Consider the following 288,358-nt stretch of genomic DNA (forward strand, 5'->3'; position numbering starts at 1 on the left):
ATGACCTTGTTCTTGTGTGCTGTCCTGTTCCTGCTTCCTGGAACAGTCTTCAGTCTCTAGTCTGGTTCCCTCCTATGAGTCAGATTCTCTAGTCAATTCCCTTCTGGTTCCATCCCTCTCTAGTTCATCATCTGAATTTACCGTCTCAGTAGCATTGGTCACTGTTGAAATTACCTTGCTATTCACTGATTCATCTGCCTTTTCTCACAAAATGACAGCCTTGCCTATTTTATTGTCCCAAATAGTCCTGACACCTGACACTTATGAGGAGCTCGATCGTGTTTGATAAAGGAATGAATGGAGTTTAGATAAGGAAGCAGAACTACAGAAGGGAAACATTGGTACAGAGCATGACGTTGTCACTCCTATTTAATAATAAACAACCATGGGAATTACACTTATGGAACAAAGGGTGACAATTTTAAAGAGAATGCACAGCTGACAAATATGGGAGGTGAAGTGAAGGGAAATGGGGAAGTGTGCTAATGTCACTGCAGAGAGGGGCCTGCTGTTCAAAATGAAGGGATGGGGCTGGCAGAGTGGCTCAGTGGTACAGTGCCTGCCTGGCAAAACGTGAGGTTCTGAGTTCAAAACCTAGAACCACAAAAAAAAATTTTTAAAAGTAAATAATCATATGTGCTCCAGAGACTTGAGTCAAAATAAATAAAAATAAACAACACCTCCAAATTTCAAATATACAAAAAAAAAAAGTAAAAAGTAAATAAAATGAAGATGTTGGAAGAAAACACCATGACTATAGTTTTCTTGTTTCTCATCATCTTTTTTCTGAACATTTGTAAGATTATTTAGGAAACAATGTATCTCAAGTGGAAAAGACATTTAAATTTTCACAATTACTTTAGCTTCATGGTAGCTTACTTTTCCTCTACAAAAACAAAATTAAGGGATGAAGTATGGCTTAAGTGGTAGAGCACTTGTCTAGCAAGTGTGAGGCCCTGGGTTCAAACATGAGTAACACATACACACACACACACACAAAGACAATTTAAAAATAGCAACTCTGAGGTATCAATACTGTAAAATAAATTAATTTTTTCTATTTACCTCTCTTAATCTGTCAATCCTGCATCCACTCATTTATCTATATCAATATCTATGTTTAAAAAGATGTCTAGGATTTGTTAATATTCATGAAAATTGCTTCTGGCTAATAAAATTTATTTTTCTGCATTTAAAATTTTTTTTTTTTTTTACAATGCATGTATACTGCATCATTTTTGCAAGGAGAAAAGTGACTTAAAAATGGCAGCAGATACACTTGAATGTTCTGGATAGCAGGGATATTAAAATACTTTCCTCTGTGAACTTTAGCTAAAAAATATTTTTAAAGTCTGAAAAACGAACTTTAAAAAGGTAAAAAAAAAAAAAAAAAGAAATCTAAGGATCAGCAGCACAGTTAGAAACCCAGCAGAGACAATGGGAGTCCAGGTCAAACCTGAACGCACCTGGGTGAAGGGTCTTTTCAGCCCCGACAGCTAAGCGGCAGGACCAGGACCAGGCAGCGACTGTAGGGACACGACCCAGAAAGGCGGAGAGACTGCCACTGGGAGCCGGGAGGTGGGCCTCTTGCGGCTCACGGGTCCTCGGGTAGGACGGCTTCCCAAGGTGGAGGCGGTTGGCTCCTGGGAAAGTATTTAAACTGTAGGACTAAGTCCTCATAGTTCCTACGGCACCCTATGTAGACGCAGTTTGTGATCATCTTCTCTCCCTATATTAAAAGTAGATGACGGGTAGGCGTGGTGGTGCACGCCTGTAATTCCACTACGTGGGTGGCTGAGGCAGGAGGATCGTGAGTTTGAGAGCAGAGCTGGCCTACATAGTGACATCCTGGCTAAAAAAAACAAAAACAAAAATCAAACAAAACAACAATAAAAAACGTAGACAACCTTAGACTAGATACACGAGACCTGTCCAGCCCTTGGCAGGAGGCAGAAATAAAGCAGATGCTCCGGGATTACAAACAAATAGATCAGCTGGAGGTAGTTTTTCTTTCTTTAAAGAGAACTAACTATTCGTGTTGTGAAGAAACCACCGAAAGCGAAGAAATCGAACAGAGAGAGGACACCCTGGAGGGTCCGAAATGGTAGGGGTGCGGTGTGCCGGCTGCAGAAGAGGGGGTCGCTTTCCCTTCCCTAGTCCTGAAATCACCTAGCTGTGCGTCCAACGTTTCACAGGACTGTGCTTAGCTCATCTGTCACAACTCTTCCCCATCATAGCAGGGTGCCTGGCTCCCCGTCGGTGCTCAATAAATGCTGAACTGTACCGAGGTAGCTTCTTGCTTCTGTTCAATCCCGGACTTATGGAGAGAAAACAAGATACACACAAGCCACGCAGAGGCCAGCGTCCGTCTTTGCGAGGGGCTTGTGCACATTTGAGGGGGCTAACTTAGTACCGTGTGGGTCAACTCTGCCTCGAGTGGAAGGAGCTGCGCAGACAGGTGACCCCGGGGACAGCTGTACATAGCCAAGGAGGTGAGAAGGTGCGTGCTCCCCTCTCGAGGCCCGCGGATGCTGGGTGGTACCCAGGAGGCGCTCAGATCGTGGGAGGATGGGGCGTGTCAGGGGTCGTCTACCGGAACTGACTATTCTCTGAGCATCGTGGTCCTTCTAGTGCACTGAACTCGCCCTTCCTATCTGGAAAGTGGGAAGACTCCGGCCTCTATCTAGACGCTGGGGGATGGGCGTAGAGAGGGACTGTGGGCCTCGCAGTGCACACGCGAGCTGGCATCGCCCTGGCGTGCCGGCAGGCTCCGTGGGGTGTCCGCGCGAGTGTACCCAGGACTCCCAGCCCAGTGCGGAGCGCGCTCTCTCCCGCGCCATCAGGGCCCGTGGCAGCCACAGTGGCCCAGGCCTGCCCTGTCTCCGCACGCGGCCCTCCCCGGCTTGGTGCCCATCAGCGGGCAGAGGATCGCGTGGGACCCCGGGCCGGGGCCGACAGACACGCGAGGACCCGGGACGCAGGCGGCAGACCTGGCGGCGCGCACTGCCCCCCCTCTTCCCCCGCGGCCCGGAGCGCGAGCCGCCTTGACGTCACGGGCCACCCGCCAGCCCCGCGCTCTGCCGGGCAGAGCGCGTGCGGCAGCCGAGCACATGGGCCCGCGGGCCTGGCGGGCTCGGGGCGGCGGGGACTAAGAGGAGCCGCGAGCGACGATGAGATCTCGCAGGTCCCGGAACCCTCCGAGTGGATTTTCATGCAAAAAGGATGATGGGGGCCTCCGTGACCTGTAAGACCCGGCTGGACCCACCCTCCAGTAAGTTCCAATTTTGTCCTCTGCGTTTCTGGAAACTCTGGAGTCTTGGCCTTGCGGGTAGGGATGCGCAATGAGTAGTTGGATCGAGGAAAGGGGCTTTCGGATTGTGATGTGTGAGTATTAACCATGCACTTTCCGCATCATCAGACTCAAGAATGGCAGCGAGTTTGGGCGTTGGGGGGAGGGGAGAGGAGAGGTGACACCGAATAGCCCGTTCATAGAGGTGATTCTGGATTTATATGCACTTGATCAAAGAATGTTACCTAATGTCTAAAAATAAGACCCTCCTCCAATCAGCGCAGATTTGGGGCCGCCGATGCGGTTTGGAGGCCCCATTTGCGAAACTAGAAGTCTGTAACCCATATGATGCTCCCTCCATCCTTTGACCAGCCCCACCCCTCCCCCCTTGTAAACCTCTCCCTTCCCCTCCCCCCAGGTCTGGGTGAAGGTGATTTCCCAAAACTCAGTAGCTCTGTGTTTTGAAACTTTCTCTGCTTTCGCATTGCGTTCCGTGTTGCTGGGTGCCCCCATATCCTCATCACAGTAATTCTTTTTGGATGGGTTGTTGATTTAATTCGATTTGCCTTTCCTTGGCTAATGTGCTCTTATTTATTCCAGTGTCTGTGGTCTGTGTGCAGACTTTCAGGAAGCGCTACCATGAAGTGGCATGTGTTCCGTGTGTTGACACATCTTGAATTCTCCTGATAGTTTAGATTGCAGGCATGGAATATTCTATTCTTTTGAGCTCCTGACTTCAGGCCATTCTAAAAGATTAGGAAAGAAAAGAAATCACTTGAGAGGGGGTAGGGGCAAGAGAGTGAGGTTTCTGTGTTTCCCTTCTGCTGTTCTGTTTCCAGACAGAGGCTGGCAGTCCCTTCTCGCCCACTCTGCTCCTGTCAGTCCGGCCAGAGGAAATGATGGAGAAGTGTGTTTGTGTGTGATGGGGGTGGGGGCTGAGGACACAGGGACTGTGTCTGCTGAACTGTGTGCTATAGGATGTTGCAGGCCTGTTTTGCATATGGGCAGTGACATGTTGAGGCTTGTTCATTTGCCATCGTCCTGTGGTCATAGCCAGTCTTTCTAAAACTCTAAGGAGCAGAAAAGGGGTTGTTGCTTGGATCCCTGGAATCCTGTATGGAACTTCCTGATTTATTAGGAGAAAAACCTTCAGGAAAGCAGAAGGACAAACAGAATCCACTACTAGGGAAAAAAACCCTCCTGGCCTGCTCTCTGCTGTGGGAAATGAGTTACATCTTGGAGGTGAGTACGTGCCTCATGGTCTGAGGCGTTGGCACGAGGCTCAGTGAATTCCAGTTAGGGGTCTGGTGACAGAAAGGCTGGAAGGGTCCATTGTCAGCTCTAATGCTGGACGGGCTGAGCGACCAGAGGCAACTTGTTATGTGGTTGCACTGTTGTTTTGGACTACTTTTGTTGCTTTGCTTATCTTGAGGGCAGTGTTTTGCCTAAACCTGCTTCTCTTGAAAAGTAGAAGGAATCAGTTTCTTTTTTCTGATTGATTTTCCTTTTCCTATTTATTTATTGGCTATATTTCAGATGGGGTCTCACTGTATAGCCTAGGCTAGTGAACTCATGATCCTCCTGACATAGCCTCCCAGGTGCTAGGGTTAGAGTTGTGCCACCACACCTGGCTCCTTTTCTTCTCTCTTAACAGACCCCTCCGTACACCTCCCACTCCTCCTGGCCTGATTCTGTGGCCGGACCTTTGTAGGGAAGAAGAATATGCTGGTTCTGATATATCTGAGCCCGGTTGGATTAAGTGATTGCTGGTCTAAACACCCAATGCATTCTCACTGTCTGCACAGAATCAACCCTTGGTCTTTAGTGTTGTCCCCTCCTCCCCGCGCCCCCTGCACATGGCAGGCTGGTTGGCTTCAGGAGCCGGTATTTACTGTGCCCAGTGCCTCTGCCTGCCCAAGATGGACACCGTCCTAGATCAGCTCTGCTGAAGAGCGTCCTGGACCACAGACACCCTTTCTTTCTTCCTCTTTGTGTGAGTAGCCCTGAATTTGCACTGACCAAAGCAAGTCAGCTTTTTCCTAGAGAGTCTTAGGACCTTCCTTAGTTGCTGGTACCTGTTCCTTAGAGAGTTAACTGAGGTCCTGCTACTGGCTACTACACTTCACTGTGCTTTAGATGTCTTGTGCACTTTTGGGTATTCCGGCTTTTTATTTTGTATTTCCTTCCCTCATTGGTTGTAGACATGACATTGTACATTACCCCTCTCCCCGTTCCTGTCTCCCCCCCAACCCCCATGCTAGTTTGCAATGTCATTAAGAGAACAGGTAGTCCATTTATGTACCTAGTATCTGTGCTGTGGTGGGATGCTGACCCAAGAAGGGAACAACCTGGAGTAAGTTTAGCCATTTGGTGAGCCCTGGGGACAATCACATCTACATCTTCCCTAGAAAATCTCAGAAACTCCAGCCTTAAAGAACACTGTCAAAATGAGCCCTTTCTCTGGTACTAGGTAATTAAGGGACAATAACAGTAATCTAAGAGTTAATAATAATAACTACAATTATAGTCGTCTAGGCGTAACTTTCACACCTATGCTCCCCACGACTCTATGAAGCATTCAGAATAAAATAATGGAGTTCTTGTCATGGGCCAGGCTTGCTTCTAGATATATTATCTCATTTAATCTCCCAGCAATCCTGTACGATAAGATTATCATTATTATTTTATAGATGAGGAACACATTGCTCTGAGATTAAAAATATCACCCCAGGTCACATAGCTAAACAGTAGGATTTAGACCAGGGCCACTTGTCTGGCTTACTCGATGAAGTCAGAGGATGGTGAAATTAAGAACAAGTAAAAGATGCTTTTTTGGCTTTGAGCAGGACTGAGGGTGTCCCTACCCTTCCCACCCAGCTCAGACACAAATAGAAACCCTGACATCTTGCAAGAAGGTATCGCGTGCTCTGACTCCCAGCCTTTGCCACCACAGTGGAGCAGGCTGAAACAGACAGAGGGGTTGAGAGAACTTGGATACTGGAAGACTTCTGGGCTGTGGACTGGGGTCTTCTGGGGCTTGATCGGGAGCTTGGGTAGAGAGAGGTTAGAAGTCTTGGTCTTTGTGCAAACCTATGATCATTTGCAAAAGGCCACATCCAGGCATCCTGCTTGGCTTCCTGATTAAAATCATTCTGGAACTGTGTCCAGAATTTAATTATTATCAACTTGACAGCAGATGGTGATACAGACACTTTTTCATGATCCCACAGTTCTGAGAGTTCCTACTGAGATCTCCGTGGTGTTTAGGTCTTATAGAGACCCTCAGTGTACAAAGATTGTGGTGGCTCTCTCTACCTTGTCATGAAGAAAAAAACAATAGTTCTTCAGTGTTGGGCAACATGCAGACACCTTCTCAAAAAACAAAACAATAAAAACGCAACAAAAATGTTGGGCTGTAAAGCATAAGACTTAAATACATGGTACTGAAATAATCTCTTTCCCTTCCTCCCTTGCTCCCTCCCCCTCCTCTCTTCCTTCCTTCTCTTCCTTCACTTCCTTCTTTTCTGTCCTTCCTTCCTCTTCCTCTTCCCCTCTCCTGTTCCGTTTCTTTCTGTTTTTTTTTTCTTTTTTTGCTGGGGATTGAAACATATGCCAAAGCTATACTCCCAGCCTATGGTCCCATTTATTTTTTCATTGCAGAATTCTGAATTGGATGGTTTTTGTTTTGTTATGTTTTGTGGTGCTGAGATGGAACCTAGCCCTTGTGCATGCTAGGTAGGTGCTCTACCACTGAGCTACACCCCAAGCCCTTTCCTGCTCTTTTTCTTTAGGAAGGGGTCTAGGCTGTTGTTTTGTTTGCATTCCCCTTTCTCATCATTGACCTTGAACTTGGTTTTGTTTTTTTTTTGTGGGACTGGGGTTTGAACTCAGTGTTTCACACTTGCAAAGCAGGCACTCTACCACCTGAGCCATGTCTCCAGTCCATTTTGCTCTGGTTATTTTGGAGAGGGGGTCTTGCCAACTATTTTCTTAGGCTGACCTCAAACCTTGATCCTCTGGATCTCAGCTACCCAAGTAGCTAGGATTACAGGCATGAGCCACTGGTGCTCAGCTCACTGTGAACTTCTTCAGGGTGGGTCGCTTAGTGTCTACACAGCCCTGGTGGTTTATTGATTCAGGTAGTTGTCAAGAATGTCTTTGTCTTCAGGGAAATTAGCAGCTGTCATTGTCATTTTAGATATGAAACGGCTTGATATGGTGGAAAATGGGAGGGCTTGCCTGCAATGAAAGGATACTAAAGAAAAAGGGAGGCCACAGAGCTGCAGGAGGCATTACTTTTGATCGAGTTATTTCACCTCCGTTTCCTTGTCTGTAAAATGGGTGACAAAGTGCCAAGCTCGTGGCTGCTGTGAGGAGGAAGTAAGTGATGAACTGAGGTGTTTGGCAGAAGGCCTGGAATGGTAGCAAACAAACATTACTGTCACAATTATAGAGTTTAATTAGTTCCTGTGGCTGCAGAAAGCAGTGATTTCTGAATACATTTTAATGTGTAAAGTTAGCATTTTGGTTGCATAAACCATGAGATAACTGTGACTTCACTACCGTTCTTTTCAAGCATCAGGGAGAAAATTTTGACTAATAGGAGTTAGAACAAGAGAAGAGAGTGATTGAGTTTCAGGAGCCAGGCTCAGGAAGGACGGGAATTGAAGGGTGCACCTTTCACATGTCAAACTGTGCAGGTCGCTGAAGCTCACTGGGCTCCGTTTCTTCTGCTGTAGAAAATGGAAGACAAAGTTTCCCTCTCCCGGAGATGGTGCCCAGTTCTTAGCACACAGGAAGTAAGACATAAAACCCATGGCATTGTTTACTAGTTCTTAGGACTCTGTTTTCCTGGTGAATCAGCCTCAGCATCTGCTCCTCTGCTCCAGATGGATGGCACAACTCATTCATTTACAGAGCACTTGCTGTGTGCCAGCCACAGTTCCAGCAGCTGGAGGTCCAGCAAGAGCAAAGAGACAAAAATGCCTGTTCTCCTGTAGCTTCTGTTCTGACCGAGGCCACACAGTGGGGACTGGGTGGGTCTCAGAGAGGGAGAGTCAAGGACAGATGGAGGCAGTGCAGGCAAAAACTGCACCAACGCTGCCAATGCCACGTGGGCCTGGCTACCTTGTGTTAATAGAGGTCAGGTATTAGCACCGGCCTGGCACATGGTGGTTACCAGGAAAGTGGTGGTTGCTGTGTTTATTGTTGCTATTCTTTTCCTTTGGTGGCTGCCTCATAAAATGTCAAGCTTCCTTGCTCTCAATTCCCTCTCTCAGTTTACTCTTCCCCATAGTACCTGTCTTCTGGTAGACCCTTTATCTGTCTGTCTTTTTCCATTAAGTGGTAGGCTCTGTGAGGCTGAAGCCTAACAACCATTCATTCATTCCCTCATTCTCATGCATTTGGGAAATATTTATTGCACACCTATTCTCCTCCCTGGGTACTAGGGATTGAACCCAGGGCCTCATGCACGCTGGGAAAATACTCTACCACTTAAACTATGCCCCCAGCCCTTTTGTTTTTATTTTGTTTTTGATTTAGTATCTCAAACCCTTGCTCTTCCTGCCTCTACTTTTAAGTCTCTGGGATTACAGGTGTGTACCACCACATCCAGTTTTTGCACGTCTAGTCTGTGCCACCATCATTCTAGGTGTCGTGGATGCAGAAAGGAACTTGTATTGGGGTTAGGCAGATGAGTAGTGGCAATAATGAATAGAGATGTCTGTGATGTGTAGTGGTCAGTAACTGCACAGGCGCTAGCAGAGCAGCAAGGGTGCCTCAAAGGCTGAGTTAGGCTTTGAGCTAAGGTTGGCTGGTCAGGACAGCTCCAGGGAGAAGTTGACCCCCGGGGGTTCCTGAGGATTGGATGGAGCTAGTCAGGGGCTAGGTGTTTGAGGACCTGGGGAGAGGCCTGGGTAAGAGCAGGCTTGGAGACTGAGACCAGCCAGAAGAGTGAGAAGTGCCTGGAGTGAGTCAATTGCCAGCAGAAGAAGAGCCAGTGCCACGGTGCCTCTTTGCACTTACCTTACCTATTACATGGTGGAATGGGGGTCCACTGAAGGGTTTTTTTGGTAGTACTGGGGTTTGAACTCAGTGCCTTATTCTTGCTAGGCAGGTGCTGTACCCCTTGAGCCATTCCACCAGCCCTTTTTTTGTGTTGGATATTTTCAAGATGGGGTCTCGGGAGCTATTTACCTGGGCTGGACTTGAACCTCCATCCTCCTGATCTCTGCCTCCTGAATTAGGATTATAGGTGTGAGCCACTGGCACCCAGGGACTGAAGGTTTTAAGCAGAAAAGTGATTCCATCTGTCTCAGCTTTGGAAGACATCAATCTGTCCTCTGTGTTGAGAAGAAACTAAATCTGGTAGGAAGCCAGAGCTCCAGGGGCCAACATGCAGGTGCTGGCAGTGGTGTCGGTGTCTAGAATCAGGGGATTCTGGATTGTTCCCTGTGGAATCCCAGCATTAAAACTCTGTCCAGTACGGTAGCCACTAGCCCTATGTGGCCAGTGAGCACGTGGAATAAACTTGGGGTGTGCTGCTCCACTCGGGATGTGGAAGACAGTACAAAAGGATGTGAAATGCATCTTAAAATGTTGATTATACAAGTACTAATGTTTTGGGTATCTTGGGTTAAATACTGTATGTTTTTAAAGCTTATTTCACCTGTTTCTGTTAACTTTGTTGATTGTGTCCACTGGAGAATCTACTATTACATGTCTCTAGAGCTGGAGGAGTGGCTCAAGGGGTAAGAGTGCCTGCCTAGCTAGTGTGAGGCCCTGAGTTCGAACCGCAGTGCTGCCAAAATCTAAATGTAATAAAATTACCTATCCTTTGAATGTTACATGCATGGGACAGCTCTGCTCTGAAACCAAGCCTGGGACAAACGTTCAGTGGACTGCATGAGTGCCAGGCACAGGGATTCTGCAGTGACTAAGAAACCATTCCTGCTTCAGGAAGCTTCCGGGGTGGGAGAGGGGCAGATGGCCAATGATGCCTGCTGTGAGAGAGGGAATGTGTGTGAAACAGGACCACAGCCATCACTACTGGGTCTGCCAAGGCTCGTCCAGGACAGGGATAGGATACAGTGTCCCAGGCCTCAGCAAAGACCTAGCTAACGGCAAGAGCAGTGGGCTGGCAGTGAACAGTCAGACCCTTGTGTCCTGGAAGGTCAAGTGGAGGTGCGTTGGTGAGGTGGGCAGGGTGGGGTACCTCCAGGGACCCTGTGACCAGGTTCATTCTACTGGGTCCTATAGACTGGGCACTTTTGAAGGTCTCTAATTGACAAGCACCTACCTAGGCTAGGTTTTTTTTGGTGGCACTGGGATTTGAACTCAGGGTTTCACACTTGCTAAGCTGGCATTCTTACCACTCGAGCCTCTTCGCCAGTCCTTTTTCGTGAAGATTTTTGTCAAGATAAGGTCTCTCAAACTGTTTTCCTGGGGCTGGCTTCAAACCATGATCCTCCTGAGTAGCTAGGATTGCAGGTGTGAGCCACCAGTGCCTGGCTTAGGTTTATATTTAGAAAGACCGTGAGGCACAGGGAGGTGAATTTCAGGAGGAAGATACCTAACTTGGGAACTCCAGGTCCTTGGTGAGCACAACAGTATTTAGGGCAATTGAAGTTATCTTTGCTCACAGGAATGAAGCATGAGGTTATCTTTAAAAATCTGGAGGGGAAATCTCATGAAGTATTATTTCTGGAGCTAAGGAGTACAGCTTATCGACAGAGTGTGTACTTAGCATGTGTAAGGCCCTGTGTTTGAACCCTAGCACCACAAAAAAAGAAAAAGCAAATAATAAATGTTCTTGAGTTGAATGCAATCGGTATAATCACTGTTTTGTCTTTTTATTGTGGCTTTTTTTCTTTTTTTTTTTTGCAGTACTATAGTTTGAACTCAGGGCCTCATGCTTGCAAGGCAGGCGCTCTACCACTTTAGCCACTCTGCCAGCTAAATATATTAATCTAATCTTTTGAGGCATATTCATTTTGGGGATGTGGGATGGGACTGAGGCAGCTTGAACTCAGGGCTTCGCATTTGCTGTTTTTTTTGGGTTTTTTTGGTGGTGCTGGGATTTGAACTCAGAGCCTATATACCTTGAGCCACTTCACCAGCCTTTTTTTTGTGAAGGGTTTTTTTGAGATAGGGTTTCATGAACTATTTGCCCAAACTGCCTTTGAACTTCAATCCTCCTGATCTCTGCCTCCTGAGTAACTAGGATTACAGGCCTGAGTGCCCAGCAGGGTTTCACACTTTACTGCTTGAGCTGCACCTCCAATCAAGACAATGTTTTATCTTTTTCTTTTTTCATTGGTACCGTGTGTTTGAACTCATGGCCTCACACTTGCTAGGCAGGCGCTCCTACCACTTGAGCCACTCTGTCTGCCCCTGATTTTTTAAATAGCTGCAATCTGGTGTATAATTTTATTATCCTGCTATTTCTCTTTGTTACTGTTAGGTCATGTGCACTCCTGAAAATCACCATAAGCCTGCCTTATTGTGGATTTTTCACATTCAGTTTTAGCCAAGTGTAGTTAAAAAAATAAATAAATAAAGATAAATCAAGCACGGCACCAATGACTCATGTCCATAATCCTAGCTACTCAGGAGGCAGAGCCCAGGAGGATCACAGTTTGAGGCCACCCAGGGCAAATAGTTGACAAGCCTCTATCTCAATACAAATACAATACAAAAAACAGCTGACAGAGTGGTTCAAGTGGTAGAGCATCTGCCTAGCAAGCATGAGGCCCTGAGTTCAAACCCCAATACCGCCAAAAAATAATAATAAAAAAAAAATCCAAACAAGTTTCAAGAGTTTTAAATTCCTGTACTCGAATTGCACAGCTCTCAGTCAGTCCTGCGTTATCATTAGTGGTGTTTAAATAGTTGAGTGATCTGCTGTGTGTTTCTCTGTCCTCAATTTTGTGAAAATGCAATACGCCTCCCAGAAAACAAATGGTGCCCAACCAGCAAGGTCAAAGTTATGGTAATTCTCCCAAGCCAAATGTGCTTAATTGAAGTGATAAAGCGACAATTTGAGATTTGTTGAAAGGTGGCAAGTCTGTAGTCGAAGCTGGGCTGCATTGTAGGAAAAATGAAGCATCTACAGAGCAGCCACCTTTGTCTCCTGGGGCCACACACCAGCGATACTGAGGGTCTGCTGTATATGGACTTTGTTTATGCCATTTTATTGGGTAAATAGTATTTCTGTTCAGGGATTGTTTGTTGTTGACTTAGTCATTCTTTTGAGTTGGATGCCTGTCTTCATAATAGGTTAATTGTCTAGGTGAGGTTTTCTATTTTTCAGTTAACTAAAAAAATGTATAAGTCTCCAGCCCTAGAATTTTTGTATCAGAGCATCTCAACATTTTTAAAGTTTTGGAGAAACAACGGTTACCAGGTTTGCCCAGCCCAGTGGACTGTTTTCTGGTGAGACATGATGTGACTGGCTGTTAACATGCACAGCGTGTTACATGCTAGCCATAGGCTCTTCTCCATCACGTGTAGGCGTGTTGGAGTTTTCTTCTTTTTTTGTGTGTGTGTGCGGTACGGAGGTTTGAACTCGGGGCCTCCAACTTGAGCCGCTCCACCAGTGGAGGGTTTGCCCCAGATAGGATCTTGTGAACTATTTGCTCAGGCTGGCTTTGAACCTCGATCCTCCTGATCTCTGATTCCTGAGCAGCTAGGATTACAGGTGTGAGCCACCAGCACTCACCCACTTTTTAAACTTCTTACCACATTGGCTTTCTGATAAGACTTTGTGATTTTTACTTACTTATTTTTGGGTGGTACTGGCATTTGAACTCAGGGCCTCACTCTTACTAGGCTGTTGCTCTACCACCCTTTTTTGCTTTAGTTAGTTTTTTCAGAACCTCTATCCTCTGGATCTCTGCCTCCTGAGTACCTGGGATTACAGGTGTGAGTCACTTTACCTGGCTTCTTATTTTTTAATTTTTGAGACAGAGTCTCCCTATGTAGTGCAAACTGGCCTCCAACTTGAGATCTTCCTGCCTCAGCTCCTGAGTGCTGGGATTATAGGCCTGCACCACCATGCCCTGTTTGTAATGGATTTTTGTTTATCCTCATTTGTTCAGCAGGTGTTTGGAGACCCCCTGTTGGGTGGCAAATGCTGTGTATTCAAAGGTGTCCAAAGAAAGTGTATGGGCTTCTTGTTAGTGAGGAGAGAAACAAAGAAGCAAATTCCCTCACAGAAATGTTCTTGAAAAAAATATCAAATAATATTGAGGGGATGACTAACATGAGGTAATGACATTGACGCTGAAGTCCTGTCTGAGGCGCTGACATGAGACAGGAGGACTTGGGAGAAGTTAACCGGAGAGGCAAAGCACAAAGGGAAGCACGAGATTGACAAACACATGTGCGTGGAACGATAAAAACACACCTAAGCAACAAAACCTAGAAAGATAAGAAAGGCTGACTACAAGACTTAGAAGATATTTGTAATGTATGTAACTTATTACCAAACATATTGACACCTATAATGTCTAAAGACCTCCCCCAGGTCAATAAGGAAACGATAAACAGCCTCATATCAAGGTGAGTGATAACAACATCAGGTTTATTGTAATATGCTTTCTAAAAGGGAAAATTCATCATTTGTTTATGTATTATGAGTTTGTTTGGTTTTTCTTTTGAGGCATGGTCTTACTATATGGCCCAGGCTGGCTTCGAACTTTTCCTGTCACCCAGACTGGCCTTGAATTCAAGATCCCTGCTATCTCAGTCTTCAAGTGAATACAGGCATGCACCACCAACGTCCAGCAAAAAATTCGCCCCTCTCCTCTCTCTTTTTAATGCACTGTTATGCTTTGATAAATGCAGATGGCTATGTGACAGTCGTGTACCATCACTATCAAGGTAACAGGACACTTTCATCGTCCCTCAAGTTTCCTCCTGTCCCATTGTAGTTAGTCTCTTCCCTCCTCTCAACTTCTACCCACCACTCGTTTCTTTCTGACTGTGCAGCGGTGCCCTTTTCAGACTGTCAGATGAACAGAGCCAGGCAGCACATGGTCTTTTGAGTTGGGTTGCCCGGATGTGGCCCAAGGCCTCTGGGATCCTTCCATTTGTTGCCTCTGTCCATGGCTTGGCAGTTTGCACTGGAGGAGTTCCTTGTACTATGTGCATATGCAGCGTTTGTCCAGCCTCCAGCTGAAGAGCATTTGGGTTGTTTCCATGGGCTATGTGTTTCGTGCTTCAGATGTGCCAGAAATAGGAAGTGTGACTCAGTGTTGGCGCGCCTATGTGAGTGTGTGAGGTCGCTTTAGAGACCAACTTGGCAGTGTGTCATAAAATTGGAAACACATGTGCAGCCCCCACTGCAAGGTAAGTTTGAAGAGTTCCAGTGTGCATTACTTAGGGATGCCTATGGATCTGTGTGAAAGGTTAAAAATGCCCTGAAGGATCCAAATCAAGCCACTGTCACATCTTGGGAGGAAGAGCAGGTAGAGCTGGTGTGAGGATCCAAGCCTACTTTATACTAGTTTTTTTGGGTTTTTTTTTTGGCAGTACTGGAGTTTTGAGCTCAGGGCTTCCCATTTGCAAGGCAGCCACTCTGCCAGACCTTTTTTGTGTTGAGTATTTTCGAGATAAGATCTCACAAACTATTTCTCTGAGCTGGGCTCAAACTTTGATCCTCCTGATCTCTGCCTCCAGAGTAGCTAGGATTATAGGTGTGAGCCACCTGCACTTGGGTCTTTAATGCTTTTCTTTTTTTTTTTAATTAAAAAAAAGCACTTTACAGAGTCTTACCGTGTGGCTGAGACTGGCCTTGAACTTGAGATCCTTCTACCTCAACCTCCCAAGTGCTGGGATTACAGATGTGCACCACCACACACCTGGCTGCAAAATCCGATTTTTATTTATTTATTTATGTATTTATTTATTTTTATTAGGATTTGTTCGTTATACAGAGGGGATTACTAGTGACAATTCCGATTAGGTTTATTGTACATTAGTTAGATCACCACCCCTCCCCCCCGCAAAATCCTATTTTTTTAGTTGACAGAAATTATTTACAGGGTACCTTGTGATACTTCAACGTGTGTGTGTGTGCGTGTGTGTGTGTGTGTGTTGTGTAATGTTAGAATCATGGTGAGCATACCTTTTTCCTCAAACATTGATCATTTCTTTGTGACAAAAACATTCAAAATCCTTTTTTGTAGCTTTTTTGAAATATATAGTACATTATTTTATCATCACCCTACTGTGCAATGGCACACCAGAGCTGCTTTCTCCTATCTAACTAACTCAGTACCTGATGACCAACCTCTCCCCACTTTTTGCTCTCCTTGCATCTGGTAATCACCACTCATTTTAAAATTTTATTTTATTTTATTTTTCCAGTACTGGGGTTTGAACTCAGGGCCTCACAGTTGCTAGGCAGGCACTCTACACCTGCAACCACTCTACCAGCCCTTTTTTGTGTTGGGTATTTTCGAAATAAAGTCTGGAGTGCTATTTGCTCAGGCTGGCTTTGAACCTCGATCCCCCTGGTCTCTGCCTCCCTAGTAGCTAGGATTACAGGTGTGAGCCTCTGGCTTCCTGCGGTAACCACCATTCTACTCTCAACTTCTATGAGGCCAGCTTTTTTAGTTTCCACATATGAGTGAAGTCATTTGTCACTTGTTTTTCTGTGCCTGTCTCTTTTCACTTAACATAATGTCTCCTTTAATGTTGCTTGAAAGAATATAGATACTTTCCTATATCACACATTTTGAAAATACACAGAAAGGGAAAAAAAGATGGGGAGCGTGCATGACAAGTCCATGGTTGTCAACTCTAGGTTCTTTAAAACCACAGTTTTCGTGTGTAAAAGCCCTGAGAGGCAGGAAAAATGTGTAGGTGTTGTAGAGTGAGCACCCAGGGTCCAGGGTGGGCAGGAACCAGATCCTGGGGGGGGCCTTAAGTGCACCTCCAGGTCTTGGAAGGCTACTAAAGGGGGGAGGCTGATGTGACTGATCCTTCTGCTGGGTTGACAAAGGATTGGCCTATTGACAATGGAACCTCGGCCAGTTTGGAGGCTGTATTGCAACACTCAGGGAGAGAGAGCTGGGCCCTGGCTGTGGCAGTAGACAGGGAAAGAGGACAGATTCTTTGTGCGTTCGGCAGTAGAAAGGACTTCTGCTTGGAGGGCAAAGTTTGAGACGTTCCGAGTGGGACTGGAGAGGTCTCTAGGAGCCTTTCAAAACCCGCTGAGGCTCTTGGACTTTATCCTGCGGGCAACAGGGAGCTATGGCAGGTTTTGAGCCAGGGCAGGGATGAGATTAGAGTGGAATGTCAGCTCTGTCTCCCTGTGGTGACTCCAGCCTGGAGCTTCCAAAGAACATGCTAGCTAATGTGGCTGGGAGTGTCTCGGTTACCCTCTTTGTTGGATCATTGACTTTTCCCATTTTCAAGAGCAAATAGTGAAAGGAAAAGGCCCTTTATGTGGAAAGTCCCTGGAAGTGTGGCAGGCAGAGGCCCCTTCCGGCATTGATTGTGACTGGGTTTGTTCCATAGCCCGGTCCCACTTAAGTCATGACTCATGGAACTGGGGCGGGCAGCAGCTGTAGGACCAGTCAGTGGGTCGGCATCAATCAGGCTTCCCATTTAGAGATTTCAAAAAGAGAACGCTCCTGTCTAGGCAAAGCATTTGATTGCATTAGCTCCATTAAAAAACCCATGAGGCTAAGGCTGGAGTGCCCTAGCTGACCAGACTGGCCTGTAGCCAGAGCAGCCCAAGGGCCTGCTGCCCCTCCCCCGCAGTGCTGCCTTCCCAGAAGTGCACTGCACTGGCCTGGGGCAGCCAGGGCCTGGGGGTTTGGCAACTGTCGCCTTGCCTTCTCTCTGTACAGACCTTCTGGCTGGCCTGAGCTGTCTTCTGTCCTTGCGGGCAGAGCCCAAGGCAGTATCTCTTCCCTATTGTGATTGGGCATTCCACACGTGCCTTCTTCATTAGAAAGATATTCCCTGCATGCTTAGGCCCTGTACAAGGAAAAGCAAAGGGTTTTTAAAAATCCAGGAGTGCAGACGGAATGGGAGGGCAGCACTTCACAATCATGCCTTATGGGCACTGGCTTAGCAGCTGCTACGTAAGAAAAGGCTTTAGTTTATCCCTGAGGGCTTCCTGACAACCTTGATCTTAACTCGGCAGCTATGCCCATCTAGTCCAGCAGTGAGTACTGTATGGCGGGCTCCAGAGTCCTTCTTCCTGTGGTGGGCCTGCCAGGAACAGCCTACTATATCCCTGCCCCCCTCCAGCTCTTCTTCTCCTGGCTTGTGCTTTTCCAATGGCAGACTGGATCCTGAAACTCAAGCACTTAAAAGCATTTAATGGCTTGTCATTATTTTTTGAGGACCTGCTGCATAATAGGCTCACAGAGAGTATTTATTCAATTGTCTAATGGGATGCAACCCAGCTCTTGCCCGTCCTCGAGTGCTTTTGCCTGGCGGATGCTGTTGGCTTGGGTCAGAAGTAAGGTTTTGCACATTAAAGGCAGCTGACCCATATGGGTGGAATAATTTTGAAGGTTTGGGAAGATTGGATTCTTCTAGAGCGTTTGTGTCTCTTCATTCTTTTGTAAGATTCATGCTCACATGGTGAGATAATCAGCCAGCCAGGGATATGGGGCCCCTGTATAGGGGTCACCTTCTCTAGGAAGTGTTTCTTCTTTAACCCAAGAGGCTTCTGAGTGGCGTCTTTCCAAGCACCCGTGTTTGAGTTAGGGCAGCTAGTGCCCCTTGAATCATGTTGCTAGTGGGTCCTGGCAGGGTTGCAAACTCAGCTGTTCAGGGGAAACAGATTGTACATAAATATCCAGGCTCACTCATCATAGCATACAGTCCAGTAGGAAATGGGTCACAGCGAGTCCCTCCTCTCCTCCCCATGCCAAAAACCACATCCAGTGTTGTCAGAACTTCCATTTTTAAAAGAGAAGCCTGGAGCCAGGTGAGATGGTAAACACCTGTAATCCAGGCTGAGGATCATGAGTTCCAGGCCAGCCTGGGCTACATGGAGAGATTCTGTCTTAAAAACAAACAAGCAAGCAAACAAATAAATGAACAACAAAAAGATGCAAACAACAACAACAACAAAAGAGAAGCTGGGCTTGGGGTATAGCTCAGTGATTGAGACTTGCCTAGGATACTCCAGGCATTTCAATTCAAATCTTTGAGGAAAACTCGTAAGTCAAACAAAGCACTAGTGAGCCATGTGAGGTGAGGGGCTGTGGCTTGTAAACCCTCCTGGCTGTACCTTCTGCTCCCATCAGCCACCAACCAGTCTTCTATTTCTGTGTTATTGACTCCTGATGTCATTTTTTAGCTCTAGATATCCCTGCTCTTCCCTTCCCTCTCTCCTCTCCATCCCCTCAATATATATTGGCATTTTTTTTTTTTTTTTTGAGGAAGCCAGCTCTTTTGTATCCTGCTGATTAACACATGGCTACCTGATGTGTGGGTCCCTGTTCCTAAGCAGTCCCTCCCGGCTGGTTAGCCATTATGAATTTCATCTGGGAAAGAGACACCATTTTCAGATTTCTCTTCATTGACAATAAGTGCTCTCTGCAAAAATGCATAAAGACTCAAATCAGTCAGCTACTGTGGCAAAAACAAGCTTCCCTGCTTGCTACAGCTTTTGCCATCTGGTGATCTTTCTGATCTGGGGAAGAGCCAATAAGGCCACAGTGGGGAAAGATAGGAGCTGACTCTGTGTGTGCCTGGAGGCATGGGAGACTCCAAGCAAACTCTGGGCTGTGTGCAAGGAAGGTCCAGTGTTTGCATTTGAGAAAGGCAGAGAAAAAGAGGATAATCTTGATCAAATGTGTTACAGTCCAATGTGATGCTGTTTAGCATCTAGATAGAGAGCCCTGAATGTTGGCCAGTGTGAATGATAAATATGAGTGGAGTAGCCCTTATCAAAAATGCTTAGAGCCCAAGGTGTTCTGGATTTTAGATTCTTTCAGATTTTGGACTTTCATATATGAATAATGAGCAACCTTGGGCATTGATTTATGTTTCATGTACATCTCATAACACAGCCAGAAGGTAATTCTGTACAATATTTTCAATAATTGTGTGCACCAAAGTTGCATGGTGTGGAATTTTCACTTGTACTGTCATGTCTGCTCAATAGGTTTACAGTTCTGGAGTATTTCAGGTTTTGGATTTTTGGATTAGGGATACTCAACTTGTATTAAGTCATTACAAAATTCACCAGTGCACAGTTGAATTCAGTTGCCCACCATTTACTAAGCTTCTCGTGTGCAGGGCTTTGTGAGGCTTGTGGCTGAGCTGATGAGACCGTGGAGATCCCTCTGAGCCTAGTGCAGGGACACCTGTGTATGATTTTGCACGTGGCTTCTGTAGCGATCGAGGTAGTGGCCCTCAGAGAGATGAGACAACTGATGACAGGGAAGGCTTCAGAGAGGAGATGAGGTAGGGCCATTTATTCAGGGACCGGGACGGGGGATGGTGCGATGAGATGACTAAGGTTCTGGTGGTCTGGGGGCTGCTTCTGGTGGGAGGTGAGCCTAAGACAGGGCTGATAGGGCTGGTGGATGGGTGCAGGAGAACATGTGTTTACCTGCTTCAGAGGTGCAGAAAGCCCACATTGATGGGGATCGTGTCAGGGGTTTCACTTGAATTACTTCCCTTACTGCCCAGTACTACCCTGGGAGGTAAGAATCATTCTCGGCCCCATTTTCCAGAAGGGACAAACTGCGACTCCAACAGGTTACTTGACCTGCTCAAGCTCACGCAGGATAAAATGGTAGATGTAAACCAGGTCAGACAGCAAAGACTGAGTCTCAAACTTCACAGCTATCCAGGCAATGTGGTCCTCTCAAATTTTCCTTTTTTCTCCCCTTTCCCCTTCTGCACTCCAAAAACGCCAGGACAGTTTTGACTTTGGCTGCAGATTTCAGATGTCACAGCTCCAAATCTTTGGTTCTGAATTAGACAATATTTGGTTAGAGATTGAGAAAAAGAAAAATTAAAGCAGTAGCGTGTGAGGTGCTGTGAGTTTGGATAAAGGGCTCTCAGGATCTTGTTTTTTGCTGTGTTATTAACTTTGCAAAATTATAATTAGAAATCCAGTCTGTGACAGTGAGCAAGACTTGGGGTGGTGATGAGCAGATCGGCTGTATGAGTTGGCGTTTGGTCTCTGGCCCATTCCTCCTACACCATTTCTCCTTCCCTGTGCTCTGTCTCCTCTGTAAGATGGGACTGATGACTGCCCTCCTGCTCTAGAGACATTGAGAGAATGAAATGAGCAAATACACAACAAGCCACGTCTTCAGTGCCACTTTCCTGAACAAGTCACAGCGTGCACCTGCCTCTGCCCAGGTTCACCCTGCAGCGTCAGTCTGTGTTTTTCATGGGAGGCAGAGAGTTACAGGTGGCCTTGGATGACTCTGTATTGTCATTATGCTCTCATAAAGCAGGAGCATCCTGATAAAGACCAGGTCCCACTGAGTCACATCTGCCTACAACCTCCTGGGATTCCAGTCTCCGTCACAATCCCACATTTGCTGTGCTCCTCATGGTCCCTCTGCTCTGACCATTACTTCGCCGTTCCATCTCAATTTGCCCCCTTGTCTGCTCAGGTTCCCTTTCCTAGGGAGGCTTCACTGACTGTCTGCCCCATTCCTTCTGGCCCTCTTGGTCGCTTTGTTTTCCTGCTTAGGACTGGTGGCTGTCTGACTTCCTGTTTAGTTGTTTATCCTTCCCCGAACCCCCAGGAGGAAATCAGCCCCTTCAGGCAGGGGCTTTTGTCTGCCTTGTGTGCCCAGTGCTGGCGCACAATTCATTTGCTGAGTGAACGAGTGAGAATCATCCCGCAAACCTGTCAGTTAGGTAAGGGAGTGTTTTCTCCACTTGATGAAGGAGGAGGGAGCCAGATAAACAACCTGAGGGTGTGTCTGTCCCCTCCTGGGCCTTGTTAGGGGTCCTGGGCACTCCCAGCCTCTTCCAGAGCTGTTTGTGGAGCTGTTGCAAAGCACCAGGGCCCCACTTCTACAGGCCTGCTGCACACTGCACCCCCTGCACCACCACTGAGCCTTAGCCAAACATAAACAGGTGATGAGGGCAGCCCCTGTCACTCGTCCTGGATTGGCTGGCACTCTGTCACTTGCCCTGGGAGTGGAGAGGGAGCCCCTGTGGATAAGGCCTCCACCCCCCCCCACCCCCCCACCCACCCCGCTTGGCACCTGCTTCCCCACTGTTCCCAAGAAGACTATTTCAAAAGGCTCAGATAAGACACCAGGGACACCTCAGGACCACCGTGGAGTCCACAGGTCAGCCTGGGATGGAGGGTTTCTGCTCTGAACGGTCATTGAGAGGAAGCCTAAGCTGGCCATCACTGTGTCCTTGGCTATTCCTCCAGAGTTGAGTGCCTGTACTCCCTCCCTCACTGTCATTTATTTAGCTCCTGCTGTATGCTGAACATCACTCTAACTGCTCTGTGGGATTTGACTGAATTATTTATTTTTTGGTGGTACCAGGTCTTGAACTCAGGGCCTACAACTCGAGCTACTCCTCCAGCCCTTTTTGTGTCAGGTATTTTGGAAATAGGGCTGACTTTGAACCTTGATCCTCTTGATCTCTGCCTCCTGAGTAGCTAGGATTATAAGTGTGAGCAACTGGCACCTGGCTAAAATTTTTTTTATTGTAAAATTTATGTGACAGAAAATGTTATTTTAACTGCTTCTAAGTGTACAATTCAGTTGCATCGAGGTATTGTTGCTCACCCCCACTAAACATCATAAATGTCACCAGAACTTTTTCATCTTTCCAAACTGAAACTACCTGTGAAACACCAGGTCCCTGTTTCCCCTGGAAGCCCCATTCCTCTTTGTGTCTGTGAACCTGACTTCAGTAGTTGTAGCCGACCTTTTGAGATTGGTTCAGCTCCCCTAGCTTAGTGTTTTCCATTTTACAGCTATGTGGCACGTGTACACTGCTACATTCTTTTTGAAGGCGGCCTTATTTTATTGTGTGTGTAGTACATTTTGTATGCCCATTCATCTGCTGATGATGGGTGTTTGCAGTTGTCCCACTGTTGACTGTTGTTACTGTAGTGCAGCTATGAACCTGGATGTACGAGCATTGCTGGATCATATGCTAATTGTATGTTTAATTCTGGAGAATAGTCACAGCCATTCTGTTTTCCATGGCCCCATTCTACATTCCTACTGGCAACATACAAGGATTCCATTTCCCTGCGTTTTCTCCAATGCTTGTTATCTTCTTTCCTTCTTTCTGCCTTCTTCCCTTTCTCCCTCCCTTTCTTTCTACAGGGTCTCACCATGTAGTCCAGGTTGGCATTGAACTCAAGATTTTCCAGTCTCCCTCTCTCCACTGCTGGGATTACAGGCGTGTACCACTGTTCCTGGTGGAACTGTGGCTTTCTAGATAGAGAGACGGATGCTCAGCTCCTCTTGCCATTTGATAGCTTGTACTGCCCTGGGATTCTGCTGAGATTCCTAGCAAGAAGAATTCACCAGGTGTGGCTGCCCGAACTTGAACTTCCAGCTTTTAGAACCAAGAGCCAAATAATCCTTTTTTCTTTATAAATTAACTCAGTGTGAGGTAATCAGTTATGACAATAGACAATGGAATGAGACAGCAAACATTTTTAGTGTCACCTAATTGGTGTGGATTTCGTGTAACTTGACCCTTTAGTCCAGTATATACTGTTGACATTTATTAAACAACAGATGGCCAATCATGAGGCCTTCTGTCCTGTTGAGGAACCAGAGCACAACCCCAAGGGATGGTGGGAGCCAGAAGTGTTGAAGTCTCCCCAGTTCTCCCCTCCGGAGGTGACCATGACCCTGAATTGTGATGTTTATTTTGTTGTTAGGGATGGAAAGCTTTCCTGTATTTCCTATTGAGGCAAGTTTTCCTGACTGCCGTGCTGCTTCCTTTGGAGCTTTATGGCAATTCCGCGCTGTGTTCAGCTCGCCTAGCCACACAAGGCCACGTTAATAGGTCTGTGTGCCGTGGCTTGTTTTTCCACTGTGGTACTCTCTTTCATTGTGTGAACAGACTGCAGTTTGTTTATCTGTTTTCTAAGGATATGGAAGTTGTTGGAAGGTTTGGGGTTTTTTGTGGCCACACAGACAATGGCTGCAATGCCAGCAGTGTTCTTGTATGCCTGGCCAATTTCTGGTGTATCTGACTGGGAGCCAAGGGTGCTTCTGGATTTTCCTGGGATCATAGACTGCCCTAGTTGGAAGAGACTTCTTTGATCAAGTTGGTTATTCTTGTGGATAATCTAGAAGAGTCTGGTGTGACGATTAAGAAACAGTTCTGGAATTGAGGGCCACAAAGTCACCCCTGTGGGTCCCTCATTCACTTACTTAGCTCATTTTCTTGCAACATTAACTTGCCTCTGCCTCGGTTTCCTCAACTGCAAATTGAGGATAGAATTTAGAACTTCCTTGTTATCTAGAGTTAAATGAGATAAACCCTGAAAAGTGGTTAATCCTGGACCCAGAGACAAACACGGAAGGCTTCCTTTCTGCTATTTAAGGTCACTTACACCAGCCCCAAACTAAAGCAGAGGTAGAATGGAGGCCCAGAAGAGGGGCAGCGGCTCCCAGAGAGTCTGACTGAGACAGTCTAGTCATTTAATTTCTCCTAAAGTATACCCAAGACACCAGGCAGCATCACAGTCCAGCCAGACCCTCCCTCTCTGCCAGATGACCTTGACCTGCCTATGTGGGATTTTTCTGTCTCTTCTCCTTGGTGCTTCCCATTTTATGCAGGGAATGTAGGACTGTGGGGTGCCTCCTGGAGGTGGGGGGCTGTATTTGCTTACCCCTGAGCTTGGATATCCCTGCTGAGATGGCTAAACCTTTTGGAAACAGACCACCTACCTGCAGCTGAATGGATCAGTCTCCAGGAGGCCCCATCCCCTTGGCTACCTCCCCTGGACTAAATCACTGCTCAGTTCCTGGGCAGTCGCCTGCCTAACATTCCACACTTGGGGCCCAAATTACAGGAAGATGGAGGGAGCCTATCCCTCTTCCAGTCAAGGACCCACCTGGACTATCGGCAAGATTTTTTCATTTCTTTATTGCATTGGGCTTTTTACAACCTGGGGCTCTGCCTAGAGATTCGGATCTCTTGATTGGTGAAAGAGACAATCAGAATCCATACATAATTGTCCACTTGCATTAGAAGGCCATAAAGCATGATGGGAAAGGAGCTGGTTTCCAGTCCCCTCCGGGTTGATCTGAGTTCTCCCTCTGCCACTTCCAAACTGCTCAGCCAAGGTACTTACCCTCTGGGTCTCCGTTTCCTCAACTGTAAAACCAGAAAATAAATGGTTCTTACTTGACACTTGCTCTGTTGAAGGGATTGAGTGAGATTGAATGAGATTCTGTGCAGCTCCAGCCAGCTAGTCACTGTCATTCACTCTGCCCTGAATCCCAGAATGGGTGCACTGGTACTGAGGGTGGCATTATCTGTGTTTAATTAATCTGTGTCCAACCAGTCAGGGTATTCAATGCGCCACTGTTTGCAAAGTGCATTTATTTACATCGATTCTGCTTTTCCATTTCTTGCTCTGCAGTCTGGGAGCCAGGCTTGAGCCCTGTCTGCAGAACTTTGAGGTCAATCGCTTTCCTCTTGGACCTCCTATTAATGCACAGGGAAGTGGCTTTGCCTGCCACTAGCCTCCATTCTGAGCACCTTGCCTCTCTATTTAATCCCTACCACAGTCCCCATTTTACAGATGGGGAAAGGGCGACACAGCACTAAGTAATTTCGCAACGGGAGCTGCTAATCAGTAGCAGGACCAGAACCAGCATTTGAAGCCAGATCCCTAATTTTAGGGCTCTTGTCTCTTTACTGGTATGCTGTCCTGCCTGGAGGCAGCCTCTCCCTCCAGGGTCCCTGTGGATGGGTTGAAGTGAGTGATGAGGAAGAGCTCTGGGTACTGGAGAAGTTTATCCTGGTCCCTGGAGCAGGAGCCAGAGCGAGCACCCTGCGGTCTAATTCTTCCCAACAGGTGAGCTGAGGCAGGGGGTGGGATTGGAAGGCACTTGTCCCTTTGTCCTCACATCACAGGTCATATCTGGTGCCATCTGGCAGTCTGGAGGATCACCCACATTCCTTTATCCACTGGAAGGACACTGGATTGAGTATGGCTCTAAGCATGTAGATGATATCGGGAGTTTGGAACCCTTGGCCTTGGATAAAGGTGTTCATGGCAGGGTTGCTATGGTATCTTTCCTGGGCTCCTTGTTCAGCCTGCTTGGGAATGGGTCACTGCAGGTGGTGCCTTCCCATTGGGAAGGACACCCCTTCTCCCCTTCTCCTGATGAGGAAAGACTTTACTCAGCTGGAGTGGACTGGTAGCAGGCTCATTGCATTTACACTTCATAGGTAAAGACACACACCCTCTCAGCCACAAAAGTAATAGCTGCCAAGTTGCATCCTCCCCCTCACCAACGGCACCGTTTTGATTGTTGGAGCAATAAATTATGCTTTTTAAGGATGAGGCTGTTGCCCAGCTGTTGAGTGGTTTAAACTTCCAGATGTTCCTCTGCCCAGGCAGCAGAGTGCATGATGGGATCTCTCTAAAAGCTGATGCACATGACGGTTCATTAAATTTCAATGACTTGCCTACTTCTACCATCCCCAGGGGAGGTGCGGCATCTCCCTGTAGGGAAGGAGGCAGCCCTTTGCTAGGGTGTCTGGGTGAAGAATCAGCAGGCAGAAAGTGAAGACAAAAGAAATGGATTTGCAGGCAGCATGACTGAGCTCTGGTCCCTGCTTGCTGTGTGACTCTGAGCTGATTTCTCTGAGCCTTGGGTTTCTGAAATTTTCTACTAAGGGCGTCTTGGAGAACTTGAAGAAGCATTGTTGCCTAGTGTCACCTGGAAGGAGCTTTGTAGATGTTTGCCCTGAACACCAATGCGAAGAGGTTGAGCTGAACCCCATAGTGGAACAAGACCAAATCTACCATCATTTCAGTGTGAGGACGACACTGATGTCTATGCCATCGGCTCATGTGACTGGGGAGCACTTAAGATGTGGGAAAATCTGAACTGAGATGTATTGTGTACATAAAATGCACTATATTTTACAGATTTAGGTAATAAAAAAGAGAGAATATAAAATATCTTAATTGTTTTTTGGATTGATTACCTGCTGAAGTAAGATTTGGATGTACTAGGCTAAGTGAAATATGTCATTGTTGATCAATTTTACCTGTTTCTTTTTATTTATTTATTTTTTTATGTGGCTACTAGAAAATTTAAAATTTCTTCTGTGGTTTGCATTATAATTCCATTGGATACTTCCAAGCTGGACTGTAACACCAGTGTTGAGGGTCAGAGTTGTGCAGTAAACAACTTTCACAATATTAGGACGAGACGGACCTGGTTTGAGTCTTGGCTCTAATAATAATCAGCTGCGTGGTATTGGTTCAGTTGTTTGACTGAACTTTAACTGTGCTACCTGTAAAATGACTATTGTTGCAGCACTTTGCTTCATAGACTTGTAAAGATTAAATGAAATACTGCATCTAAAGCGCTTAGCAGAGTGTCCGGCACATCTTTCCAGCTCTGTGAGTCTCGGTTGTTGTGGTTGCTGTTGAAGTGGTTGTTGTTTTCAGAACCTGAAGACATTTTTTTTTAATGACTCGAGTTTGAACTCAGGGCTTTGTGCTTGCAAAGCAGGCACTCTACTACTTGAGTCACACCTTCAGTCTGTTTAGCTCTGGTTATTTTGGAGATGGGGGGGGTCTTATGAACTATTTGCCTCTGCTGGCCTTGAACCCTGATCCTCTTGATTTTAGCCTCCCTAGTAGTTAGGGTTACAGATGTGAGCCACCAGCACCCAACCACAACCAACTTCTAATGCCTTTTTTAAGAGAATTCGGTTTCTAATCCAAATGCCACATGCATCAAGTGAAGGCTCATGGGAAAGCTGGAGGCCCTGGGCCCTGCCTGCCTCTCCTTATCCTGTCCTTAGAGAGAAGCAGGGGCAGGTCAGCGTTTCTAAATCCCAGACACATGCTCTCCCTCTTGACTGATTACTCCTGTGCAACTGGGCCCATCATCAGAGTCCTGTGACTCACCCTTGGTGAGGCAGGGAGATCAGCGTGCCTGTCCTTGCTGCCTGTGTCTCCTATTCTCTGGCCTGTGTATTTCCACATTGGCAAAGTATGTGACATTTATAGTCTCCCCATAGTTAAGACTTCTGTGTTTTATCTGCAAGATTCATTTAAAAGTTGAAAAATTTGCAAACAGTCTCCACATTATTAGGCCTGTCACTGGTACACCTAAAGTTTTATTAGACTGGTCATTTGCCCATTCAGACCAGCTCTCTCTTGCCTGGGGCTTTCTAATAGCCTGCCCTCTCTGAACTATCTGGCTTTATCCTAAGAGTCTAATAATCCCCTCCTTATTGGAGGTTTTGCTTTCTGTGGTTTTGAGTTACTTGCAGTCAACTGCAGTCCCAAAATCTTAAATGGAGAATTCTAGAAATAAGCGATTCGTAAGTCTTAAATAGAAATGTGATGAAATTTTGTACCATTCTGCTCTGACCTGCTAAGGTCACGAGCCATCCCTTTGTATAGTGTATTCACACTGTGTCAGCTACCCACCTGTTAGTCACTTGGTCTGTAAGTCAACTGCCCTATCACAGTGCTTGTGTTCAATTAATCCTTTGTTTACTTAAGAATGGCGGTGAAGTACAGAGTAACGATGCTGGCAATTCAGCTATGCTAAAGGTTAGCCAGAAAGTGCTTCCTTTAAGGGAAAAGGTGAAAATTTTAGACTTGAGGAAATTAAAGAAAAAAAAAGTGTGCTGCGACAGCTAAGATCTAGCATAAATTATTGTTAATCTCCTTCTGTGTCTAATTTACACATGAAGCGCTTTCAGTAATGTATGTAAACATAGAACGTACAGGTTCACTTCTGTCTGAGTTTCAGGCGTGTGCTTGGGGCCTTGGAACAGATCCCCGAGGAGACTCTAGTTGCTTTCTGATCTCTCAGTAGTTCCATCCATGCCTTGGACCTGTTTCTCAGGTCACTCCCTGAGGGTCATGGAGGCCCTTGCTCTGCAGTGCTCTGGTGGCCACAGACCTGCCCCAGGGTGCACCACTCTCCTAGGCTGGAGCCATTCCTTATTGTGCCCTCCAGCAATCTCTTCCCAGTCTCACTAGTTTTGCAGAATCCTGTAACTTGTTAGGAGCAAGGCAAGCCAAGTAAATTCTTGATCTCAAATTTTACCTGTTGTTCATTTTATTCAAGGGCACGGGCTATTAGTTTTTCAAATAATGCTTATATTTATAAGGATAATATTGGTAGAAAATGTAATGTTAAGAGTGTAAGGAAAAGCCAGGAGCCCTTGGCTCATGCCTGTAATCCTATCTATTCAAGAGGCAGAGATCAGGAGGATTCCAGTTTGAAGCCAGCCTGTGGCAAATAGTTCCAGAGACCCTATCTCAAAAAAATCCACCATAAAAAGGCTGGTGGAGTGGCTCAAAAGGTAAGAGTGACTACCTAGCAAGCACAAGGCCCTGAGTTCAAACCCCAGTGCCGCCAAGAAAAAAAAAAGAAAGATGTTTTGCTTGTGTGTCAACCTAATTCTGTGTCTGAGATTACTTTGAGATAAGTTTCTGGAAGTGAAATGGTCAAGTCAAAGGTTTCAGGGCTGAGGGTATGGCTCAGGTTGTAGAGCACCTGCCTAGAAAGAGCAAGACCCTAAGTTCAAATCCTGGTTACCGCACATGCACATACAAAAAACCCCAAAAAGTTTACGAGTTTTGAGGCTCTCAGTGCATATTGTTTCATTGTTTTTCCATACCTTTGTGTCAAGTTTACATCAAACATTCTCGTCCTGGAGTTTGTTTCTTTCGAAGTTGAGTGTCTGAGGCTAGGGAGTCTGGGTCTTGCTGAGGAGACAGACTCTTCATTATTTGTCACTACTTCTCACTATGATTTTGGGTTTTGAGCATAGTTCAAGGGACCACAAAAGTTTGGGTCCTGAGGTTTGCTGTGGCTGGCTAAGTGGAAAGAATCCTGGCCTGGGCAGACCAATCCCAGCGTGTGTATCACCCAAGGGGATTTTGGGAAGCCTCTAAGCTTCCATTCTCCTTGTTTTCTATGGGAAGAGTAGACGACAATCCTACTTGAGGGTAGCTGGAGGGTGAAGTGAAATGATGTAATTCCTCCTGCAAAGTAGGGCAGTACTATATTCCATTTCAGATGTGTCAGTGGAAATCAAAAGCATGGATTTTTGATGCAAAAACCCAAGTACTTAAATTCTGCCTCCTCTGCTTTTTTTTTTAACTGGGTGTTTGTGTTAGTGAGCTTACTATACTACAACAAAATACTCCATAATCTACTTAAGAAGAGAAAAGCTTTATGAGCCAGGTGTAGTGGCACACACCTGTAATCCCAGCTACTCAAGAGACTGGGACAGGAGACTCACACATTTGAAGCCAGACTGGGCTACAATGTGAGTTCAAGACCGACTTTGTAACATTGGAGACCCTGTCTCAAAAAACTATATATATATATATATATATATATATAAAAGAAAGACTAGAGAAAGGGTTTATTTTGTTTTATGATTTCAAAGGTTTCAACCTACGGTTGGTTGGCCTTATTTCTTTGGGGTCAGTGGCGAGACAGCACATCATGGCAGGGAATGGGGGGGCGAGAAAATTTGCTCACCTTATGGTGGTCAGGAAGCACATGTGGGGGAAAGGAGAAAGAGAGCGCATGCCCCTAGTGACCTTCTGTCTCCCACTAAGCCCAACTCTTAAAGGTTCCTCAGCCTTCCCAGAGCACTAACCTGAGGGCCAAGCTTTTAACACATGGACCTTTGGGGAACATTCCAGATCCTAACTATAGCAATGGTTCTTGCAGAGGGGGCTCTCTCGGTCTTGCTGGGGATATATGCATATGGCTTGCACGTCTTGTCCTCTATGTGCCTGTCCCCAAAATGATGGACATGAGAAGAATTCATCTGCCTCCTATTGACCCACCCCTTACCAGCTATGTGACCTTGGACAAAATGCTTCTCCTCTTGGATCTTAGTTTTGTTTTCTGTAAACTAGAAATAAACACAAGAGCCACTGATTCCTCAGCTGACGGTGGGTTGAACAAGGTGGTACCTCTGGGTCACATGGCTCAGTGTCTGAGCTGAGGAGTTCAGTTGCCACCAGTGGGCCTCAGCAGACCTGATGAGTCCCCCACGTGGAGTCCACCAGCCTGCATTTTAGCTTCTCAGTCTGCTTGCTTCTGGCTTTTGGCTGGATCTGTTCATACTTTGGAATCTTCAGAGTGAGAAGGGACCTATCCAAGCTTGTCATTCAATGGATGACAAAGTAAAGCACCAGATGGTGAGTGGCTATTTGGGAATTTCTTAACTGCTCCCATTTGTGTGTGAAAGAGGGTCACACACACACACACACACACACACACACACACACAACCATGTATGCACATACTAGATAGGGAAGGGTGCACAGAGATAATTCTACTAGTCTGCTGCTCAGGAGGCCCACTAGGGCCTTTAGGGACAGAATGGAAACTTTCTCCACCTTTATTGTGTGACTTTTCATCAGGCTGGACAATCTTACAATGTGTGTCTCTTAGTTCTTCATCTATAAGAAACAAGTTCTTAAAAATCCACCAGGCAGAAGAGGATCTTTGAATGCCCTTCTTTTTCCTAAAGCAGTCATAGATGTGAACTAAGAGAATTTAGCAATCTGTCAGCTTTGTGCTGTCTATCCATTGTGTTCCCCAGGCTCCCAGGACAGACAGCTTGCCAACCTCACCTGGCTGCCCCCAGAATCTGCCAGCCTCACTCCCGATTGTCCACCTCGTGCTCCCCAAGCAGCTGACCGCCCTCTGTTCCACAGCTCTGCCATGGCCTTGGTGGTGGAGCGTGGCCTTGACCTCTCCTTCACCAGCCAGAGGGAAGGCCTCCAGCACAGAAGGAAGGCCTGTGCAGCCTCTTTCCTAGCTTCTTTTGAATGGGTACCTGTTCCAAGACCACCAGGGTCGCTCCATGTGCAGTTCCACGGGGAATTGTTCCCCAGGTCCCTCATGCTGGGTTCAACTCCCAGGAAACATGTCTTTCTGGCATATAGAGGGGATTTCCTGCCTGGCACCCAACCATGAGGGGAGCTCATTCGAGTTGAGTACTGCAGGAGATTCATGTTTGGTGGCCCCTGCAAGGACAGGGGCAGAACCCTGAAGCCCTCTCTTCCTTTCCTGAAGCCTTTGATCTTCATCCCCGTTCCCTCAGGCCCATTGTCACATCTGGTGAACCCAGCTGTTAGGGCTGAGTTACTGAGGCCATCTAGTTCAATAGTGAGTAGCTTTTTTCTGCCCAGTGACCAATTCAGGAAACAAATGTGTTTATGGGTCCCCTTTCTGTTACTCCATTCAGAATGGAAAGAGCTGTATTGAGCCCAAAGGGGTGTGTTTTGGGGGGGTTGTGTCCCCTCAGACCCTGCACTTTGTTGGACAGAAGGTCCTTCTGAAGCCATCTCTCTCTCTCTCTCTCTCTCTCTCTCTCTCTCTCTCTCTCTCTCTCTCTGTCTCTTCATTCTCAAAGTAGACCTCAGACCAAGGGCTTCTTGGCTCTTTATCTAGTTTCTCTTTACACAGATGAGGGAAACTGAGGCCCAGAGTGGATATGATATCTCTGAGGGAGAGGCTCTGTACAGTTCTGGGTGAGTAAAAACATTATTATCTGAAAACAACAACAAAAACACAGACAACAGTAAGTAGTTGTAATAATAATTGTGGAAATAAAGCTGCTACAAAGTGTGGGTGTTTTGCTTTTCACCTGGGATGGGGAAGTTTGGTGTGACTCCTCCTGTCCTCCCAGCAGCACAAGCCCTGTGGTGTTTGTATTTCTCTTTGCCAGAGACATATTTTGAATTTTCAGTGGTACAGCACACAAGCCCTGTGTTCATGGAAGTTTTAGAAAACTTGCATGAAACCTCTCTTCAGTGGTTGGGAGCCAAGATAGGCCAAGTTTTCCTTTAGACACAGGGAAAGGGGGACGGTGAGGACCGTCCATCCGCAGAGAGTGAATAGTCCATTCATCTGGATTAAGCTCTGTGAATTAGCGAGGGGCGATGCACAGACCCCAGACTTGCTCTTTACATGTGTGCCTGTGGCCGGTTGGTCTCTACTTGAAATGGAAAGCTGACAAGATGGGCTATTTTTTCCTGTTAAAAATAATTACACACCAAGTGCCGTTCCAAGTTCCACGCCTCAACCAGTTAATGATTTTTGGATCTTTTGCCCAGAACGTCTGTTCACAAGGTAAACTTGTTAGCATCAGAGCTGAGCGTAATAATGATTCAGGTGAGGGACCACAAAGGACTCTGTGATGAGCAAAAACTAATTATTGAATATTGCCTATAATAAAACCTTTAATATATGGTTAAATACATATTTATATACATATATATGTCAATGGGTGGTCCTAGAACCAAAAAATGTATATTACAGCTACAGTACCAAAGCTCCATTGCCCTGAAATTTGTTCTATTAGCATATATTAATTGCACAAACAGATTTCATGGTGATATTTCCATACGTGCATATAACGTGCTTTGATTAAATTTACCCCCTCTATGACTCTTTCTGTCCTTCCCCCTTTCTAAGCAATTTTAACAGGTTTCATTGTTATATTTTCCTGCATGCCTGTGAAGTACTTCATCATATTCCCCTTGCTCCTCACCCCCAACACACCTCTCCTTTCACCTTCCTCCCTCTGAGTTTGCTGCAAAGTGGTTGGTAGCCAGTTCTTTCCCTGGTGATCAGTTTTCCAGAAATCCTTCGACAGAAGCCTGTCAAGCAAGCAAAGCTTTCAGGTGTTGCTTCTGCCACCTCCTTTTTCTACATCCACTTGGTCTGTGAGGGTGAGCCTGAGTCAAGGCCTTCTAAGCGAATTGGTTTTTCTATGGCCTTTGCACATGGAGTCCTGGCTTGGCTACCTGCTGGTCGCACATAATCCCTTGGGCCTTACTGAGCCCAAGGGAATGAATGGATAGTGTGTGTGGTGGTGGGGGGGGGGTTGTTGAGGGATTCAGTTAGATTCCACAGGTCAGTTTTGGTCAACAGCAGGCATTCCGTAATCCTTCTCCCGCTCTGCCCCCAGGACTCTGAGGCATTGTCTACATTCTTATCATGGAACACAAAGGTGGCCATCAGGACAGGGACTGCAAGCTGCTCCTCCCTTTGCCATCCACTTCCCTACACTGCACTCCACCCCTAGCCCTAGCTCTCTTCTTGCTAGCCCAGCCCCTCCCATCTTCTCTGGCCTGGCCTGCCCTGGGCCCAGCTGGAGTAAGTGGATGTTGACCCCAAGGCAAAATTCTTTTCTGACACCAGCTCGTGGATCTTGATCTTGGCTAGAGGGGTTTGGCTCTGCCTGTCCCTACAGGGATGTGAGGCCAGTCCCCGAGTATATAGTTATCAGTTGTCCAGTCAAGTGATTCTCAAATTTAGCAGACATTGGCGTCACCTGGAGGGCTTTGTTAAAACCCAGAAGCTGGGCCCTACTTCTAGAGGCTTAAGGTGAGGCCAGAGGACTGGGTGTGTAACAAGCTCACAGGTGACCCTAAAGTTAAAGGCCATGTACCTCATGATAAGTCTAATCTAGTTCACTCTCCCTCAAATGATCCACCTCTGTTTCCACACTAATTGTCTGTCACTGCCCGTATGTAACATCTGCCTATCCAGTGCATCTGCTACCACTGGGGCCCCCTTACAACCCAGTGCAAACACTAGCCAGCAGAGTCCTTTCAGTCTCCTTAAAGCCCTCCCACTCTTCCCATTGTAGCTCCCAGTCTTCTGAGTCCCTGAGAAACCGGCCTTGTCTGTGTCCCAGCCTCATCTAATTGCCCCCTTGAAAAGTCCAGTCTAATAGGCCATTTCCCAACCTCCATATTTTGTCACTGTATGCTGTTGATTTCCAGGTGGTTTTTGACACAAACCAGTGTGTAAAAAACAAAATGAACTCATTTTGCTTCTTGTTTTGGTGTGACTCCTTCAGTAGAATGTAGGAGCTGTTACTCAGTCTTTCTTGTTCTCTGAGCTAATTGCTCATGGGTGGTTAATAAGTATTCCCGAATGAGTGAGACATGATCAAATGCTTGCCTGCAGGCCACACAGGGTCAAGGGAAGGAAGGGGCTAAAGTCCCTTCATTGTGGAAGAAAATGGAGCATTTCTTTTGGAGCTGACCAGAAGTAGACAGGCCTAGAGGCCAGAAATGATGGTCACAGTGCTAATTGCCAATAATGAAATCATAAGAACCTCCCAAGTGCTTGCAGTATGCTCTGGGCTCTGCTTTATGGCATTAGATCATTTAATCACCCACTGTTGTCTCCATCCTACAAAAGAGGAATCAGACAGAGAGGATGAGAAGCCCACTCCACAGTGAGCATGGGAGCCTCCATGTATCCACAGGTCCCAGGGCTTCAGAGTCTACACAGTTAAATGAACACTGCCCTGTCCTGAGGGAGGCTGCCTGCCTACATTGTTCTACTTGCTTTCCATTCCACACAGAGCTTCTACCACAGGAGGTATGACCCAGTCCTCCAGGTGGATGGCAATAGACATGGGTCGTTCTGGTTGACCCCATAGCAATGGCCTGTTCCACACTGGAGAACAAGAACTCAAGCTTCTGGGGCCAGAAGTCAGGACTCCTGAAGTGAGTTGTTTGCTTGGCAAACACCAAAGCTCTCTTGAGTCTTATTCCATTTCACAATTGATAAACACCTTCCTTCTCTCCAGCCATGGCCCATAGTGGGACCATGGGTAAACAGTGGCCATGATGTTTGGATCTCTGGGTGGGATCACCGAGTGGGAGAGAAGAGGTTGTTGGTTTACCTTCCACCCAGCCCAAGCCTTGCCCATCACAGCTACAACCCTTAAAGTGGGGGAGAAAGATTAGGGGTGGGCCTCGGCCATTGCTACTGTCATTTTAACATTTAAAAATATATTCTTTTGGATCTGGGAAATTAAGGGGAACTTTAGACACTTTGTAATGATTTCTTGAGCCATTGCTTTTGGGAATATATTTAATTTCTTTGTGTGTGTGCTGGATTGAACCTGGGGTCTCCTGCATGCCAAACACGAGCTCTATCACTGAGCCCCCCAGCCCTGGAAAATGTACTTTTTGAAAAATTCCTTTGATGTAGTCCCTTTTTTGTTGGAGGCTGTTGATAACTTTACTGTACATTGTTCTGCATTAATTTCCTGGGTTTTCCATGCAATTATTTTGTCTTATTAAAAGACGGAACTACAAAACAACTGGCCCAGGAAGGGAACTTGCCCCAGCTCATTGCTAGGACTCAAACTGTGTCCCATTGTTCATGACTTTGGTGCTGCCTTCTTGGCTTTATTTTGTATCAGGTCCTGAATATTGGGTGTAGTTCTAAAGGGGTGTGACTGTTTATCAATTCAGAAATACAAACGTGTACTAATACATGTGTCCGTCACAATTTGCACACAAAGTGCGGCCCTTGCCTAGGCACAAGTCTGGGGAGGGGGTCTGTGGACCATAGCAGTGTGTGATTGTGACCCTGCCACATGGGAATGTGTAGTTTGAAGATTTGTCATTTGAAGGACTATAGAGGAGCTGGTGTGACTGACACAGCTAAAACCACATGGGGACAAAAACAGTGACGATAGTAGAAACAGCAGCTCCTGCTTATTGCCTTGCAGTGGGCCCACCTGCTGTTCTACGTGCTTCTCCAGCTAACTCATTTATCCTCATAATGACCTTGTATTTAACCACACCGTTTTATAGATGAAAAGTCTGCGGCACCGAGCAGAGAAGTTGAATAACTTGGCCCAAGGTGATGACCCAGTTAATAAAAGGCAGAAGAGAGATTTGAACCCAGATAACAAGACACAAGGAAAACACCCACACCAGTCATGAGGAAGTGGCTCAGTCAGGGTCCCAATGGCTCAGCTGAGGAGGGACCTGCACAGAGGTGCCGGAAGTCCAAGAAGCCACCGTGGGTCAAAGTGAAGGTGCAGTATGGCCAAATCTAGGGAGGACAGGCTGCTTGTCAGGGCTGACATGTGGAGGGAACCCCAAATTGCTACCCTAAACTCTTCTTCTGTCTTGCCCCTAACCTCCTGCTGGTGCCTCCTATTGGCTGAACTCTTAGCTTGTGATGGTCTGATGGAACCTTGGGTGTCTGCTTCATGGGTACAGAGCAGACAGTGGGCTGGAGTTAGGGGATGGGCAGCTGGGGAGGGAGCAGTGTGAGGTGGGGTTCACAGACTGCAGAGAAGTGAGTAGGAAAGGAATAGGGGAGGGGGGAGTCAGAGACGGGGGATCATACCACTTGGTGCCTCTGGCTTTATTTGGAGTAGGGCTGGGCAATCAGTGGAGGGCTTGAGCAGACCTGGGTAGATGTCCAGGGCACTACCATCAGGAGAACATGTCTCTGGAGGATGTGGGCTAAGACTCCACAACCTCCCATTCTTAGGATGAATTCTGGGATGGAAAGAGGACTTGGAGAGGAAAAGGACCTTTTGCTCCAGCCCTAGATGGGCCTTCTGCCTGGCCAACACGTGCCTGCCCGCCAGTCCGTAATTGACAGGAAAGAGAAAGGAGCGCTCTGCTTCAAAAGAGGATATTCTGGAAGGCTTGATAATCAGAACCCATTGTAAAGTTATGTTTTGAGTTATTCCAGTGGAAAACTTTTGTAGGCTGTCCCCAGTGATCAGCGAATCCTGTTTGCATTTCTGAAAGTCTTAAAATAGCAGGATGCTAGGAGACAGGCTCTGAGGGGTGGGAACATGGGCTAGTCACTCTGGGCACACCTTGGGGTGTGAGGACTCTGCTGCTCTCATTCCTGTGCTTCTGCGGTGTGTTACACACAAACCCTCTTGTCTGGTTGGGTTCTCCCAGGAGAATGGTACCCAACAGGCTCTGCCTATGTGAATGGCTGCTCCAGCCCAGCCAGGGAATGAAATACTGGCTTGCTGGCTCTTCTCAGGGACAAAACTGAGAACCAGCCCTCGTGGTGAGCTGGTTCCCATGATGTGATAGAGGAGGGAAGGCCAGAGACAGAAGTGGGGCTGAATGAGGCAGAGGCGGGGCTCAAACAGCAAGCATCCTGTTTCCTGGTTCTGCTGCTGGAACCCAATCACCAAGTGTCTGGGAAGCCCCTTGCAGACAGCAGTCAGTCCTCTTCCTCATCTCTGCATGCCCCCCAGCTTGGGGTGCAGTGCTTGCTGTCTTTGAGTCTAATCTTCTCCATCCCTGTAATATGGGGACAATGTACAAGCAGTCCTAACTTACCGTGGTTGGTTTTAGGATTTTTAAATTTTATGATAATGTGAAAACAATATGCATTCAGCAGACACTGGTGGCTCACTCCTGTAATCCTAGCTACTCAGGAGGCAGAGCTGGGGAGGATCACAGTTCAAGGCCAGCCTGGTGCCTTGTGATCTTATCTCGGAAACATCCAACACAAAAAAATGCTGGCAGAGTGGCTCAAGTAATAGAGTGCCTGCCTAGCAAGTGTGAGGCCCTAAGTTCAAACCCCATCACCATTAAAAAAAAAAAAAATGTGTCTGGGTTGTTTTCACTTCTCCTTTTCTCTCTCTCTCTCTCTCTCTCTCAGCAGTGAGCTTCAGCTCTCAGTTAGCCCTGCTATCAGGAGGAAAAACAGCCAGCACACTACAGTGTACCTCCAGGAGGTTGGGATGAGGTGGCCGTTAGGCATCTGCCTGATTCTGCTCTTGACTTTATAGAATTCCCTTGAGGATAAAGAAGCATAGGAGTAGAAGTTCAGGTCACAATCCTCTCTGGGTCTTTCTGAATGTGTGCCAGATGGAATAAGTCTCCCTGGAGCCAAGAGCCCCAGTTTCCTAGACTATCGGGGGGACCGGCAAGATGGTACCCACCACACAGGGCTAGTGTAGGATGAACTCAGGGGATGTGGTCAGAAGAGGTTTGTCACAGGCTTGGTTTTCTCAAAGTAAACAACTCTTTATGTGTTTTTCTCTTTCCTCTCCTCTCCTCTCCTCCCTTCCCTTCCCCTTCTCTCCCCTCCCCTCCCCTCCCTTCCCTTCCCTTTCCCCTCCCCTCCCCTCAAACAGAGTCTTGCTGTGTAACTCTGGCTGGCTGTGAACTCTCAATCCTCCTGCCTCAGCCTCCAGAGTACCAGGATTACAGGCATGCACCACCGTGCTTGGCAATGACTTGAACAACTCTTGAGAGGTGCTTGCTCTTTTATGCAAGGTCTGTCATCTTCCTGGGCAGACTAGCTGTGATGTGTATGTGTACATGGGTCTTTGTTCAGGTTCCCTGAGAGAAGCCTGATCTTTCCAGAGAGCTGCTGCTGGATCCACGCCCTGGGAAGCTGCTGCATCCCATGGCTGGGAATTCTCTGTCTTCCTTGTTTCTCTGGGGAACCTCCTGACCCTGGACTATGGATGTACATCTACTGTAATTAAAAAGCTCTTTTGATGTTACTTCGTTGGGCTTGTTGCTCCCATGCATGAGAAAGCTGCCCAGTGAAGACTGTTCTGATTGCAGTTTCATAATGGGTCAGAGGTGACACTATTAAGTGTCCCTATTAAGGTCATGCAGTGTGCAAGCCAGTAACAGACTTTGGAAAGCAGACTTGGTCTTAAAACATAGCCCAGAAGGGCCTTGAGCTCGAAATCCTCCTGCTTCAGCCTCCCAAATGCTGGTATCACCATGGATATGGTGGTAAAAGCAGACCATTTTATATGTATCTTGCTGGTGACGATGCCAGTGGGTCCTTTGGGAAGGTGCTTTGGCTTTTTCTTTTTTCTTTCTTTTTTTTTTATTCATTTATTCACATGTGCATACATTGTTTGGGTCATTTCTGCCCCATCCCCCACCCTCCCCCCCACCTGTCTTTTTCTATCCAAAGTACAAATGCATGTGTCCTTTGACCTAACAACCTCACCCTCCTCCCCCATGCCTGCACATATTTGCACAAAATAAACTGGGCCCAGGGTGATTCATGGCAACATTTTTATAATAGCAAAAGATTGGGAGCAAGTGAAATGATTGTGAATTAAGATGGACTCAGTGAACCAGATGTGGAGTGCTGTGTGCACATATGAGCAGACCTCAGGAGAATGGTGGAAATAAAAACAAGGTGCAGCCAGGTGCTCGTGGCTTGTTCCTGTAATTCTTAGCTACTTGGGAGGCCAAGAAAGGGAGGATTGCTATTTGAGGCCGACTTGGGCAAATAGTTCATGAGACCCATATCTCCAAAATAATCAATCAGAGCAAAATTGGATTGGAGGTGTGGCTTAAGTGGTAGAGAGTGCCTGCTTTGCAAGGGTGAAACTGAGTTCAAACCTCAGTCTCACCAAAAAAAAAAAAGGCAAAGGGTAAAAGCATGCTAACTTTGCGTGTGTGGAGGATGGATGTAAAATCTGTATTTCGTAGCTACACAAGAAGTACACACAATGATGACCTGGGCGTCTAGGGTGAGGGGACATCATGGGTGGGATAGGTGGTGGGTGTAAGAAGGGAAAGGGGTTTGGGGAGGAGAAGCACAGAGGCCCAGTGCCATTTCTTATTAGATCATACAAGCGGACATCAACCCCCAGTGGAATATCCCTACAGAATGCTTGATCAGCTGTCTTCAAAACTGACTGGAGTGGGGCTCTGAACAACCCCACCTGGGGCTCTGCTAAGCGCCCGGGAAGCAGGTGTGAGGGTGGAGGAGTTGTTGGCACAGACTGGCAGAGGACAGAGCACAGAGGGCCTGTGGGCATAGAAGGAGATGGAAATTCCAGGCTTAGGAAGGAGTGAAGCCTTTGCCTAGAGTGTGGACTCGGGCCACCCATCAGCTCCCAGGGGCCCTTGGTTGCTGGAAAGGGGATGGAAAAGATTCTCATTTTCTGATTGGCTGGGCAGCTGCTGTGAGTCCTGCTGAGCCCTGGCTCATAGCAGTCAGTGGGCATTTAGTGAACTGGCTAAGGGCATGGGGGTGGGGAAAGCAGGTGGCAGTAACTGTTGAGATGCTGGGTGGCTTTTAGCATGGCAGAGCCATGCTGTGGTTGCAATCATGCTGTCTTTTTCTTCTTTTTTTTCTTGGCCCCCTCAAAGACCTTTCTCTCTTCAGTGCCTGCACAGTGGGCCCAGGGCAGTTTGGGGAGGGAATGGAAGGAAACAATGGGTGAAGAATGGCTCCTAGGCTTCCAATTGTTGGGGATAAGGCAGAACTTGAAGCCAGAACTTTCAGAACAAGGTGTTCCCAGGTGGTGGAAAGACTGGTTTTCAGTCAGATAAAGACTGGAAACTTGTAGGGCCCTGTCAGCTGTCATTACCCTACTGGGTATGCCATGGAGGTAAAGGGGCTGGAAGAACAAACGGGGCAGTTAGTAAAACAGGAAAAGGACTGTGTGTGCCTGTGCCCGAGTGCTCAAATGCAGGTGCACAGCCGGTGCGAGTGGGCATCTGGGCAGGGGTCAGGGAGGGACCAGGGATTGGAAACAAGTTCAGGGACAGAGTGCTGCCCTCTTTGCCACATGCCCCAAGGGTGTGGTTTACAAAATAGGTAACTGGGGAGCTGTGCTTTGATGTGGAAAAGGAACTTTATTTTGTAGAAGATGGTTAGTCACGGGGCTTCCCTGACAGAACACTGGAAACTTGGCTCCAGGCACCTATTCTCTTTGTGCTTTTGGTTATGATGGCACGGTCCTGTGTTCAGGGACCCGAAAAAGGATAGCTAATAATAAAAACAACTCATGTTCTTGTGAGTTTCAGAGCTCTGTGATTTGTCCACTAACACCCAGCAATTGCGAGGACCCGGGTAGAGCCAACTTGGCAGATCATATATGTTTATTTTTTGTCGCAGAGTCTCACTGTGTTACCCAGCTGATCTTGAACTCTTGGTGCCAAGTGATCCTCTGACCTCAGCTTCCTGAGTAGCTGGGTCTACATGTGTATGCCATCATGCTGTGCTTTAGCTTTGCAGATATTAAGAATGGGACATTTTGCCTGATTTTTTTTTTCAAAAGAAATACTTAATTGTTCTGATTATTTAATAAATAAGCAGCCTCAGTATTTATATTCTAACAAGTTAGTTGCAGTTTAGACATAAATGAAAGACAAATAAAATGAAAACCAGTGAATCCATGATTTAATTCTTAAGTAACTACAACTGCCTACCTGGAGGATGTCTGAGTCTTGTAACTTTGCCTGATCTTTGTGGAATACACAGCACTCTTCAGAGCACAGTTAGTGACGAGGCATGGCATTAAAGATGTTAGACTGATATTGGGGCTTTGTTCTTTGGTCTCTTGTGTGTACTTATTGGTGAGCAACCTTAGAAATAGTTAGTCATGCTGACTGTCTTAAATTAAGAAAGTGGTGCCACCAAAACAGTTCTAAGCATTTTATAGTAAAAGAAGAATGCAGAAGGAGTCAAAAGCAAACCACAAACTCATAAGTGGGAGGAAACGCTTTTAATTTAATATATAAACATGTCAGGTGTGCGCAGGAGAATGAAGGCGTTGTGAATAACTTTGCTGGCTTATTGGTGGCAGTGCCCTCCAGTAAGCATTGCTTTAGTTAGCACGTTGCAGGTGAGACTCTTCTGAGACTCCTGTTTTCACCTTTCTTTGGGGTGCACCAAGGCTATATGGGGAGAGAGAGTCTGTGGAGTTAGATAAGCCAGAGTTTCCAATCCACACTCAGTCCTGAGCTGTGTGAGGACCCTCCAGTGGTCCTGGTCCTTGTCTTACATTGGAGAGGACACAGTGGTGTGCACCTTGTGGACTCTTGGTAAGAATTAGATGAGAAAAGGAATGAAACCTCCAGAACCTGGTGTCCAATTGGCATCCCATCCCTGGTGCTTTAACTCAGTGATCCTCTGGACATGCCTTCTACTGCCTCCATTGAAAAGGCACATGATGGAGAGGGGGGTAAGAGCTCCCCCAGCAGATGGCCTTGGCCTGGACGCTCCACTGCAGGACTGGAACCAGTTAAAAGGAGAGTGGTAGAAGTTTGCAGGGGCAGAGATTTCCTTCCTTCCTTCCTTCCTTCCTTCCTTCCTTCCTTCCTTCCTTCCTTCCATCCATCAGAATCCCACAAGTCTTGGGATCATGGCTTTCCATGCAGAAGTGAGGACCGGAAAAAGGGCTTTCCTGGCTCTTTGTGCTCTGTCCCCGATGCTTCTGTAGACTGGCTTTGATAGAGAGTTCTCCAGACTGTACATCCTAGGCTGGGCTCAGACTCTACTCTTGTGTCCTGGATGTCCTGTGGGCTTCCCTCTCTGTGGTGTTAGCACCCAGTCCAGCTAATGTCTAGGTGGTACTCAGTAAACAATGAGCATGTGTGACTTTGGCTGGTATAGTGGTTGCTGGGAGAACAAGCAAGGTTTTTGCTCACAAGGCCCAGGTTTCAGGTCAGGAAAAGTCAACTGATTTAAGGTTGTGGAGCATCTCCCATGGGCCAGATGGACCCCAAGTACAGGGTAGAAGGAGAGTGAGTGTGCCAGGGTCTGGGATCCAAAGAACTAATATGGGGGAGGAGGAAAGGAGCTGAGGCCCAGTGAGGTTTACAAGATCCCAGGAAGGCTGCATGAGCTGCATATGGTTTTCAGAGAAGAAATTTAAGGGAGCAGGCTCTGCTGGTTGAAGGGCTTACTCCAGAGGGCCCTCCAGAGGAGAAGGTAGAGGAAGGGAGGGAAGGAAGGGGGGTGTAAGATGCTCTTTGAGTCAGTGAACAACATAAGGAATCATTTACACTGGGGCTTCCACTGTCTCACTGGGGCTCAAGCTCCAATCTGCCCTTTTTCTGTCTTGCTTGTCTCTTCTGGGCTTCTCTCCTCTAGCCCCAGAAGCCAGTCTACCCCAGCCTGGCAGGGAGTCCTGTGGCATCTGGGTCATTTCCTGCCCTGAGGGGGTGCCCCCCCCTGTTTTCTCGCCCTCCAAAGGCATGACCTCACCGCCGCCGGGAAGCAGGGCTCCTGTTTCCCGCCTGTTTATCCTGGCACAGTGACAGATCTGTCACGTGGCGCCCATCAGGATGCCAGGCGCGTGAGTAGTCGGCAGTGGGCACAGGCAGGCTGGCGGGTGGGGGGCATTCCTCCGGGCTGAGTTGTGCCCCGGCATCCTGGCATGGGAACCCTTGCTTCTGGGCTGCTACCCCGCTATGCTGAGTCATCCATGAGTCACCTTACAGCCCTGTCCTCAATAACCAGTCCTTTGTAGAGCCCTGCTGGGCCTTCCTGCTTCTTGGAGCACTTAAAGGGGGCTCAGACTGACATTTGACCCTCTGCTGCTGCTCATCCTCGAGGTCTCTTGCACCCTGATCCCATTTCAGGCTCACGTCTGAGTGCCAGGGACTCACTCATGCCTTCACCTCAGTCTGCCGGGTAGTATCCAGAATCCTGAAGTTCAGCCTCTGGGTGAGAGGAAAGAAGCCAAGGCAGTGATTCAGCAAGCTGGGGCTGGAATGAGCCAAGCCAGATCTCCAGAGGAAGGGGCAGGTTCTTGGGTCCTGGGAGGGCCACAGGACGAGCATACACATCGTCTGGGTCTTGCATATTTTGTGAGCATCCTGAGAACCAGCTCTGCTGCCAGGAGAGAGCAGGTACAAGAATATCATCTCTATAGCAGCACCTTGCAACCCACTTAAAGCGCTTTGATGCTGCCAGTTCCTGTCCCAACTCAAGGACCCACTGTCCTTATATTCATTTCATGGTTGAAGAAACTGAGGGTCTGGTAGAAAATACTGGCTCCCAGTCACAGAGCTAGAAAGAAGAAAACAAGATGTCTGGAATTTGATGCTCAGACCTGCCTGATTGAGTTTACTATTTTAAACTAATTCCTTCCTTATTTCCTTCCTTCCTCCCTCCCTCCTTCCTTCTTCACTCCCTCTTTCCCTCCCTTCCTTTCTCTCTCTCTCCGCTTTTCCCTTCCCCCTCCCTGCCCCCCCTCCTTTCTTTCCCCTGGCTGTTGGAATCTTCTCCAGGAGGGTAGCTGCGGGCAGTGCAGGAAGCTGACTATTTAGGCGAGACAAAAGTGTCATAGGAGTCCTGCTGTCACTGTGGATTGAGCCTGCTTGCTGAGCCCTGAGGCTGTCTCTGGTGGTGGAGGGCTTCCGCAGGAAAGAGGAGAGCAGCCAGGCGCTTGGCAGTGAGGACCCCCAAGGGGAGTGGGAATAGGTTTGGGGGAAGTTATTGCTGAGGTGTTTGGTGTTCATAGCCGATCTTGGGCCAGAGAAACCCTCCAGGGCTCAGGTTCCAGATGGACCACTCTACTCAGATGGCTTGGGGTATCTCTTTGGCTGGCTTGGACTGTCTCTTCTGTAAAGAGAAGAGGTCGGATTAGACGGCATTTCTAAAGCCCAGCCCCTTCCTGGTGGGAGGGCGTCTGCATAGGCAGAGGCAGGAATCTGCATCTGTAATGGTCTCTGCAGGTGAGGCTGGTGAGCCCCTAGTCCACTCTGAGTGGTAAGGCTTCCCAGTCTCCTCAGTGGGCCCAGTGGGAGCAGGTCACTGAGGGCTGACTGGGGCTGACCTGGTGTGTTTGTAAACACTAATCCATTGAATTCACCTCTAACCTCAAGCTTGTTACCAATGAAGTCTGGCTTAATGGGACTTTTATTTTTATTTTTTTAATCTATCTATCTAATTTACTTATTGCAGAGGGTTTGAACTCAGGGCTTCCCACTTGCTAGGCAGACACTCTACCACTTGAGCCACTCCACCAGCCCTATTTTGTGTTGGGTATTTTCAAGATAGAGTCTCGAGATCTATTTGCTCGGGCTGGCTTTGAACCATGATCTTCCTGATCTCTGTCTCCTGAGTAGCTAGGATCACAGGCGTGAGCAACCAGGCCCTGGCTTAATGGCACTTTTAAATGGAAGAAACCCTATTGTGCTTGTTGTAGTTGGCTGCCTCAGTGTGGACAATTTCAGACAACAGCTTGGCTGCTCAACTCAAGGACAATATGATTGTGTCCTTATAGCACACAGAGCAAGTAAGTATGGCATTTTTACCTTGTTAGGCAGGAGAAGAATGAATGGGGACCAGTGCTGTCTGGGTGTACCCTTCAGGCCAGGCACATTAAGAATTGGAAAACAGTGTTCAGGTGAAGCAGCTTTTACATGGTCACACAGTGGCAGAGGCAGAGTGTGAATTCTGCTCGTTGTCCTCCTGCTCCCTTGGACTGGTTCTCCTAAGTGTAAGAAGCTGTGAGGTTCAGACAGAGACCCCATTGCTGGCCTGTGGATTCTTCCCACGAGTCTGCTTGCCCACTGGGATCTTGGCTGGCCTACTTTTGTTTGAAGGCTGTGTGCTGTCTTTCCAGGCTGAGTGGGCCCGGATTAATGTGGAATTTGGAAGAATCCGTGGAACAGTGAGATCTGGGCTTTAGAGTCACCTGGGGGTGAATCCTTGGCCTCCATTTAGTTAATGTGCCCTAGCCTCAATTTCCTTGTCTATAAAATGAGGATGATACCATCTAAGTCAAAGGTAGCAGAAAGCCATTGTCAGGCATGACATGCCTGGTACCCAGGAGGCATTTAGCGATCACTTCTTTCTTTGTCCTTACAAGTAGTGAGACTGAGTCACAAGTCCTGAGGGAAATGGCTTTCTTTTCCCTCCTTAAATGTGTCATCTCGCCCTCCTTGAGCTTGTATTATCTGGGTGTGGTACAGTAAGCCCTAGGAATAATGCTATTATTCTACTAGCAGATTCGTGGCATAAATCCTGTGAACAGCTCCTTTGACGCTGGGCCCCATGACTGACTGGAGGCTGCCACTGGTTATGGGAACTTGGGGTGCTCCAGGGCCATGTGCCATCTGAGCAGGGCCACTTCTGCGAACCTCTACGTCACCTGGCACCTGGGTGAGCCTGTGGAGTTGAGAAGCAGGCTTGGCAGATATGGTACTGTCACCAGTGGGTCTCTTCCTGGCAGAAGCAGTTTCTAGTCGTGGGCGCTGGGGTGCGGCATGGGACTGGGAACAGCTGCTCCCTTGCCAGCGGCTGGCATGATGGTGCTTGCATATAACCCCAGTACTCAAAAGGCTGAGACAGGAGGATCAGGAGTTCAAGGCCAGCCTGAGCTACGTAGCAAGACGAAACACTGTCTTAAAAAAACAAAAAGAAGTCTCCCTGAAGAAATCTTCAGAAAACAGGGAGAGGACTGAGAATTCCATGTTGGCCCATTTAGGCAAAGGGTTTCTGGGAACCTCAGAGCTGGGCAAGTACTTTGGGAGTCTGAGCAGGTTGATGCTGCTGACAGGCAGTCTTTCAGAGAAAGAGGTCAACAGCCATGAACTCTCAGCCCCCACCCTCTTGGTCACCTTGCCAGATGACCTTTTCTCCCCTCCTGTGTGACCTTCTCAAGGGCAGGGAGTCCATTGCAGAGTGTCATTTATATTAAAACATGCTCCAGATGGCTGTTGATGCCCACAGTCACGATGTGAATGTTGGGATGTCACTGTAATGGGCAGCTTCCCTTCTCCTTGGTCTGCTGTTGTCCTGTTGCTCAGGAAACTCTTAACTCTTCTTGATGATTTCCCCTCGGTCCGCCATTTCTCCTGGGGTTCCGTCTGTTCTTCCACCTCTCCTTCTGTGCTTCCTTGCACACAGGCAGGCTTCTTTCCTTCCAGCTGTCATCATTTCACCAGCTACCCTCAATCCAAGTCACCCTTCAATTGAGCTATCCTTTTACCTAGACATCTGATAGTGTCGACCACTGTCCACTGTGGCATGGTTCTAGGCTCTGGTGACGCACAGGATAAAAAGAGGCAACAGGTCCCTTCTCTGATTGAGCTATTCCTCCAGTGGAGCCAAGCATAAAACTGGGTAATCATTGCACAGTCTGGTATGTGCCATGATCGATGTATTAACAGGAGGGAAGTGAGGGTTCTGCTTGGGTGTCTAAGGACAGTTTCCCTGGATAATTGCTTGAATTGAGCCTTGGAGGATGAATTGTTTTTGGGGGTCAATGGAAGCCAGGACAGGAGGCAAGGGTGGCATGTGGTTCCTAAGACCTTGAGTTATATTAACAAAACTGTGAGGAATTGATGGGCTCTGGTTAGAGGCTCACCTGCAGATATTTGTGAAATCATTGTCTCCTTGTCAAGCCATAGTGGGTTCTGGGTAATTCTTACTCTACCTCCTACTGTCCTTTCCAGAACTGAGTTCCTTTTGGTTCTATGCCCACATCCACAGTCCTAGTCATGATGAGGGAGGACATAGCTGCTCTCAGACTATTGTGACAAGTGGTGATGGTGGCCATGTTCTGGCAGGTAGTTAGGCCACCATCACTCAGGCCATTCACACAACTGAGAAAACCTTCACAGGCGGCTACCGCTCTCTTCTGAGCAGGCTTATTCCCAGAAGCAGAAAATACAGACCACCCATAACCCTAGCACTCCATGATAACCACTCTTGCGTCTAGGTGGTTTCCTATTTTGACTTTTTACACTTAACATTATATCATGACCCCATCTCCTGATATCATTCAAAGTCATAAAATTGTGTTTTGAGTATTTTTACCAGCACGCTCTCAGGCACCTGTAATAGGAAAGAAGCTTCATAAGTAGTTTTTCCTCTTCTGTGAATGAGAAGAATAAGAATTTCTCCTGCAGGGGGCTGCTGAGAGGAGCAGGTGAAGAGGCCCACAGCAGGTGCTGGCAGTATTGTTACTGTCGTTATCATCAGCCATGTCAATACCATTAGGCATGCAGACTTCCTTCTGTTTTTGCTGCATCTAACATACCACCCTCTTCCTGCATCTCTGGTTATTTTCTTGGTAGAGCCACCCATACCGCCAATATTAGAAACTTTCTTGAGTCGTGCTTCACACTGGCCAATGTCTTTGGAGGGTGTCTCACCAGTAGGCACTCCACACACAGTCTGCAGCATTGTAAGTTAGCAAGACACCACACACACACAAACAAATAAGCAACCACTGGTATCTTGTTATAAAGTTGCATTTCTGTGGCTACAGTGCTCTTAACCAGTTTTTCCTGTTTATCATCTATTTGTGTTTTGTAGACTGGTCATTTCCTTTAGGGGTGTTAGCAGTTTTTTTCTCATTCATTTGTAAGATCCCTCTTGATTAACTTTTGAATTTTGCAGATGTGGGCAACTGGGGAGTTCCCCAGTCTTCTTTGTTAAGCATGCTGTTCCAAGAACAGATGCCTCCATTTCTATGGGGGATATTTCTTTACATTCTGCATCTGACTGTAGCAGCAAAACGGTGCTTTGCAAGTGAATGTGAGGACCTGCCCCACCCACCCAAGCAGAATTTCAAGTATTCTCGGATGAGTGACATTTACCAAGACACCCACCTTCACTCTTCCCTTCTGTCTTCATTGATAGGAAGTCCCACTCCCTTTCCTTTGTCAGGGTGAAAATCTTCAGCGAGCCCCGCCTCAAGCCCCTGACTTAGCTTGGGGGTGGGGGTGGGGGGTGCAGACTTTTTCACAGCTCCAGTTGCACTTTCTCAGGTAGAGGAACATCGGTGTGGACATTTGTGTGTTGCCCACTTCTCTGCTTAGACTCCATTTAGGGCAAACATTCCGTCTCTTCTATAGCGAGGAATGTGTAGCTCTAACCCCTAGCTCAGTGCCTGCTTGGATGGTGACCCCTAGAGTGGGGAAGTGACTTCCTTGAGGTCACTTGACCAGGCATCTGGGCTCACCTTTGACCTCTGTCCCCTAGAACCCTTTTCACCTGTGCTCAGGGCTTAGCTCTGGTGTCTGGGAGAGTGGGGAGAAAAGGGGGCAGGGATAGCAGGCTTTGCTCCTCTGGCCTCCAGGTGAGAGCTTAGTGACAGCCATTGTGCATGACTGCCTGTGAAGGAAAAAAGACACTTCCTTTACCGTAGTCTGAATCCAACTGAAAGCTCTGCTGCCACTGCTCCAGGCCCTGTACTGCTGGCAGAAGATGCTGCAGGTGGGGACTGGGTGGGAGAGAAGGTCTGCAGGTAACAGGCTGGAGGCTTAGTTCTGGGTGGGCAGGAATGGAGGAGGCATGTTGGAGGGAGATAGCCTACTAGCTGAATAGGGCACTGACTCCCCAGCTGCATGAGTTTGGGCATGCCACCCATCTCTTGGATTCTCAGCTTCCTGTCTGCCAAATGGAACTGATGAGGCCTGCTCTCATCGGTGTGCAAAATTCAATATGGTTGGTGGGCAAAATTCAATGGCAGGATGCCCCTTCGTGGCCTTTACCTGTGTCCCATGGGTGCTGATTGCTTTTCACGCTTCTCTTATAATTATCCCATGTAGTATGTGGTACAGTGTTGCTATCATTGGGAAATTCTCAATCGAGGCAGTGAGAACCAAGATGTAAGTTCTCCAGCCCCCTAGAGCTCCAGGTGTGGTGGCAGAGGCACCCCTGTGCTGGGAAGGACCCCACTAAGAGGCTCAATGCAATGGCCAGTCCAAACTGAGTCCTAGGGGTCCACTCAGGGTGGTGAGCCTGCTGATTTTGAAGACCAGGCTCCAATCCCATATTCACTCCATAGACATCTGTGACCCCCAGCCTTATCCCAAAGTGGATATTGGGTCATTGTTCCTCAGTGCAAGTGAGAGTCCTCAGGATGGGGAGTGGGTGGAGTCCTCTAATGTCCCTCTGGGATCAAGGTGGGTCTGGCTTTTCCGGGGGAGGGAAGCTGGTAGATGCCAATTTGAAGGCTTTTCAGATGTTGAGCAGCACAGGGGGGCCTGGAATAAATGTGGGAGGGGCTGACCATCACATTTTTTGCTTTGTAATTCCTGGAAGCTGTGAATATTATTATGTTATGGGGCAAAGGAGAATTCAGGTGGCAGATGGGTTTAAGACTGACCTTGAATAGGGGACTCATTTTGGATTACCCAGTGGGCCAGGGTAATCATAGGGATCCTTAAACGTGGACAAAGGAGACAGGAGGACACATTGTTGTGATGTGACCAGTAGCTCAAGCAGCCTTTAGAAGCTGGAAAAGACAGAGAAACAGGAATTGCCCTATAGCCTCCAGAAAGGAGTACAGCTCTTGCACACTTGATGGGATCCAGTTTAGACTTTTTACCTCTAGAAGTGTGTGATAATAATAAATTGAGTGGATTTAAGCCACTATGTCTGTGGTCACATGTTCAGGTAGCTCTAGAAAAATAAGAGGATAAAGCATCTGGTGGCCACCCTGGTATCCAGCCCACAGGGTGTGGAAACTGAGGGCACTTGGATGGAAGGGCCCTTCTGGTGTGGCAGTGACAGGTGGTGCCTTATTTGGGTGTGGTCATTGGTCCACCGAAACTAGCCTGGGCAGGTGATTTGGATACGTGAGATAAAAGGTCCTGTGTAAATGTCCTGCTCTAACAGCCCAGCCCTCACCTGGGGTGCCTGGCAGAGATGACATCAGGCAATAGTGCTAGAGGTGTTGGGCCCTCTGCCTGAGCTCTTTTAATTGTTGATCTGTTGTAGTTTGACTTTTTTGGGGTGTGTGTGTGTGTGTGTGTATTTTGCTCTGTAACCCAGGCTGGCCTAGAACTCTATGTAATCCAGGCTGCCTCCTACTCTTATTTGAGTGAGATTGAACTCTGGGCTTTGTGCTTGCAAAGCAGGCACTCGACCACTTGATCCACGTCTCTAGTAGTCTTATCCTCCTGCCTCTGCCTCTTGGTGCAGGGATTACAGACATTGCCAACATGCCCAGATGGAGTTTGATGTTTTTAAGAACATTTTAGGTACGCCTGACAGGTGCATGTTAGCCCTGAGTGATGAGCTTGTCTATCCCCTTCCTAGTCTTCCCCAGATGCATATTGCAGCTGCGACTGTTGGGGCCCTCCCGAGAAGCCTGAGTAGTGATGTGGCTGCTATGTAACCTCTTGACCCACAGGCTAGAACATTAGGGTAGCAATGGGGGCACCGAAGGGAAGCCTTCCATCCGTGAGTTCCAGGTCTGTTGGGAGAGCAGTGTGGGAAGAGCTGTAGACGCCAGCTTGTGTTGGCAGCTCGGTGGGTTGTTAGTGAATGCTGGCCTCCTGGAGGACACCCTGCAGTTCTCTACCCCACACACCCATGTCCTTACAGTGAAGCATCTCACTCTGGTACACTCAGCCTGCACGCCGTGCTGGATCCACATGCCTTGATGGGGCTTGAGTCACTTGAGAATGAGACTTGGATTCACTGTATAGGCTGACATTAAACACCTCTTTAAACCCAAGCCAGGACAGCCCACTTGTCATCAGCAGGCCCCGTCCTGTACCCAGGCCACATGTGTGTGCGCTGCTCACCTGATGGAGAGGCTCAGCGGCCTCAGATGCCCTTCTCAGTCCTTAGGGCTGCCCGCGGCCTTCCTCGGAATTGCTCACTCAGAATGCTAGGAGTGGCTCGATGCTGCCTGGGCTTGTGTTTGGCCTCAGCCAAGGTCAAGTTGTCTGGGAGGATGAATGGGAGGGGCGCCCTGGCCTAGGAGGTGGGAGGAGGAGGGGGTTTAGCCTATGTAGCCTTTTCTGTGCAAGCTTGACCCATCAACTCCTTTGCCTGGAACCACCCCCCCCTCCTGCAATAGGAAACCGAGTAGGGTGCCAATCATTTTGTGGGGGGGCCTTACCTCTGATCTGATGCACACATTCCTCTGCAGTATCCTGGGGTTGCTGGCCTGGTGACACCTGGCTGGAATAACAATGAGCTGATGCTCTGAGTCCTGCCTCCTCAGCACTCCTGGAGGATGCTCTGCCTGAGGGGGGAGGGCTCTGCTGAGCCAGCACTTCCTCCCAGACTTTCCAGCCTGGCTCTCCTACCTCTGACAAAGGCTGGGCTATTGGGATGGTAATGTCCTCTGGATTGGCCTTGGCTCTAGGTGAAAAATGAACCTTGGGGACCTTGCTTGAGGCAGTCTCATTTTTTATGCAGATGTGTGTGTTTGGTGGGGAGTGCAGAGACATGGTTCAGGCAAGGGAGAAAGGCACTAAGTAGTCCTAAAACCTGAAGCTAAGATCCTTGGAGATGTCACCTTTTACTGGACATCTCTTTTGATGTAAATGTTCCAGAGGCCCTAGGTCAGCTGCTAATAACATTACTGGGGTGCTGCTTCCTGCTGAATCTCAGCTGTGCCCTGGCTGAGGAGAGGAGTCCACCCTAAACCATTGTAAAAGGATAATGTAAGAGGAGGGCAGCACACAGCTCTGGTGGCTGCCTTCTGTTGGACCCTCTGGATCTCCTCTGTCCTTGATGGGGGAAGCAGAGATAGGAGTGATACAGTTATAGGTCAAGGAACACCAAGGACTGTGGGAGCCACTAGAAACTAGGAAGAGGCAGGGAAGGGTTTCTCCTTAGAGCTTCAGAAAGAGCACTGACCACTGACCCTGTGACTTGGACTTCTAGCCTGCAGAACCTTGAGGGAATGTAAGGCACAGTCTTCCCCCACCCCCACTTTTGCAGCATTTTGTTACGGTGGCCCCAGGAAACTCAGGCAACAACCAAATTCCCTTGGTGGTGGGAAGTCAGAGAGTAAGAAAATAGGCAGCTCCCCCTTCCCTACCCCCCTGACCTTATGAGTCCACCCTTAATAAAGATTTGTGGATGAAGGAAAGACAAACTTGTCATTTCATCCCTTATTCGCTGCCGGAGTTCAGGGGACTCTATATTGTGTACAGCATCCTCTTCAGCTAGAGGAAGCTCCTTCTCCCACTTACTAACTGTGGAATCTTGGGTAGATGGTAGGAAGGTTTGCTTGTAAAGTGCAGCGTTGTCTGGGTCGTGGGGATGATTAAATGTGACGATGGGTTTGCAGCCCTAGCACATAACCTGAGAAGGTTAGCCAAAGGTGAACAAAGGTTGCCAAAGAGTTCACAGTATGGAGGCTGAGGAGGCCGAGAGCACAGCCCTAGCGTCTGTGCTGTATCTAACGAAGGTCTTCCTGCTGCAGTCCAACATGGTGGAAGGCATCACCCGGCAAGACGGCAAGTGTGCTAGCTCTCCTTATAAAAATCACTAATGACATCATGGGACCCCACCCTCATGACCTCATCTAATTCTAATTACTTCCCAAAGGCCCCACCTCCAGATATTTCACATGTATTTGTGGACAAAGTTTTTAGTACACTAACTTTTCAGGGACACACTCATATCATAGTAATATGAAAACTTTTTAGTCAAGTAGACATCAGGTTGAAGACAGAGACATCCCACCTCCCCTACCACATACATTTCCAGTGTTTTTACCACTCTGGCTTGGGTCTGTTTTACTAGTCTGAGCCCTCTTGGAGGAAGAGCCTTGGGGAGCAGTGAACACAAGTTCCCTCCATCTGAACAACACCCTGCTGTCCAGATTAGAAAATCTCGTCTCAGATCTCTCTGGTCTCAGAGAGATGATTTTGCTTCCATTGACATTTTCCAAATGGGAAAACACACGTTCTCTCTTCTTCCCTATGTTTTATTTTTGCTGTACTGGGGTTTGAACTCAGGACCTTGCACTTGCTAGGTAAGTACTCTACTTGAGCCACACACCCAGCCCCTCTTACCCTGTTCCCCCCACTACCCCTGGCTCAACACTACAGGTACAGTATAGGTACATGGCGGGAGGTTCAGATAGATTCAGGTGACATGGTGTGGTGACCACCACCAGGGATGGCTGACTGGGTATGTGTTTGTGAGTCTTGTTGCTAGGGCTGGACAAGACAGCTGGTGGTTGGGACCCCACACTCACCTGTCAGAGCCTGTCAGGATCAGGTGGAGTGTGACTGCTTCTCTGTGTGGGCAGGACATCTGTCATAAAGAGACATGATTAGGATACAACTCTTGGGTGTTTTTTTGACTGACAGCCAGGAACTGTTCTCACTTCCAGAGAATATCTGCAAATTCTAGTGCCAGATGCTGATGGGAAAACAAAATTGACCATGGCATCTGTAGTTTCTTTTCTGATTGTCTTCAAAATACATGCCTATCACAGATCCCTTCAAACGTGACAGAAACGTTGAAAGTAGAAGTCACCTTTCCATATGCCATTGCTATCCAGTGATGGTGGATAACTTCAAGGGAGGGAGTTAGAACATCTTAGCTTAGGACTATCTCACTTTCTTCAGGTGTCCCAAGGAGGAAAAGTCTTGTCACCATAAAAGACAGAACAGAATTATGGGAGAGGTTCTGTGAATTGGTGCCTTTTGTGGGCTCAATGCCCATTCTGTATCTCCACTGCTGTTCCTGGCTTGGAGCTCTAGGAATGAGCATGGAGGAGGGCAAAAGGAGTCGAAGAGCCCTGCCTTTCACCTGGCAGCTGCTGGTGCTCCCCATTCCCTGCAGCTCCTCCTCTTCCCTGTCCTTACCCTTGCTAGTGTTGGCCTGCTGTCCTCTTGCCTGCTTGAGTAGGTGAGGACATGGAGCAGCAGGTGGCCAGCCTGTGCCAGGATCGGGACTTGCCTTTAGTTTTGGAGGGCTTCCGAGAAAGTCTGGCAGCTCAGACCGAATGTAAAGTCTTCTTTGTGGATGTCCAGAAATTCACACACATGATTTACCTTCAGCTGGCTTTCCTGTTCAGCAGGCACTAGGCTGGCCCCTTGGATTATTTGAAGGATGACACTGTCTTATCTTTACCTTACTGGAAAGTGAACAGAGAAGCGACTCTGGAGGCACAGGGAGTGTGTGTCCCCTACAGTGCAGCTGGGCTGCTGAGAAACCATTGTAGACATGCCTGCTGGCTACATGTGACAGTGTATGCTTTCACACACATCCAGCTGCTTGCAGGATGGTAGTGGTAAGAGCTAATACTCACTGAGCATTTGCTATGTGGGCAGGACCTGCTGTGCACTCTTTATGGGTTATCTCACCCCATTTCTCAGCAGCCCCATGAACTGCAGTTACCTCTTCTTCTTATCTGTAGAGGCTGCCTTTCAAGACATTTGCTGGATGCTCAGTGAGGTACTGAACTCTACAGATGCTATGTTTTTCCTGTACATACATACCTCAGAAAAAGCTTAACTTATAAGTTAAGAAAGAGATTAACAAGAATAATAAAATAGGACAATCTTAGCAGTATACTATATGAATAGTTGTTTAAAACTTATAAATTGTTTTTAACTTATTTTATAGACTTTTGAGGTGCTGGTGGCTGAATTCAGGGCCTGTGCAAGTAAGTGCTGTACCACTTGAGCACACCAGGGTCCATAAGACTTTTAATTGCTTAGTTCTAGAATTTTCCATTTAGTATTTTTAGAGTGTGGTTGACCCTGGGTAACTGAAATCTTGGAAAGTGAAACTGTGGGTTAGTGGCGAGGACTGCAGGGGTAGTTGTCAGTTTCTGAGGAAGAAGGTAAAGCTTAGAAATGCTCACTAACCTCCTGGTGTGCACAGGTAGCAGTGGTGAGCAGTGGCAGAGAGATGCGAATTGCAGAGCCTGGCTCATAGGGGACGTGCATCCATGGAGTCTGCCACATTTCTCTACTTCCCTCCTCCACAAAGCAATGATGGAGTACTGTCCACTTTTCCTTTGGGGTCTTTTGCCATCTTGTCACTAAAAATGATCCCTGTTGCTCTGGCCAAGCACAGTGGCTGACACATGGTAGGTCTGCAGTAATGTCCACTGCATGACTGCCCAGTGTGACGTTAACTGATCACGGAGTAGCTGCCAAGAAGCAGCTTACCTGGGAGGTGTGGAGTCTAAGGTCATGTAGTTGGCCGTGGTGTCAGAATGGAGGGGGCTCAGGGTACCTATAGAAAATTCAGCGTCGGGATCAGGATGTGAGAAAATAAGGCTTGTGTGTTTCAGAGCATCCCAGTTTTGCATATTGTGATAGTCCCAGAACCAGTGGGCCAGAGATGACAGCAGGCATGGGGTTTAAAATAAATGACACCATCTTGCTATGGGAGCCCTGGGAAGGAGCAGCAATGGACAGCAATGAGCATATGTAGGGTCACTAGGATGATGAGAAGATTGGTGACGGCTGCACAGGGAGGAGAAAGACTTTGCAGGATGAGTAGAAGTTCACTACAGGGGTAACCAGGCCCAGAAGAGGGCTAGTGCCTGGTATGTGCATTGTGGCCAGAGTGCAGGGCTGGTTGTAGCTGAAATGGCACGTTGAAGAGCTTGGATGTGGAGGGGGGGGGTGGTTCATTTTACCACCTGTGTGACTGTCGTTGGGATTTTGTCACCTGTGACTTGGGGATGGGACCAAGGGTGTGAGGAGATGGAGCTGTGCTCAACTTTTGCTGTGCAAAACCTCTGGTCCACAGGGTGCTCTGTGAATGAGGACTGAGGGCATCACTGGTGGGCCTCATTGTAAAGCAGGTTGGAGACCAAAGTGAGGCTATCAGAGGTGTCCCTTGACCCGATCTTCCCAGAAGGAAGGTCCTCAATCTCCTCACTGCATATCAGCCCCTTCTCTCTTCTTTCACATTTCCTGTGGTCCCTCTGCAGGCTGCAGGTAGCTGACTGCTGTCTTTCTGCTCCCTGGGGCCCTGCTCTTCATGGCCCAGGAATCTTGCTCCTCCCCAGGCGTGGGTGTGGCTCCCAGGCTGGGTTGTAGCTGCAGCCTTCTGCCTGTGCATTTTTTTGGGTACCTGGTCTCCATTTCTAGTGGAGGGAGGAGGTACCCACGAGAAGCATCATGTTACTGGTGCACAGTTTTCTGTGATGGGTGTTGGGTTTGGTCTCAACTCTTTCACCAACTTACCCGGTGGCAGTGAGAAGTTGCAGTCATCCATCCAGGTGCTTCGCCAGTTCCTTGATTCCTCTCCCAGCGTTGAGATTCTTTGTTGGGCCCCTGCCCCTGTTTCTTCCCTGTCGCCAGAGGGAGGAAAGTCTGATTCCTGACCCTCCCTCTCCCTCTCACACTTTTTTGTTTTCTAATTACAAGAGTCTCACTGTATTCATCAGGCACTGTTCAGCGTGGTCCTCTATTTCCTCATAGTAAAGAGGGCATAGCAAGGGCTGAAGGATGAAGACACCTGACCAGGTGTGGCAAGCAATGTATGCTCAGTCATTTATTTGCCTTTTCTGTTTTCTTCCTCTCTAAACCACTTTGGTGTACATTCCTTTTCTTCCAGACAAATGGAAGTCAGACCACTGCTCCTTCCTAGTTAGTGACCTCAATGAGGTACCCTGGGGAACTTCCAAGGATGGCTGGGGGAAAAAGGAGCCCTTGAGTGTTGGGTGTCAGGCCCATGCTCAGGAAAGAATGGCACTCAGTTGGGGCCCTCACTGCCCTCAGCACTCCACTTACAAAGGAGCAGTCCTTTCCCTAGACATTGTATGCCAGGCCACCTGTCAACTGATGCTTGCTACTTACTCCACATCTGCAGGTCTCAGCTAGGTGACCTTGGGCAAGTCACTTTGCTTCTCTGGGCCTTGCTTCTCAGCTGTTCAGTGAGGAAATTGGACCCAACTATTTCTAAGGTTTGATGCTTGCTGACATGTTTGGCCCCTTCATGTCCAGTGTGGTATGCCTCCCCTTCTCTTCCTCAGCTCTGGCCAGCCTGACATGGCAACCTGGGCATCACTATGTGTTCTCATTGGTAGACATGCACTGTCTGTGTGTTTGCTTCTCTGCAGTTAGGCAGGATTGTGTGTTTCTTGTTTGATGTTATTTCTGGGTTTTGACACCATGACTGACATCTTGAGTGCTTAATATGTAGCTGTAATCACTCACCATATTGCAGTCATCACGTGCAGAGCTCCTGTTCGGTCTCAAACTCTAGTCAGGACATTCATGGGCTTCTGGAGGATGGCAACCCGGAATGTCAGTTGTTTCACAGAATGAGTTTAAGCAATGTACCTTGCAGAGCAGGAAGCAGGTTCCATTATTCAGTGCAGGGGAAGGTGCCTGACACTGCGTTTGTGTTGGCCACCATGCTGCCTCCTTTGTAAGTTCAGAGTCTGGCAGAGGGCAGAGGAAATCAAACCTCTTGTGTTTGACAGTTTTATTGTCTCTGTGACCAACCTGAGAAAAGCAACTTAAGGGAGCAAGGAGCAAGGATATATTTTGACTCATGGTTTTTCTCATGGTGGTGAGGAAGGGGAGGAGGAAAGAGAAAAAGGGAGAGAGAGAGAGAAGAGAGAGAAAAGAGAAGAGAGAGAGAGAGAGAGAGAGCGAGCATGAGCGAGCTTGCTTGCTTTGTTTTTACTGGCTTCTTCTTCCTCCTTCCTCCTTTTATTCCATTCAGGTCTGTAAAATGTGCCACCCACATTTACATGGGTCTTCCCCCTTAGTCCTCTCTGGAAACACCCTTATAGATACATTCAGAGCTAGGAATGTCACCAACTATCCAGGGTGACAGTCACTCTGCTTGGGTTCAAAGCACACGGTGTGCTGAGCACTTGATCTGTCCGTTGTGTCATCTGCAGATGATCCCAGAGGACATAGGTTCTTGTTTTTATTAAGCAGATGAAGAAATACTTTTAAAGAGCTTAAGAGATGTACTAAGCATGGAGATCTGCACTCCGACTTACCGTCCCTCAAGCCCCACCTCATCCGATCTCCTGAGTGTGAGGGGAGCCTTCACCGGAAGGCCAACTAGGCCAGTCCATGACATCCCAGCACATGGTAGGGAGGAAAGGAAACAAAACAGAGTCTGACAGCAGGGGAGTGGCTGCTGCTGTCTGGGAGCAGGTCTCCTGGCTTTGTCCCCAGCAATAGGCAAGCCCTGCTCTTGGGTGCAAAGAAATAGCACACACACGGATGAGACTGCTAACCTGCCTCTGCCCTCTGCAGAGGAGACACCTCCTTTGTGGTGTGGATTTTGAGAAAAGTCTTACCTCGCCCATCTGAGAGAGAGGCAGGGCAAACTAGGCCTGTGAGGACTCCAGTGACTTGGTGCTTACCTTGCAGAATGGCCCTTCTGTCCAGGACCTCTGTCCCTTGGCTTCGTGTCACAAGTGTTACAGCAGCATTTGCTGACTATGGCTGGTACTAAAATGGACTCAGAAGGAGAGAAAGAAACACACCACACACACACACATACACACACACCACACACAGAGTCAAGGCAGAAAGAGGATGGCACAGAGCCACACACACTGGGAGATGGTGTGCAGCTCCCACCATAAGCTGTGCTCCTCCCAGGGTCAGCTACACTTCATACCCCACTTACTATTGTTGTATGCCAACCCCGGAGACCTTGGGTGCTCTGAACCCAAGCAGAGTCACTGTCACCCTGGATGGTTGGTGGTCCTTTGAGTTAGACTTGGGAGATGTAAACTAAACCCAATCCATTTCTTCAGTTCCCAAGGCATCCACCATTCTGGGGGAATTGTGTTGAGTAGGAAATAGAAGCAGTCTGTTTTTTGCTTTTCTTCATGTGTCTGCCACAGGGGGTCAGCTGGTGGGAATACCTGGGAGGGAGGGTCAAGAAGGAAGTGACACATTTGGGCCTGACAGTGTGGGAGGCAGAGAGGAAAGAGACTCAGCCAGGAGAATGGGCCTGGGGCCATGTTTTCTTGTGGGGCAATTCTGTGTCACCTGGCCAGAGCATGCTTCTTTGTGATGACTTCCCCTGGGTGCCTTCTGGGCAGGGGACAGCTGACTTCAGTGGGCTGTGTGAACACCATGGGGCAGGAAATCCCCGGAAGCTGCTGATTTCCAAGATGAATGGTTGTGTTTCATATTTCCATAAACATCCACTTTCACAGGAGAAACTTACAAAGTGTGAACCAACTTTTTACAGAGGTAAAGTGCTTGGGAAAAATGTGGGCGTGTCATACATGACACGTAATAAACGTCCACAAACTGAGCTTGCATGTGCAGCCAGTGCCTGGAAGAGTACAATGTCCCCAGCATTTCAGAAGCCCCCTCCCCACCCTTCCAGTCACTCACTCAGTATAACCTTGTTCTGATTTCTAACGGCCCACAGAAGTTTAACCTATTCACATGCTTAATATAAATAACAGCAGACCGCCTTCTCCCCTCCAACTGTGTCTGTGAGACCTGTGGCAGATGTTGCAGGCATTTGTAGACCATTCTCACTGCTACTTAGATTGTGTGCCTGCTTTGGAAATCCATCCCACTGCCCATGGGCGTTGGAGGAGATTCTTATGTTTGGCTGTTCAGAATAGCAATGCCATGAGTGTCTCAGACTTGTCTTTGCGTGGTCATTCACACATATTTCTGTGCATGTATCCTGAGGACTGGAGCCTCTGGGCCATAGGAGATGCATCTATTCCACATTTGTGGAAAGTACCTGCAGTGTCCTAGAGTGGCTGTTAGCCCTTCAGAATGCCTGTCCACCAGCATGTGTTGAGTTCCAGTTCCACGTGGAAGCTGATCCTTGAAATTGTTCATTTTCTTGATTTTAGTTAATCTATTACAGAAAGAGCAGGTAACTGGAAAGGAACATGATGACAACAAGCAGCAGCTGAAATGAAAATGCTCCCTGCAAGAGAAGTTTCTGGTACTCTCTTCTTTTTATTAGCATATATTAAACAAATGGGTTTCATTGTGATATTTCCATGCATGCATATTATGTCCTTTGACTAAATTCATGTCTTCTATTACACTTTCTTATCCCCACTCTACCCAGTGTCTGGGTTTGATGACATCACAAGTCCTGGTACAGCATGCTGTGGGTAGTGTCCCCTTGCAGGTGAGAGCCGCCTTCTTGCACGAGCATCGTGTGTCCTACCTTGGTCAGGGACCCCCACTTGGCTGCAGTAATACTCAACAGACCATGCGATAATTCTTCCTTAGGTGACAGAGCTTTAATGGACCCAACTCAACAAAATAAACTTGGCTTCAGACTTGCCTGTGGGCCTCAGTAAATATTTAACAGTGTGTCCCCTCCATGCTCTCCCCTGCTGTTAAACCCAGCCTGTGCCATCAATCACAGCTCCCCTTCCTGCCGTAAGCAGCCCCTCCCAGCTGACCCCACACCAGTCCTGATGTTCTGCAGCACAGCCTCTCCTGGCTGCTGCCCTGGGCTGGGCACATCTTTAGGAGCTAAGGAGTGAAGAGGAGCGAGTGTGAGCAGTCCTGGGTGACTGCCTTGACTTGGGGAACTTCCATTTGATGTGAGAGTGACAGCTCTTAGTGTACCCAGCCATCTGTCAGATGCCTAACATTGATTATTTCATGTCATCTAGTCTTAGTCCTCTTGGGCAGCTATGACAAAATACAGACAACAAAAATTTATTTCTCATGGTTGTGGAGGCTAGGAAATGCAAGATAGAGGATCAAGCAGATTTGGTGTCTGATGAAGACCTGTTTCCTGGTTCATAGGTCATGCCTTTTTGCTGTGTCTTCACATAGTAGAAGGAGCAAATAGGGTCTCTTGGGTCCCTTTCATAAGTACAATCATAATGGCCCCACCCTCCTGACCTAATCAGATCTCAAAGGCCTTTTTCCCTAATACTGTCACGTTGGGGATTAGGATTTCAACATAGGAATTTTGGGAACACACAAATGTTCAGAACATAGCACAACATCACTGTAGTACTATGAAATAAATAAGTATTGTTTACTGCCATTTTTCCAGATGAAGAAAGGAAGAGCTTAAAACATTTCACCAACACAGGTGACACTGCTGTAGTCCCAGCACTCAGGAGGTTGAGGCAGGGCAATGGTAATTAGAGGCCAGCTTGTGCTACTACATAGTCAAACCTTGTCTCAAAAACCAAAACAGCCCCTCCAAACCAAGCAAGTGAAAAACAATCAAACGAACAAAACCCCAAAACCAAATTAAAACAAAACAAAAAACCTTTCCCCAGAATGACATAACTGATAAACTTGGTAATCTAACTTCAAACCATGGGTGGTGGTGGTGGTGGTTTTTGTTTTTTATGTGGCGCTGGGGTTTGAACTGGAGGCTTTGTGTTTGCTAGGCAGGTGCTCTGCCTCTTGAGCCCCAGCCCTAGCCCTCCAGCCATGTCTAACTGCTGTTCTATACTTGCTCTTGGGTTGTAGGGTTCATACTTAGACACTTGAGTTTCTTCCAGCCAATCTTTGTCTTGGGTCTGAAAGCTGTCAGGTGGCTTTCAAGGGGACACAGGATATCACCTGCAGAGCACACACTGGGTGCGTGCAGGATTCTCTGTTCTTTCTGTCTGGCTCCTGTCATGACTTTTTTTAGTCACTGGTTTCCAGCAGTTTGTCCATGATATGCCTTACTGTGGTGTGTTTTTTTTTTTTTTTAATGTTTCTTGTATGGAATTGACTAGATTCTTAAAAGTGTAAATTGATATCGTTCATAAAATTTAGGATGCTTTTTTTTTCCCGTTATCTATTATTAACCTTACTCTAGTCTCTTTCTTTCCTTTTGGAACTAAATTAACATCTGTTTTAGACCTTTTTGCTTTAATTATTTTCCAGATAGAGTCTTATGTTTTGGACAGTGATCTTCCTACCTCCTCCTCCTGAATATCTGGGATTATAGCATGAACCACCATGCCTAGTTTATGAATGCCTTTTTAAGAAGAAAATCTGACTTAATGTTTCCTTTGTGCTTTCTTTATTGGCTTCTGTATGCTGGTGTGTGTTGGGGAGGTGAGTGGAAATTGTGATTTGCTATAGACAGTGGAATAATGGCCCCTCAAATGATCTGGGGCAAGAGGGACTTTGCAGGTGTGATCAAGGCTGGGGACCCTGAGATGGACAGATGATCATCTGAGTATCTCCACTGTAGTCACAGGGGCTATGATGAGTGGAATGGAAGGCAGGAGATTGGTTAGAGAAAGTAGGGGCACAGAGATACTATATGCTGGGTCAGAAGATTGAGGAAGGGATCCATGAGCTGATGTGTACAAGCAACTTCTAGAAGCTAGAAAAAGTGAGGCAGGGGATTCCAAGAAGAAATACAGCCCCACTATCACCCTGGTGAGAACTATATCAGCCACCTGACCTCCAGAACGATAAGATAATAATTATGTGTTGTGTTAAACTACTAAGTTTGTGAAAATTTGTTTTGGTGGCAAACGTTGTAATTGATAGAAGTTGGTACAGTGATCAAGCTCATGAGTGTTGAGCCAGGGTGCCTGCTTTCAAGACTTTATTGTATTTTTTTTTTTTAAGCTGTGTGACCTTGAGAAATTTGTTTAACCTCTCTGGGTCCAAATTTCTCATCTCTAAAGTAGAATCATAATAGTTTGTAACTCATAGTCTTTTTGTGTGAAGATGAAATGAGATTCTACATATGAAATGCCTGGAGGTTTTCAGCTTTAGCCATTTTGGTAGGTACTCCTCTTCACAATTTAATTCAGAGCGATGAGTCAGGGCTTACCCTTGGGAGACAGACTGCCTAGCTCACATTCAAGCTACTCTCTTACTAGTTTGAAGCAAAGACACTCTTGGTTCCCCCAAAATCTTTACTTGGAGGCTAAGTCAGGAGTCCCACATGACAAGGAATTCCTGGGATGGGGAGGCTGGGGATTTTTGTGTGGTGAAGGGTTATTGCTCTCATTCTGTAGCTGGGCAATGACAGGTTTCAAGGTCAAGGGGCCATGGCCAACCTGTTCTTCACTTACCTCTGGGACTGGGTTGAGGAGTCAAAGATGTCCTCTGTAGCTGGAATGGTACTTGGTGTCTAGCAGAGGCCCAGGAATTGCTGAATGAATAAGAATCAGGCTCTGGTCCTGTCCTGGATGGGCTCACTTTGCGGTTGTCTTTAAAAAAACAAATCAAAGAATAACTTCAAGTGGCTGACCCTAAACTCCTGCTGGGATCTTTCAGCCCTGCAGGGCAGCTGGGCAGGTGCCAGGCCGGCTGGGCCCCTGTCAGAGCCAGGCCAGCCACATAACTCTCTTTGTCTTCATTGTGGGTGTCCCTTGATGGCTTCCCTCCTGGTGGCTCTAGGAGCTCTCAGTGGAGAGGTTTCTGTATGGATGTTCCCAGTGCCTGGGGAGCAGCACTCACCCTAAGGCCTCGCTGGACTCCTGCTCACCTGTATGTGGGCACCAGTGTCCCATGGAATTATTTTTATTGAGTTCTTCTGTGAGTGTGTTAGGGTCAAATATAATAAGGGAAGGTGACTGCTGCTCTGTATGTGTGATTGTGACAAGATTGTTTCCCTTCTTTCCTGTCCCAGGCCTGGCCTTTGATCAGAAGGAGATAAAAAGATGTCTGTCTGTCAGCCGTGCCTGCTGGTTGACTGGAATACAGATCGGGGATTTTCTGAGCTCAGTGGATTTACAGTGAGATTCGGCTGCCTGTGGAGGAACGCTGCTGGACACCTGACCTGCAATCACCTGTCCCTGGCAAGGTCAGGATGCTGCAAGTGATTTTAGGGAAGGCCCTGGCCCAGGGTTTTGTAGAATCTTGCAGCCTGATGCCCACCAGGGAGAGAGGACCAAAGCGACCGTGAGAGCAGGATCTCAGCCCTTGTCTAGGACAGGAGTGTTTGTCGTGTCTCTGCAGCACCCTGGGGCTCCTCTGACATGTAAGTCCTGTCTTCTCCCTCTGCATTATGTCTTCCATGTTCCACCCAGAGCACTGCAGGCTTCCAGCCAGGCTGCTGATGGAGGGTTTGCTCTGATGTGGCTGGCATTTCCTGAGCTGGTGTGGTACTGGGTGCCCTGGGAGACAGATTGGAATGGCAAGGTCCTTTCTGGGAGCCATCCCTCTTCCTTACTGTTGTGTGCTGCCCTGCCTGCCCCTCTCCAATTCTCACTGGTTATGTGTAAGGGCCTGGGAGGCCACGGCTTGTGGAGCTCGCCTGTGTCTAAGACATGGTGGGTGCCTGGCACAGGGTCTCGGGCTGCAGATAGGGTGAATGAAGACATGAGTGGTGAAGGAATTAAGGCCTTGGAGGCGCCATACTGAAGATATGAAAGGGGAATTATTTCTGTCTCCGTGCTTAGAGCTAAGAACAACACGAGACACGGGGTTGGTTCTGTGAGGGGTGTGGGTCAGCAAATGGCTGTCCTGGGTTTGCATCTTAACACACACCCATGTGGCTCTAGGCAAGGGAGGGCTGGGTTCCTTTCCTTTCTTTTTTCAGTAGAGGTGACATAAATATTGTCCTAACTTAAAGTGTTGGTGTTGAAGGACACAAAATAGGTACTGATGTGTGTCACATCTGGCAGGCACTCAGCACATGGCGAGGACAGTGTTGGCTTTGAGAGAGGGTATGTGTGGCTTGGTCCCAGAAAAGCTGAGCAGAGCCAGGAAGGCAGCACGAGACTTCGCACTGGGCACTGCTGGCCAGTGTGGACAGCTGCCTAAGGGTCGCAGTCCTGGGGCCCATAGGAAGGCTGAGTGGCAGGTCAACGGTAGGTGCCAGCTGGAGGAAGGGAGCAGCAGACCTGCCAGCAGAGGCTTGTGTTGGTCTCTCAGGGCAGGTTTTGGTGGCTTAGGAGGCTAGGCTCAGATAGATGTTTGCCTTAGCTCTGGGCTGTGTGAAGGAAAGTGGCAGCCATAATAGCGAGAGGCATGAGTTTTCTGGTCACATGGGGTGTTTGGTTACCATGACTTCCCATAGAGCAGGTCCTTGATCTGAATGTGTTTGGGCTCCTAGTTCCATCATGCCCCTGCCACTTCTTGGACAAGCCTTTCTGACCTCCTAAGGCAAAAAAGTCCTGGGTGTGGTGTGCTGTTCCCATCCATGGCTGCTAAGTGTGCTCTAGATTTATTTATATTCTTCTGTGCAGGTGCTTGGATTTGAGTCCATGTCCCACGCTGGGGAGTAACCTGAGGACAGGAAGCGCAGTTGTCTCCCTCACAGGCCGGGCACATAGTTGATACTTTGCCTGCTGCATCAGAGTTGGTCTGTGAGATGCTGACTCTGTGGTTTTCTCTCAGCTCTGTGGAAGAGATCAGAAAGGCCAGGTTGTGATACACATCTGTCTGTAATCCCTGCTACTTGGGAGGTGGAGGCAGGAGGATCCAGAGTTCTAGACCAGCCTTGGCAAAGTTAGTGAGACCCTATTTCAGAAACAAAAAGCAAACAAAAGGGCTGGGAGCATGGCTCAAGTGGTAAAGAGCTTACCTAGCATTTGCAAGGAAGGCCCTGGTTCATTCCCCAGTACCTCAAAAAGACAAGCAGACAGAGAGACAGACAGATGGACAGGAAAGTCAGAAAGAAGTAACTCTCTTTGAACATCTGTATAACTTAGCCCAACAACCCTACCAGTGGGCAATGGTGTGTCCACTTTACAGATGAGAACATTGAGGTTCTAGAGCCATGTAGCTTGCCCAGGGTTATTTGCTAAGGAGACAGCAGAATAAGAAACAAGGACTGCCTAGTGTTTTATGCCAAACCAGCCACTGCAGCTGAAGGGTGACAATTTTTCTTTGTAGCCTTCAGGAGCATGTAAGCAACGAGAACTTCTGCCGTGGACCCTTAGCCCTAAGGGTCTCGTCTCCAGAAGAGACAGCTTTTGGGGTTCCCCCGGGTCTCTAGGAAGCAGGCACCAGTGCTGAGCGTGAGAATGGAGGAGGGTCACTATGGGAGACCAGCTCTCAGGTCTCATTGTCTGGAGGAGCCCACCCTGTGCGTGAGGGGGGCCAAGCAGGAGCAGGGGGAGGAGTCATTTTAGGGAGGGGTCTGCCGAGGCTCTTGGTGACTTATAGGACTGAGGCTGACCAGGGATGCAGGGCCTTGGGTGAGAAAGTAAGTATGGGAGCAGAGGCACAGCATGAGTCCCCCTTACTCCCCAGCCTCCCCTTGGAACCCCTTCATTCCCTCTGCCCCCACCCTCCTTTGGTGGTAGCTGCACCTCAGCTCTGTTTTCCCTCTTTTATCCACTCCTCCCTAGAATGACCTGTTGTGGCAGTCTGAGTTATCTCCCGCTCCTCTCAGATGGTGCACCGAGAATGGTTTGGGGAAAAATAAGACTCTGACCTGTGGCTGCCAGGAGGTTGCAGCCTGAGGACATGGATGTAGCAATAATCAGAATTTATGAAGCCAGGCTCTGTGCAGGGCGTGTGGGAAGCATTGCTCCATGTGAACCTCCGGGCAGAGCTGTGGGGCAGGCACTGCCTTTGTGGTCGGTTTTCCTGCTGGAGTAAATGGAGCTCAGGGAGGCAAGCTGAGAGAGCCCAGAGAACGCAGTTCTGCCCATCCCAGAGTCATGGACCACAGTGCCTGGAGCTGAGAGACACAACTTCTACTCCCCTCCTCCCCCTCTCTTTTTCTAAAGGTGCTTGGGTTGGAACTCAGGGCGTCATGTTTGCTAGGCAGGCACTCCACCGCTTGAGCCACCCAACCAGCCCTGTTCACTTTGGTTATTTCTGAGATAGGGTCTTGCATTTATGCCCAGTTGGCTGGACCTCAATCCTCCTAATTCCTTTGTAGCTGGGATGACAGGTACCCTGCTCAGCTTTTTTTGGTTGCAGTGGGTTCTTGCTAACCACAGTTCTTGGGATCGCCACCTCCAAATTAGCTAGAATTATAGTTGTGAGCCCCTCATCTAGCTCTACTCCCTTCTTGTCCCCTCATGGCCTGCCCCCTACCCCTAGTCCCCTGTGACTGTGGTCATAGACAGAATATCCCTCATCTCCTCTTCTCTGGACGTGGACCTCCATTGGTAGGGTCTGTGTAATTTTTCCTCCTAGCTGGGATGCTTGGGAGAGAAAGGGGTACTGTGACACTTACTGTGGGATGAGTGGTGCCAGACAGGAGGAGATCAGCACATGGCTGCCAGGACCAGCAGCCCCAGCACCAGTGGCCCCAGGACTCACCTGATAGATGATAGCTGGAGCTGGGGCTGCAGCTTCCTGGGGCCCATGCCAACTCTCCTCCCACACTCCCCATTCCCCCAGTTTCCCCTTGTTGGTTGCAGGAGCAGTGTGCAGAGCTTGTGGACCTGATCTCGCCTCTCCAGTCAGCCCTCAGTGGCCTGGCAGGATGCATTTCTGGTGGAATCCTGTTGTCTTTTTCCTTGATGGGTACCTGTGGTGATTGACAATGCATGCTGTAGTCTAGGGGCTGCCCTCCTGCCCATACAGACCCTTCAGTTGCTGTTGTTCCTGGAGATGGCACAGCACCCTGTCCTGTTCCTTAAAGGTGGACTCCTACATTCTCCCATGCACAGCGTGGGGCTGTGTAAGAGCTACTGTTTACAGGCCTGGCAGGAGCCCACCTGAATCTTCCATTCAGGAGAGGTGGGTGTGGCTCTCCGGCTGCCATTTGAAGAAACTGAGGTTCAGAGAGATCCAGAAAGCGGCCACTTTGGTCCTTGGAGAGTGCACCTGGACGTAGCAGCCTCCACACCCCATTCCTGCTTGACCAGCATTTCTCAGCGTGTGCTGATGAGGGCTGAAGATGATTTTAGGCTATAAACAGACAAGCTAGCTTTAAACAAAATAAATGTTTTATGAGTCCTGTAACAAATTTGGAAAAAACCCTTAACTGGTGCATGAGGCCGTTGATTTTACCACTTGATATTAACTGCTTAGGATGTACATATTTCAGTAAATAGAAGGCAAACTTTGTGGAAATATGCAGGCGGTAACAAGCTGAAGGAGTCCCGGTTTGAATTGCAGGTCCTTGTTTGGATTTGTGGTGCCGTTGTTGTGTGGCCCCTGCCGTGTCATGGGAGCTGGGTGTCTGAGCTTGTGGTGTAGGTAACTGTCCTGATGCATGTCTGCTAAGACTTAAATCCACTGAGATTGTCTCTAAATCCAGAAGATTCCTGATGAAGTGACCGTGCACCTTGCTCTGGAACCAGATTGGAAATAAAAAGAATCCCAGAGCAGGTAGCACCTTATGGTCCTGTAATTCTGCTGAAATTGACTATGGCTACCAATCTCAGGTCTGCCAACTCTTCTGGCACCCAAAGTTTTCCAATCAACCCCTGTGTTACTTGCTGAGATGGAATTACAACACCGTGCAATCACTTGATGACTTCCTCATTCATTCTTTCATTCCTTTCACCTCAAGAAATGGGGGATGATTTCAAGGATTTAATTCAGGGTCTGGCATGTAATAAGTACTCAGGGAATAGTAACTATTGGTAACTAAAATGTTAAAGTCTAATTAGAAGATCAAAACATATAGATACAGGCTGAGCTTGGTGGTCAGCCTTTAATCCCAGCACTAGGAAGGTGGAGGCAGGAGGCTCACGAGTTTGGGGCTGTCATATATCCCAAGATATATCCCAGGATATATATACATATATAGTGTGTGTATACACTCAGAGAGAGAAAAGAGAACACTGAAAATGAGCTATGAAAATTTAATGTTAAATTTAGCTCTGAGCTTCCTAGTTCACACAACATGCTGGGTAGGTTATATTTTATATTTGTGTCTAAATTAGGGATTTGCAAACTTTCCCTACCCTGGGCTAGACAGTAAATATTTTCAGCTTTGGGAGCTCTTCAGTTCCTTACCATTTATCCCATCTGCCTTTGCATCTGGAAAGCCGCCATAGGCAATATGTAAATGAATGGGCATGACCATGTGCCAATAAAACTTTATTTTTAAGAGTTGGCATGGGTTTATAAGCTGTAGTTTGTCCTTGGCCTGTTTGTCTTTGAAAGGTGGAAACTTCTAGATTATAAACACTGAAGAACGTTTTGTTATAAGGTGTAAATTTTATGAGGCTTGTTCAGAAGCATATGGACAGCGCTTTTGTTTGTTTTTTACAGAAAATATAGAAGGCGGCCTTCACCCACTAGTTCATGTCCAGATGTTTGTCGATGGTCTACTGATTCTAGACTGTGATGCTGATGAGTAATGAAGCCTAAAGGCATGTGCGGCTTGGCAGGGGTGATTTTGGTGCCTGTTTAGGAAGGTCACTTAGCATGATTTCAGTGTTGGGTGACCTGACCAAACCCTGAATGTCACCTAGTCTCAACACTCATTTGAGTGGCTTTTGATGGGCAGACCGGGACTCAGGCATCAGTGTCCTCTCTCCAAGAGTGGCTGTGTCAAAGAGGTCCTTGCCATCTTTGATTGACTGCTGCAATTATTGGAAGACTGTGGTCTTTGGAGCAAAAGCAACCAGGTTTTGAGGCTTTGATGTTTCATAGCTGTGTGGCCTTACTCAATTTCCTTAACCTCTCTGAGCTTTACTTTATCTGCAAACCATAACTAACACCTTGGAATCTCTAGTTCTTACCCCAGCCAGTATTTGCTCTCTAAATGTTAGTTTCTCCCCATGGGGGGCCAGGAGAACAGCCCACAGATCTGTGTCCTTGGCTGTTGGAGCCAGACCATGTGGGTGTGAGGATCCCACCCCCCTCTTCCCAGTGACTATTTAGTGAAAGAAGCCTTGGGAAAACACTGGCCTGTGGAATTCCAAAGTTAATGAAGGGCACAGATTCCAGGAGGGTCTCTGTTTGACCTCCCACCCCTTCCCCAAGCTTTTGTTACCCCTGAGTGAGTTTGGAGTCCAGTGAGGGGTTATAGCCAATGCATGGAAGGTTTCCCATGGGTGGATGGTGGGGAGGAGAGCAGGACCATGGCCTTGGCCCCTGGAAGTTTGCGCCAGTCTGGATGGGTTTGGGCCTCTTTGGGAATTATGTGCCAGGCTCACTTGAGTGAGGCTTGGCAATCAGGACAGATGAGGCAGGTTCTGTGGGGAAATAATCCTCAGCTGTCCACAGCAAGGGCAGAGTAAAGAACTGTGTGAGAAGCTTGAAAACTAACCCAGGCTGGGTGTGGGGATGCCCACGTGTGATCTGTTGAGACTAGAACTGGCTGTAACTGATGGGCCTCTGTGGATTGCATTCATTTTGGGCCTGTCCCTGCAACGTTGGGGTCTGAGGTGGCTGTGATGAACCTGCCTGGAGTCTGGTAGCTGTGGCAGTGAGCCACAGTTGCCCTGATGGGCTGCTCACCTCTCACCTTGCCAGGCTGTGGTTATTATTTCCTGTGGTGAAGACTGAGGGGTGGGCTAAGGGCTCTTCTCCCTCTCTTTGATTTGCAGCCTTGCACTTGCAGCCACTTGCCGGGGTGGGGGTTATCATCTATCTCTGCTGGGGGATCTGGCAGCTCCACCTGGTTACCAGGGAAGTTCATCTTCCCATTTGTTCCAGAAAGGAGCAGCTGCTGGGGGTGAGGGCTTCGAGTCATTCAGAAGTTCCACAGTTTGGTGATGACATAACCAAATAAACATACCCTGCTACAACTTCCCAGCTTTCTGCTCACCCAGGCCCCAGAAACTCCTTGTTGCATTTTTAGGAAATGTGAGGAACTGCATAATAAAAATAATTTTCCTGATGAAGAAATGCTCTGGAGAAAAACTTGTTGGGATATTGGAAAACCGGGGACTGAGTAAGTGTGACCTTGGGGATATCACTTGGCCTCTCTGAGCCATTATTTCTTCACCCCACCCCTGGAAGCTGGTTATTGTGAAAGTTAGACAACCTCAGGTGAGAAACCTGGCCAACTGTCCCCTGCCTCCAAACATGGTCCATAGTAAACCCGGAATCCATTTCCAAACGGGAGTCTCACTTCTGTGAGTCTCCTGTTTCCCAGTGTTGAGTCAGCTCAGGCAGTTCCCAGGATTTCTGTGAGGCTCTTGCTCCTCATTTCTCAGTGGGGATCCGGCCAGGTCTTGTGACCTGAGCACATGCTGAGAGGACAAATGAATCACCCCTGAGAAAGTGCCTGAGAGCTGGCCTGTGCTCTGACCCTGGAGCGAGTCAGAAGGGAGCCTTGCAAGTGGTAGCTAATCCTGAGTCCTTGGAAGAAACCTTGAGCGGCAGAGGTGAGCCGAGCACCTTCCTTTCAGGGCCAGCAGCACTTGCCATGGTCAAGATGGAGCCACTTACTCAAGACGGTCAGGACCAGGAGCCTTGTCTTGCTATTGTGACCAGAGCTGGGGCTGCTGGGAGTATTCCCCACTCTCTGGTTCCCTCCACCTTCTGCTGTCTTTTAGGAAGTCTTTTGGATTCTAGAGTTTGCTGTGGTATTTTGGGGCAACTTCTCTATTATAATATGAGTTGTTTAGGTCCGAACAGAAAATGAGATGCCATCAAGGGCCATTTAACCAATGACCCCCCCCCGTTCTCACTCCCAAGATTAACACGTGCTCAGCAAGTAGCTTATTTGCCTTGGATGATTGCCTTTGAGCAAATAAAAAAAACAAATAAAAAGTAGAGATAAAGTAGGAAGTCTGTGACCCCTGTTCTCCTTCTCCTATAGCAGTACCTCTCCTGAACTTGGAATATAATAGGTCACATTCTTATGTTTCAATTTCAAATCTGAATGGAGGCCACATGTGGCATCACGGCATGCTTAGGCAGGTGGCACAGAGCCAGTGGCGTCCAGAGTTCTTTTGACTTAGTAGCTTTGTGCTTGGGCAATGATGCTATAGTTTGTTCATTCATTTCCACGTGTGGGTTTGCTGGTTGTTTGCAGAGTCTGCTGTGGTCACAACAGAGCACCCAGATGCATGGTGGGGTGTGTCCCCAGGAGTCCATGCAGTGCACTATGAAGCCCTCCCAGTGGTGGCCACCTGGCTTTCCACTTGGAATGGTTGACTTTCTGGATTTCTTCCCCAGGGTCTGGGAACTTGTCAGTCTGGGACTGGGCAGTGCTCACCTCTAGGTCCTTGTGCTGGTCCCTGGTGCTCAGTGCTGGCTACTCGCTCAGGACATGATGGAATATGGTGAGTTCTGGAAGGAGGTGAGCCAAGCACTGGGGAAGGGTCCATCAGAGTGTGCAAGGAGCACCTCATGGGGTCCCTCTGTTGAAGTGGCACTCATTCAGCAGAGAGGAGAGAAGAGATAGGGCAGGGCTGTCATGGGTTCTGAAAGAACATCTGTGAAAGGGATGTCAGAACCTGGCTGATGTCACCAGGCCCAGGCACGAATGTGGCAGGCACCATTGTTGGGGTTTGAGGAGCTGGACATACAGGTGTGCTGAGCTGAGGACCTTGGGCTTGCTGAGGAGGGGACTCTGGATGGAGTCTGGCCCCTACTTATACTCACTGGACAGAGGATCATTGTGACCATGTTGGGAGCCATCTCAGCCAGACACTGGGACTTCCAGCAAAGCCCACAGCTCAGCAACAGTTGAGGAAAGGTGTGGCCAAGCAGGACACCCTGATCTCAACAGCGCTGACCTTCCAGAGAAGGTCAGGGAAATTGCTGGAACCAGCTTGCCCTGGTTCAGATTGCCCAGGACAATGCTGGTTTTAGCACTGAAGATGCTAGGCAAGCTGGTGATTGCTCATTCTCTCTGTGGTTAAGAGTTACTGCTGAGGCTCCAGCATTTGACAGCTCACAAAGTATCCCGCAGAGCGGTTCTTGTGTTCACATGATTTAGAGCTCAGTGCTGGGCAGGAGGCTCCCTGAGTCTTGGCAAAATTCTCTCTCATGATTGGACAGCAGGGAGTGAGGTTGGTTTTGCTTGGGGAGGTGGGCTATCCGGTTATGGGAGCTGGTATCCGGAGAGAATCTGCCTTGCTGCAGCTCCCGAGGCCAGTGCTGTATTTCACAGAGAAGATAATGAGGATATTAGCACCCAGCATTTCCAAGGTATGTGTTTACCTCTAGTCTTCTTGGGCGCTCAAGATACCCAGGTGGCAGCCAGTTGCTGAGTTAGTGGCTCCATTTGGCAGGCATTAAACCGAGGCATTCAGCAGTTGGGAGATGCAGGGCCTAGCCAGCTTTGGCAAGTCTGAGGCAGGTGTTATGCCCACATTTTACTGTTGAGAGATCGAGGCTTTGAGGATAGGTGGCTGGCCCTGTTGGCTCATCTGGGGATAGGCAGGACCAGCTATAGAATGTGTGAGGCTCAGTGTAAACAGTGAAGGCCCCTTGTTCAAAAATGATGAAGGGTTTCTGGATGCTGACAGCAAAGCGGTAACTCAAGCTTGGCCCTTCTGAACTTTGGCCAGTATGCCAGCACATGGAGCACATTCTGGAAGCCAGCCTGAGGTAGGACTGGGGGACAGGCCTCTTCCCTGGCCCAAGCATCCCATGGCCAGGCTGTGTTCCATGGATCTGCAGATGCCTAGTGATAGGCAGCTGGGTCCCTGAGTTCTCACAGGCTCCCGGCTTCCCTGGGGAAGACTTTCTCTGCCCTTGCCTTCCCTAGACTCACATGCACAGGTGCTCAGATGGGTGTCTAGGAGTCAGCCTGGACCAGCTTTGCTGTGTGGCTTCATGACTTTGTGCTGCTTTGGGGTGTAGGGCTGGGGGTGGTACTGATGCATGCCCCTGCTCAGGCCCTCTCACCTGCTCTTTTGTGTATTGAGTTTCGTTGTCCCTGCTGGGAGTTGATCGATTTCAGGAGTACAGCCCACCTGGGTGGTGTCCTTGGGTTCTGTTCAGAATGAACCCCACCTGGAGGAGAGAATTTTCCCCAAGGTCTGCATTTCCTGTGTGTTCCTTGAGGTCTGGCAGTTCTTATTTGTGGCATCATTTTGTTACCAGTCAACGTTTTTTTTTTTTTTTTTTTTTTTTTTTTTTTTTGGTGGTACTGGGGTTTGAACTCATAGCTCTGTACTTGCAAAGCAGGCTCTCTGCTGCTTGAACCATGCCCCCAGGCCATCAACCCAGCTCAGTCTTAGCTTCTGGTGCTCAATCCAACACGGAAATCACGAAGAGGGAAGCAAATCCATTCAGATGAGGCTTTATTCTTAGTTTTATTTTTTTGGCAGCACTGGGTTTGAACTAAGGGCCTCATGCTTGCTAGGCAGCTGTTCTACCGCTTGAGCCACTCTGCTAGTCCCAGATGAGGCTTTATTGAGGCTTATGTTTGAGCACAAGGGAGACAGCCCATGGCCAGGGTCCCCAGGCTGCTCTCCAGAGAAGCAGAGGTTAATGCTATAAAGTCTGAGGTGCTCACTATCGCCATCCCAGGAGCGGCCAGAGCCCAGAGGGGGGAGGCAGCAAGCTTTGAATGTAACATATGGCATAAATAGGTCCATCCTAGGGTGCAAAATCCTGCTTCTCGTTAATGATGGAAAACACGATTGGGAAATAAGGCCTTTCTTATTCTGTCTCAATTAATCCTGTAAAGTTTGTACATTCATTGGCTTTCTCTCCATCCAGCTAATGTTTTTTGAGCACCTACTCAGTGCAGGATAGTGCATTGAGAAATCACTTCATGGGTTCCACTGAGTTCATGTATGTGCTCTCTTCTGGTGTTTTACATGGCTTCATTTCTTTTGATTGCTCTAGGAGTCCTGTGAGGTTGTTTCTGACATCCCCATTTTACAGGTGAGGAAATCAAGGTTTGGCCAATCTCCACTCTGCATTTACATAACATCACAGTCTGAGTCTTTTCTGTCATATGCAACTAAGGGCACCTGGTCTTAATAAGCAAGTTATTTAATGTCTCTTGGTCTCTGTTTCCCCATCTGTAAAATGGGGACATAATAGTGTCTGTGTGGGAAGGTTTTGAAGTTAAATGAGATCTACAAAGCACAATGCCCAATACAAACTAAGTCTTCAATGAAGCCTGGTCACTGTTGAGGCCACCACCTTATAAATGACCTCACAGAGGTTCAGAGAGGATCAGGAGCTTGCAGACAGTCACATGGTCAGTTGTGGCAACTCTTGGAAAGAACTGGGACAGTCTCCTCCAAATGTGAGTTCCTTTCCCACTCTGCTTTCATGAACATACCCCAAAAACCACCTGGGACTTCTTCCCACAGGTTCCTTTGTCCTCATTGATAACCTGAGGGAACCATGAGTAAGACAAGGAAAAAAAAAAATGGCTGGCTGCTGCTTGTGGCGTTAATTAAGCCTTTCCTGGGGCTTCATCTGCTCTCTATTTAGCACGGAAATAAATCCTCCAAATGCTCTGACAGCGCGTTTTGAATTCAGATGGCGCTAGCAATTTGCATCTTCCTGAGGATGATAAATGTTTACATAGCAGCACACGTCAGAAGAACAGGGGAAACTGGGGGAAGTTTGGGCTTAGTGAGCAGATTGGGTCCCTTTGGTGTGATGGGTGGGTGAGAAATGGCTTAAAGGATGGTGTGCTCTCTCCCAGGTGTTGGGATCAGAGGGCCCAAGGTGGTGGGGTCTGTTTTGTTGTCTGCAGAAGCCCATGCTTTTGTGGTCTGTCAGTCAAGTGTGAAATTTATGAGCCTGATGGTTAAGGGCATTGATGTGCAGCTACCGATGGCCAGGCTCTTACCGTTTATTGAACACCTTCTATGTGCCAGGGTTGAAATAATTCTTCCAACAAGTTTATGAGGTAAGGCCCTATCATGCTGCAGGGGTGAAAGCAGGTTTAGGGGCGTTTGAGACAAGCTAGCAAGGAGTAAGGCGGCCCTAGATCCTTCCTCAGGACTCACTCCCATGCTGCCCCTGTCCTACCCCAGGAATGTCGGCATAAGTGGGGGACTCTGGTTCCAGTTGGACAGCAGGGACTCTCAGAAGGCACTCCAGCCTACAGCAGGCTGGGTTCTTCCTCCTGATGGAAGGGACATGAGCCTGCTACATTTATAGTCAGTCCCCCTTGTCCTACAGAGTCTCCAGAAGTCAAAACCTTTTGCCAGTCAGCATTCTGGAGGATGACAGACAGTTACACTGAAGCTCTGCTGGCCTGCTGAGGGACATGGGGCGTGGCAGGCAGGGCCAGTGGAAATGAGAACGCCTACTGCAAACAGTCCAGAGGGTCTTGTCCGTGAACTCCTGGCTTACTGCACCATGCCTCAGAAGAGCAGATTTGGGTCAGGAAGCCTGAGCTGCAGGAAGTTCCCCTCAAATCTTTGTCTTTTTTCACCAAGTCCTCACCATGTTAAAGGACTGTTTTCTAAGCTGTCACCCTGGTGATTATGGATTGGGGTTTTCTAAGTCATGATTTTTTGGAGGTTATGAGGAGGAGGCTCTTGGGCAGGATGGGGGAAGGTGGTAGCTGAAAAAAAGGAAATGTGCACATTCCACACCCACTGTCTTCCTGGAACTGCGAACAAGGGGCCGACTGACGTGGCTCCAGAGGCCTCTCTGTTGTGGAGCTGAGGCCCTGTGCCTTCCAGGGACTAAGGAGGAAATCCCATTTCAATTATACTGCAGCTGTGCAGCGTTCATGGCCTTCTCTGTTTCAATTTTATGACTGTTTCATCTTTTTGGAACTCAACTTTTTTTCCTTTTCTTTATTTAGGCAACAGGTTGAGGTGAATATGTGGTAGGATTCTACAAAACACACCCCGATTTCTTCAATACACAGCCTCTTTGGGTGCCCTGGACTGCCTGTTTTAAAATGCTTGGCTATCAGGGGCATTGAACCTCACTATGTGTGCACGTGTTGGCATTATTCATTCTTTTCCTGTCCGCTTCTTATTGGAATTTGTGCTTAAAAGCCCTTGTGTGCACCCTGAGATCGGATGTGTACAGACTGGCAGTGAAAGAGCTGCCTGCAGCACGTGGACTAGTGAAACAGTAGGGCCCTTGCCCCAGAGATGAGGCAGCCACACCACCGGAAGGAAAAGCTAGTGTCCCTTCTCAGTCTCCACTTAATCTTGGCTTTGAACCCAGTTGTGGGGTCTGCAAAGCCCCCTTGTGACTTCCCTAGCAGAGTTGCTACTCTGACGTCTTAGCTCATGGACGCCTTGCCTTTTCTCTCAGGTGGCTTCTGTCATTGTGGGTCTGTCTCTCCCAAGAGCCCGTGAGCACTTCCTGGTAGAAGCAACATGTTTTGGTCCAGTATATATTTCAAAACCTTCAATCTGGGGTCAGTTCGTGCTTGCTGAAGATGGACAAAGTCTCAAGAGACCTGGTCAAAATCTTTAGAAGCTAAATGGGACAGGATCACGCAGGCCACTCCTCACTCTGGCAATTTGGCTGCTGTCTGCTTCTCAGAGCATCAGTGATGGTGAGTGGCTGCCTGCTGTGTTCCCAGGGTCTTTACTGGAAAGACCTCTCGCTTCTCAATTGGGCGAAACAATGGGAAAACAGTGTGAGAGAGTGTTTAAAGTGACACATTTCAGAGACTACCTGAATTCATAGCCTCGTGACTTATTAGCATGTGAGCCTAGATGTGTTATTTCTCTAGGCCTCAGTTTCCCCAGCTGCAAAATGGAAATGGCAGTAGAGCTCACCTCAGGGAATTGTGAGGACCATGGAGATGGTGTCTGCATGCAGTACGGTATGTGCAAGGAACTCTGGGAGGGTGGCCCACAGGCACCCTCAGTGGAACTGGGCACCAGTGGCTCATGCCTATAATCCTAGCTACTCAGGAGGCAGAGATCAGAAGGATCATGGTTTGAAGCCAGCCCTGACAAATAGTTCTTGAGACCCTATCTTAAAAGAACCAATCACAAAAAAGGGCTGGTGGTGTAGCTCAAGGTGTAAGCCCTTAGTTCAAACCCCAGTACTGCAAAAAAAAACAAACCCCAAAAACCAGACAAACAAAAACAAACACCTCACTGTGTGGATTTCCCCGCAGCTGCTCTGTGGGTGGAGGTCTGGCAAGGCAGTGGGATAGTACAGGGTGGGGTGTGGGTGGGCCTGGAGTGGGGAGGTCCGTATGTCAGAAAGGGGCAGGGACAGCCCCTGTAGGGGCACTGAAGGACAAAGAAGAAACCGTGATCCCCTCTCAGGAGGCAGTGACCATGCAACTGGAGGATATGTTCACAAAGAGACTATTCCACAAGGGCTGGGGGCATGGCTCAAGTGGTAGAGCTCCTGCCTAGCAAGTGTGAGGCCTGAATTCAAATCCCAGTGCCACCAAAAATAAATACATTAAACAAACAAATGAATAAAAGATTTGGTCAAAGATTTTGGAGCCAGATAGAAGCAGAGTAGCTAGTGCTATTTTTATTGTAGGACTCTTTCAGAGTGTGCCCAGCACCAGAAAGGGAGAGGGATTTTCTATGAATGAGGTGGAGTCTGTGTGTGGGACAGCCCCAAGGTACCAGTGGGGTGCAGGGGAGCGTCTCCACACACCATGTCCAGCCTCCCTGTGGTGGGTCAGCTCTCCTCAGCTGTGCAGGAAGAGAAGATAGGGGGTTCTGAAGCAGGGTCTCTAGGCTGTGCTGAGGAGTGAAGGGGCCTGGCAGGAGGATGAGGAGTGATAGAGGTGGGAGCAGGAGTGTATGAAAGGGATGGGGTCGTGGAAGCATGTGCCAGGTGGGGCACTTGGGAAGATTACTTTACGTTCCTTAATAAATGCACTGACTTTGGAACACAGCACTTGGCCTGTTTGAGTTTTGGGCTTCTTATCTGTAGACTGGGTCTGCAAATAGGGGTCATTGTAAAATCCTGACTTAACATGACAGACAAAGAATGCTAATTTCCTTCCTGCTTTTTTTTTTTTTCTTTCGGTGCTAGGGATCAAACCAGTGCCTTATGCATATGAGGCAAGTCCTCTGCCACTAAGTGACATTCCAGCTCTTGGTTTTTTGAGGCAGGGTCTCACGATGTATATGTAGCCCAGGCTGGCCTAGAACTTGGGATTCTTCTGCTTTTGACTCTGGAGTGCTGGAATCACAGGCATGGACCACTAAGCTTTGGCTTCCTGCTTTTCTAATGGCCTCTCTCTTTTTTTTTTTTTTCCCTGTGTTTTGCTGGTAAACCTCTTTTTGATGATACATGAAGCCCCTGTCAGTCAGATCAGTTAAATTAAATGGTTTCCAGGTAATGATAATTAGATTAGTAACAAGTCATCATAACTGGCATTATCTAGTGTTTGCTAACTGCTGGGCAATCAAAATTACTTATGTAATTTAATTCCTGTATTAATCCTAAGGGATAGAATGCTATTAATTAGGCCCATTTTACAAATGAGAAAAATGGAGGATCAGAGAAGCTAAATGTAGTGTCTGAGGTCACACAGTTAAAAGTGGTTGAGCTGATATTCCAGCACCAGCATCTAGCTCTGGAGCTTGTGCAGTTAACCTCTGTACGAGGCTGCCAGAGTAGGGGGTGGAGATGCAGACGTTGATTGATTGATTGACATTTGTGTGTGGCAAAGGGCATTCCTGTACTAGATTGTCCATGTGCCATGCTGGTAGTTCTCGGAGGAGATGGGGATATGCTCTTTTCTCTTCCCCCACAGTTTGTCGATCCTAGAGCCTGTGCCCAGAGTCTGGACCCCTGGTCACCCTGCTCTTCTTTCACCTGCTTTGACCATCTAGGATCACAAGACGAGGCCAGGAGGCCAACAGTTTGCAGCCTCTTTCCACTCTACTCAATGACTTCTCACTCAGAGCGTGTCCTTTAGTTTGGACATTGCTCTCCTGGTCCCTGTCAGAGGCGTGGATCCCAGCAGTGTCTGTGTTGGGACTCCCTCTGGAGTTGCCAAGGATGGCACTGCTCCTGAGTGCATGGCAGACTAGCCACTGGCACCAGCTCCCAGCTGCTAACCTGGCTGGCTTCTCAAAGGTTCCACAGGACCCAGCCATGGCCTGAGAATAGTAGAAACTGACCACTGTAGCCACCACGAAGGGACTTGGAGGTCCTGAGGAGACATAGCACAGGGACGAGCTGCTGTGCCAGCCACTGCAGAGGGTCCTTCATTTCTTCCTCTCTGTTCCTCAATGGCATCCCTGTTTGCAGATGAGGAAACTGAGACCTAAGGAGGGTGAGGAGCTGGTCAAAGCCCCAACCACGGGTAGAACTGAACACTAATGGTGTGGGACAGCCCCTGTCATCCTGCTGTTTGCTTCTTGGTGCTGGTTAGGAGAGTTGAGAGCCTCTGTCGTGACCAGGGGTGGGTGCCGGTGGGGGGGCGGGGGGCATCTAGCTCCTTTTGGCCTCAGACACCTCTTATCTCAGGCAAGGGGAGGACAGAAAGGCAGCTTTATGTTCCAGAAACTGTTTCAACTGAACCCAGCCACAGGGTTACGGGTAGGGCTTGGTTAACATGGATAAAGAGTGGGTGTGACTCGGTGTGGGATGGGAGGGGGTGATCGGCTTTTGGAGGAGCCCAAGTTAGTTGGGCCTTTGGGCCCCTCCATTCACTTCTTTAGGGGGCATTAATCTCCCATATACCACATATTTTGAAAGTCTGGGATCCTGTGTCTTTAGTGATTGCACTTGGCCTTCGGCTCACAGCAGAAATATGGACCAGACACAGGCCATGTAGGGAGAAGTGCTGACTGCTTTGCTGAAAGTTATGGAATAATAGCTGGGAAAAAAATTTCAGCCCTTCTCTGACATCTTCTAAGTGCTTTCTGTGTTAATTTATATAATTCACACAACCTCCCTACAGTATTGGTGCTGCTGTCACCACTCCCATTTTATAAATGGGGAAACTGAGTTCAGAGTTGAGTAATCCACCTGAGTGACTGAGGTGAGGCCTAAACCCATGGTGAGGCCACAGAGTGCAGGCCTGAAAGTGCTCTGTGCTTTACCAAGGGCAGGTGAGACCTTCTGTGGGCTGCCTGGTCCTTGCTAACCTGAGAGGAAAGACAAGTTCTGAGCTGTTTAGGAATTTGCTAGAAGTTATCAATGGTGGCATTGGGATTGAACCCTAAATATGAACTCATTTTTATATCCTTTCTTGCTAAGTTGAGGGTCATGTTTCTTTGTCCTTTAGCCTTCCTGTCCAGGTGGTCCCATGGGGCCTGTGCCTTAGGTTGGTTTGTTGTGAGTGGTTCCCCAGTGTCCTTGTCAGCTGTGTACTCCTAAGTGTCCTCTTTGTGTCTGCCCTCAGAACCTGGCCATCAAGCCAGGTGCTGCCTGACCTGCTGTGCTAGGCAGATGGTATGCCTTGAATGGCGGATCACATGGGAGACCACTTGTGACTATGACAAGTCTCTATTGCTTTGGTGAAGAAGGTGTTTTGATGGAGAGGAGGCAGCTAAGCCTGAGACCCTGTGGGAACACTGCAGCTTGGGCAGGTCCAAGGTGCCCCACGGGGTGGTGGTGGTGCTGTGCATTTGGTGTGTGCCAGGAATTGCAGTCCTTGCCAGGGAGCTTCTTTCTGGTTGAACTGGCTCCCTGTTGTGTGCCTTTCCTCCTCTGCACAGATGGGACTGGAGTGCACGGTGGTCATTGCTAAATGTTCTCTCCTCAAGCGAGTTCATACTGTTGCATATTCTGCAGCGAGCAGTCCCAAACTTCAAAATAGAGTCCTATGGTCTGCAGTCACTGCTTGATAGTGGTTTGTTGCATAAGCAGGTGGATGAGTGAGTAGTGGGCAGCCAGTGATCTAACTTGAGGGGATGGCCAGACATGGAGACTTGACTTTGGGTGAGCTCAGCCCAGCACCGAGTGCACAGTCAGGAAGCAGTTGTAGATAGGACTTGTATCCTCCATAGCCAAGGGGAGAGGGGTGATTTCATTCAGGTCTCTAGATGTTGGCAGCTTTTTGTCTCATTTAGCAAGACTTATTGCAGGAAGTGAGGCTAGAGAAGGTCCAAGACTCACCTTTCTGGTGAGATGTGTGTGTGACCCAGGACAGAAGTAGCAGGAACGGGCATTCTTGGTGGGAAGTCACCTTAAGAAGGCCTAAAGACAGGAGACCTGCCCTCCTTCCTCTCTGTGCCTTCTTCCTCTGGACTCCATCATGTTTTTGGAGCCCCTAGAGGATGCCTTGTGGCTTGCAGGTGAGAGGCAGTGCTCCCCTGTGCACAAGCTGGGGGTGTGTAAGGCTCACTTTTGTTGCACTGTCATTTATCCTTTCTGACAGTTACTGTGGGTTCTCTCACCTCTAATCATTGCTGCAGACAAGCAGTTCATGATGGAGCCTTACAAAATAAGGAGTGGAGCTGAGACTTAGAGGACTTCCCATGCTCTTTTGCACTCAAGAGTATCATGATTCTAGAGAAGACATGCTTAACAGCTCCTAATTGCAATCATCTATCTCTTTTTTTTTCCTTTTCTGCCTGTACCTATATTCATCTGTATACCTATCTAGCTATCTACTCACCCTTAGATTCACCTTCTATCTATCCACTCACCCATCCATCCCTCCTTCCATACCTCCATGCAGCCACCCACACACTCATTCATCCTTCCATCACCCACATCCTATCCATCCATGCACCCCCACTTACTCACCCATCCATCCTCCCACCCATCCATGCACCCATCCATCCACTTAGCCCCCCATACTTTCGTGTATCCACCCACCAACGTTCACCAACTGTCCCTCTGCACTGGGCCTTAAGCTCAGCCCTGGAGATGCAGAGGAGACTACAGCAGACCTTGGTATTAAGGGCTCACCGTCACAAGTGGGAAATAAGATACTGGACTAGGAGAGGAAAATCAAACACACTGAGTGCTGTGATTCAGAAAGGTGCAAGCTGCTCTGGTGGCCACAGAGGAGGCTGGCAACCTCTTGATTTCCCTTTAATGAGGATAAGGCCTGTCTTCTGCAAGGACTCCAGGACAGGCTTTTCTCCCTGCAGGGGAACAGCGCCGATGACCTCAGGAGGCCCCTTTGAGCCACAGGAATCTGTGATGTGGAGTTCTCAATTGCTGGCTTTGCTGGAGAATGAGAGAGAGGAAAGAAGGAAGAAACAGAGAGGCTGGTCAGCCCTCCTGTACATTTAGCTTGTGGTCCCAAACCTTGGTTTCCAAGAGCAGTGGGATATGTGTGGGAGGTGCAGTGGTGCTCCTGCAGCCGGACTTGGGGAAGGCGTCTGCTGGCAGAGCTGCTTTATGCAGTGGTGGCAGCTGGCCCGGACAGCCCTTCTCTATGTCCCGTTAGTCAGCATCCGGTGGCCAAGGGCAGAGTGGAGCCTGTGTTCCCACCACCCTGCAGAGTGAGGCAGCTCACTGATTTCTGAGGGTGATGCTGGCATGGACTCCTCAACCCCATCCTCCGCAAGGGAGATCATGGACAAAGCAATATTTCTAATAAGCAGCCTCTGCTTGCCCCATAGCAGATGAAAGGCCATGTGCAAGAGTGGGTAATTTGGGGTTTTCCTGATGAAAGCGTTGACATTTGTGCTCAGACCTCATGCCCACTGCAGTGCCGCCTTTCATCTCTGCTCCCAAAGCCTAGAGTCTTTGGTGTGCCTGGAGCAGCTGGTACCCCAGGATTGTTTTGAGCCAATGGTTAGAGAGGAAGTGGTAGAATGACCTGGAGCTGGTGGATGCAGGGTGGAGACAGCTGAGGCAAGTTCTGGCTTCCTGATGAGGGGATTCCCATTGGCTTGGGACTGTGTGTCTCTGAGTCCATACGCCTATGAAGCTGGAGTTGGCTGCGTGCTCATGCTGGCTTCTCCACCAACTCACTGCGGGAACCCAGGGACTCACTTCCCCTCTGTTCTGTATCTTCCTTTATCAGTGGGAATAAAAGATAACATTATCACCAATCCCTGTGGCCTTCAGGAGTTGCCTTGTGCATGATCTGACACCAGTGGGTCCCCAGAAGTGTTCTTTGGCTTCTATTGTAATTGATGATCTTGATCTGATATGCCACAGGTACTAGAGGACAGAGGCTGCAGACTTGCGTTATTCATCTGGGCTCCCCATACCATGCCCGCATGTAGCCGGCCTACCATAAATGGCTGGTAGATCGCCCGAGGGAGAAAAGATGGGTGACTTGTGCCAACCACACAGTCTCTCCAGCTTGCAGAGACCGCACGTGTGTGAAGGAATGCACAATGAGGTTGGGTTGGAGTCTCTAAACAGGCTCTTGGGTGCGTGTGTAATGCAATGGGCAAGCGTAGAGGATTGGATTCATTGCCTGAACCCTGTTGCACTCTCCTATAACCAGCCACACAATAAAATGGAACCTGTGCTTGTAGTAATGTGGCCATCACTCTGTCCAGCCAGCCCTGCAACACCAGCACTGAACATTGCAAGTTGGCCTCCCTCCCTACCTGGACTTGCATGAGGGCCAGATCCAGTCAGCCGCTCTGCTGTGTTAGACAGAGGCAGGGAAGTCAAAGGTGGCTTTTGGGCTATTGTGGCGTGTGTACATCCAGTGCAATGCCTTGGCACGGGCTGAGGGGGTGCGAGCCCTGTGTTCCTCTTTGATGTTGATTTTTCAAGAAGCAGGAGATGACTTCTCCCGCGTGGACGGGGTTTAGAAAACAGTACTTCCTTTTGTCAACCCTCTTGTCTGGAAAGTTCTTTCTTCAGCAACACAGCATCAGTTTGGGCTTCAGGAGGAGGGTTTCAGAGACTGGGTGTCTCTCCCGTCCTTTTGAAATTGTGTGCACCATTTCACCCCCTCCTCTGAGCAGTTGTCCCCTTCCCGGGCTCTGTTGGCCACCATGGCTGGGGTAGCAGAAAGGACACCGGGCCCAGAATCTAGAGCTCAGAGAGAGAGAGAGCATCTCATTTCCATTTCCCTGTGAAGAACTGCCTGGCTTCTTTTCAGGTTCCCCCTCTGTCTCATGACCCCTTTCCTGCCCACCACTCAACATTGTGGGCTTCCTGAGGGCTCAGGGTGATAGAAGTGGAAGGAACGGTTTGGAACCTTCACCTGCGGCCCACCTCCCATTGTCAGTTTCTCTCCTGTCCTCCCACTCTGCACCAGCGGTGTGGGGATTCCCCTAGTTGTCTCCCATCTTCCAGGAGGCACCAGCAGGCTGGCAGTGCCGCTGGCCTGTCCTGAGCAGGAGCTGCAGGTACAAGTGGGGTGAGGTAGAACCCCGTGGTCTGACTCATGTGGCCCATGGCTCTTTCTCCCAACAGCAGTTCAGGTTCCTGTCACGCAGAAATTCAGGGGCTCCTGTCTGTAGCCATTAATTACACAGTGAAGCAAAAGTGCTGGTCACATGCAAATATGTTCTCATGAACTCATTGCTAACGTCCAGCCCACCCACATCCGACCGTAATCAGTCATTTACTGATTGCCAGACGCTGTAAACATCTGTCACTTTGCTGCAGGAATAGCAGAACCTCCTAACTGACCTCCATTTGGCTCACTCACTGGATTAACTGATGCTGCAAATTCCCTTTGTAAAGCAAACTGAGTGAACCCTCCCTCCCTTTCCCCTGGCTCACTGGAGGCTCTGGGCCAGTAGGCTACTCAGAAGTCTGATTTCCAGATTCAAAGTTTTGCTCTGCTTCTTACTGTGTGAGCTTGGGCAAGTTTATGAACCTCTCTGTGTCTGTATGCTACTAATACTGGTAAGCGCTTTCTAGAGTGACTAAGAGCATTAAAAGAGTTAATAGAACAATGTTTCCTGGCATATGGTGAGCACTCATTAAATGTTAACTATTGATACTAGTGTGCCTGGAAGGCTTGTTATCACGGGTTGATCTGTATGCTTGGCAAAAGTTAGTTGTGTTGGTAATTAAATATTATGTACATTGATGAAAACTGAGTTTATTAAAATAGAGTTGTTTTATGAAAAGCAAGTTTAGTACTTTGGAAAGAATGGATAATATTAATTTGCACAAAAATTGTCTGTGTTCCGTATGCTTTTCAGGCAGTTAAGATTTGCACTATTGTAAAATAAAACTGAAATCAGTCAGGCACAGTGGCTCACAACTGTAATCCCAGCTACTCAAGATGCAGAGATGGAAAGGATTTTGGTTCAAGGCCAGCCCAGGGCAAAAAGTTAGTGAGACCCCAGCTCAACAAATAAGCACACCTTTAGTGGTCCTGGGTATGTTGGAGGCTGTAAGTAGGTAGATCTCACTCCAGGTTGACCTGGGCAAAAATATCAGACCCTTTTTTAAAGTAACCTAAAAGCAAAAAGGACTGGGGCGCAGCTCAACTTGGAAGAGCCTTACCTAGCAAGTGTGAGGCCCGGAGCCCAAACGCCAGTACTGGGAAAAAGAAAAAGAGAGATTCTGAAGTCAGACATTGTAGTGTCGACATGTGAGTGTTTTTTTCAAGAAAGGCAATTTGCACCTGCAGTCAGTGGACCAAAGAAAGCTCTGACACTTGGAGTGGTGAGCCAGGTGCAGCTGTAATAGAATGTTGGGTGTCCAGCTCACTCGAGTTGTGTAGTGACCGCGGTGAAGCTGGGTAAAAGGACTTGTTCTCTTCGAGGCAAATCAAATCAACTGGCAGAAATGGCCCATGCTGCACAGACAGCTCCATTTCCTAGGGTGGGCAGAGGGCTGCAGAGACCCCTGTGACAGTGCCCCTGAGGATACAGTGAGGGACAGAGTAGCCACTGATCTCTGCCTGGGGGAACCACGTGTCCTACAGTGGGGAGGGGGTGCAGGACAAGTGGTAGAAATGTGCACCGTGGTGTAATCATTCTTCTGGCAGAGACAAGCAGGAAAAGACCCTGAAGACATATAGCGGGAGACCTGAGGGGCCCTGCAGAGTTCCAGGTAACAGTGAAGAGGACAGAGGAAAAACCACAGCTCTAGACAGAGCAAAAGAATGCTTTAAAAATCATCCAAATTGGCTGGGCACAGCGGATTACACCTGTAATCCTAGCTACTTGGGAAGTAGAGATAGGGCGGCGGGGATGGGAGGCAGTTTGAGGCCAGTCCAGGCAAAAAGTTCTCAGTCAGTAGCTGAGTTCTCAACCATGGGACTGTCATCCCAGCTATGTGAGGAGGCACAAATATGGGGATTGCAGTCCAGGCCAGCCTGGTCATGAAGCAAGACCCTATCTCAAAAATAACCAAAGCAGAAAGGGCTGGCGGAGTGACTCAAGTGGTAGAGCACCTGCTAAGCAAGTGTGACGCCTTGAGTTCAAACCCCAATACTCCCTTTCCCTGTCCCCCGCAAAATCACCAAAATTAAGAGTAGTCTTGGGAGAAATAGTGAACCCCTGAGAAGTCTGTTGGAAAATGATCTTTTTAATGACAGAGGAGGGAAGGACATTTCTGTCCTGTAAGAAAAGGTGCTGAGCAGAGCCTGGTGTGAGAGTCATTCTTTGCCCGGTCTGACAAGTAGAGCGTGTTTCACAATGAGAACTAAAAAGTTCAGTTGTAAGATATTTCATAATTTATATATGTATTTAATATAATTAATTATTACTTTGTAAATATAAAGATAACATGCTTTGTAATTCTATCTTTTTTCAAGATGAAGGCCCCAGAATGTTGGTGATTTGATTTGTTTTTTTCAATATCAGCTGTCTTCCCCGCCAATGACACACATATGCCCTAGTCATTCTAAATACCTGGGCCCTATTTTAAGTGGCTTCACTTCTAGTGGTGCTTTTCCTAGGGTGACAAGGTGATCTTCCACCTCAAGTTTTCCATCCCTGCCACCAAGTTTCTGTCCCCAGGTTTTGGATCCTGCTGGTTACTCTGCCTTGAGTGGCACCACTCAGAGCCATGCCCTTCCCTGTCACTGCCCTCATGGGGGTTTTTCTTTGTGTCTGCCAACTCCTTGAGGATGGAGGCCTTCTGTGTCACCTGTGTCCCCTGGGCGTGGCAGGTACAGGAGAAATCCTAGCGCTGGGGCAGGGCTTCCCTCTGCCTGCTGGACCAGCTTGGTGCAAACAGGCCAGGTGGGGATCCCTAGAATGAACCGGGAATGGTTTGGAGATTCTGATGCAGCTGAGGATATGATCCCTGTGTGTTCACCACGTTCAGAGATCAGCAGGCCCCAACAGGAGTCATGAAGTCACAGAGCTATCACAGAAACATCAGCTGCTGACTCCGCCTAGTTCTTTTCCTGAAACCGGAACAACCCCTGGCCGATGTTTCTGGCAGTGCTTTGTGGTTCAAAGAGAGCACTTCCTCACTCTGCCTATCAGATTTTGTCATTTGCAGCCCTGTCTGTATTATTCTCACTTAGTGATTAGGACAAGTGACTGGAATCGCCTAAGGTCACAGCCAAGCTCAGTTTAGAATGAGACTCACCTTTGTCATCATTTTAAAAGCTGTGTGATAAGCACCATCCGATTTAATGCCCTCAAGCAACTCTGAATGGTAGCTGGACCACGCAGTTGTGTTTTATATGGGAGGAAACTGAGTCAGAGCAGGTTAATGTCACAGCTGGTAAATGACAAAGGTGGGTGTGAGGTTGTGAGTTGGATTCCAACAAAGCAGTGTCCTCTTTGGGGCCTGGTTCAGGATGTACGCGGGCAAAGATGAAAAGAGCAATTGGTGGTGTGGGGGGGAATTTGGGAGCATGTTCCTGGTCTTTGTGCACCTCTTGCATCTCCTTTCTGAGATCTGCAGTTGGCGTAGATGCGTGGTGGGGTCCGTGAAGGAGGATGTCACCCCACGCGCTCCCCAAGTCTCAGGAACTGCTTCCAGCACATCCAGAGCAAGAAGACCCTGCGGCTTTTGGTGACAAGGGCTGTTTTGTCTCCGTCCAGGGGAGCTGGGGAGCGGAGACTAAGCACAGGCGCCTCCGCCCGGCCCAGGGGCACAGTGTGGAGGAGGAAGGTGGCCAGCCGGAAGCGCAAGGAGAAGAGGCCGACCGTCCTGGTAACTGTCAGGCACCCGTGCGCCCTGCTTGCTTCTCCGTGTTGTATAATCAGCTGTCACTTTAGTGTTTCTCTGCATCAGGCTTTCCCAAGTACAGATTGAACATTAAACAAACAGTGACTGCTTTATAAATATTTAACTCCCACTGTTTAGGAATTGCTCGGGGCAGGAGACAAAATAAGAGTTCCTGGCTGGCTGTTGCATGGCCCCTCTGTTATGCGTTGGACAGCGAGGGTCAGAGCTTGTGGGGCGCAGGCAGCAGCCCGTCTTCCCCTTTTGGGGAAATGTGCTTGGGGACTCGTGTCTGTGTGTTCACGGAGTTGTTCAGACCTGTTCTAGAGCCACCAACACACTGGGCTGGGATCCGTCATTGCTGGAGTGACTGTTAACTGTCATTCATTCACAGGATTGTGAATCTCTCCCTTTCTTCTCCTTTTTAAAAAGTATGGCAGCTTTAAGATATAATTCTCATCTCCTACAATTCATGCATTGAAAGTACAATTTCCTATGTTTTTTGTGGGACTGGGGCTTAAGCACACTACCAATTCAGTCCCAGCCCTAGGCCTTTTTTGCTTTAGTTATTTTTCTGATAAGTTCTCGAAAGTTTGCCCAGGGCTAGCCTTGGACCACGATCCTCCTACCTATACCTCCTGAGTAGAGGTTGGATCATAGGTGTTTGCTCCAGCCCCTAGCTTTTTGATTGAGGTGGGGCATCATTAACTTCTTTCCCTAGGCTGGCCTGAAACTGATGTCCTCCCAAGTAGCTGGGATTAAAGATGTGTGACATTGTGCTCTGCTAATTTGATATTTTTAATAGCATTCATGGAGTTCTGAAACCATCACCCCAGAAGGAAATCCTGTATCCATCAACAGTCACTTAATTATCCTCTCCCCATCCCCGTCACTCCCAGGCTGAGGAAATCACTAATCTACTTTCTATCACCATGGATCTGTCTGTTCTGGAGATTTCATATAAATGGAGTCATGATATGTCGTATTTTTAGATGCCTTCTTTCACTTCAAGGTGAAATCTTGACATCTTCAAGGTTCATCATGTAGCATTTGTCAGTCCCTAACTCATCTTTAAGAATGTCCACGTGTGGTCATACCACATGTTGTTGACACATTCGTCTGCTGATGGACATTTGGGAACTGCAGATCTCCAGCTGAGAAATCAAGACATGGTTGGTCCAGGATCATGTAAGGAAGGCAAAACTCCCATCCACAAAAGAGATTCAGGGAAAGTTCATGTGGTGGGCACATGAAGTTTGCTCAGTTAACGAACCATTATTGAGTTTTATTGAGCAGTAACTGTGTGCTAGGCACTGTGTAGGCCCATCAGCTAATTGATGGACAATACGTGATTATATAATCTCGGGAAAGGTTTCTCTTAGGCTCGCCTGTGAATTAGCCTTTCTTGGGTAGGAGATGGGAGAATGAGTTTGTGTTCTCAGCTGGTCTGTTCATTTTCAGCTATTGACTCTAGGACAGGAGTGGGGAAGACGTGGGAATCCTGAGGTGCACTTCTTGTTCTTGCCAGCTCTTGCTGGCTGCCTGGCTCTCTGGCTGTCTTCTCCCTGTACTTGTCCTGTCCTGGTGTCCTTCTGAGTACAGGTGGTCCCAGTACTTGTGGAGAGGCTCATTCAGCCCAGGCAGGATCTTAGGTTGGGCTAGCCAAATCTGCAGGAAAGGTCAGAAGCCGGGGGCTGGTGCTATGGTGATCACCTCACAGTCATTTTGCTGTGACTCAGTGCTGGCCTCAGATCCCTATTGCTGCACTGGTACACTCACCCCTGCGCTGCCTAAAGTTCACAGTGTCCTTCTCTGGAAAAAAGCCATTCAGGAAGATGCTCAGCACCTCTCCAGCCCCAGAGGACTCAGGGACACAAAAGCTACCCCCTTGTTCATGCTCCACGGCTCCCTGAGGGGTCAGGTCAGTCCTTGCCCAGCCCAGCCCCTTGTTTGTCTCTGTCCACAATTCCTTTCTCTCACAGATGCTCTCCAGTACATCTCACATCTCAGGGTCTGTCTGTGGGCTGCCAGCCTCAGACACTCCATGCTGACAGATCCTCCTTCCTGGGTCCCCTCTGATGATGTGTCTGTCCTGGACATGCTTGCCCACTTGTGCTCTTTCTACTTTTGTTCAGAGAATAGTTGCTTCCTGGGTTGGCCTGTTGAATGTTTCATTTTGTTCCTTTTGATTTCCAAGTGTTTTCAGGCTAATCGGACCCTAGTCAGGTCTGCACTGAATCACCATCCTGGCACTGCTCCCCTTGCATTCCCCTTGTGCATCGTTTCCTGTACCGGCAGTGACCTCAGCAGAAGAATAAAAGGATCTTAGGAAGGCAGCATGGGAAGCTCACTGGCTATGGTACCAAACAGCCTGGGTGCAAGCACAGCGTTGCCACTCAGTAGCCAGGAACTGACTAGTAGTGATTTTTACCTTGGACTTCCCATTTAAAAACTGGAGCACTGATCTCTCCTTCTTGGCACTGTTGTGAGGATCAGGAACAGCTTGGTTGGTGAGGCAGCGCCGTGACCAGCACAGAGCCTGTGCTGAGCACACAGAGGCCGTCCAAAAGAACTCTTGGACTCCCCTACCCCCTTAGGCCTTCACTGTCATCAGCCAGTTGCTGTCATCAGCCAGTTGCTGTCATCTATCCAGGCCTTTTCTGGTCTCATTTGTCCACCTTGTACTTTCTTCCTTGATTGGCGCTCTTCCTTTTCTCTCTGACCTGTCAAAAGCCCCCTGAAGGAAGGGTTCAAATGCTACCTCCTCCATGAAGCCCTCTCAGGTAGGATGACTGCTCCCCAGCAGAGGAAGTGGTAGAGAATCTGTGGGGCCTGTCTTGTCTACACTGCTAACCTCATGTGTAGTGGTGGTGTGCAGAGGTGTGATGAAATAGGACAGTGTGCCCTGGAGTCAGGCAGGTCATCATTGGAGTCTGGCCCTATCCCTCATTTGCTAGATGGCTTTAGACAGTGATTTAACTACCCTAGATGTCATGGTTAAGCTGTGTAGCCATCTTCTGTGGACCCTGGTCATGTCACAGGTTCTCTGTCACAGGTTTTTGACTACTTGGTATCTGTGAATCAGCCAGAGGTTTGAAGAGGAAGCAAATACAGAACCAGCATGTGGCTTGAATAAGTGCAGAGATGTTTAAGTTAACACCCAGCTAAGCGTTAAATACCTTCTGAGGATTTTGTATGTGGGTTGTGGGTGAGGGGTACTGCCAATCTCCTTAGTTGTCTTGTAGAGGGGTTCAGGGCTATCTCCTGCTAGTGACTTGTAGAGATTCTTTACTTGACCAAGGTTTAGTCAGGCTCGGGAACCTTCTTCTAGGCCCATCTGTGCGCTTCCTTGTAGAATCCAATTTTGGCAAAGAACCCTGTCAAATCAGTTTGGCAGAGCTCCCCTCCCCCATCTGATCACTCTCAATATCTGATCTGCTTTCTCATCCTCCACCATCCACCAGGTGATACCTCATCCCCTGACCTGTCTTCTAGAAGGATCCTATTAGGTGAATTAGGTCAGAACCTTCCTTACCCATGAAATTTCCTTGTAGGAATTTTCTGTGCCATGACTCCATCCTGTTCTCGGCTATCCGTCCCCTTTCCCATGTGTATTACAAGTGGAGACCAGTCTCTCCCTGTGACGGCTGATCATGTCGACTTGACTGGATTGTCAACTTGATTGATTGAGAAGCACCTTGCAGGCAAGGAGGATTAATTTAGGAGGAAGTCTGTCCTCCACATGGGCAGCACCATCACTTAGGTTACGGGCCTGAATGGAACAAAAGGAGAAAAAGAAGAAAAACATCAAGCAAAGGCTCGCTCTCTCTCTCTTTCTCTGTCTCTGAGGAGAAACTTGCATACTCTCCCAAATGCAAAGTCTCATCGTGATGGTCCTCAATGAATTCTTCCTTCAGTAAGTTCACTGAATAATTTTTTTCTTTAATGCTACCATCCATCTCTTCCTGCTGGAGCTTGGGGTCCAGGGAGCTTCGTTATGAGAGGGACAAAAAGGACTATTATGTTCATGAAAATTGGGACCTAGGCTCAGTTCTGAGATTCAGTCACAGCATAGAGTTCCTTGTGTTAACCACCATCGTCCCACCCAGAGGGAGGGCACTAGTCACTTCCAACCTTCCATCTCTCGCTGGCCTTGCCTCTGTGTCTGGTGGACCTCCTCTGCCCTTTGAAGGGACACAGTGCTGCTCACAGCCTGGCCTGCTGTGGTGGCTGCGGAGAAGGGCCGAGAATAAGCTCGTGTCCGAGGCAGCCCTCCAAACACAGCAGGGCTGGGCTGACCTTTAAATAGATGGGCTCTGGGCCACTCAGTTCCTGGAAGTTTGAAGAAAGTCTGCCTTTCAAGTGATGCGACTTCCAACCTCAGGAAAGATCTCTGTGTTTGCGAAGGCCGTAATTTACGGCTGCTTTTGCAATTCATGATATGTGGCTGTGCAGCCGCTGGGAGCCAGCATGCCAAGGTTAGGAGGGGAAAATCCTCAAGTATGTTAATATACCCCTACTTGAAGCAAGATAAACATATGTATTGTACTTTGCGACAGAGGCGATGGTGGGGGAAAGGGAGAGGCCTGGCATGGCATGAAAGGGCTTTTTAAGCTGAACTCTAAGGGTTTTCTTTCTTCTTTTTTATTTGTAAGCAAAACTGGCACGCATGAATGATGCCAGGATCCACTCGGCTGTGTAGAAACTGTAGCCATTCCCCAGACAGGCAGGCTGCTTGATCCTTTCCTAAGCCATAAACAACCCCCCACCATCTTGCATCTCCATTAAAAATGAAGTGAAAATTGCCATCACCTTTGACTTAGACAGCTCACTTTCTTCCAGGAAACCCTCTGCCCCCCACTCTTGCTTTGCAATTATGCAAAAGGAAAAGAAAGTTAATAAAGATACATGACATGAATCTAGTCTTGAGGAAATATCTGACAAAGTCAAATTCTGGGACATGCTTCAAAATAACTGCCCCATCAGCTTCAGAAGTGTCAAGGTCAAGAGTTAAGGAAAGGTACAGTGTTCCTCACAGAAGGAGACTGTGAAGACCTGAGCAATGAGTGTGACGCTTGGGCATGGGCAGCTGTCACAGCTTGAGTCAGATGTTAGTTACCCATCATGGTTGGCTCCTGGAGTTTACTGTGGAGTTGGTCCTAAGAGGACCCCGTTCTTGCTTTAGGAAGTCCACACAAAAGTATTCTGGGGTGATGAGGCATCAGGTCAGCCACTGCTCCCACATGGTGGAGGGAAAAAGGATTTGTCCTGTAATCCCAGCTTTTCTTGAAGTTTGTGGGTATTTCACAAATTAAAAAAAATATGTATAAAAATTCAACCAACCAAGAGCAGAATCCCTTTGGTGGAGAGTAAAGCAAATGTTGGTTTGAATTCTAACACTTTAAACTTAATGAAGGTTTGACTTTAGACAGAGAACTTAATCTTTCTGTGCCTCGGTTTTCTCTTTTTTCAAAAAGTGTGTGTGCATGTGAAAAGATCTTTCTCAATGAGTGATTAAGATATCACACAGTGGCTGCAGGGGCTCCATCAGGATACCCGAAGTGCCAGTTCCAGGACGTTCAGGGTTTTCCCTTCCTTTGTACCTACCAGCTGCCACGTCCCAGGTCTGTACCAAAGAGATGTCCTGAGACGCCGCAAAGCCTCCTTTCCATATTCTGTACTTTCATCATGGTGCCATGGGAGTTGACCATGGGAGTTGATGGGAATGAATTTTAAGGTTTTCTTCAACTTGGCTAGTATCTTCCGAAGTCTCCAGCAAGAATTTCGTGGTGCTTATTTCCTGGCCTCTTGCTTCTGCTAGTTGCCTGCTGGAGGGTCCTGGTCCATTTTCATTCCAGGTTGTCTGGGGGACCTAACCACTCCGCTTCTCTTTCTCCACTCTGCCTTCTGACTTTGTGCAAACTCTGCTGCCGCACCAGGACCAGGTGTTTTACTGATTATCTAGTTACCTGTCTTTAGGGCAGGGGTGGCATGGCGCTTCTCTCTAGAAACCTGGCTGGCACATTTTTGAAGGCTTATTGTGTGGGAAGCATTCTTCCCAGCACTGTATACGAATGGTTCATTCACCCTCAGTATCCCTAGCTAGTGTTTCTTCTCATAGATGAGACACAAAGCTGATGAACCATCTTGCTCAAGTTACACACCTGGAACGTGCGGGGACTGGATTCTGGATGATACTGGCAGCCCATCCCCAGAGCCTAACCACTGAGTGGCAGTGCCACCCAATGGATGGGAGGGCATGTGAGGGGATTTCGCACCGAGCACCAAGCCAAACAGAACTCCCATCCACAGCTCTTTCCATTGAGCCAGTGGCTCATCTGATGTTTTTGCCAATCCCCAAATACGGCCATGGTCAGAAAGAGAGAGGGTGCCTGTTATGTAAGGCCTTGTGTTGGTCCCCAGACAATGCCACTTCCTTGCCTGGCCATGTGTGACTGCATAACATCGGGTGACTCATTTCCTCTGGAAAACTTGGCAAGGCTGCTGTGCCCTGTTTCCTGCTCCCACCACACAGATTCCCTGCAACAGCACTGTGGAGGATCAGGGACTTTGGCTGTGGCCAGTCTGTGGCAGGGACATTCAGAGCAGGGCCTGTATCTTTGTTGGGAATGGCATACACTCCTGCCTACCTGCCCAAATGCCAGCGCTCAGGCTCATTGTGTCCAATGGCTGGCAAAAGGAGACTCCAGGTGAAGTTGGTCCTGAGCAGGCAGGTCATCCACATTTCTGCCTCTCTCCATTGCTGACCTTGCATGCCAAAGACCTGCTTTAGGCCTGACCTCCTTCCTCTCTGCCTGTGTCCCAGCAGAGGGGTGAATGCCAGCCAGCCTTTGCTGGGACAGTTGGCAAGAACAGTGTAAGGGTCTTAGTCTTTTTTTTGAACTCCTATGACAAAATACCTGAGACAGGGTAATTCATAAAGATCAGAGAGTTATTTTTTACAGATCTAGAGCCTGGGAAGTTTAAGGTCGATGGGCCTTACCTGGTGAGGGCCTTCTTGCTGTGTCTTAACATGGAGAGCATCACATACCAAAAGGCTGAGATGGCAGAGGACCAAACTCAATTTTGTAGCAGACCCATTCCCAGTAATGAACATACTCCCAAGACAGCAAATAACTCTCTTCAATGAGGGCAGAGCCCTCATGACTCAGTCACTTCCTAGAGGTGCCCCCTTTCAGCACTGTTGCATTAGGATTCAATTTCCAACACAGGAACTTTGGGGGACACAACCAAACCATGGCACAGGGCCTGCAAGAACTGCTGCTGAGTGTCTCTGTTCTGTCCTCTGTGCAAGACTTGGAAGGTGGAACCCAACAGGATTCACTCTATTTTACTCCTCTCACAACCCAATTTCCTCTGAGTCCCCCAATGCATGACTGGGTGGCAGCCTTCCATGGGCACAGCTTTGCCTTCCCAATTCATTCTGTGCAGACCAGTTATTTGTGGGCACTGTCTCTGAAGAACAGCAAGCTACAGCCTCGCCATTCATACCCAAGCTGCCTGCTCCCACTGCTAATTAAAAAAAAGTCACACGTATACATTTCTAATCAATGAGTAGACTTAGAGATGCACATTCACAAATCCATCCATCTCTGTGCGCGCGCACACACACACACACACACACAGTACACTCCCAATGCATGTGGGGTATCCTGGTAGGTTATCTCTGCATTTATTTTTTTCTGTTATTTATCAACCATAATGGTTGTCAAGAATTAGCAATTTTTCTATAGCAACTGGGAAATTAATTAGTAGTTCTGTTCATGAGTTATCTTATTTTGTGCTTCCAGCAACCCCAGAGATTGGTGATATTATTCCCCTCTTACAGATGGGAGAAAATACCTTTAAAATGACTCTTGTGTGTGGCATTACCACATCCATGGTTTGGCAAGAGTATCTGTCCCAGACAGAGACAGACCCATGGGGATAGTTCTTGTGAGGAGTACGTTGGAGACTGAAGCCCATGTGTGGTATACACAGGCAAGAAACAGCAAGACCCTGGAGGAGGGGCTGCCTGTATGTCACAAGGGGCCAGATATGGTCCCCCTGGGTTTGCTGTGTATGTGTGGAGAGTGACCTCAAAGACATTTGTTTAGTGTGTGGTCACCAGGAGGTAGAAGGCGACCTGCTTCAGTGGGGCTGGCCACTGCTTCCAGTGCAACTTAAGAACCTGAGCCTGAACCAGGCAGAGCAGGGTACTGAACCTGCCCCGATTGCCCCATGATCATTGGCACATTTGCTTAGTTCTTCACCCGTGGAATGGGAATGACTGACTGAATCTGTTGAAGCCCCTAGCAACTTGAAATGACATGTGACCTTATGGAGCTGTGTGTTGCTGGCAGGTCAGTGTTCTAGTTGCTGGAATCATGGGGATAGCATTGAGTCCATTCTCTGCCTTTTTGGGGATGGGGGTTTCCTGCTAAATTAATAGAGAAAGTGTCTTTCCTGTGTGCAAAAGGGCAGAAAAGCCTCACTCTCTGGCCAGGCATTTCTTCAAACAGAGGTGACTCCATGCCATTCTTTCTCGGGGGAAAAATCCTTCACATTTGGTTATTTTAACAAAAATTTATTAGAGCTAGAAGTGTAGCTCAGAGGTAGAGGTTTGCCTACCATGCACAAGGTCCAGAGTTCAATCCCTAGCACTGAAAAAAAAAAAAAGAAAAGAAAATGGAACCTCCTTTGCCCCAGCTGCCTGTCTAGGCAAAGGGCAGTAATAAGCGCTTCAGAGCTTCGACCTCTTTTCATGAAGCCACCAGTCTGGTGGTGGTGAACAAGGTGAAGCCACTGAGGGACTGGGCCACTTGAAGCCTTCACTGTGTTTCCTTCTGGGAGGGTCTGGGCCCTAGAGGAAAGCACATTGTCTGAGGATGCCTCTGTTGTCCTTGGACTGGACCTGGCAAATATGGCTGATGGAGAGATGAACAGTCTTTGTTCAGAGGCACAGTGTATGGTGCCAGATCAGGAAAGGATGAATGAGAGCATGTCGTCTTCCAACTTTAACGCTAAAATTTCTGGACTGGCACCGTCATTATCTCTGTAAGGTTTACAAGGGCCCTGAAAAGTCCTAACAGGACTTTGTTTTGGGGATAGGATTTACCTCATGGGGTGGGGAGAAGGTTAAGAAGCCGCTAAGGTCTTGATGATTACTTGTCAGCATTGTATTGGAGAACGTGGAGCTGGGTGGAGTTGGCAATTAGCAATAACTACTTTAGCTTTGTCCTCTTGATTGTTCTTGGGGCCAGATGCTGGGATAAAAGCAACATTGTAGAGTTGTTTTGTTTCAACTGCTGCACCTGCATGCTAATATCTAACCAGCCCTGCTGAGTTTTCTCCTCTTTTAAGCCTCTCTTCACTTAGGAAGAAGAAAACAGTATCACCTGGGTGCTGGCTGGCTCCACATAGCCGGTTGTGTACATTTCTTTTCTGTCTTTTGATCAGGAGGTGAACTTGTTGCTTATTTAGGGAGACCAGGTCAGTCTGTCTGCCCCTGTGTGTGTGTGGATCTGTCTTCTTCTTTAAGTGGCTATTTGACAGATGCCATTTCTAGTGTCAGCTGCGTGACAGACCCTGAGATGAGCTTTTTCATCCATCAACATGGAGCAGGTGTTGTGTGACTCCTGGTACAGAGGAGGAAACGAAGTTTCAGAGAGACCTATGCTTTTTCCTGGATTACACAGCTGGTAAATACCAGAGTCACATATAAATCCAGGTTTCTAGTCTACAGCCCAGGGGATGGTGAGGCTTGTGCCAGTGGCACAGAGCATGGGCTCTGGTTGTATCTCATGGCTCTTGCTGAGCCTTGGTTTCTTGCCTATAAAATGGGATAGTGTTAGGACTTACACCAAAGGATCACAGGACATGTGTCAAAGTCAGGTCCTTTGCATTGAATTCAGAACAGTGTCCAGTGTTCAGGACAAGTCTGTGCTCATACAGTCCTGGCATTATGATTGTCCTAGTCTGAGGGATTTGACCAAGAGCTGGATGACTAACAAGTAGCTTAATGCTTCTGAAATTGTTACTGAGAGCCATGTGTTCCAAGAATGAGCAGCTTGGTGGCTGCTGAGGGTGACAGATCTGCGTGGAGAGAGGCCTTGAGACCAGAGTTGGCCATTCTGTTTTCTTGAGATAGAACCCAAGCCCTAAATGCCAAGCCAGAAGTCTGGTCTTTCTGATGAGGAACACATGCCCTGTCAGCATCCATTTTGGCTGTGATGGTCTCTCTCAGAAAGGAGGATGGCAGTGCTGTGTGTGGCTTTGGCTTCCTATGGCTGGGCGGTGCTGGTCGGCTGTTCCCTGAACCTGACTGTTGTTGGATGTGTGTTCCTTCTTGCTCCATACCCTTGCCTTGGGGACATTGGAAACTCCACCATGAGTGTCCATCTTCAAAGGCCAATAGAGGCAGTGAACGTGCTGTGGACCCTCACCCTGAATTCAAGTCTTTTCTCCGGCCCCTCCACCCCCACTGTGACATGACTCAGCTCCACTTTTGCAGAGTCAGCTGCCCCATAGAGTGACCTCTTCCTAGACACCCTGCCTGCCTTCTGTTATGTACTCTAGATGAGAGGGTCTGTTGAAAAGACAACTCCGTGTGTATTCACACATGTGTTTTGGGAGAGTTTTACACAGAGAGGGATTTGCAGATCAGGACAGTGAACCCTTGTTCAGCTCTCTAGTGCGGTTTCAAGTTCAGACACTATCACCATTCCACTGGGTCTAGCATCCTGCATCATCAGCATGGTGATTATTTTGAGTTACCAAGCTCAGTCCCTTTGTGGTGGGCACCCATGTTTTCTCAAGTAAATGGGGCCAAGTCTGAAGTGCAAGTCACGAGACCCTTGGTCTTGGTGAGTGCCAGACAAGGTCATTACCATCCACGGTTTACCAAAATCAAACTCAAGGCTCAGAAAAGAATGGGATTTGGATTTCGGGTTCTCTCTCACCTCCAAATCATGATCTTTTATGTGTCTAGTTCCAATGCAGGGGTCTCCCACTTTCTTATCACTTGGCTCTCTCCCTGGTTCTTCCAAAGCAGCCTCATTCTCCCCGGCTGAAGGTGGCTGGACATTGCTACCCTCATGGGCTCTTCATGTAACCTCCCTGAGGCATGAAGAGAATGATTATATCTCTGCATAGGTGTGGGTTGGCTCCCGTCCAGTTTTCTGTCTTGGCTCCTCACATCATTCCAGGAACAGTGCCACCCTTGCATTTTTTAGCTGGGGCCATGAGGAGGCAACAAATGTGATCACCTGTGAGCAAAATTGTCCATCTCAGTGTTTTCTGGGAAAAGAGTGTGGTTATGCAGGCCTCAGGTTCCTGGGGTGGAGAGACCCAAATCATACTGTATTTCTTCTTGGCCAAAGGTGAAACTCCCTTATTTCAAATGGTGACATCCATCACTTCTCCCTCAAAGGCAGCTGCTTGAGATGAGAGCAGGAGATGCCTCTTAGGGTGGAGGGGCTGCTGGGCTGAATGAAAGCCTTATGCTGCGGTTGTGTCTGGTGGCTCCACAAATACATGTTATTTGAAAGCTCCCAGCAAGACAGAAGACACAGAGCTTGAGTGGAGGATCTCTTTGGGGTTCTGACATTTTTTGTTTTAAGTGTTTAGAGGAAAATGACACCTTTTAAAAGCAGTACCATTTGTTCTCAAAGCTGTAAAACCACAATACACTGAAGAGAGAATTAAGCTTCCCTAGACCCGAATGAAAATTCCAATCTGTGCTTTTGCAAGTATCCAATGTCTTGGGTTTTTACTAAGTTTTGTTGCTTTGTCCCGGCATCCTCATGTGACAGGTGCATGGGATCCAGTGGCAGGTGGCGTCAGCATGCTGCTTGTTAGTTTTCATAAAGTGTTCCCCTTACAGGTCTCCTTAGAGAAGTCATCCCCCTGCCCCTGTGCCCTCTCCTTCCCCCCCCAGTGAAGGACAAGCAGGCATCTTGCCCATTTCAGAGATGAGGCTAGGAGACCAGGAGGCCTCAAGCGCGACTTGAGGCTGTGTGATGTCATGGAAACCCCTCCCCTTTTGAGCTCTTCAACTTACCTGTGACATTAGATGTGATTCTAGGGCTGACCTAGGGGGTCTTCTTGCTTCATCTCTCTCTAGGCCAAGGTTTGTGGCTATTGAAGTGGAAGGAGTTGGCATCTGTTTCATTGACCTACTGATTCTCCTGGACCTTCACCTTCCTTCTTATTCAACCAACATTTTTTAAGACTCTTCATGAACACAGCCTGGGCTGAGATCTCCATTGTCTTGGTGGTGGTTACACAAAGATCCATCTAGTTTCTAGAGGTGTCATTCCTTGGCTCATTCAAAACCTCCCGTGACAATGGCCTTCTTCCCTCCTTTCTTCCAAATCCTCCTTTCTTCCCATCTTTCTGATCCCAGTCAGGAAAAGACCTTCAATTTTAAGGATTGATGTGATTTGATTGGGACCACCCTAACAATCTGGAACAGTTCCCACCTCAAAGTCCTCATCTTTAATCACCTCTGCATAGCTTCCTTTATTTTGTAAGGTAAGATACCCCACTGGTTCTGGGAACTAAGGCAGAGACATCTCTTTTGGGAAGATATTATTCTGCCACCCTGCCTTAGAGGGTTGCTGTGAGGATTCAGTGAGTTGGTACACGTCAAGTGCTTAGGATATTAGGTTGAAACATATGAGATTCCCAGCATTCAGCTGTTGACTTAGAAAAGGTCATCGTAATCATTTCTGGTCAGTGCATGTTTGCTGCTGATTTCTAGTGGTGGAAATGACATGCTTTATTTAGCTAGCTTGCTATTGTCCTGTTGTTGGGTATAACTTTGTAACAGTGATTGCTATTATTTTGTCATCATGTCTCTTACAAGTTGTGGTCTCCTCACTTTGGGGGATGCTTGTCTTTCCTTCCCACCATGCTGGGTCTATGTTCTCATGTTCCAGATGCTGGCCTGAAGGAGGCTGGCTTCCAGAATCAAGCAAGCCCCTCATTCACAGCAACCTAGCCCGGTTCTGACAACGGGATTGGGCGCGTTCAGGGTGGCTATAGACCCTAGCCCAATTTTGGAACAAGTGTATGGGATGGGACTTTTCCCCTGTGGGAACAAGGCAGTCCCTCTCATTTTTCAGGGATCATCCTGCCTTAATTTCCTCGGGGATACATATTAGGAGTCAGGGACATGATTCCTTTCCCAAGGGTATCCTGAGTCTCAGGCTCTCACGCCTGTAGACTTTGGGCCTTAAACGATGGTTTAGTGTCCCCGGCTCTGTGACTCCTTACATAGAGATGTGTGTGTGTCTAGGCTGGACACTTTGTCAATACCAGTTGTGAGGTATTGGCTCTACTTTGAGTGTGGAAGGGATTGCTGAGAATTTTTATGGTTTGCCCAAAGTGGTGGAAGTGGCATGGTCTGTCTGCATGGGACAAAAGGAAAAAAATCAGTGCAGTTCTGTTCTTTTAAACCCATGGCTGCCCCACATTAATACGTCTCCTGTGTGGGGCTGTGCATCAAGGAGATGGAAGAGCCTCATTTACAGTTTCATGCATTGAAACTGATGTCACTCTCTTCTCCCTTTTGACCACAGTGCACTCCTCAAGACTGTAGGGGTTGGGGTTGAGCAGGCAGATTGTAAGAGGACCAAGAGAGCACAGGGATTTCTTGAGGTCCTTCAATATACTAGTGGTCAGATGAGTGATAGTCACCTGGCGGACAAGGTTGAAGGTTCTATTGCAGTAGAGCTGAGATCAAATGCTGACTCATCTTACCAGCTGGTGCCTTGTATTACTTCAAGTATCACAGCCTCCAACTTCAGCATCTTTTAGTAGAAAAAATAAGGTTATGATTAAATCCCACCTTGAACTGGGGCACTGTCTCTCTCACTCTGAGTATTGCTTAGGTGGTGGCTACTGTGGATTCCAGAACAAAACTGTCAAGTCCAACAGTAAGAATTTTATGAGTTATCACTTTAACTGTGGTTATTGTTCCTTAAGATTTGATGGATAAAATGCTAGAGGACATCATACTTGTCTGGGGGCCCCTCCTTCATTCAGTGACTTGTGTTCCCAGGCTTCCCTTCCTTTAGCTTTGAGCCCCTCTCTTGTCTGAAAAAAGAGAATGTTCTGTTGTGGGGCTTGATTTGAGGGTCTGGGAATTCCCGTGGGCCATTTTCTAACTCCATGAGATGACGCAGGTCCTCCTGGAGAAGACATTCCCACCTGTGTTCTATAGAGAGTGGTCCTGCCATCCCACATCCTGGCCTGGGGCCTGAATCGTCGTAGAACATTAGTGATGTTGGTTGAAAGGACAAATTTCTCAAGTAATCCTGGCATCATTTCATGGCATGAATCTCAACCCACCCCTTATTTCTGCTTAGCCTTTGTGAGGCTCTGTGACTCCATTAGCTACAAAAGTGAGTTGTGTTAAGTCTTAATGTAAATTGTTGAGCAATATGTTTTTGATAGTAGAGAAGCTTTCTTTGTATAGCATCAGGATGAGGAAGGAGCTGCGGGACACATGTAGGATCCACAGTAGCATTTCTCAGTCTTGTCCTGTTGACATTTGAGACCAAATTATTCACTGTTGGGACTGTCCTGTGCATTGTAGGATGTTTAGCAACATTTCTGGTCTTCTACCCACCAGCTGCCAGTAGTACCACCAACCCGATCCCAACTCCAGTTGTGAAAACTCAGAATGAGTCCAGACATTGCCAAATGTTCTCTGGTTGCAAACGGAGGGTGCAAATATCTCTCTTCCTTGGAGACAATGGGTTTACAGATCTATCTGTGTCTCCCCTACCTGGTAGGGTTGACATAGACTCTTCCACACAACCATCTATCTGGACAGGGTGATGGGTATCCTGGTTTAAGTAGAGGAATACTGAGTGAAGTGTTAGAGTGAATTTCATGCCAACTGCATAGTATGAGCATCTTCTGTTTCCTGGCTGGGTAACTTTGAGCTTCCAATGGTACTCTATAAAAATTAGGTGTAATATTTGTGGCTAGTAACACCAGCATCTTAAAAAAATCATTTTTGGCTCTTGTGAAAGATTCATTTGATATTTTTCTGCTTAATTGTAGTGAAGGGATGTAAGTCACAGAGAATTCTATGCCTTTCATGATGCCAGTGTGATAGAGAGAATGTGAGCATGGATTGTTTTCTTTGTCTGCCACTTGCTAGCCACCCTGGGACCTTGCTGAGGTTCCAGAAACCCAGTATGTTTGTCAGTAAAATGGGGACAATGAGCATATGGATTTCACAGAGTTATTGTGCTCGGCATTGGGAGGGGGGCATCTGTTTCCCAGGAGCTAGAGTATGATTCAGATCTCTGGGTCATAGTTGTCTCATGTTTCTTATAACGACCTGAGTTCCATGCTGGAGGTTCAAGCATTCAGTGGAAGGAAAGCCCCCAAAGAGACACAGAGGCAGCCCAGCTTGTTCTTCTGCCACTGATACTAGCTGGGGAGAGGACATTGGCAGCAGGAGTGGTGGCCATATGGCTGACCGGATGCCTTATTGGTAACAGTCAGCCGAGCCCCTTTGAAGTGGTTTTAAGACTACTTTGGTAACTTGATTTGGAAAGTGGTATCAATGACTCCGAGGGAGCAGGCTGCTCATTAGCTGCTGTCTGGGCCAGCAAATTGGTTTAAATGGAATGAACATGGCTCCTCCCTCCCTGGGCTCATGGCTGAGGGCCAGGCTCTTTGTCAGGGAACCTGACCTGGGCACATGACATGGAAACGCTTTCCAGTGAGCCTGGCACTCCTTTTCAATACATGAATTTACCTCATTCCTGCAAGACAAGGCATCAGGCCAATAAAGCCTGGGAATGACCTGGGGTAGATAAGTGTGCAGGGGAGGCTGGCCAGAAGAGACTAAACAGTGACCGGAAATGAACATTTTCTAAGGGTCACTTATCTATTCCCTTCTTGAGAGATACTGTGCCTGGTGATGCCTTTTTATTATTTTTTTCTTCTTTTTTTATATTGCGTACTCTGCCCTTCCTTGTGAGCTTTTTCACACTAAGAGGTAGGTGACATTACTGTCCCTGAGGCTCATGAACTTGCTGTATTTGACAAGATGGTACCAAATTGTTTTCCAGAGCAGCCTTGCCAATTTACCCTCCTGCCTGCTGTGCATGAGAGCCCTCTTTCCCCCTGTTGTCACCACACATCTGGTACATCATAGTTTTGCCTTCTTGTCAGTCTGATGGGCACAGCACTTTTGTCTGGTAGTTTCCTAATTGCCAGGGGCCTGGGTGTCCTGTTCACTGGCACTCCTGAGACCAAGTGGAAGGACCTCAGAGGTAGCTTGAATCCTCTCCAACCCTGGGAAGATGGGGAGCCTTACTCTTTGCTCCTCTGAGCTGATTCCCTGTTCCCCTTCACTTTTGTTAACAATAAGCGTCAATTTTGGACCCAACGCTAAGCAGTTTTCTCTGCACTTTAGCCCTAGACAGGACTGAGTTCTCCACTGCACCACTGTTCCACTCCTTTGATTTCCTCTTCAGCTGACCAACATTATTCAGCTGAACACAGGACATACAAATGAAAGGCCTGGGTTCTTTTTGCTGCTCCTTGTCAGCTCTGTGGCTCAGGGAGACACCTGGAGCTTTCCAGGTCCATTTTACTTCTCTGTAATAGGGGACCTGAGCTACCAACCTCATGAATGATCGAAATGGAGAGAGAGTTCATAGAACACATGGTGTCTAGGAAGATTCTGGAGCCAGGTAGGGCTGGCTGACCACGCACCCGATCCCCCAAATCTCCCAGAATCACAGTGCCTGGCCGATGGGACACATTGAAGGTAGAGCCCTGTGACTACATGGTCTATCTTCTGCTGTGTGCGTGTCTATCAGTCTGCCTCTCCACTCTTTGTCTTTTTTATTTTTTATGGTCTCAGCCCCTCCTACACTGGTCCTGCCCATCAGGCCCCCTCTTACTACTTGTCCTCTCCCTCATTTCTGGTCTTCATTGACTTTGGCTCCTGTCCCAGAACTCAGGCTGGTGTCACTAGCTGCCGTGTGCTCCTCCTGGATGACATGGCTAAACCATAGGGTAGCTTTTAATAAATGACATTTTAGCCATGAGTCCATTCTTTCCTGTCCAGCTCTGTCCCATCTTTTCACCATGGGTAGTTTTCAGGGTCCTGGAGTCTCAGCCTCTTTTTACAAAGCGTCTCCTCATCGTTGACTGCTGAGTGTGAGGCCCCAGGGACAGTGAGGCCAGCACTGGCCCTGGAGTTACCCAAGGATTACCGTAAAGACGCATCACCCTGAACTTGGGCCAGCCAAGGCACCAGCCCAACTCAGCCCTGCCCAGGCAGTCAGCTGGATTCTCTGGCTGCCTTACTCACTGGCCAGAGAGACTCTGCTTGTGAGCTGAGGCTGTCCCTCCTCCCTCATGGCCCAGGTTCCTGGAAAAGCTACATGCCGTAATACATGAATCTCTCCTCCTACTGAATAATTAGAGTTCTCATTTATTAAGCATTTGCTTAGTGTCAGGGACCATCTTTTCATTTAATCCTCTCGATAGCCTCTGGGCAGGTGATCAAGCACCCTCTTAGGAGGACACCAGTTCTGCATTGAGAATGCTAACACTGTAGAAAAGCTCAGCTTTATAGGATGTAATGAGCTCCAGGTCCCTGTGTTAACTCCCAGTCACCCTGGGATGGGATGTTGGGCTTATTGTCCCCATTTACACACAGGGTGACTGAGGCCTAAATGTTTCAGGTCATCTAGCTTGTGGGTGCTGTCTACCTGTCAATCGCTTGGCTGCGAAGATGTAATGTCACGTGGGAAAGTGTGACCAGAATATCTAAGTGGGGCTGAACTGAGTGCGCCTCACCCTAGTCTATGAACTCCAACCACTGATAAAGCAGGGGATGGCAGAGTTTCCTGTTTCCTTAGGGAAAGGGCTGGGGTCACCAGCCATAGACAGCAAATTTGCCTCAGGAGCCCTTGGGAGAAGAGCTGACTGCAGGGTGGGAGGAGACAGCTGGCAGTCACTGAGGATGAAGGATGGGTCAAGAGAACCAAGGGCCTGGGAATCCTCCTTCCTCTTCCCTTCACACACACCCAAGGCTCAGGCTGCACCCTTGGGACCAGGCTCTCTTCTGGTGTCACAGTCTCTCCTCCCACCTGTTCTCCGCGCTGACCAGAACGAGCAGCCTCCTGAGTGGGTGGCGGATGAGGATGGGTCCTGCAGCTCCTGCCTGCGCAGCACTTCTGCAGTGTGTAAAACATTGCACAGACATTATCTCACTCCACTGAGCAACAGCCATGGGGTCCAGGCTTCTGCCCTGAAGAGGGAACTTGAACTTCCTGAGACAGGGGAAGTGCTGCCTTGGATGCTTCCATCCCACCATGCTCCTTCATCCCACCCTACACTGTGAATCCTGTAGCGAAGGGCTCCCTGCATGGAAATGTCCACCAGCATGTCACTGTCACACCCAATAGGCAATAGGAAGCCAAGGCAGGGCCAGGGCTGGAGTGGATGCAAGCTTTAGAGTAAAAGGAAGATAGAACTCAGCCTGAGACTGATGTCTAGGGGACACCAGGAGACCTCTCGACATTAAAGCTGAATCAGTTCGCCCTAGGAGGGGAAACAAAAAGCATGTCACAGAGGAATGCAGGGACACCGACAGCACCCATCCTTTAGCAGTCACATGCCTAGACTGTGCACCAATCTTAGTTTGTCATTGCATTGCTTCTGAGCATGGCCCTTCTGGGGGGAGCTCTGTTTGTCATTCTCCAGACTAAAGCACATCTGGATGTAGCTGGGCTGAGAAATAAGCCCAGGGTGAACCCCAAAGCTTCCCTTATCCCCACTCTGCCCTGTTCCTTAGAAAACAAAAGTAGAATTTCTTCAGTGTTGCTGTAGGAAATAGACTCTTTAAAAAATTTATTTCCTTCTGTGATGCCTGGCTCGTGAGGGATCATGGTGAAAACACAGATCTTGGTCTTTGCTGTACCAGCAACTGAGAAAGGCTGACTGGCCTCAGTGAGTCCAGGGCAGCTGGAAGCCCACAGTTTCCCTGTCTCAGCAGGGAGGCAGGAACCTGTTAACCTGTCTTAGAAGCTAATAAAAAAAATCCTAGTGAGATAATGTCTGTTAGAGCCCTTTGAGCTCCCCGAGCTCTGAGGCTGTATTAACAGTGTCATTATTGCTTACTCAGCAAAGTTATCCCCTGGGCTGCAAAGCCCTTTCCTTCCCTCCTTCCGGCCGCCGGGTTTCCTTAGGCCCTTTATTTGACACTTCCTCTGCATCTTGAAAATCTGCCTTTTATTTATTTACTTATTTATTTATGAACTGGTGTATTGTGCTAAGCCCTTTTCCTTTATTAACTCCTTCAAGCCCTACAGTCACTCTGTGAAGTAAACGGTAACATGTATCCTTGTGGTCGGATGAGGCAACTTGGGCTCAGGTTGAGGAGTCCAGTAAGGTCACATGGCTCAGAGCTCAGAGCAGCAAACCACGTCTGCTCCCAGGTCATACCTTGAACCTGCGGCAGTGGCACCTGTGTTTGCCAGATGATTCTTTTCAGTGAGCAGAGCATCTCTGCATGGTGGCAAAGGACTGCCTGGCCCCCAAATGGAGGTGATGGTGTGTTACATATTTTTACTGTGAGGGCCGAGCCAGGTCACCCTGTACTTTTGAGTTGTTCTGGAAAATCTTGGGCCTGGCCTGCTGAGAGGTCACCACACTATAGCCTGCCTGTGCAGAAAAGCCTTTACTGGAAACTTTGAGTGGGGCGGATAGACAGATGGACCAGAGACTAGAGATGCCAGTTTGCCCCTAGAACGTGACTTGGCCTCAGCTCTGACAGCTTTACCTCTGAAAATCAAGCTCTTCAGAGTACTTGGCCGGAAGATGGATGGGAGAGATGGTGACAGCTAACGTTTGTTGTGTATTTAGTGTGCACCAACCACTACTCCAGGAACCATTCTAGTTTTTGTCTTGCAGTAGCAGTACTGCCCACACTCCTCTGAAGTTGCAAGGAGAGTAGGAACTTGCTTCTCTTTGATTGTAAGGAAGTTGGGGTTGAAACTGAGCCATGTAGAACTAAGGCTAAAACTTGCATCTCCTGAGTTTGGAGGCTGAGATCTTCCCTTCCTCATACTTAAAAAAATAATCTGCTTTGAGCTGTTTCTATAAGGGGCCAAGTATACTCCAGATAGATGAGCCAGAGCTGCCTGGCACAGTAATTCTCCTTCCCAGTGGAATTCCAACTATAGAAGATGTGTATATAAAGGCAAAGCTTGTCCTAGATGGGTTAGCTGTAGGACTCCACAAATCTTGAAGTGGCAATGATCTTGAATAACTGTCACTAGCATATAAACCACCACAAAAAATGAAAATAACAACAACAAAAAAAGATGGGCTTTTGTCATTTCTTGGCAAGAACTTTAAGACTTGCTTTTAGGGGTTAAGGTGGCCTTGTGTTCTTCTTAGCCTCACATGTGGACCTCAGAAGACTCTGAGAATCATTTCTTGGAGATGAGTCCTCTCACTTCCAAGGGTCCAGTTGTGACTGCACACTGGCTCTGACTCTACCGAGCAGACAACTGTTTCTATGTGATTGTGCCCTTCAGCCCACGGTTTCCCTACAGGTGGGAGCTGTGAACTTACTCATTGCATGGTACTACCTCTTAAAGAGGTAACCTGGGTGACAGCCCTCACCATTTACAATCATGACACATAAGTGGGATGGGAGAAGGCATCTGGAACACACACCAGAGTGGGTAAGCCCTGGCTTTGGCCTCAACACCCAGCTGCTCCAGGTGAGCTCTTTCCTGTCGCGAGTCAGGTTGGTGGGGCTTTAGCCATGGCTATGGATGTGGGGGACCCACCCCTCCTCATTTGGTGCCATCAAAGGCTAGGTAGGCCTGCCGCCAGTGGCTCATGCCTATAATCCTAGCTACTCAGGAGGCAGAGATCAGGAGGATAGTCATTCAAAGCCAGCCGCCAGGCAAATACTTCTTGAAACCCTATCTCAAAAATACCTTTCGCAAAAAAGGGCTGGAGGCATGGCTGAAGTGGTAGAGCACCTACCTTGTAAGTGTGGGGTCCTCAGTTCAAACCCCAGTACCACACACACACACACACACAAAGGCCAGGCAGGTGAGAGCAGCGGGCCACCATGTTTGCTCAGGACACAGCAGCTCTGTCTTCCCATCTGGGTAGGGACAGCCAGGTGCTGTGTCAGGACAAAGCAAAGGGACAACACTTCCCAGCTGGGTAATTTGTTAATTAAGTCCCATGTTTCTTCACAAAGGATGAAAACAGACTGCTTCAGAACCGTGCTCTAGCCCATCTTTCAGTAGTAGCCATTCTTGCTTGTTCAGTTGGCATTTCAGAACAATGGCCACTTCATAGGCCTCACTGTCACCGCAGGTGCTATTATTATTATAATCACCACCATCATTATTGCTTTTATCATTCTCTATAGACATTAACCATTATCGTTGGCCATTTTTCTTCATGCTGTTCGAATGCTTTGTTTTTTTGGTACTGGGATTTGAACTCACGACTGACACCTTGATCCCATCCACCAGCCCTATTTTTTTCTGTGATGGGTTTTTTCAAGTTAGGGTCTCGCAGACTCTTTGCCCAGGCTGGCTTTGAACCATGATCCTCCTGATCTCTGCTTCCTGAGTAGCGAGGATTACAGGTGTGAGCCATCAGCACCAGGCTTGAATGCTTTATAAAGAACTTTTCGACCACTATTTACCTCCACCTCAGCCATCATTACCATCTCTAAAAGTAAATGTGGAAGCTTAGGTTCAGAGATGCCAAGTAACTTTCCTAAGGTTACATGACTTAGGGGTGGCAGAATTCACATTCTGCTCCCAAGCACTGGGAATAACGGATAATGATGGCTTGTCATGTGGACCCTCCTCACACCCAGGTTTCAGAGGCTAAGTGTGTCTTCTGCAGGCTACAGGGTCACTTTCTCTATTCTATAGGTGAAGAGACCGAGACTCAGGAGTGGCACCTTGCTTAGGGTCACACAGCTCATTCCCTCATGGCCCTGCCAGTCATGAGTACTATGCACCGACTTTTTGGGGGCTTTGCAGTAGGCAATGTGCAGCCGAGGCTGCCATGACCCAGAAGGTGCACAGGCAAATGCAAACATGTGTGGCAGACAGGGAAGGTGATGATGGGGGAGGGTAGGCTGTAAGTTCCAGGTACCCTGCTCTTCCTTGTCCTCAGTCTAAGGTGCTTGGGCAGGGGACAGCTTGTGCAATTCTGGGACAGATGTGTTCTCAGATCTTGGCTCTGGTGTCTAATTCCCTGGCACCATAATCCCAGACAAGTGATCAAAACTGAATGCTCCTAACAGGAACGGGTCAGGCAATTGGGAGTGACCAGGGATGGTTGGTGGCACATGAGTAATCAAATAGGAACATGCAGACCCATGGGAGGTCGTATTCATTTATTTAAGTAAATGTAATTATTTAGCGCCTATGGAACTAACCATAGAAAGCTTTATGCTTTCTGTTTTATTTGAGCCACCATTTGGAGAAGACAGGGCAGGCTTAATGATGAGGAACTAGGCAAGGTGCAGTGCCAGAGGCCATGGTGGGGAGAGCCAGGATTTGATCTGGGGATTTAGGATTCAAACTCCAAAGTTCACTGTGTGACTTGACCACTGCAATCTGGGATCAGCCCGCGTGCCTTCTGTCGTTCATCACTGCAGCTTGCCACATGCAGTACCCACCCCAGCAAAGGCACTGATGCAGCCTGCACGCATGGGTATCATTGGGCCAGGCCCGGTTCTACGCACGTTATAGACTTAATCTCGTAGAGTCCTTGTAACTCACTAGAAGTTCAGTACTGTGGAAATAGGGAATTTGAGGCCTCAGTAACTTAGATGGGAAAGCAGCAGATGGCTGGGATTCTCACATTTTGCCCCTGTCATGTGCTTTTCTCCAGGCTGAGGGTTCAGTGGGGTGGACTGTGCCAGCCCAGGCCAAAGAGCTTCTCTGGGCTCTGAGGAAAGAAGAGCAGGAAGGAGATGGGGGGGACCTTTCAGCAAGGTAATTGACCCGTTTTTCAGCCCCCGAGTGCTTCTGTTCTCATGTTTTCATCAACGTGTGCTTTCACTGGGTGCTCACGAAGCCACTCCAGTATTCCAGGGAGTACGGTCTCTGGAGGAGGAAGTAAGCAGACTCACGGTCTACCGTCACAGGAGCTCTCACTGCAGACTCCTAAGGGAAGGAGGCTGGAAGCAGACACCTGTTCTGTGCCAGGCACCCCTTCAGGTTCTTCCAGACATGTCTGTTCAGCTGCTCAGCATCTGGGGTGTCGAGGCCAAGAACGAGTTAGTTAGAAAATGATAGAGGTTATTAGGACCTAGGTCAGCTGCCCTTTGGGAGAGTGGCTCTTGCTTCTGTGACCCACTCTGCCTGCCCCCAGCCCAACGCTACAGAGTCTCATTTGGCTCAGTTCTACCCTGCTAGCAGGTGATGGGCCTTCCCTTACCTGTTCCTTATGCATCTGTGCAGGCGCCTGTCCTTCCCCTGACTGATCCTTGGAAGGGTTCCTCCACATGTAGCAGTTTGAACTTCTGCAACAAACCCAGTGTAATGCAATTCCTTGAACTATTCCCTATTCTCTTCTGATTGACAGCCCCAGTTTGCTAGAAGGGGTCAGTGTAGGCAGACATAGTAGTGTTCATTTGCCATGTCCAGTGCAGCCTTCATTGTTGCAGTTTCCACACTGGAGGATCTTCAAGCCACTGAAAGGTGACCTATTCACACCAAGTCACACTGCTAGAAGATGGCAGGCCTGCAGCAGGAACCAGTTCTTGGGTCTTGGAGTTTACTCTTCCATTGGCCTCTGTAGTCTCCTGCCTCCTGGAGGGCTGTAGATAGGAGACACCCTTCCTGGAAAGACAACAGCTTGGGGACTTTGCAGATAAGGCTGGGTGGGTGTGCCTGGCCAGCCCAGAATAAAAGGCTTACCAAAAGAAGTTTCTTAGGAATCCACCTTCCTTGAGGTGGGTCCTGCAGATAAAGATGCTTTTGAAGTTCCGTTGGTGGGAGATAGGATCTTTGTGGCAGTGCCTGTCACCACCAAGCCTTCTGGATGGACATCCCCTGATAGGGAGATGAGCAGGCTGAAGATAGAAAGAACACTTATCACCCGAGGCCTCTGCTTGGTGCCTTTGAGGGGCTTCCTGCCCATCGGCCCTTTTCATGAGTCTGTCTCCACTTTGCAGATGCTAAAACTGAGGGCTACATCCTCATTTTCTGTTTGTTCTTTAAAATCTCAATGGGGATACCATTGTTTCACTGGAGAGGTTGAAATGTAGGGTGTTCCTCAGTGCACAGTAGTTCAATCCAGCACTTACAGTCAGGCACTGTTCTGCATTCTGAGAGTAGAAGTGAATAGTGTGCTCTTTGTTGGGTCTCATGCCAGGAGGGGGTTTAGATGAGAAATCACAGCCTAGGTTTGTAGTTCTGTGCTGGGGACAGGAGTGCTGTAAGCATTGCCCTGGTGCACAGTGTGGATGTGCGATGTGCAGGGAAGGAAGGCGTTACTCTAGAGAAGAGGTGGGAGGGAGACAGGAGAGCTAAGCAGAGACCAGATCATGCAGGGTTGAGGGCACAGAGGGCCATAGGACTTTAAGCAAGGGTGGGAGAGGGTGAGAATGACTTTTCATAAAGTTTTGACCTCTGCATGATGGAGACAACACATTGGAGGGGAGATCAAACTGATATTGGGGCTGGAGGGGTTGAGCTCAGTGGTAGAACACATGCTCAGCCCTGGGTTCAACACCCCCCAACACCATGCAGACCTGACAGCCAGTGGTCATTGGCCTGACCTTGGAGAGAAATGGGTGTATTGGAGAGTCCCAATAGAGAGGGAATCCCCTGACTACAGTGTGGGAGGAGCCTGGGGCTGAAGGAAGGCAGAAGGAAAGAAGAAAGGGAGGAAGGGAGGAAGGAAAGGAAGGAAAGAAAGAAGGAAGGAAGGGGAAGGGAAGGGAATATTCTTTGTTCTTAGTATCTGGCTTTAGGTTACTGGATTTGGGTTTGGTGCTGTGCACTGTACTGTGAAATGTTGGGAGTGGAAGTTTAGGCTGGCGCTGTGGATGAGGATGGATCCACCTGTGGTCCCATGAGCAGCTGAGGGTCAGTGGGAGCTAGTTTAGGACCACGCAGTATGGGCAGTCTAGGTTCTCTTAGCTGGCAACTGTCTCTATGCTAGACTGGAGACTTACTGCCATGTCTGTACCGCTGAGCACCTGTCATCCCTCACATAGCTGTTCTCAAAGCCAGTTCACAACACAAAGGGTTATTTTGCAAAACTAAAAAGCAGTGTTCCCAGCTCAGGAGGCTGAGCAGTAAGATTGAGTGTCCAAGGACAGCCTGGGTTACATAGTGAAACCCTGTCTCAAAAACAAAACAAAAAATATAAACAAAACCAAACAATGAAGAATATATCTTTTTTTTTTCACATGGGGTTTCTCTTTAGATCTCACTTAATGGGGTGACAATGATCTGTGGGGTTCCTGAGTCTCTACCTGGGACTGATTCCCGATTCTGAGCTTAAACGATGACACCACGTGATCTCAGAATTTGGTCTGTGAAATGGATACAATCCTAGCATCTCTGTATTCCCAGGTTTGTTGTGAGGACTGACTCGACAGTGTCTGTAGAGCTCTAAGTGCACCCCATCACATTGGGAGTGGGCCAACATAGAAGAGGCTGTCACTCTGCACGTTGTCACTCATGATATCTTTTTGCATTTAGCAGTGGGTCTGCAACACATTCCATTTTCATCTTTGAGCCAGCACCCTGAGGTGGGAGCAATGAACCCACCAAATTTGTAAACTGTAACTCTGCTGTGACCATGTGTTGTGTCTAGCAGGGCTGGGAGGGAGAGGACCCAAGCTTAGCTCTAAGAAGGCTAGATTCAGCCTAAGTACTTTTCAGGGGATCTTTGTCACTAGCTGTGGGCCTGCTGGTGGCTTGGGTGTGAACTGCTGTATCTTCCCAGCTGAGAATGGGACTGCCATTGGGACTGGCACATGATAAACACCACTATAAGATATTTCTGAAGGGATGAACTCAAGGCCTCCTTCTCTGTCACAGAGGAAATGAGCCATGGCTGGGTGCTCACTGGCTCAGGCAGTCCTTGAGTCCCAAGCCCCTTTCCTTCAGAAGGGAAATCCTCCAGTAGGCCACTGATGCTGTCTCTGGAACTCCTTGAATGGGAGACAGGACACCTGGAAACCTTTTGGGTAATGGGTGCTTGTTTTTGGAGACTCCAGGACATGTATCCTGGCTGAGTGCAGGTGGGATAATTTTTCAGGGATGAGTGTCCACCTGTTAATGATGAGTGAACAAGGTCAGAGGAGGGCTGAGAGCCTTTCCTTCAACAGAAGGTGGAGTAGGAATGAAATGGACGATGAACTGGGGAGAAGGCCAGGTTAGCTCCTGGAGCGATTAGAGAATGGAATGGGATGGTAGACAGACCTAGGACTGGACCCACAAAGGCTGCGTTCTTTTCCACCAAATTCCCCATGCCCCCACCCCGAAACTGGGTACAAAGTAGACTCACAGTACAGTGTGGACTGAAGGGAACAGAAGTGACAAAGGCTGGTGTCAGGCAGTGCTAAGAAAGCAGGGTCCTCTTCCTTGAGTGTGTGTCCTGGACAGAACCTTGAGGTTGGTTAAATGACCTGCCCTGCAGCTGCCATGAGACTCAGGCCAGCTGTGAGGTCACTTGAGGAAAGACTTGCCCTGTAGTCCCCAATTTGAGACATCTTTTAGGTGAGGGCCAACTTAATGGCAAGACTTCTCCTGCTGTGAAGACAGAAAGGTAAAGTATTTTAGGTGCTCTGAGACTCCTTGCAATCCCAGCTTCTTATGTGCAGATAGATGAGTTCATGGTGGTTCAGAACTCACCCAAGGCCCCAGGTCAGGTGCACTGAAAACTGCTGGAGTACACACAGGCCTCAGTGATAGACTGGAAGAGTCTGCCCTGCAAACCAACCTCCCATCTGAAAAAGCAGATGTTACTAGTACCTGAAGGCCCAACTGCTCTAGAAAAGGGCAAAAGAAAAGCAGTGATAGCCTGTCACTCAGCTAACTATGTCATGGTTATCATGTGCTCCATCTTGTCATCATCACCAAAACCCTGTAAATCAAGGGTCAACACACTGGCAGTTCCCCTATTGTAAATAATAAAGTTTTATTGGAACATTACCACACCTGTTCACTTATGTGTTGTCTATGCTGCTTTGGAGCATGGTTATGGTAGAGAACCTATGGCCCACAAAGCCTGAACTATTTCCTAAATGGCCCTTAGAGAAAAAGTTGCTCAGTCCCTGCTGTAAACTTCTCTTCTGACCTCTCATTAGTCTGAACTCTTCTTTGTGGGGGGCTAAACACTTTGTAGACCATTTCCCACTTGCTAGTACTGTCCCTGCTTTGTAGAAAGGCTTAGTGAAGGGCTTGCCACAGCCACACAGTGGATCTATGAGCAGCTGGCATTCACCACAGGCTGCACCCTGACCTGCTGCTCCACTGTCCAGTCCTGTGCCCAGCCTGGGCAGGCAGAGGTCCAGGCCCACACTGCTTTTGTAGAGGCTTTTTTGAGGACACACCCTATCCTTTGGGGACTGATTGGGTGAGAGGTAAGGCTTAAGTGAGCTCTTGCGAGGATGAGTTGTGTCTCTTCCTGTAGAATATATTCAACCTTCTCCTTGGGCTGGCATCCAGCAGGAGAGCAGTAATACTTTTTGATCGCAAGGAGGGAATCAATAAAGGGAACAGCCAGAGCTCGCTGTGTTTCAGTAAGAGCCCAGACTCTTACCGTCAGATCAGGAATTCAAGACTATTATATGACCCCGGGCAAGGAAGCTGACCTTTCTTTGCCTCACTTTCTTCATCTGTGAAATGGGGACAAGCCCAGCATTAACTCCAAATGAGTCCTATGAGGAGGTCTGCAGGCACATGCATGGAACATTATCACAATGTAATGTGATGGAAAACAGCTATTAGGCGAAGGAGCATTTGTTGAGGACTCTCAGGAATGGAGAAGAGGAGAGCAGCTTAGCAGCCTTTGACCAATTCTGCAAAAAGAGACTTCCAGGCAGGTGCAAGTGTTGAAGATGGTGCAGCAAGCCCCACTCTGCTCAGAACCCCGCTTGGGAAAGCCAGCCTGAGAATCGTTCTCTTTCTTCACCAGAGCAGGAGAAGCAGGTGCTCAGCATTGCAGCAGCTGCAGCAGGACCTGGAAATCAAACTCTGGGTACTTACGTTCAACCCTAGCCTATGGGTGTCACTGCCCATGTCGCTCAGGTGCTCCCCATGACCTCTGCAGGCAGGTTACTCCAGCTGGCCTACTTTACTGCTCGCTTTGCAGGAAGTCACTGGACTGAGCAGCAGGGCAGAGAACCTTCTGCCATTTGCCAGTCACTCACAGAGTGCTGGCTTGTTGCAAAGGAGCTGTTGAACCGCAGCCTAAATAAATGAAGGAGGACTTCTGCCTCCTGCTCTCTTGGGCCTGAAGGTTTGGAGAAGAAATCACTGGTCACTCTTGGTGTGAATTCGATGCTCTTCAGCTCAGCTACACTGTGGAATCAGCTTTAAAACATGGCCACACCAGGGCTCTAGTCCCACAGAGCCAGATATGATGGGGCTGGAAAGGTTGAGGACCTCTGTGCTTCTGATTCTCCAGGTGATCCTGCTATCAGCCAGGATTGAGCTGCATTTGATTTTTTGCCTGTCCTCCTTTCCATGCCATATATAAACGTGTGGTGTGCAAAGACCTGGGACAAATCAGCTGAGAAGACCCAGGGTGTGGGAGTAACGGAAAGAGCCTCCAATCACAAAAATAACTGCACGGCTGCCAGGCTCCATGCTTAATCCTCACCATGCACCTAGGATGAAGGGGCTAAAATGTCCCCATTTTACAGATGTGAAAACTGATGTTGCAGTGGTGAAATAATATACCCAGAGGCACAGAGCTGGTAGAGTTGGAGGTAGGACTAGAATTAGGTCCCCTAGGGCTGCAAAGGGCGGACACCTGACTTGGCTGTCCCTGAGAGTACCTTACACAGTCAGCTGTTTATTGGAATACTTTGTTTGCACTGGAATCCCACCCCTATTCCAGCTTACAGGAAACTAAAGTTGCTCATAGCCTCAAACACCCTGGCAGATGCTGGCTGGGAAAAGACTTGGTTTAAGAAATCCAGAATTTAAATCATCTCTAGGCCTCTCTGCAGAGCCTTATCTTTTAGGAGGGTGGATGTTTAAGTACACATACACCTGGTTTTCTATTTTGATTGAATACATGGGCATCGTGGGGATGATGAAAAGGCCTGAATTGCACAACAGGGTCCAGAAGGCTGGAATCGCTAGTATGTGACCCCATTCTCTGGCTAAAGATTGCTTTCTTTGACTTGATCTTCAAATGCCTTCAGAGTTTAATCATTTCTCATATCCTGAGTTGTTTCTAGTGGCCCATGGTTCTGTCTCACTCCTTTTCCTACATTATTGAAACTTCAGCAGGAAAATGTCACTATCATCACTGTCATTTATTGCACAAACAGCATTGCACTTCCAAAGGCTAGCTAGAAAAGGATGAGAAAACGAAATCAGTGGCCACTCGACTTGACTAATCAAATTGTTTCAGACATCTGGTATGCACTATTTGTTCATTGATGAGTGGTTTTATACAGGCATAGGCGTAAAGATTGTTCATATCCATCTTTCATCGGGTCATGTTTACATCATAAACATTTCCCATTTTATTAAGGTGCTTTATAAATGATCATTTGTAAAGAGGGTGTAATGGTTCATTAAGTTGATAAATTGTTCAAAGCCAGGTCTCTGTTGTTGACAATTAAAGTTCCTAAATATTTGCTGTTCCACCTAAGGGCACTGTGAACATACTGGTGCATGTAACTTTTCTTTTCTTGGAAAATCATTTGGACAGATTTTCAGCAGTAGGATTATTGAATCCTAAGGCGTGGTTTTATGACTTTTCATTCATATTGCCAAATTACTTTCAAATAGGGTTGTTTATGCTGCCTCCATCAACATGGGGACATGCAGCTTCACCACAACTCCATCAACACGGGTATTATTAGCTTAAAAATTATAATTCAATAGATGCAGAATGGTCCCTTGTTACATTTATATGTTTTTATCCTTAGTATGGCCATTTTTTTTTCAATCTGTTTACCAACTCTTTTGGGAATGCTGACTTTGGCTCCTTCTTGAGTCAAGTTCATTACTTTCCATGTAGATGCCTTCAAGTTGAGCCAGTTGCAAGGCAGCTTTTACAGAAAATGAGTGAACTTCAACATTGAGTCTCTGTGAGAAAAGCTGATTAGCACATTGGCTCCTGAGTTTGAAAGCTGGTACTGAATCAGTCTGCTAGCTCCTCACATCATGGGTCTGTGTGAAATCACGAACGGGCCCTTGGTCTCTGTGACTTTAAACTTCATGCTGCACGACTCCCCCAACTTCTCCCCCAGCCCAGTGTCTTATGAACAAGGCAACATTTTTCTTCAGAAGAGCTTTGTGACACACCTCCTTCAACTATTTTTTGGGCTTCATATCTTGAAAAAAAAGAAGAAGAAGAGAAGTCCCTGTGTTCCTGTTAAGTCTTTTTATTTAAGGGGTTGTTTGTGTTTCTAGATAGCGTTCTCTGATTTTCTCTTGCTGCCTCACCCACCACATCCTGTGGACTTTAAGCTTTTCCTGCACCATGCACCTCTGCTGTCTGCTGTTTGGAGCCCTGCCTAGGCTCTTCACTAAACCCCTCCTTCCTAGGAAGGCTGAGGCTGCTTAGAAAAAGCCAGGGTAGATTTTAAAGAGCTTGTTGTCCCTAAGGAAAAGTGGAGTGTGCTTAGATTTGTAGAAATGCCCATATTCACTTGAGCAGAAATAATAGGATGGGAATGGGAGCTTCAATTCAGAGTTACAGAATTTAGGGTTACACCAATCTTGGGAGTCTCTTCCCATCCTTCTTCAGAGCAGGTTTCCCCTCCACAGCATTCTGATGGTGGTTACCATCTCTCCAGCTGCGGAATGTATGCCTTTCTTGTTGAATAAAATCATGCTCTACAGACTTAATTCTCTTTATAAAAAGAGAATTGAAAGGATGTGGGGGAAAGCAGGAGGGACTGTAAGCGTAGCCACATTTCATAGGTCTTGCTGTGAACACTCTGTGCAATGAGATTCAAATCTGGCTGCCTTCAGCAAACTCCCTGAGCCTCATTTTACCCATCTGCATTGGGGACAAAATAGCTGCCTTTCAGAACCTGTCAATCATGTGATAAACCCACTGGGGCCTGGCACCTAGGAGACAGGAGATGAGTGGCCCCATGAGTGATTTCTCCAGGATTGATCTCTTCTTCGGTGCTCAGCTTCCTTCCTTTCATGAACTGATCTTTTGGTTGATAGTTGACCCAGGGTCACTTGAGAGCACTAACATTTGTGAAAAGTCATTTTCCTTTCTCCTTCCTGCCTGGGGAGAAGTCACGCAACTGCTTGAAGAAGGCCTACTTGGGAAGGGGGGCAGACTGAAACCCACAGGTGACTCTAACTCAGGCAGACTGAGACCCAACAGTGATTTCTTGACAAGGAGGAGAGAGACCATTTCTGTTCCTTAGTTCCTCACTTCTCCATTCCACAGAAGCATGTGTTAACCTGAGGCTCCCTTCCTGCCTTGAGAGCCTGTCTGTAGTTGTAGCCCTTCATAGACTCTGGACTGGTTCCTTGTCCAGCCAAGTGCTGGTATGTGGCTCTGGGGAAGATGTTCCTTTCTTAGGGAAGTGTGTAGGGGGTCACTCTCCTCCTGCTTGGAATTGGACCCTCCCCATGATGTCCATTTGCTCTCCTCACCAGACTTTAGGGGTGAGGTGAGAACCTGTAGACTTTCTTTGGGATGCCAAGCCCATGCTCGAAGTGTGGGGGTCTTGTTCTCTAGTGTGTTAGGCCTGGGCCTATGTAACTGGCCAGCTGGCCAGCTTGTGAGGCTCAGAGTCTCTAGCTGCAGACTCCCTTTCCTGCTCTGACGTGCTGTGTGACTTTAGAGGATTTCCTTTCTTTTAAAAAAATGTTTACTTATGGAACTCACAATCCTCCTGCCTCAGCCTCCCGAGGGGTGGAATTACAGGCGTTTATCACCATACCTGTCTTCCTTGCTTTCTTGAGCCTTCAGTGTTTCAGCAAAGTGGAGGGTGAATATTTGAAGCTTTCACACTTTCTTAAAGCCCTCAGTCCTCTTGGGCAACTGAAATCTTAATGTGCAGACCTTACACCTGCAACTAATCGGGTAAAGGAGAGCTGCTTTGGTTAAAGCAAGTTTCTGCCTTCCTGCTGCCCCCACCTCATCTCCATTGAGTCTCTGGAAGTGGCCTTCAGGAGAATCATTTGGGCCCTAGGGATTTGTGGAGTGCAGCTCTAGAGACCTGTGACCTGGGGTTCTAAGGACACCAGCAGTCACTTACTGAACATTAACTGAGGGGGACAAATCAGGATTGGACAGAGGGACACGTCAGCTGTGAAGATGTATTAAAGGAAAAATCCCACAGCATCCCAGAAACTATAAGAACCCTTGAGAATTGTTTTGACCTGAGGTGAGGGTTGATCAGCGGCTGAACGCAAGCTTGCCTGGAAGATGCTCAGCTGTGAACAGGGCCATCGTGTTGAGCTCAGGCAGTCTCCAAAGAAGGCTGGCAGCTGAGCATCAGCTACCTGCACTTTAAGCAACCGATCTGAATGCTGACTAGATGGATAATTATCTGCTTTGTTCCTATTTTATCCTGAGTACCTAGCACAAAACACACACTCAGTATTTGGGAGAATGGAGTTACCTAAGCTTTATGGAAGTTAAGTATTTACTCATCCAGTAAGTATTAACTTCTTTGACATCACTCCTATTACATGTCAGTTATCAATGGTGCTGTTACAGAGTTTACAATCGAGGGGTTTTAAGGTGGGCTGTGGTTCAACGTTGGCTTCTTGGAAGAGGCGGCCTTCATTCTAGGGGTGTGACTTCCTGGACCATGGGCTCTGGGCCATCAGTGGGACCTGGGTTTCCTTGGCCGTCTAGAAGATGACATATTGAGATGGAGTATTGAATGGGTATGGGATGTTTTCTTGGGGAAGGGACTCTCCATCACAACCCACCTGTTGGTGCACCTGTCACGTGGGAAATTCCCTGCTCAACTTACATTCACTGATGTTTGAACTCCCAGTAGCATGGAACTTCCCCAGGGGTCCCATTGGCTCAGAGATGTTACATCATTTGAGTAATTGGAGAATGGAATTAAGTGGAAATATTTATATAGTTTTCTTCTGTGAGTCACCAAAAACTACAGCCCAGCATCTATGTAACCACATAGCACTTTTTTTCCTGTATGTAAATGAACTGTCATTACCATTCAGGAAGTAGAAACAGAGCATGAAGGATGAGATGAAATCAGTGAATTTTAGATCTGAAAGAGACAGAGAGATTGCCTGGTTCCACCTCTTTCCTTTGAAGAGGCTCTTATTGGGGAAGGACCTGGAAAGAAGTGCAGGTGTGTGACACTTTGGGAAGTGTTTGCCAGTCCAGCTCACCCTTTCCTCCAGCCATTTCCTGGTATACCGGCAGGTCATGTTTATCTGCACAAGCCACCCAGGTGATCAGAAGGCCTGTTACGGAAAGCAATGGTGGCTTTGATGTTCTGGGTGACAAGATGCAAGCATGCTGGCAGGAAGGGAGGTTTTTGGGGTTGGAGAAATGAAACTATTTACCTTTTGGTGGTGACTTAATCACTTAACGCCCTTACCGTGGGAGGATGTTCGTGAGGGAAAGTTGAATGCAAGTGTAGGTACAGAAAGGAAAGTTTGAGGTGGAGGTGAGGAGATAATGTGTTTCTCCTGGTTCAGGGAAACCTCCTGGTATGGTTCACTTTCCAGAAGCCGTCTTCCTCCCCCAGTCCACCACAGCCTCTGTCTCCATGATGCAATCCGCAAGGCATCTTCAGTTTACAAAGCATATCGACGTCTATTATATCCTTCTGACCTCAGTGCTACTGAGTGCCGTCTGCTTGTACGTGCAGCTTTTTGAGGAAGCTTGGCTTGGAACATAGGGGTCTGCCACTGAAAATCCTTTCTTTGTGGGACAATGGTAGTCCTCCCTGTCCCAGCCCAGGGGTCTTAGAGGCTTCTGGAGTCCAGTTTCTAGAGCTAAACTCCGCCCCCCACCCCCCCAGCCTCTCTTCTCTGCGGAGAGCTTGGGCACCTTTCTTAATCATCCTGTGCCGTGGTTTCTTGAGCTGTAAAATGGGAGTCCTGTGAGCACTTGCCCTTCTCTTGAGGATGAGGTCAGGAGGAAAGTACTTGTACACCGTCTGGCACGCATGCTGCCAGAGTTGGATAGTTGTGCTCCAGGTTGGCTCTCATTTGTGTTGCTGGTGCTCCTGGGTCCTGGAGTCATTCTAGATTCTCTGCCCTCTGAAAATAGGAGAATGTGTACTGAGCAGTGGCTGCAAACTTGTTCAGCACAGGATTGCTCATTGCTTTGAGCTCAGAAGAGGCTCACACAGTAACTGGATTGATTTCTTTTTCCTCTTTGATATTTAAAACAAAACAAAATGAAACAAACTTTAAACAAGTGCCTTGGTCCACTTTCTGTTGCTGTAACGAAATACTTGAGAATCAGTTATTTATTAGGGAAAGAAATTTATTTTGGCTTCTGGTTCTGGAGATTGGGAAGTCCTTGATTGGGCAGTGGCATTGGGTGAGGGCCTTGTGTTGCCTCATAGCCTGGTGGAAGCTAGAAGGGCAAGTGGGCATGTGTGAGGGGCGGCTTCACTTTTTAACTCATTCTTTGGTAACTCATCCAGACCTATGAGAGCAAGCAAGAACTTCCTTATCACCATGAGAATTAACCCAGTCTCAAGAGAAAGACATTAATTCCTCTTAACAACCTAATGCCTCTTAAAGGCCCTACCTCCCACCACCACCGAAATAGCAATTAAATTTCAACATGAGTTTCAGTGGTGACAAACCATATTCAGATCATACAGTAAGTCATTCCCAAGATACAAAATCCAAAGGGATCAAATAGTTTCCAGTGGAACCTGCTGCACATGTCTGTCCCTGGACTCCTGTTTCTCCTCCACGATGAACAGTTGTTGCTGTTGGTAGTGCATTGGGTCTTCTTCCAGAGGTAGTTATTCATTGTTGAAAAGAAGATGTATATCCATGAGTACATCTGCAAACAAGTGCTGAACACCTGTGAGTCCTGGGGGCTCTCTGGTCTGTATCTGAGTTATAGGGTGGGGCCTTGACTTGAAGGAAGGACTAGTCGCTCTTGGTACCCTCTGCAGCTTTGACCTGAAGTGCCTGCCTCCCTTCAGCCTGGGGTCAAATCCAAGTTCATCCAGGGGCCAGGCTGCCCCAAGGTGAGGGTGTGTCCTAATTATTTGTCTATATTCCTTCACGCCTGGTCCTGGGTATATTAATAGTACTAGTGATCCATTCTTTTTTCTTTTTCTTGGCAGAACAAGGTTCAATTTAATATCAGTTTTTTGGAGTTTTCTAAAATCTACGATGACATCTATAAATATGGCAATGTGGATTTTGTGAGAAAGGCATTTGTTTTTTTTCTTGCATGAGCTGTTGGTAGCTCCTTTGACCTTTTCCTTCCCTTGTTCTTTAGCTCTTGGTCATCTTTTATTTTGATGGTCTTTCATATGAGCAGAAAAAAAAATCACAAAGTTGATACAAAGAAGGGTGGCACAAGCCTGTTCACCAGTTCTATCACTACACACACACATACATAAACACACACACCCACGTGCACACGCACTCATACATGCATTTGAGAGCAAGTTGCAGACATGGCTCTTTATCCGTAATTACTCAGGGTGTGTTTCCTAAGAATAAGAACATTCTCTTATATAACCACTGTGTAATTGTTAAATTCAGGAAATTTAGCATTACTACAATTACATTATCTAATCCACAGGCCATGCCAATTTCATCAGTTGTCCCAATAATGTCCTGTTTGACTATTCCTTTCTGATTTCAGATCACCAGTGCATTTAGCAGCCATGTCTCTTTAACTTGCCTTGCACCTACAGCAGTTTCTCAGCTCTTCTTGACCTTGACATTGTTACCCTTTTTTTTTCTTTTGCAGCACTGGGGTTTGAACTCAGAGCCTCATGCTTGCCATGCAGGCATTCTTAACCACTTGAGCCACTCTCTCTACCAGGCCTATTTTATTTATTTATTTGTTTTTGATCATTACATTGTTGAAGAGTCCAGGCAAGTTGTTTTGTAGAATTTCCCTCAGCTTAGACTGGAAGCTCCTACTGTACCACTCCTCAGACAACGTCCTCTGCGATCCTCAGTGGCCTCCTGTGGCTGATGATCACATCCGTATTTTGTAGATGAGGAATCAATAGGTCAGGGAACTTGTCCATGGCCCCATACTTAGGAAGTGACAGAGCTGGGATTCAAATCCAGGACCACCTGTTTTGAAATGTGATCTGCCTTGCAAGCAGTAGGAATGAGTAACTGAGAATACCAGCGTGCTTATCCAGCACTTACTGTGGACCAGATATGTGCTGACCATTCCCAGAAAGTTGCCTGTCTGTCCTCGCTTACAGGTGAGGGCCAGAGGTTAAGCTAGCTGCGCATGGTGATACATTTTCTAACTGTTGGGGACTAGCATTGGTCCTGATAGCCTGTGTTCTGAGCTTGTACCCATTGCCTTCTTCAGGCCTGCCTTATTTCATAGTGTGGTGAGTGTGGGAGCCAGGCTTGACTGACCCTCTGGGCAAGACCCAGCAGTATTTGGGTTTGTGCCCTTTTCCAGGGCAGCAAACATCCCAAGGCTGGGTCTCTGCTCAGGAGCTTCCTGAGAGGAGTGGCCTCAACCTCTGCCACCTTCAACTGCTACAGGTGACAGACCACTAGGTCTGTCTGCAAAGGATGGAAGGTGTTTGTGTGATTTCCACGTCAGAAATTGTGTGCGGTCACTTATTTTATGACTGGCTCATTCTTTCCTGCCAAGTGCCCAAGATCTCCTGCCCATAGTGTGGCTGGACCTAATCGGCCCCATTGCCTGGGCACTGACCAGGTGGTGTAAAGGCCAGGTGCCCTGGAATACAAGGCTGCTGCTCTGCCCCAAACTCTGACCCCCTGGCTATCCTAAGACTCTCTCCACTGTGGCTGGGAGAAACTGAAGAATTTTAGTTCCTTAATTCTCATGGAACACTGTTCCTTGTATGTGGCTAAAAACACTAATTAAAAACGTTAATCAGTTTGGCTGCCTTGCAAAAAGTCCTTTTTTTTCTGTAGGAGACAGCTTGCAAACCAACAACTTAGCCATGTATCTATTGTTTGATGACTGGCACCCTCCTTTACCCATTTGAGCTCTATTTCCACATCTGTAAAATGAGAATAATGGTTGTCCCAAACTTGTGGGGGTCTTTATGGCTGTTCAGTGGGATTCCTGGAGGACAGCCTTTAGCAAAGTGTCTTTTCCAGAGCATGTTCGTAAACGGTGCTGAAATCATGATGAACTCCGCTTCTCTCGTACCTTCGTGCCCTGTCTTGTTTCCTCTGCAGCAACAGGGGAGGTGGCAGTGCTGTAATCTATCCCATTTCACAGATGAATAAACCTGAGAAGTAAGGGCCACAGCTGGGCCTGGAGCCGAGGACCACTGACCTGCATCCTGGGCATTAGCTGGACTCATATTGTCTTCATGTGCTCACTTCCCCCTACTCTGAAGACAACTGGGAAGTTAGGTCTCAAGCATTTGTTTAAGTAGTATTAATAACTGGCATTTCTAAGTGCTTTTAATTCTAGGCTCTGCTAAGATTCTCACTTAGCACTCAGAACAAACCTTTGAAATGAGAAACAGAGGCTCAGAGAGTGAAGGAACTTGCTGAGGCTCCTGAGACCAGCAGAGCTCGTGGGGGCCCCCGGGCTGTCTGATAAGAGCCCACCACAGTCATGAAGCTGTGCTGCTGCCCTTTTTTGGGTAATAAGGCGATTGCATTTTGACAATAAGGCAAAAAGTGCTTTCCTGGTATAAATGCTGCAGGACATGGATGGCTGCTTGCTGGGTGCAGAGGAGCTGGGGACAGGAAGGAGACTTTCTGAGTTAGGGGTTCACCCTGTGCTGCTGGAAACTGGACTCTGCGCGACAATGGGTAAACCAGCACTACAGGGGAGAAGCTCACTCGGGCTTGCAGGACTGATGGAGGTCTGTCTGTGATACTCGCATTTCCAAGGGAGGAGTGTGACATCCAGAGGGCCTCAGACAAGCAAACTGTGGCCACATAGTTCCCAGTGGAAAGAAGGGGGAGGGGAGCGGATATGAGCCACTGCCCTCTGCTTCTGGCTGTGAGGCAAGGATATTTGGCCAGGCTGTTTCCAGAGTCCATGGCAGATTCCCCTCAGAAATCTCCCCATCTCATTGGTGATTTGTCTGCCCAGGCGCTGGGTGTAGGGGTTACCGAGGAAGGCCACGCCACGGTACATGTGTTGCAAGCAGAAGAGCATAGCTTCTGTGGATGCCACACTGGAGCACCACCATCCCTTGAAGGGCAGAAGGATGAGTGTGCCTGAGCCCACCAGGGTGAGCCTCAGCCCGTGGGGAAGGTCTCCCCGAGCTGATAGGATCAGGTGCCTCCATGTCTCAGTCTCCACACTGTCCCAGATCTTCTCGCCACCTCATGTAGCCTTATGTCTCAATGATCAGTAAGGATAAGAATCTCGGATGAGGCTGCATTTTTTGTTCCCTAAGTAATATTTGATGTCCGGGGGTCACATGTCCTAGATGGTAGTCTTGGGCTTAGATCAAAGTTACGACAAGGTTATCAATCTGATGCTGCTTCCGTAGTCCACGTAATCTCCACCATCTACAGAATGGGTTGGGTATGGAAGGGCAGGCCCTTCTCAGAATGAAGTGGTTTGGTTCACGCCTCTTATTCCTTACTGTCTACAGTTCTTGGAATCGCATGAATGAAAAAGCTCTAGCAGGGAAGGGGGCGGGGCATGGAAGTCAGGAGAACCTGACCACCAGTTCTGGCCTGGCTGCTTGTGTGACTAATGAAATACGGGGATATCAAAGCTAACCCTACAGGAATAAAATGCCTAACACAAGGCTTGGCACATAATAGTTGCCCAAGAAGTGTTTTTCTGGTGTTTTCTATTTGGCATATAAGAAATACACAGTTCTTAGTTATTTAAATGAGTGAAACATCTCATTGCCAAATTCACCCAAGGTATGCATTGATAGTGACAATTCGCCATCCTTTTCTTATGTTTCTAGAATCCTGTTACACTTGGGATTTAGGTGCTTTTAGCCTGAAAAAAGTATGTGTCCACTAAACACTCCAGAAGGATTTGAGAAGCATCCTCGCCTGAACTAAAGCTAGAGTCTTTGAGGATTTGGAAAATTGAGGTAAGGAGTGTTCTCCTGAGTCGTGTGGGAGAAAAATTGGAACTGATGGTGTCTGTCCCACGACTTTGGATTTGGTTCTTGAATTCTTGATGTGTCTTCCTGTGCTGCTCCAAAGTGCTTGGGAAACTCTGTCCTCGTTTTCAGTGTTTGGTCCACCTCACCACTGTACTCAGCAAACTCTCCCTGTCCCTAACTGAGGGAGGAGCCCACCATCACTTATGTGAATCTGCAGGTCTGTCCTGACTTGTGACATTATCTCCTGCATTGGAGGGAGGAGCAGAAGTATAGGGTGGGGAGAGTTCCCGTAATCAGGTCAAAACACCTTTTGGGGCACTCAGATTGTGAACACTTCCTCCCAGCCCAGCCCAATCTGCACTTCCTTCTCCACTTTCATCAGGTGCTCCAGCTGCACCAGGCAGCAGCTGCCTGGAGTACTGGGAAGAGAAGCCCCAGGGCTTCCGGCAACCCCAGCTCCCTAGCCTCAGGCTCTGCATTTGTAAAGTAGGGACTGTTTTACCCACCTCAGGAGGATACTGTGGATACTGAATGAGATGGCAGAGACAAGGAGTTTCATTAATGGCACTACTTAGAGTTACTTTTATTATTTCAAAGTCTGGTCTGTTGTTCTCTCTGCCTTTCACCTATCACCAGATCTGCCTGGAAAATGCCTTGTTAATCACATGCAGCCTTCATCTTAAACAGAGCCAGTTGCTCCCTGCACTGCACTGCAGCGGTCAATTTAAGACGTGGCTCCATTGTATCATGGCTGTGGCACTGGGGTGAAACTTTTTACCTTCTGTGCTACCCACTCCCTGCCCACCCCTCATCCAATTACTGGAGAGCTTGTAGAGAGCAAGGGTGGCCCTACATATCCCAGCCTGGGCACAGTGCTTGGCCCAGGCCAGGGCCTCTTAGTGTGGATGTGGAAAGAACCAGTGATGAATAGCTTAAAGGAAAGGAACAAAGTAAGGAAAAAGAGGGAGAGAGAGAGGGCGAGCCCACCAGAAGAACAGAGTTCTTAAAGATTCAGATGAATGGGTCAGCAGCAATTTTCCAACAAGATTTGGAAAGAATAAATAACATAATGAAATGGAAACTAACATGATACCTCCTGTGGGTTTGAGAATTACGTGAGGATGGAAAGAAGCTGAGAAGGAAGGCGGAAAGTCAGCAGTGAGAGGACAGCACAGAGAGTTGTGCAGCGTTCTGCTATGGTACATGGGCCTCTTTCACATGTGTGTTTGCATTTCTTATCTGCTCTTCGGCATTCCTGTAGTGCACAGCAGCACGCAAGGCCTTGCCATTCAGTAAGGTGAGTGAGACAGGCACACACATAGGGTACCCTGATTTGCACCAAGTACAGTCATGCCTTGATTTCTTTGGGGGCATTGCTTCCAGGTCCCTTAAGGATACTCAAACACAAGGATGTTTGAGTCCCTTATATTAACTTGCATACTATTTGCATGTAATTAATCTATGCACCTCTCTCTCTTGTACACTTTAAATCATCTCCAGATCACTTAGAGTACCTCGTGCAATGTGAATAGTTGCTAGAGCATTGTTTAGGAAATAATGACAAGAAAGTAGCACAAACACATTCAGTAGAGATGAAGCTGCTTTAGCAAATATTTTACATTTGTCATTGGTTGAATCCACAGATGTAGATTCCTCGGTGCACAGGGCTGACTGTGGTTGTGAGCACTGGGGAGGGTCCCCTCTCCATGCACAGGTGCTTTCCACAGAGGGTGCTGCTTCTTGTCATTCTTGAGAGCTGCTAGCGAGTAAGGCCTCCTCAGAACTGAGCTGCTGCTTAGCATTTAAGAGCCTTTCGGCCATCGACCCCAGCGCTCACGTGTGTTCACATTTCCCACTTCATTTCATGATTGAATCTCCTCCTTCCAGCATTGCAATTCGTTTTCCAGTGTGGACAGCAGGCAGTCCTTTCCATGGGGTTGCTGTGTATCTCTTTGAGGTCACGCAGGACTCCGCTAGCTGTGGGTGGACCATGCTGTGGTCTAGGTGGTCAGCTTGGGGAGCAGCGTACGTAAACCTTGTTCTGTCCATAATTCCCTGCCACACTGGGAGGGCTGGAGGGACCGGTTCCTGATTGGAAGAAAGGGCAGAGGGACTGGAGCAGAGAGTCTGGAAGTTGAAGAATTGTCCCTTGTCCCTTGCTGCCATTGCTGTGGAAGTAAAGCAGTTATCTGCCTTCTGTGCACAGAGTGGAGGCTTAACAAGGCTGGCCGGGGTGAAAGGAGAGGAATTTCCCTAGAATTTGGCTTCTGGGAGCAGGAAGACAGAGCAGGGTGGGTGCTGGGATTTCAAGGCCCACCAGCCTGTGTATGCCTTGGGGCAGGGCCAGTCTGTGATGGGACCCTGGAAAAAAAACAGGGTCTATGTTAACCCTCCTGCTAAGGTTCTAATTGTGCTAAAGGCACTGCTCTGTCACTGGGAGCCTCTCAGTCTATACCCTCCTGCCCACCATGAGCCTGGACTGTGTGCTCTATTTTTGCCACAGAGCAGAGATAGTCAGACACACTTGGATTCTTCCCTAGCTCTGCGTCCCACTCCTGTGTGGCCCTGGCAATTCCTTTACAGCTCCCCAAACCTTTTTCTCAGCTGCAAAATGGACCAGTGCCTACTGGGAGTGGCCATGAGAATTACAGAAGCTGGCAAAGGAGAAGGTTCATGAATGGGGGCCTTTATTTCCTTCTTCCAGCCCTTGACTGTCTTCCTCCTGACTTTTCTCAATGTTTTTCTCTCTCACCACTGACCTCACCTTGGACATGCAACAGGATGGGTTCCTTTCCTTCTAGTTGGTGTGTGGTTTGAGTGTGGACCCCCAAAATTCATGTGTTGGAATGTCAAGTTTCCATTGTGCTGAGTTGGGAAGTAGTGGGGCCTAGGGGAAGGTGTGGGTCATCAAGGTGGAGCCCTCACAAATGGTTTGTTTTTTTTTTTTTTTCATGTAGTAAGTTAGCTACTGCAGGAGGTTTGCCCCTTTCCTCTCTTGCATATGCATTTGCCCTTAGCCCTGAGACTCTCCACAGAAGCCAACTAGATGGAGTTGCCCAATCTGGTACTTTTTAAGTCTCTAGAACCATGATCTAAAATGAACCTCTTTTCTTTATGAAATTCCTAGTCTCAGGTATTCTGTTATAGCAACAGATAGCAGAGGGAAGCAGCTGGCTCTTTCCTTTTGACTCTCCCCTTGCTCTTTTGGGTCCCTCTCCTGGCCACACCTGCCCTGGTTGCTATTTTTAACTCCCTGCCTGTTATTCCCACACTGGCCTCATCTGCCCCTGGTAAGAGGGCATCTCTAGGCTCCTGCTTTCCTGTCTGGACAAGACCCAGCATTGGTCTTTAGCCACAGGGTACACGTGTAAAGGTTGCTTCCTGTGTTTATTTAGCATTCAGAGTAGTAAGGGAACTCCTGGCCCACTTGGAAGTCTCTACTTGAAACAGAAACATCTTTTCAAACCACCTCTGGTATTGGCTCGTTTCTCTATTACTGTTTTTTGTGGTTTCATATTGAGGTTTCTGGTGCATTGCATTTGACCTGGAGTTTATTTTTAGTAGTAAAGACAGAGTTCAATTAATGTCAGAACACGAAGGCAAATGCAGAGGAGGGATTGGTTAAGTTTGGGGGGAGAGTATGTACCTAATTTTCTTTCTTCTGATAATGTCTGCCCTTGAGCATGCCCTGTGATACCCACAGTCATGGAGCATCCTCAGTGACGCCCGAAATGAGCTCTGTGGAGGCAGGCGCAGTGGCTGTGTCCATGCCTGAAAACAAGAGTGTTTCTGGGTCTCAGTCAGCTTTTGAGCAGCTGGCACCCAGGTGAACACCCACCACAGCTCTGATGGTAATTATTATAGTCACCATTAGCGTCAATGTCAGGCCACAGCCACTTCAGTGCCGATTATCTCCCCAGGGGCCTTCATTCTGTCAACTTCCCTGACCACCAGCTCTTCTCCCTGGACTGCATGTGTTTTGCAGGAAGGCTCTGGATCTCCTCCTGCCGCCCCGCCTCCCCCAGCCCCCAACCTTTGGCACCAAGATGACAGGCACACAGAACACGCTTGGGGGCAGTTTTCTTGGCTTGAGTGAATTTCTGGTCACTAACTTTGGCCAGAAAGTGAAAATGCTGCAGAAGTCCCCTCCGTCAAAGGCTGCCCTTTAGAGACAAAGCTGAGGACTTGACAGCTCATGAAATTCTGTCTCGTCCTTCCTTCCTTCCTTCTTTCTTTCTTTATCTTTCTTTCCTTATTTATTTATTTTTGGCAGTACTGGGATTTGAACTGAAGAACTTGTGCTTGCTACCACTTAAGCCACCTTTCCAGCCCTCTCCTTTCATTTATTGCATAAGTGTTCACTTCTTCTTGCATGTGTGTTAAAAATTATTAAGACCCTGCAGTGTGTTACTGTGTGGGGTGCCTGGAATATAGGAGGAAGAGCTGCTGCTTGTGCTCTGAGAGAAATCCCAGGCAGGGATGAAGCCAGCTTTGAGCATCCCTGGATTTTTCCAGTGAAGGAGTGGAGACTCAGAGAGAGTCCCAAGACCCCCTGCTACCTCTGGTGGTTCTCAAATGAGAACATGGAATTTCGTCTCCTCCTTTTCCTCCTCTTTTTCTTCATTTTTGAACACTGAACTCAGGACCACGTACTTGCTCTACCACTTGAGCCTCGCCCTCAGCCCTTTTGCTTTTAGTTTGCTGTTTAGACAGGTTCTTGAACCATCCTTCTACTTCCTGAGTAGCTGGGACATAGGAGTCTTTCACCCCTCCCAGCCCCAGAACACGGAGCTTCTGAATTCAGGCCTTGAATTTGCCTGACCTTGCGTGATCTCCAGCCTATTTGCTGCAGTCTTTTGCAGCTGCTCCTCACCTCCTCTTTGGAGACTCCCATTTTTCTCTGATCTCTGCTAGCTTCTGAGGATGAGGGTCTGTCCGTGGTCCTTCTGTAGGAAAGGATCTGATCTCATGGGGCTGAGGTTGGGGTTCTTCTTGGGGTGGGGTCAGTCTGAGTTTCCCTGGGAGCAAAGCCTCGGCTCTCGTTGCATCCTCCTCTCCAGCACCTTGTGTGGAGGGGCAGGGCGTAGCGACTCCCTTCCTTCCACCCTCCATACTTCCATCGCTGTCAGCTGCAGACTACGTGGATAATCTCTGCCCTTAAAGGCTTTAAAAATTCAGGTCTCATTAGCCACAGTTCTCCAGAGAAGCAGAAGCAATAAAGATGAATATCTGTAGTCTTATCCACATCTATGTGGGTGGCAGGAGAGTTATTTATTATCAGGTATAGGCTCATTCAATTATAGAGGCTGTGAAGTCCAACCATCTGCCACCTGCATTTGGAGACCAGGAAAGCTGGTGGTGGAGTTGGAGGGTCAGAGAGCTGGAGAGGCACTGGCATTGATGCCTGTCCAGTTCCGAAGCTGAAAACTGGGAAGACCAAGTGTAGCCAGACAGGTTTAACTCACCCTGCTTCACCTCTTGCACTGTTCAGTTTTCCCATCAGTCACCTTTTGTTCTAAATGTCAAAGGATTGGATGATGCCCCCCAAAATTGGGGAGGGTCATCTGCTTTCCCCAGTCCTTAGATTCAAATGACAATCTCACCCACAAACATCCTTCTAGACACACCTAGAAATACTGTTTAACCAGCTACTTGAGCCTTCTGTGGCCCAGTCAAGTTGGCACATAAAACTAACAATCACATTAGGGACACCCAGGATATCCTAACACCTGACTATGCTGGTCAACATCCACCTCAGGCCACCGGCTGCAGGGCAATTTGAGTGTTGAGCCTAGCTGCCCACTTTCCTGCCCTGGCTTTATAGTAAGGCCAGAGTCAAGTGCTCATGAATTGTTCTTGTCCTAATCTGTCTGTATCCTGACTGATGTTCATTTACACTGAGCCCAATTGGTTGTTGATATGCTTTGTCTTTTCCTCACTCAGACATCAAATAGATATTTATTGAACACTGCTGCATTGGTAACATTAGATTCCTGGGACTAGAGATAGCCCTTGGCTTCTGGTCTTGCTCGTTGTGACCCATGAGCTGCTTCTTTTTAAAGATGTACTTTCCATATTATAGGAATGTATCCAGTGCTTTGTCCATTTCTTCAGTTGTCTCTGCTCTACCGATCAGTCAATCAGATATCCTCTTGGAGTATGCTAACCCTTGGGAATTCTAGTAGGTTGTATTGGACACCAATACACCAATAAGGGTGGTACGGGTAGGCATCACAAAGCTGATGAGGATACAGGTAGCTAGTGCTGCCAGTAGTGACAGTAGAAATAATCGTAGCACAGGTGTGTTACTTGTGGCACTTCAAGCACTTTACTTTACCTCATGTACTTTGCACAACCTACTAGGACATGAAGTTGTTAAGAAATGAATCCAAGATGGCAGAGGAACGGATTTTCCCTTGGAATGCACGGCTCACATAACTGAGCAACTGGAGCTCTGGCGCTTTCACATAATTTCAAATTCCGTTTTTTTGTTTTGTTTTAATTGTTTGTTTTCTAAACTTAAGGCCAGTAAAAGGACCATTTGCCCAACTGGTTTAGGTGCCACACATCTGGATACCACTGTCGCGCCATACTTCTTACCATCATTCACCCAGAGCAGACACCTCCTTTTCCCAGCAGGGTGTCCAGCTGGCCTCCAGTTCCTCTCCAGTGCTCATTTTTTCCCTTTTGCTCCTCTCAGATCCAGGTTTACAGGAGGAGCTGGAACAGACTCACTGTCCAGCAGCTGTGGAACCAGAAAGGAGACCTGAGTAGCACCTCTGCTTTGCCACTTTCCAGTCCTGTGTCTGGGAAAAGGCTCTAGGTTGTTCTGAGCTTCATTTTCTCTTCTGTAGAGTGGGCTTTCCTCAGGACAAGGTGACATCACTGTGACTCTGGGGCACTGAAGATGCTCCACCATGGGCGTGGAGCTGAAGCCTGTACTGGTTCTTGGCTTCAGATCTTTGGACCTGATTTTCCTCAGAACACTGGGTGGCCTCCATAGTCCCTATCTGCTTCACGGTTTCACATGGACGCCAACCATTTTCCAGGCTGATGACATCCTTCCTGTTTCATGGAGCAGTGTAAGACAGGTGTATGTCCTGGGTGTCATAAGTTTTGACCTGCCTCCTTCCACTTGCACTGCCTCATGAATTTAAAAACAAACACACAAAACGTCCACATACTTTTTAAAAATACTCTTTAATTTCAGAAGAAGTTTAGATTTACATGAGAATTGTGAAGCTGTTTTCAGAAATTCCCAGGCACCCTGCATCCAGGTTTGTCTATTATGAACATGGCATTAGTCTGGTTCCTTTGTTATTGTTGATAAAGCAGTACAGATACAGTACTATTACTGAAGGTCCTGCTGTTTTAGATTCTCCTAGGTTTTACGAAATGTCTTTCTGTTCGTGGTTCCCATCGGGGATCCTACATGGTTTTTAGTCATCACATCCCCTAGGCTTCTCTTGGCTGTGACAGTTTTTCACTTGTTCTGTGTTTACTTATTTGGTTTTGGTTGTTTTTAGCACTGGGGTTTGAACTCAGGGCTTTGCGCTTAAGAGGCGGTAGCTTCACCACTTGAACCATATCTCCAACCCTTTTTTGCCCTGGTTATTTTTGAGATAAGGTCTTACTTTTTACCTTGGCCATCCTGGACCAGATTCCTCCTATTTTACACTTCTCACCATGGCTGGAATTACAGGCATGAGCCACGATGCTGAGATGGAGTCTGGCAAACTCTTTTGTCTAGGCTGGCCTTGAACCAATGATCCTCCCAATCTCAGCCTCCCAGGTAGTTAGAATTATAGGCGTGAGCCATCGGTGCCTGGTGTCGCTTGCTTTGCTAATCCTGTACTCTTTGAAAGGAAGTCACTGAAGAGCCCATGCTTGAGGAGTGGAGATTTATGTTTCTTGTCTTCATGGGTAGAGGAACTACATAAACTATAAGCAATTATTCTCCATGGATCTGTCTCTTCTCTCATTTACTTATGTGGGTACAGATTCGGTGATGTTTATTTTATAATTTGAAATATATTTGGGTTATTATCTTATTTGACTTTATTGTTGCTCAAAGGTTTCCTTCTTTGGCTGTTGGGAGCTCTTTCAGCTGCTCCCTGTGTCCCTTGGACACACTGTGGGCTTTGTTTGTTTGTGTTGAACACTTCTATGCTTTCCAGCACTATAAAATACTCTTGGTTTATCTTGTACATTTACTTAAAGTCAGTAATTTCTCCAGGGAGGTCTTAGAAAGAGAATGGCTTTAGAAACCAAAATCTGGGAGCTAGATATACCCATTGCTACTGGACCATCACTTCATTTTAGCCTCCTCAGCTGACAGAGCCATGAACTATGTGTGCACACTGATGTCTGGGCACGTGCGTGTAAACATTTCTATAGTTATCCATCTGCATCATTGTTAAACGAGCTGGGAATGCGCACTGATGTCTCCAGTTCTAATCTTACCACATTCTACACAATCTTTAGCAGACTTCTTGTTTTTGCCCACATTGGTTGGCAAGGGAAGGCAATGAATGGGAGAGGTCAGAAAGTCCACATGGGGTAGGGAACTGAGGACTTTTCCTTGTGAGCAATGTGGCCTCCTTGAACAGAAGTCACAAAAAGTGGGACACATTTAGATACAGACTCTGCCTAGAATATTTGCAAGCCAGAGTGTAAAAGCCTATTACACTCACAGGCTTTTGCAAGTGCTCTTCCCTATCCATTTCTTAGTTGCCTCTCCACTCATAATACATACCCCAATACTACCATCTCCCTGTCCCCTGCTCCTAGATCCTGGGCTTACCCCTAGAAATGCTCCTGCCTTCCTGGTATCCTTCTTGCCAAGGGCTCAAATTCATTGTCTACAGGAACAAGGCAAGCAATGAGAGTAAGTGTTTCCAGCCTGGTAGGGACAGACCTAAAGGGCCAGGGATCTATGGTCTGGTTTCTGGTTTATCTCCTATTGCTTATGCCTGTCTATCACTTGGGGTCTGTGCCCGATGATATGTTCAGTAATGTTTTAGCTAGTGTCCCTGTGCACACTCAGTTTAAAGGGGACAATCTATGACCGTGAAGGACTGCAGGCCCAGGCGGCCATACCTGGTTGGTCAAAGGAATACTGGGGCTTGCTCCTTCCGATTTGCCTCTTGCCCCTAGCAGGGTCACCTCTGTGATGCTTCCCCACCCTGGCAGCATTGTCCCATAGGGATAGCTGTTCCTCATCTTTTGTCCTACACTCCCACCCAGCTGCACTGTATAGTTCCCAGAGATGATGCTCCTCCGGGGATGCACAGGGCTCCCCGTCTCAGTTCTGATAGTCCCACCCCACTCCCCATCTTAAGGAACATTTGCTTCACGCAGCTACTACTCCTGCCTTAGTGTCCCCCCATCCCTCTTAGCCTCTTCCACTTTCAATTCATGGTTCATTCTTCCTCTGAAATTCTGTCTGTTAAGATGTACATGTCTTCTTGGTAAGGCGTGATGAACACATGAGCTGTGTGTATGTGGTTCCTACCCTCGCCTTCTCTGCTCACTTGAGCTCAAAGCCAGATCCCAGCTCGTTACTTGGAGACTCAGAGTGCTGTTACCCATCCGCATCCCCCGCCACCCCTGCAACCCTTTGCCAGGAAGCCTTGTTTCCCGACTTCAGCTCATCATTCTGTAGCTCACAGCGCAGGACAGTCATCAGCAGCCATTTCCACAGCCTGCTGCGCACAGAGGTGAGGCTTGGGTTTTCCACCATGATCAACCGTCCCTAGGGTGGGCAGGGCTCCTGGTGTCTGCAGGGGCGTGTGACTGTGTAAGGTGGAAAGAGTCTTGTCAAAATAGGCCAGGGGCAGCGCTGGCAGGGGAAGTGAGGCTGACCTGGGGAGAAGACGTGGGCTGGGTGCTTCTTGGGGGGTTTCCTCTGAACAGAGGCCCTGCTGCTCAGGGGCCCCAGCAGGCTGACTGACAGCTTTCTGTGACCTGCAGACTCACCAAGGACCCTGCCACACCCAAGACCCTTCTGCTCCTTGCTCACCTTCCATCACTCACCCAGCAGGAAAAGTTTTGCTTTTTATTCCATTTGGGCTGCTGTAATGAAATACCATAAACTGTATGCCTTATAAACAACACAAATTTCTTTCTTTCTCTTTCTTTCTTTCTCTTTCTTTCTTTCTCTTTCTTTCTTTCTTTCTTTCTTTCTTTCTTTCTTTCTTTCTTTCTTTCTTTCTTTCTTTTTTTCTCTCTTTCTCTCTTTCTTCTCTTAAATTGGACTGGGGTTTGAACTCAGGGTTTCATGATTACAAAGAAGGCGCTGTATGCTCAAGCCACACCTCCAGCCCAGAAATTTATTTTTTACTGTTCCAGCAGCTAGAAGTCCAAAATCAACTCTCAGACAGATGTGGTGTCTGGCAGGGGCCTATTTCTGGTTCACAGCCAGCTGCCTTCTCCTTGCTCTCCCATGGTGGAGGGATGAGGGAGCACTCTTAGCCTCTATTCTATTATAAGGCACCAGTTGCATTCATGAGGGTGCCACTCTCATAAATTTGTCACCACCCAAAGTCCCCACCTTCAAATGCTATCACCTCAGGGGTTAAGAGTTCAACACATGGCTTTTAGGGGATCAAGAACACTCAGACCATTGCAGCCTCAGTGCCTAAACACTGTACTGAATTCACTGTCCTGGCCAGGCATGTTGACAATCTTTTTGTCACTCAAAAGCTGAAACTTCATGTTTTTCGGGGCAAAATTTAACTTAATACACTTCATGAAATTCCTCAGGATTTCTCATTGATATGACAGTGATGAACTGTGTACAAAAGTGGCCTTTGCACATGTATCATGTTTTTCTTTTTTAATTTATTTGTTTTTTGAGACAGGGTCTCACTGTGGAGTCCAAGCTGGCCTGGAACTATAGATCCTCCTGCCTCAGCCTCCGGAGTAATGGGATTACAGGTGTGTTCCATCTTCATGCCTAGCCTGTGTGTTCTGTGTTTCCTATGTGCCTTTACACTGTACTCTTTTCTATTTAGTGGGGATTGCTGATTTATTGGGGTGTGTGTATTAGTTTCCTAGGACTGCTGTGACAAAGTACTACAGATTAGGTTGCTCAAAACCACAGGGATTTATTCTGTCATAGCTTTGGGGACAAGAAGTCTGACACGGAAATGCCATTAGGAATGTGTTCCTGCCAGAGGCTTTGGGGAAAATCCAACCTCTCTCTATATGACTGTTGGCCGTCCTCTGCGTTCTTCAACTTCAGCTCATCACTCCAGCCCATCCTCACATAGCTGGCTCTCCTGCATCTGTGGCCCTCTCCTTGTTCAGATTAAGTTCTCCTTTATCCCATGTGACCTCATCTTAACTGCTTACATCTGTGAAGACCCTGCTTCCAAATAAGGTCACGAATGCAGGTACTGGGGATATAGCCCACAACGGGGTACCAAAGGAAAATGTTGGAAATTCTATTTTTATCTCTTTTTATCTTTTTAACAAAATGTCTTTGTTTTTGTATGTTTTATAATAACACAGGCATTCACATGTATAAATTATAAGCAGTATTTGTGCAGATTTTGGGATCTATGAGTGATGAGAACAACTCAAAAAAGAAAACAGTTAAGCCATTGGTCTGACTTATGAAGAGGACCTATTTTAGTCTCCTGGCTGCCTAAACAAAATGTCAAAGACTGAGTGTCTTAAACAACAAATTTACTTTCTCTCAGTTGTGGATGCCGGGAAGTCTAAGATCAAGGTGCAGGCTGGCTCAGTTTCTGGTGAGACCCTCCTCTTGACTGTGCCTGGCTGCCTTCTTGTTGGGTCTTCACATGGGGGTGGGGACCAGTTGACGCAGTAGATCTCTCTACTCACAAGGGTGCTTATCCTATCAGATCAGGGCTCTGCCCTATGAACTCATTTTCCCCTACCAGCTTACATAAAGGCCCTTACTCAATAGTGTGGATTGGGGCTTCAACATATGAATTTGAGATATGGGACACAACTCAGTCTCCATTTGTTGGACAATAAGAATTCCTTGGCTCTTGTGAATTACAGTGAAAACTTAAAAGTGACTTTAGTTCCAGGAACACCTAGTTTTTATCCTGACTTGGTTTTTTTTTTTTTCTTTTTTCTTTTTTTGGTTGGCCAGTACTGGGATTTGAACTCCGGACCTTGCCCTTGGTAATCAGGCACTCTACTGCTTGAGCCATGCCTCCAGCCCTTTTTGCTCTGGTTATTTTGGAGCTAGGGTCTTGTTTTATGCTCCAGCCGCTCTGGACCACGGTCCTCCTATTTATGGTTCCCTTGGTGGATGGGATGACAGGTATACAGTACTATCCCCAACTTTCTCTGTTGAGACTAGATCACAGACTTTTGCCTGAACTGGCCTGGAACCACCATCCTCCTGATCTCAGCCTCGGATGTAGCTGGGATGACACGTGTAAGCCACTGGTACCTGGTTATCCTGAGTCTTTTAGTCACTTTAAAAAGAGTAGCGAAATGACTCCGGCAAACTAATTACCCTCTCTGAGTCTCACTTTCCACATCTGTGATGTGCAGATGATGCCTGTTTAGGGAATTGTTTGGGAGGTTAGGTCACTAAGCAGGTAACGGTTGACTTACTTCCCCCTCATCCTGGCTCTCATTCTTCCCTACTCTCCAGCCGTGGCTGCTCTTGCCTCTGCCATCCCTGATGCTGTTCTGGGCCCCATCTTTCTCAGCTCTTCCATGTGTCATCCTTAGGTGTTGAGCTATCATTTTGGTTTTAACCTAGGCTGTCTTGCTCCAGACTGGCTTTTTAAAGCAGGTCTGGGTAACCTAGCCATCTCATATGTGGTGGGTGATGGACTGTGAGTTTGCTGGGTGTGTTAGATGGTTTGGTCCTGGTGCCAGGACTTCTTTACCTTGACTCTGCTCAAAAGTGGAAGAAGCTTCACTGCCTAGGATCTGATTGCCCAGAGGGCACTTGGCATGAAACAAGGAATTTATCAGTGTAGAGATGAGTCCTCAGGAGAATATACCCAAAGTTGTACAAACCCAGGGAGAATCTTGAGCCCACTCTTCACTAGTAGCAAGCTTTGAGCAAAATTTCAGATTTTCTTTTTGCAAAGTGGCGCTAACAATTATACCTGCCTCACAAAATGGCTATAGAGACAAAATGAGATAGGGAACGTGTACCTTTAGTACAATAATTGTCCTGCCAAGAGTGAGAGGCCTAGGCCCGAAGATAGACTGCTCTCCATATTAATTGTAAAGTAGCCATCCAAACACTAAATACCTGTCTTCCTCTCTAGCTGTACAACCTTGGCCAAGTTACTCCCCATCTCCGAATTTTCACTCTTTTCCTTGTGAAGGCAATAATGCCTTTTTCAAAGTTTCAAAATGTACCTAAAGTAACATGAAGCCAGTTGTGAAGTACAACAGAAGATTAGTCATCGCCATTAATGAGCTTGACTGGGTACCTCACTACTGCATTTGCTTTAACTTTTAAGGAGCTATATGACTGGCAGATGGAAATGGGGCACGGTGGGGCTCTGGGTAAGTTCAAGCTCTCAAATAGCGCCTCTTGGGAACAGCGTCCTACCGATGTTAAGAGCCTTGTCTTCTCTTCTCTGGTCCCTTTGGTACTTGTGCCTGCAGTTGCCTGCAGATCTGTCCTTGCTAAACTTAGACAGTCTCTCTATGTCCAAATGTATCCAGTGCTCCCTGCTCACCTGGCTCTTGCAGTACCCACGATACCTGCCCAGGCACTGGCAGCTGTGTCTGATTTCATGTTCCACCTTTATTTAGGTCTTCTGGCTGGGTGTGGTGTGGGCAGGGACATGGGTACTCTAGTGGGGGTGGGGATGATGGACTGGACCCCCATCTCAGTGAAGCAAGGCTTGCGTTCAGGGTTTCTGTGATCCCTCAGTACCTCTTCTAGGAGTCTGTCCTCTGGAGACAGGAAGTAAGTTTCACTTGATATTCATGCCACAGTACTGCTGGTGTAGCAGAACCTTGAAGACAGCCTAACTGGTCAGTAGCACGATGGTCAGCTGTCACTAAAAACCAAGGGTGGTTGTGTCTTCCTCAGTGCACCAGGTCAGGAGGCCCAAGGGATTGCTTTCTTCACTCTGTGGCGTCATGAAGCTGGTGCTCTTGGAGTTTCTTACTGTAAAGTTCCTATTTTTTCTCTTTAGAGGTATCTTGAACTATATAAATATCTTCCTCTCATCATACTTTCCCTGAACTAATTTTAATACTCCTTGAGAATTCTTGCCTGAAACAGTTGCTACTTTGATGTTTGCCAAACACTGAGTTTCTTTTTCCGTCATGACTTGTACATTTAACAAATAGAATTCTACTAGAAGGAAAACTTTTCTTTTCCATTGAAAATGGTCTAGATCAATAAGGACCTCGTAGATTCCTATTAAATTACTCGTAACGCATGAGAGTAATTATTTGCTGCGTAGATTTTCCTGCATCTGGCTACCAGCATGCCCTTCAAGTTGGGTTTTATGTTCTGGATTCTGACATTTCCCCACATTTTTGAGCCCTGCCTTAGGTTTTGGCCCAGGCTTTGTCTGCCCCAGCCCTGGAATTGGCCATGGTTTGTGTAGTATTCTTGCCAGAAGTTAATGACCTGAATTTAATAAGGAAGAAATATCAGATAAACTCAAATTGAGGGACATTCTACCAAGTGACTAGAGAGGAGACAGAATGACTGATGAATGATTCCAGATTCAGAGAGACTGAGAGACAACGTCAGCTAAATGCAACATGTGACATTCATTATGGGTGAAATTTGAATGAAGTCTCTTGATGAAGCAATTTCATTTCCTGATATAATTTGATAAATGTCCTGTGATAGCAAAATACCAATATTTTAGAAGTCATACAGTAACATAGGAATTCTCTCGACTTTCAAACTTTTATTTTATAAATGTGAAATTATTTCAAAATGAAAAGTAAAAATCAATATATAACACAATAAGACATGTATAGGTGCTAACGTGAAGTGGTATCTATCAGCAGTTTCTTGAGAAAGACAAGTTTCAGTACTGTTTGCACAGAATTGGCTCACTTTTGTAAAAACAAGACAATGTGTGTAAGTATACATATTTATCTACACATGGGAGAAATTCTGAGAAGGGGATGTGCTTCCTGTTAACTGATACTTCTAGGAAATGTGATTGGAAAGTGTGAGACAGTGAGGGCTTTTACTTTCTGATATTTTTTAAAACAAAGGGCATATGTTAGTATTGTAATGGGAAACTCTTACGTGGGTTGGGTGTATGGGTGTGCTGTGTGCATGTGTGGTGAATTCTGATGCCTCCATGCCCAGCTCCTCTTCTGGTGTCTTACTCAGGGGACACTCACCTCTTCTCGAGACTCCACATTTAACTTGCTAGTCGTGAACACAGAAGTGGCTTGAAGTCCATGCTAATTCAAAATCAGCTCCTCTTACCTTTATCTAAGGAAGCTGGCAATTGTTCACCTTTGAAAACTTCATGGGCAACTTTATTCCTAACCTTGTATCATTTCATTCTGCCTGTAGAAGTTTGAATTAGAGATTCACCAAGTGACAGTCATCCCATTTCCTCCATTAAGAAACCATGATTTTTTCAATGGAGTTTGGTGTCTCAATCTGATCAATTAGTAAAGTGTCCTGTTTCTTCTCAGGAAATTTTGATGATCAAGAGGCTGTCATAGTTACTGTAATATTTCTTTTAGGCGGGTTTATTTTTATGGACAGGGTTAGTTTTCAGAGCAGACACTGAGAACAGAAGTAATATTTTTTCAGTGGTATGCCCAGAACTATGGCAAATGTTGACTAATGTAACCACCTGCTTCTAGGTGACATTCTTCCAGTTTATCAATGAGGAAATTGCTGCAAAAAAAGACCTGGCCCACAGTCTCTGGGGTGTCTGCTGAGTTAGCTCCTAACAGAGCTGTCTTTTGCTCTAACTGGGTTCTCAGTTCTTTGGGGGCTTATCCTCTGGAATGGTTTCTACCACGTCCTTCAGAATTCTGGGCTGCCCTCACCACTCATAGCTCCAATATGGTAGCTCCATCATTGCCTTTGGGTTCCCTTTTGCCTTTCGTGGATGGAGTCTCCACAATGGCTGTAATGGTGGTGCTAAGATAAACATGAGACCTATGGGTGTCCTCATGAAGGCCCGAGTGTGCTGCAGATTGTGTCATTGACTGTCCCAATCACTCTCTGAGGTGTGGGGCTCACTGTGGGCCAGGGCCTGAAATTCATAGCCAGGCCTGTCTAAGAGCCAGAAGCTAAGGTGGGCCTAACATGCTCTTTTCATTTCCGCATTCCTTTAGACGTTTAAGCTCTTCTTTTTGGAAGCTACTCAGCACTGACATACTATTTCTTCCACACAATTATGGCCACATGTTCTCAGACATTATAGGCGTAAGGCTGAACCAGCATTAAACCCCATCACCATTTTACCAGTGACATAATCAAGCTGATTGTGAAATATGCAAATATTAAGTCACTACACAGCTCAAAAGCATATGAAGTATTAGATGTCTGCTTAATTTATTAGTAGGAGCACTTTTGGAGCCCAAGGGAAAGAAAAGAAGGAGGTTGATTATAGTAGCTCAGAACTTGAATCCCAGCTACACAGGAGGCAGAGATCGGGAGGATTGCAGTTCAAAGCCTGATCACAAAGCTAGCAAGACCCCATCTCACCCAACAAACTGGGTATAATGTGCATGCCTGTGGTCTCAGCTACATGGGAAGACATAGGTAAAAGCATCATGGTCCCAGCTGGCCATGGGGAGAAACACCAGACCCTAAAAAAATAACTAAAACCAAAACAGGGTTGAAGACTTGACTCACTTGATAGAGCACCTATTTAGCAAGTGCAAGACCCTGAGTTCAAACCCCAGTACTACCAAAAAATAAAATTCAGTAAATGTAACAATTTTCCAATAAGTACAGTCAAAGTCATGACAAGATGTTCAGAAATTTTGTTGGTTCATGCCTGTAATCCTAGCTACTCGGAAAGCAAAGATCAGGAGAGATTACAACAAAAGGGCTGGTGGAGTGGCTCAAGGTTTAGGCTCTGAGTTCAAGCCCTAGTACCACACACACACGCACACACACACACACACACACACACACACATTGTTTTAGTTACAATCAAATAAGTGTCACATAACAAAGTATCTCTATTTTTTAAACAAATATGTACTCCATTAAGAGGCTTTTTGTTGTGGTTGCGAAGGGGCTACTCTATAGATCTGATATAAGACACAGGTGCCATTATAGGAGACATATTTAACAGTCCTTTTTCAGACCTTCCCTATTAAATTGCACCCATAGGGAAAACATTAATTGAACTGTAAGCCATTTTTGTCTAAAAACATTAAAGACACACAGCTGTTATTAAATGGATCTTTAACTAGTGCTCTGTAATTTTTCAAAATCGATTTTTTAAAAATAACAGGACAGCATTGAGACATTGGGAAACAGTTTGAAGAATTACCAAACACCTGGTTAATGTCCTTATGTGACTGTGAGCAATGTGACATAGAGATAATAGGTAGGTAAGTGTATAGCATAGTCCCTATCTTCTGCCTTGAAATGATCAAAGGGTGAACCACATCATGTCTAAGATGGAATACTAATTCTTTTTGAATTAAAATATAATTCAAATTAGTTTATAATTTAAAATACCAATGTATCTTGCTGGGTATTTTGGTACCCAGTCTTTCTGACTTTATTACTGATAAGATTCTGACCTAGGAAATTGAGTCCAGTAAGTATCACAGTGCAATAAGACATGATTTTGCAAAGTGAACTGATAGAAATGGTAAGTGTTTCCAAGGCTGAGTAGCAAGGATCTTTTGCTAAGTGTTGAATGTATTGACAGGCACACAAAAAGAGAAACTGCAGTTCTCCTGAGCTACTATAGGCTCTCTAGTCCTACATGGCTGCTTTTTAGTATTCAGTAAGGCTTCCTTGGGCTCACGTGTCACACGCCTCCATGTGACTGATATGTACTTTGAACTATATGATCTCGCTCATTCCCAATTCCATGGCTAGAGCTGAAAGCATTCTAATTTTACCAAATGCAGCATTGCCTCATGGCCGTTGTAGTCTAATTTTACAAATATACCTCTCTAATTTGTTGCTTCCTGTTAAAGCCCCATGATGCTTTTATCTTATAAAAGCATATTTCATCGGATTTTCATGCTAGGGCCACATTCACTGGACCTTTTTCTCCAGACTTGCAGCCCATTGAACACCAGTGCTTCTTCACTAAATTAAAGTTTTACAGACTTAACCTGTCAACAAGTCCTGGGACTTTGGTGGTGAGTCATCATCAAAAGGTCAGTCTGGTCTCTAGTCACCTTCTTTTCTGCACAAGAACAGACTCACAAGTGGTTTTGATGACTGTTGTTTCCAGGACTCATGATAGCTGTCCCTGATTATCAGCAAGTGGGCCTCTGAACTATAGAAAGTTAGGTGACTTCCTTCCAGCAAGCCCTAATGAATGTTTTCTGATGATGTAGGCCAACTTGGGAGGGGCCTTGGTTTTCACCTGTGGTTTTATAAGGCATGATCTTAGAGTATGTGCTCTTGGATGGATACTTTGTTTGGTGAGAGGGGTGAGAGAAACCAGACATGACCCATCTCACTTCTTTGGTCTGACTCCCATAGCAGAAAATGAGCTCCAGTTCCATACTGGCTGATGTGTTTGTCTGCTGTGTTCATTGTAGCACAGAGCTTGGCCCAGAGATAGCAGGTCACCTTCCCTTCTTTGTGCCTATTTCTACCTTCTCCTTTGTGAAATGGAGATAATAATACTAGTTTCCTTATAAGACCATTGTGAGCATTAACTCCGTATTGTACTTGCCTGGCAAATAGTTAGGATCCCATAATCACTTACCTATCCACTTTAACCCTGGAACATCTAAGATGTAATCATCGCCTAGGGGTTAGGAAATGGGCTTTTTCATTTTTGTATAATGAGTATGATTCATTCATTCATTTGCCACAATTCACTGTAAACAACACATCCTGTGATGCTGTATTAAATGCTAGAGTTCTACAGATGAACAACCCTTCACCGTGTCACAGTCTTCTGGGAAATGTGTAGAAATTATAGCTGTTCCAGTGAGGAATGGAGACCCAAGGGTTCATGGCCCTCTGAAAAATGTATCTGGATTTGAAGTCAACATGTCTATGTCTCTCATGAAGCCCTGGTTGATCAAAGTGAGGGACCATGCCTTTTTTGCTTCTAAACCTCCTATAGTTAGGTCACCACCTGACACAGCAGGTGCACAGTGACACAGGGAGCATGACTGTTCCCAGGGCATAGTTTTTCTCTGGGAGTTTCTCCTCTTCTCTAAACAGAAGGTTAGACGGTAGTTTGAAGCTCTCAATCAATGCTCAATTCTAGAATACTGAATGGGTGCTGAAACTATTTCCCCCCTTTGGAACTACAAAGGAAGGTCATTATTTTGTGACATTCTCAGATGCTCATCATTACTAGAAGCTGACTAATTTGGCACCAGGAAGTGAGGGTTTTGAAATGTCCCTCTCTGTACATCTGGCTTCACTGTCAAATCAATAGCTATTTCTGATAATTCTTTGGTGTCTGTGAAGCAGCCTGGCCATGTCTGGCCGTGGGCGGTGCTGATAATGAACTGAACAAAGAACCAGACTTGGGGGTGTGTGCGGGTAGGAGCCCAAAGGGCAGAGAGGATGGACTTTTCAGCTCATTTCAAAGTAAAAAGGTTTTGAGAATGGTTAATAACATGAGGCTGCACTTGCCCTCCGTTTGCACAGAAAATGAAGTCCTTGATGGTCTGGACTGGTCAGGATGTAAGGAAAGCAGTCTTCTATCAAACTGCGTCACCATCTTAGCTGCTTGCAGTTCTGGGTACTTGTTCACTGAACTCCCTTTTTGTTCCTAAATTACTATCTAACGCATCCCCAAATTCCAAGTATACCGTTAGCCAATCAGGAGCAGATTGTGCACCGAATTCGGTCGATCCGCACGAAGGGGACAGGGCCCCACGGTGTCAGGGATAAAATGCTGGCCTGTGGGCCACTCCGTGTGCTTTCTATGCCCGTGTGTCTGCACACCCTTCTGCAGAAGTAAATTTTGTCTTGCCTTGTTTCTGTGTCTTAAGTTGAGACCCCAGTGGTCTTGGAGGGGGGTGGCTTATGTCTAACAAGGAGAGGGGGATTTGGACAAACAGCTACTGACCTGTGCAACTCAGCCATTTCTAGAGCGTCGTATTCTTTCAGTGTACTTTGCCCTGGGCGCTTCTTATGGACTCAACGAGCGCTTAAGCTTTTGCACGGCAGCAGCTCAATAGTCTGGAAAGATCACAGACTTTACAAACTTTCCAAGTGGGAATCAACACATTTCTAGCAGTGTATCTTTGTTTAGTTTAATTGACCATTTTGAGCCTCATCCAACAAAGAAAAAAGTGAATTGGCTAATCAGAATAATTCTAGATGTTGTAACAAATTTTCTCAACCCATTTTTAAGGGTCTCTCCCTCTCCCCTTCCCCCTCCCTCCCTCCCCGTCTCTCCCTTCTCCCTCTCTCTCTTTCTTTCGCCTTTGGAGTTTCTTATATATTCTGGATATTAATCCCTTGCCACCTGTATAATTTGCAAAATCCTCTCCATTTTGCAGGTTCTCACTTCATTAGATGATTGTCTCCTTTGCTGTGCAGATGCTTTTTAGTTTGATTTATGCCATTTGTTTGTGCTTTGCTTCCAATACTTTAGAGTCTGGATGAGAAAACAAAAAAGCCTCATTTGTCTTGAAACATTTCTTCCTTGTTTTATTCTAGTGTTTTTATAGTTACGGGGTTACAGTTAAGGCTTTAATCCATTTTGAGTTAATTTTTGTAACTGGTGAGAGATAGGGGTCTAGTTTCATTCTTCTACATGTTACGGTCTGATTTGCCTAGTACTATTTATTTTTCTGGCTCTGGCGTTTGAACTCAGGGCCTCACACTTGCTAGACAGGTGCTCTTACCACCAGAGCTACTCTGCTAGTCCAGTACTATTTATCGAAAGAATGTCTTTTCTCCACTGCGTTTTCTTCACACAGATGGCTCTGGGTTTAGTTCTGGACTTTCTGTTCTGTTTCATTGGTCTGTGTGTTTGTGTGTTTTTATTTCTGAACCATGCTACTTCAGTTATTATAGCTTTGTAATGTATTTGAAAGTCAAGTAGTATAATACCTCTTGATTTGCTCTTTTTGTTCAAGATGGCTCTGGCTGTTTCTGTGAAGGATGTCTTTCTTTTTTTTTTTTTTGGTAGGGATTGCATTGACTCTCCAGATTGCCTGGGGTGGTATGGGCATTTTAACAATATTGATTCTTCCAGGCCGTGAAATGGAATGTCTTTGCATTTTTTTGGTGTCCTCTTCATTTTCTTTCATCAGTGTATTATAGTTATAGTTCTCATTGCGCAGATCTTTCTCAACTTTGGTTAAATTTATTCCTAGGTGTGTTTTTTTTTTTTGGATTTGCTTTTTTAAGCTTCTGGGATTGTTTTTTCAAATTCTACTTCAGATAATTTTCTCTAGGTGTATAAAAAGCTACTGATTTTTGTAAGTTGATTTTGTATCTTATAGCTTTGCTGAATTCATTTATGAGGCCTAATAATTTTTTCAGTGGAGCTTTTGGAGACTTTCTACATGTACGATCATGTGATCTGAAAACAGTGATCATTTCACTTTTTCTTTCCCAATTTGGATGCCTTTTTTTTTTCCAGTGCCAGTGATCAAACTCAGGGTCTTGCACATGGTAAGCAGTGTATGGTCTACCAATGAGCTATACCCCCCGTCCTTTACTCCTTTCTCTTGCCTCATTGCTCTGGCTGGGACCTCCAGTATTATTTGAGTAAAAGTGGTAAATTGGGTATCTTTGCCTTGTTCCAAATCTTAGAGTGAAAACTTTCAGATTTTCCCCTTCAGCACTATGTTGACTGTTGGTTTATTACATATGGTCTTTATTATGTTAAGCCACATTCTTTCTGTGTATAATTTGTCCAGAGTTTTTATAATGAAGGTATGTTTAATTTTATCTAATGTCTTTTTTCCATCTATTGAGATGATCATATGGTTTTTGTGCTTTATTCTTTTGTTATGGCATGTCATATTTATTGAACCTTCCTTGCATTCCTGGGATTAATACCACTTGATCATGGTGAACAATCTTTTTATAATGTGCTGTTGGATTCCATTTGCTAGTATTTTGTTAATTTTTCCATATATGTTCTTCAGTTGTATTGGCCTGGGGTGGGGGAGGGGAGAGAGAGAGAGAGAGAGAGAGAGAGAGAGAGAGAGAGAGAGTGAGTCAGCCAGCTTTATCTGGGTTTGTATTAGGGTAATGTGGCCTTGTAGAATGGATTTGGAAGAATTCTCTCTTGAAATAATTTAATTCTCTTTTGCAGTAATTTAAGAAGACTTGGAGGTAGTTCTTTAAATGTTTGGTAGAACCTAGTAGTGACATCATTTGGTCCTCAGCTTTCCTTTGATGGGAGACTTTTTATTATGGATTCAATCTCATTATTCACTAGTTTGCTCAGGATTTCTATTCCTTCATGATTCAGTCTTGATAAGGTATATGTGTCAAGGAATTTTTCCATTTCTTTAGAGTATCAAATTTATTGGTGTATAGTTGCTCACACCCATTTAAATAATTCATCCTAAAAGTGGCATATGGTCACTTTGCTTCTCAGGGATGTGCTCTAGAGAGCTCTAAAAGGGATATGCTCTAGAGAGCTCTAGTAACTATTCTTTGCCATAAATGCCTGCCTTTAGTGTTACATGAGAACAAGTGAGGTTGGGTTATGTCCTAGTGTAGTATGGTATGAGCCATAAACTATGGCTTTTATTATTTTTGGATGTTTCCCCTTACTCCTAATATGGCTTCATATTACAGGTTTATTAATGTTTTGCCACTATATTTTTCTTCATAAGCTGATATTTAAACACCTAAGTTGATACCGTGTTTGAGATTTGGGGATGGGATTATAGAGAGGTAAATCTCCTTATGGTTTATCATGGTGATTTGCCAAAATTCATTGATTAACTGACAAGTTTAGCTGTTATGCTTCTTGTCATCCCCTTTCAAGTGTTTCTAGTGAGGCTAAACAGACTCTGCCAGAAGGTTTTAGTTCAGTGTTGGGGGAGGGGTTTTGGCAATGAGTATGTTCAAGCATAGTGACAGTTTTTCTGAAGAATAAAAAGGAGCTTCTCTTTTGGAAATTACCCCAACTAATAATAGCATTTTCAGTGCTTACTGGGGGCCAAGAGCTAAGCACTTACCTGTGTCCATGGTCTCCTTCACAGCCCTGATGATCCCTAGTGTCTAAAAGAGGATCCTGAGGCAGCAGTGGACAAGAAATTCAGGGACAAGTGAGAGCTGGGGTAGTGGGAATGCTAGCATAGACTTTCCTGGTGGCCTTACCAGGAGGCTTATGAAGGGATGACATGCCTTATTCATGACTTTCTTGTGGGTGTTCAGTCCTGAATAAGTCATGGTCCTTGTCTCCAAGATCATGGTTTGGCAGGGGCTGGGGTGGTAGGTTAAAGAACATATAGTTGATTCTTATTATTTGCCATGGTTATGCCTTATAAAGTTACAGCAAGCATGGAATTAGTCAAAATCATTAACCGAGGAGAAATACAGGGCCCAGTTCCTGGGAGCACCTGTCCAACATTTTTGTCAACCCATAATGTAGTGTGTGCATCTGTTTAAAGATACTTTAATAGATTTTTGATTCATTAGCATTAAACTCATAGCCAACAGCAGTAGAACTCCTGTCTGAACAAATGTTCTCTAACATGTATTGAATAGGACTTCAGCACGACACACAGGAACCACTTTAAGCAGTAAACTAAGGCACAAAAATGGGGGAAAAAAGTGTTATGAAATCGATGATGGAAAGGGTTCTTGTTTAAATAAGACTGGAAACCAGAGGCAGAGTGTCACCTTGTTTGTCCTCAGCTGTGAATATGCATGTCCAGTAACTTGAGTTATTTATCACTCTGTGAATGAACACAATTGACAACAAAAATACCATGAATTTTGATCTAGGGTGACAAATTTTAGCAAGTAGGCAAATTTTCAAAAGAATTCACCAATAAGGAGGATCCACTGTACAGTGTGGCCAAGTATAAGCAGGGCCATCACACTTGTCCCGTGAGCTGCAAATCTGGGGAAGATTCACACAGGAATCTTGAGCAGGTGTGCTTGATCAGGGATGGGCTGAGTCTCTGTAAAGGACCAGATCATGAATGTTTCAGGCCATGCCAGCCACACGGTGTATGTGGCAGCTCTTAGCTGTGCTGCTGCAGCAAAAAGTAGCCATAGATGAGGCAGGAAAACTTAATGGTTGCACAGTGGAATTTGAATTTCACATAGTTTTCACGCATCACAAAATACTGTCCATCTTCTGATTTTTTCTCAAAACTATTTTAAAATGTGAAAAAGAATTAGGTCATAGGCCAAATAGAAGCCACCATGAGCAGATTTGTCCTGAAGGCTATAGTTTGCCAATTAGAGCCTTAGACATGATTAGGTTGGGTGTTTACTAATTTAGGAAAAGCTAAGTAATTCAGGAAAAAAACAAAAGATTTAGTTAAAAATTCACCTGGAATCATAGAATCCAGCAATTTTTTTCAAAAATGGCTCAAAGTCACACATAAGAACACATGGCCACATGGGGCCGTCTTTAGCATCATGAAATTAATTTATCCCCTTGAGAGAATGTGTAGCAGTCATTTCCCTGTATGAATTAGGACAGGATACAAACCTGTCCTAATGGGTACCCATGAAGCAGGACCATGATCCACTTCCACTTGTCCCTGGCTGTCACCTTTTATTTATGTATTTAGCTAGTTAGTTAGTTATTGGTGGGACTGGGGTTTGAATTCAGGACTTTGTGCTTGCAAAGCAGGCATTCTACCACTTGAGCCACACCTCCAGTCAGTTTTGCTGTCAGTTTTGGTTATTTTGGAGATGGGGTCTTAAGAACTATTTGCCCAGGCTGGATCCTCCCAACCTCAGCCTCCCAAACAGCTAGGATTACAAGCTGTAATCCTTCTTTTAGATCTGTTGGATTTTGTTGCTCTCTCTGCTAGAGGGAGTACTGCATGCTCACTACAGGGCTTGTGCTGGGGAAGAGGCAAAGCTGAGTCACACCAGATCTTGCCCTCATGAAAGTCACAATTGAATGAGCTACTCAGGTGACCTGCATGATGGGGGCTCTTCTGGCCATGGCTTCCCTCATCCCCACTCCAGCCCTGTGGGAGTCTTAAGTGCAGAGGGGCTGCTATCCCTGTGTGGATGACTGCCCAGGCTTTCCCGAGTCAGCAGCTCCCTTCTTGGATTCCAGGACCAAGGGAACATCAGAGAGGGGTCATCTGTGACTATCAGATCACCCTCACTTCACCTGCTTATGAACGGAGGAGCCCGGACTCCAAGGGTAGAGGATGGATGGACAGATGGAGGGTTGGTGCAAATCCACTTCCATATCCTAAGTTAAATCCTGTGGTCTTGTATCAGGATGCCAGAGCGCTATTTTCCAAACATTGTGTCTACATTTCTCAATATCTAAAGGACCTTCTCAGTGTACTTGAGGGCACTGGGATCAGCATGTGAGGTGACCATGGCAGAATAGATGGATAGGTTTGTGACATACAGAGAATCTGCTGCCTGGTTCATGAGATAACCAGAATCGCCTGAACAGCTAACACAGCCAGCTGCCTCTTTCTTAATATTTCTTAACATGAATTCATAGCAGCTGGATGCCAACCACCTCATTAGAGGCTCCTGCCCTCAGCCTGTCACCTGTCAGATGAGAGTCCTGCCTCTGGGGCTTTTGCTTCCCCAAATCAGAGATGATACTGCATGTGACTGAGCTGCAGGTCATACTCAACTCCTGAAGGCTCCCAGCGTGGATGGAACCCCAGCAGGACTCACCCTCCTGCTCATGTGTAGATCTGTTGCAGAATTTTTTTCAGAATTCTGTTGGCTATATGCTCAATGATGTTGGCTACAGAAGTATTTTTATCCATGAAAAATCAGGAATAGGCCATGTATGGTGGTACATGCCTATAATCATGGCACTCAGGAGGCTGAGGTAGAGGATCTGAGTTCCAAGGCCAGCCTGGGGTCCAGAGCAAGACCCTATCTCAAATCAAAACAAGAAATCCAAAATAGCTTCAGTCTAATCTCCTAAGGCAGTGGGTGAAGACACTGCAGCACGTGTACAGAATTCATTCTCCAGATGGTTGCAAATGGCTACGTTATGGGGAAAAGACACAGGATGCAAATTGTACCAATGGCGTGATGATATGAAGAGGAAAGAAAAAGGTCAGATGATATCAGCCCCAGGCACAGGATTCAGCAGAGCCCCTCAGGGACATAGACAACTGCCTCTGTTTCTAACTCGAGGCTTCCGGAAGCCCCTGACTGAGCTGACCCCATCCCCACTACATATAAGGGCTCTTCATTGCTACATATAATGGTGTCTTCATTGCCATGTGTAATGGCATCAGCAGTGCTACTTGCAGTGAAATTCTGTGTGCTTACTTACCGAGCAGCCACCGAGGACAGGACTTCTGGGGAAATGCCAGGGGTTCATACCAGAATGGTCCAGGGGAAAAACTTGTTCCACGTTGCGACAGCAGTGAAAGTTGGAGGAAAACAGGGAGTGTCTTCTTGGGGCATCCTCTACTCAAATGACCTGGTATTCAGCCAGCCTCCTGAGGAGGAGCCGGTGTCCTGTCACTAAACGTTGTGGGCTGGAAAGAGTGGGTCACACGTGGAGTGAGCATTACAAATGAGAGAGCCTCACATCCTGGACTGATGGTTACTGCTGCTGTCTGGAGTCTTAGTCTTTCACCCACATTTAATATTCCCTGGACCTGACAGCAGGAGGGGAGGACTGGCACTGAAGAAGCTAGCCTTCTTGTTCTTGACAGTCAAATACGATTCATAATGACTGCAACAGATGGACCCTGAGTTCCATGGCTCAGCTTGCAGCAGAGGAAGCCTCTCCCCATGGAGGTGCGGCTGGCCTAGGCTGCCTGGTTCCCCGCAGTGTTGTTAGTGCTGAGCCCTCTTCCTGGGTGGTGTTTCTAGTCTTCCCCCACTGGAGGCAGCCCTGGTGCACAAGACACTGTACCCCACTCCCAGGAAGAGAGCCTGGAATGGCGGGGAGGAGTACAACAGAGAGGAGCTTGTTTTATACTCATTACATTTTATATGAGGAAGACAACAGAAAACATTAAAAATCCCCACAATCATGCCAATTTAAAAAAAAAAAAACAACTAATGACACAAAGAAGGGAAAGTAACCAATACCACCTTGAAAACCTCCCTGCCCCTTTTGAAGCAATCCTGCTATCAGTTTGGTAAACCCAGTAATACACTGTAAAGCCTCTCAGGAAGGGGAAAACCCCTGAACTGGAAGCTTGTCAATTTCTCAGACTACCAAAGGGTTTGAAACCCATTTTGCAAAACTTTTGAAATTTTAATGATTGGTGTTTGCAAGCCTGTATAGGCTCACAAATTTTTGTTTCTCCTCTAGTCCCTCTTTCTCCTCTTCTCCTTTCTTTTTCTTCCTCCTTCTGGAATTAGAAAACCATCATGGGTCAGCATGCTATTTTCATTTGCTATGTCAGGGACATCTTCCAGACCAGTAGGAGCAGATACACTTGCCTCCTTCCCTTGTGCAGTGGGGTTTCATGAAGGTACACCATCTTGTTTCTAGAACATTCTAGATCCGCTGTCCAGGCGAGGGAAGGGTTACAGTGGCTTTGGTGTACAAGGGGCTGGCTCCTGCAATGCTGCCAACCCCTGGCTTTCTCTCAGCATTTACTGTTTTTTTTTTTTTTTTTTTTTAATTTTTATTGTTTTATTATTCATATGTGCATACAAGGCTTGGGTCATTTCTCCCCCCTGCCCCCACCCCCTCCCTTACCACCCACCCCTGCTCCCTCTCACCCCCACCCCCTCAGTACCCAGCAGAAACTATTTCGCCCTTATCTCTAATTTTGTTGAAGAGAGAGTATAAGCAATAATAGGAAGGAACAAGGGGTTTTGCTGGTTGAGATAAGGATAGCTATTCAGGGAGTTGACTCACATTGACTTCCTGTGCGTGGGTGTTACCTTCTAGGTTAATTCTTTTGATCTCACCTTTTCTCTAGTTCCTGGTCTCCTTTTCCTATTTCCTCAGTTGCTTTTAAGGTATCTGCTTTAGTTTCTCTGCGTTGAGGGCAACAAATGCTAACTAATTTTTTAGGTGTCTTACCTATCCTCACCCCTCCCTTGTGTGCTCTCGCTTTTATCATGTCAGCATTTACTCTTGTATCCAGCCTTTTCTAAGCATGCTCTTTATAATAACCTGAAGCCCAATCATGTTGACTGGAGATCCCTCCCTGCATTCCTACCCATTTCCAGATCCCATGAGCCAATCTCACTTTGCTTGTGACACACCTTTCCTGGTACTCCGTCATTTCACCATGCCCCCTCCAAGTGCCCCTCTCCATGATTTCTTGGAGCTCACAACCCCTATTATGGCAGTGCCACCAGTAGGCTTTGGTTATTGTGTGACATCCACTGTTTATTGTGCAGAAGCAGAGAAAGTCTGGGAGGCACAATGGTTCCCAAAAAGGTCCTCCTCCCCCACTTCCCAGTATTTTGCCTATGAGCATACTACTTCATGTGGCAAAACAAACTTTGTGCATGTCATTAAGGTTACTAATCAGTTGACTGTTCATAAGGAAATTATCTTAAATTACTAAGTGTGTCCATTCTAATCATGTGGACCCTAAAAGCAGAGAACTTTCTCTGATGGGATCAGAATGATGCCAAGAAAGGAGAGTCAAGAGGGATTCCAGGTGTGAGGAGAATTTGACATGCCATGCTTGGTTCTGTAATGTGTGGACCCACATGCATTGACCCACTGTTTCCTAACCAACAACCAAAGAAATGAGGACCTCCATCCTGCAGCCACTGGGAACTGAATTCAGCAACATGATAAACTTGGAGAAGGATCCTTCCCAGAGTCTTCCTCTAGGAGCCCAGCTGACCTACCCTTGAATTTAGTTTTGAAACCTGGAGCAGAGACACCAGCTAAGGCAACCCACGTTCTGGCCCACAGAACTGCGAGATCATTATGTCCTGTGTATTATATTAAACCTCTGAGTTTGTGCTCACTTGTGAGGGCAGCTGTAGAAAATGGATACAGGATCCTAGTGACTGGGGACAGACATAGGTTCTGGGTGCCTCTTCTGACTTCTAATATGTGTTTGCTCCTTCTAGGGTTCCCTCGTGTCCCCCAGCCCCCTTTTACATATCCCAGCTCAGCTTCCCCTGGATCTCAGAATGAGCAGGTTTGGCCACCTTCTAGAGACTTCATCTCCCTGGCTCTCAGTGGACTTTACCATTGAGATGTGGGCCTTGGCTTCTGACTTCTGACCCGGGATGTTTCAGCCTCATGTATTTCTGGTCTACCAGTGCCAGAGGGCCCTGCCTACATCCCATCATGTTCCCATAACCTTCCTGGACGTCCCTCATCTGGGTGCTGATATTTAGATGTGCAAAACCCAAGGCTCACAATACTCTTTAAGTACCTGGAATAGGGCCTTCCAGCTTCCCCAGCCAGCACCTGTGCAGAGCCACGGATGGATCAATATATATCACCTGTTCTTGCATACCAGCCACGGGGCATCTAAGAGGAAGGAGGAAGGCAACTGGATCGTTAGGTCCCCTTTCCCATATTAGGCATAATGGCTACAGCCACTCATTAAAATAACTCTCAAATGAGTGTTTGGTGGATTCCTTTTGCCCTACTTTAAAATGGATTCCTCTAAGGACTTGAAAAATCTCAGTATTTTTAGCACATGCTTCTTGTAACAGCATTCCTGTGTGTTGGGGGCTGCTTATACTGGAAGATGGTACAAACATCGGCAGATAATATTTTACTGTATTTGACAGAGTATTACTATTATGATAACAGCTAGCACACATTTAATGTCCATGATCACCATGGACTAGGCCATTTAATCCTCACAGCAGTGCTCTGAGGTTGGGCTATTGGTCTCTGCGTGTAATGGAATCAGAGAGGTTAAGCGATGTTATGCTTTGAATCTGAAATGGCCCCCCAAAGCAGCAGTGTGCGGAAGTGGAGACCTGGGGAGTGATTAGATCACGAGGGCTCTAACCTCATAAGTGGATTGATCCATTGATGGAGTCAAAGCTTTGTGGGTGTTGGGTGGTAGTGGAAGCTTTAGGAGGGAGGGCCTAATTGGAGGGTGGGGGGGTGACCTTGGAAGATATATTTCTCTCTCTGCTTCCTGGTTGTATGAGATGGGCAGCTTCCTCTTCCATGTGCTTCCACCATGATATTTTGCCTCACCATAGGTCCAGAAGCCACCAGGCCAAGCCACCATGGACTGAATCCTCTGAAACCACAAGTCAAAGTAAACTTTTTGCCTTTAAGTTGATTTCCGCAAGTACTTTGTCACAGCAATGGAAAGCTGACTAACACAAGTGATTTATCCAAGGTTACACAGAGAGTAGTAAGTTGTAAAGCCCAGATTTTAGACCCCGGCAGTTTGACTCTAGAGCCTGCAACCACATGCCTACCAAAGGTGTAGGCATAGCCACCTCTGCTGCTACCATTGTGGCCCGTGCATCAGAGGGAGGAAAATCCCAAGTCCCTGGGTGAAAGTCATTATTGACATAGCGTGTTGTTGTTATTATCATTATCATTATTGGTGGTGATTCTGAGGTTGAACTCGGGGCCTCATGCTTGGTAGCCAGGCAGTCTACACTTGAGCCAAGCCACCAAACCCTTTTTTGTTTTGATTATTTTGGAGATCAGGTCTCACTTTTTGCCTGGGCCTGCCTGACCTTAGATCTTCCAACTTGTGTTTCCCTGCGTAAATGGGATGACAGAAATATGCCATCTTGGTTTTGGTTCAAATGGTCTCTCACAAACTTTTTGCTGATCTCAGCCTCCCAAGTCGCTAGGATGATAGGCATGAGCCTCCGGTGGCTGGCATCATTACTATTTTTATAGTCCTCTCAGAAGCCTTTGAAAGGCTTTTCCTTCATTTTCATTTTCATGTTGGATAGATTCAGGGATGAGAGGCTGGTGGGCAAGGAGCAAGGATGACTCCATCTCCTGGATGTGTGATAAATGCACTGAGTCCAGAGTCGCCATCCCCACTGAATCCCACTGAATCCCATCGGCCGCAGAGCACTTTCTGCTCAGGACTCCTCATCTCAGGCTGGAACCCCTCCTTCCACAAGGATACCCTGTGGTGCTTATCCCACTTGTCACCCAGTGCTGCTGTCCCTGCACCAGAGGACAGAGTCCACCTTGAGATGATCGTGCAGGCCTGAATTGGAAATTATGGTTGTTTTCCTTCCAATCTTAATTTTGATCTCATGGTTTTCCACTTGTAAGTTTTTATCCTCTGTTGCAATAGTGAGGCCCATTTTCTTTCTTTCTTCTATTTTTCCAAGCTGGGGATACACTGAGTTAGGAGAGGAAAATATCTTTCCATATTATATCCTAGGGAAGCCTGCCAAAAAGTCTGTCCTGAGGCTGCTGGCTGGAGGCCCGACCCGGTCCTCAGAAGCCATGTCCACAGTGAGCCTTCAGAGGAGGAGCCAGCGGGTGGCCCAGGGGGCTTCCCCAGCAGTCCTGGGCACTGAAGGTTGCAGTTAGGCCTTCCCTGACCCGGTCTGAGCTTAGAAAACACACCATGTCCTTGGCCCCAAATACCCTTCTGCTGGGAAGTAACCTATTTCCTATTCCCAGTTCCCTCCTCCTCCCCATGCTGCATTACTTTTAATAATTACACAAGAAGTTCCTATCTCTCCAGTAAAGACGGTCATCATAGTTTTCAGCCAGGGTGTTGACTTTGAATCCCCAAGAGCTTTGACAAAAGGGGATGAGTCACATTTTAGAGGAGGCAAGAGCTCAGGCTTGCATTGGACAATGCAAAAGTTCAAAAACAGGGCTGGGCCACAGACTGGCTGTGTGCCCCTGACCAAGTGCCTTAACCTCTCTGAGGCTCCTTCAGTGAATTGTTAGGAGGGGAGGGAGTTGTCCCAGCAAGATCTGTGGGGATTATAGAAAGGCACATACAGAGACCTGGAGGAGGGCCACTTTTTTGATGGCACTTGGCTTCAATGATGGCTTGGCAGAAAGGGTTGAAGAAGCCAGAGTGTGGAGGCTGGAAGAGGAAATGAGAGATGGTATAACTAAGCCATTTCCCATTTAAAAGGAATCAGGGTAAATTGGTAATGAGCTCACAGCTTTGGCCCAAAATACTGGAACTAGCTGAAGGACTTGACATTCATCGTTTATTTAATTTAATTAATTAATTTATTTATTTTGGCAGCACTGGAGTTTGAACTCAGGGCCTCATGCTTGCTAGACAGGCATTCTTACCACTTGAACCATTCCATCAGCCCAATGCTCATCTATTTTGTGGTACTGGGGTTTGAACTCAGGGTCTTGCATTTGCTTGGCAAGTGCTCTACCACCTGAGCCATACCCCCAACCCTTTCAGCTTTAGTTATGTTTCAGATGGGATCTTGTGCTTTCGTCCAGGCCAGCATCAGACCACACTGCTCCTACCTCTGGGATCACAAGCATATGCCACCACACAGGCATGTTTATTGAAATAAGGTCTCGCTAGCTTTTTGCCCAGGAAGGCCTCGGGCTGTAATTCTGCTATTTCCACCTCACGAATAGCTGGGATTACAGGTATGCACCACCACATCTGGCTCTTACCTTTTTAAAGGAAACTACAGGATAGGCTCCAGTTTCTCATGGCAGACAGCATCCCAAGAAGAATTAGGGCTTCCATGTAAGGACTTTGGCCCCAGGCTTGGACATCTTCAAATACATATGGATTCCACAGCTTGTTACCTGGAGAATGTTGTGCACTCTGACTTCTTGGGGCCTTACATTTCTCTCCTGAAAATGATGATATATACATACACATATCTATATCTATCTATCTATCTATCTATCTATCTATCTATCTATCTATCTATATCTCCCCCACACCCCAGAGTTATTGCAAGGATCAGAGTAGTGCTTGGTGTATAAAATATGCAGTAGTCGGTAATAAATGTTACCCACTTTCTTCCTGTGAGTGTCTGTGCACCTGCGTGCAAACACACTTATTTGTGTGTATTTTCCCATGGGAACACGAATACCTCATGGTTTTGGGCATGCTTGATCTCTGTGGGGCGTGGGGTGATTTGACAGCTGGATTCCTCCCTGAAACTTGGGGGGAAGGGTTCCATTTGTGACCTGAGAAATACCTGTATTGTACTTACCTGGGAAGTTTACTGATAATGTTGGCTCCTGGGTCCCTCCCCAACCCCGGCCATGCAGAACCACTGAGTCAGATGCTGGTCGTTGGGTCTGATCCCCGCCCGGCCCTTTCTTTACTGTCTCATTGCAGCAGCACTGCAGACCGTATGAGGTATTTGCTATGTGCTGGTCTCTCCTTATCCCCAGGAAAAATAGGACATTTGAGAGCAGGAGGGGTGGGAATGGATCAATTAACATGGAGTCTTTGCTTGACCTTTACCCTGGATTTATGGAGCTTGGAAATACAAGGAAGGTTGCATTCCTTTCTGCAGAGGTGCTTAATTTGTATCTACTCCCCTAGATAGGGCTGCTGGCTGATTCCAGCTGTTTAGCTCAGGATAGGCTTCCATTCTGATCTGGGGAAGAAAGAACTTTGGATGGCCAGAACTTGCACTAGCTCTCGGCCATCCATCACTCCTGCTGTGTACACCTAAGATGCACTGAAGAGTTCCCTGGAGAATCAAGGAGTTCTGCATATCACTGCCTTTGTGGCCACGCCATAACAGCAGCAACACAGGGCTTAGTACAAACAAAATAGCATGGGTTCTATGCTGAAGACAAACTCAGTGGTAAGGTCTGTGCTCTGACATGCAAGGCCCTGAGTTCAATATCCACAGCCAAAAAAAAAAAAAAAAGAAAAAAAACCCAAAACAAAAACAAAAACCTGAACAAAGCTCAGTCTAAACCAGGTTCCATTGTTTCCAGTCACATAAACGTATGGACCCTCCCATTTTCCATTTGTTAAATGGTGTAGTTGAGTTGGTTACAGAAATGGCCCCCATGCTTCACCCATTCCTGAATCTTCTGCAGGGCCTGGTCACAGGGCTGACTTTGTAGAATGAACTCTTAGAGGACATGTTGCCAGCTGAGCTTTGAAAAAGCATTTCCACTGTTGACCCTCTGCCATCACCAGGAAGGATATGTCCAGATAGCCCTCTGGTTCTAGAAGGATGATTGATACATAAAACAGCCAGGGTGCTCTGTTTAATAGTCCTAATTGAGACTAGCCTAGACCAGTTAACAGCTAGCCAACTTCTAGACCTCTGAGTGTGCCTACAAAGACTACCCAAGCTGCCTGCCTCCCTACCTAGATATATGGACCCTTACCTAGTATTTATTTTATATTGCTGAAGTTTTGTTGTTACGTACCATTGTTTTGCTGGTTGATCCAATGGGAATATGAGTAGTAAGTGTTGGATGGATGACTTGAATTGTTCAAGAGCAGGAGCTGAATAGCACTAAATGCATTGCCCAGTCCATCAAATCCTTGTTGAATGACTGAATGATCTTATGAGTCTGCAAATCTGCCTGGCATATCACTTATTCCATCTGCGCAGAACATCTCAAATCACTGTCACTGTTATTCTCCCTTCAGTGGTCTTCAGTAAGGGTAAAGATACCATTTTCTGGACAGAGAGAGTGAGAAAGAGTTGGGGGGTTGAGGTAGGTCCTAGTTTTATATATGAAACTGAAAGGTCAGTAAGTGTCACTCAGTCCTCTGAATACATTGGGCCCCCAACTGTAAGGCACACTTGTTATTTTTCTCAAAAGAGGACAATTTGATGTAGGTATCACTTTGTGAACGTGGTGTGGGAGAGCTAGAGAACTAGCAGTGCCTGTAGTGGGGGCACTTTTTCTATACGAGGCACTTCTTGTCTGTTCTCATTTGACTCTACAGAGAGGAATTTACTCTCCTGGGTTTTGAGGAGGAAGAAACTCAGCTCAGAGACATCAAATGAGTGACCAGGGAGCACACAGCATGAACTTGTAGGTCCTGCGACACCTGACAGCAAAGCACAGCCTCTTTAAGTTCATCCCTGTCTGCAGGAACGATAGCGACCTCCAGGCCAAACCTCACATTTTACCCGGGAAGGAATCCCACCCAGCAGAGGGAAGTGGCCTTCTGATTGCTAATAAGTAGTCAGTGCGAACAGGTGACCTAGCGTGCTTGGTGTGACTGTTGAGATCTCCTGGGTCAGTAAGCATCATTGAAATGCTTGGATAAATTTCCCAAGATGGTACTACAGTTTGTGGGGCTCCAGTTCTGTGAGTGTCTTTTATGACCGGTGCCACTGTGTACTCTTGTCTCAGAGAAGCCAGGTAGAATCAAGGACGGTGCACGCCAGGAGAGCATGGGAGGCAGGCTGTGGGCTGACATGTCCTCTGAGGAGCCAAGGAGGGAAGCCCCCGCTCCTGGCCACCTGTTATTGACCTCACCATCATCTTGTTGCGCAGGGTGGGATGGGACCAGTGCCAGGGACTTCTTGGGCTTCCGCTCTTGCTGGCACTAGCCAGGCAGGAGTCCTGTTTGGCTGGCAGCCCTGGGCACCTGCCACCCTCGTGTGTTTGCTGGTTGGGTCAAGGTCAGGAAGCAGGATGCTTTCCACTGGGCCGTGGGTGTTCCGGGTCTGGGAGCCAGCTGCCTTCTCTGTGCCTCCCTCTCTCAGCTGACTGACAAGCATTCTCCCCTCCGTCATTCCTTCCCCGCGCCCCCCTCCATGGTAGCCTAGGAAGAAAGCAGGACACCCGGATGATACACAGAAAGAACAAGGTGCCCGCCAGAGGGTTCTACGTCAGGCTCTTTCAGCCCTCAGAGTGAGAGAGGACCCTGTGGCACACCCCACACCTTTCTCCAAATGCCCAACTTCCGACATTCCCAGACCATTTGGATCATGTTGAAATTACAAGCAAGCCAGGAGTACCCTGTAAGCCTAGCTGCTCAGGAGTTAGGAATTGTGAAGATCGTCGCTTATGCCAGACCAGGCAAGAAGCTTGTGAGACCCCATCTCAACAAATAGCTGGGTATGGTGGTGTGTACACCTGTCATCCCAGCTACTCGGTAAGCGTAAGTAGGAGGATCATTGTCTATAGGCAGCCTGGACAAAAATGCACCATCTTATCCCCAAAATAAACAAAGTAAAAAGGGTAGAGCACTTGCCTAGCCTGAGCAAGTCTCCCTGGGTTCAACTCCCAGTACTGCCCAAAAAAAGAGTAAAATGCCAGACAGCTGGACATGGTGGTGAGCTACTATAATTCCAGCACTTGGGGACCAGAGGCAGGAGGATTGTGAGTTCTAGGCCAGTCTGGTCTACATAGCAAAACCCTGTCTTGAAAGAAAAAAAATGTAGTTGCTGCAACTCTGGTGAGAGCCTCTGGTACCACACTGAGAAAACACTCTGAGGCTACCTTTGGTTAGACCTCAGGAGCCATTTATATTCATCCAGATTTGCAAGACAACTCCCTTCCTCTTAGAACCAGGCAAGGGACTGGTTGTGAGGATTTCCACCTTGGTAAGATAGAGCATGGGAGTAGTAATAACGTGCAGAGAGCTATGATTCACAAAGCACTTTCACATACACAAGAGCCTCTCATACCCCATGAATGCAGTGTTCTCGTTTACCCCATCTTACACAAGGGACAAACCAAATCCAAGAGAGCTGGAGCCACTTGCCCAGGGCCTTATGCCCCAGAGCAGAGATGGGAGCCAGGTCTCTCCCTCACAATCCAGGTGAGTGCTAGAGGAGACCTGGGGTTTCTACTGAGAAGGAACCAGGGTTGAGACTCTGCTGTCTGTGTCTGCCCAAATGTTTCAAACCCCTCTTTGAGATAGGCTTTGCTCTCCCCAGGCTTACGAAGTGACCTGTCTATCCCCAGTCCCCTACCATGCTGGAACAGAGGATGGTCCTTCATCTCCCTTCCCCTCTGCGTGCTGTGAGCTTTCTGAGTACAGGTGTGCCAGGGTGGATGGAGAGGTGAGGAAGCCGTGCCTCTCCTGGGTTGGATCAGCACCTGGAGCTGCCAGCATTCTGCTGGTTCTATTGAAGATCAACATCTGCCTTCTCCTTGAAGCCCCCCACCTCTCTCCAGCCAAAGCATGGGACAGGAGGGTAGAGACCCTCTGACAGGCCCCTCGTTTACCAAATGAGAAGATGCTGGGGGCTGTCACCACACAGTCCAGTGATCTAAGGCTTGTCTCTTGTCTGTTACCTCCCTGTCCCGCTCTCTGCTTTATTTCATCCGTTAGAGCTCTCTACTCTCCAGCTATTGTGACCATTGATAAAGCTGCCATGGTATAGCTTCCTTTCATCTCCAGAAAGAACCTAAGGATGAGAGATCCAAGTTGTCACCTCATGTTTGGAGCTGGCTTGGACGTGTGCAAAGCCAGGCTCCAGGTGCCTTGGATCTGAGTTCCAATCTGCATGTGTGGATCCTAGCAAGCTGCTGTCATCTCTGTGTCTTGTGACTCCTACAGTAATGACAGTGGTGGTTCTTGGGTGGGAACTTAGGATGGGCAGGCCCTGTGGGAAGTGCTTTGCTCTTCATGGTCCCTGTAGAGCACATGGTAGTGGTTCTCTTAGGGAATGGCTGGGTGTAGAACAGTCCTGAGTTGTGAGCTCTCATTCCCGCATCAATGTACCAGTATGCCTGGCTATCCAGCTGAGTCCAGGTTCACAACTGGTGGTGGCATATCAAGAGGACATTTGATCCTCTTTTTTTTTTTTTGTCCTGTGCCACAGGACATGACTGTCCTATCTACATCCTGGAGAGTCCCTGGAGAGGGAGATGCTAGCGTGTGATTGGGCTGAGCAAAGCCCACTGCTACTAAGTGTCTGGCTCAAAGCAGATGTTCAGGCAATGCAAAATGAAGGGAGAAATGTGTGAGTGAATTTCTGAAACACATAGACACCTAACCAAGTCCCGTGGATTCCTCACAGACACATGGGTTTGCTTTGTGCTGGCTACCACCTGCCAGGCCTTCCCAGGCTTTTGTTTCCTCTCCATTCAGGGACCATACCGATGGCCTTTTCCTGAGATTCTGTCTCCCTCCTATAGGCTCAGGCTGTCCATCCAGTGCTGAATACACCTAGCATTTTTATTCCTACCTCTCCCTCTGCACCTCCTGCTTCTCGCCCTCTGTCCCGCCACAGGCTCCTGCCAGCTCAGCCCACAACGGCCTCCTTTTGTTTAGCCATCTCAGTTTCAGGCAGACCTGTCCAGCCTGGTTCCCCAGCCTGCTTCACTCACCCCTTTGAAGCCTTGATAGGCAGCCAACTGAGCTGGCCAAGCATGCAAGGCGGGGTGCTGGTGCCAGAGCCTTGGCAGCTACTTCCCGCCTTGCCGGCTCCTGGGACCTGGCTGCTCCGAGGCCCATTCATATGGGGACAGAAATGCCTGGATGGTCACCATCGTTGGCAATGACTTGCCATCCGGGGCTACCAGCTGGGACTGTTCCCACAGCCCAGAGCCCTTTCTCAGGCCTCTCTTCTCCCCATGGGGGAACCCTCTGCTCTCTCCCAGGCCTGAAGCCCACAGTCTGTATCTCTACAAAGGAGCCTGGCGGCAGGCACAATCTGACTGAGTTCTGAGCTTTCTGAGGAGAGGCAGTGCTAAGTGGAGGAAAAGAGCACAGGCTTTGGCTTCAGACTTATGTTGAGCGCCTTACTCTGCCATCCCCAGCTGTGGGACCTACCTGCCACAGGCCTTAGTTTTCTCTTCTGCAGGTGGAGAAATAGAACCTCCAGCTGGTGACATCCAATGAGGTGTGAGGAAGCACTTGGTAGCACAGTAGCCTTCCACAACTTGTAACTGTGAGCATCACCACCCTGGTTGTCAAGCAGCTTAGGAGAGTCAGGAAGAGCAAGAGACTGCACAGGGGCTTAGCTGAGCCTTGTCCCCTGTGCCACCTGTTCATCTGTCATTGTACCCCGGTGAGAAAGAGAGGACTCCTGTGCTCATTGTTTAATCGTAAGACTAGTACGTGTTCATTATCATTCATGCATCTGTTATATATGCAAAGGTATAACCCATTATATGCTTTTCACTTAATCTTATATACATATTATTGCATGTACATATGTTTTGAGAAAGTAAAGAATGGGCTTCCATGGTTGTAGTAACCAGCTTCTGTCCTTTAACCTAAGGTAAGTCAGGTGCTAGTGGCTCACACCTGTAATCTTAGCTACTTGGGAGGCTGAGATTGGGAAGATCATGGTTCAAGGCCAGCCCAGTCAAATAGTTGGCAAGACCATATCTCCAGATATCCAGAACAAAATGATCTGGAGGTGTGGCTCAAGTGGTAGAACATCTGTGTTGCAAGCATGAAATCCTGAATTCAAACCCAGTCCCATCAAAACAAAACAAAACAAAAATCAAAGGTCAGATTTTTTCCTGTTAGGGAAGTTTTCTGCAGGGAAAATTTGAAGGTCACATGGAGTGCGACTATGAACTTGCTTACCCCCATTTAACAGAACAGGAGGGTGAAGCATTGGGAAGCAATAGAAGGTCCTCAAGAGAACTGGGCTGCTTGATGCACAGCCAACACTAGAACTTGTCTGTGAAGGTCTTCTAGATTTCCAGAGGCAGATTCAACAGGAATCTAAGTCCCATGAGAGCAGGAGTCATGTCTGCCGTTATCACCATTGTCTCTCTGCATCTGCTGCAAGGTGGCTGTCCTGTGAGTGAATGAAGGTGGGAAGCTGTGCCCCTTTCCTTTTGGGTTTTGTTTCTTGCTCAAACCCATTGTGACATTTGACAAGACCTTCCATGTGCCCCTCACTAGCTTGTGCACCACTCAAGGCCAGTATGTGGAAACCCTTAGCCTCCTTCCCAGCCTGCCCTTTGAGCAGATGCTTTAAACATGAATGTGAATTTGGGGAAGCAAGGATCTCTCCGTCTTGGGTTCTAGACAGCACCTTCCCCCAAGAAGACAGAGGATAAGTTCCCCAGACCATTGTGTTGCCGCTAATCGGGCTGCCACTGCGGGTCCAGGAGCAACTTGGGTGTCAGTGCCTGCCTGGCACACCTGGGGTTGGCACACCTGGGCTTTTCCAGGACAGATCTCTTGTCTGAAGGTTAAGTAACAGCTGGAGTGGTTATGAGGTTGGCACCTCCTCCATGGAGGAGGCTGCATCTCCTGGGCTACGTGGTGGCTGACTGGTGGCTGGTGGGGGTAAGATACCTGGCACTGCTGCCAGCTGGGACCTTTGATGCACACAGGGACCAGCCCACCCAGCCGGCTGCATTGTAGAACACAAAGGAAAAAAAGCTGCAGAAACCAGCATAAATAGCCTGGAAATGACCCGGGAGCTGCAGGGAGCTTATCGTCCTGTCTCCTCGTTACAGGTGTGGGGCCTGGGAAGGATTGGGGAGCATTTCTGGCTTTTGGGGTGGCTCTTGCACATGCCTGCCAGCATTGTGGACAAAGCATTAGCTTTGAAAGTGGGCAAGGCCATTCACCTTTCTGAGCTGTTCCTCTTCTTATATGTAAAACTGCATTAAGGAGTCCAAGTTCAGAAGTTGTTGGGATGATTAGATGAATTTCTGTAGTTGAAGTGGCTATGGTATATGTGTATATGTGTATGTTAATAGTAACAGTAATAGTAAATAGCAGTTGATATTTACTGAGCATTTTTATGTGACAAACACTTTTAAATTACTTTATGTGTCTTACCTCATTTAATTTTCATAATGAGGTACTCCATTTTATGGCTGAGAAAACTAAAGGCCAGAGATTAAAAAAAAAAAACAACAACAACAAAACTTCACCAGTGTCACACAGCTCAGCCAAAGCCAAATTAGAATTCAGATCTCACAGTCTGGTTATGGAGAGCAGACACATCTCTGCCTTGACACCCGATTCCCCTCATCTTTTGCGCGTTACCTTTTCTTGTCAGTTATGATGGAGAGGATAGCTGGCATGCCGACTACATAGCGCAATGATGATGACGGTCATTTTCGATAGCAGTCTGCTTCTTGCTGGGATCTCAAATTCATTTCATAGTTGATCCTCAGAGCAGGCCTGGGGGAGGGAGTAATTTTAAATTTTGAGAAAACTGGTCTGTAAGGTGTGGCCAGAGTCCCACATAACCATGCTGTGGACTCTGGATGTCCAGAGCTGGAGAGAAGTAGACAGGGTAGAGGCTGAGGTGGACCACAGGGCTGAGCCTGTGTCTCATGACTCTGGGTCTTGACTGTGTGCCGACACAAAGCTGCCGGAACCCTCTGAGGCTCCAGCAACGGGGTAGGTGGAGAGGTCATCTGTACCCTTGCTGTCTTCATGGATATTGTTGTCCCAGTCCCTTGGCGTGAAGACTGAAGTTGTATCTAGCCCTCTCCAGACAATTGAGTGGCCTCTGCAGACCCTAGCATGAAGATGGGGAACCCAGCCACCATTCACTGAGAATGGACACCGTGTATCGCACTGAGTCTCCAGAGAGACCCTGAGAGGTCTGTAGTAGTATTGCTCCTATCTACAGACAGCGTATCCATCATATCATTTATTGCCAGAGTAGTGCCAGGTAACAAACAACAGAATCCAAGCAGCTTTCAGTAGAAGGTGTTTAGTGTTCACACACCTGGGGTAGTTGGAAGCTTGGGCAGCCATCAACTTTGTCAGCCCACTTCCCAGCCCCAACTCAATGAAAGTTTAAATGTGGCTTCATATGTACTTCTTTTGGGCTAGAGCAGTAACTCAAGTGGTAGAGAAGGCTTAGGATCCTGAGTTCAAACCCCAGAACTGCTAACGAAAAGACAAACAAACGTACCTCTTTGTCTTGGCCTTTGGCCTGATCTAAGCAAAGTGCAGAGCTTTGAATAGGGGAAATAGAAACAAGGTGCTCTCCTTCTCTTCTTTCTTACTCCACTTCCTTCCTCGCCCCGCAGAGCAGGAAATCTGCAGGAGAGGAGCCACCTGCTACTGGTTGGCCTGCTGTTTGGGTTGTAATCGCTTTGGGAACACACAGGGCAGGAAAACAAGCACATTAGTCACTGGGGACACTCATTCTCCAGCCAGTGAGCATGATTTATATGGCTTCCAGTAAACGCAACATACTGATATGTAGGACTGTGCTCCCAACTGTCCTCCCTCTTCCTGCATTTATTGGGCACTTACTATATGGCAAGCACCTTGCTAGGTCCTGGGGATACAATGAAGAATAAGACATAGTGCAGGAGACACATAAGTTAGCATCTGATCAGCTGGGTAACATCCCCCAAAGATGTCCATATCCTAATTACAACAAAGGGACCTTGCAGCTATGATTAGTTGAGGATCTAGAGATGGAAAAATTATGAAGGATAATCCAGGTGGACACAGTGTCATCACAAGTGTCCTTATAAGAGGGTGACTGGACTACAGGTGAGGAAAAGGAAGAGTAGCCACAGAAACAGATTAGAATGACGCAGCCAGGGACCAAGGAGCGCCGGCAGCCTCTAGCAGTGGAGGAGGCGAAGCGTGGATTTTCCTTAGGAATCTCAGAAGGAATCAGCTGCTTAAGACTTCTTTTGGACTTTTGAACTCCAGAACTATGAGAGAATATGTTTGTGTTTTCAGCTGCCAAGTTTGTGGTCATTGTCACAGCAGCAAGAGTAATTGCATTGTTACATGGTAAGGTGGGCACCATGCTTCTATGGTGATGAAGGAGCTTCAAGGGCTCACTGGTTCTATAGCCTTGGCGTCCCAATGCCTGGATTCAACTTGCACTAGTTAAGAGGGGTTTTGCCCAATTACTTCCCAAAGCTCCAGGTTCATCAGTCATCTATCAAATAAGGATGATAGTCATTTCCATTGCATGGTGGCTGTGAAGACTAACTGGTGACGTGCACCATTGCCAACTGTCCCTGACAGGGGTGGATGCCAGTGAAATCACCTTCATAAAGAACCTCTGTTTTAGACCCAATATTTGCAGCACCAGAAATCTTTTTTCATTGGCTCTCCCACCCTATGGGGTTGTTTTTCAACCTAACAAAAACTTTATTCGTTAAGTATTTATTTCTGACCCAAACTTAGCTACCAGTCGGGGTTTCCAACCTAGGTCACCAGGCTGACTTCATATAATTCTGGTCAGTATCAAGAAGCAAAGAAGCTTGATATTTCAGGTAACAAGTATGGTTTATTGAAAAGCAAGGTTCCATTTCTGAAGAGCATCCAGTCATTGACTGGATGCCAGTGGCTCACGCCTATAATCCTAGCTAATTGGGAGGCTGAGATTGGGAGGATCACATTTTGAGGATAGCCCTAGCAGGGAGTTCTTGAGATCACATTCTTGACCAATATTTGGGCACCAATATGTTGTCCACCTGTCATCCCAAGCTATGTGGGAGGCTGAGATCAGGAGAAATCACTTTTCCAAGCCAACCCGGGCAAAAAGTGATGCCATGGCTCAAATGGTAGAGCGTCTGCCTTGCAGGTGGAAGCCATGACTTCCAACCCCAGTACCACCACCACCACCACCACCACCACCACCACCACCGGCAACAAAACAAAAACCAGTCCGCAGACTTCCATGGAGGAGTCCTGAAGTGCTGATTGGATCACTGGATTTGGGTCATGTCCATTGACCACAATCTTGAGCACCAGATTGCTCTGTGAGTCTTCGTCCCATCTCCTCCCACTCAGGCTGAACAACAGTATCATTCAGTGTTTGCCACAGGCCTGGCTCTTCCGTGTCTTCAAGCACACTACCCTAGGGGAGGCCTGTAGCCATGTGGGGAAGGCCGAGAGAGAAAGAATGCAGTTTCTGGTGGGGTTAAGGGTTAGGGGGGAGGTGTGGCATGTTAATAACTGGACCCCAAAAATAATCAAGCCACCCTTTTGCCACCCTGTCCGTCTTCACACCCCTCACTTGCACCCCTGCAGAGTCATTCTACATAGTCATTGACAGGGCCTGTTTCCCACCAGCCATCTTTCTAGGGACACAATCCTTCATTGCTTGTGAAAACCTGCTCTGTAGTTGATGGTGACCTGCTAAGGAGGACCTTGAACCCATTGACAAAGCTTCCTGCATAGAGCTGAGCCGATCCTGGGAATCAGACTTAACATTTTGTGCTGGAAAAATGGTAGCTTCCTCTCCCTCCTCTTCAGCCAAGGCCTCAGCACACAGAAGGGACCTAGTGGCTCTTGTGCTTTTGTGCTTAGGTCCTGTCTGAGGGAGGAGCAGGGGACAGGGGGGTGCTCTGCATTGGCACCCCTCCTTTTGGCCCCAGCCAAACTCATTTCTTCTTTCTGCCTTTGTTGCCTGAGATTCCTCTGACCATTGGCGTGTGAAATTGTAGCCGGTTGGCAGCAGAGTTCATGGAGATTGTGAAACACCTGCTCAGGTTCCTTGCCCCCTTCCTCCCTCCCTTCCCTGTTTCATTCTTCTCTTTCTCAATACAATTCAGAGAACAATCTACTGGCTGTCTTAGGGACTCTCACCATATCCTTTCTTACCTTTCGCTCACACCTTGCCTGCCCCTCCCCCTCAGGCTGTCCTCAAGTTAATACCTTGTGACGTTCATGGCCTTTGCTGTTTATAAAGTATCTAGTGGGTGCTGTGTCCCCTTCCAGCTGGGTGGGCTGGGGGTTGGAGGGTAAGGAGTTTGGGGCTTTCTCTGTTGAGATGGGGCGGTGGGAGCATGTGCAGCAGTCTGCTGTGTTGACAGTAGACTGGAAGTGACAAGGGTGGAGGAGTGGAGCCACTGGGCCAACTAGGAGGCTGTGGGGTAACCCAGGGTACCACAAGTATCCTGCGAGGAGAAGCCAGCAGCCCAGCCAGGTGATAGAGTGATGGAGTCCTGAATGTGCTGGTGGGTCAGGTGTGAGCTGTCAGCTAAAAAGGTCTTATCGTGAGCAACTGCAGACAAGTTTATTGGTGGTCCGGGGAGCATATATTTTGTTTTGTGGGTAGGGTGAAATTGTTGTGTTTCAGATGTTGGTCAGACATCTAGGCAGCGATACCTACTGAGGAAAAGGCTGGCTATGTGCATCTGAAGTGTGAATTTTTGTCATCTTGACTAGGTTGTGGTATCTAGACATTTGGTTAAACACCAGTTTAGGTGTCATTGTGAAGGGAATTTTTTGTTGTTTGTTTGTTTGAGACAGCGTCTATCTGTGTAGCCCACACTGGGCTTGCCTTGAACTCTCGAGCCTCCACCTCCACTTCCCAGGAGCTGGGATTATTGACGTGTACCACCTTGCTCAGGTATTTTTTTGAGTGAGGTTAACGCTTAACTCAGTAGGCTTAATAAAGTGAATTGCCCTCCATAATGTGGGTGGGTCTCATCCAGTCAGTTGCGAGCTTTAAAGAAAAAGACCAAGGTGTCCTGAGGCAGTGGGAAGTAGATTTTGATTCTATACTGCTCATAGATTCTAGCTGCAGCATCAACTGTTCTCTGGTCCTCAGCTTGCTGACCTTCCTGGCACATTCTGGATTTGCCAGCCCACAGAGTCGTGTAATCCCTTAATCTCTCTCTCTCAGTGTACACACACACACACATACACACACACACACACACACACACAAGCATATACCCTGTATTGCTGTATTGGTTCTGTTTCTCTGGAAAATCCTATCTAATTCATTGAGGAAAGAGATAAGTTTGGACTTCCAAAGCATATTCAAAAAGAATGCATTTAGATTTATACTGGGGACCAAGTTTTTAAGCTTTGAGGCTGGGTGTGATTGTCCAGCAGGCAATGTGGGTAGAGAAGAACAAGTCTATTGGCTGTTCAGTGCAGGTCAAGAGGTTCAGAAACTCTTGGGGTGGGGTGTGTGTGTGAGTTACTGACCATTTCCTGTGTGCCAGACACTCCCCCATACACCCCTTCACTCAAGCTGCTGCTTTCTCAAACCAGAGTCATCATCATCTTTTTTTCCCTGAAAGTCTGGGAAGTAGTTCCAATGGATTTGTTGGCTGCTTTGCAATCCTGTGTTGCAGCATCTCCAGGCAGGGTCTGGGCGGCAACAGGACTTCCAGCAGTTCCTTCTCCTGTGGCAGACATTGATCATTCCGGCCTCTTCCTTGCAGGCCATTTTCAGTTCCCCTCCCCTCCAGCCTCTCAGAGCCGTTTAGTGTCTCTTGGTACTGAGTAATCCCATTTATTAAAACATGTGCAGCTTCCTTACTGGCAAGTGTTGGTAAAAATAGTTCTGCAGCCCCAAGGGACAGGGTCGTTTGAACTTAGTGACTCGAAAAACATTTGGTGTGAATAATGAAAAGCGCAGGGCCACCGGGACGGATTTCCCTTGCTCGTTTTGTTCCTTGTTTTCTTTGCAAGGCAGAATGTTTAACCCATATTTTCCAAGAACTGTGTAGGTAGGTTGCTGGGGACAATTGAATTTTAGAGAAGTATTGTTCCTGTGGATGTGGAAACCATGAAGCAAAGAATAACATTAAGCAAGAGTCGTCCTGATGACTGGGCCTGGGCTAATTATGGAGTCCGTGTCGCAATGTGTTTGGGCATCATGTGCTACAGGTTGAGTGTCCCTTATCCGAAAGGCTTGGGACCTGAATTCTTTCGGATTTCAGGGTTTTTGAATACTTACACATTCATAGAGCTATCTTGAGGATGAGACCCAAGTCTAAACATAAAATTCATTTATGTGTCCTATAAGTCTTACACATAAAGCTCAAAGGTTATTTGATACAGTATTTTTAATCATTTCATGTTGGAGCGTTTCAGATTTGGGAATTTCAGATTGGAGACATTCAACCTATGTTTATAAGGGCATTGCTTCGTCCTGAGTTGGTTTTGCTCTGGACCCAGGCTTTGCTCTTGCCCAAGGTCAAGTGAATCATCTTTCTTAGACTGGTTGGTATGAGGGGTAAGCATGCAGCCTGGCAGGTGGGACGGACACAGGTGTGGGGTTTGGGGTATGGGTACTGAGTGCTCCTGGAGGCCCAGCGGGGTGACCTGGGGCAGGTCTCCCGTGTCTTGGAGTGGAGTATCTCCACCTGTGAGGAATCTGGCAATGTGGTTTCTGGGGAATGGGACTTTGGTATGTCTGTCCTTTGTAAAGGAGCGCGTCCTTCCCTGGTATTCTACTTGCTATTGTCTGTGGATGAGAGTTCCAGGACTGCCATATTAATTTCTGGACTTTGTAATGTAATGAAGTGTGCTGAATTTTAGACATGGGCTGTGAATTTAAAAATATTTGAAACACTGGTGGGTAAAACCCATAGCCAAATAAAGCCTTAGGCCCCCAGCTGACACCCAGAGTTGGTGCACCGTTCTTCGAGGGTTACCCCAGGCTAGAGCTGGGAGGAAAGGAAGCCCTTTTGACTTATTATGTTTTGAAATTTAGAAAGCATTTTAAAGGAACTGGGGAAGCAAAGCGAGACTGGTGGCCAGGTCACAAGATGCTGTAGCCTGGAGACCCAGAGAGAGGACACGGCCTTCACAGATGGAAAGCTTCGTGGGGACTCAGGCTTTCAGAGCTGGAGGAAATAAAATATTTCAGCATCTTCATTTTCCACTCAATGAGATGTAGGAGATCTGTGTGAGTACATTCATCACACTCTGTTTGGTTTTTTGAGACAGGGTGTTGTCTTAGCTTCCCGAGTGCTGGGATTGCAGTTATATGCCACCACACCTGCTTTTTCATCCTTTTTTTAAATTGCTGTATGGTATGCCATAGTGTTCCAACAATTTCCCATTAATGCCTATTTTCTTTGATCTATTTTTCCCTTTCATTTCTACTACTGGTTTCATGACAGAGGGTTTGCACTCCTCACTTCTCTTCTCCCCACCTCCCCCACATTCTTTCCTTCCTCCTTCCTTTGCATCCATCCACTTATCAAACCTGCTTTCCCTACAGATGCTGACATGGGTCAAATCCTGAGGTCTTGCCTCTGAAGCTAATTCTAAGGGGACAGAAAGAAGCCCCCTGTGGGGATTCCCTGGAAGCAGGTCCTTCTGCAGTCTTTTCTCAGGAGATCTTGGTGGCCTTGAGGAGTGTGTAAGATGCTCACCTTTCAAAGGAATAGTCAGCCATTGGACCACCAGGACCACCTCTGTCTTCCAGGGACCTTCTATGACTATGACTGCTCCCCTCCCCTGCCTCTTCCTGGAGTCGATTCTGTAGCTTGAGCAGAAAACACCAGGGTGGGCTCTAGAATGAGGACCTTGAGAAGGGCGAGGCACCTGTCCTGGGTCAGCTTTAAAGTGACCACAGGACCACATTCTTCTCTGTTGAGGATACCTAGCAGGGATAAACACAAGGGAGTGTTGAAAGCATATTTGTGAGGCACAGGCAGAGGGAGAAGAGGCTACAATGTTCCTTTATTTTTTGGATGACTTAAAACACTCTTTTGTGCCCAAGCTTTCACTGTCCTGTAGATATCTATGCTTTTTGTTTCTTTCCTTGTGGACCTTTTAAAATAATAATCACATAAAAATTTACAGAGCATGGTGCTAGAAATGGAAGTTCAGATAGGGCTGCCTGCATCTGACAGCCTGCTCTGCTTCTAAACTTTTCCTCCACGTAAGCAGATCGTTTATTTCTGTGTGTCCCTTTTGTCTTTTGTAAAGTGGGATGGTATCACGGTCTTTTTCCCAGAATGATGCCTGGTGCCCAGTAAGCAACACACACACACACAAGCGCATGCAGTCATGCACACACACACATACACACACACACACACCACACATGTGCATGTACACACTCACAGCTTAAAGTCATCTTATTGGAGAGGCCCTTCCTGGCCTCTCTGTGTATTGTACCGCCTCACTGATCTTCTGAGCACTTACTGCCATCTGATCCTCCATGTACTTACTTGCTTGCTACTGTCTACTTATCCTCACCCCCATATGAACCCATAAACGCAGGTATTTTTGTTGCTTTTAGTACTTTATTCCTTGGTAGATGCTTGGTAAAGTTTTGTTGAATGAAAGAATAATATAGTTCAATCTCTCAGCGACAGCCTCAGGCACAGAGAGGTAAAGTAACTAATTCCATGTCATCCAGCTATTGGCAGGAAAATCTGGGCCCAAAGCCCATGTTCTAATCTAAATCATTACTAGCTCCTTTCTGGTAGCAAAGATGAAGAGAAAGAACAACTCTGCATGGTGCCTCCAATGCAGTAAGGACTCAGCAAAAGGAAAGAAAGAAAAAGTAATGACATATCAGCTATCCCTGTCCCTAACCAGGTTCTGAGCCTAAGCTCCAGCTCTGTATCTCTAACGTGGAATATGTGCCTTTACTTTGATGGGATGGAGAGGCTGTGATGCCTTCAATATAAAACGCCAACCTTGGTGCCTGGTGGCTATTTACAGTTATATTTTCCTTACTGTATTTTAGCACATTGTGTTGTACTTCAGCGTTACTTGTTTGGCATTCTTATCTTTGTCCCTCCTGAGGGCACGGACAGAGCCTTATTTGGGGCAAAATCCCCACCTTCTAACGCAATTCTTGGTATGTAATTGATATACACTTCCTGTAAGGTACGTGAATGAGTGGATAAATGAACAAAGAAATGGGCCGGTGGTTTGTTGGGGCCAGTAGTCCAGGGACATGCTTCCTGGAGTCTTATCCCCTCTCATCGGATTCAGATCCAGAACAACGGTTCCGTTGTTCCATTGTTCCCAGATAACACATCCTATCTGAAGGTCTCCTTGTCGCAGCCCTCTGACACACCCGCCATCCTGCCTATCATTGGCCCCACTTGGACCCCCTGCAGGCACCAGTGTAGCCTGCTCTGAAACAGCTTTTATGTGGCCGATAGACTCCTAGTTCCTCCCTCCCCGCAGTGTAAAAGTGAAGGTAAAGAGGCAACTGTCTCTCCTGAACTGTTCATGTTCCAGTGAGGACCTAGAGAACACAACAAAAATGTTTCACATAAGTCTGGCTCTTCAGAGTGACCTCCATCTTCCAGCATGTCCTCACAAATACCTTGCCCTGTGACTTGACGCTTATGCTCATTTTACCACTGGTGAAACTGAGGCTCAAAAGTTATGTGGCTGCTATTCACTCGTCAGAGAGCCTGGAACTAGAAGAACCCCTAACTGTCCACCCCTAAACCCAAGCTTTTTCCACATATGTGACTCACATGGCTGAATATATTGGCTACCCTTGATGGCTTCCAAAAGAGATTTCAGGGAGGTATTATAAATGTAATGATCCAGAGCACATTTTAGTCTATTAGCAACGTGTGACATCCAGGCTGCTCTAGAGCTGTGATGAGTGTGGGCCTCCTAATGAGTAAAAGGGATTTCTGGAACTTGCCCAGTTGAATTAGTGGAGGGACCCCCCCCCCACTGCCATGTTTCCTTCTCCAATCAGATTCGACTCTTATCTCAGCTGTTCTCAAACTGGGCTGAATGTTGGAATTGCTTGGGGAATTTTAAAGTCCTGCAGCTGGTACCCTAATCCTAAGAACTCTGGTTTCATCTGGAATGAGGCCTGGGTATGGGAATTTAAAACATGGCCCCAGGTGATCCCTGTCTTAGAGCATCCTTGTTACAGAGGTGTTAGCAATCAATAAGAAACTGGCAGTCTCTACACCCTATTTCAGACAGTAGCTCTAGCCCTCCTAAAGCCACTCTCGGCTGAAAACTCCTCCCCTTTGCTGCATTCACAGCAGTTCATATTTTCAAGAAGTGTTGGTGCCGAATGAGGAAGCCCAAGAGTCAGAGGGAGAGGAGCAAGTCTCTATAGCTGTCCTGGGTTGTGCTTCTGCTGTGAGCCAGGAACCTCATCCAATTTACAGTCCACTCATTATCCCTAAGAGGCCTCTGCTGATGTTTTCCCCATTTCACAGATGAGAAAACTGTACATGGAGTCAGTAGATACCTTGCTCAAGGTGGTAGCGGCAGAGCTGGGATGTGAGGAACAGTTGCCTGGTTCTGGTGATCACCATTTTAACAGCTACATCTGACTTGCAGGATGACCCAGGACCAAACTATATTGGTTCCCACATGGGTGAGAATTTTCTCTCACCATTTTATCCTCCATGGTGATGTTGAATCATAGTTGTAATCTGGCATCCTGCTGCTCAGAAGCCTGCATGGGTCCTTGTTGCCTTTGTAGGGGAAAGCTATACTCTTTGGCACACAGGTAAGGTATACCCTTGCAGCCTGACCTTGCCAGCCATTCCTTCACTCTCCATGTTACATGTTCTGCTATTTGTGCCTGAAAGTCCCCCCACCTTCTCTGCCTGGGGAGCTCCTACTCTTTAAAACCTAGCTCAAATATCTGATTCTTTAACTTGCCCAGGAAGAGTCCCCAAATCGTGGTCCCATCATCTATGATCAACAGATCACACCCATTTTCCCAGTATCTCCTGGGGACAATTAGCTATCAGTGACTGGAGCTCTGCCCCACTCTCACATGTTTTCCCCTCAGTGTCTGCCTCACTGCCTTCATGGTGGCCTCTTCTCACACATTGGCTGACCGTGTTTGCCCCAGTTTCTACTTGGTTCAGGCACAGAGATGCACTCTGTCTTCTGAATATCCAAAAGTTTTCTGGTTGTGACTATTGGCATCCTCCAAGGTATGTTGGGCTCCATATTGCATAATTGACCTTTGCTGGGCTTTTCTGGGTCTAAGTTTGGAAGAGCCCTGACCTCCAGTTGAGAATTGTCTCTGTCCAGTTTTGAGTATCTCAGAACCCAGAAGAAGAATAGCTGCATGTGCATAGCATTCAGCTTGGTTCTGGACTGTGGGCTAGAGGAGGCAAGGAGAACAGGAAGGCATTCTTGGCCATCAGAAGTGAAATGGTTTTTGTTTCTTCATGCTTCTGTGTACATGGCAGCTGTTGTTCACCAAGAAGGAGCAAAGCTATTTTAGGAGAGGCCCTGAAGAGGGGTTTGAAGAGGGCGGGCACTTGGGAGCCATTAGCTTGTGAAGGGGCAGTATTGATACTTTGCTTCAGCTCCTGTGGATAGCACTGGAGATGTTCAAAAGACGCCAAGTGAGTTCTAAGAACTTGACCCACAGAAACAGCGGCACGGAATGTTGTGAATAGGATCTTCATTTCAACAGTATTTAAAATAGAAAAAAAATGTGAATGGATTTAAATGTTCATTACCTGGGGATTAGTTGGTTAAACCACCACATCAAAATAGAATCCTATACAGCTATTAAAATGAATTAGTTAAAAAAATAAGTATGTGAGTTAATGCATATATTAACTAGTTAGATTTAGCTTTCCACAGGGTACACGTATTTTAAAACATTGTATGCCATAAATATATACAATGTTTATTTGTCAATTAAAAATAATTTAAATCATTACTGGCTTTATGAACCGATAGGGAGTAATCTTGAAGTTACAATAACTGTCAAAGAGCAACATCAACCTTAACAATGTTGATTTAATAAAAAAGCAGGGCATTGGGCTGCAGTGTGTGAAGTTTGCTCACAGCTGCACACTAATGCACAGCCACCAGCCCCAAGTCAGCCACCTGAACTTGTGTATGCACAAGTGCACTTACCATGCTCCATTGCCTCTGCCCCTTAACTGACCTGTAAGTCAGTCCTAAGACACAGGCCAGTTCATGAAGGCGGGGTTTGGACTGCCAATGGTATATAGTGAGTGGTACCAGGGTCAAGAGTAGAACAGGATACATGATAGACTTTGCATCTGTATTTGGGAATGAATGAATGGATGAATGAACAGAAAGCACAGTTTTCTTGCCACCAATTCCTTTTACCTGCTACTCTGTGAACACATGAGGCTGGAGTCTAAGCCCCAAGGTCCCTTGTCTTTCTTCTGGGTACTGTCCCTGACCTCCTTTCCTTTTTCTTGTGGTTCTGTGCTCCACAAGGCTTCTTTTATTGACCCCAGGCAGCAGAGAAACAAGGAAGGGGAGAGGAGGGTTGAAATGGACCTTCCAGATTATAGCATGTAGCTGACATTGTCGGTTAAGTCAGGCACATCCTACTTAATTAATTTCTTCGGGTTGAGCCTACCAGAAGCTAGGATCAGCCTCCCCATCTGACCGTGTGCTGGTGAGTCAGACCTGTTGAGGTTTGAGACTGTGCTCTGGCATGGCTGTCATGTGACCTTTGCCATGTTACTTAACCTTGCTGAATCTCAATTTCCTGATCTGTAAAAGAAGGTTAAAATTGTTTCTCTTGAGGTTGTAGTGAGGATTAGATGTGATGACATGAGTGAAAGTGCCCTTCAGAGAAAAAAAGAGGCAAAAGTGCTTATTGTATCAGAAGCAGAGTAAGGAGTTCCCTGTTGTCCGTAGGTGCGTCATCCTCCCAAGGAGCAGTCTCAAAGCCGTGTCAGAAGAGCTTATAATTTGGCTCTTACTCTTTTTTTCTTTACTCAGTGCACTTCTATCAGCCACCCAGGGCTGATAAATTATCCTGCTCCACTGGGCTCTGTGTTCTGTAGCCAGCCATATGTTTGAGCTTGATAGAGATTCTTATCAGGACCGGGTAATATTACCCAGCAAGGGATGACATTTCTTATCAGAAGCCCTGCGGAATCAGAGATAGGACCTTTTCTTTTCACTGGCTGCCAGGCCTCTGGGTGCAGGACTGGCAGGGAAGTGGGGAAAGGCCAGCCCCTTGGGAGTGGGCAGCCGGGGCTGTCATAGGCATCAGCTGGCCTTCTTCTCTTAAGACAGCCACACCCAGTAGCCTGCCTTGTCGGAAGTGGCCTTTTAGAGACTTGCATTTTGGAAGCACTGATGATAGAGGAAGGGCAGGGAGTGTGAAGCACGATGGTGCTGCCCGGCTTTGGGTGGAGGTAGAGGCTTGAGCGGCATTCCCCTCTTCAGGAGAGTCTGTGCTGTGGCTGTGCAGGATGGAGGCAGCTGAGGCTCTAGTACCCACCAAAGGGTGCACTGTTGGAGTGACAGGGTGCTGGGTTACCTCCATGTGCCCCTGAAAATCCCCCCACCCCATCCTTCTCTGCCTTGTGCTATGCCCAGGAGGCCCACTTGTGTGGATATCTCTGCAGGGATGTCATGCTATTCCATGCCTCCTTTTGGGTGTCACTGGCAGGATGGGAGAGCAAGAAAAGAAATCTGTAGTACAGGGGGTGACGTCACTTTTCTCCAAGTCCCTCCTCACTTATTTTGAGTTCTTGTTGGTCTCTGGTCTGGTTACTTCTTCCTGAGATTCTAGGGAAAGGGGTATTAGGGGCCTCTAGAGTGCCTGTCTCAGGCCTTCACTGAGAGCTCACTGCACATGAGCGCTCAGGGTGACAAAGGAGATCAGAGCTGACCACATGATTTGGGGCTGCTCAGGGCTCTTCCCCTCCTGGTTTTTGGGAAGTCCTGCCCTGTTCTCAAGTAGTAATCTTGTCATCATCAGTAAGGGAAGAAGTGGTTTTCTCTCTTCCTGGACCCCTTCCCATCAGCAGTTTTTGCCTTGCTTTCTTCCTGTTGGCTTCCTTCCTTGTGGCCCCATGATATTTAGGGCCACCTCAATAACACTCCAGTAGTGAATCCAGCCCGATCACCTTTGAATGTCTCATGTCAGGTGTCTGTATTTTAATCCTACTACTTTCTCTCTTTGACTTCTGTGCTCTGATCCCATCTTCTTGGATGCCTGAGATGACTCTGAGCTCTGGCTTGAATGTTTCCTGGGTTCTGATCCCTGCTCTACTGTTTTCTGGTTCTGTGGCTATGAGCAAGTGACTTTACCACTTTGGTGTCTTTTGGTTACTCTTTGCAGTACCAAAATACTGCAAATACTCTTAGCAGTATGCAAAAACCCTACAATTCTTTTCCTCTAACATTTTATGTTGTTGGTATCACAACTTGTATTATTGTGTATACATTAATGAATTATTCTAGGTACTTATTTTAAACTTTTTCAACTTTTAAACTAGAGTTAAAAGACATTTGTGTACGATCATTACTGTACCAGAATGTTCTGAATTTGACTATATTCTTTCTTCCTAGTGAGTTTTATACTTTATATGCTTTTATGTTGTTCAGTAGCATCCTTTTGTTTCAACTTGAAGAACTTCTTTAGTGTTTCTTGTAAAGAAGATCTAGTGATGACTAACACCTTTGTCTTTTATTTGTCTGGGGAAGTCTTTATGTCTCCTTCATTTCTGAAAGACAGCTTCCATGAATGTAGTATTCTTTTTGGCAGTTTTTCCTTCAGCACCTTGAATATGTCACCGACTCTCTCCTACTTTGCAAGTTCTGCTGAGAAATCTATAGATAGTCTAGGACAGTTCCAATGTATATGACAAGTTACTTTGCTTGTGCTGGCTTTCAAAATTCTCTGTCTCTGACTTTTGAGAAATTGATTATAATGTGTCTTATGATTTCCTTGTGAAAATCAATTTCACAAATTGAATATTTGGCTGTTTATTTTCCTCTTCAGATTTGGGAAGTTCTCTGTCTTTTTTTTCTTTTTTTTCTTTAAATAAGTTTTCTGTCACTCTCTCCTGTTTTGCATGATGGTGTCCTTTTATGTCCCATAAAAGCTTCTTCCTTCTTTTTTAAATTTTTGTTCCCTGACTGAGTAATTTCAAATGATCTGTCTTTGGTCTTGTTGATTCTCTTTTTCTGGTTGGCCAAGTCTTCTGTGGAAGTTCCCTGCAGAATTTTTTGAGTCAGTCATTGTGTCTCAGTGCCACAATTTCTGTTTTGTTCTTTTGTTATGGTCTCTGTCTCTTTATTGAACTTTTACTTTTGTTTATGTGTTGTTTTGTTGATATCACTTAGTTGTCTGTATTTTCTTACAGTTGACTGAGCTTCTTCAAGACAATTAAATTGAATTGTCAGGCAATTCATGAATCTCCATTTCCTTGGTGTTTGTTACTGGTGCTTTATTTTGGTCTTTTAGTTGGTATCATGTTTACCTGACCATTCATAATTTTTGTGGCCTTTGTTGATGTCTGTGCATTTGAAGAAGTAAGGAGCTCTTGCAGAGAAAGATTCATTTGTCAATCCAGTGATTTTGGGCAGGCTGGCTGGTGGTCTATGGGTGGGATTACTACTGGTGAACTGGATGGACTAGCCTGGTACTTGGGTCTCTGGGCAGGTGAGCCTGTCTCCTAGGTCTGTAGGGGTCATCCTGGAACCTGGGATACTGATTGGGCTGAGAGCTTGGGTCTGTATGGCCAGACCTAGTGCCTGGGTCAGTGGGAAATGAGCCTAAGGCTTGGGTCCATGAGTGTAAGCCTGGATCCTAAGTCTGTGGGGGCCAGTATGTCACTGTTTTCCACTAGGATGGGCTTACCAACTGACCAAGAGCCAGGATTTGCCGGGAAGACCTGGTGCTATGGCCTGCAGCAAAGTCAGGGCTCATTTTACTCTCCTCCTTCCACATGGAGGGCATCTCTCTCTACACTGCACTGAGTGGGCTTGGGAAAGGGTTGATGGACAATGTGAAACTGTCCTTCTACCTAAAATGTTCCACCCAGGTGCTGTAACCTCTTACCTGGATTCCGTAGCTTTACAAGAGCTACAGAATGTGCAGAATGTTGTTCAAATTGAGTGTATACGAGGGACAAGAGCTGAAAACTTCTATTCTACCATCTTGCAGATGTCTTCCCTCACAGCATGATTTACAATGATAGTCACTTGCTTTTGTTTTCCTCTACCGGGTTTAAATACTGCAAAGGTGAGGATGAAGGTAATTTTGGCTACCATAGTCATAACAATAGAAAACATTGCTGCTTTCACACTGACTGTGTGCGGGGCACTGTTCTAAGCTGTTCATTTTTATCAAGCTATTCTCATAAGACTTTATGGAGGCCGGGCATGGTGGCACAGCAAGTAGAAGGACTGAACTAGAAGGATTGTGGTTCAAGGCTGCCTCCTCCTCCTCCCCTCCCCCCTGGCAAAAACACTAGACCCTATCCAAAAAATAACTAAATGGAGAAAGGGGCTGGGGGATGTGGCTCAAGGCTCTGAGTTCAAACCCAATACTAACAACAACAACAACAAAAACTATTGCATTCATTTTATAGGTGAAGAAACTGAGATACGGAGAGGTTAAGCAATGTGACCCAGCCCTCCCAGCAAGATGGTAGATGGTAAAACTGGGGTTCAAAACCTCATGGCAATGCCAGGGTCTGTGCTTTTAACCACTTTGCCACTTAGTGCTTGTGTCTCGTAACCACCCCAGAAATGGTACTTAGTGAATGGCATCAAAGGGCCACTGTCCCATCTCTCAAGGAAGTTCTCACTGCAGTTCATGCACTGGATACAGAGTTGACATGGACCAGCAAGACTGAATTGAAATCTGGGCTCACTCATTCACTAACTGGTAATTGCAAGCAAGCTATTTAACTTCATTGAGCCTTGGTTTTCTTAGGTCAGAATGGGAGTAACACTATTTGTCTTGCATTAATACAAAGGAAAACTTGTGAGATGAGCTGATGTGTTGCACTGTGTGCAAAAAGTGTCACCTAACCTCTTAGATGAGTTCTCATTTTTTAGTTAGATCAAATTGCACCCTTTTTCATGTAAAAGTAGCTGGAAGATATGAGACCACCTAAGGAGGAAAAGGGACAGGGCTCAGTTACTGTTGGACACAGAGGACACTCACCTTCCTTTTAGCCTCAGTACGCCATTTTCTTAAGTCAGAGTTTCCACTGACTTCCTTTCTGCCACCGAGTGTATGGGGCTTTTGGTGATTCTCTTTCCATGTCACATGATTTAAGACTCCCAGTTACTCTTTGGCTCTGCAACCACTCAGATGCTCCTTTCTCACTCAGAGGTGCTGCTCCCTGTTACTACTGGCCTTCCTGCCCTGTGATCTTTCTTTCTAAGGAGGCCCCAGATAGGCCCAGAATCATTAGTTTGCCTTTCTGACCCTTTCCAGGAAATCTAAGTAGGTTCCCTGAAATAAAATTTCTCAGTAACGTTTAGTTCTGAGCATTACTTCACTTGAATCCTCCTTCCTTCCTGCATCTGCTTTCCAGCTCAGGGACAATCCTGCCTCACTCTCAGCTTCCTTTCCTTCCCCATTCTGTGCATCTGCTTTTCCTCAGTCCTTTACCTCTTTCTGGCCTCCAGATTAACAGCTTCCAGTAGTCAAAGAACAGGAATGTTGTCTTCTTGCAAACTGGCCTGCCCTGGCAGCAGATTCAACCCTGGAAATGGGGAAGAAGGACATTTGGCAGTGTGGCAACCATGCAGCTGGCTCATTCTGCATACTGGACTTGCTGTATACATTATCCCTGGAAAGTCACAGAACCTTCTTGGCACAATGCCTGGAGCAGAGAATGGGGCCTTACTGATGAGGGGAACAGCTCAAGTTGGCTACCCATTGATTGGTTTCCTCCTGCCCCAGCTGTCATTCTTTTGCTTCTGAAGATCACTACAGCCCTGAGTGCTGCACCACACCGAGAGACAGTGCTGTTTAGCATCATGGAGACTGAGAATCACTAATTTGCAGATGAAACTTTATGACTAGCATTCTGAAGTCAGACTGCTTGGCTTCTAATCCTGGGTCCCTTATTTACGAGCGGTGTGATTGTGGATGAAATTCTTAATGTCCCTACCTTGGTTTCCTCATCTGTAAAATGGGATACTGGGAGTAGTGTTTTTCTGTGGAAGATTGGAGTACTGATTGCAGTTCTTCGTTCCTCCATTAAAAAAAAAATTATACATTCATACCTTTGCCATAATGTCAAGGTAGGTAGAATGCACTTTTTCACAACTCAACTTTGGTCTTGGCCATGTGACTTGCTTTGGTCCATAGGAAGTTGTTGGTATCACCACCCAAGTGAAGGATAGAATCGTGGAAGATTTCTTGTGTTCCTTTTGTCATGACGACATGCCTATGGCTGCCTGTGATCCACAGGGAATGGGAGGTATGGCATAGATTTAGAACTAACACCTAACATGGAGGCAACCGTAGGCAAGTCCTGCTTATATCAGCCAACGCCTAGGTGACCAGCAGACAGAAGAGTGAGAAATCAGTAGTTGTTGTTCTATGAGACTGGCTTTGGAAGTGTGGGTTTATGCAGTATTTTTGTTGTCACAGTGGACTTTATGATACCACCTCATGGGATTATCATGGGTCCTGAGTGGATTCCTGTATTAGTCTCCTATTGCTGCTATAACAAATTACTACCTCCTCAAGGCTTAAAACAAATTTATTGTTTTGCAGGTCTGTAGGGTAGAAGTTTGACAAGGATCTCACTGGAATAAAATAATATAGGATTGTGTTCCTTCTGGAGGCTGTAGGGGGACAAGATGCTTTCTTGTTTTTTCAAACTTGCAGAAGCTTCTCACATCCCTTGGCTCATGGTTCTTTCCTCCTCTCTCTTCAATATTCAGCAACATAACATATCTGTACCCTTTCTCCATAGTCACAACATCTTCTGATTGGCTTTTCTGCCTCCTTTCATTTTTATTGTCCTTTTTTTCTTTTTGGGAACAGGACCTCACTATGTTGTCTAGGCTGGTATAGAACTCCTGAGCTCAATAGTCTTCCTGCCTCAGCCTTGCAAGTACTTGGGACTACAGGGACACACCACTGTGCCTGGCTTCTCTCTTTCACTTTTAAAGACCTTCGTGATGACATTTGGGGCCCAAGAAATAATCCAGAATATTATTCTTATTTTAAGCAAATTAACAGGTTTTTTTTTTTTTTTTTATAACCATAATCCCCATTTGCCATGTAATCTAACCTAGTGACAGGTTTCAGACATTGGGATGCAAACTTGTTAAGGTGCCAGTATTTTGCCTACCATACCCCTTGCCAGGCATTTAGAATGACACCTCACATACCCTAAATCCTGTATCCTTGTTGGTGTTATAAGTCTTCCATTTTTATCCGCCAGATGAAAATGAGATGGGGTCCTGCCTGATGTTCACATAAGCTCCTCTTTTAGAAGGGCTTTGTTTTACTGGAAAGGTGGCCCCTGGATGGACAGGAGATGAGAAATCAATGCTTGTCACCCAAAACTGGCTTTGGAGGTATGTTTTAGGCAGCATTTTTGTTGCCATATGGACTATCATAAGTGGGCCACTTACGCCTGCACCCTGCAGGCAGAGGGTTTATTGGATGGAAGGGAGCGATATAAGGCTTCTAGGTGGCTTTGTAGCAGAGCAGAGGTTCTTTAGGTTGGTGATAATGCTCCTTGCTAATTGTCATATGGGTTCCTGTTGTTCCCAATGTCTCTTGGAAGACATAGCTCAGCTGTACCAGCACAGTGGACTAGCTGAGCCACCAGGAGGACTGGGGCCAGGCCCAGGAGGCCAGTTTATATCTCCATTTGCCCAGCTGACTCCATCCTCGCATGCAACCAGATGCTCTGATCTTCCTATATACAATAGACTGCAGGGAAAGAGAAACTTCCTGGCCTGACTGATACCAATTTGCAGGAAACAGCTGGCTTTCATGGGGGTACGAAGACAAAATCCAGTTCTGAGCTCTGCTTTGAGTAGCTGCAGGTGACTGTAGGCTCCCTTCAGAGGTGGTGAGAAGATATGAATTCCAGAATTGCTAAGTTAGTATCTCATGAGGAAGAACAGAATGAGAGGAGAGTATATAACCAATAGGAGAAGAGTCAGAGTTTGTGGGGGTCCCAAGTTTTTGAGGCTCCCTCAGTGACTTTACTATGTTGCCACTGGAAAGAAAATGCTGCACCTTTGTGCAGTCTTTTTCAAATGCTGCATGTGCCAGTGACTAGCGGTGTGACCATGGGCAAGGTTCTTATTCCTCCATAACTCATGCTCCTCATGAGGAATGTGGTGATTGATTATATTAGTACCAGAGTAGAGTGGGGAGTTAATTAAACTAGGTGTGTGTGTACATGTTTGTGCATAGTGAATGTGGATATGCATGTGTATTTACCCATATATGTGTATAATTACTGGGCATACACATGTCTTGTATAAAGAAAGGTATATATATATATGTATATAGGTGCATATGTATATAGATATGGATATTTTTAGTGTATGTGTGTGTGTGGTTTAGTGCTTCAGTATGTAGCTCATAAGGCTATTTCCCCTTTATACATAGATTTGCAGCCTGTAGAGAAGTCCTGGCTGTCTTACCCTGGGTACAATCTTGGTGTTCTTTGAGCAGATTTTAAAGTTGTGCCAGGGAGTTGGTGCTCAGCTGGGTTTTGAACCTTGGCTTCCTGAGGCCACCTCTGTGTGCCTTTTCTCCCACACAGGTGGCTGACAGGACTGCATTTGGGAGGTATCAGAAGCATGTCCATGGTCTTGGTAGTTTATAGACTCCTCCTGAGTTCGCCCCAGGCCTCCTGAATCTGACAGGCAGACCCAGAATCTGATTTCCATCAGCTGCTTGGCTGATTTTCATGGAAATACACAACACACTGCTTCTGCTCATGGCTGGTCCCTTGGCCATCTTGTTTCCTCCGGCAGCGCCTTCTTCATTCACTGGTTAATTCCTATTCTTTTCCCCACCCAGAAAAAGCCTGGTGCATTCTGCCCACACACAACCATGATCTCAGGAAGTGCAGAGTGCAGGACATTTCCTGTTCAGATACTCAGTCTCACTTGCTTTCGCTGGAAAGACCAGATACCCTCACCTACTTTTCTAGACCAAGATGAGGTCAGTCAGACCATCAGGGCCCCTTCCCTCATCGTGACCTGATTTCCCATGGTGTAGTTTCCTTCTGTGTGCTTTGCTAGCTCCTTGTATTCTCTCCATGAGGAAAAGAATGGCTGCTGTTTATCCAGCATCTATGCTGTACACGCACATGTGCAGAGATTAGACATCTCTACTGTACATGCAGTGCACTTGCTACTATCCTACAGGGTGAATGCTGTAATCCTGAAGCCAGATGAATTACAAAGAGCACAGAGATGAACTCAAACCCTTCCCATCCCTCTGGAACACCTTTTTCTAAACTACAGGTCAGATCTGTAAGGGTTCTTTCAAAACTGGGGGTCCTGAAGGTTTCCCTTTAAAGTATGTGAACAAAATCTTGCAGAGAAACTGTAGCTGCCCTGGGAGTCACATAAAAAAGTGTGCACCCCCTCGGTGGCACGGTGACCTGGAACTCTACTGCTCACTGCCTTTCTGCGCTGTCTTTCAGTTCGTAAACATGTTTTTTTTTCTGCATTTGGCATCCATCATGATTTAAATTCCAGGTTGTCAACCTTGTAGAAAGCCATTCAGAGCTAGGCATTAAATATCTCCTGTCGAGTGTTCAGGGCTTTGTCATTTGCAGAATGCTTTCTGAACCCTAGTTTATCCTCACAGCTCCCCGCAGAGGTTACCCTCTTTGCAGATGAGGACAATCATCTGCCTAGCTGTGAGTCCAGTCTCCTCACAAGTAGCAGGAATCTTCTGTTCCAGTGTTCATAAACTGAGTGTGTGTGAGCATAATCCGAGGCTGTCTCAGAAAATCTGTACCTCTGAGTGATGGATGCTTTACCTGACTGGCTTCCACCTGCAAGTGGAAACTGTCTACCTTGTTTCTGCAGTGCATAACCTGGTTTCTGGCTTGTGATGAGTCCTTCGAAAGGATGGATTAGACAAGTGAATTAATAAATAGTGATCCTAATTTACCAGCTAAACTGCTTCAGGAGTATTGAATGCCTGTCTGGGCATCACTTTTTCTTCTTACTACAAAATACCTCTTCCAGACAAAACTAAAAATACTTATTATTATTCAGATGCAGCAAATTAAATGAATTGATGTGGTATGTTTGTGTGTGTGTGTATATGTGTGTCTGTCCGTCTGTCTGTCATTCTATGTAACAGAATAGCAGTTTGTCCTTAGCTTTTTTATCAAATTTATGCTAACCGTCTTCCCACCTCCCCTGTGAATTTTTGCTACATCACCATTGATTGATTGGACTCCTAGTTCACTGTTGTTCAAATTAGTGGCAAAACCCTTTCAATTTCTGCATGTGTCTGAGACAGGCCTCAGGGTAGATACAGCGTTGGCACTCTGACAAACAATGCTTCAGTGACTATTCTTATAGTTAAATCATTTTCCTATTTTACTAAATATATTCCCATAAAATAGAATGGCTGAATCAAGAACTGTTTGGGTTACCCTTCAGGAAGTTGGGACCAGTGTCTGCTTCTGCCATCAGTATGAGGACCAGGCCCTCAAGCCACAGAGCCCTGCCACAGGGGCCACGGTGACCTGGTCTGTTCAGTTTCATCTCTCTGGCCCCTGGTACAACACCAGTCCCACAGAGTCCATAGACAACCTGTCTCTTCTTGAGAGGAACTCTTCTTTGCTTGCTGTGGATACCTCTTATTCTTCCTTCTAGCCCTTGCCTCCTGCATCATCCATCTCAAAATAGTAAAGTCATGATTTGTGTGATTTGAAGCTGAGCCCAGTAAGTCCTCAACCTTTTCTGGTAGCCAGCATTGGATTTTATAAAGATTAGAAGCAAGGGCTCCCAAAGAAAGCTCTGGATTTGTGTGGCTGCATCCCTGGACTTGCCCTAGCCTTCTCTTTCTCATCTGAGAACTGGGTCTATTCCCTTACTGCCTGGTACAGTTCTGATGAGGTGTAAGTGAGATGTGCTACAGGAAGGGAAGAGGTTGCAGCCCCACAAACAGTGGATGTCCAGCCGTTCCTGCTTAGGGTGCAGTCATAAGAAGTGAACTCATACTGTGTGCCGGGCACAGTTTTTAGTGCTGGATGCCAGGGCTTGGCACACTGCTACTCATGGGCCAGGTCTCACTTATTGCCTGAGTTGTACAACCCACAAACTCAGAGTGGTTTCTTTTTTTTCCTCTTTTAATGATGAGGAAAAAAAACAAAGAGGATATTGTTTTGTGATGCATGGAAATGACTTGGATGCAAATGGAAATTTCAGGGTCCATAAATAAAATAAAATGTTATTGGAACACAGCATGACCTTTTATTAGTCTATCGTCTCTGACCACGTTCACTCTACCAATGGTGGAGGTGAGTAGCTGCGATACAGGCCAAATGGTCCATAATACCACGATGCTTACAGAAAATGTTTGCCTGCAGAAGCTCATCTGATCCTGCATAGTGCAGGCTTGTCCTGTTGCCACCCAGAATTTATATACATGTGGAATGAGGTTCAGAGAGGATAGAAAATTTCCACACATAGCATGAACATAGTAGAGTTCAGTTTGGTTCCCAGAACTTGGCTCTTGATTCTTGGGCCAGAGGACAGGATATTGGTCTTTAGTGGTGAGGCAGATGAAGCAAGAAGAGGTGAAGTCCTACATTAATGAGTGGTGGAACCAGGATTTAGAACCACGTTCTGTTGTCCCTTAGCATTCTTGGCCTTTCTCTTATGGGCTCTTTCTGCCTCTCCCAGAATAGACTGCTAAACCGAGAGCCAAACCCACAGAGGTAAGCAGCATGTCCTTACAAATGCAGCCTGGTAAGAACAGAGAGACAGCAGGACAGGATCAGCTGTGGCACATGCCTTCTGTAACATGCAAGCTTAATGATTTTGTGGAACAAGTGAATGAGCCTGGTGAACAGTTTGTTGACCCTGGGAATAAGGCAGGGGGTCCTGGGGAAATTTACTAGGGAGAGCAGCAAATTCTAGAGCCTTCTCATGGGAAGGAGACCTTCTAGTTATGCTCCCTGGGGATCTGGGGCTCTTGGGTCACAGAACCAAGCATTTCCTCCATTAAAGTTCCCTGCTCTGGCCTCTCCACCCATCACAACTATCTCCACTTTTGTGCATTCTAGAAGTTCTTTTGAGATAGAAGTCACATATAATTTGTCAATCTGACAACATGTTGGTCACTTCAAAAAGGAAGTCCATATCCTTTAGCTATCACCTCCTGATCTCCCTTCTTCTCCTAGTTCTAGGCACCTGTTAATCCACTTTCTGCCACTATGCATTGGTCCATGGTAGACAGTTCAAGTAATTGAAATCATACAGTATTCTGTCTTCTGTGGTTAGCCTCTTTCACTTAGCATGATGTCTTCAAAGTTCATCAAGGCTGTCAATATATCAATACTTACTCCTTTTTTTATGATTGAAAAACATTCCATTGTGGATCTATCCCATTTTATTTGTTCATTCGTTTGGATTTGGGCTGTTTCCATCTTCTAGAATATATCGCTCTGAAGCTTTGGAGTTTCCCATACAGGTTTTTGCATGGACTTGCATTTTCATTTGTTTTACCTAGGCATCTGCCTAGGAGTGGAATTGCTGGTTCCTACGTAACTGTGCTCCCTTTTGAGGAACTAGCAGGCTGTTTTCCAAAGCATAGCACTGCTGTACTCCCCGCTAGAAGCCGCTAGTTCTTGCTCGTTACTCATGCTCACCTTAAACATACAACATGATTCCGTTTATATGAATTTCTAGAGCATGCAAAACTAATGGACAGTGTTAGAAATCAGCATATCAGTTGCCTCTGAAACAACTGGGAAAAGCACAAGACCAGGGGCAGGTGAGGGACGTGTGTTTTGGTGGCTTGGCACATTTGGTAAATGCATTGGCTAAAACTCAAATTGAGTGTTTCACCGTGTACAAATTGCCTAAACTTTTTTAAAAAAAATTCATACAGATGAAAAAAGTTGGGTGGAAGGGAAGAAGAAACAACCATATATTCCAATCATCTCGTGGCATAACTGGCTGCTTTTATCTTACCCACCTCCCCTTGGACACCGGGCCTGTATGTCTGGCAGCCAAGGCCAAGTGTAAAAAGACTCTTAATTGAAGTGATTAATTATGTCTCAATGGGAAGCCTCGTTAACACCGGGGGGAGCAGAGGAGGCTATTTTCCACTCTCTCAACTAGGGGATGCCTGAAAGGGGTTGGGGGGGGGGGCTCCTGTGGTGGCAGAGGGGCCATGGATGGTTGTGCCTGAGGCCCTGTGTGTAGCCCAGCTGCATTTCCCTTTGGGTTATGATAAAGATTTTTGCATCATTTTCCATTAGCTGCTATAAAACCTATTCTTCTTTTTTTTTTTTCTGTTTTTCAAGGCCACATAATGCACCAAAATAAAATGTTCCAGTAGAGCCCTCTCGTCCTTCCTTTATGCTTTAGTGACAGAGAAGCAGATAATAGGAAATGAACAAAAAAGAAGTGAAAGGTTCCCACCCCTTATTAGAATCTGCAAAGAAATGTAAAGTCTGACATAAATTCGCAGAAGATTAGCACTGAGCAAGCACCACTAATTACCCATGTTAAAATCAATATTACATAATTTTAACAAAATTGTATAAATTATACCATCTTCCTTGTAGACTAGAAAAATAAGTATTTGGCAAGAAAAATGTATAGAAATATAAAATATCACTTGGGTAAGGAAGGGATTGTAAATTCTTTTTCTTACTTATTCCTCACTTGTGATTTATTTTTTCCAATGACCATTTATTGCTCATGAATTCAACTGTTAAGAACTAATTTGGGGTCTTCTTTTTGACTGTAGAGATCAGTTTCTTAGGCTTTTCCTGTCTGAACAGATTTCCACCTCATGTTCCTGTGCACTAATACCTAGAGCTGATGAAATTTAAGACCACTGGGCATTGAACATGAACCTTGAGTTCAGCCAGGTCAGAGTTTGAAATAGGGCAAGTCACAGATCTTTTCTTTGTCTTGGTTTCCTCATTGAAAGACTGGAACAGAAAATGCTCTCCCAGTGGATTGACGGATGAGACATATGGGGGACATCCCCCCAATCCTACAGTACTTGGCTCCTACAAATCATTGACTTCTTCTTTTCCAAATAACCTCCTTTAGCCTACTACTTTCCTGGTGCCTTGGAAGCCAGCACTCAGTAGTACAGTCTAGATAACTTCTGGTCACTGGGCTTCGTCTCTAACCATTGCACAGAGTTAACACACATGCACATGACATTTGGGTATGTGTGTGTGAGCGCACGTGTGCATAATACATGCATGCATGTTTGTGTGTGGTCTGAGACAGGGACAGGAAGATAAATACTGAGTTCTGTAATCACATGTGGAATCTAAAACAGTTGATCTCATAGAAGCAGGGAGTAGAATGAAGGTTACCAGGGGCTGGTTGTAGAGGGGAGGGATTAGGGAGATGTTGATCAAAGGATACAAAATTTCAGTTAGGTGGAAGAAATAAGCTCAAGGAAACATTCTAACTATAATTCTTGAGAAATGTTAAAACAGTGGATGTTGTGTTCTTGCCACAAATATGGTAACTGTGTGAAGGAATGCATAGGTTAATTAACTACAGTTGTCATTCCGCAGTGTATGTGTACTGCAAAACATCCTGTTGTACCCTGCCTACAGTTTTAAGTCAGTTTAAAAAACAAATTACACAAAACCTCCCTCCCTTGGGTGAGTTTAGACTCCTGACTGATGGAGCTAGTATCCATCACAAACATCTGGGTGACTGCACTATTTCTGTTCCCTCCTGCAGTGCGGATCTCTGGCAGCCATGCCTGTTTTCAAGCAGTGCCCAGTCCTGTGTTGGAAATGTTAACTCTTCCTGCAAATCAGGATGGTGAATGCAGTCAGATGGAGTGTGGCTGGAGGAGGGGCAGATGGTGAGTCATGATTTGCAAACTTGTTTACCGTAGTAGAACACAGGGGGCACAAATGAGCAGAAGCACATTTGCACACAGGCAAAGCAAGAACCACTATTATCCTTTCTCTTTTCTTCTTCGCTTCCCTCTGCAACTCTCCATCCTCCTAAATTGCCTTCCCCACACTCTTTTCTCAATTCCTTTTTAAGGCATCAGTTTTCAGTCTTCAGTTTGCAAATGATCATCTCAAAAAATTGCTAATATGCACATACCTGGACCTTCACCAGATTTTCTAACTCAATGGGTGTGGAGAAGGGGCCTGGCAATAGGTATTTTTACCAAACTTCTTAAATAGGCCCATTTGTCCAATTGGGTTCCTAGAATCGAACCGTGTTTCAAGAAGCCAGAAACAAGTATGACCGATAAGATGATGACCTTTTTTTGTTTTAGTGGTACTTGGCTTTGAACTCAGTCCTCACGATTGCTAGGCAGGCGCTCTACCACTTGTGCCAGCCCTTTTTTTTTTTTTTTTGTGCTAAGTATAAAATGATTAGTTTAAAAACACAAACAGAACTGCAAAACGGAAATAGTTATGTGCTTTTGTAGAGCATTTGGTCACCTCATTCATTCAGCTGTAAGAGCTGAAATGTGGGGATACATGTTAGTGCAGTATACTGTGTGGCGAGGCTGGAACTGTCACCCTGGATCAATTGATAGGAGCTACCCTCCCAGGGATCTGTTATTTTCTTTCTGTTCTATTTTCAAGAGGCTCCTTTCTCTGAGTACACAGCAGCCTGTCCTCACTCCAGGTCTTTATCCCTGGATGCTGTAAGCGCCACCCACCCACCTCTGGCCATGTTTCATGTGAGGCTCTCAGAGGACTTTCGGTAGCAGACCACAGTGACTCCTGCTCTCCAGCGCCCAGTGCCCTTTGACGATCTTTTGTTTTGTTGTCTTACATTTCATTGCTCCATGATTATCTGACCTTCTTCCTGTTAAAGGCTTGACTCCATACCTAAGTAAAGCACTCCAGGAATGGCCTCAGTTTTATAACTCCTCACCACCACCACAGAGTCTTGGTAATAGCAGGCACTTAGGAAATAAGTTTTCATGGAATTGGATGTGCAGGGCTGGGGAGAAGAGAGGGAAATCTGAAATGGAGTCATCTGCGTCTCTTTTATTGTCTAGCCCATCCTGCCTCCCACCTACTAGCCTAGACCTCCCCTCCATTGCTGACCTAGTACAAGTGTTTAGGTCTTCTTGGCGTTGCGATGCTTCTGATGGAGATGTGACTGCTGTGGCAGCCCAGTGCGAGCTGTCACTGTGCTAAGCCCAGGACAAGGAACACACAGGATGGCTTGCCAGGATGAGAGCAGGCAGCAAATCTGTGCTAAGGGACTTTTCATGGGGATTGATGTTAGGCTGAGCCAAAAGGAACTGTGGGATTGAACCAGACAAGAGCCAGAGGAGAACTGTTTGTAGGTTCCTGCCCATGTGAGGGCCTGGGAGCCAGTGCTAGACCAGGGATGAGCAGGAGTGACCAGCAACCAACAGTGGGGCTGGACAAGCGATTCAGATCCTCCCCACCTCTAGGAAGGAGCTCAACCTTATCCTTACCCCTAAGAGATGCCCCAGAATTTTTCTTTTATTGACACGTAATTATATGTATTTAATGGACTACAGTATAATAATTTGCATATAATGTATAATGACTAAATCAGGATAATTAGTATTTTCATTTCTTTAAACATTTGCCCTTTGTGTGGGAAACCTTTGAACTCCTGTCTTCTAGTTCTTTGTAAAATACATAGTAAATTGTTGTTAAGTTGTGCATAGTGGCATACACCTGTAATCCCAGCACTCAGGAGGCAGAGGCAGGAGGATCGAAAGTTCAAGACCAATCTGGGCTACCCTGTTTCAAAACCCCAAAACTAACTTGTTTTAACCTCTAATCTAACTTGTTTTAACCACCATGCAATAGGGCACCTACAGCTGCCCTGTAGGATACAAGGGACTGGTCGTGCTGTCCTTGTGCCCTCACATCTGTATTCTCTTTCTTTCCATCGCTTAATTTTCTGTTCTTAACACACATTCTTTGTGTTTATCTTATTTGAAAATCAATATAACCACACCTGTAAGAATTCAGAGCTCCCAAATCCCAGAGCCATACGTCCTCCATACTACAGCTCGTCCTCACTCCTCCCGTGCACATGGCTTGGAGAGATAAGCTCTCAGTGAAGAGGACTTTTGGTTTGTGGATTTCCATGCTGACATTCCTATTTTGTATTCCTTTATTTTTCCTTCTTCCTCAGGAGGAAGTGAACCTGAGGGTTTCTGGGAATCACAGTATCACTCACCAAAACAGGGCAACTGAGACAACTTGCTCCCAACAAATTACCAAAGATTACACTACTAGGTTTTGGAGTTTATTCTGAGCATCGGTAGGGAGCCTAGCATAGGCCTCCATTGCTAGTGGCAGCATAGTAGGTTGTTCTTTTGGGAAAATGTGTCAGGAGGCTTCAAAGCCTTACTTTAACCTGTACCCCATTTGTAAGTTTACTTAGAAGTCACACCCCAGAAAGGAGAAGGCTGTGTGCAGGAAGGGGTCATGTTGCTAGATGCATTTCGGGATGAAGTGGACCACAAGGAAGCATGATGAAGAGGAAGCACCTTAAGGAGAGAGATGACAGTCTGTGATGTGACAAGCTCAAAAGGCATGTATCTTCCAGGGATTATGGAAGGCCTATGTGTAGAGGGAGTCCAGCTCGTCATTAGATAGTGAGTTTTACCTACTTAGTATAAGAAAGTTGATGGTTTTCTCTTTCATTCTTTTCTTTACTGTCTCCTCCTTCTCTTTTTGAAACCTGCCTTATTCGTTTTAAAATTACTCATTGCCACAGAAGGAAAGAAAGAGGAGTATTTGTGTGCAGGGGCCCATGTGCCCCGAGAGTGACAGTAGTGTGAAACTCCCATAGTTCATTGGGCCCATGCACTGGAGTGGTGCTCAAGATTGAAGGAATGCAGGTTCCTAAGCCATGCCTCACCCAGCCCAGGCTTAGTATAAGAATGAGTTAATGAATCAGACAGTCCATTGTGATGCTCTCCGTCCTTCACCTGTCGTGTCTCCTATAACCCTTGTCTAATTGTGCTATGGGTGAAGTCCCAATCCCATTCTATAGAAATAAGCTCTTGAGATCTTAGGGTTCAGTGCAAGAGCCCCTGCTTCAGGCTTTCCTCGCATGGCCTTGTCATAAACACACAAAACAGCTCTTCCTATCTGCTTTTCACCATGGAGACTTTGCCAAAGGACCACAACCGGAAAGAATCATGGATACACTTCCACCTGGGTTTTCTGACTCTAAATCTCGTTGTTTTTTCTATTGAATTTTAGGACAACTTCCTCTAGTCAAGGCTTATTATCATTGTTTCTTGCTTTCTTCATTTCTAGTCCCTTCACTCCACCATGGGTTCTATTCTAATGCATTTGTGCATGTCATACATGGATTCCTAGAACAGTTCTGGAGGTTCAAAGCATGGCGCTGACATCAGCTCCCTTCTATTGAAGGCTTCATGGGGCATGGTGTCACAAAGAGGGTGTGTGCCAAAGGAAGAGATCACATGGTGAGACAGGAAGCCAGAGGGGGAAGGAGGCACCAGTCTTACTCTATTTTGTAACAACCCCTTGTATTCCCCTTGCGAGCACTGAAGGTCCCAGGAGTAGCGACCCCAATGCCCTCTGACTAGGCTCCACCTCATAAAGGTCCCACCACCTCGCAACATCGCCACTCTGAAGATCAAGCTTCCAACATATGAACCTTGGGGGACACACTCAAACTGAACCCAAATAATAGCAATCCAGTGCTATGGGTACACCTGGTATAAATGAGGGACCTACCCTTTCCCTGCCATAGGTCCTCCCCTGTTTCCTTTTCCTGTGCCTGGTTGGTGGACCCTAGGTTAAGTCAGCCTGGTTTTGTGAAGAACACTTCACACCTGTACCCATGAACTGTGGGAGAGTTTCTCTGGTTTGGACCCAGCACTGACGTGGATGAGTCATAGTGCACATGCACACCTAATTTCACAAGTGCTGCCAGATTGTTTTCCAGAATGACTACACTGACTTACATTTCCACCGGCTATGCTCAGGGGTTTCTGTTTCCCCGTGACTTCCCCAGCACCTGGTATGATCAAAAGTATCAGAATGGATGCATTGATAACACGACCATGTTAGGGCACTGGGTTCACCCTTCTGCTGTCAACCTTGCCTTGCCATGATAGCATCTGGAGCAAAAAGAAGAATCAGGCAAAGAGATCCTTTTTACCTCAACTCTCCATCTCTGTTAGGGAAGGAAAGTTTCCCCAGAAATCCCCAGGATATTATTCTGTGTCTCATTGGCCAACCTGAGCCAGTTATCTGCCTGCCCAGGCTCTGTCAGTGATGACAGAGTTGCTACGGTTGTGTCAACCAGGGCTGACTCTGCTCCTTGCCATCTGCAGGAGACTCTTGGTATCTGCGGGTCTGTGGTTCCAAGGAGACTGCCATTGAGGAAGACTGCATTCTCAGGACGCATAGAGGTCAGTGCTATCCTGTGGATGCCTGATTCATTTCCCATAACACCACCCAACTTCTGCTGAAGACCTGCCACCTTTCAACAAATCTCAAATTGTCACTTCATCATTTTAGTTAAGCTCACTAACTTTTGCCTTGCTTTTTGGGCACCATTTGCTTTTTTGGAGGCAGATTTTTTCACAAAATGAAGGATAAGAAACACTGAGCTGATCACACAGTGATTTAAACACAACTGACAGTACCGTGGGACTGACTGAGCATTTCTCTCCATCTACTGAGCTGCAGAGCACATGCATGAAAATGTAAATTTTTCTTTTAGAAATTTCTTTAGATTTTTTGAAAATTTCATTATTTTGTTTGACCATGCTGGTCAAAACCACCCATAATAAATCTATACCTCTTTTGAGCACATTGCTGTCTGCCTTAAACCTCAACAGAACTGGAAGTATTTTAATAAAGAAGGAGGTGTGGATTGGCTACTCAGCAACAAATAACCTACTCCGGGTTTACTTTTGCCAATTTTGAGTGCATCCTGCCTCTTTTATACAAGGGATCTTCCCCAGATCTTCTCAATTAGCTGTTTTCAGAAAAGTTCAAAGGGGTGAGTTAGCCTAGATGTACCAATCCCCTGGAGATTAGATCGGTCCAGCTCATTTTGGAAATGATCATTCTTCTTGCCAGGCAGATGTCAGACCTGTTTCCACCCCAGCTTCTCCAGCTTAGGTTTCTGTGGACTCCCCACAAGAAAGGACTTCAGAAAGATTTAAAGGGTAGAGCACCACAGCTCCAGCCCTGTGCCATGACTCCAGTGCCAGCTGAGGACAAGGGGGTGATGAACAACTGTCTGGAACAGTGCTTCTGCAGGCAGAGATTTTTCCCTTTTCACCAGCCCTGGGGATGTTCCAGCAACCCTTGTGTTTCTGCCTAACCAAAGAAACTAATTTTTAAGTGATACCCAATAGTAACAATAGTTCCTTCTTCATCTAATAGAAGTCTCCTGACAGCCCTCCCAGAGGATGTGTGTATCATGGTCACAGTCCAGACTTCAATCAGACCACTGCAGAGCCTTGCTTCTGACACTTATTAGTGGTGTGGCATTGAACAAGTAACTTAGCTCTTCTGCTCCTTGGTTTTGTCATTTGTACACCAAAAATAATAGTGCTGTGTCACAAGTACACAGTAGGTTAGGAGACATAAAGAGCTTAGAATTCGCTTGATAAATACAAGCTGCAGTTGTTGCCATTTTTAAAAATGAAGGAACACCAGGCAGCTCTGAGTAGTATGGCCATGATTTGAACCCCAGGCTGTTTGATTCCAGGACCAGGCTCTTGCAAATCTGGCTCCCCATCCATGGCCGTCAGTATAGTGCCTGAGGGAGTGTTATGATCTCATCAGCAGGAGAATAAACTGCCAGCTGAATTCAGCCATACCTTTTGTAAAGAGTCTCTAAACAACAACCACAAAGATACCATGTAATGCTTCTATCACTCAAACAGCTCCAGTGGCCACCTAATGTAGAAGCACATACCTGGGAGATGGTCCAGGCCACTCTTCAAGAGCACCTGTAAATGCAGCTTCTTTGTCAGGAATAGTTGGTGCACAGGGGATGCTGCTGTTCTACAGACTCATTTTGAGTGGCAAGGACTGAGTCCTCCTTTCCACCTTCCTTGCATACCACAGAATGCTTCACACTGTCTAGAGTATCAGATGGATGGTACACACAGTTCATCTTCCTCAGTCTCCTGGAAGGCTTGGAATTTATGATCTTTTTTTTTTTCTAGATGAGAAAACTGCTACTCAGAGATGTTAAGTAACATACATTGCTGAGTACCAAAGATGGAAGTCCACATGCTAAAGGAAGTTCCAGGTCAAATTCAAACTCTGTGAGCTGATAGGTGAGTGTGGTCTTCCTAGAATGGCACATGCTCTGTGTTGGTAATGAAAGGATTGGGTAGTCAGTGACCTCTTCTCTCCTCTCCTGCCCCCTCTCCCCTCCCGTCCCCTCCCCTCCCCTCTCCTCTCCTCTTCTCTTCCCTTTTTTTAATCTTTGAGATTCTAATCCTGTTTTCTTTGTTTCAGGAGACTGTGATATACTTAATGCAGGTGACAGACCAGCAGTGTCATTGGCCCAGAGGGAATTGAACTCTTTTTCCAAAAGATTTAGAAGATACACTAAACTGGAAAATGACCTGGAAACTTGCCTCAGAGGGGAGAACATGATCCCTCCCCTTCTTATCCCTGTCTTCTCTCACCCAGGATGCATTTCACCAATGATTTGGTCACTACTGAGCTATCTTCATTTAATGTGATTTTGTCAGAATCATTGGTTAAGAAGTTTTATTTTCATTTAAACTTACTTGTTGAACAACCTTGGATTTGAAAAGATTCTGTTAGGATGGCTGGTTATACAGCAGTTGCTACAAGGAGATACCTGCACTCAGTTTCAAATTTTCCTCTCTAAACCTATGCACGGCCATCTTCTTCTCACACTAAAGGTTTCCCAGCACTTATTTTTGGAAACCCAAATCAACAGCTGTTTTGGTGAAGGCCATTTCTAGCCTAGCAGAGTAAACCAAATATAATATCCAAAGAATCCTTGCCTTTAAGGAATAACAGAACCACCTGTTTGTGGGGTTAAATGCTTGGGAATTGCAAATTTTGTCCTTGTACTGTGATATTTCTTTGAAAACTCAAACTAACATCAAAGACAGTGGAAGTTCCTTTAAAATTACAGACTTGTCCATTTGCAAACATGATGTCACAATCATGGCATTTCAAGATGGCAGTCATTGCATAATTTATGGTGACCCTGTTTTGGCTACTGGAATCCCTGTGAAAATGGAGGTCACTTTCTTTATTTTTGTACTTTGCCCAGTTTGAACACAGGTTTATGGTCAGGGCTGTACTTTCACCTTGTTTCATGTCTGGCACATAGTAGGTGCTCAAATAAGGAAATGAACAGATAAATCCTTAAAATCCTATTTCTTTCTATTGTCTCTCTTTTTTAAATGTTAATCTTTTGTTAAATGAATGCATTCATCTTGAGAACAAAGAACTTTTTGAATAAGGTGAAGTTTTTTAACTCTTCATATCCATTCCTTGGCTTCTTCGTTGTCTGTTTAGGTAGCATTTTTTATCATGTTGGCACACCTCCTTGCAAACCTTTTAAATGCACTTATGCCCACACACATATACAGAGAACTCTTTGTAGATTTGTAATAGCAGATTATTCTGCAATCTACCTTATTCCACTTAGCAATCTACCAAGAAGTGCAATCCATGTTAGCTATCTCTTTTTTAACTGTTACATGGTTTTATGACACTGGGCAGATTTGCCGCCTTTGATTTGGACAAAATAAATTCTATATCTTTTTCAGTCATTATACTACTAGGTCCTTTCTTTTGTGGATGTTGCCAAACTAACCTCATCCACTGCTATCTTTTGGTAGCTACACTACATTTCAGCAAAATCAAGTTATCTGTCTTGGAGGTTAGAATTATGTGAAATTCTAAGGACTGCCAGAAGGACCAAAATTCCTTGTCCTCAACCTAGGGAAGTGCACTGTGCCCTGGAAATTCCACAGTAGTGGAGAGTGACAGGACATCAGCTCTTCCCAGAGCTTGCTGGGTGTTTCTGGCGGTCATTTCCTTCCCTGGACTTGTTTTTCATCAGCACATGGATTAAGGGAAGTCTCTTTAAGCTGTTAGACTGAATAACATAATTTACACAGAACCATTGGAATGGACATATAGAACCTACTGTTAACTCTCTCTCCCCTGTGTGTTAGAGTAAAGAAAGGGGCCCCAGCTCAGAGCTCTTTGCTGAGACAGTGTCCCAAAGAGTCCTTGATTGACCACAAAAGTATTGCCTCTGAATTTTATTCTTCTTTCTTAGAACTTTGCTATTCATTTCAAATGAATTTTATTTTAATTTTTGCTTACTGTGGTCTTTTTGTTCTAAGAGAGGCAATATGGTGATGAGGAAAAAGATCATGGACCCCTGAGTTCTGCTTCAGGTCTGTCTAATTCCAGTTGTGTTCACTTTACATTCTTTGGTCCTCCATCTCTGAACAACATGATTCCATATTACCCAGGTATTGAGTAAAATAGCATTAAGACATTGAAAACCATGTCCACTGTGGGTGTTTTACCTGGTATTTCTGAGCCTTTTGTCACCCGCTGATAGGTCATCTCATGAACTGGTGAGGCATCCTAACAGACCACCAAGACCATGAAATCTTCTTTCATAGAACTGTGTAGATACCAAGGCCCCATGTAACACAGGCCAAGCCCCTTCAGAGAGCTCTGAAAGAGGCTCAGAGAAGGTTCTGAGCCACCATGATTCACAGGTGGGGTTTTCTCCCGTGAGCCCTGGGGCCATGTAGCAGGAGGGTAAAGGACATAGGGGATTCCCCTGCTTTGCCACTCAGGACCACAGGGGTCACAGGGTGTGATTCACACGCCTGTGATGGGTCTCCCTGAGGTCCTAGTCAGGCTTTCTCACATGGGGGAAGAGCTTGGGCCCCTGGCCTTGGCATTGCACGTGATCTGGAGACACGGAGCGTTTCTGCTGGTGAGAAGTCAGTGTGAGTGGGTGTGAAAGCTGCTCAGGGGTCAGAGCCTGGCAGACTCTGGGACTTTGGAGTTCCCGGCCCCAGCACCTTCATGAACTCACACATGCCATACAAACACTCTACCACTGAGCTATGTCCCAGCCTCACCAGTCCCTCCTAATGCTCCTGCCCTGAGCTTTCACATTCTTTGGTTCCCACAGGAATGAGCCTGGAGTCCAGGATGCTTTTCGCTGCTGAGCTCCTACAGGCAGGCACTTCACCTCCCCCAGCTCTGCTTCTGGCCTGCTGGGTTTTCATCAGCAGATATGGCGCTCTGCTCAACCTGTTCCTTCCTTCCTTCCCTTTCTTATATGAAAAAAAAAAAGTAATTTCACAGGCACTGAATGTTCAAAAGCCCACCGTGAATGCTTTCCACATTTACTAAAATAAAACACAAAAGAGCCACAAAGAATGGGGAGAATATCAATGGCAAGGTATACATGGACAATTGGTATAAGTAAATTAATAATACATAAAAATAAGTAAAAGAGATGGTGGTTCATGTGCTACACATTTTCCAATAGCTGTTTTCATTTTAATGAAATAAATGCATGTTTGGCATGCCACCGTTGTAGGGTATGTCTCATTGTCACCTCCCCTATATTTGATCCTCCTCCTGGTCATCAATACATCCTCATTCACAGCCTGGAAACTTTCAGAAATTAGTCAACCTACCCTGTTCATAGGTCCTTGATCTGAAATGCTTGGTGCTGCTGGAGTGCAGTGGGGGAAAAGTCAGAAATAAGTTCCCTGACACCAAAAGTCAGTCTAAGTTACCACACCTGGGAGAGGAGAGTTTGGGGTGAGAAGGGAATTGTGTCGGCCCTCCAGGAGCCGCACTGTGGAGGGACATTTGGGGTGACCACACATTTAGGGTTGCTGGTGGAGTTTCAGTTTATGCCTGCTGTTCCACACCCTTTGGTAGAAAGCGCAGGTCTCCACTATTAAAAATGCTACAACCCGTAAGATTTTGGGTTCAGGGGGAGACCAGCCTGGGAGTCCTTCAAGGCCAAAGCTCACTTTATCCTGTATCTATCGCCAGTGTTGGCCTCCTGAAAAGAATTAGTAAATTAGCAATTGATTGAGACAGTTCTTAACCTCTTCTGTTGCTCACTGAGTTTCTGTTTCCCATTAATCTTTGTATGCTCAAAGGGCCACTGGTGACACTACTGCATCTTGCAAAGTATCTTGCAAAGAAGCTGGAGCTTCAGAGGCAATCATTTCCATTGCCCATGAGCAGTTTCATGCCACCTAGCTTTGCAGCTACCTCTGAGTTGTCCCAAATCAGTAATATGAAGGACAGTGGCTCCTAAGAAATGGTGGGGGAAGAAGGTGGTGTTGTGTCTGTTGTTAGCTGTCTGGCTACCCTACCTGTTCTTGTCTCCATCAGCCCAGGACTGAGACCACCTCCAGACTTCTTGTTATGTGAAACATCTTTTGATTAGTTATGTCACTCTAAATTGACTCGTCTCTTACTTCCACCTGACCACATTTCTAATAAATATTCAGATTTTTAGCAAAGTATGGTGCTGGGCAGCCAGAGTTCCTGGGTTCTGATCTGGGATCTGCTATGTGACCTTGGGCAAGTCACCTAGATTCTCTGACTCACTTTGCTCATCTGTGTAATGCTCCATAAATGTGAATTGAATATTGGAGGAAGAATAATGGTGCTGCTAAACTAATGATTTCTGAGCTTATTAAATGACTAAACACTTCATAAGTCAGTTACAACATTGCCTGACACATAGTAAGTGGTTGTAGATATGTTTGTCAAAGCGAAATTAAAAGAAAAGTAATTCTTATTACAAGCTTGAGTTTGCACCTCATCCTTTCATCAGGCCACTATGACTTTAATCAGAACCTTAACCCTTAAGCTACTGAGACTCACGGAGCATGAAACTCTCTGAAACATGGTCTCAAAGCAGCCACACTGGTGGTTTCTTTTTGACATAAAAAGTCTCCTCAGAGAACTGGCTTGTCAAGAAGGGGCTGTGACCACCAAGTCGTATCACCAACTGAATGACTTGAAATACCCAAACTTGCCCATGCAAATGGGCTTGGGTCTCTCTTGGAAGCCCCTTTAGGGAGCTTTAGAGTTCTTTTTTTAAAGGGTCTTTCCAGTTAGTGGCTTTTTCTTTCAAATCACCTCTCATCTTTCTTGCCAGGGGCTGGGGCTGAGGGAAATCAAATGCCTGAGTTCCTGCCCATTCTATGCAGTGGGGGACCAGATCCCTGGCTAGTATGAGGGAGCTGGTGTGGCCTAGGCTCTCATTTCCTGCTACTCAAATGGCCACCCTCTGGAGAGGTCACTTTCAAATTTGAGCAACAACTAAGCATTCTTTTGAAATAGTCCTTGTTCATGGGTTAAAGTATCAACTAGTAGGTGTGTCCATTAGCAAATCTTGGGGAAACTCCCTCCCCTCCCCCTTCTTACCCTCTCCACCAACTCTTCAGACTAAGCAGCACCACCTTCTTCAGCCTGGACTCCTTCCTACTCCTTCCCTATCCTTCCTTCCCTATCAGCAGTCAGGAGCCTTTAAAAACGTAAACCAAGTGAGCATGTGCAGTGGCTCACACCTGTAATCTCAGCTACTCCAGAGGTGGAGATCATGAGGACTGTGGTTTGAGGCCAGTGAGGCAGAGGATAACAAGACCCCATGTCAATAAGCCAGGCGTGGTGGTATACACCTATGATTCCAGCTATTCAGGAGGCCCACTTTCTAAGACTGGTCCCAGGCAAAACTGTGAGACCTTATCCAAAAAGTAAGTAAAGCAAAAACAGGGCTAGGAGTGTGGCTTAGATGGTAGAGTGTTTGCCTAGCAAGCAGAAGGCCCTGAGTTCAAGACAAAAAAAAAACTCCCAAAAGTTAGATTTACCAGGCACAACTCTCCAGCAAAGTCCCATCACAGAATATCATCCAAAGTTCCTACCATGTCCTAAATGGTCCACCCTTTCTACCAGTTTCCTGCTTGCCACACTACTCCATCCGGTCTTCCCGCTGTGTCCCAAACTGCATGAGCACAGGCTGGCCTCAGGGCCTTTGCACAGAGCAGTTCCTTGTGCAGAACCCTTTCCCCTGCACACTCATCCACCTCATTTCCTCACTTTATTGAGGTCTCTGCTCCAATGTCAACTTCCAGAGAGGGCTTTGCTGACCACCCCCATAAACTCGATCCTCCACCCCTCTTTTTCTGTCATCTCTAGTTATTGATGACTGACTGATCTCATAGCAGACTTAGTTACTTTTGTGTCTATCAGAATGTGAGCCTAGTGAGGAAGGAGGCATTGTTTTATTCTTTAGGATATCCGCAGAAACCAGACATTCTTCAGTGTGTGCTCACTAAATAGTTATTACACTAAATAAAACCATTTTTGGTAAGAAATAAGGTGTAATGGACAAAGTTCTAAGCCTGATGTTTCTTGTGAACCTCTCGAGTTGGCACTGAATCCATTTCCTGGAATGTTCCAGATATGTTCTGACCAGAGGGAGAAACAAAACAATGGGGCAATTTTTTTTTTTTTTTTTGGTGGTACTGGGGTTTGAACTCAGGGCCTCAGACTTGCTAAGCAGGTGCTCTACCACTTGAGACATGTCAACAGACCTTTTTTGTTTTGGGTTTTTTTCTTTCTAACTATTTGACCTGGCTGGCTTCTAACCACGATCCTCCTGATCTCTGTGTCCTGAGTAGCTAGGATTACAGGTGTGAGCCACTGGCGCCTGCTGGAGCAATGTTTAATGCCCCAGAATTAATACATTGCAAATGAAGTTGTATGTTTTGGAATAAACCCTGTATTTGATTAAAAATTTCCTGCACCACATCCCTCTGCTCTCTGTCTTTCCCTAGAGTCTGTGCCAACTGGTATGCGATTCTTGCCTGTTGATTTGGGGACACCCATTATGGCAGAGCACGGTGCTCTGGCTGAGGCCTCAAATGAGCTCCCATCCAGCATCTGCCAGAAGCCCTGTGCATAGCCATCTTGGCTGTTTAGGCCCTTTGCACTTTCAACTGACCACAATCCAGCTGACATTTGATGACAAGGGCATGGGAAACCTACAGTGAGAACCAGCCCGGCAAGCCCTTCCCAAATTCCTGGCCAAAAAAACTCATGAGCAACACAAAACAATTGCTGTTTTAACACACTAAGTGTGCACTAGTGTGTTCCCTCATCCTAATTCTTCCTCCTACCTACTAGGCAATGGAGTAATTTTTTTTTTTTTTTTAACATTCTGGGCATCAGATTTCTCACCTGTAAGTTAGGAGTCATCACATAGATGCTGTTTAGAGTAAAAGCAAATTTCATTTAAATTAACATAGTTTCCAACACCTTCTGTATTTCCTCAAATCTAAAGCAGTTATACCACTCACCATTCATTTATGAACACCAAGAAAGAAACAACTGTTCCAATTAAACCGCAATCTGCTATTTGTTGTCAAATTTATTTGAATTTGTCAAATTTCAATTTTGGAATTATTGAAATTTGAAAAGATGAAAAAAGATCTTTGAAGACTGATGAACACAAATGCCTTGCAAACCGAGACCTTCAAGATTTGAGTCTGTGAGGAATCAGCAAAGGTGCTTTTGTATTAAGTCTCCAATCTAGCATCCTATTTTACATGATAAAACACAAAGCCACCCCCGTGGTCCAGGCAGAAAGTGCACTCCCCTGTGGCTGCCAACCGGTTTGTCTCCTAACGACATCGAATCACAATTGCTCAGCAGAAATGTACTTTGCAAGAGGGATGATGTCAGATCCCTAAATCGGGTTGAGTTGTAAGATAGGAATTCATCTCTAGCAATAGTGATCCATCTACCAACCCCATTTCCCTTTGGTTCTTGAAACTTTTCTTTTTTAGGAAAAACTTCCCTGTGAGATGTCAGCCAGTGGGCAGGAAAATGTCAGAGGAGACCCAAATCTTATATAGTGAAGCAGAAATATAAGCATCGGATTCCTAGCTGGCTTGATGCCAGTCTTTCCCTGGAGGGCCCCACTGAGTCATTACAGTTCCCCTTGGTTTTACTATCCTGCTCCTAGTGCAAAGGAGGAGTCCCCTTCAGGATCAGAGAAGTTAGGTCACTTTCCCAAAGTCACACAGTTTGATTATGCCAGCTTAGTCCATCAGACACGAGAGCTTGTGCTTTTACCCCCAATATGGTGTAAATCAAAATGTTTGCAGAGATAAGGAAGTGAGCTTTTCTGAGACTTCAGCAAGCCCAGGACTTTCACTACTGCAGTTGACTGATAATCCAACCTGAACAGAAACTCCCACTTAATAACTGCTTGCTTCTGCCAGTATACACTTTCTACCAAGGTCTTTCCTACCCACTTGAGTTACTCGTGAAAACTAGAGCCCTTCAAAACCCAATTCCAAAGGGATCCCCTACCCCTTATTTCCTATAGCATGGCTCCAGACTGCTTTGGCTCCTGAACAGCTTGGTTGGCCCTGCTGGTATTGGTGGTGGCTTCTGTTAGCCACTCCTAATGCCCTGGAATTGTCCCAGGGCTCTGGCGTTAGGCAGAGTTTGAGACTCATCCCTATAACTTACAGCCTATGTGCATGGGCACATTTCTTAGCTTTTTCAGGCCTTAATTTTCTGATCTACAAAATGGAAATAGCCTTATCTTCATTTCCCCAGAGTATCATACTTAAGCACACTTGCTTGGATCATGTGGTAAGTGTGCAGGTGTTTGTTATGATGTGAGAGGCACTTGCTCAGCGTCTTCATGAATCTGTAACCGGCAACCCTCTGATAAGGTGTGCTCCTCTGCTGTCACCCCATTTTACAGATGAGGCAATAGGTGAAGTCTCCTTCCCATGGTCCCACAGCTAAGATGTGACAAAACTGGGTTGTCATCTCACCTTTTTAAATTCCCTCCTCTTGATGGAATCAATGAGCTGAGTCCTGAGGAAGGTTAGTTCCATGCTCTGGGATGTTTTCCTTTTTTCGTGAACAGGTAATAGTTGTACATTCTTGTGGGGTACAGAGTGCTGTTTTGGTACATATATTGTGATATATGTACCATCACTGCAAGCATTTCTCCTTCCTTCCTTCCTTCCACCCTCCCTTCCTTTCTTCCGCCCTCCCTTCCTTTCTTTCTTTCTTTCTTTCTTTCTTGGCATTACTAGGGTTTGAACTGAGAGTTTTCTGCTTGCTAAGCAATCACTACCAGTTGAGCCACACCTCTGCCTCATCCATAGGTGGGATGACAGGCATTTGCCCTCATGCACAGCTTTTTTCCATTGAAATGGAATTTTTTTGCACATGCTGGCTTAGAACCACCATCCTTTTGATCTCAGCCTCACACATAGCTTGGGATGACAGGTGTGCACCACTGTACCCTGCTATTTGTTGAGATGGAGTCTCACTAACTTTTGCTCACTATTCTCCTGATCTCAGCCTTCCAAGTAGCCAGGATTATAGGAGTGAGTCACTGGTGCCCTGCTCATTTTTCGTTTCTTTGTGATGAGGACATTCAAAATCCTCCTTCTAGTGAACTTGAATTATGCCATGCAATACCATTTCTGTGTAATAGTACCCTAGAATATATCTTGCAGGATAAAGAAACTGTGGTACCTGCACAGAATGGAATACCATTCAGTCACAAAAGGGCAAAATCTTGTCAAATGAGATAACATGGATGGACCTGGAGACCATAATATTAAATGAAGTAGAACGGGATCTCAATTGTGTGGACTCTAAAAAAGCTCAGCTCATAGAAGTAGAAAATTGAATAGTGGATACTAGAGGCAAGTGACGAATGAGGAGAGGTGTAGTTGTGAGGGTTAATCTTGATTGTCATCTTCATTGGACTGAGAGACACCCAGGAGATGAGTAAATCACACCTCTTGATGTGCCTGAGGGTCTTTCCAGGAGCAATTAACTAAGACAGAAAGACCCACTCTGAACGTGGATGGCACCATCTGGACTGGGGACTCAGAGAGAGTAAAAGGGGGAAAGAAGAAAGTTTAACTCAGACATTCTCTCTCTGCTTCCTGGCTGACATGAGTTGAGCAGCTAGCCTCCACCATGCCCTTCTGCCATGATGTTCTGCCTCCCCACAGGCCTAGGAAAATGGAACCCACCTACCATGGACTGAAACCGCTGAAAGTTCGAGCCAAAATAAATCTTTCCTCTAAATTGGCTGTCTCAGGTTCTTGGTGATAGCAATGAAAAACTGACTTGGGTGTGCTTTAACTAAGGTCTTCATTTTCCATTCATTCTTGTGTATGTGATATTATTGTAATTTGTAGGGAAATGACGTGACAACCACCTTTTTCTCTGTAAACTGTTGTTGTTTGTACATTTCATGTCTGTCAATAACTTGCTCACCCCCTTCCTGATTCTCATAGGTAGCAAATCCTCAGCACCACATTGTCCATGTCTCTAATGAACCAATAACTACATCCAATTATCTTCCTTTTAGAAGCTTGAGCTGACTCATAAGTACAATTGATATCCCACTTATTCCCTGAGCCAAAGGCTATCAGAGCCAAGGTCATCATTCACTTTGAACAGCTTGGCTTGTGGAACTTCTGGTGGAATTGCTGATGTCATGGACCCCCTCCTGCAGAGCAGATAGAGAACAGCTAGCACCCCTGTTATGTGCCAGAAAATGCTGAGTAAGCAGCAAGAGATCCAGCACCAAGTCAGGCCTCACCCGAACCTGGACAGCCCCATCAGAAAGGTTGGGGGTCCTTAGCATGGAGAGTAGAGAAGGATCTGCTGAAAGCCAAGGGTCTTAGAGTTAGAGGTTTATTCACTACCTTGGGTCCTGCTTCAGATCAGGCAGTAAATGACATGTTCAAGACATATTCTTGGGTAGTGGTCCATCTTCATCTCCAGTATCGCCGGAGGGGTCATGACCGTCGTGAAGAGGTTATGTTGGAGTGGGAGTTGGAAGATGAAGTTGCCAACATTAAAGGCCTATTTTGTGTCAAGCACCAAGTGAGATTTGTTTCCAAATATTTAAGGATTGTGTTACTCAGCTTTTCATCACTGAGGGAGGAAAGATTTATTTTGGGCTCATGGTTTCAGAGGTCTCAATCCATTTCTGAGTCTGTGGTAAACAGCATCATGGCAGCAACAGCATGTCACGGGGCAAAGTCACTCAGCTCCTGGTGTTCAGGAAACAGGAAGAGAACGCCTGTGCTAGCTGACTTCCTTCCGTTTTTGTTCCGTTTGGACCTCCAGCCTATGGGACGGTGCCATACACACTCAGAGTGGGTCTTCCACCCCGACTTCATCTTCTGCGGAGATACACTCACAGACACACTCAGTGGTGTGCCTTACTAATCTCCTAGGTGTCTCTCAATCAATCAAATTTGTCAGTCGCATGATTTGGGTTCTCCGAAAGTTATTGAGACTGATTTATGCATGAAAGTGTCATAATGAAACCCCTTTTTATTACAATAGTTGTATGGGGGGGGATACATTGTGATATTTACATATGTGCTTACAATATATCTTTAATTAGATTCATCCTCTCTTTCGTTCTCCCCTTTCCCCTCCCTCTCCTTAGAGCAATTTCAACAAGTGATACCCATTATTTTGTACAATTAATGCACACTAATAAAAAGTGAATGAAGACTTATTTAGCAGCATAGCATCTATCATGGTCAAAGTTACATATGCACTTTAAAGAAATGTGTCCTGTATGGTTTGGGGTGGAGCAGTCCATAAATACTCATGGTGAAAGGCCAAGAACTTGGCCTCAGGAAGAGTTGCTGTTCAAGAAAAACTTGTTTTTTCATTTATTGCTGTGATACCCAAATAAACCCAGAAACAGGAGGCAATTTTGTTTTTTGTGTGGACCTACAATTTCTGAGTACATCATCGGCACTCTGTCCTTTGGCCAGTGGAGGAGAAGGAGACAATGACCAGGTGGGTGAAATGCCACAGATAGACCTGATCCCAGAAGACAGACCCTGTGCCAACTTATCCTCCGTGAGGCCCAAATAAGAAAAAAGGCCAAGAACTCTAAATAGACTGCTGAGGCCAAAAAAAACAGCTGGAGGTTTCCTTGAAGGTTGGAGATTCTCCCAGGGAAATGAGGAGAGCAGCTGTGTTACAACTCTTTCTCTTTTCCTTAGACATTCAGCCAATGCTTATCCAAGACCTACTGGCTTAGTTCATTCTCTGCTTTCCCACAGTGCCATAGACTGGTGGCTTATGTACAACAGGAACTTATTTCTCACATTCTTTCAGCTGGACAGTCCACAATCAAGGCAAGTTTAGCGTCTTGTAAAGACCAACTTTCTAGTTCATAGATGGCCACCTAATTGCTGTGTCCTTGTGTAGCAGTAGTGGTGAGGAAGCTCTCTGCTGTGTCCTTTACAAGGACACTAATCCTGGTCATAAGGACTCTACCCTTGTGACCTAGTCACCTTCAAAAGCCCCACCTCCTATATCCATCACATTGGAGATCAGGATTCCAGCATATGCGTTTTAGGTGCTCACAAGCATTCAGTCCATAACACCTAGTCTTCCTTATTGCATGTCCATGTGCTGGGATATGAGAATTGCCCTGCCGTCCCAGAATTTGCAGGCCACAGGGAGCACAGATAATTGATCACATGGAGGAGCTCGTAACTGCAAAAGTATGTGTGTATTAGAAGAGTCATTCTGTTTCTCCCTTCTTCCTCTCTCTCTCTCTTAGACACATTTGCAGACAAGTCAGGAAGATTTCCTGAGGGAAGCTGGGTCGAGGTGGGGCAACATGGTTCTATCTATCTGTAACATCTCTAGAACATGATTTTGTGAAGGACAAAAGCTGTGTGAGTTCCTTGGAGCCCCAGGACCAGAAAGCTTTGTGACTTTTTTTCTAAATGCAATAAAATCCTTGTGGTGAACAGGGAAAGCTCTGATGCCTTTCCAGAATAATGCCTTAAGAGGCATTCTGATAAGATACTCAGGAGGAATGCAGTTAATGTTGAAAGAGTTCTGTGCTTGGACCCTCCTGCTGCTATCTATATGAGAGAGGGTCGCAGAGATTTGTGGACTAGTGGAGAGGTATTTTTCAGACAATCTTTCCTAAGGCTGACAACTCTATATTTATAAAATTGGTAACCTCAAGGAGGCCCGGTGGATTTTCCTTTCAGGTGGATTTAAGTTTAGGTTACTCGGTTTAAGTGATTATGTATTTTACCCAGACTTCAGGAAAATAGACCCATGTATTCAGCTGAATTGTCTGCCCTCTTGATTTTTCTTGTTCGCTGGGATAATGCATGACTACAGGCAGATGAGGAAATGAAATGGGTTCAAACTGACTTTCCTGGGAGGATGGAGGAAGGCCTGGGCCTGGGTGGTCACAGTTTGTGCTTCTTCAGAGGTTTGTGGGACCGTGGTCAGTCTTTGAACCTCAGGCAAGTGTTCACCTAACGGATGCAGCCCAGGATGATTCTTCCTAGGAGCTCAGGAGGAATCTGACATCCAGGGAGAAACTGGGTCACATTCTGGGAGGTGGCAGAGGCTGTGAGATCAGACACTAGATTTTTTTTCTGGTACTGGGGATCAAACCCAGGGCCTCATGCTTGCTATACAAGTGTTCTATCCTTGAACCGTGTCCCCAGTCTTTTCTTGTAGTTTTGTTTTTCAGATAAGAGCTTGCTAACTTTGCCTGGGCTGGTCTCAGACTGCAATCCTCCTACCTCCACCTCCTAATAGCGGGTATATACTACTACTATGCCCAGCTCAGACACCTGTTCTAAATGAATTACCAGCTGTCACATTGCTTGTATCCCCATGCTTATCTCCTCTCTAGGACCTGGGTGTCTGCATTTTACCAATGAGACAATAGACACTGAGCAGAGTTAATCCAAGGTCACCCAGCTAGAAGTGATGGAGCTAAGATCTTATTTCACATAATCTGTGTTCTGAGGGTTTTATTATTTTCCCTTGCCCCGTGTCCAGCAACCTCCCTGTGGCATTGCGGCAGTGGGCAGAGTCAGATGGCCTTGGTTTGTTAAATAGTTCAATGATCCTGGATGACTTCTTGATTCTAAAATTCCTCATCTGTAGAATGGGGACAATTTTATCACCTTCCTCACAGACTTTCATATTTTTAAAATATATTTAAAATTTTTAAAATAGTAACTGTACATTTTTATGGGGTAAGGCATTTCCATTTGTGTGTAGAACGTACAATGCTTCTGGGGCTCAGGCTAGCTGCTATATGCATTGTCTCAAGCACTTATTTCTTTCTTTTGTTTTCTTTTTTGGTTGGGACTGGGGTTTGAACTGAAGGTTGCTTGCTTACAAAGCAGGTGCTCTACCGCTTGAACCATGCCTGCAGCCCATTTTGCTCTGGTTATTTTGGAGATGGGAGTCTCATAAACTATTTTCCCTTTTGGGGGAGCATTCAAAATCCTCTCTACTGGCTATTTTGAAACATGTAACTAATTTCTGTCAACCCTAATTATCCTTCTGTGTTATAGAGTATTAGAAGTTATTCTTCCTCCCCACCTATCCCATTGACTTTCTTGACGATTTACATGAAGCTCAGACCACATATGCCTCACATGTCAGCACTCCAAACAAACTTAGTTACCGAGACAGGGAGGAATGTCGGGGTCCCTGGGGTGTGATTGCTCCTGTTTACTCCTCAGACTGTGCCTGTCTGGCAGGCGACTGGGAGTTTGTTTTTCTGCTGAGAAGGCCGCCTGGTGATCTGGAGTGACCTGGCAAGGCGGATCTCATCACACAACTCTGTGCTGGGCCCTGTCCAGCGTCACCTCGGCTGCCTGCTGAGCCTGTGCACTGTGGTCCAGAGGACCTATCACTGTCTAGCCTGGATTCTCACTCTGGAAAAGCATGGCCTGTGTTCAGTCCCCACGTCACACAGCAAACTCATTCATCCACTCCTCCCCTGATGTGCCCTTTCTTCTCGCATCTGGGGAGATAATGGGGCTCCAGTATCTCCAAGCCAATTGTTTTTCCTCCCTCTCTTTTTCCTTCCTACTAACTCTGTGTCCTCTGAGGTGTCTCTCAGATACTGGACAGGTGTATTAAAGGATGGGGAGGTGTGAAAAAAAGGGGTAGTGTTAACTAGCCTGTATTTAATCCTGGCTGTGTACTCAGTACGGAAAAGAACAACTGGTCTGTGCTTAAGGCTTCTTATCAGGGTGACATCTATAATATATTTACATACTGATTATATAGTCCTATAACATGTTATAAATGCACATAACGTGATAACTATTCATCAGCTTGTAAGGGTTTAATACCCTGAGATAACCCAGAAAAAGCACCTAGCACAGTGGCTGGTCCATCACGAGCACTCAGCATCTGCTACCTATTATTATTAGCAGTCATGGGACAGCTCGTGCTGTGTCCTCCACTGGACTTGGGTCCTCTGAGTCTCAGTTTCCCCATTTACATTGTTTGAATGAGCAATGAGTGCTGTATTCAGAGCTTTTGCTCAGTAGTGGCCCTGTCGAGTAGTAGCGACAGAGGTGACATGGACGACAACACCAGCGTATCTACTACTGTCCCTTCACAGAAGCAAGTTAGCAAGGTCTGGCCTGGGATGCAGGGGCAGCAGTAGAACCTCTGTAGTGTTACGGACACAGTGCTCACAGACACCCTTCCACAAGTGAGCACTAGGGAAGCAGCATTCTTCTAAGCTCTTTCTCCCTGTCACAAGCCCCTTTCGCAGAAGGTCCTATTTCAGGGTCCAAGCCACCTGGAAAGGTAAAAACAGGTACAACAGGGAGGCCCCAGGCCAGGCAGGGTAGTTTTGTCAGACTCACCTGCCTGCTCCCAGTGACTCCCAGGGGACGGAAGTCTGCTTGTTCTCTTGATGTTTTCATCCCACACACAAGGGACAGGACTACCCTAGAGAGCAGCTTCTCCTGGATTTATCTGAGCCTGGGGATCTCCTCTGCCTCTTTCTTATAGCTTTGGGCTGGTGCTGCACAAGAGGAATCTGCTATGAACAACAGTTTAGCTTGGCTAGAGTAGAACATGGCCTCCATGCTGGAATCTGGGATCTTGATTCTGCTTTGAGAGATGGCCTGGAGTTGTAGGAAGAACTGAGGACTGAGATCTCCTCTGGAACCCCAGCTCTGCCCTCAGGAGCTCTACTCCCTGTACCACTTTTCTTCATGTGAAAAATAGGGTGATGCTCCTCCTGGTTAGAGGTGTCAGCAGGGTCTCCTATTACATAAGTCTAGGAAGAGAAAGCTCTTGTCTTCTTTGCACTAAAGCCCAGAGTATAGAACAGTGCCTGGCCTTTGGTGATCACTCAGCAAACACTTGTTCTGAGAAGGGAATTAAAGTCTGTGGAGTTCCTGGCATATGGCAAACTATTAAGTAAGTCATATTGCTGTGTCCGTTCTAAACCAGGAACTAGCCAATTATGGCCCACCGCTTGTTGTAAATAAAGTTTTGTTGCAGCACAGCTATGGCTGTTCATTTACACATTGTTGGTAGCTGTTTTCCCCGTGCGGTGGGTTTGTTGTATAGAAGTGAGAGGGATGTATGGAGATAAAGCTTAAAATGTACAATGTCTGGCTCTTCACTTCAAAACTTGGGGCTCCTGCTGTGAATGTCAATGCTATGTGGTCTGAAGGTGATCGTAGATTTTGTTTTCCCTTGTTTGCAGGTGTTTCAGGTGGTTACAAGTTAGAAAGCAGCTGTGAACCCAAGGTACATATTTTCGGTGTCCTCTTTCAGATATTTAGGGTTTTCTTTATCTGTCGGATTTTGCCCTTCTAATTCTACCCTGTTCAGAATCAACTTTTGTGCCCTCTGGCTCTTCTATATAAGGAGGTGTTACTTTCATTTCTGTGTAAAAAGAAACTGGACCCAACTGTCAACTGTGGGCACGTTCATTGAGGACTGACCATGGGTCCTAAGAAGACCTAAGACCTAGAGAACTACACAGGATGGGCCCTCCAGGTATGGGGTACAAGAGGGAACCCAACAGGGGACGTGGAGCTCCTGAGTTCCCATTCACTCTTCCAGCCACCTCAGGTACACTTGGTCTACCTTAGCCTCACTCAAACTCAATTCTCCAATCTGTAAAATGGCAACAATGCTTCCACATGGCGGTTTATGAATGCTACAATGTGTCTGGTGTCAGGAACACAGTAACCACTCAGCATTTTCATAATAAATTCTTTATCTTTATTATATTTTGGGTGCAAAATATTCAAAGATCTCTGCTATTTGTTGGCTTGATGGTCAACACTCACTGTTAGGAGCCTGTTGGGATTTAGTTTTCTGGAATGTACCACATAACTTGGGGTCTTGAGCCTGAAGAACGCCTGTCCCTGGTACTAGCTGTGGGCTGCTGTGGTGTAATTGTAGCAGCTCTTTGTCTTTCTTTTCCTCCAGGGGAGAGCAATGGGCTCCCAGATTCCTAAGCTCCCCACTGAAGACTACCCAGGGACCACTAAAGACTGAGGAATTCACCAATGCTAATGCGTGTGAGACTTGAGGGCAAGGGCTCACCTTGAGACCTGCACAGTTGACCTTCCAGAGCCAAAATTTCTGTCTTGTTCATGGCTTTGAATGGATTTTGACATAGTAAACGATTTGTGAATGTTTATGGAAAAATGGATGATGGGCCACTGTTTGCAAGCCCATTGCCTGCTGTCCTCAGAGATTCCAGCCTCACATCCTGGTCCCCAGTCTTGTTAAGTTTCCTCCCCTGTCCTGTCTTGCCTCTAATTGCTGAAACCGCCACACCCAGGGATCTTCCCACTGCAGACCTTAGGCCAACCTGCCTCCCCCACGTCCACCCTGACCCTCCAATAAGGAACTGCATTCTTGTGTGTGGCCTTGGTGACAGAGTGGGAGCATGCACAGGAAGCTCCAAGTTCTGAGCCCCTCTGTTGAGCCAGAGAACTGACTGAGATCTTCCCATTCCTAGGAAGAAACTCTTTGAACATCACAACATACAGTGCTGGAAGTTTCAGAAACCAGGGTAACTCTGAACTTCAAGACTGAGCAGCTGGACTGAGCCTCTGTGATCAGCAGGAATGGTTCAGGCTTGCAGAGGTGGGCAAGAATGGAAAGGCAGCCACAAGGGGGACAGATAGCTTTCAGATCATCATTGTCCCCTTCCTACCTCACTACAGGGACATGAACAAGCCTGCTCCTGTGGTGTTGCCCTGGGTAGAATCGCTGTGCTCAGAGGGAAGATGGAGAGGCCTTATTCTGGCTGTGTGACTTTATCCTCTGCCTCACTTTCCTTGGTTTTAAAGAGAATGATGACAATGACTACCTGGAAATTATGTGAATCCCCACACACTGCAGGTATGAAAATGCATCTACTCATTCCTTTCTCAGTCGGGTGTTTCTGGAGAGGTGTCCTTTGTGACAAACAAGGCAGCAGCATCCAGCTTCCAACTGAGCATGTCTTTGTAGTGGAATCCCTCATGCTTTTGCCCAGGCTACCTTACTCCACAGATCCCAGGCGTGTGGGCAGGAATTTATGTTCCCAGAAGGACCATGCTCCTCCACAGGATTCCTGTGGGATCATTATTGATAGTATTCATGAGTGGCTACTGTCTAGAAAGCAACCTTTCTACCCCTGTCCCTTTAATTGCACAAAAATGATCCCCCTTGCCCTAACAGCAGCCCAGAACAGAATCATCTCCCCACTTTGCAGACAACTAATGTTCTGAGATAAAGTGACTCACTGACAGCCATTAGGGAAGGGTTGGTCACCAAGCCAGACACTCTTCCTCTGGTGATCACACATGTAGGCACTGGGTTTACAAGCTCATGTGTCACCAGATAACACAGAATTGTCTTCTGAGGAAGGACACTTTGGAATGAAGGAAGTGGAAGCCAGGAGGAGTGTGGGTCAAGGCCAGCCAGGAGGGACTTCTCAAGGGACCAGGCAATATATTGCATTTCTCTCTCTGAGAAGCCTATGGTCTGGGGCCACTGCTCGGAGTCACTGTGGGCAAAAGGCAACAGAAGTGTTCTCCTAGCATGCATGGCCTACCTGGGTCAAGCCTCCCCCTCCTTTTGGAGCCTTCCTGCCCATTGGCCTGCCCTTTCTACAGGAGTCATGGTTGATCTTGCAGCTTGTTAGACTTCTATGTATGCATAAACATGATGTGAATTACCTTGCTCCAGAAGTGATATGTAATCACTATAGAACATTTAAATAAATAAAAATATCAAATCAATACCAATAGTCATCCCAATAAATATAACCAGCTCACAGTTACTGACCTAACTGGCCTAACTGGGGGCAACGGGAGATGCAGAAAGGACAAAAGACACAAGACAGACATGCAGAAATTTGGGTTCAGGTGTTTTGGGCACTCAGATGGAGACGCACATCAGCCTCATTGCTTCTTGTCTCTATTATTCTCTTCATTTACTCTGCTTCTTTACTCTTATTCTTTAAGGCTTTGGTTCTAAAGTCTTTCTTTAAAACCTTGCTTCACTATTCTTTAAAACCTTGCTTCTAAAGTCTTCCTTTCTGTTTTTAAAGACTCTTTCCTTAGACTCACACTGTCTCATGTTTTCTCTTAGCTTTCTTTAGCATAATCTCTCTTAAAGTCCTGGCCTTAGACTTGCACTGTCCCATGTTCCCTTTAATCTCTCTTAAAGTCTTTGCACTAAGATTTGCAGACAAACAACAGCAGCCACATCTGAAAACTGCGTTACCATAACTCTTAAAGTCTTGGCCCTCAGACTTGCACTGTCCCATGTTCTTTTTAGCTGTTCTTTAGCTTAGCATTTCTAAAGCCTATGTATAAAGTTCTCAGTGCAGAAAGCCGCTCTGGTAGAGACACACAGCAGCCAGCAACAGTGTCAGGGGCAGCCTGACACTCCTTCAGGAGTTTTTTATATCCAGTGGTAAACAAGGAGGTGGAGCAACAGTTCTCAGGGAGGGGCCTGACATGGTAGCAAGAGAAACCTGTGTTCCTACTACTTTGAATATAAACAACTTAGGAAAAGCAGCTGTGCTGCATCTTGCCTAGGTTTCTCATAATCCACTCCCCACAGATGTAGCCTAACTTGTTCTTGGAAATGGAAGCAATAGCACATGGATGTTTGCTTCAAAATCCTCAAAGGGTTCTGGTCCTCCTCAGAGTAAAAGCCATTTGCTTACATTGAGGCCCATGGACTCCAGCCAGCCACCTTTCTGATCTCTCCTTCTCCCTTTCCCCTCACTCTGTCCACCCCAGAATCCTGGCCCTTTTGTCATCTCTCAGATACTCCAGGCATGCTTCTGCCCCAGGCCCTTAGCACCTTTTCTTTTTTCTCTGTTATCATTGCTCATTACATGCCCTTGTCCCAGTCTTTGCTCAGTAACAGTGTCCCAGTGAGTCCCTCCCTGACCATGTGCTTAGGTCATCCTGCCCTGCATTCTGTAGTCCTCATGGGTCCCCTTCTTGGTTCTATTTCCCTCCACTGCTTTTGGTCCTTTCATATGTGCCTTTCATCATGTTTGAGTGGATCCACCTATTCCTTCTACCTCACTAGTATATGAACTTCAGGAAGGCAGAGATTTCATCCTAGTCCTGTCCTAGAGCAGTGACTGTGACATATTTATGAAATGAATGGGTAGCTTATATTAAATTGGAGGAGAAACCTTTCTTTCAACTACACACCTTTGGTCCCATATATACCTTTGCTGTATGTATGTACTGTCCAACTGTCCTATTTTTTGCAAAGAAGAGCCCTTTCTTGTTTCCATGCTGCCTGTCATAATACATTCAGGCAGCTGCTGGGTACTAAAGGGATTACTTTATCCTCTGGTTTCCAGAGCAGGGAGCATATCTCTATGAGAAGTTGTTTCTGCTTCACCTCTTGTGCTTAAAGTGGCAGGATGGTCACAGTTGCAATGATGCATCAGACTGTGGAAAAGCCAAGCAGCTACGACTCCCTGTGAGGAAAGTCAGCTCTCTGAGGGGCGCACTAGCAGGAGCTGGGAAAGTCTGCCTTCCTCAAAGGGCAAACTGCTGGTGGATTCCTGTCACCCCTCTGTCTGCTGCTCACTTTCCTCTTCCTGTCCAGTCCCCAGACAGGTCATCTTCTTCCTGACCAGATGCACAATCCTGCCCTGCCTGGGGCTTTGCCAGTTGCTCCACCTGCTCATGATGCAATTTGTGTAATGTGCAGAATTGTGTCCCCTAAAGATAAGTTTGAGTCTTGACTTTCAGGGCCCATGAATGTGACTTTATTGAGAAACAGAGTCTTTGCAGATGTTACTGAGCTCAGTTGAGGTTCCATAGGATTATGGTGGACCCTAATCCAATGGCTGATGTTTATAGAAGGTGCACAGGGGAGAAGGCCAGGTGAAGGAGGTAGAGGTGGCTGTAAGATGACCATAAACCAAGGAACCCCAAGACTGCTGGAGCTACCAGATTCTAGATAAGGCAGGAAGGAGCCTCTCCTATTGGATTCAGAGGGGGCTGGGCCCTGCTCACATCTCCATTTCAGAATCTGTCCCACAGAGCTGTGAGGGAATATAGCTGTTGTTTGGAGTTAGCCAGTTTGTGGCACTTTGTGACAGCAGCCATAGAACACCAAGACACTTTCTGCTGGCCATCAGGACTTTCCTGTATTGTCTGTGCCCCCTGTGAGAGGCTGCCCTTGATGCCCAGTCCTTCCCAGCCCCAAGAGGTCACTTCAGCACCTGTCTCTACTGCCCCTCCATTCATAGCCAGGCAACTGTCTTCCATACCTCCCCTGGGAGTATGTGGGCCCTGCTGTCCACACGGTGCACTGCATTTCTGCTGGGGGAGCAGAAGTGTTTAGAATGAGGACACTGCAGGCGAGGAGAACCTTCTGGACTCATACATTCATCTTCATTTGAATCTGCCTATGTGTCATAAGATCTTCAGGCATCAGGCCGTCCCGGTGCTCCCCCTGGAAATCCTCAAAGTGTGATTATTCAAATTGGGGTGCTCAGCCCTGAGATGTGAGACGAGAGACATGAGAACCTTAGGACTTTCCAAGCTGGGTCTGTTCTTACTGTTCACCATGAATGTGTTTTCCTGCTAAGAACATGAACCAGAAATGAGTTTTACCCAGTGGTTAGCAAGACCTTAAATAGAAAATTAATGACAAAAAAAAATCTAAGTTCTCTAACTTACATTTAAGCCTCCTTCCTCCCAGTCTGATTTCCTGGGTCATGATGAATGGTGTATTTCCCTCTTTGGTTCCTACACATGTGGGTTAAATGTTGTAAATGTGCTCAGTACTGACACCTCCTCTAGCCCCATTTGCTCCTTGCTGTGTAGATGTAGGTTCTGAAGGATTCAGAGTAGACTTTTGTGAGCACCTGCTAAGTGTCAGCTTGTACACTTGATCTCACTTCAGACCCATTTGGCTGGTGAAGAAAATGATGCTCAGAGAGATTAATTGTTTTACCTAGAGTCATACAAGTAAGTTGATAGAGACATTTTCAAATCTAGGTTCTAAAGCCAGTGGTTTTGTTTTGGATGGCTTTTTTTTTTCTCAGAATTTTATAACCCCAAATACTACCCTAAATAGGCATTGCAGGGGACTTTATGATAAGGATTTGAGCTGTCCTGGGGAACTATTGCTCTCCAATTGGTTACCCAGTGGCCCATTAGGAAGAGTCTTGACCATTGGATTTATGGATCTGCCAACCTTGGTATGTGTCAGCAAGACCTGGTGAGCTCACTGGTACCGAGGTCACCTGCTCTCCAGACTATGTTCTCTGACTGAGAGCATTAGTTGGCTGCTCCCTCCTCCAGGCTCAGTTTCTCCAACTGTAAAGTTATTACTTGAGTTCCATCTTCATGCTGCCATCCTGCACTGATGATCCTGGGGCGACCCTTGTCAATTCTCTTACACCCCTTAAAACAAGCCTTTAAACGCCATCTGAAGCTATGGCTTGTGTCCAAACTCTCGAAGCATTTATGCAGGTTCTTTCTGTGGCAGTCTCTAGCTTCCCCATTCCTCTGCCTCCCAGCAGCCCACATGCCCTCTTCTCCTGCAGTCAGTATTGCTGGGAGGCCTTGGGCCAGTTCCTTAACCTCTCTGAGCTTCTGTGTCCTCCTCTCTAAAATGATCTACAGTGAATGGAAAAGTTCAGTCTCACGGGGGGCCCTGCAGGGATTAAATAAAAGGAAACAAAAATCATTGTTCATCTTATATGTGCCTTGCACTGTGCAAAGCACTTGGCTCAGTGGTGTGGTCTTTGTTGGGTGTGTGTTCAAATCCTGACTCTGCCTCTTTCCTACTGCTGAGCTGTGTGGGTTTGGTAAATTGCTTTACTTCTCTATGCATTGGTTTGTCCTCTGGTCAAGTGGACATGTGCCACCCTCCTAGGCTTGTGACAAGAGTTAAGCCAGTTCCTGTTTACAGAGCACATGACACAGAGGGGGGTGACTGGTAGCTCCATGAGAGTTAGACTGTTTGCAGGTCATCTAGACCTCAAATCAGCCTGAGGACCATGCTACTGTTCCCTGGCTTCTAAAATGGGGATGATCCCGGGACTTGGCCAGAGGCAGAGGGCCTGGAGCCCAGGTTGGTCAGACAATTAAAGGGCTGGTTTTTAACATTCCTTTAAGCTGTCTACCAGCAATAAAACGACTCCATGCCAGGTGTCTAATGGTTTGCAGCAGCCATCTTGAAGTTCTTGATTTTACCTCTACATTTGTGTTTTGTAAGAGAAGTCTTGTTTCTGCCACCCTCTGTCTCCCCAGATAGATTCATGTTGCCCGCACCTTCCCTTAGCTCCACCTAGTACCTGCCTGTACTCCTGCTGGGGGTTTGGGCATAGCCCCAGGGGTCAGGATTGGTCCATATGCACCTGTCAGGGGTCAGGGCCATGAGCATCTGTGAGGGGCTGCATGACATTTGATATTGAACAGCACATTTTAAAAAGCACTATGACATGTCACAACAAAGATCTCAGAAAGAAGAAGAAGGCTTTTTTTCCTCCTCTTTGTTTTTTTTTTTTTTTTTTTTTTTTTTTTCATTTTTCTTTTATTATTCATATGTGCATACAAGGCTTGGTTCATTTCTCCCCCCTGCCCCCACCCCCTCCCTTACCACCCACTCCGCCCCCTCCCGCTCCCCCCCTCAATACCCAGCAGAAACTATTTTGCCCTTATCTCTAATTTTGTTGTAGAGAGAGTATAAGCAATAATAGGAAGGAACAAGGGGTTTTGCTGGTTGAGATAAGGATAGCTATACAGGGCATTGACTCACATTGATTTCCTGTGTGTGGGTGTTACCTTCTAGGTTAATTCTTTTTGATCTAACCTTTTCTCTAGTTCCTGGTCCCCTTTTCCTATTGGCCTCAGTTGCTTTAAGGTATCTGCTTTAGTTTCTCTGCGTTAAGGGCAACAAATGCTAGCTAGTTTTTTAGGTGTCTTACCTATCCTCACCCCTCCCTTGTGTGCTCTCGCTTTTATCATGTGCTCATAGTCCAATCCCCTTGTTGTGTTTGCCCTTGATCTAATGTCCACATATGAGGGAGAACATACGATTTTTGGTCTTTTGAGCCAGGCTAACCTCACTCAGAATGATGTTCTCCAATTCCATCCATTTACCAGCGAATGATAACATTTCGTTCTTCTTCATGGCTGCATAGAATTCCATTGTGTATAGATACCACATTTTCTTAATCCATTCGTCAGTGCTGGGACATCTTGGCTGTTTCCATAACTTGGCTATTGTGAATAGTGCCGCAATAAACATGGATGTGCAGGTGCCTCTGGAGTAACAGTCTTTTGGGTATATCCCCAAGAGTGGTATTGCTGGATCAAATGGTAGATCGATGTCCATCTTTTTAAGTAGCCTCCAAATTTTTTTCCAGAGTGGTTGTACTAGTCTACATTCCCACCAACAGTGTAAAAGGGTTCCTTTTTCCCCGCATCCTCGCCAACACCTGTTGGTGGTGTTGCTGATGATGGCTATTCTAACAGGGGTGAGGTGGAATCTTAGTGTGGTTTTAATTTGCATTTCCTTTATTGCTAGAGATGGTGAGCATTTTTTCATGTGTTTTCTGGCCATTTGAATTTCTTCTTTTGAGAAAGTTCTGTTTAGTTCACATGCCCATTTCTTTATTGGTTCATTAGTTTTGGGAGAATTTAGTTTTTTAAGTTCCCTGTATATTCTGGTTATCAGTCCTTTGTCTGATGTATAATTGGCAAATATTTTCTCCCACTCTGTGGGTGTTCTCTTCAGTTTAGAGACCATTTCTTTTGATGAACAGAAGCTTTTTAGTTTTATGAGGTCCCATTTATCTATGCTATCTCTTAGTTGCTGTGCTGCTGGGGTTTCATTGAGAAAGTTTTTACCTATACCTACTAACTCCAGAGTATTTCCTACTCTTTCTTGTATCAACTTAAGAGTTTGGGGTCTGATATTAAGATCCTTGATCCATTTTGAGTTAATCTTGGTATAGGGTGATATCCATGGATCTAGTTTCAGTTTTTTGCAGACTGCTAACCAGTTTTCCCAGCAGTTTTTGTTGAAGAGGCTGCTATTTCTCCATCGTATATTTTTAGCTCCTTTGTCAAAGATAAGTTGCTCATAGTTGTGTGGCTTCATATCTGGATCCTCTATTCTGTTCCACTGGTCTTCATGTCTGTTTTTGTGCCAGTACCATGCTGTTTTTATTGTTATTGCTTTGTAATATAGTTTGAAGTCAGGTATTGTGATACCTCCTGCATTGTTCTTTTGACTGAGTATTGCCTTGGCTATTCGTGGCCTCTTGTGTTTCCATATAAATTTAACAGTAGATTTTTCAATCTCTTTAATAAATGTCATTGGAATTTTGATGGGAATTGCATTAAACATGTAGATTACTTTGGGGAGTATCGACATTTTTACTATGTTGATTCTACCAATCCATGAGCATGGGAGATCTCTCCACTTTCTATAGTCTTCCTCAATCTCTTTCTTCAGAAGTGTATAGTTTTCCTTGTAGAGGTCTTTCACATCTTTTGTTAGGTTTACACCTAGGTATTTGATTTTTTTTGAGGCTATTGTAAATGGAATTGTTTTCATACATTCTTTTTCCGTTTGCTCATTGTTAGTGTATAGAAATGCTAATGATTTTTCTGTGTTGATTTTATATCCTGCTACTTTGCTATAGCTATTGATGATGTCTAGAAGCTTCTGAGTAGAGTTTTTTGGGTCTTTAAGGTATAGGATCATGTCGTCTGCAAATAGGGATATTTTGACAGTTTCTTTACCTATTTGTATTCCTTTTATTCCTTCTTCTTGCCTAATTGCTCTGGCTAGGAATTCCAGTACTATGTTGAATAGGAGTGGAGATAGTGGGCATCCTTGTCTGGTTCCTGATTTTAGAGGGAACGGTTTTAATTTTTCTCCGTTAAGTATAATGCTGGCTGTAGGTTTGTCATATATAGCTTTTATAATGTTGAGGAACTTTCCTTCTATTCCTAGTTTTCTTAGAGCTTTTATCATGAAATGATGTTGGATCTTATCAAAGGCTTTTTCTGCGTCTATTGAGATGATCAAGTGGTTTTTGTCTTTGCTTCTGTTAATGTGGTTTATTACGTTTATTGATTTTCGTATGTTGAACCACCCCTGCATCCCTGGGATGAAGCCTACCTGGTCGTGGTGGATAATCTTTTTGATGTGTTGCTGAATTCGGTTTGCCATTATTTTGTTGAGGATTTTTGCATCGATGTTCATTAAGGAGATTGGCCTATAGTTCTCCTTTTTGGAGGTGTCTTTGCCTGGTTTTGGGATAAGTGTAATACTGGCTTCATAAAATGTGTTTGGCAGTTTTCCTTCCCTTTCTATTTCATGGAACAGTTTAAGGAGGGTTGGTATCAGTTCTTCTTTAAAGGTCTGATAGAATTCAGCAGAGAATCCATCAGGTCCTGGACTTTTCTTTTTGGGGAGACTCTTGATTGCTGCTTCAATTTCATTTTGTGTTATAGGTCTATTCAGGTGATTAATTTCCTCTTGGTTCAGTTTTGGATGATCATATGTATCTAGAAATCTGTCCATTTCTTTTAGATTTTCAAATTTATTTGAATATAGGTTCTCAAAGTAGTCTCTGATGATTTCCTGGATTTCCATGGTGTTTGTTGTTATCTCCCCTTTTGCATTCCTGATTCTACTAATTTGGGTTTTTTCTCTCCTCATTTTAGTCAGGTTTGCCAGGGGTCTATCGATCTTGTTTATTTTTTCAAAGAACCAACTTTTTGTTTCATTAATTCTTTGTATGGTTTTTTTGGTTTCTATTTCGTTGATTTCAGCTCTTATTTTTATTATTTCTCTCCTTCTATTTGTTTTGGGATTTGCTTGTTCTTGTTTTTCTAGGAGTTTGAGATGTATCATTAGGTCATTGATTTGGGATCTTTCAATCTTTTTAATATATGCACTCATGGCTATAAACTTTCCTCTCAAGACTGCCTTAGCTGTGTCCCATAGGTTCCGGTAGGTTGTGTTTTCATTTTCATTGACTTCTAGGAACTTTTTAATTTCCTCTTTTATTGCATCGATGATCCATTCTTCATTAAGTAATGAGTTATTTAGTTTCCAGCTGTTTGCATGTTTTTTGTCTTTACTTTTGTTGTTGAGTTCTACTTTTACTGCATTGTGGTCAGATAGTATGCACGGTATTATTTCTATTTTCTTATATTTGCTGAGGCTTGCTTTGTGCCCTAGGATATGATCTATTTTGGAGAAGGTTCCATGGGCTGCTGAGAAGAATGTATATTGTGTAGAGGTTGGATGAAATGTTCTATAGACATCTACTAGGTCCACTTGATCTATTGCATATTTTAGATCTTGGATTTCTTTATTGAGTTTTTGTTTGGATGACCTATCTATTGATGATAATGGAGTGTTAAAGTCTCCCACAACCACTGTGTTGGCGTTTATATATGCTTTTAGGTCTTTTAGGGTATGTTTGATGAAATTGGGTGCGTTGACATTGGGTGCGTACAGATTGATGATTATTATTTCCTTTTGGTCTATTTCCCCTTTTATTAGTATGGAATGTCCTTTTTCCTCCTCTTTGAACAATATTTTCATTTTGTACTGGGTCTTGCTAATTATGTAGCCAGACCCTGTACCCAGCAAGTCATGATGGTAAATGATTCTTCCTTGTCCTTCAGAGAAACAAAAATGATTGTTCCATGTTTAGTAATTCAGTACAATTTTTTTCTAAGTTTGATTTTTTGGGAGGATGGAAGGGAATTACAGGGGACAGAACCCAAGTTCTGAATCCTATGTGTACATTTCATCACTGAGCTTCACCCCTAGCTGAAAATTTACTAATTAATTTTGTTGGGTTACTGGGAATCTAACCCAGGCCCTTGTGGATGCTAAGCACACGCTGTACCACTGAGCTACGCCTGAGCTCCTGTTCTGACTTTGGATTCACAGATAGAGACCATGCCATTTGCAGAAGGCCTGAAAACTGATACTTTTGGCCACCTCCCATAAAGACATTTTCTCCAAGGGCCCCTAAAGTTCTTGTAAGATTTGCATCCAGGGTCCTGTGCAACCAGCAGCCTGTTAGCTTGTGGATGTTAGGAAAATCTTATTTTTTCCTTCTTCAGGTGCACAGTGTTCTCTTTAAAGAGTGCTGTGGGTGATACTGTATGCAAATCTCTGGCTGCCCAGCAAGGCCAGAGCCAGGCCATGGAGGTCTGGAAGGTAGACAGCATGGGCTGGACCAGGAGGGAGGCGCAGCGGACCAGTCTCCATAGTTCTCCACTGCTGCAGCAGGACTCCTGGGAGGTTTTCCACTGTCTGAGAAATGGGCAGATCACAGCCATGCGGGGCAGAAGCTCAGAGTCATGGAAGGGAGAACTCACCTGGGATACACAAGGCTCCCTGAGGACAGAGGGAGCGGCAGCTGGAGGCCAATCCCGGGAGACCACAGACGCACGTGAAGTGAGAGGCCCTGCCTAGACCCACTAGACTGCTCTGCGGGAAGCAATGTATGTTGCTTCATTGCAGGCCACAACACAGCATGAAGACAGGACATTTTAGAAAGAGTGGGGGAGGCAGGCGGGCCTGCAAGGGGAGGTCAGGAAGGAAAAAGGGAGCCTGGGGCTGGACAGGAGAGCAGGGGACGGTGGAACCCTAGCTTCTTTCCTTGCTCTTGGATGTTGATCTGCCTTTCAGAGCCCACTGCCTAGGCACCACACCCAGCCTCATGTCCATGCTGCACTGGGTGTGTTCGACGCTCCCCTGCCCCCTGCCACCCCCCAGTGCTATAGCTTGGACTGGAGACCCACTGAGGATCCACACATCTTTGGTGCTTGGTAAACTTGTTCTCACTGCAACCCCCAGAGCACTTTCTCCATCCTCCACTCTTGGATCTGCACCTTTGCAAGCTGAATATCTTAGTCTGTTCTTCCACAAGAAGCAGTAAGAGGGGGTGGGGCACATCAGACCTCACCTCCGGAAACTTTGAGTGAGTTCTGTCACTTCTCAAGAGAGGACCCCTAACAGGTCAGGGTCAGATTAACACTTGGAACTTCCAACATCCAAGTGAACAATGCTTTATTTTTCAAACCCATTTTCTGGCCAGGTATGGTGGTACAAGCCTATAATTTTAGCACCTACGGGGCTGAGGCATGAGAATTTGAGTTCAGTGCCAGTTTGGGCTACATAATGGGACCCTGTTTTAACAAACAAACAAACATTTTCTAATATCTGACATTTATTGAATTCCACCTAAGGGAGTGACCCCCTTAACTAGTCCTCTACATGCGTTGTTCTCTATTAATTGTTTTTTATGGATATATAATTTGCATATGACAAAATGCAAAGATCCGAGGTATAGTAATTTTTACATCCATGTCCCATCACCCCAAAACAGGAATGTAGGCCATTTCCCTCACCCCAGACAGCTTCCTTGTGCCTTTTCCACTTCCTCTTCTCCCTCCACCTTCATACAAAGGTGACCACAGCTTGATTTCTGTCACCGCAGACTAGATTTCTCTGTCCTAGAACTTCTTAGAAGTGGGATCGTTTATATTTTCATGTCTGGCTTCTTTCACCCAGTAGTGTTTATTCACACTGTGTATCTTCGGCTCTCCTTTTGTGCCATTTAGTGTTCCACAGTCTGGCTACAGATCGAGGGACACTGTGGTTCTTTTCAGTCTGTGGTGCTGCTGAAGAAGGCTGCTAGGCACTTTCAAGTACAAGTCTTTTTATGGACGTGGACTTGCATCTTGGGGAAATACCTAGAAGTGGAATTTTGGGGTCATATGTGAAGTACATTTTTAGCTTTATAAGCGGTTGCTAAACTTTTTCCAAGTGGCTGTAACTACTTTTTACTCCTACTAGGAAGGCATGGGAGTTCCAATTGTTCCCCACACCCTCATCAAATCTTGCTATTAACAATCTTCATTGACTTGCTTTTTTATTTTTTTGCAGTACTGGGATTTGAATTTAGGGCTTCATGCTTGTGAGATAGGTGCTGGATGGTCTGAGCTGCACCTCCAGTACTTTGTCTTTTTTTAATTTTTAATTTTATTTTTGATTTATCATACATTAATATGACAATTCCATGCATGTGTATGGTGTACCTTGATAAGTTCCCCCCCTCCATGATATTTCCATTCTCCTCACTTTTTGAGCAATATTGGTGTGTTCCATTGTGCTGTCTTCATATGTACGTACAGTATACTTTCCTCTTCACCCCTCAGTATCTTTTTCTTTCTCCCTCCCCTTCTTTTGACGTCCATCCCAGACAGTCCCCCATATACATTCATGTCCTATTATTTTTATCATCATCATCATCTTAAGGCCAAATATCCCATGCTGACAGTCTTTCTGACTCTACCATTCTAGTGAGTATAAGACAGTATCTCATTGTGGTTGCAATCTACACTTCCCTAATGGCTAATGGCATCGAGCAACTTCTCCTGTGTTTATTGTGTGAATCTTCTCTTGTGAGGTATCTAAGTCTTTTCTGTATTGGAAGAAGGTTTTTTTGTCTTTTAGTTACTGAGTTGTACGAGATTTTGTTTTTACACATTCTAGATACAAATCCTTGGTTAGACATATGTGTGACAAATATTTTCTCTAGGTCTGTGCCTAACTATCTCTTTTAGTTCCCAGAATCCCTGTATATTAGTTGTTGTTGTACCCAACTTATTTTAGAGTCCCAAACTGAAACACAGAGAAATTAAGTGAAATGCCTAAAGTCTCACAGGTAGCAGAATGGAGCCACGGCCACTTGAGGTGACTCAGAGCATTGGCACTCTGAAAAATCCCCAGGAGTTTCTTCCACACACAAAGCTTTGTATCTCCCTGGCAGCCTGGAGGCCAGTGCCTGAACTGGGTTATTTCGGTTCAAACTCACTCCCTCTGCCTCACACATACCAGACCATCCTGGGAAGCAGCCGGCTCCCAGACCTGGCTGGGAGTGCAGTCTTCTCAAGAGAATGCCACGTGGCTCTGATCTGCTCTGATGACAGGCAAAATGTGGGTATTTTTATTTTTATTAGGATGCTGGCACGAATACCTTGTGCCAGGAATAACAATGAGGGGCCCAGGAGAGCTTGCTGCCAGCCCTGCTCTAGGAGTATCGAAGGAGGAGAGGAGCTAGGTGGTAGGAGGACAAGACTGGGATATTTCATCCACAGCTGTCTCAAAGAAGGGTCTTTGGGTGTCCTGGGAACTTCCCCCTCCCTTTGGCCTCTGAGCAGGTCCCAGAGCAGTCTGAGCAAACAGTGGGAGTTTTTGTGAGAGTAGGAATGATAGCAATTCCAGCCATTAAAAAGCCAGTCAGAATAGTGTGCTGTTTTGAGTGTTTGATGTGCATTGGACTCTGGGTGTGTACTTTGTGGCCCTATTAGGTGCTGGACACTGAGTAGGTGCTTTGTACTTACCAGCTGCATCCTCATAATGCCCTCATGAGATCAATATTATTAAGATGCCCACAGGAGGAAACTGAGGTTCAAAGAGGTCAAGTAATTTGCCTAACGTCACAACGTTTGTAAGTGGTTGATGTTTGAATAGGTTTTAGCTGATTCTAAAGCCTTGTTGCTTAACTGTTATGCGCTGCTGACTTTCTAGTAGAAAAAAACCTGTGTCAAATTCCTACTTAGTATCATGCACAACAGGAGGTGACTTGGTCAAGGGAATTTGTGTTGAGTAAGAACTATCCCTGACTTTGATCCCTGTAGTGGGTTGAATAGTGGCCTCTCCCTGCCAAAAGAAATGTCCACATCCTAGAACTTATGAATGTCAGCTCACTTGGGAAAAGGAGTTTTGCTGATATAATGAAGTTCAGAATCTTGAGAAGAAACCAACATGGATTACTTGGTGTCCTTAAATTTAGTGACACATATCCTTGCAAGAGACAGAAATGAAGAGAGAGAAGACTGCATGAAGACAGGGTCAGAGGATGGAGCAATGGAGCCACCAACCAAGGAATGCTGGGAGAAGCAGAAACTTCTACTCTAGAACCTTCAGAGAGAGCAGGGCCTTAGCATATTCTGCTCATTAAAAGTGAGTCCCCAGGTCTGGTCCACATTCAGCTGGAGCTACTGTGACACCACAGTGACAGAAGGTGGGAATCCCATCTTCTGTTTTCATGGCAGTCTCACGGTACCTGGCTTCCAGCTGAAGGAAGGTGCCTAATGTTGAAAACATATTAAAAACTAACATGTGCATTTCACTGACTATAATGAATGAATTGGCCACTAGGCAACATTCATTCTTCACGTACGCCATACCTTGCAGTCTCGTTGAACCCTCCCAGGAGCACTGTAAAGCATGGGGTTCTTATCTCCATTGGACAAAAGAGAAATCCAAGACTCAAAACAATGAAGGATGGTAGCCTACCAGTGAGCCAGTGGCTCCCAAACTGTGTTAAAGCCATTGCTGGCCCTGTGTGCAGTTTCTGACTCTAGTTTTAGGGTGTGGCTGGGGAAGTCACATGTCAAACAAGCTCCCAGGTGTGACTGATGGTATAAAATGGACCAAGGACCACTGGAGAGTCACTGTTAGATACAGCAACAGACAGACGCTAAAGCTTCAGAGGATAAACAAAGCAGATGTATTTCTTGCTCGTGTTGAAGTCTTGTTGGGGATGTGAACTCTCCTTGCTACAGTGCAGTGTTTGGAGGCTATAGCCTCCCAAAGTGACCATGGAAAGGAAAGAGGAGGTAGGAAGGTTATGGGATGTTTTAGCAGACTAGGCCCAGAAGTGGCCCTCCTGCCTTTGCCATACCCTGTCAGCTAAAACTCAGTTACCTGGTCCCAAACCAACTTCTAGGAAGGCTGGGAACTGTAGTCCTTCCAAAAGGAGGCCCACACAGCAGGCCAAGGCTAGACTGGGCTTGAGTAAAGGTACTTTTTCCCAGTCACATCTTGGCTTTTCCCTGGTCCAGGTGCCTTCAGAGGCCTTCTCTGACCAGCCAGCATTCAGGTAGTTGTGTGTGTGTGTGTGTGTGGGTGGGTGGGTGTGTATGAAATTGAGAAAGGAGAAGAAAGAGTCATATCTTGGGTCCTTCAGTCCCTTTTCCTGCCACAAGCCTGCTGCGCCTTAGAGGCATATGTTATCAGCTTAATAGTGATTGAGGACTCCGAAACCTTCCCATGAGTAAAGAGGGTTCTTGCATAAGTTTCTCCTCTGCCATCTTGTATAATGTAGGGCCATGGTGTCCAGATCTTAAGGAGCCCTCAGGCTCTGGACTCAGAGCACAGATGAGCTTTCAATGGAAAACGTGGTCATCTTGCTGCTCCACCCCTGTTGCTGCAGACTGCCCAAGTCAGCTGCCTCAAACACCTTCCTTTCTAGCTTTCATGCTTTTGCATATGCTGTGATAGCTGCATGAATTCCTTATCTTTCCACTTGACTCAATTCATACAACACCAGCTCCACGAAGCCCTCACTAATTAGTAAAATAAATATTTATCTTGCTTTCACTCTGGAGACTTGCCTCATTCTCTCTGCCTGTGGTCCAGCACTGGTCACAGCCTGCACAGATGCTAAAGGCCTCTGCCCAGACCCGACTTTCCTTACGTTCAAGAGCCCAGACTATGTGGTACCTTCATTACCTGCAAGACCAAGTTCAGAGCTTCTTGTGACCTGCAGAGAGCTCTCTCACCTCGCCAGTGGTGAGGCGGCCAGACTCTGGCTTTAATTTGAATCTCAGGACTGCCATATGTGGACTGTGTGATTGGGCAAATTCTTCATTTCATCATGTCTCCGTTTTCTCATCTGTAAAGTAGGGCTAATATTGTTGGACCTATTTAGGAAAATAACACATGTACCCAAGGTCCTTTCAACAGTTCCAATTGCATGGAAAACGTTCCAGAAATGCCATCATTGTTATTATCATTGCTCTTGTTATGACCTTGATACCTTAGCACACACTAGCCATAGCAAGTCTCTCATTAGCTGACGACTGTGATGGTCTTGAATGCTTCGTGATTCATCACTCAACATCCCTGTTGCTCAGAGGCCCCTGTCTCTCATCTGTTGATCCATTCATGCCTTTTTCTTCACTCACTTAACAGCTTTTGCTGAGCCCAGTCCTTCTTGTCCTGCAGATTCATCAGCTCTTCCTGTCTATTCCCACTGGATTTACCTCTTCTATTTGGCAAGTCTATTTATGTTTCTGAATCTCTGTGGACAACTTGGGAGAATTTAAAAATTGCCCTTTTCTCCACTCAGTTTACTGCTTTGATTCTAATTCCTGGTATGAAAGCTGATGCATATGGGAGCTTAATGAATATTTGTATAATGAATATATGAATATTGCTTATCTTTGAATCTGTCCCCACTGCCTAGTGCATTGTGGGCGCTCACTCAAAGTTTCTCTTGCTTAAAACCAAATCACTGTGGGTTCATACGCTGTGACATCTGCATGAAGTCCTTGTCTTCCCACTTGATTCAACTCAAATGACACCAGCTCCACGAGGCTCTCACAAATCAGTGAAATAAATATTCACCTTGTCCTCTTTCTGATTGTGGAGAACTGCTTTTAGTCAGCATGTCCAGACTTTGTCAGCTTGACCCAGTTCCAGGTGACCAGCGACACTGTCCTCTAAACATTTGAAAAGGATGCTGTTTTTACTTGTGTTTCTTGTGTCATCCCCAGGGTCATCAGAGACTTCTCAACCACTGCCATGTTTATGGCCTACTTACTTGTATTTGTCCCGCTAGCTCCTGGAGACAAAGAGGGAAGGAGGGAGGTATCTTTCGGACACTGGGCAGCGCCTTAGAAATGAAGACTGTCGTGCTTAAGGCCATGCATACTTTCTGAACATCTACTTTTCTCTCCCCTGCAAAAATAATATTGCATGAGACTTTAACGTGTGGCAGAGACTCTGCATGGGATTTTCACACCTGTTATCCCTCATTTGTTCTTCACAATTATTCTATGAGGAAAGTGTTATTAGTTCCAGATTACCAGTGAGGAACACGTAGCTTGGAGATTTTAATTTTAATTTTGTATACTTGGTAAGTTTCTTCTCATCACACATACAACTAGCCTGACAGTTTGTTAGTGTTGTGTTGCATATGAATTCTAGGTTATTTTGCAGGTGATTTGGGCAGATTTCATCTGCATTGCACATTGTGTGCACTGGATGCTGTGGTTATATTTCATGGTCTCTTATAATAAATGCCTCAGAACCTGGGCTCAAATGCTAATTAGTTTGTAGTTATTATTTCCCTGAAGGAAGAATTGTCCATTTATGTTTTCTCTTCTCTTATGCTTTCAGACCCTTAGGGACCCATTCTCTGTGGCACTTTTGGAGAAGATGTAACCAAGAAATCAATATAGTCATTAGATTAATCCATGGCAACTGTAATGTTACTGTATTCCCTGCCCTGTCATGTTGACAGAGATGTCAGAGCTAAGAGGAGGGGAGATGCTTAAAAGACAGGACGGGGGCCTCAAAAGTGAGCAGGAGAATTAAAACCCCATGGAACCTCACTCAGCAGATGAGAAATTGTTGGTTGTCGCGTACGGCATAATCAGGTCTTCTTTCAGAGAATGTAATGGCTTGATGGCAGGCCTTGCAGGGGGACCTACAACACTTGGGCATCCAAAGGCTCTACAGAAAAATTAAGTCAGCAGCTGTGGGGTGCAGCAGCAAGCCAGAGTTTTGCCTTTCTCCTTTAGCACCAAGCACTTAGCATCTCCAGAGGATAGACCCATGTATTTCCTTCTTCCAGTGGATATGGGCTTTTTCCTGCTACAAGAAAAGAGGGAGTCTTTTTTTAGTACAGTGTTTGGTTCATGGAAAGCACTCGAGTATGTCTGAGCAGATAAAATTGGTCTAGCCCATAGAACACATTCAGTTAGTTAACAGCTATTGGTTGAGCACCGTGTACATGTCAGGCGAAGGCTGGGGTCCCACAGAAAACAAGCTATGCCAAGCCCATGCATTGGAGAGCTCACGTTCTGGAGGGACTGGGAACAGAGCGAAGCCATTGATTTTAATGATTTCTCTCTCTCATAGGGGCCCCAGCTGCCTCCCAAAATCTCCTCTCCCCTTCCTTTATATACTGAAGTGACTCTCAACCAGGGGCAATTTTGTTCGACCAGAGGACATGTCTGGAGACATTTTTTTGGTTGTCTCATCTTGCTATGGGGGAGTGTGGGGTGTGTGTGTTTGGGGGGTTGGTGCATATGCTCATCCTACTAATACCTATGGGTTGAGCACTAATCTGAAAATCTGAAACCCAAAATGCTCCAAAACCTGTAACTTTTTGAATGCTGACATGACTTCACAAGTGGAAAATTCCACACCATGAAACTTCGTTTCATACATAAAATCTTTTTAAATGTTGCATAAAATTAACTTCAGGCTATGTGTATAAGGTATATAAAAAACAGAAATGTATTTTGTGTTCAGATTTGCATTCCACCTTGACTATGTCTTATTACGTATATGGAAATATTCCAAAATCTGAAATCTGAATAATTATGGTCTCAAGTATTTTGGATAAGGGGTACTCGTCTGTAGTAGGTAGAAGGTAGGAGTGCTACCATACATCTTCCATGAGCAGAGGACAGCCAAACAAAAGAGAATGACCCAGCTTGCAATGAGAAGCCCTGGCAGACAGAGAAGCAGTTGCTCAGTTAGTGACTACATTTCCCAGCACCCCTTGTGTGTAGGGGTGGCCACATGACTAGTTTTCACCAATGGAGTATGGATGTGAACTCTGCACCTGCCTCCCATAAAAGGGTTGTTTTTCTTTTTTCTTTGGTTCTAGGGATTAAACTCAGGGCCTATGCCTTGAGCCTTTCCACCAACCCTTTGTGTGTGTGTGTGTTTGTGTGTGTGTGTGTGTGTGTGTTAGGTATCTTCCGGGATAGGGTCTTGTGAACTATTTGCCTGGGCTGGCTTCAAACAGCGATCCTCCTGATCTCTGCCTTCTGAGTAGCTAGGGCTACAGGCGTGATTCACCAGCATCCAGCTAAAAGGCTTTGGGAAGTACATGCACTACTTTCCTGTCCCTAGACTGGATGAAGAGAACAAGGTGCCAGGTTACAATGGATCTATCTGGGGCTCTAAATCTCCATGTGGAGAAGAGCGGACTCCCAGTCAGGGACACACACCTTGAACTTTCATGTGACTAAGAAATAAAATTCCATTGTGTTTTATCCAGTTAGCATTTGAGAATTCCTCAGCTATAGCAATTTAATCTATCCTAACTTCTATCATCTCTTAGGACTTGTCAATAGTCCTTTAATGATAAAAATAACTAGCATTTATTGAGCACACACTATGAGCCAGCCATTAAGCACTTTAAATATAAGATCTCTTGTTACATTCATACATAGTTCTAGGAAATGGGCATTATTCATAAAGGTTTACAGGAATGTAAGCACTATCTGCTGATTTTATTACAGATTACAGTTTCAACCACTAGAAAAATTCTCCTCCATCCTTAGTGTCTCTTCATGTGAGCATCATCACATAACTTCAAGGTAACTGTGCCTGCTCCTTTCTTGGTCTCCTTGCCACCATTTTGGACACTCCAGATTGAAAGCTTTTTTAAGTGCCAAATCTGAACTCTGAACATGCCTTTTTCCTGCCCACCTTCCTGCAGTGGCTCCCCATTGTCCACAGGATAAAAGCACACACTCCTTAGCAGGGCAGGATGGACCTTCAGTGATGTGATCTCATTCACCCTACCATGTTCATTTCTCATTTCTTCTTCCTTTCCCCACTCATTCCAGTGGACTGGATGGTGTAGACTTCAAAAAAAGGAGGAATGAGTCTTTTTTTTCTTTTCCAAAGTATTCTTGTGCTGCTCTCAGTTAACATATCAAACTTCCCTTGTGGACTTTGAAGATTTCAAGAAAGCTCTGTTTGACCATTTCCTGGGAAAACTGTTGAAAAGATTCTTATATTGGGTGGGAGCTTCATTCCAAACAGTTACTGCCATAGTTCTTCAAATCATATAATTGCATAATGTAAGGTGAACCTGATTTTTTCAACTGTGTTCAGCTCTCAAATCCTGTTTGTTCTATGAAAGACTATATTGACTCTGGAAAGTGATTTGGCAGTATTTTACAACAGCAATTTTATTCCCAATTACATTCCCTAGAGAACTCTCATGTGTGAAGGAGAAATGTAGCATTTGTAAAATTAAAAAGTCTGCTAAATTAAATATTCATTCACAGGAGAATGGACAAGTAAACTCATACAAAGAGTTTTCTAGAGAAGTGAATTGAAATGAACTTAGAGCAATACATAGTAAATATAGATGCATCTCGAAATCATGATGGTAAACATACAAAGAAGCCTGAAGAAGGAGAGCTGCAGTGTGATGTCATAACTAATGTTCTACACTGTGCCTGTCAGGGTACTGATAGGAAATGGAAGAGCCCTCAGGTGGAATTCCGAAGAGAAGGAAGGGCGGGCTCCACTCACAATGGTGGCAGGGTTCGCAACCACAAATTCCTCCCATCTTATTATGTTTTCCATATTTGATGCTCCTTACTTCTAAATAGGGAATCTTTTTTCCCACTTCATTTAATCCAGGATGGCTTTCAGCCTTGTTTTGATAAATAGACTGGTAAAAGTGACATGGGGTGAGTTCTAGAGGCCTTGCAATTCTCACCATCAGTCCTTGGAAGGCTTCCGATGTCATTTAATGAATCCGGAACTAGCCTATTAGAGAGAAAGACCCCAAAACAGCTAGCACCAACCAAGATGATATGACACTGATCAGCTACAAATGTTGGAGGGAGTCCAATCAGCATCACTTTGTACAGAACGGCCCAGCTGAGCCCAGCTCAAATGACAAACCTACAGAATTGTAAGGAAAGAGCTGGCTATTGCTTTTATCCATTGAGTTTTGGGGTGGTCTTTTATGAACATGTAATCAACATAGAAGAGTTAAGGAGCCAAAAGGCCTCCAGGAGTTAGCAAGATGGCAATTACCCAAAGAGGGCAAGGGGAGGAATTTGTGTTATGGGAACTCAATGGAGAACAGCCTCAGACAAATGACTGCCAGGTAGGCCCCATAACCACAGATCCATAGGATGTATGGATTAGGGAAAGAATACTCTAATCCATTTCTTCCTCTTCTTTTCAGTCTCTTGCCTAAGTCCAACCAGAACGACAGAGCAAGGGAGTATGGGATATGTCTTTCACTGGAACCAGCCTCCTGGAGCACAGAGATGGATCTGGGTATGGCTGGGGAGTAAATGGAGAATAACCAGGACATATATTATTCCTGAACAGCAGACTGCAAGGAGAGTTGAGGGAATGAGAAACCTCAGTTAGGTTGGAAGTCACTCTGGGAAGAAGGATTTCTGCCTTAAATAGGCTAGAGTGTAACTGGGGCTCAGTGGTACAGTGCTTCTTAAGCATGTGCAAGGCTCTAGGTTTAATCCCCAGAATTACAAAAACCAATCAATCATTAAATTAATCTATCAATAAATTAAAATAGGCTGAGTATGAGTTCATTATGTTCTTGCAATTCCTTTTTTTTTATATCTGAAATGAGTCAGATTTGAAAAGAAGTTAAATCACCATTGAGTCACAAGGTAGGTGACCTAAGCCTCAGTTTCTCTGTAAAATGGAAATGTGGTGACTTTAAAGCACGTTCATAAATTCTTTGGCAATTGCCAGTTCATAGAGTAGGAACTAATTCCTTTCCCCTTGCATGTAGGCTAACCTTACATGTACAAATAGATCAATGGCTACAGCAAAAATGAGTGATTTTTTAGCTAGATCATAACTAGGATCAAGTGCTATAGGGGAAGCCAGCTGCCATCTTGTAAAGATCTGCAAGCAGCTCTAAGGAGGGGCCCACATGGCTGGAAACTGAGCCTCTTGCTGGCAGCCAACATGATGTGAGGCTTTCTGCCAACAGTCATATGAGGGGATATTCTTGGACATGGCTTCCACAGCCCATCAAGCCTTCAGATGCCTGTAGCTCCTGCTGTCATCTTGACCTCAACTTCATGAGAGACCTTCAGCCAGAACCACCCACCCAAACTCCTGACTGATCCTAACTGTGAGATAATTAATGCTTCTTTTTATGTACTGAAAGTATAGTAAAGTTTATTAGGAAAGGAACACATTTTCAATAGACTAAAATGAGTTGACTGTAGAATAAGAATGAGAACTTCCAATATTTATTGTTTTAAATAGCTAAGTTTTGAAGCAATGTATTATACAGCAAGAGATAACTAGTATACTAGCCCTTGCTTTTCCTTGAGGATATATTCTAAGACCCCCATTGATACCTGAAAGGATGGATAGAGCCAAACCCTATATATGTATTGTGTTTTTCCCATACATGCTTATTAATGATGAAGTTTCTTTCTTTCCTTTTTAAGTTAAGAACTTTCACCTTTTCACTTAAAGGAAGTACTTTACAGCTTCTCTTTGGTATATCTCAATTGCCAGAATTACTTCTCTTGTGCTTTGAGGCTATTATCAGGTAAAATAAGAGTTACTTGAACATTAATTCTGCAATATGAAAGTGCATCTAATAAATGAGACAACTCTCACTAACCTAACTCGTGGGTAGTAGTATATACAGCATGGATATGCTGGACTAAAGGAGGTTTCACATCCTAGATTTCATTATGCTATTCAGAATGACATGCAATTTAAAATATAAGAATTGTTTATTTCTGGAATTTTTGTTTGGTATTTTTGGACTGTCGCTGACTTCAGGTAACTGAAATGGCAGAAAGAGAGATTGTGGCTCAAGCAGAGGGCCTCTGTGCAGCATCGAAAATGGGCAGAAAGAAAAAGAATTATATTTAGGCTTGCTTGGTGCCTGATCCTATGCCAAGTTCTTATGCAGAAGCCATGTTTATAATTTAAGTCCTTGCAAGCACCCTATGAGACTATAAGCAAATTTCCTCTCATTCCTACATGAGGGTCCATGGCTGAGTAGGTTTCCCAGGTCCCACTGCTTGGCATAGGGGCTGTTGAGTTTCAGTCTGTCCACTTCTATCTAGCACCTATGCCTGGATGAAAGACCCTCCTTGGTGCCATGGCAGATAAGTAAGGTTTACCCAAATCCCTCTGTTTGTTAGGCCTACCCTCCCTCCTTTCTTCCCTCTCCTTTCCTCTTTTTCTTCTTTGTAGTTGAGAATGGGGAAAGAGGCAAAATGATCCCTGAATACTATTTGTCTACAAGGAATGTTTAAGATAAAATAGTGTGTTGGAGGCTGCTTTTTTTGTTTTTTTAATAGCCCCTATTGCACCTGGCAGAGGTGGGAGGCTCAGGATCTATAGAGGCTGACAGGAGTGTTTATCAGATTCAGCTGTCAAAGCCAGGGCAATCATCCTTTCTCCTGCCTGGAAAGTGATTTACAATTTTCCTCTTTGGTGGCATCCTAAAGGCAAACAGGAACTTCTGTTTCCATGGAGAAACTGCTCTTCCCTCTAAGGTAGATTCCCTGCCCGTCTGCCCACCCACCTTTCCTTTCTCCTCTTTTTCTCCTGTATTTCTCTCCCTTTCCCCTTTTCACCTTTTCTTCTTTCCTTCCTTCAGCCCTCCTTATCTCCTTCTCTCCTACCCTTCCTCCTTCTCTCCTTCTTCCCTCCTTCCCTTGTTCCCTTCCTTCCTTTCTTTTTCTTTTTCTCTCCCTCCCTTCTTTACCCTCAGTTCTTCTTTCCCTTCGTTTTCTGAGCTCTGTGGCAGAAGCACTGAAGAGTGATAGACCTGTCTCCAGAGAGGGCAATGCTGTTCTCCCTCACACTTCTGTAGAGATGCTCTTGGAATCCTTTGTGGGCTGAGAAGTTTCACTCTAGGGCTTTGGGCTGTTCTCTGCCAAGGAATTTGTTTTTCAAAGAGTTCAGTGCAGTGGAGCAGGCTTGTGCCAGCGACCTGGAAGATTGTGTAGTAGTCTTAGTTCGGTTCTCATAGCCACACATCGTTGTGACTTCAGACTTCATCTCTCAGTTTCTTTCATGGCAAAGTAACAATAACTATCCCAGGGGCTGTCACAAGAAAACTTTGGGGAGGGAAGAAATTCCTTCCTGTAGGTCTTTTGGGTCACTTAGTCAACACCCAGCCTTTTGGCCTAAAATTTATTTAATAGCTCTTGGATGAGGATAGGATATTCTTCAGACACAAAAGTAGGGGGTTCTCTGGGGGTGGGGGTGCTGATTGTTGGGTAGAATACTAGGATGGCTGCCTCAGGCCTGGCTCACTTTGGGGCTACCTTTGTATTTTGCATCTGTGACACTTTAGAAATGTCATTGGCTAGCAAGAATAGCATCTACATATCTGGAATGAATAGGAAGGTAAAAGTAATGTCAGTGTGGATGTCTGTGACTGTCTCCCACTGTGCACCCCTTAATGTATGCATGTGCCCTCCATTTGCTACATGTCAGGTTAGAGGCCTTCGACTCTGGGTGGAATATTCAGACATTCAACTCTAAGGTGAGATAGATCTGGGAAATTCTGCCCAAACAGAATGCTTCCCACATGCCCACTTGGTGGCCAGGTCTCTGCCTCAGAGTAGTTCCTCTTCTTCATGGCTTTCTGCTCTGAGGCAGGATTTGGTATCAGGAACCAAAGCCCAGGTCTGCACGCATTGCCAGAATCTACACGTGACATCCCCTGCATTTCGGCATGGATAGCTGTGTGCATATTTTCACTTGGTTGCAGCTCAATGCTCGGGCATGTGTCTTTCTATGCACCTCCACCATCTTTCACTTCCTCCCTGTACCTGAGCACCTTCCCTGTGTTTGGTCCTCTTCTACATGCAAAAGGTGATTCAGACAAAAACATAATTCACAAATAGTCTTTGCCCAGGAGACTGCTTAAGGGGGAGATATGCCATGCAGTATTGCTATAACACAGCCCTGGAGGGCCACGGGGGCTTTCAGGAATACAGAGGACTGCCCAATCCTCCCAGGTCCTGAGAAAGGTGATGGGACAGGGTGGGTGATGTGGGAGGCTTGGTTAGAAAAACTGTGATTTTTTTGGAGGGAGGAACTTTGGGGAAGAGGACAGATTCCACTTCTTATCTCTGCAGCATTGAAAGAGGTCTTAAGGCCCTTGTGAAAGACAGGGCTGCATGCTCTTTTCACAGCTTTGTAGAAGCAAGACACACTGGAATGATGACGTTCTCAGGGCAGTGAGGTGAGGTCCATCATTTGCTAATTTAGTTCCTCTGCAGGGGAAGGAATGAGAGTAGAGATGAATAATTACATATCTCAGAAACTTAGAACCTTATCTCACTTATGTCTCTCTGAGGTATAGATGCTTAACACCATTTTACAGCTGAGGAGACTTGGAGTAATTTGCACATGTGAAGAGTGGGATTTCTTTTTTCCTTTGGCAGTACTGGGCTTGAACTCAGGACCTCATGCTTGTTCAGTAGGTGCTCTATCACTTGAGCCATACCCCAATCCTTTTTTTGTTTTAGCTTATTTTTTCAGATAAGGTCTGGCCTCAGACTGCGACCCTTCTACCTAGGCCTCCTGTGCAGTTGGAATGACAGGCATGTGCCACCACATCTGGTTTGTTTGTTGAGATGGGTCTCACTAACTTTTTGCCCATACTGGCCTTCAACTGCAATCCTCTGGATCTCTGCCTTCTGAGTAGCTAGAATGACAGGTGTGAGGTGTGAGCCATCATGTCTTACTTTTTTTTTTTTTTCGAGACAAGGTCTTATTCTGTATCCAAGCTGGCCTTAAACTTGTGATTTTTCTGTCTCAGCTTCCTGAGTGCTGAGATTACAGGTGTGTACCACCCTGCCTGTGTAAGAGCAGCATTTTGAACTACAATGTATGTGTCTTGGTTCCCAGGTTTGTGGTGTTATTCCAATAAATCTCATTGGCACGACAACCTTACATGGAGAACATATTACAACCAGGGAGTTTCTTGTCAAGAATCATCCACTTGGATTTCAGTGGGAAGTCACTATTGTTCCAGAAAAAAGAAAACCCTGATGCTTTTCCCTTCTGAAAAAAACCAAAAACCCCCAGCATGCTTTAGTAAGATGGCTATTAATATACATTGTCATTGCCACCAGCATTGAGGGCTCATTCTTAGTAGAGCCAAGACGATCTCATTTGTATACTGCTTTGCATTCATTTGCATTCTCTCTCCCAGGCTAAATCAAACGCAGCTAATTAGCGCAACGTTGTTACAATGAGAAGCAGGCCCGGTGTTCTGTGCCAGGGCAGATGGAGCCCAGAACAGGGACTGAACCAACCCATCACTTCCTGGGTTGGGCATGCTGGGAGAGTTGAGAAGGAAATTCACCCCCTGAATGAAAAGTAGGGAAAGTGAGCATCATTCTTTTTCAAATATTATCTCTGTGAAGAAGGTATTGCAGAGTGGTCTGAAGACGGATCAAAGAAGGTGGCCAGAACTCAGCCTTGGGACGGAATTTGGATCCCAAAGGCCTCAGAAAAAGTCAAGATTGGAGTTTGGCTTTGTTACTTAAAAGCCGTGGCACCCTGTGCTTTAGGGACCTAGAGGACTCAGTGGGGAAATATAGATGTGAATGTCCTTTGCAAATGTTAAAGCACATAGATACAGGCTTTTACTGTGGGCTATTACTACGGAGGTCAGTACCAGGTCCAGCTGGAGTGGGGGGCTTGCCACCTCCTTGAAGGGCCCAAACCCAGCGTGACATGTGATCTGATACATACATATATGTGTGTATACATATACATATATGGTGTTTATATATGTCAAGCTCACATATATATGCACACATGCACAGACACAGACACATGTGTATTTAATGAGCTTCTGAAACGGATCAGGCATGTGCTAAGCACATCTTAACCCTGTTTTGTTGAATGATTCCCATGACCACTGTAAGATCTGTTTCTTATTAGCACCCCACCTTACAGATACCACTAAGGTAAAAACATGATTGCCAAGTGCACCAGGAGGCTCTTGCCAGGTAATTAGATCCTTCTTTCTACTGAACCATGAAAGTGACATTCGTGTTTTATGTCCCCTCTCCCCTTTCCAGCCTCTATGCACACTATGGCCTTTCTGCTAATCTACCATTTTTTTAATGTTGCCTATTTGAGATAATTTTGATTTTGTTTTGGCTTTCATCCTTTGTCAACTGAGGACTCCTTTTTCTCAAGTCATTTTGTTTTTTTTTCTAATATTGTACCTCATTTGCCATTATTCAGGATGGCCCATTCTACAAATAGCAACTCTAATCTACCAAGCAGATTGTGTCCTAGGGGTAGGACTGTACTTTCTTACCCCTGGGTAGACAGCCTGGCCCATGCAATGTGAGTGGAAGTGATGGGTGCCATTTCCAGGCAGAAGATGGCAGGTGGCTTGTCATATTTGGCATTCCCTCCTGACCTGATGGCGGGCGATAATGCAGAGGCTTCTCCACAGCCAGTCCTGGAGTGGGGATGAGGTGCAGCAGTCAGTCATAGGCAACTGGTGACAAGAAAGTCATGTGAGTAAGAAGTCTGTATTGTTGCAAGTCTTCAAGATTCATTATAGGATTATAACCTTCCTATTCTGCCCAAAACATTCACTCTGCTGCTTATTATGAGATTAGCTCTTACAGGATGGCTTTTCTCCTGAACTCTGGAGACAGGTTAGAACTGACTATGCTTGTTACCATGGATATCTAAAGACTTATCTCAATGTCTCTGCCGTTGCTCAAAATATTTAGTACTTCCATTTAAACACTGCTTTAAAATCATATAAAGCAAGACTGCTCCTACTGATGACAGTGAATGCTTTACAAGATTATTTTATTTAATCTTGACTAAAGCCATGTGAGGAAGGCAGTTTTAATTTCCACTTCCCAGACAAATAAAACAAAGTTCAGAAATGTTCAGTAATGGATTCATGATCACACAGCTGAGGAGAGGGTCAAGATTTAAATCAGCATTCCTCTCAGGCACAAACCCTAATCTCATTAGTTTTTACTCGTGCATTTCTCCTCCAAACTGGCTATTAACTAGCTGAGTCACACACCTTATTCATTAGAAATGGCTGCAATTATTTTATCTGCTTATGAAAAGTAAAATAATTATGAAACAAGGAAAAGAACCCCTGATACAGAGGTGGAGTCAGTTTGCAGCCATTTTTTCTAGCCTTAGGTTAGATGTTCCTTTCTCTCTTGAACTAGGATTTTCATCTGTAAAATGAAGCATTTTTGCCTTGGATCCCATGGGGTTATTCAACCCCCTCTGTAAATACGTTTTTCTGGGCAGACACAGCCTGTAATAGTCAAGAGTCTGCTATCCTCCCACAGCTGAAGCATTCTAATTCTAACTCTCTGATTTGTTGAGTCTGATCGAGGCAAGGAGAATTTAGGCTGACTAAATCTCAGTTGAGTTTTGGAGAGTGAGCGTTGGATTTATCAGAGAGAAACTGGAAAGCAAACTGTATTATTTCAATAAAAATCATCAAAAAATGTTTCTGCCTCACATTCCTGCGGCGGCTTATTGCTTACTCTGCAGAGAAGCCGACCTTTCGTCTCCTCATCCAACAACTGTGTCATTCACTGTGGCTGTTGGTCATTTCCTGTCTCATTCAGCCAAACACTCATATTATTTTGACTGGGATGAGACTAGGTTCTGAGCTGTGAACTTGGTTTCACAGCAACTGGCAGATGCACTTCCTTCAATGTGGGAAGAAAAGAGAGTAGTGCAGAGGATGACATTCATGGGGCTTATACACTGCTGCCAGCTCGCTGCTGGCATTTCATTCATTTATTTAGTCATACATGTCTGTTTCAAACCAATAGTTACTGACCACTGTTCTAGGTGCGAAGTGCGCATATCAGACAAAAATAAATCTCCTTATCCCTAGAATTTTTGTTTCAGTGAGAGAGATGAAATGTGATAGTAAAAATTACAAAGTATGTTATATGCATAATGAAATCCATTAAAATTGCAAAACAGAAGGAAGGGGTGGACAGGGGATAAGAAAAAGTACTAGAGGGACTGAGTATGATCGAAGTCCATTATATGAGTGGATGGGAACATCTTAAGGAAACACTTTTGCACAATTAATGTATGCTAATAAAATGTTAAAAAAGGAATATGGTAGTAAAAATTAGTATAAATATGTATTAATAATACATGTATATGTTTTTTATATGCTACTTCAGGGTAGGATAATAAGGTGTCTTGTGTGGTATAATCCACATATTGAAGGATTAGAGACATGAAATAACCTTTATAATAGTTCTTTCTCTGATTATTATCTTTTATCTTTATGAAGTATCTCTTAGTGTCTCTAGTGATCTTGAAGTCTATTTTGTTAGATAGTAATGTAGTCACTCTAGCTTTCTCATGTTTATTATTTGTATCGTATTTCTTCCTTTTCTTTTTAACCTTTAATCTACTTGGGTTTTATTTTTAAAGTATGCCTCTTATAGGAGGTATATAACTAATTCTTGAATTTTTATCCAGTTTGACTTTCCCTTCTGTTTGAACTATTTTGTGCCTTTATTGAGTCAAGTTGGTTAGGTTATAATCAGGTCAGCCAGGCTATTCTTTGTTATTCGACTCATCTATTTTTCATTTCTCTTTTCTCCTTTCTCGCCTTTGTTTGCCAAGTACTTTTTAGTAATTCTTTTTAATTTCTTAATTTGCTTTATATTTGTAGCTCTGAAATTTTTCAGTGATTTCTCTAGGGATTACAATATATATCTTTGAGTTAATGTTTAACTACTGAAAATGTGTTTAGTCTACTTTCAGTTTTGAAGCCGAACAACTGGATACACAATTCTCTATCCCTCCACTGGGTGTTGGGGATGGAACCCAGGGTCTCACTTTACAACTGAGCTGTTAACCCAGCCCCACAATTCTTGAATAATAGGTATTATTTTTTCCATTTAGCATGAAGTGTATTGTTCCAATATCTCCTGAGTTCCATAGTTTCTGATGAGATGTCAGTCATCAATTTTACCCATTATCCCTTGTATGCCCTTGTAGGGACATCCTTTGGCTACTTCCTTGATCTTACTTTATCTTTGTCTTTTGGTAATTTTACTATATTGTGTTCAGGGGTGTATTTCTTTGTGTTTGTTATGCGAAGGGTTTGTTTAACTTTAGGGAACTTTAAATTAATGTCTTACATCTATGTTTGAAAATTATAGACCACTATTTATTCAGACAAATTTTCTGTCCCTTTCTATTAATTATTCTTCTTTTCCTTTTTTTTTTTTTTTTGGCAGTCCTGGGGATTAACTCAGGGCTTCACACTTGTGAGGTGCTCTACCACTTGAGCCACACCACCAGCCCTATATTACTTCTTGAATTTTAATTACACATATGGTGGATTATACTTGCTATTGTCTCATAGGTTTCTAAGCTTCTGTTTGTTTTTCTTAAATCTTTTAAATTGCTTTTTGGATTGAATGGTTTTTGGATTTATCTTTATATTCAATGATTTTTTTTCTTCTGACATCTCTAAAGCATTTTGTTTATTCTTCTTTCAGCTCTGTACTTTTCATTTTAATAGTTTTTAATTCCTTATTTATGTACTTTGCTCATTCATTCATACCATGTTTTGAAACTTTTGTCTGCTAACTTCACCATCTTTGCCTACAGAGCATCATTTTATGTTGTCTGACATTTTTCCTGACTGTGGGTATTCTCCTCTGTTTGTATGTATAGTAATTTTTAGTTGAAAACTAGGCCTTGTGGATAATAAATTATAGTGACTCTGGGTTATGGTGTAATCTTTTGAGGATTATTGGGTATTTTGTTATAGTAAGAAGTTATTTAGCTAGATTCCAAACTCAAAATTTATTTTTCTTGCAATACCTGATATCTTAGCTCTTTTTTTTTTTATTCTCACTGGTGCTTTGTAACTGATTCTCTGGGGATTTCCCAGGCACCTGAGTTTAACTTGGTTATTTGCCAAAAATTTGGGCAATTTTTAGTTCACCTTTTCAGTTTTTTTTCCTGATGGGTTCCCCCTAATTTCTAGTTTATTTACCAATGTTGGGTTCTGTATTCTGACATTTCAAGATTATGACTTCAGTTTTTTGCCACCCATGCTGTATGAAATGGGAAGGCACTAAGTTCAACCAACAGAAAATTCAGACCTTACTTACATGGTTCTATCTTTACAGAGTAGCCTGATAGCTCTTCATGCTTTCTATGGTCTCTTTGCTTCTCCTCTAAGCACACATCATTTAGCTGTCAGCCAAAGAATCAGAGTTTATACTTAGTCTAATATGCCTCACTATTTCTATGGTTCTTTCATTGCCAGAAATTTGCCTTTGAAATTTGGCCTTTATTTTTTAGCTCTATATTCTGACCTTTGGTATGTTATGTGACAAAGAATCTGGGTTTTCATAGTTGCAGAGCACGCTCAGGCTAGAAAGCAATACAACCCCAATTCTTTTCTACAATTGTAGTTTTCAACATTAAATTCTCCTCTGAATTCTTTCTGCTTTTGATGCTTTTCATTGTCTTTAAATAATTTCAAAAATATTTTATCCAGTTTTTATAAAAGTTACCTATAGAAGGGATCATGTGACCACTTTACTCCTGTACCATTGCTCCTAATCAGAATCTGCAAAAATACTTTATTTCAGATGTGCAGGGTATAATGGATGGTTTTTGTGCTTCAGACATCTTGTTATGCTAAGTACATTTCTTTGTGCTTAGTTCTCATCTAATTCCTGCTCATCCTGCATGTAAGTCATAGAGGTTATATTCTCAAGTAAAATGTAAGCTCTTCAGGTTACAGCTGTTTAGGAAACAGAGCCAGGCATGCTGACTATCTTCAATAAGTCCCACAGCCTCATCACTATCAATAACTGTGATAAAAATGGAAACAATTGGTCCTCTTACTGCATCCACATGAGAGGAATGAGCACTTACTATTGACTCAGCACAGTGTTTGCTTTGCAGTACATTGATCTGGAAATGTTGGATTGAATGTAGTGGCAACTGGATGATTTCTTTTGAAAATCCAGTTTTATTTAACTCTGTCATTTACCTCTTTTGAATCTAAGATTGGTATGTATTGTTTTTGTTTTCCCAGGAGCCAAGCTGTCTCCTGATCCAACATCTCAGTTTCTCTTTTGAATCAGATAAGCGAGATCAGGTACCGAAGAGGTGGTTTTGACACTGAGTGTCCTGATCTTGGGTAATAGTAATTAATTAAAGGATGACATGTGGTCTAGGTTCACTCACTGAAACTTATTCATAAGATTAGCATTGGAACTTTAGATCAAAAGTTCTCCTTCATTTGGGATTTTTGAGAAGTTAGGGAATCAATCTTTACTGACTTCCCACTACCAATATCTTCAAAGAAAAATAAAAGCAATGTGGGACACTTGTTTGGGCTCCTACAAACAGTCATCTCTGAAATGTTTATACCTAAGTCTTTTAGTTACCTGAGTCCATAAATTCCTTTTAGGCCAAAGCCAGTTTGAACTGGGTTTTTCTTATTATTTGCAATCCAAGGAACCCTGACTCAGAATGAATAATTCTGAGCTCTTAAACTCCTTCTCATTATCATTGCTAACATCTCTTGCCCTACCCACAAGTGCTTGAGATTCCCACTATGGTAAACTATTTGTAATTCTACAAGTGGAACTCAGACTGAGAGGGCTTAAGGAACTTCTTACTCATACTCAAGCAGCTCCCATGTGTCAAATTTAGAATTCACATCCTGATTTGCCTATACCCACATCAGGCACTATGTGAAGTGGTAAACAGCAGGAACAACCCTCTCTCTACCTTCCTTGCTCTCCCTCTATTTGGAGCTCTTTCTGAGAGCTTTGTCAGGCTTTTGGTATTATTCAGTCATCTGTGATCTTTGGGGATTGTGAACACTCTGAGAAGAAGCTGTGACTTCCCTACAACCTGGATGAATCTTCTTTCCTATGATAACAGGTCCTTTTTCCTGACTGCAAAATAATGAAATTGGGGGGAGAGGTCAACTTAAAAAACTCATTACTTCATTTGTGATATTTGCAATTGGTAAGACAATTTTAAAAAGCATTTTTATAAGCTCAGAAAGAGACAGACAGGGAAGGAGGCCTTATAAACCTGTAACAGATATTTCTGATAAAAGCTTGTGGGAAATGTGTTCTTATTTACCTCAGTGTTCTGCAAACTTTGCCATGGAAACTTTATATTGATCTTGTCTTGGTCCCTGTCAACACAGGTACCACTTGGGTCAATACATCCTGATACTCGTCTCAGGAAAGGCCGGAATGAAGAAATGACTTTCTGACATTTCCACCAAAGATATTTTCTTTGTGTTGAAGTCATAAATACTGTGTCAAAACTCCACAGTGGGACTACCAGCATGTGTGTGAATGTGAATTCTCTTCCTCTCTTATATATATATATATCCATATACATAATACATATATAATAGTTATATAGATTTGTAAAGCAATTGGTCCTCTTACTGCATCCGCACTAGTGAAATGAGCACTTACTATGGATTCAGCACAATATTGTTTTGCAATACATTGGTTTAAAGATGTTGCATTGAATGAAGTGGCAATTGGATGTTTTTTTTTGAAAATCCAGTTTTATTCAACCTTGTCACTCACTTCTTTTAAATCTAAGACTGGCCTGTATTGTTTTTGCTTTCCCAGTAGCCAATAGCCAGGCTGTCTTCTGATCCAACTCTTAATTTCTTCTTGTGTAGCCACCCCTAACTCACTTAGAAGCCCCCCCACTATATATTCTTTTTAAGCTATATTGTTTTTAAAATCTCTCCTATCCTTCTTATCTTATGGTGTTTTCCTTAAGTGTCTCTCTTGCTTCCTGCCTGTCTCTCCACTGTGTCTATTTCTCTTCACCAATCTCCATGACTGTCTTTTTGTCTTCAGTTTCTCTTCTACATTTTTCTATTTCTATTTTAGGCCTTTATCTCACAATGAAACTGCCACTGGCTGTTGTCATGAGAAAATAAATTTTTCTTTCCTGAATTCTAAGAAAAGTTGCCAATCCCGTTGTCGTCCCTGTTCTTCTAAATTGTGAAAATCTCTTACTGAGATCTGTGCACATCTGGATTCTTGAGTGTCCCTTGAGTGTGTCTGGCACTCCCCCACTCCCTGTTGGTGGCTTCTTCTTGAAGTGCTCTTCTTCTTTGAGTCTGGATGGTTCTGCAATTATATATATGCAACAAAAAATTATTATTTTTAAATTTTTTCTCTCCTTCATTAGAGGCCATCTTGTTGCAAGTTTTATTCTGTAAGACTCAATACAGGGGTCAGCCTTTTTTTGTAAAGGACTTCATAGTAATCATTTTAGGCTTTCTTGGTCAATTACTTGGTCTAGCTGTCATAGTGTGCAAACATAGCCACGCACGATCTGTAGACAGTGTCTGTGTTCCAATAAAGCTGTGTACAAAGATAAACTGTTTGCCAGCACCTGCTCTAGAACATTCCTTGTGGGAGATGAGGTGCCTTTTGACTTTTCCCCTTGGCTTCATCTTTTGGTGTGATTGCCTAAAGTAAGAGTGGAGCACAGTAAGAATGGAGCTGGATTTGAACCAGTCCTGTCTGAAGTCCAGTTCCTGCTTATTCCTAATTCATCATGGCTTCTCTCCATGGAAACAGTCATGATTTGCTGAGGCAGGAAGTGGAGTCATATTCTCTTTCCAAAAGGCTCCAGTGGCTCCCCTTGCCCAATTAATAACATTTTTGTTTTTTTAGTCTGGCATCAGAGTCTTGCCAAAGTAGGGTTTCAACCTCTTTTTTCAGATTGCTATTCTGCTGCAACCTTGTCAAGCAATTCTGTGTATTTATCCACATTTACACACTCACTGTCCTCCATATATTTCAAGTTCATTTCCATTGATGCTTCCAGGTATGTATGGCTCCCTGCCTGGACTGCCTTTTCATTTTTCCTACCTACTCCTCTGTCTTTTTCTACTTTTAAGACAAGTCCGATCCCTCTTATGGGACCTGGGCCAGGTACCCTCCTAGGTGGTCTTTGTGTGGCATTCCTCACTTGCAGCTCTGCAGTGCCTTTCCATAGTACTCACTGTTGCCGACACAGCCCTTCAAACTCTGTCCATTGATGGCCATGATCCCGACCCTACTGGTTTCCTTCATACTTGCTGAGATCTATGCACACCTGGATTCTTGAGTGTCCTGTGAACATGTCTGGTACTCTCTTCTCTCAGTGGCTACTGCTTGAAATGCTCTTCTTTGTGTCCAGATGGTTGTGTAATTACATTCTTCCATCATTTAGACCTCTACTTAAATCAGATCTACCTTAAGAGTCTTTCCCTGGCCATCTGATCTAACTCAGCACATCCAGAGACATCATGTCTCCCCATTTCATTTCTTCCTAATAGCCTGGATTCAAAACCTGACAATATGTTATTCACTTGTATATTGCCTTTCTCCCCAACTAAATGAAAAACTTCTTAACAAAAGGGCTCTTAATGCTTTATTCACCAAATTGATCAACTGTTTCATCAATATTTGTTGACTGAATGAAACCACCAACAGAATGAAACTTGTTATTGGGAAAGCATAAACAAAATACAGAACAATTTGAGCATCAGATAAGTGGTTGGATCAAATCCCTTCTAATGCTAAGATTTCATGATTTGAGGTGATACAATGTCTCCCTGAAAATTAGCTCATCCTCTGGACTTGGACATTTCTGTAGACAAGTCTGCCATTCTTTTAGTCACTCAGGTTTTAAAACTCAACATCTGTTATAGGACATTGTCATGCCATCTCTTCATCCTTCATCTTGCTTTCCCTTGCATGTTGGCTTCATGTCATCCATGAGGCTCTCTCTTTGGGGCAGAGAAGATGGTCACAGATCTTTCCAATTCTATTTCCTCCTAGTTCAGCAAAATCAGCTGAAAAGAGACTTCTCTTTCCCAATGCCTAGGTGTCAGTCCAGGAAAAGATTCTTCAAGGCTCTCCTGGAGACAAATGCCCAGCACTAACTGGACTGGTTGCTATAGCAGAGGAATCTGTTGTTAGGATGGCCCTCTTTGTATCCACTTCTGAGCCTCGTAGAAGTCCCGGTAGAATCACTTGGAATGGATAAGGTAGTTCCTCCAAGGTAGGAGAAGTACAAGGGCTTCTTTTTTTCAATGAATCTTTTCTTGTTCATAAAATGTTCCTTTCACCTTGAAGACACAATATTTGTTGGATTTAATTGAAGTGAGTTGAACAAGCCAATCTATCCAACTTCTATGTTCTGAGTCATTCACCCAGTTTTTACATTTGCCAACTTCTATCATTGATTATATCTTTACGCATGTTTGTCTAAGTTGTACCTGGATCACACCTGTATGACTTTTGTCTAACATGGGACTTTCTCAGTGTCAGGTCATCAAAAGATATTTTATTCAATGTGATAAATATTGGTGGTGTGACTATCACATGCTGGGTAGTGTTAGGTGCTCCAGCTCTGACAGGTCACATGGCAGGCCAGGTTCTGCCTGCACAGAGATTCTAGTCTGATTTGAGAGTTGGATCATGCAATGTACATGTATAAACCTCATGCTGAGATTTAAGATGGGGTTGGGGAGCCTCTGGAAAATAGACTGGGTTGGGAAACCATTCCTTAATTTGTGTTTGTGAGATGATTGACTAGGGAAGTTAGGGGAGAGAAATAGCCATTTTTCTTTTTCATTAGATCAAGTGTCCCTTCTCTGACTTTTTAAATCTCACATAAGGGGATAAGTCCTCTCTCATATTTGTCTGGGCCTCTGTAGCACTGTTTCTTTGACACTTTATCACTGAATTTAACACATTATATTGTGGTCTGCTTATGCACAGAAACAGTTTGTATCTTATTCAATATGTCTGTCCCCCAGTGTCTAGCATTCTGCTCATACATAGTTAGTGCTCAAGGAATGTCCATCAGAGGAAGAACAACCTAAACAAAGCAGGACTGGCCTGGGTTGGGGTGAAATGTGAGATTTATGTGAGGGGTACACATTGTGGCTATCTTACAGCCTGCATAATATTTCAAAGAGTTTATGGTGCATGGATCCTTGTTTCAGAAACGTTGAAAGAGACAGGGGACAGAGACAAGGCTGATGTCCTGATGTTGTTTGAAGTAAGATGATCTCACAGCTTCAAATAGGGAAACACATCACCCTTTGTGCTAGATCAGAGTATGACATTGACTCACAATTGCAGGGTGAGATACAGATATGATCTTCCACGGAGAGGTTGCTAGAAATTAAACTCTTCTCTCAGTTTCTAACAGTCAGGGCCACGGCCTTGTCTGGGGCCTGCCTTGTTTTGAAGAAGTCTGTGCTTTGCCACTGGGCTTGTTTTCCTTCTTCAAAAACTAAAATGCACTCAGGCCTTGGATGAACCATTCTCTGAGTGTGGGTGGTATGCTGAGATGCCATCAGAAAACACTGCGAGTAGATACTGAACTAACAGGTGCCCTTGGACACTGACAGGGGTGTCCCACACGGGTTCAGGGAGAAGAGAGCTATAGAGGTTACCTGACATGGTATCAATGTCCTGATGTGAGAACAACCAGTTATATTAACATCTCACATTCATGATGCTATAATCACGTGACTGACACCCTGTTGAGCATTCTACACAGACATTGTCATTTGTTCCAGAAAACAATGATATGTAGTAGAGACGACCAGTATTCCCATTTTGCAGATAAAGTAACCGAGGCATGGAATAATTCTGAGTATTATTCTGTAACAAGTCATATGCAAAGTAGCATATACAGCCCAGTCACCCTCCCAATGGCACGATGGACCAGGTACCATGTAATCCTCTTTGGTATGAGGGTAGCTGATACAATGTTTCTGTTGTGTCAGTTATCCATGACACATCTGAGACCCAGGAGGTAAAGTCATTGCCCAAGGTCACCAATGACTGAACTCACATCTGCATGACTTGGAAGCTTGCTAAGCCTCATGCCATACTTGCACAAATCTTCTTCCTCTACCATATGTATTTGGGGAAAACGAGGGAGCTTGAGGACATACTGGGAGCACCAAGAATGAACAGGATAGCTGAAGCTCAGAGGTCTGAACTTTATTAATCTTATTAAGTATGATCACTCATTCTGTGCCTGCTATGCATAGGGACCTTCCCTGCAGTCTGTTGAATTCTAGCGACTGCTCGGAGACATGGCAGCCGGTACCTTGTTTTACAGAGAAGCAAAGTGAGATGTAGACTACTGTTATGAAGTTTCTCAGTCAGGATGCAGGGCTTTGAGCCTGGGTTGGCCCAGTACACAAGTTGCTGTGGGCTCCTTTGCAAGACCTCCTTCTTGGTTCTCAAGTCTGTGCACACCAACCCTCTTTATCTGCTAAAGGCCAGGGCAGGAGGCTCTAGGAAGATGAGATTAGCTCCAAAAACGTGATGTCTTTGGTGATCATGGTCAAAGCACTTGGTCACACTAAGCCCATCTTCTGACGACCACCTGGGGCATCCTTCTCATACAGCTGGCTTCCTGTGCTCACCAGAGTTATGTGCACACAGGGCTGCATGCTGTGAAGAGTGCAGGCTTGGGTTCATGCCCTGCTGTCAGTTGACATTCTCAGTAGTTACATCTTTGACCTTCAAGGGGCCCCACATATTCAATATGTATTCAGTCTCTGTGAGAAGAGCAAACAGAGGCTCAGAGTGAGCTGAAGATGGCCCTGGTCACCACAGTGCTCTATCCTGAGTCATCCCTTAGAGATGTCTGTGCTCCGGGACATAGGGACACCCTGAGCATGAGGGTGACAGTGACTCTTCCTGTAGACTAGCTCAGTTAGTGGTATAGAGAAGAGAAATAGGCACAGGTTTGGGCTCCTTACCTCCGTTCTCCAAAACTCTCCTGTATTTCTAGATAGACTTTTCTCTGGACCAATTGGAAGGACTAGATAAAGAAATTGAGAAAAATATGCCCCTTTAAGATAGACAGCTGTGAGTTCAAGTTTCTGATCTATTCACTTCTATCTGTGAGACTTCCTTCCTAAATCCTTTGCTGATTTTACTTCATTTAACGGAGGTATAGAGACCACAGGTGCATTTCTGAGGCCTCACAGCTTAACCTGTAATCCCTATGTATCCATTATGGTATAATTGTTTCATTTCCTTAAGCATCCCTGCCTCAGGATCTTTGTATATGCTGTGTCCTAGGGAAACCTCATCCCCACCCCACAGCTGGCCTCACAAGGTAGCTTTCTGCTGATTTTTCAATTCTCAACCTCAATTATGCCTGCTTGATGAGAACTTTCCTGATTTTCTTGGAGGATACCCTATTGCTATTCTTTTCGCTAGGATCCTATTCTCTTTTCTACATGGTGTCTATCCCAATTTTTAATTCTTCTTAATTCCTTCATTCATTGTTTAATGTCTCCCTCCTTCTATAAACTCTACAAAGACAGGTGCAATGGTGTTTTCATAACTAGACTATCATTGCCTCGCCCTGTGTCAGGAGTAAGATAAGTATATAATAAATACTAGGTATGTGTGTGGATTCAACATTGAACATATCAGAGAGAGGTTACAAGTACAGGGAGAGAAAGGAGACAGGCTGAGGACATAGGGATGCCTATTCTCCCTGGATGGAGATGCACATGGCCAATTTTTGAAGGCAAAGAGCAAGATACCTCAGTACACCTGTGAAGCTATATGTACTTTACAGCATGGCCATTTCTGCAGGCCCAGGTTTCCCAGGTCCTACTGGACTGGCAGGAGGGTGCAGCTGCTGTGGAGGCAAAGCCCAGCTGGAGCTTGTCAGAGACTGGCAGGTGGAGCAGCCTGCAGCATTTTTCCTGCTGGACTCTGGCAGCTCTCTGACTTCAAAGCTGGAACATACTGACCGGAACACTGTGACCTTTGGCACAGTTTCCTTCCATTCCCTCTCCTGCTCGCCAAGCAGGGTGGAGAAGCCCAGCTGCCTTGCACTGCCTCTGGCTGCCTGCAGGGCAGGTTTCCTGAGGTTCAGAGGAAAGGTGGGAAGAAGAGCTCTGGGGGCAGCAGAGTTCTGGGCAAATGAGGAGCCAAATTGCCTTCGATCCCACTCGGAGGGCAGCCCATGGGGTTTGCCCTCCTTATGGACTGGGACCTGTTGTTAAGAGTAGCTGCCTGGATGCTGGAAAACTAAGAGCAGAGTCACTTCATACCTTCTTGCTGCCCAGCTCCCAAGTGCCACGTGGTTATGGATAAGTTAGATTGGATCCTGATTTAGTGGATGGTTATTAAAGACCCTCTGAGTCTCAGTCTCCTCATCTTTAAAAAGGAGATATTTTTATCTTCCTAAGGCTATTAAGGGGTTTGGAACTAATGTACACAAAGGGCCTGACATAGCACCTGGAATGGGCAGCAGGTCAATGCCATTGTCAGAGTTAGCATATTTTTTTCTATAGGCTACCTTGCTATGCACCTTCTCTTTTGTCCTTGTGGATTGACATAACTACTTCTTAGCAGGGGGAAACTGAGGCTGAGAGGCCATCAAATGACCCCACAATCACATTGCTGATACATGTGAAAACCGGAGGCACAAATTTGCATCTGTCCCACCCCATTTTGGGGCTTTTCTTCCCATTCTTCCCTCCTTTGGCTTGCCACCCTGAGCAATGGAAGGAGAACACAGTTTGTGCTGGTGAATTCTGCAGATGGCTTGTTATTATCATTATCACTGATACTATCAAATAACAAAGAATAGAGAGAGCTACCATCATTTGTATAGAGCTTTGTAGTTTACAAGGTACTTTCACTTCTATTGTCTTTTTTTGGAATCCACAATCCTGCTTTTGTAGAGGGAAAAATCTAGAAGGTATTGAGATGATAACTTTGTGGTGATAGTTCCTTATTTGCATGAGCCTTATTCAAACGATTAGCTAATACTTGGGATATCTACGTAAGTGACCTTCTTTAATCTCAACTCTGCCATTTATAGGCTCTGTGACCTCAATCACTTTGTGTCTCCTTCATCTATAAATGGAGATAATTATAACAATAGGGGACAATATATAAAAGATGCTTATCACAGTTCCTAGCACATAGAAGAGCTTGATAAATATTAGCTGAAAAGTACCCACATTTTGATGTTTGCATTCTTTTTTACCTCATTGCAGCTACTGGGTAAGATTGGATATATAAATATTAAGTTAAAGAATACTGAGAAAATCTGTGAGCACTGGAGAGAGTGGGCAGGAGCCCATTGTTTTAGGATAGCCAGAAGTAGCAGTGCCCAAGGGTGTGGTTTGGTTCAGGACCAAGGACAGTACCCAACTTGCTTCCCTGCCCCTCTTTGGGCCATTAAAGCCTGCCTAGGTGTCTGAGTAAGGACTCCTCTACCCCAGAAATTCCTTGTTCTACATTGCTGCAAATTTTTCAAGATCCCCACTTCTGCTCCTGATCATGTCATTCCTCCTACAGAAAGGTTTAGTGTGAAACATTTAGTACAAAATAGTTCTAACACAGCAAGACACCTGCATGGAGGAATATAGCAATTGCCTATGTGCCCACCACTCAGATTTAACAGATGCTGACATTTTGTCACAGTTCCTTTTGATCTTTCATTTTCTTAAATGAAACTTTGAGAAGCCATTGTCACTTCCTCGGTGCATATCCCAATCCACCTCTTTCCTTCCTTCCCAGAGGTGACCACAGCCCTTCTGTCTATCTTCCACTATTCACTACCTCCATTCCCTTCCATTTCCCATGTCTTCCACACTTTTGAGAGCCAGATCAAGGTTTCTTTCCTCTAGCTCATGATGACTTTGCATGGAGAATTGCTGCACTCCATTTTGGAGGGCTGTCTGTGATTTATTCTTTATCATCCTCATCACTCATTAAACTTGTGCTGAACAGCCCCCGTTTTATCTGCTAGACTTGCAAAAATGAGTTCCACAGCGTCCCTGCCTCCTGAAGCTACCAGCACATGGCAGGGGTGCTGTTATCCTGTGGTGAGAAGGAAAGCTTGGTGTGAAAGGACCCATCCTCAGAAATCTGACACAGCCTTTAGATCTCACGTCAACACTTGGAGCTTTGTGATCAGAAAACTGGAAATGCAGTGAGAACGGAAATCATTGTAGGTGCTCCTTGGACCTAACTGGCCTCTCATGAAGCTTTTTAAATATAACATCTCGTTTACTATTTGGCTAACCAGTAAGATGAGTGTTTCTTCCTTTCTTTAACAGATGGAAAGTCAAGGTTTGGAGAGCCACCAAACTTGATCAAATGTACAGTTCACATTCAATTGAGGTTTTCAAATGTCGATGTCTGTATTTATGTGGCTCCTTTAGACCAGGAACAACTTCAGGCAGAGACTATTATAAAGCCTAATTCATCTGTTTCTTAGTCCCGCCACTGTTTTTTCTTCTTCTTCTTCTTTTTTTTGGTGGGAGTAGGGTTTGAACTCAGGGCTTCATGCTTGTAATGCACGTTGTTTACCATTTGAACCACACCTCCAGTCCATTTTGCTCTGGTTGTTTTTGGAGGTGGGGTTTCATGAACTATTTGCCTGGGCTGGCCTCGAACTGCTATCCTTCCAATTTCAGCCTTCCAAATAACTAGAATTACAGGCATGAGTCACCCATGCCTGGCTCCATCACTGTTCTTTATTTTTTTATTCATATGTGCATACAATATTTGGGTCATTTCTCTCCCTTTCCCCCCATCACCTACCTCTCCCTCCACCCACATCTCTCTCCCCCGCAAGCCCTCCCTCTCTTCCCATACCACCTCGCTACCAGGCAGAAACTGTTTTGCCCTTATCTCTAATTTTGTTAAAGAGAGAGTATGAGCAATAATAGGAAGGACCAAGGGATTTTGCTAGTTGAGATAAGGATAGCTATACAGGGAGTTGACTCACATTGCTTTCTAAGTTGATTCTTCTTGAACTAACCTTTTCTCTAGTTCCTGGTCCCTTTCTCCTATTGGCCTCTGTCGCTTTAAAGTTTCTGCATTAGTCCCTTTGCATTAAGGACATCAAATGCTATCTTGTTTTTTTTTGGGTTTCTTGCCTATCCTCATACCTCCATTGTGTGCTTTCGCCTTATCATGTGATCAAAGTCCAATCCCCTTGTTCCATCATTGTTCTTAACAGATATGTGATTTGTGAAAATGTATGTTGTATACAATCTCTGGGGCACAAAGGAAACAAGGACACATGGGCCCTGTCCCCAGGAGAATGTAGTGGATCATGAAGGCAGGAAAGCAGGGTATCACTGCCCACTCACAGCATGGGATTTCTACTCTGAATGGAGATGGAATTCATTCTCTTTGGTGGTCTTGCCCCTTAATTGCATCTGGCCAAACCACCTTGGACTCAAGGACTTCTCAGGACCTTGAGATTGCTGTGTCCCAGGTGGACCTCTTTTCCCAAGGCTCAACATTCCTGGCTTTCCTGACTGCCTCACTGCTGTTAGCTTTTAGACCTTGGGCTCAAACCTGCCACACAGGCTGTCTACTCTCTTTTTTCACTTTGGGGTCTCTTGCTGTCTGGATGAGAATCTACTGCTCCAATCTCCAGGACCCTAAGAGATGAACCAGCTCCACCAAGGGCTCTCCTTCTTCCCTCCTTTTATTATCTCCAAAGGTAAGAGAGTGTGACTTTGGATGTGTGCTATTCTCAATGTTCCTTCAAAGAAACCCTGTCTTCTCCCAAGGTAATTCTGGGGCAAATTATGCTGTTTCAATATGCTAACATTGTTGCTCAACAATGGACAACTGATATAGTAGTGTGTGTGTGTGTGTGTGTGTGTGTGAATTAGGTCCAAAACTAGTTTCCTCTGAAGTACCATGTGATATCATACATTTAAGATCATTACTCTGAGGTGGGGTGATATACCTCCTAGTCTGTGTGGTGGTCTGTGCTACCCAGAAGTTCAGAGCCCCTGTCCAAGTCTCTTTCTTGGGAGAAGTACCTTTGCTGAGACCTTCATGGCAGGAAGGAGTTGGGCCGAGAGAATTACATGGGCTCTGAGGCTTCCCATGTCTGGAGAGAGTTTGCCTATTTTTACTTAATTGTGTTTCAAGAAAAATAGACGTGATATTATGGGTGCTATGTACAAGTGATATGAATGTATTTGTAACTTGAAAGGGATTTTTTTCTTTCTGTGTATACACCTTACTGACCTTACCTACCACACTTCGTGAAAATGAACCACTTGTAGGCCCCAAATAGAGAAGTCAGTGATAATTAAGAGAACTGAATATCTACCAGACTGTCTTTGTAGAAAAGGAATAAATAACTCCTGCCTTCATTTTTTTTTTTTCAGTACTGGTAGTTGAACTCAGGGCTTCATATTTGCTGGGTAAGTGCTCTACCACTTGAGCCATGCCTCAGTCTTTTTGCTTTTAGCTTGTTTTTAAAGGTAGGGTCTCTCACTTTTGTCTGGACTTGCCGGAACTATGGTCCTTCTACCTCGTCATCGCAAGTATCAGGGATTATGGGCATGCCCAGCCCTTGGTCTTCTTTTTATCTCTACAGAGCCTTCTTTATGTCAATCCACTTTATTGTCAGTTGGCTGTACTTTAGACTTTGAAACCATCCAACTCTGTGGTAGCCTTCATGCAACCTCACCAAAGAGATTTCTGATTTTTATAAAGCTCAGGCCTTTCCTTCCATCTTTGGCAAGCATGTCTATGCATATCCCCAGCTGTGTATCTATCACTTCTTACAATTTTTTTCTCCTGAGTGTTTTCAAATTCTCATCCAGGGATTCAGCTACATCAGTACTTCTCCTTTATCTCTCACTCGCCATGCTTGTCCTTACTGCTTAGTCAAGGCACACCGGATCCATCTGGTGGATCTTTCTACCCCCTTCTTCTCTTCTTTCTAAAATTTCTTCAGGCCACAGATGTTAACTGAAGAGCTCAGAAAAAAAGGACCTAAGAAGGGGCTTTCTGGTGGGCATCAGTGAATCACTGTTCAGACAGGCTAAGACAGGTCTTTCTGGCCAACTAATGACTCACCACCATGGGAGAAGTGGATGTTTCCCCAGACAGATATGTGTCAGTGCCTTCCTCTGGCCCTAGACATCACTTAGCCTGCAGCATCCTCTATCTGCGCCCATTGCAGGTATATGACCCAATTCCATGAGAAACTTAAATTAGCGAGTTGGGTAGGAGTTGTAAAATGTAACAGATTTATGTTTAGGTTAAGCTTGTCATCCCCGCCAGTAACCACCGAGACATATGCAAGACATATGCAATGTCCTGTGGGCTCATGTCCCCTTCATAATTGTAAATGCTGTGTTTTCCATCTGGATAGGTTCTTATAGTTAAGGTCACATTTCATTTGATAATGAACAATGTAGAGCAGATAAGGACTACTGTCCACAAGGTACAAGTCATAACACTTTGTGAAGGTAGCACGTACAATGCTAAGCAATTGGCAGGCAAGATCTCATTCAATCCTCACATATTTTAAGCAGGACTTGCTTACTCTGTGACACACAGACAAGGAAACAGAGGCTTGGGGAGTTGTAACAACTCCCTGGGTTCTTAGGAGTTGAAAGGGATAACCTAAATATGACCATATCATTTCTCATCCAAACTAGGACACTTTTGAGAGGAAAAGGGGGGATGATTTATAATTTTACATGGCAACTGATAGAAAGATGGAGTATCCCAGCAAACTAGAAGAGATGGTTGCCTGAATTTTGAACCAGAGTGTTTGGGGCTCCAGAGCCCAGCTGTGTTCCATTCACCCAATAGTGCCCAGGAAGGTGGTAGGAGACATTTCAATTCAGCCACTATTCCCATACACTTGTGACTCTTCTGCTTGCTGTGTCCTTCCCCTCTCTTCCCATCGTCACACTACTGGGATGAAGCCCAAATCTCTGTGTTTCTAGGAGAGCCCATGAGCAGTTCTGATTTGCTGCCAGGAGGAGGAATTCCTGCATTTGATGATATGATGTTTGAGGACAGGAAGTCGCTCTTGCTCACTGTCATGTCCTAGTAACTGAGATAGGGATATGCAGCAGTTACATAAACAAATCATTACTGAATAAATGCATCACTGGATAAATGATATAAGGTAGAGAGGCAAGCAGAGAGGAGTGTTGGTGTGTGTTAGGGAGACTTGTACATGAGTTTGGGACATACAGCACATAAAGAGAAATGAGAAAGAGGTAAGCTGTGGTGGCATTTGCCAGGCTAGGCTTCAATTTCATCATTAAGACAGAGCCACCAATGTGTCCGAGAGCAGGAAAATGACATGGCCCGATTTGCAACGTGGTAAGAACGCTCCTATGCTTGCGTTCCAGTCTAAGCCCAAGAGAAACTGGACACTGAAAGTATTTAGAACATGTTTTCAAAGGGGCTACTGAGTGCTCAGCATAACATAACCTTTTACATATTTGAGACATTGCCAAAGTGGGATAGCACCTCTCTTGCTCAGCGTTAGCCTCTGGGCACACGCTAAGCACAGCAATCGTTCACCTCTGTGAGACACCTGAGAGCCACTCTCAGGGCAGTAGTTTCCCTGTTTGCTTTCTAGCTTCCTTTGCAGTATCAATACTTCTACTCTGTGGGTGGCAAGGGGGTGGAGAGATCCATTGAAATTCAGGTAAGTGAAGGGTCAGTGCTATGGCCATGACTGGCCTATGTACTGGGATTTTCCTGACACTATATGTTCTCTGTGATCTCTAGGTCATTGGATGATCAGGACACAGGTTGCAGCTCTCCAGCTGGGGATGGGGTGTAGGAAGGAGCTGCAGACATGGGTGTTCCCTCAAACAGGGCTGTGGTTCCCATTGCTCACCCAGGGTAACCCAGGGAGTCTTGATGCTTGCAACCCTGTGTTCTGGGGTTTCCCACAAAGCTTTGCCCTGTCTGGCTAGGAGGCCACAAAACAGTATGAGATGAAAGACACTGTTCACACTTATGGCAACTGGAATGCTGTCTATATAAATGAGGTGATGTGGGGACCAATTCATTAGCACTATGCAATCTTTCTGATGAATGAAGAGCCTCTTGGATTCACCCTTTGATTGGCTTTTCTTAAGGGATAAGCAGATTTGAGATGGTGCTGGACCAGTATGGGGCAAAGATTTATAGGTCCACACTTAGAGGCACTTGAACACACTTTTCTTCCTCTGTGGCCAGTGCTTGTGTCCTGCCTCCACCTTCTTCCCACAGCTGACCAGATCCTAGCCTAGTGCATGCCCCTCCCTGAAACTTCTGCTACTGCCCTGCCCTCACCTCATCCCTCTTGCTGAATACTTTCTATATTCACTCCTCAAGCATCTACACACTGTTGGCCTGGCCTCAGTGTGTAAGCATTTCCCATGGATGTTATTCATTCCTCACGCTCTGGCAGCCACTACCAGCACACTTCTGCCTGTAACTCTTGGGCCCTAATGATGGTTGGAACGCTGACATTTGACTTCCCAGCTTCCACAGCAAAGGTGGCAATGGGTGAGGGTGTGGAAGATTTTTTTTTTTTCCTTCAATACTGGGGATTAAACTCATGGCCTTGAGCTTGTTAACCAAGTGCTCTACCATTCGAGCCATGCCCCCAGTCCTTTTTTAAAATTTGAGATAGGGTCTCCTACTAACTTTGCCTGGACTAACCTTGAACTGAGATTCTCCTGTCTGTGCTTCCCAAGTAGCTGGGCTTACAGGTGTGTGCCACCACACCTGCTCCCTCCCCCAGAAGAGTTTTTCAATAGTCAAATCAACAATGAGTGCTTCACAATTACTACGTTTTTCAGATAAGGGAGTTGAGTCACATGGAGGGTAAGCAATTGCTCAAAATCACCTAGCCAGAACTGGTAAAGACATGATTGAATTTCTAGTCAGACAGCTCCTGAGTCTAAGCTAGGAATGACCATTCTTCTTGGGGAGCTACTCAAAGGAGGGAGAAGATGGATTCATGTTAAAATTAGAGGTAGAATGGTGGTCAAAGACAACCTCAGGATTCTGCATGAGAGGCATACTGGAGCTCTAGTTGAGAATGTAAGCAGCAATATCAACTCTGGAGTGAGTTCCATAGCTACTTTCTTTACACGTTGCATCTAATTCTAAGTTTGAATCATAATCTTTCTTTTAAAATAAGAAAATTGAGGCTCACAGAGATGTGATTTGCCCAAAGTTGCAATAAAGTAACTATATTTAATAGCTAGACATGGGCTGGGTTTAGGTGCCTTCAAAGTCCAATCAATGGCTGGACAATATTCTACACTGCCTTCTTACAACGAAAAGTGAGAACAGCAGCCACTGCGAGGCTTCTGTGAATCATGTGTTGCTGGAATTCTTGTCTTTCCTTGACCCAGATTTGTAAACAGAGGCTGTGGAAACCCAAGTACACCAGGGCAGATGCAAGCAAGCTGTCCGACTTGTCAAAGGCACTACTGGTAGGTGCCTGAGCTATGTCCCCAAGGATTCCTGTTGTGGCCATGGCCCAGCTGTCTGAGCCTGGTGGTCTGCAGGTGGCCACAAAGTGTTTTTGGGTCATCCAGCTGCAGCCTGGGCGGCCTGGTGGGGGCAGGGGTCAGGGCTGGACACCAGCTGACAGCTTGCTTTTAGCTTCTTCCTGGCTCACTGTTGAGTCCCTTTAAAGAAAGGGAAAGGAATAAGAAAATTCCTTGGACTTGGAACTAGAGTGTTTTACTTGAATCACAGCTATCACATACTCCTTCATTCATGGAATATTGGTTGAATATTTTCAAGGTGATGGGTTCTGTCCCAGATAAGGACACAATAGGGATCAAAACAGAGTCCCTCTCCTCAGGGGACTTCCAGTTTAGTGAGGAAGGATGCATACAAACATGTGCTATGTGCTATAAGAAAAGGAGTGCCACAGGGCTCTAAGGAGGTGATGCATGAGAGAGTTAGGGCAAAGCAAAGGAGCAGGCCAGGGATCTGGGCCAAGATGGCTCTGGTGAAGGGAACAGCAAGCTCTAGAACTGTGAGACAGGAGTCTAACTTTGGCTGTCTCGGGTTGTGGGGAGTACGATACCTGGGAAGAGCCTTGGAATGTGGCCTTGTAGATGGGAACAGGGCAAGGAGCTTAGATGCTGAGGTCAGCAAAGGAAAGTCTTATGAGGAACAGTACAGCTTCCCTTCTGTAATGGGTTCAAGTATGAGAAATTGGAACCAAATACCACCTGATGGAAGTTGTTGGAGTCTGATTTCAGTTCCTTAAAAGGTTTGCTGACTAATGAATGTCAGAGCATTGGCTCTGAAAATAAGGGACAAATACTAATTAACTCATTTGGATATCTTTTGAAAACCTACTATGTGCTCAGGCAATACATATCTGTGTGAAATTAGGTGTTTTTGTTTGTTTGAATCATTATTTAAAAAAACTATACATTTTAATTGACCGATAGCTCTCAGATTTCTTTCGCTCATGGGTTCTTGACCCGGTATTAGTTTGCTGAGGTGACCATAATAAAGTAACATAAACTGGATGGCTTGAACAACAGAAATTTATTTTCTCACAATTCTGGAGGCTAGAAGTCTAAGACCAAGGTACTGGTAGGACGGTTTCTTTTGAGGCCTCCTCTTGGCTGGTTACTGTCAAGAAGTTCTTTCTGTATCTTTATCTAGTCTCTGTGTTCATTTGTGTCCTAATCTGTTTTTGTAAGGACATCAGTCACACTGAATTAGGACCCACCATATGACCTTTTTCTAACTTAGTTACCTCTTTAAAGATGCTGTCTCTCTGAGTACAGTCACATATTGTGGTAACGAGGGCTAGGGCTTCAACCATTCATTTTTTTGGGCGTGGGGAGACAATTTTGCCCCTTACAGCCCCTTTTCCTTACAATTATTTTTAGAGAAATTAAGTCATTTGTTCTCCCCTGATTGTTTGCTCTGTCTGAATTTTTCACATTGCCTCCCTAAGTTTCCTTATTGCCTGTAAATGGTTCTTGGATGCTTGATTGGATTTTTGTTTGATTTTCAAGCAAGAATACTACATCGGGGGTCTGGTTGTCTCTTTCTGTGATATGCAAAGCCATTTGAAGGCAACAAGAAATTTAGGTAAGTGAGAACTATGATGTACCTGGAATGTTTTGGTGGCTGCTATTTGCATGGATGGCCTTAAAGCATACCTGAAGGCCCTAATGTGCCTTCTGAGTCAGACCAAGATTCAATTACATCCCACATCATTTCAACAGCAGCAATTTTATGGGGTACTTATTTTGTCAATATCATTAAATTTGCATATGAGATGAGACTGTAGTCTGGACTAGTATTCTCCACTGATCCATCATGTAGAGGAAGAGAGATTTTATGGAGTGACAGCGAGGCGGGAAGGAAATGTTCCGAGGCACTCAGATCTGGTCTTGCCTTACTGTGTGCTACACTGTGTTCCCTGTGGAGTTGCTTAAAACCATGAGCCCACTTTCCTGACTGGTGAAATGCATATTAAATTTCTCTCTTCAAAATTTTTTAGGATGTCATTTCCCCAAGTAACATCCTATGCTCTTCTTTGTACTCCCTCTCCCCTGACACTTGCCTCCTGCATGCACTTAGCTTAGCTTTCTCTATTTACTTTTGTGTCTCTTCCCAGATTCTGAGATCCCTAAGCTCAGGACTGTGTCCTGTAACTGCTGTCAGAACAATTGCCTTCTTATAGAACCCACTCAACAAATGCTTAAGGGTTGCTTCTGAGTTGCATTCTGAATCCAATTACAAATTAGAATGACCTGGGAGCATGTAATAATTACTGATACCCCAGGGCTCCACACCAGACCAATTGACTCTCTGAGGGCACTTTGGAGAACAATTTTTTTTAAAGAGCTTGTCAAGCAATTCTAATGTGCAAAGTCGAAAACTTCTCTCAACCCTGGTGTGGGGCAGTGGCTCTCAGTTGTGGACCTCGGTCCAGCAGCACTGGTAACTATCTGGAAATTTGTTAGAAAGGCAAATTCTTGAGCCTCCCTCTACACTTGTGCAATCAGACTTATGGGGCCCAAGCCCAGCTGTCTGTGTTTAATGACTCCTTTAGGTGATTCCAATGCAAGCTAATGTTTGAGAGTTCCTGGCTTAAGTCAAGATATAGCAAACATTTTCTGTAAAGGGTCAGATAGTGAATATTTTAGTCTTTGCAGAAGGATCTGAACATGGCTTTTGGAGCATGAGCAGCTATAGACATTATGCAAATGAATGTGTTCTAATAAAACTTGGCCTTAGTTTGCCAGTGTCTGCTCCTGGAGATTGGATAGTCAGTTGTGGGTTGGCTGTTTAATAAATCCCTGCATGAGTGGTTGGCTGATGTAGCCAAGGCAAGAAGGAAAGAGATGGGAAAATAGATACAGCTCTAAGCACAGCTATACAGCCACATGGCAAAAGGAAAGAATAAGGACAGAAGAGGAATGAAGCATCAGGGCAATAATTCAATCCCTAACAGGGTTCAGGTGCCATACAAAGGGTTTAAGAGAATCTGGGTGTATGGAAGTGCCTTGTAAATGCTAATTGCTGCTATTTCAATTCTGATCATTAATTGTTATTCTTTATTTTTTACAAATCAGGGGTGGAAATTGGGTGCAACTGTCTATTCTTTAGGGAAGACTGTTACAGTCTCAGTGATAGGTGTCAATTACCATTAGCACTGGTGACAACAGGTGTAGCGAGTCACTGGCTTAAGCATTCTGTCTGAGTGACAGAATGGTTTGTTCTCAGTGCTGTGGGGTGTTTGTTCAGAGAAGGTCCCAGTCCAGGCTTGTCACCTCATGATCACTTGTTCATTCCTGATAGTCCACATTTGACAGGGATAGAGAGCTTTGACCCTGGTTTGAAAGAAGACTTGATTTGATGGTTGGAGCTCAAATAATGGGACATTCTCAATTAATGCAAGTATGGTTTTGGTACCTCTTAGGGGTATGAGTCCAATGAAGAAGAAGCAAACTGGTCTTTAGAGATTTCCTTTTTAAAGTCATAACTAACTTGCATTGATGGTCCTGGGCTCAGGATGACTTTCAGTTTTTACCCTTCCCTGGTGGTTCCCATAGTTTTCTGGGGACCACTTGCATCAGAATCATCTGGGGAATTAGGAACACATGCACTCTTCTGGGCCTTTTGTTTACAGATTCTGGTTCGAGAGGATGAGATAGGATGTTCTGGTTTTCAAAGCGTTCTGGTACTTGTGATGGACAGTCCTATGAAGGTGGCCACTGGTTTCCCATTTGTACATGCACCCACATACATGAGTCACACTCACAGATGAACTGAACTGGATGGAGAGCTCTGAATTCTGTGCTCTTAAAGAGTAAGGGCCAAGTTTAATTCATCCTGGGTCCCTGACTCAGTGCCCTAGAGCACAACATTGAGTCTAGCATTTATGTGACCTTCGTTTTATAGGATTGGAGATGGGGGCCAAGAAGTGCAATGACTCACCCATGGGTGTGCCACGGATGCAAGGCAGGGTCATTTGAGTCCTCAGTCTTTCCTCTCTATCACTCAATGTCTGGTCTTTCCCAGCTTCTTCTTGGGAAGGGAACTCCCATGTATGAAATTTCTCTGACATGTTAGACCTTGTGCTCAGTGATTTAAGCATGTTATTTAATTTTATTCTTTATGGAATAAAACTTGTTAAATTGGTACTATTAGCTCACTTTATGGAAGAGAAAATGTGCTGAGAGTCACATGGATAATGAAGGGTGGATTTAGTGACTGAAAAAAGGCATGAGAGGGGCTTCTGAGCTATGGGTGGAGTTCCCTTGAGAGAGGAATTCAGTGGGTGAACTGAGTGGGTTCCTACACTCATCCACACATGCTACACTTCAGTGACAAGGGGAAAAGCAAATCCACTTGTGCCATTCTGTTAGACCCTGCTGTGTTCCAGAATGAGATCTTGGCTCCATACTGACCAACTTTTGGGACATTTTCATGTGAAGTTACACAGAATATAAAAGGCGGGTCTAGGGCTGGAGTGGGGCTCAAGTGGTAGAGAGACCATTTTACAAGCATGAAGCTCTGAGTTCAAAGTCTAGTTCTTCCAAGGAAAAATAAAAGACAGGAAGGTCTACCTGGAACCCAAGGCCCTTTATCTTCAAGTAACATTCTTTTCTTCTACAACAACCACATTTGGGGAGGCCATAGCTGATGCCTGTGTGTGACTGCTTCTGGGACAACTGATCACAGAAGCCCCTTTCACACAAGACTAAGAAACTTTTGCTATTATGGACACCTACATCTCCACATGATTTTCTGTAAAAAAAAGCTTTACTCATGTGTAACTGGCATACATAATAAACTGCATATACATATATATATATATATATATATATATATATATATATATATATATAATTGCTAGGCAATTGCTCTACCCCTCAAGCCATGACCCCAGCTCTTTTTGATTTAGTTATGTTTCAGTTAAGTTCTTATATTTTTTTTGTCTAGGCCCAACTTTAGGTTTTGATCCTCCTTACTATTCCTCCTTCAAAGCTGGGATTATAGACATGAACCCTCAGGCCTAGCTTGTTTGCTGAAATCCCCATCTCTAACTTTCTACCCAGGCTGATTTCAAACCATGATCCTCCCAGTCTTTGTCTCTTGAGAAACTGGGATTCCAGGCATGAACCACCACACTGGCTCATCTTACATATATTTAGAATGTATAGTTTGATAAGTTTGGGTATATCTATGAAATCAAGATAATGATCATATTAATTGCCCCAAAAGGTTTCTTTGTACTTCCTTCCTCTGGCCCCTTCTTGTTCATCCTCCTGGCCCCCATCTCCAAGGCACAGCTGACTTGCTTTCTGTTATGTGCATTTGCTCTGAGAACTTTATCCAAATGGAATTAATCACTGTATTTTCTTTAGTGTGTATAGCTTCTTTCCCTTTGTAAGACCTTTTTCAGATTCAACCCTGTTGTAGCAAACACTCATCGTTTGTTGCTTTTTGTCTCTGTGCTTTACTCCATTTCATGGATACACTTGGTTTGTGTACCTGTTTACCTGCTGACGTCATATACAGGTTGTTGCTAAGTTTTGATCATCCCAAACAAAGTTGGTATGAACCTTTGAGTACAAGTTTTTCTCAGACAAATGGTTTCATTTTTCTTACGAAAATACTTAGCAGTGGAATGGCTTGAGCATATGGTGGGTATATGTAACTGGTTTTTGTGGTATTAGGGTTTGAACTCCTGAGACCTACCACTTCAGTAACACCCAGAGGCCTTTGTACTTTATTATTTTTTAGGTAGTGTCTAATGCTTTTTGCCCAAGCTGGTCTCAGTCAATGATCCTCCTATATATGCCTCCGATATACTTGGGATTACAGGCATGTACCATGTACTATCACATCCAGCTATATTTTTGAGATGGGGTTCCTACTAGCTCCCTTGCCAAGGCTGGCTTCCAACCGTGATTCTCTCAATTTCTACCTCCTGAGTAGCTGGGATTACAGGTGTGAACCACTGCACATATCTTATATCTAGCTGTTTGTCAGAGTTGTTTTACAGTTTGCATTGCTATGTGCAGTGTAGGCAAGTTCCAGTTCCTCCAAATCTTAGCCACACTTGGCATGGTTAGTCTTTTCCATTTGAGCTGTTCTCATCGGCCTGGATTGCAGACCTCTGAAATTCTCTCTTATGTGGCTTTCCCTGTCTGGTTCTGGTTCTAAGAGCTCCCAGGTTTGTGTGCCATCTTGGCCTGTCTGTGGGGCCTGTGCTGAGGGTGGAAAGCCTAGGCAGTAAGCTGGGGCAGTTGCAGGGCTCCCTTGAGCTGGAACCCAGGACTTTTGCCTCTTCAATGTTCTTAATTGCACTAACTCTCAGGTAGGTTATCACTGCCCTGGGTTGCCTGATGTGCAGTGTTTTACAAACCATTGTTTCATGTTTTGTACATTCTTTTGGTTGCTTTAGACAAGAAGGCAAATCTCATCCCTAATTTGGCCACAGTGAAGTCTCCTTTACTTCCAGGCTTTTCAAGTCTCTCTGGGTCTCTATAGATGTGGATCCAGTTTCTCTTTCACAGAAGGCATCAATGACTCCTAAGATGTAAAGCACCTTGTGTGTAATGAGTTCAAGCTTTACACTGAAGTGTTGACATGCTAAGGAGGAACGTTAGACATCTGCCTGCCAGTATGGTCTCTTCACTCCAGTCTGGGTATGAAAAGCAAAACAAGCCAACAAAGAAATAATCAAAAACTAAGAAGCAGCTCATGAAATTCATAGTCAGTTAACATGAACAATTCAATGAATGTGTAATGGGACCACTTTCTGGCAGAAGCTGTATTAGACAGGAAGGATCTAAATATAAATAACAACTGCCTGTCTTCAATGGAACATGTCCTACTGGGTACAGAAATTCATAGACAAGTCATTACCATACAGTTAAGGATAAGGATTGGAGTAAGCATTGGGTGGGTTCCGTGTCAGTGGAGTGAGAGCTGGACAATCTGTTGTGTAGTCATCTGACTGATGCTGTCTATGCCATTTATGTCCTATGGCTCCTATGATCACCTGGGCAACTATCCCTGTGGTCTGGAAGGTAGAAAAGCATGGAGGAGATCACCCAAGGGAGGTTCTTAATGGCCAAACCAAGAAGTGATGTTTAAATAGCTACTCACTTCCTATTGGCCAGAGCCCAGTCGCATTCTCCTGCAAGGAACACTGGGAAATGTAGTTCATCTTTATGCCCAGGAAGAAAAGAAGCAGGTTTTGTAAACTGCAAGCCAAGTCAATTAGCGTATGGATTCCTCTAATATTACTTTATGAAATCTACTTTTTCTAAGCTATTCGTTATAGTGACTCCTGCACAGCATTTGATGGAAGGGCGGGGCTGAGGCTGTCATGTGCAATTGATAGGCTTGTGGCCTTTGTACAATCACAGGCAGGAGGAAAGGAGCAAGTAGAGTATAAAGTGGTGTCCAGCTGGGTGACAGCGATAGGCATGTCTGCTTCCTACTTTTTGTAATGGTCTGTAATTAGCAGCTTGCCAGAAAGGAATATAGGGCTCCCTTAGTGAGGTGGTTTGAAGCCACATCAGAAAGAACTAACAAAAGCAGACTCCAGAAAGAGAGCAGTCCTGAAATCTGTCTTGTCCTTCAGTGTGCCTTGGGAACAATGGCTATTTTGTTACTCTGAACTTGACTCTAGGTCACTGTTAGGTCTTGTCTAATTTACTATGTTATAAAATGATTATGAAGTTAGAAAGACATGCAGGTGGGAGTCCTAAACTCACTTAAATAGTTTATTTAAGTTCCTTTTGTCTTGGTATCTTTGTCTGTAAAATGGAGCTAACACATGCCTACTCATTACAATTACATTGTAATTTATAATGATAAAATACTTGGTACAGTGACTGGTACCTAGTCAGTATTCCCTTCATGACAGTAATGAGCCCCCAAATGGTGCTCATATGTTGTTTGTCAGTGACTGAGACATTGTGGTGTGGAGCAAAGAAGCTGGGTCTGACATTCAATAGCAAAAGGAAGGGATAAAGTGAAGGATCTTCCTATAGGAACTACTAGCTAGTTGAGGTCCCAGATTAGAATGGTCCTAACCATTTCATCAATCATACTTACTAAATTTATTACATTTTCATGTTGCATTCTCAAAGATCAGGGAAATGGGTCCTCTTTTTCATCTTCTCATTTAGCTTCCTCTGTGTTTTGTTCTTCTTCTGGCCCCAGCATCTTATCACCAACCTCACTGTTATTAAAAATATTGTTCACTGCTTTCTCTAACCCACCTGTTTGGTCCTTTGTCTTCTTAGAAGACTTGTTCCTATTTATCCATATCCAGCTCAAATGCCAATGTGTTTCTGATGCCCTCCTGAGCACTCCTGCAGATGCAATCTATTAGGGTGTCCCAGGGTAATTTCGATAAAGCATTGCTGTGATTTTTTTTTTTGATGGTGGTATTGGGGCTTGAACTCAGGGCCTTCACCTTGAGCCATTCCACCAGCCCTATTTTGTAAAGGGTTTTTTGAGATAGGGTCTCTCGAACTATTTGCCTGGCTGGCTTTGAACTGCTATCCTCCTGATCTCTGCCTCCTCAGTAGCTAGGATTACAGGCATGAGCCAATGGTGCCCGACTCATGATTTTGCCACTTCTTGTTAAAGTTACTTGTTTACATACCCTAGATTGAAACCCTGCTACTTTGATCACGGAATTCCCATGCCTTGCTCAGTGCATTTGGGCATTAGGTTCTCATTCTTCTTTGCTAAATACACTGTGGGATGTGCCTACTGCACCGGAAACCAAGAGAGAGTGGACCAGAATTCTTACCACCACATGTCGTCAATGTCAGCTTGCGCTGCTCTGACCTTGAGGATATTGCTTCCTTCACTCACTTCTTCCCACCTCTACTGCTCTTACTGAATTTCAGTCAATTCAATTGCCATAATCTTACACTACTATCCACTCTTTAAACATGTATTTGATATTTCTTGGATTAAACTCTTCAATGTTATCATACTTATAACAGTGTTCAAGCATCATACCACTTCTTACAAAGCTGACTGCTATTTGGCATTCTGTTCTTCCCAGGAACTTGGATTTCCTTTCAGTTCATCCTATGTGCCAAGATTCTGCTCTTGGTGTGGCAAAGTCCCTCCTGTCAATCAGGTCTCAGCTCAGAAGTCATCTTCACAGAAAGGCCACCTCAGACCACCAACTAAAGTCACACCATGTTCTCTATCACATCACCTTCTGTTATTTTTTAAAAATTTGACACTATACAACTTGCTCATTTGCCTGTCACCTTGTTTACTGCCTATCACTTCCATTTGAATCAAAGTTCATTATAGGAAAAATGTTATTTTAGTCACTATTGCATCACAATGAGTGTCTAGAACATGTCTGCCATACAGAAGGTGCTTCTGTTCATGTAAGTACTTTTCTAAGTGTTTTAATGTCCTTCATTCCTTTATATTGGGATTTCAGGCAGAGCTGTTGGGAGTTGAAAGGCTAAATGGATGCTAGGCTTCCAGACCATAAAGAAGACTATTGAGTCCTACTAATGCAATAAAAGTTGCTTTTTAAGTTATCAAAACTTCTCCCAAGAGAGTACATAAGTGAACAAATACTTATTACATCAGCTGAATTCTGTAATCTTTTAGGAGTGGTGTTCTGGCAGAGAACAACTGCTTCAGGGTGGGTGCTGAGAATATATTCTTCCTTGGACATTGGTCTACTGGGAGAGTGAAGAAAGCAAGTTAGTAAAGAGAAAAAAACAATGTGATAGCCTGACTCTGAGATTACCTAGCAGCAGAGGGGAATGGAAGGCTCATCTATACACTGGTGCTGACTCACACTGGTTCATAAGAACTGAGGGTGCTCCTGTCTTCCCAACTCCTCATTTGGTGTCTTGAAATGACTTGGTGAGAGAATGCATTTACACCATGGCAATTGGCAGTGCCACAAATCAGGGCTTTTAAATAATTAAAAAAAATTCAGAGAGCTATATTACTAGCACACAATTGTAAATCTTCAATGTGTTTTGGGATTTGGGGGATGGGAGAAAATGACAGTGACTGTGGTTGGCTGGCCAGGATTCAGACTCAAGGTTTCTAGGTACTGTGGTGACTGGAGGTATTAGGTGAAGTGTTTTACACACACACATATGTACTCACACACCCATTACTTACATGTAATTGCAGCATTTAACTCTGAAGCCAACACTTCAACAGGCATGTCATCCTGATTAAGCCATTAAGAGGTGAGGCTGTGTCTACAGAGACAGGCTGGGTGCCATTTCTCTAGGACTGTGAAGAAAAGAAGCTTAGAGCTTCTCAGGGAGTTATTGGTCCCTCTGGCCCCATGATGTGTTTTTCCAGTTTGGATCCAGAATGTACAGATTTGTCATTCTTTATTACTGTGATTATGATAGATTTTAATAGAAAAAATGTTAGCATGGGAGCCACAAAGTAGCTGGATGACATTGGATAAGTCATTTAAGTTTTTCTCATCTTAGCTTTAGTATCTCTTTTGGTAAAACAGAGAAAATAATCTGACATGAGAATTCATTACATAAAGATGAAAGCTGGCCTAGGTATGGGGCCCACTGGGAGTACCCAGAGAACATTTAGAGGTGAAATGATAAAAATACCTTCAGAGGATAGGAGAGAAGCTAAGAAAGTTCCTGTGGGAGTCTGGAAAAAAGACACATAATAAACTGGTCTCTGTAGATTTTGGTGAAATCCCTGAACAATCATGGGCTCATCATGCAAGTGAATTCTTGCTATATATGGTTGCAAAACAAAGCACCCCAGCCTTAAGAGTGTAATACAATAGTGTTGTGCTATGCTCAAAGATTCTGTGGTCATGGACCAAGTCCAGCAAGGATGGTTTTTTTCTGCTAATGTTTGGAAGACTTGAATGGATGGAGATAGCTAAAAGAACCAAGAGTGAAACTTGCTCAACATGGATGACTTGAGGGCAGTGCTCATTGAGGAACCTCTACATGAAAGTCCTTTGACTTCAAAGCATGGTAGGTTCTAGGAGGCCAGATTTCTTACATAACTACTCAGGGCTCCAAGAAGTGTGCCAGCAAGCAAGATGGAAGAACGGAACTGGACAGCCTCAAAAGTCACATGGTAAATAAAAAAGTCACATGGTGTCATTTATATTGTACTAAATTGATTGAAGCCATCACAGGCTTATTCATTCTTAAACAGAGGAAACATAGATGCTACTTGTCAGTGGGAGGAGGGTTTAAGAATTGTCAGCCATGCTTTAAAATATCCACAGAGCCTATAAAAACTTGAAATAGTAGGAATGTGACAGTAAGATGTGCAGAGGAAGTCAGAACACAATGATGATAGCTAACATTTTGGAGCTTAGCTATGGTAAGCACGGTACCATATGCTTTGCATATTTCAATTTACTCAGGCCTCATAACAACTCTAAGAGGTGGAACAATCATTATGCCTATCCTATAGCAAGGGGACAGAAAAACAGACAGGTGAGGTGACTTGCCCGGGTTCTCATTGCATAGTAGGTATAGTGGCAACTAACGTATATTGACTACTCACCAAGCACCGGGCATATGGCAGCAGATAGGGGACTTATATGGCAAAATATAATGGACACTTATGTGTCAGGCATTTTGCCAAGCATTTTGTTGTGTGAGTTCTTAAAATAATCCCATAGCATAGGTACATTATTTCTAGTACCTTCTACTTGAGAAAACTGAGGCATAGGGAGCTTAAATTACCCACCCAAAGTCACAGTTCAGAAAGGTTTAATTTCATCTCCTGCCTTTCCCCCAAAGCCTGCGGCCTGAAATGTATTCATGTAAGAACTGAGAGAGGTGACTGGTAGAGTGGTTCACATGGTAGAGCACCTGCCTAGCAAGCATGACACCTGAGTTCAAACCTCAATGTAGCCACAATAATAATAATAATAATAATAATAATAATAATAATTTAGAACTGAGAATGGAGAGTGTGGGGCCTGGGGGGGATGCTCTTGTGGATCTTGTGGATTGGTGGAGTGGGATTTGGACAGAGGAGTTCAGTGCTTGATGGGAATGAGGGAGAATATTCTGAGATTGTCTGTGTCTGTGCGTGTGTGGCATGTGTGTGTATGTGTGTAAATGTAAAGTTCACCTCAATTTGAGAAGCATCTATTATCTCCCACGATGAACCAGTGCTCATGAAGGAAGCAGAGGAACATCACCCAGTATAGAAGTGACCTGAAGCTACTCATCTGCTTCCCAGTGCTCAACAAGTTAGCACCTCCAAAACACTTTGCCATGTACTCTCCCCTTGAGTCTTCTAGGATCCCACAGTTTGGTTATGAGCATCTTCATTTTATAGACAAGGAACTACATGCTTGGAGATGCTAGATGAACAAAAACTAGGAGGCCAGTCAGCATAGGAGCTCTTGAAAGAGAGGCCTTGGCCAGTTCAACCCCCTCAAGAGTTCCAAAAAAGCGGGATGGCTCACTTCAGGTCAGCACAATAGAGGAAGAATGTGGACTAGAACCCAGGTCTCTTGACTCTTAATACAGTGTCTGTGCTCATCTCACTCATTATTCAAAACACATGTAGATTATGACCCCTTTCTAACTCCCCCATCTCTGTCATGCCAAAGGTTCAAACAAGCTCTTGTTGTTACTTTTACTATTCTTCTGCCATGTATTTCTCTTTCTTACTTAGCAGTGAGGACAGTGACAATAATTTATCACTATATTTCAATATCTTTTATAGTGTTCAGGAATATGAGGGGCCTAATAAATATTGGCTAAATGCATGATTTGATGAAGCGATGAGTGAACAGAGTAGGCAAAAGAGAGCTGGTAGAATGAAAAGGATTTGGGTACAGTTTTGAGTATGGGTCAGAATTAGAGAGGCAGAGGAAAGAGCAAGAACACTTCATGGGCAAAGAACAGGGACTGGAAGGGTTCCTCTCTGAGCCACACTTTTCATATTGGAGAGAGTAGGGCTAATGCTAATTGTGCTTCCATCTGGAGATGGAAGTAGGGAGCCAAGATATAGTCCCTGCGGGGCCTAGAGTTTTCAGACAGCCTGAGCACTGCTCTTCTTGCACCTGGGGCTGTTGGTCTTTATAGCTTCCTCTTTGACCTGGAAGTCGCCATGCTGATTCATGCCTCAGTCACTGGTGGTAGTCTGGATTCTCCTTTTCAGTGCTATTCCAGAAACCCCCACTCCCCAAAGCAGACACTTCAGCTGTCATTCGATGCTTATTAAGGGGAGTGAGTCAGGGTGGTGGCTTAAGACACAATTTCCACCCTGCTCCATGCTCCCTTCCTCTTCTCTCTCTGCTGTGCTATTTTGAGCACACACAATCACAAGGCTTTGTGAAGAGTAGAAAGAACCTGGGCTCTGTGCCACCAGACCTCTTGGCAAATCTCAGCCCTGCTGTTAACTTGCTATGTGACCTTGAGCAGAAAGCTTGACCTTGAGCTCTGGGTCTGTTTCTTCAGCATAATGCAGTGTTGTTGTGAGGATCAAATAGGATTAAGCATGAAGGCCTTCCATAGGATTTGGGGTACAGTGGGTGTGTAGGAAGTACCCAGTGTATCTTTGGTTTGTAGTTCTGCCCCATTCTCCCTATTGTGGTGTACATGGCAGAGCCATTTTGACAAAGGTCTCCAGTGGGTTCCTGGGAACTGTTCTCACTTTCTTTCCTGGTTGGTGGTTGTGGTCCATCCCTGCACAATTCTCTGTGACTTCAGGGAGGAGGCCCAGTTCAATTGCCTGGAAACAGGAGCCTCTCATGTATACTGGGCAGCTGCAAGGTTCCATAAGCCAGGTTCTGCTCTGCCCATTTCACTGTATAGCCCAGAGACAGAGTCCTGGTCCTTCTCACAACTCTTTGATGACATGAACAGGCATCTGAGCAAGGGCCTGGTACCTGAATGCTCTTGCTCAGACAGAACTGGTCAAGCTGCTTTTGTTTCCTGATTTTTGGATGGGCTCTCAGATTCTGCTGAAGGACTCACCTATTCTCCAGTTCCCAGACTCTTGTATGAATGCTTGCTCTCCACTTGCCATTCCTCTCAGAGATATGAACCCTTTGGATGCAGACAAGTGCTAGCAATTTTCTGTCTCTTGCATATCCAACTTGCTTCAGTCTGGCACACAGAATATGTGCTCTCTTTCCACTCTGTCCTCTGCCCACATCAGTTACCACTGTCCTGCTCTGTGGCCAGTCTGCTCAGGGTCCTCTTCTAGCCTTGACTTTCTTGTTTTTAGGAATTAGTGGGCATATAAATGCTAGCCTTCTCAGTCAGCATAAAGAATCACTTTCAACCCTCAAAATAGCTGTAATGGAAGAAGCTGAGGCACTGAAATAAGTCATAAAACTCACATACCCACTCTACGACTCACCAGTTTTATAATTGTGAGCAAATCGCTTAACCTCTCTGAGCCACAAGTGTTCATATTTGAAAGGCAGGGCTAATGCAAATTGCCCTATCCCCTCCACCCCATTTACTGTGAGAATAAAATGAGATAATGTCTGTGGAAGTGCTCTGTAAACCAGAAGCTGTAATTATACCATGGCGGCCTATTATTATTAAAAACTGGTTTTCCTGATTCTTCCAACTCTCCCTTCTTCTCCATCTCAAGCTGACTTGAAGCTCAGGCTCAGTGACAGTGCACCTTTAGGGCTAGAAACTAGAAATAATTTTCCTTTGCTTACTAAGGAAGTCTTCTTAGTTGCCCTGATTTAAACATGTAGAGTCAAAGAAAGGTGGGAGGAGTCTGAGACATAAATTAGTCTTGGTTTGACTGTTGACAATCCTAGTGGAAGCAACCATGGTAATCCCCACATAGAACCCCAGAAAGAAAGTTCTGTTCATTTAGGTGACCCAGGGGTGCCTCTAATATGATATGCTCAGCAGGCACTGATTTCAATGTTGTCATGTTGTATCCCTTTCCCAATCTCTTGTTAGAGCCACCACCATCTTCTGGAAGCCTCTGCCTTCAGGCTTGTCCTGCTTAATTCATTTTTGTCGTCAATGAGCTCTTTAAATGCCAACTTCTTCACATGAACTCTTTGCTTCAGCTCCATATCATGGTCCCCACTGCCCTTAAATTATAGACTGATGGATGTGCCATATGTCCTTCTGAGACTTGCAGCCTCACTCAGGCCCTCTTGATCCCTCCTGTCTAGCCCCTCAGTAATTCTGCTCAGCCAAGCATTGTTCTGTTACCATCTTCTCTTCTTGTAGAGCTCAACTAAGCCACTACCCACTGATGAAGCTGCCCTTACCCCCCTTGACATAGTGAAGTGTCCTTCAATGTGCTTTTCCGCCATGTGCCTATTCCACCCATGGTTACCTCCATGTCTTAGAATCTGTCCTCTCTAAGAAGCCAGCAGTGCCAGTAGGGTAGCCTTGCCCCTCTGTCTTGCTCATCCATAGTGGTCATGACACTCCGCAACGCCCAGCAATCATCTAAACAGAGTGGATGGGTCAATAGTCACAACTTGGTCTCTGGAAGTGGAGACATGCAAAGATCTTAATGGATGAACCCAGAGGAGCTCATTGTAGGGAAGAATGAACGATATATACAATTCTTATGTTTTCTCCCCTAGACCTTTCTCCCCTAGACATGCTGACTAACGTTGCTCAAGATTTTTGGAGTGCTTAATCTGTCCTCTGAATTCCCAAGACTCACCTGGCACATTAATTGAAGTAAGATAGTTCACCAGCTTTTCTCCATTCCTTATTAGAATGGTCTGTGAATTAAACAAAATGTTTGTAAAGTGCTTGATATTTTATAGTTTCTCAACTTTCATTGCAAGTCAGTGAGGATTAGACAGACCTTAGATTTTTAAAGTTCAGGCAAGTTTTCTTTAGTATCCTTGTAGAGAGGGGACACCAGCATGTAATTGAGACTTTTTCTTTCTTTCTTTCTTTCTTCCTTGAGACAAGGTCTAATTAAGCAGCCCACGCTGGCCTCAAACTCGAGATCCTCCTTCCTCCATCTTCCAACTGCTGGTATTATAGGTGTGTGCCACCATGCACATAATTGAGCTTCCACAGGAACTGATCTTTTCTTGAGGCAGGTTAATCTGTTCTTTGGCAGTTATACCTGGGAAGTGCATTTTGCACATTTACCTGAAGCCTGCTACCCTATTCAGAACCTTTGGAGAAAGTCCAGTCACTGCCCCCTGGCAAGTTCCTGGCCATCTGAGGGCAGCTATTTTGTCACATGCCTGTCCTCTGGCCTCTGGATGCTTTCTTCTTGAACAGGATGATGTTAGGTCTGGTACCTCTTTCCATGGAACAACAGCTAATATCTCATCATCCACCAATCACTAGCCTGGAACTATCTTTATAACTCTTTAACCTATAACAGCTGAAACAAAGACTTAACAAGAAGGATGTTCATTGCAATGCTGACGACAATTGTGAAAAATGTAGCCACAGCACTAAGGGATTGGTTGAACAGATTATAGCACATCGATTTGAACAAATGGTCTCAGGAATGACTATGGAAATGAACATGGCTGACCGAAAGAGAGGGTTAGGGTGTAATGTGCAGGAGTAAAACAGAATTTAATAGTATTCACTTATCTATGGAAGAAAATCTGAAAGTGTTCAAAAGGGTAAAAGTGTTTCTCTGTGGACCATGAGATTATAGGGGGGTTTCTTTTCTAAATTTTCTATTGGGGGAGGAAGTAGTGGTTATGAAAATGGACTTCAGAATCAAACAGACACGGGTTTAGTCTATTTTCTGCCACGTGAGAAATTTGTCACCTGAGTTTCATAATTTGTAAAGTAAGAATAATAATAGTGTCAGTTTCTTAGTATTGTTGAGATGGCAATAAGACTGTCTTTGTTTTGGGGTGCTTGCTGTATGCTAGGTACTGGCACAAAGTTTATGTGCATGTTCTCTGTTGTAATCTCCATTCTACAAATGAGGAAACCAACACTCAGAGAGAAACTTCCCTGGTCTTGTATCAAAGGGGTGATGCCTTTCCCTTTTCTTGCCACTCTAGTTCTTTCACAGTGGCTAGCGTCAAATTTGTTCTCTTGTCATCCATACCTCCATGCTGACTCATTCTAGACCCACTTTGACTAAAACCCCCAGCATTTTCATACTGACCATGTCGCCTGTATTTTCTAGTTGTGTTTTTATCTTATTCTTATTATTTTTTTGGACCCAAATGAACTAAATATTGAACAAACAGGTGGATGAGAAACCTGAGCATTCAAATCATACCATTGATGAGGAAGTCCAAGAATAAGTCTTGTCATTTGGCAGTGAGAAGTTGCCAGTCACACCTAACCTCACCCTGCAGAGCTCCATGGGTAGAAAACTGCATGAGCTTTGCATTTGTCTTTTCTGCTCATCTGGAAAGTGACTGGTCCTTAAAAAGAATGTGGGGTACAGATGGAAGAGAGAAGCCAGGTGCCTGGCACATCTGGATTTTAATCCCTACCTCTCACTCACTTTGAGATCCTGAGTACCTTACTGAATTCTCCTTAAAATATCCTTAAAACGCAATTGTTGGCTGATGCCAGTGGCTCACGCCTGTAATCCTAGCTACTCAGGAGGCAGAGATCAGAAGGATCACGGTTCAAAGCCATCCTGGACAAGTAGTTCTGCAAGACCCTGTCTTGAAAAAACTACATCCTTTGAACAAACCCTAGGCAGGCGTCAAGAATGATTGTAGGAATGAACACTTCTTGACTTGAAAAGATGGCTCTTGGGTGTTGGTAAGTGTAAAAAGTAGGTTATAAAATAGATTGTGATGTATAGTTCCTCATTTATAGATGCAATGCTCCCAGGCCATCAACTGTCGAATGTGATTCCAGCAAAAGGCAGAGGCCACTTAGTGGGCACCTAATTGCTATTGTTCGAAGCTCCATTGCCAGTGATAAGTGATTATTTATTCATCTGCTTATAATCAAGATGTATTGAGGTGATTCTGTTTGCCAGGCACTAGACTTTGTATGCCAGTGTGGGCACACAAGAGGGAATGATTGGTGGTTGTTAAGACTGCACAGGGACAGACTTTCAGGGTATGAGATATTTGAGAAGGGTTGCAAAATAGGAATAGGAGTTTGCTGGGCAAGTAGGTGTGTTACTCCTCATTTCGCAGAAGAGGAACCATGTTACCTAGTATAGGCAATACAAGAGGAGGGACCAGATTGTGGATTTGAAAGACAGCCAGGGCCTTGATTGATTGACCTACTCACGCTATCCTATATGGAAAAGAAATCCCTAAATAGTCACTGGAGAAATATTTCATTGGCCCAACTCAAAATTGAGTTCCATTGAGCCTCTGATTTATATGACAAATATTTATTTGACAATTACCTTGTACTTTCTATTGTGCAGGGTGCCAAGAATACAATGCTGACAAATTTCTTTGATCAGTGGTCCCAAAGGCTCATTAACCAGTGTTTGGCTTTGACTTGGTGGTGTTCTCCATTATCTTTGACCCATGCCAAAGCATACCTGTACTTGAGGGCACCTGTTATGAGGATGTACTCTTCATCATGGTCAGTACAATGCAAAGAAGAATCAGACACACTGTTTTACCATTGTCTCCAAATACGAATCTAGATGTAAACATGACTCATCATTTTGTCTTCTGATCAAACTCTGTCTTGTGATAGATGACTTTGAAGTGCCTTGCAGACATTACTATGGCTTTCAATGGGATCATTTGTTTCAGTCATTTCGACCCAGGAAAGAGAAGACTTGCTCAAGGTTAAGTGATGAGTTTGATTAGGCACTGAAGGAGACCTAACGCTGCTGACAGCAATGCTGCTACATCCTGATGTCTCCATAAATATACTGTCTATGTCACACAGTCCATGACCCAAACCATGATGAGATCTGTCCCAAGGTCAATGTTGCTATGAGCCTGTCTTCTGAGCCCACCATCCTCTCCCTCCTCCCCAGCTCCAGAGTTTAAAGGTCCACAGCTCAATTTTGCACAGACCGCTTTTACCTTCACTGAACTTGGCTGCCTGGTCTTGAGTCCACCTGTCAGTCTTCTAAAAAACTAAGCTTATCACACCCTAGAGGCTTCACTGTGTGGTCCTTTCACTTGGTATCTTTTTGATAGACAAAACCACAAACACAGGTGGGCAATTAGGGATTAAGAGCAGCAGCAGTTTGGGATTATTTCAGCTAATTGCTGCACTGTGTGAGCAAGTGTAGCATGCTGACAGGTGGTCTGAGTTCTTTGTCCTGGCGATGGAGGTGAGGAGATGGATGATGTGATTTGCCTATGATTACTCAGAATGCTCTGCCAGTTATCTGTCCTTTGACCTTTGTCCCAATCTTGAGCTCTGGAAGATGCAGCAAGATCTAAATATT

At 45.7% G+C, this 288,358-nt stretch overlaps 1 long non-coding RNA gene across 7 annotated transcripts; it reads left to right on the plus strand.

Moving 5' to 3' along the window:
* Positions 1–3,071: 3,071 nt before the first annotated feature.
* Positions 3,072–209,204, plus strand: LOC109699944 (uncharacterized). 7 transcript variants are annotated; one of them, XR_012446432.1, is made up of 8 exons: positions 3,072–3,271; positions 64,261–64,611; positions 128,602–128,733; positions 139,611–139,686; positions 196,096–196,222; positions 200,699–200,776; positions 202,553–202,666; positions 202,851–209,204. It is a non-coding gene; the product is annotated as an uncharacterized lncRNA (long non-coding RNA). The 7 variants fall into 7 exon arrangements; XR_012446433.1 differs by lacking the exon at positions 139,611–139,686 and adding an exon at positions 188,595–188,730; XR_012446435.1 differs by lacking the exons at positions 3,072–3,271; positions 139,611–139,686 and adding exons at positions 57,476–57,646; positions 60,556–60,636.
* The last annotated feature ends 79,154 nt before the right edge of the window (positions 209,205–288,358 follow it).

The sequence above is a fragment of the Castor canadensis genome, chromosome 3 (genome assembly GCF_047511655.1).
Source record: "Castor canadensis chromosome 3, mCasCan1.hap1v2, whole genome shotgun sequence".
NCBI lineage: Eukaryota > Metazoa > Chordata > Mammalia > Rodentia > Castoridae > Castor > Castor canadensis.